The sequence below is a fragment of the Callorhinchus milii genome, unplaced genomic scaffold (genome assembly GCF_018977255.1).
Source record: "Callorhinchus milii isolate IMCB2004 unplaced genomic scaffold, IMCB_Cmil_1.0 Scaffold1, whole genome shotgun sequence".
Classification (NCBI taxonomy): Eukaryota; Metazoa; Chordata; class Chondrichthyes; order Chimaeriformes; family Callorhinchidae; genus Callorhinchus; species Callorhinchus milii.
Genome location: NW_024704742.1, coordinates 89877191 through 90165548, shown reverse-complemented (window position 1 = coordinate 90165548; position 288358 = coordinate 89877191). Strand labels below are relative to the sequence as shown.

Genomic DNA, 288358 nt, shown 5'->3' with positions numbered 1-288358 from the left:
TACCAAAATGCAAGGATTATTATTATTATTGTTATTATGACAACACAATGAAATTTTAGAGTTCATACAAAATTGTTGTGCAATTTCACAGAACGAAATCAATTAGAAATGAAGTAACATTATGTAGGCGAACACAACAGTTAATCTGCTCCAGCAATGTCCTGCAAACCACGAGGAGACAAGCAGTCAATTCATCTGAATTTCTTTTGGGAGGAGCCGTGGGGGTGAGTTTGGATCAGTAAGGCATGTCCCTGATCTCAGCAGAACTATTTGGTTGATCGTCCAAATGGAAGTCAGACTCTCCCCCCTTTCCTCAGCCCTGGGTCAGGCCTCTCTGTTTCTCTCTACCAGCCCACATCAGGACTAAGATGTGCTGTTGCCTTTGTCAGATCCAATCTTTCAATTGCCAGCGTTGCTGGAATATTAGAGGGAAGATATTGTCAAGAGGGTGAGCTTCCTTCGGCAGCTTTCACAAACCTCCGCATGGCTGGCTAGACGGGCGAATCTTATCTCCAGTCGTGCAGCACAATCTGACTGAAGTGTCATAAGTTGCATAAACAAATCTAAGTGGTTAATATTACCCAGTGGCTGAAATCACTCAGCGATATTACAAAACACATAGTGTTGCCCTCATAAGGTTAAATCCATCGTGCTTAATGAACCTGACCTGAGTTCAAGTCTTAATTTATCAAAGTGATGAAGACCAGATGGTTACTGAGCCTAATAACTCACGTAAACCGTCACCTTGAAAGATGAAATCCCCTCTTGTGGTAGAGACTGCTGTAGTAGCCAATGGATATGTGACTTCTAGAGATAAGTGTGGTACTATTATTGTCCACATTTCAATAACTAATCTCATTTTGGACATTTACTAATCTAAACAGTAATTGATACCGGATGCTCGACTCAAACACAGGGCCATGATGGCAATATAATTTTCAGTAAATATAGATCAAATTAAAGCAAACATAAACTCTAGGGCAATATTAAGTATAGAGATGTATGTACTTTGCGCAAAAAGCTTTTTAAATCCTTTGTTTTCAGGGTAAATGGGTATAGAATACAAGTACTGACATGCTTTGACTAACATTTATATGAAGGCAGACTTTTACTCCTCTGTTTGCATGTATCACTAGATGCTGGTAACTTTGGAGACACTAAATTAATCTATGTGTCCATGAATCAGATTATTGACTTCAATGTTATTTTCGATTATCTTGTGACATGTTAAGAGCTGGAAAAATAATAATGATGATAATCCTGGCATTTGATATAGCACCATTCATGTCAGGAGGACGTCTCAAAGCACGTGAGGATATACTGTAGAGTGTAGGGATCTTATATTTTGTAGGCAAATGCGCCAGCCAATTTACACACAGCAATGTCGCACAAACAACCATGGAATTGCTGACCAAATTTATTTAGGGAATTGGTGGCCAGGATGTGTACAATGTTTATGTGTGTATGTATATATATATATATAGAGAGAGAGAGAGAGTACTGAATATGCCAGGATACGATCTTTAGCAGTGATCTCTGGGTATACTGTGCTGGTACAATTTAATTTGATGGTGAGTAGACGCTAGTTAGAATGGTTTGCTTGTCCTGTGTCCCTCATCAGCACATTAACATGCACGGGGATAGTCTGTGCTATATTTGGAGAGGGAGGTTTATTTCAAGGCAAAACTTTAAAAACTAGAGAATAATTTTCTTAATCAGGCAGATGAGGCAGAGAGTCAGGTCTGTAGGTAAGATAGACATTAAGAAAAAGGATAACTTTACCCAAAGAGTAATTCATATAATACAAAATACCAAATAACATTTGTATAGCGCCTTTGACGTCGGAAGGATGTCCCAAGGACCTGAGTGGGGGGGTGTTGGGATCAGGGAGGATGGAGGGCAGGGAGGGTAGGAAGGTGGTCAAAGCACAGTCAAAGAGGAGGATCTTGAGACGTGCCTTGAAGGAGGCAAGGGAGGGAGCGAGGCAAAGGGAATGTTGAATGGAGTTCCAAAGAGTGGGGCAGAGAGGCTGAAGGCCCGACGCCGATGCTGGGGCGGGATGAACGGGGGACGTGGAGCAGGCAAGAGCCCACTGAATGGGGGAGCGGACAGGTTGATAAGGGGTCAGCAGGTCACAAGAACAACTTATCAAAAAGAAGAGCGGCTGAGGCTGGATTTTTAAAAAAACACAGCTTGATGCTAGAAGAATCATAGGCTCATTATTCTGAAAGAATGAGATCAAATAGTCCAAATGGCCTTGTTCATCCAAACCTCTGTGATCTTGTGAGGTGAGCCAGATATTTTAAGTGCACATAATTGAAATTCCCAAATTCAACAGCAAAGTTGAAATGCATAGAACTTGCAGTAAAATCACAGTAACTATAAATGGTAAACCATTTGCCCATCATTGTGAAATAGCAATGCTTGTATTTATATATCATGGAGTAAAATGTTCAGAAGCATTTGATTCCATTTCAACAGTTTACATTTCCTGATTGTTGCTGAACCAGAAACCCAGCCTAGCCCATGCTGTTTAGGAGGGTAGAGGTTTGTGTGTAGAGTATAAACACTGGTGTGGGCTAGTTGGCTCAATCGGCCTGTTTCAGTGCCGTAAAGTTCTTTGTAATTGTATGATTCAAAGCAGCCACAGTGGAAAAAAACAGAGATGCATTAATTATGCATTGGATTCATGAGCAAGCTGTAGTGCCGTACAGTCTGCAATTTGAGTAATGATATATTTATACAGAAATTGCTGTTCAAGGGTATTGTTTTGGTGTCTCTACAATTAAAATATAGTGAGATGTTATTCAATTGTACATGCTTTAGCGAACCACTGATTCAAATTGAAATGGTTCGACATTTTATTTTGAAATGACTCCCCAGGTTTGACATAAACGCAGACAGGTGTCACAAAAGCGCCCTCCCTCTGCCAAATAAGTATAAGTGTCTTCTGTCAAATGTGTTGGCGCAGACTCTGCACAGCTTCTGATGGGCCACATTCCAGAGCCCAGAATTGCCGCCTAATTCGGCATTAAATTGACCACTTCAGTTCCCAGGAACTACAGGGTGGTTGGTGTATGACACATAAATGTCACATTGAGGTTGAGCACATTAGCGCTCGTGTGCACAGCACCAGCATAAATGGTGCCGTGATATAGGGAAAAATTGCATCAGGGTGTAAAGTGAATCTGTCACAGGGAACCCTCGTGTACATAATAACAATGATAATTCTTATATTTGACCTTTTACCTTTGGAGATGTGTCAAAGATCTTCACAGGATTTACTGTAAAGCTCGACTTCAAGTCTTCACACTTGTGTTCAAATCCCTTCACTCTTTGGCAGCTCCCTACCTCTCCGACCTTCTCAGTTCCCAATCTACCACGCAGCGTCTCCACTTGACTGACACCAGCCTCCTGCCTGTTCCTCAGACCTTCCACCCCACCATTGGAGGTTGAGCTTTCAGCCATATGCCCTAAAACTCTGGAAGGCTCTCCCTCAATCCCTCCACCTTGCCCCCTCTCTCCCCTTTTTCAAGTCCCTTCTGAAAACCTTCCTCTTCGACCGTGCTTACGGACACCTTGCCCCGCCCATGGCTTGGAGCGACCACATCACTCCCACCCTCGCTCGCCTCCACTGGCTCGCCATCCCCCAGAGGATTGAATTCAAGATCCTCATCCTCAACTACCAGGCCATTCACGGCCTTGCTCCCTCCTACCTCTCCGACCTACTATCCCCCTACTTACCTGCCCGTACCCTCCGTCCCTCTGGCTCCGGTCTGCTCCACATCCCCCGCCCTAACCGCCCTACCATCGGTGGCCGGGCCTTCAGCCTCTCAGCCCCTAGGCTCTGGAACTCTATCCCTCAGTGCCTTCGCCTTGCCTCCTCCCTTTCCTCCTTCAAGACCGGTCTCAAGACCTTTCTCTTTGACCGTGCCTTCAGCTCCCCTCTCGACTCTCTACCCGCTCCTCACACCCTCCCTTCCCTCCCCTCACCCTGACCAGTTCCCCCCTGCTCGGGTCCCAACCCAACTGTCCAGTGCCTTGGGACGTCCTCCCACTGTGAAAGGCGCTCTATAAATGAAATCTTGTTGTTGTTGTTGTGGTAGTGACTATGGATTTTCTAGGCAAAAATCACAGCAGCCTGGAAGATATTGTGTCAAAGCAGAAATTGCCTCAGAACTGAGGTCTGCAGATGATTGTGATATACATGAGATTTATTCACCGTAGGAGATGGATTTTACATTGTGAATTTTTTTGGTAGTAAGGCACCATTTTCATTGCCATTTTCCTTACGAGGCCCTTTCAAACCCCATTACTGTAATCTTTACTAGGTGAATTGCAGGCCTCTTGTGTTTCTATTACTCTGATCCTTGCCTGCAGCACCTCTTTCTATGTTCCATGTCTGCACCAAATGTGTATTTTCTTTCTCTCTCAGATTAATTTCCTCTGTTTGAAGGTCAAATAGTAGTTGACAGTTAACCAAGTTAGTTCAGGCGAGTTTAATAAAATTCCAGGCAATACATTTTTTAAAAAAAACTTTCTGCAGTTTGAACTTTGTGAATGTCATTTTGTCTTTGGATGCATTGCCTTTGTATTGTTCATGACTGACACAATGATTTAGAAAAAAGCATTGGGTAGATTGAGCCAAATCTGCCACTTTTGTGTTTGCATTCAGTGAATTTTCTCTATTTAATGCCTGTTCGTCCACAGCACCATTAACAACAACAACAACAACAACAAGATTGCATTTATAGAGTGCCTTTCACTCGGGAGGACATCCCAAGGCACTGGACAGTTGGGTCGGGACCCGAGCAGGGGGGAAATGGTCAGGGTGAGGGGAGGGAAGGGAGGGAGGGAGCGAGGAGGGGATAGAGAGTCGAGAGGGGAGCTGAAGGCACGGTTGAAGAGAAAGGTCTTGAGACCGGCCTTGAAGGAGGAAAGGGAGGAGGCGGCGACGGCACTGGGGGATGGAGTTCCAGAGCCTAGGGGCTGAGAGGCTGAAGGCCCGGCCACCGATGGTAGGGCAGTTAGGGCGGGGTTGTGGAGCAGACCGGAGTCAGAGTAACGGAGAGTACGGGCAGGTAAGTAAGAGTGAAGTGTTGAAAGTACTTTTTGGGTGCTATTCCTGAGGAGCTTTGGGCAAGGCTTTCATTTAATATTTTACCTGACGTGGATCCTAGGCACCTATAAATCAGGGCTCTATATATAGTCCATTATTCTATGATATGAGATTATTGGAAGTCACCTCTTTATGACTCCAGATTCCTTTTATATTTAGTCAGCCTAGAGTCTGACATATACAGAAAACCATCACCATGCTTAAGAGTATCCAAACCAGATAGAGTTCCACATATGTATGCCACACATGTGGAATTTTCTTGTGTCTGGAATGGAAAGCTCACTCTCTCCCTGGAGGGAAGTCATTCATTCGCCTCTGGTAGATGTTTCATATGTCATTTATCTAACTCCAATGACACCTAGTGTTTAAAAGTCTTTTTATTCAGAGCTCCATGATACTGTATCTGTAATGGAAGTGTAAAAATATGCAGGTCACTTCAATATTACATACCCTGCAGGAATTTGGTGATTGAATTCCATGATAATGGAGCCAGGAACCTAAATGTTCTGTAAACTACACAATTTTGGCACTGTGTCCTGGTGCTGGCTCTATGTTCTTCAGACATTCTGATCTCCAATGCACCATTCATCATCAGGCTTATTATAATCAATTTCTGCAGGCGCTCTTTATTGTATGCAAACTTTTAACCACAGTAGGATTTGTTACTATAAGTGTCTGAACAGGTCACTCTACTGACCCATTATATATCCAAAATAATTCTCTCTGTTCCGGCCCTGTGCTTACAGGATACTTTGTGTTGTAGCGATTCAGAGTTTTTCAACCACATATAGTATTCTACTTTGCAAGAATCCTTGTTGCCCTGTCCCCCTTTTCTCTTCATGGCAGTTGGTGCCAGTAGGGGTTCGATAGGAAGGAGTATGGTTTCAGGTTCTGGTTGATCACCTCTCCCCCCACAGCTCCCATCTCCAGCTTGTGTGCCAAGTCAGAATTGTTAAGCACCTTGGGACATCCTTCCAATGTAAAAGGCGCTATATAAATGCAAATCACCCTTCACGATGCACTCTAAACCTCACAGAGCCAATACCTCAGCATCCTGTTCAACCCTCAATTGTCCTCCATCCCCCACATCCGTGCCATGACCCGCTCTGCTTTTGCTCACCTCTGCAACATCGCCCAACTCTGGCACTGTCTCTCACCGCAGGCCCATCGGGACCCTCATTCACGCATTCATTACATCCACGCTCGACTATGCAAAGTTACTGCTTGTCAGCCTCCCCAACTCCTCCCTCCACAGGCTGCAGATCATCCAGAACTCTGCAGCCCGTGTCCTCTACCACACCATGCTCCGAGATCCTATCACTCCATTCTCGTCCGACTCCACTGGCTCCCCATCACTCACCTTCAAATCCCTCCACAACCTTGCTCTCCCCTACCTCCGTGATCTCCTAACCCCCCACCAACCTGTCTGCTCACTCCACTCAATGGGCTCTGGCTTGCTTCACGTCCCTTGCCTTACCCATCCCACCATTGGTGGGCAGGCTTTCAGCCTTTCTGCCCCACTCTCTGTAACTCCATCTCACAGTCTGTCCGCCTCACCCCTTCCCTTGCCTCTTTCAAGACCCGTCTCAAGACCCTCCTCTTCAGCCGTACATTCAGTCACCCTCCTACCCCTCCTTTCCCTGCCCTCCACCCATCCTAATTCCAACCACCAGCTCAGGTGCAGTTTCCTGACTGTTCGGTACCTTGGGACGTCCTCCTGACATGAAAGGCGCTATACAAATGTAATTTTTTGTTGTATTGAAAACAGCCATTTTTTATCATGTGTTTATATTGGGATTGAATGCGCTTATAATCAATTGAAAGCAAAGGAGCAATTTAATCATTACTGTTAATGTTAATGAGTATTAACATGATCTATCCTCAAGAGTGAGCCTGAACAGTGAGTTGTTAGCAGATTATATGACTGAATGGGAACACCAGAACCAAGCCCAATCCTGTCCTCAGCTGATCTTCATTTATCTGCATTTTCTACCAAAGATCAATCAGCAAAAAACAGCAGCATTGGATGTTTTATTCCACTTCCTGCATCGGAAACTGGCTTTAAGTTGACCTGTTTGGCATTGGAATGTCGGAATCAAGCCAGTGCTCTGAGCCACTCTGGGGGATTCTTCCCACTCTGTGGCAGAGAATGTCCAGCTCTTCCAGCGCCTTGGGACGTCCTCTTTAATGGTGCCATAGTACTTCTCTAACTTTCTGACCTGCTTACAGCCTGCTTACACCCCTACTCCTCTACCCAACCCTTTTGCTCAGCTGGCTCCAGCTTCCTGCTGGTCCCCACTACTCCACTATCGGTGGCTGTACTTTCAGCTACTATGCCCCTGAGATTCTGGGACACTGCATCAATCCTTCCACCTTGTTCCCTTCTTCCCAGTCTTCAAATTGCATCTGAAGCTTCCTCTTCGAATGTGTCTACGATCACCTTCCCTCTCTCTTTCTGGCTTGGTGTCAAATCTGCCACTGTTTATCTCTCTGAGACATTACCCTGCAAGGAGGCTATATAAATGTAAATTGCTATTTTTTAAGAAGCGGAAAAGGCATACTACAAATGTTACTTCGTGATTTTCAATAGAGAGAGAAAGGATAGATGTTAACACAGAGAAAGGAGAAAGAGGAGAAGAGGACACTTTTAGCAGAGAGGACACAGAGAAAAGAGAGAATTTCAATATCTGTGATAAAGAGGAGACTTTCAGATGGCTTGTGCATGTATAGGTGTATGAATGAGAGAGAGAAAGATGAAACCTATGGTGGTCATTAAATAGAAAGTTTTCATTTCTCTTAGGTTCTACTCCAATCATAGTCCAAGTGAAGTACAGAGCAGTTAAATTACATAGCATAATGTTCTATTGCCTTTATTTTACTGTAAAATTGAAAAGAACTCAGAAACACTCGTTTCAATCTGGCTTTCCTTTAGCATCTGCCCAGAGAGTACAAGATTAAGATTCGTGATGGAGCATGAGTGAGTACTCTGTACTGCAGCCGCTAACTATCCAACTCACTCACTGCCAAGTATGAACAAAAACAAGCTAACTAGAAATCAAGCCAAGTATATAGCCAAAAATTAAAGTCATGTGAGTGCAACCAGCTACCTAAGACGAGCCCCAAACCTCTAATTCCTGGTGAAACAATATACTGAGGCAGGCAGAGCATCCTGTGAATGGGCCTAAACTGAAGGTAGAGGTCGATGAGCTACAATTTGCAAATGGCCACGTGAGCTCCCAGAGGACACCGGGAGTGGGTCGATTACTATATTTATAGTGTTTGGATCGTGCACAGCATGTGATAATGTACAAGCAGGTTTGATTAAGTAATTGAAAACTCCAGTTTAAAAGCTTCCTTTTAAACAGGGGATTTTGCTTATCCTGCATTCTTCAAAAGCCGTGGAGAAGGGCTTAAATAAGTGAGTCTGTATTACCTTTACATTTAATTTGACAACCTTTTAGAGGCGAGCAAAGTGGCATACGATGATGGATAATATGTCAGTTCTCATTGTGTTTTTTTTCTAGCTTAAAAAAATCATAAAAGCAATTTTTATTACTTTCATAAAGAACCTTTGGCACATTGTTTCAGTATGCTAAGTTTCCCAGCATTGCAAGCTACATACAAAGTAGTGTTAGAACAGCCAGTACTGGTGCTACTGAATACGCAAAAAAATGATTTTATTGTGGACTCAAAAAATTGAGTGAATGTTATAAAGATTACAATTTAAGCCTTAGGAAAGAATGCAAACCATCGTCATGTTAAAATGATTTAACCCCTTCTATGAATCATGTCAAGTTGTTATTTTAATGGAACTTTACCATTAAATAGCATTAGGAGCTGCCTCTAGTGTCAATGCTGCCCAATTGTTCAGCAAAGTGAAACTGGGTATTTATATTTACCTCCAACAGGATCTATTCATTATTTAGATGCCGAAGGAACTTGAAAGTAGAGCTTTTACATTCCAGGAGCAAATACTATGGGATGATGTGGCACAAGGGTTACTTTTTCCAGTTTGGCCAACTCTTTTACTATTGACAACATAGATTTGTTAAAAGTTAGTTGACAAAACTTGACTTCAAAATGGTTTGCCATGGTTTCTCCTACACAGCTTAGGGGACATAAGCTCAAGGAACATATTGCAGAACTTCACAGCATTCCCTAGTCAGACCTTGTTAAGTGAATAAACTTCTGCTCAACTTCTTCTCAGTAGTTGAGGAATGTGGATTTGCAGAGCACTTACTACCCATTATCATTTGCAGATGACATTTTAGAGCCAAAAGCATGCCATGCCTGGGGTATCGCTATCTGAATCTAATTGGGCGAGAGGTTATTTTGGACCATAATGAGTCTCATACCAATGCACTTACTCCTCCCTGAACTTTCTTTAATTGAGATTTGCTCAGAAAAGTATGGTGGTATCTCAAAACTCCAAAGGAATTGTATGTTCAAAGGAAAGGGATTAAAAAAGAGGATAGGCTGGAGATGGAAAAGTTGAATTTTGCCTAGACTTCAGCTCAGCTCGTATATGGATTGACTGCCCCAAAGTACTTTTTAATGATTTTTTATTGGTTAAATTAAACTAGATTATTTTTGTGCAATAGACCACGACAGATACCATACTAATAGACCCACAAATATTGTGTTAGTCGTAAATGGTAGTCTTTGATTTGTAAATGCTTTGTCCTGAAGCCTGAATGGCAAAAGTATAGCGTCCGTTCAAAAATGCAAATAATGTAGAGTTTGTGTACTGGTCTGCACAGCGAGTTAGATTTACAGTGCACTCTGCTTGTCCAATCTGTAAGATACAGGTGTATTAATTTCTTGTCTATCAAATCATTTCAAGTCATATAAAATCGTATCATATCATATCAGATTGTATCAAATCGTATCAAATGAAGGAAACATTAATTGAAACGGATACCTCAGGGAAATATTCAAGTGCATTTTCTCACCTGCTATTTGATGTTGATATTGACATAACATACAGGCACACTAGCAGCACAGAGGTTTAGAGGGACAGGAGCAGGAATCCTGGCTCGTTTACTCCTCCCTAATCCTGGGAAGCCTGGGGCCAATTTAATCTCCCCGTGCAACCCTGGCTGAGAGCAGCGACTTCAACATGGACTGGATTTAAAACAATGAACTCCCGATCTTTGAGTTACAGCTTCATCCACTACATAATTGAGGCTACCCCCATTTTATATACAGTCAAACCTGTTAAAATAATCACTTCTATTCAGCAACCACCTGCTGTCAACAACCACCCTGGAACAGTCGCAACCAATTTTTCATAATAAGCCACCTCTATTCTGCAGCCATCTATCTGATGCAACCAGTGGCCACTCGTTTTTAGCCCTGGAGGTGTACACACACTCTTTTCAGTGGCCAGTTGCAAGTGACTGTAGGTGAATTTAAATGTACATTACCAATTTCCGCTCTAGACACCTGCTAACTCCTAGCGCATTTGCCAATGCTGCACTGAGCAGCCCGTGTGATGGTCACAGCTTCCACCTTACTGGTGAGGCGGCATTGGTAAATGCACTAAGAATTTAGTGGGAGTCTACATGCAGGCCCATGGGAATTTTTGACCCAGTTAATGAACCAACTAACCCTTACTCAGAGGCCATCCTTACATAAAGACCACTTGGATCCAGTCTCCTCTAAGTGGTTGCTGCAAACAGGTTAGACTATACCTCCAAAAATTAACGGTTGAGAGGACCCAACAGGATTCAAAACTTTCAGCTCCTCAGGATGGTGACTATCTATCAGAGACTTGCAACTGTTTTTTTGTGAAGGAGATTTTTCATAGAAATGCTCAAGTGTCTGCAACACAACACACTGCGTTGTTTGTGACCAAACCTATATGAAGGTTTGACCGTATTTTGTTAGTTTTATTTGTAACTGTGTTGTCGAAACTTTGTGCGTTGAGATTTCTGTTATAAAATAATAAGGTGACTGAAATGGTAGATGGGGAGGAAAAATCATAAAATTGGAGCTGAACAGATGAAAGTGAAATATTCAATATACCATATTGTGAAATCTATTTATAAATAGGGCTTTTTTTTTAACTCTTACTTAACGACTAGCCATGGGAGTGTATACCCTTCTCCTAATTCTGGCACATTTTCTGGGCCTGACAATTTTCACACTGTTCTTGCCTCCAAGGACAGCGGTTTATGCTGGTACAGCTGAAAATAACTAAAATTAACATCAAATTAACTCAATGTGTATCTTGTGAAGCAGCATTCAATCAATGGCTCTGTGTTTTNAAAAAATCGAGCCCACCAATAAATATACTAAATATACAGTCACTACTGAGACAGACTGCTGACATGAAAGCCGTTGTATCAAACGCAAGGATTGTGGAATTTAGAATGTGGATTTATTGCCCAGGAGCGTAATAAATTCAGGGCTGTATGAGATAATTTAGAAATAGATACTTGCAAAGTAGGACTATTAAAGGCTAGGGAGAAAAGGCACGGAAGTGGGAAAGATGGGCTGAATGACTGACTTCTGGTGCTAGGAGAAAAAAAGTGAGAAATTGAAGTGAGGTATTGTAGTTCTCAGAAGATGAAGATACACATTTTGACTCCACATTTTCAGTAATATACAAAGGGGCAATACCTTTGCTTTGTCTAAATTGAAAGTACACTTGTAGTGCACCCTTACAAAGTGCTCCAAATCAGCCAGGTCAATAATTTCTACCCAGCAGTGCAGCAACAACAAACATTGCATTTATATAGCAGTTGAGCATTTGTAGCATATTGTTATACATGCAAAGAACCACGTAAGTATAGAGTATTCATTGGTGGTCATTCTAAAATCCACCACTGTGTCAGACAGGGTGCTTAATGTAAAGAACTATGCATAGTCCCTGCTCATCCCTTGCCATGTTCATTTTGATAATGATTCAAAAACTTGAAACCAGACAAAAAATGATACAAACTCCATCAGATTTGTTGCCAAGGTGGTGTTTTTGCCAAGATGCAATACTGAGATTGTTTAATATTTTGAGATTGGTGGGAGGAAAAATCTGAGGCCCCTGTGGTGAGGAGCCCTGATCTATCCTCCCCCACCCCCAAACTTAGTGGTCATGATGGCTCTTTAGTGGAAGACAGATGGGCAATAAACATTTCCATCAATGCCGGAAAAAAAGACACTGTTAGTCCAGAACCAAGGGGGCCAATGTTACATTTTTTTTTAGAGCACGCTACGTGGCGTGGGCTCAAAATATTACTGCAGTTGTAGGTTTTTGGCTGAGTTACATAATATGTCCAACATTAGACTTTTCCTCAATGTTTATTTAACCCATATAAAATGCTTCGAAACACTGCCTCCTATATCCTCCACAACAGCATAAAAAGGTGTGTATTATTGTTCACAACCACTGTTAAGTAAATGGATGAATGAATCCTCAAAAAACGAACACTGATAAAAGGAAGAATGCTGCTTGCTTTATACATTTAAAACAGAAAATTCAGAACAGATGTCTGAAAAATTGTCTTGACTCAGAGAGTGATGAATGTTTGGAATAATCTACTAAGCACGGTAAAAGAGGCAGCATCCCTGGGATTATTCAAAATTGAGCGCGATCCAGTGGCTGGTAATGTACTCGAGGAATGAACTTCTGTGGGTTAATGGCCTTTTCTCATCCCAATGTTTTCTTATGCTCTATCTACTGTAATAGCTTTAGCTCAACCATTACCCATTATTATTATGCCCACAAAATATAGTCAGTTCACTTCACACTATATTTTGTAAAGTGCTTTTAGGCATCTCAAAGCCGTGATAAGGTGCTATATCAAATACAACAATTATTATTAATATTATTATTACTGCTACTGATAATAATCTTTACCTTTGATATAGCACCTTTCAGTTGGATGGACATCTCAGGCAGCGTTTTCACTGGATATACTAGAAAATGGTGTGTCCTACAAAGCCCTGGGATGTCTTTCCAATGTGAAAGGTGCTATACAAATGCAATTTGTTGTTTTTGTTATCTTGTGGGCAAACATGGCAACCAATTTGTTCACAACAATATCCCACAACAACCACCATAAAGTGAATAACCAATTTTATTTGTGAGATTGGTTGGCTAGGACACCGGGAGAAACTCCCTTCTCTTTTCAAATAGTGTTGGAATTTGCAGATGGTTACCTTGGTTTAACATCTCATTCAAAGGATGGCACCTCCAAAAATGCAGCACACCCACAGTACTGAAACGAAGTATCAATCTAGACTGTATGTGTTCCAAGTCCCGACCTAAGGCTTGAACCCACAACTTGCTGATTAAGAGGTGAGAGTCCTCATAGCTATCTGAGGGACATTTCACAGTGAATCCTGTGAAGCACTTTAAGACATATAAAATAATAATTCTTGCATTTGATGCAGTGACTTTCATTTCTACTGCTGGTCTCCTTCCTTGTACAGATATTATCTCCCACCAACTCCAGCAGTATAGCAACCATTGTGCTCTTTGCTCTGTTTGTTTCTCTCTCTCTGCACCTATATTCTTCAATGTTCTTAAGCAGATTCACATCCAGCTCCCCAAATGATAAAAAAAAATGAGATTTCTGCAGCATGGAGGACTGAATAGGAATGACACCTGAACAAAAAGAAGCTCATTACAAGTGATCCTTTTTTAGGGCTTCACCAATGGCGCACATAACCAAAGAGCGAAGGAAACACTTTTAGACACACAAATTAGAATTTCTAGAACAAGAAGTGCTTATAAACTTACCCACATAGCTATTGGAAATATTTGCTGTCACCGCAAGACAGAGCGCTGTGTATCAAATCAGCCAATCATCACACTGACGGGTAATAAGCCTGACTTTGTGCTAATACAATGGTGGTCAGTCAGTTCTAACATGGACTGGTCATAGCTGCCAAGACATTGACAACTACCTGCTCTGTCAATGTCTGGGTATTATGATTTCCATTCAGGTCTTTTCTGTTCACAGTATCACCATTTCAGCCAGCACATATTTATGGTTTTATTCATTGTTTAAGTTTACTGACCGTTTATAACTTACACAATGAGGTTAGGAAGGATTTAAAGAGAATTCCAGCACAGTATTTAAGTAGCATGTAACCGACACTTTTCCATACTCAGCAGGTTTAAGAGATCCTCTGCTACTCTCTAAAATACAGTATGTATAATACAGAAAACTATTTGTAGAATTGGCCCTTAAAAAGGACCCAGCCTGGATAAATCATTAGTGGCTATTATTGATGGAGCAATGGAAGGTCTACTTTATGGTTTCAATAAAGGTTCCCTGCAATGCTAAATTGTTTGAGCAGAGTTACAAGTTGCTCAGGTCTTTCACTTTGCAGAAACGCTCTTCTCAGGCTGCATCTAAACACCATAATAATAATCTTTACATTTAGTATAGCATCTTTCACGTCAGGAGGATGTCTCAAAGTGTGTTATAGCATTTACTGTAACGTGGAGTGACTTATGTTTTGTGGACAAACACAGCAGCCAACTTGGCACAGCAATATTACACGCGCAGCCATAAAGTGAATGACCAATCTTATTTGGGGGATTGGTAACCAGCACACAGAGAGAAACTTCCTTCTCATTTCAAATAGTGTCGTGGTATCTTTAACATCCACTGAACAGGCAGATGGAACCATAGAAGTGGTTTAAGAGGAAGGTTTTGAGACGGGATATGACGACAGTTAGAGAGCAGGCGGGAGGGAGGAATTGAGGAAGGGAATTCCAGAGGTTAAAGATGTAAAACCTGAAAGCATGGTCACCAATGATAGCGTGGGTGGGTGGTGGGGTTCACACAGTGCCCAAGTTAGCCAAAAGGAGAGTTGAGGACATACAGAGTACAAGGGAATTAGCACACTAAAAGGGGCATCGATAAGCTAGATAGCGGGTGACTCTTCCCTATGGTGGAGGGATCCAAATCAAGAGGACATCACCTTAATATTAGAGCTAGGATAGTTGGAAGTGAGATCAGGAATGATTTTATCCCCATGGAGAGTTGTGATCCCACAGAGAATTGTGATCATGTGGATTGCACTACTGTACAAGTCCACGGATGCCAAATGATTTGGGATGTTCAAAGGAGAGCTACATAGATACTTGTGAAGGAAGGTTATAGAGAAACGGATTGAGATTGAAAGATCAGCCATTAATAACTAATAAACTGGCAAAACAGGGGCTCGGGGATTACTTTCTCTTATGTGCAGTGAAAGGAAACAAACTGTAATGAAAAGAACACCTTTGGCTGCTGTGTTTCACCCACAAAATATACAGTCAATTCACTTTACAATATATTCTGTGAAGCGCTTTGAGCCATCTCGAAGAATGAAAAGTGCTATATCAAATGCAAGGATTATTATTATTATTACCCTTTTGATAAAATTACAGCTGTGATTCGTTAAAATAAATATTAGAACTTAATAGAAATAGAAACATTGATTAGAATTTCAGATATACTGTGCATAAAAAAAAGTATTCAATCAATCCACGACTTTTTGTGGGGCACTACTGCACAATTGTTTGCTCAAAAGTGAGCAAAACAAGGGGATAAGCAGATGAGAGGCAGCGACTGCTGGGTCATTCTGCTTTGGGAACTGAGAAGGGTTAGCAGTCTTTCATTCAAGCTTCTGTATCAAAGACGCTGTGTAAAATCTACCATCTCTGTGACTACCTGTGGATTCTGTTAATTAAAAATTCCAATGGAAAACTACTGACTGATTCAGTCTCCATAATTACAATATCCAAGGAATTAGATCGGAACTTTAACTTTTATTTGAGAAAGTACTCAGCCCTTTAATACAGTCTGCAAAGGTACTTGGTCTGAGGAAGACAGTTAGATAGAATTTGTCCACACCCAGGGGACAGAGCTTGTGACTTATTTGATGTACAACATATCTGACATATTTAACACAAAGCATCTAAAAGCAAAATAGGGATCAATGTTTCCATCATGATCCTACATCAGAGTTGAGAACTATGTGCCGTAGTGGGAAAGTCTACAAAAACAACAGTTTACATTTATATGGCACCTTTCTCATTAGGAGGATATTCCAAGGTGCTTCAAACAGCTGACTGGGAGCTCAAGCTGGAGGGGGATTATTTGCTTAATTTCCATTTAGTTATTTCAATTTTGGACAGATGGGCTGCAATGGTCTTTTCCAAGCCTGGAGATTACAGTGTTCCTGTGCAGTGAAACGTTTGATGTTTCATTAATAATTCAATGGGCTAAAGGCCTCCTTCTATACAATCAGAAATCAAGCGAATGATACACCTAGTGGTACAAGGTATCTTAAATACCTTGTGAACTGGAGTCCTTTAGCTCAGTGGTCAGAGTACTTGCTTGCAAGCGAGAGACCTGGGTTCGATTCCCGGCAGGGCAAAACCTTGGCCAAGTTTCCTTACTCCACATGCCTGATAATAATCCCTCAAGAAAAAAAATAATAATTTGGTCACTAAATCGATGACTGTTTGTGGGATACTGCTGTGCACAATTGACTGCCGCGTTTCGCCCACAAATATACAATATTCACTTCACAGTATATTCTGTGAAGAGCTTTGAGACGTCTAGAAGATGTGAAAAGCGCTATATCAAATGCAAGGATTATTATTTTTATTAAATATAATGCCTGTAGGAGGGGAAATGATAATTTTAACAACAAAGAGGAATAAAACAAAAAATAATATTTTGTGAGTTATTCATTTTTTAAAAAAAACAAATACAAGGTATATGCATTATATCGCTGTCCAGCATGGAGGGCGCTATATAAATCGAAGTTGCTGTTGTTGTATTATACATATTACTGAGTTATTAAAAAATACATAAAAATGTGAAGCATTTAAAAAATGACCCTTATACCACTGCATTAAAAAGCACAGCCTTTGGTGGGAGGTTTAGAAACACAGCAAGTGAGCTTCCAGTCTCCAGCCACTCGTGTGGTCGGAAAAAGAAACAAGGAATCCTGTTTATATTCATTTACTTTTGATGTTTCGGGTGACAATTCAAAGTGCTTCTCTGCTCGCAACTGAAGGTGGTGCCTGAACACAAAGCTACTGTCAGCTATTGAGTTAATAATATCTTGCCGTGCCGTCGATGAAACAATTTTAGGGAAAAGTGCTGAAAAGCTTATGCGTCAAAGAATATATCAAGATGACCCCAAGTGAATGATATGAACCCTGTGGAATTCCTGTAACACACGGATTTATTGTTTGCCAGGTTGTTGTCGATTATGCGGGATTGCTTGCGAAAAAAAGAGAAGAAAATCGTATGCCCAGACTGTTTAAGTTATAGTAAGATTAAGGGGAGGGTATTTCACAACACTTTCGCTGCACAGGGGAATTTACCTGTTGGATTCTTGTCAGTTTGTAGTATTTTCTGCACTGCAGTATCAGCTTAAGTGTTATTACCTGAGGCCTGTTGAGCAATGAACATGCCTTTACTGCAAACCTGCCGCATCCCTGTATTCTGTTTCCATAGGCAGTTCTAGATCAAGTTCACCCTTTCCAGATTATCTTCAGTAACAAAGTGCTTAAAGAAAGAAATTTGATAAGTATTCAAAGAGAAAATGTCCCAAAACGGTATGGAAAAGTGCTGGGAAATGAAATTAATGATAATTCTTGAACTTTACATAGTACCTATAATGTCGAGAATGTCTCTAAGAACTTCACAAATTTACGGTGAAGTGTACTGACTATGAATTTGTAAGTGAACACAGCAGACGATTTCAGCACAGCAAAGTCCCACAAACAGCCATGAAGTAATTGACCAGTTTTATTTGGAGGATTGCTGTCCAGGACATTGGGAGAAACTCCCTTCTTTTTTCAAATAGTGCCTTGGGATCCTCCTGAATTTTTAATGTCTCATCTGAAGGCCAGCACCTCTGACAACTCACTGATCCCCTAGTCCTGCGCTGGATCATCAGCCTGCACTATAAACTCAGATAAGAACAGAAAGCTCAAGTGAGGGAGCGAGCAGCAGCATAGAAATGAACAAAATGGTTACTTGTGTGCTGTAAATTTCCATGCTTAAGTTTCAAGTCAAATAGTTGGTTCAAGTCAAATAGCTGGTTTAGATCTAGATCATTTAGACCTCTCGGAATTGTAAAGAGTGGGATCTGTTGCCCAGGCATCCTTACTCTCCTCCAAGGAACGGTCTCCTTGGAGCTCAGCTGGCTTCAAAGTTTGGCAATGGAATATTAGAATCAAGCCAACTCTTTGTGGTGGTCTTGGTTGTCCGGTTACTGAAGCAGGGAGGTCCACAGTATTCCAGGGCACCGCTGATAACAGCACAGTCAGCCTGGCTCATTGGCAGGACTTGTAGGAGCAGACCAGTCACTAGGGCCAGGGATTCTTCCCACTTAGCTCCTGTTAACTCTGCAAGCCAAAGCCCTAACGCGTAGGGTGGTCCTAGCTGGACAAGCAGTGGGAAAGTTTGCTAGGCAGTGTTCTCAATGGCAGTTTTGTGCAGTATGCAGTTTTAGCTGGTTAGACTCCAGCCGTACTCCGGGCTCCCCAAGCCTTGGCTCTTGCTAGGAATTAGTTAAGCAGGATGTGTCTTACCAGGGAGAGAATGCCCATTCCATTCCATTAAATTAAATATCTCTGGAAATTCCATATGTAAGTGGGATGCATGGAACTCTGGTTTGGATGCTCTTAAGCATGGTGATGGGTTTCCACATGTGTCACACACCTGGCTGACCAAAAGAAAAATCATCCAGCCCCTAGATACCAGCTAAGAACAGTGTTGGTGCAGGAATGGCATTAATTCACTAGCAAAAGTGGAAATAATGTAGAAACCAAGATAGATAAAAGGCCAACCAGTGGAGACATTGTTTCACACTCCTTGGGAGAGGTAAGCCAGTCTCCTTGGAGCTGAGCTCCAAGGTGGGGTTGGGGTATAGGGGTTGTCTTAGGCTTAGCAATGGGATTACAGAATCAAATCAGCCCTCTATTGCAGTCTTAGTAGTTTGGTTTATGAGTGAGACAGTTCTGCAAAATTCCAAGGCACTGCTGATGACAGACCAGCCAGCCTGGGAGCAGCAATTTTTTCCCACTTGGTTCCTCTTAGTCCAGTAAGTAAAAACCCTAATGAGGAGTGGGAAGCTGTTTGTGGGACATTGCTATGTGAAAATTGACTGTCGCATTCACCTTCAAAATATACAATCACTGCACTTTACAGTAAATCCTTTAAAGTGTTTTGAGATGTCTTCCTGGTTTGAAAGATCACCATATGAAATGTAAGGATTATTAATTTAACATTTTGCCCAAAAAATATACTGTCAATCCAATTTACGATATATTCTATGAAGCGCTTTGAGATGTCTCAATGACGTGATAAGGCTTATTATTATTATTATTGTTACTGAAATAATTCAACTCTGATCACTTCTATCACCAGTGCCTTGGAACATACTGCCAATGGTGATGATGCACAAGCACTTAGCGGAATTTTGATTAAGCGATCGCTTTCCAGGGAGTTGTATCACTGAGTGATCAGACACAGATAATTGTATGTAAGTCCATAAATTCTACTGCTGAAGCAGTGTGGTGTGACACGTGTTCATAACAAGGCTGCCGATCATGCATTTTATTGAAAATCCTGAACAATGGGGATGTACTATGTCAATGTTGGGCCAGTCCAAATTGTTAAGCTTCTTACAGTGGTGGAATGCAGGTCACAAGAAATTCAGGTTACACTAAACTTGTGGGTATCTGTCGTTTTTTTTGATCGGTCAGGTATCGGACATATGCCCAAATGCACCATGCTTAAAAATATGGAACTTTCTCTGTGTTTGGAATGCAATGTACACTCTCTCCCTGGAGGGAATCTGCGCACCTAATCCCGGAGAGTATTCAGCTCAATTTGGTAAGAGCTAAGACTTGGGGATTGCAGAGTGTGTGTTGGAGTACATCTGGGGCTTAACCAACAGCTTGCCATTGTGAGTACTGTTTGGCAACCTTCCCCCTGGGGTATTACCTTGCAGGGCTAACAGGGTACATGCAGGGTTGCAAGTACAATTTTGTACTTCACCTAGCTATTCCTGACACATAAATGATGATCACTTGGTTGAGGGCAGATGAAGAAATGCTATGAAGTGGGCAGTTCATGGCTTCAGAAGACAACTTTTCACAATTCTTAAAAGGAACTCGGCTTTCAAATCAAGATAGAATTGAAGAATGTTCTTGCACAATCTTAAATTTTAAGAGAAAATGATCTTAAAGGCTAAGTCTAGAATTTCAGGTCTTCAGACCTGAAGGTTATAGGTTCGATCCTGATCGGCACTGTTTGCTGATCTCAGCCAGAGTATGGAGGGAGCGGGAGAAATGCTACAATTGGCCTAGTGCACAGGTTTATGGAAGTGTGTGGAAAAAGCCAGGATTCCTGCTCTTTTGCCTCTCCAAAGACACCTGCTGGCAGGATCATGTAGGTGGATAATAATAATAATCTTTGCATTTGAAATAGCGCCTTAACAAGTCTTCAAGGCATCTCAAAGCCCTTCACAGAATATACTTGTAAAGTGAATTGATGGTATAATTTATGGGCAAACATGGCAGGCAGCTGAGAACAACAGTATTCCACAAACAGTCGTTGATTGAGTAACCAATTTTTTTTAAGGTGTTATTACCCCCCCAGAAAAGCGATCCTCCAATTAACTCACAACCGGGTTCCTATTTGTTACTAGGTAAACAGAGCCGTGTGGAGGAAGGAAACTTGTCTAGGGTTTCGCCCAGCCCGGGAATCGAACCCAGGTTCTCTCACTTGAGAAGCTCGTGCTCTAACTAATAAGCTACAGGCCTCAGTTTGGTTTCGATATTCTTAAGCATGATGATAGCTTTCTGCATGTGTTAGACATCCGGCTGAACCCCCCAAAATAGAATAGCACCATTGATGCCCCTTGCAGTCGAATAGTTCGTTGACCTGAATCACACATCAGCAATAGCTGCTTGTTTGAGGATGATTGACACATGTGAAACCGTGCCCCAGTAGAAAAAAGGAATTCCAGTGCTTGCATGAGAGGTGGAGTACAATTGCTGGGGGAAAAAAAACTGGAATGAAAATGTGAAGAAAAAACAAATTCACATTGCTACTGCTATTGAGGCATATGGTGTGGTTGCACATTCGTGTAAACTTGCAAAGTGCTTTAAAAAGCACACAGAACTTCTTTATTGATTTTGAGATGTCACTTTGTAACTTGAGTCCAGAGCAAAGCAATTGATGTTAACTGCAGTCAATTCAAAAATTAAACCAGACATGCCACTTCCTATGACCTGTTTATACAGATTTCAGATACTGATTGACCTGCTGTTCATTCCCATCATTTTCTGGTTTTATTTAACATTTCCCACATTCACACTTGTTTTATTTTTAGCTCAAGATTCTGCATTATTACATAGTTCCATAAAAAGTGTATTTCTGAAATCCTTGGCATTTGAATGGCCGATTGCAGGCTCAATTGTTCCTCAGCACTAAATGTCAGTGAGTGTAATTGTTATTAATAGTGTTGTTTTGAATGTAATTGGAAACACTGCCACTATAGATCTGTGATAAACTATTTATTAATCAGAAGGTTAAATTCCACATGGCACAGTGACCTTTCTACCGTTCACCAAATTCTGGATAAAGAAATTCTAAAGGTCTTGAGCCCAGGTCTGTTCAGAATTTTAAACATTAAGGCTTAATGTATTCACTGCACACAGCCACGTCCACTCCCAATGTCACAGCACGTGCTGCAGCCCTAATCCTCTGCACAGTTGTATTAATGCCTCAGTTTGATGTCTTCCTGAGGCTTCCAACTGCTGTGGAAATTAAGTTAATAATGTGTTAAGTGAGCTCAAAGAGACATAAGCATTAGTATTATCGTGAGTGCCAAGTGCATTCATTGCCAGGGATCGGATTATGTGTTCACCAAGATAACTGCGCATAATGTTATTTATTTTATAAGATACTTCACAGCATTTTACTTTGGGAGGTAACCAGAAGGTGGCCTGAGATGACACTCTCTCTCCAGGTGTCCGTTCCTCTCTGTAGTGAAGTGTCTGGCATTCACTCAATGCCTCGCTGCAGCAGTGGGATGGCAGCACTTGTCCGGATTACTCTGCATTTCACGTGTTAATTGCAAAAGATGAGCATCCAAACAGAATTCTGGATGAAACAACATTTGGGTGGAAATATAAAGCTCAAAATGAATTTGTTTTACCAAAGAATTTGGGCACAATTATCATCATAATAATAATCCTTGCATTTGATATAGTGCTTTTCACGCCTTCTAGACGTCCCAAAGCGCTTCACAGAATATACGGTAAAGTGAATTGACTGTATATTTGTAGGCGAAACGTAGCAGCCAATTGCACACATCAGTATCCCACAAACAGTCGTGGATTGCGTGACCAAATTATTATTTTTTTGGGGGGGGGAATTATTATCCCCAGCAAACCGAATCCGCCAATCGACTAACAACTGGGTTCTTACTTACTGCTAGGTAAACAGAGGGGTGTGGAATAAGGAAACTTGCCCAACGTTTCTCCCTGCCAGGAATCGAACCCAGGTCTCTCGCTTGCGAGGCGAGTGCTCTAACCACTGAGCAACAGGACTCAATCAGTTGATTGATTGTTGGTGACTATCTAAATCCTGTTTGTTTGTGGTCATCCACTATGTGACTGTTTTGATTTATTAAGCAAGGACAGTTAATGTAGAGTTCCATGATGAAGAAAGCCACATTGCTGTGTGGTATTTTTTGCTATGTGTCTACCGTAAACACCATTGCCAATTTGGGAGCAATTGAGTGGAAAGAAACCAAACATTATTTGAAGTCATTTTTAGAAGGAATCCTAAACATTTATTGAAAACCATGAATCAAAGAAGGAATTATACTCTTCCTAATACTGTTTACTCTTAACATTGCAAAAACCATTCAAATCACTCATAAAATTTGGGAGCTCAGATGGTTTGGTGAGCTAAAGTCATGCAGCAAGCCACTGAAGGCTGGAAGTGTAGCTATCCAGGAGACCAAGTCCCCATCAGTTCAACTATTACAGCTATCTTGTTCCCCAGGACTGAGCAATGCCACTCCAATTGAATCTGTTGACTGAACTCTTTAAGCTCTTTTACGATCGTGGGACATATGGAGCATGTGAATGAAGTACACCGCACTATGGCTTGAAGAGATAATGGGAGCCAAGTGGAAGAATCCCTGGTCCCAGTGGGGTAATAATATATTTTTCTAAGATTTAAAGAACTCACAGGTACAATTGTTGTGCCCGTTTATATCTCACAAGTACCTACATTGAAATGAGAACCCATGAGTGGAAAAGTTAGCTATTTATGGGGCTTAATGAACATCTATCTACCTGAATGTAACTCCAGTTATACCAGCTCTGGGAGTAACAGTTAAAGGGTTTTTCATGGGCTATAGAATGTACTGTGGAGACGAGAGGATATGAGAGTCTGTGTGGTGCTGAGAGATCAATCCTGACTAAGGCACAGTGGAACAGGCTTGTGCTTCATGTTCCTCGTCTGACTTGTCCACCATCGGTAGGCAAGCTTTCAGCATTCTACCCTCACTGTATGGAACTGCATCCTGGAGTCCCTCAACATCGCTCCCTCCCTCACCACCTTTAAAGCCTGTTTTAAGATTATTCGCAAAGAGTCACTTTCTCTCTACCCCACCTCCCCACCCCCACTTTCTTCAGCTCCCTCCATCCCAGCTTGGGCTCTCTGACAATTCTGTGAAACACTTTGAGATATCCTCCCGATGTGAACAGGGCTATAAAAAAGTAAAAACGATGTTGTTTTGCGGTATGGGTGAAGACAGATAATTACAGAAGATGGTAGAATGGGGCCCAGCTGTCAAAAATCATATGTGTGCAGGAGCTAGGAGAGGACTGGGTATGTTGGTCACTGAGTGTAGTGTCTAGTATCTATTTGATCATGAGATCACTGGGGCAACACTATTTCTTTCAGATTTGTTAAAAAATTATTTTCTGACATATAGTAGATACCTGGGAGTGATCACAGAGCATTGCGGGTTCACAACAATTTCATAAGTGGCAAGAATGAAGATTAGCTCATGTGAAACTGCCATCTGCATTTGAAACTTGGGATAAGATAACTGTCAAATCATTGCATAGATATGTTTCAATAATGTACACCAAGGAGTTGGTTGGGTGAGGAGTGAACATTATGCCATTATTGTTTGTTTTGCTGATGGGTCTTTCACTGATGAGTTGTGATAACCACACAAAGGGATTTACAATTTTGATGTGCTCACTACAGGCACATTGAAAGTTAGCTAGCAGTAGATTACAAAGAAATAATACATTTTTTTATATGTTACTGTATACCCCCTGGGAAGTTGGCTCCATATATAATATTTTGTGTGATGTTTACTTAGAAAAAGCTCTCCAGATATAATGTGCATATATACTGAGATATAACACATTTAGTCTTTACATTATATCATATAAATGCATGAGGTGTATTAAACAAAATCCGAACGCCAGTCATTGTTATACATTAACCATGTCACCACACATATGCAGCGTGTACCAATCACAAAAAAATGTTTCAGCAGCTAACCATTCCCTCCCCCAATAAAACAGTTTGCATAAAAACATTTCTTCTGCCAAGATTTGGAATATGCTTTGTAGCATTACCAGAACATCTGATGGGGATTAGTGGAACCGGGGTCATTTTACACTTGCGTGCACGATCCCAGTAATTTGTGTTAGATCTTTCACACTGTAATAGCTACACCTCGTAAGTGTCCATCATGTAACCTGTATTGATCGCTTGCTTACCTACTTCGTATCATTGCTAGTGGAGCAATGTTACAACAGAGGGGCCCATGTGCAGAGTGAGCCTGCCCTTAGGCGAAATTGATAACAGATGAATTGCCTCACCTGTAAGAGGAAAACATAGTAAAAAGCATTAAAAAGTCATGGAAATTCCTTTTCTTTTCTTCGCTTCCTTTAACCCTTCTCGAAGTAAGACTCTATTCAATTTCATAGACAGATTTTGAAAGCAGCACTGCATTTCTAATCAAGTGCAGAGGTTTTGCATGCATGCAGACGGAGGCTATGAAGAAAACTTGCATTAGGATTTAACCAGTAAACGTGCCCAGGATACTTGGTCATGAAGCATTAAGATCAAGAGGGCTTGAAGGATGTGGTCCGTGTGATCAGCTGACGTGATCCCTACCTCATGTATCTCCTTAAATTGTGCTAAGCTCAATCAAAACATTAATCTTTTGAAATGACAGTGATGCCAACTTAGACACCACACGGACATGGGAACACAGAGGATAATGATGATATCGGAGTTCAGTTAAAAGTGTGGCCTTGCCAAAGCAAATGATTTTCTTGCCTGAAAATAACCAATTAAGCATTCACTTTCGGAAAATAAAATGCATACATAGAGAAAGAGGCTACAGCCAACTAACTGCAGTGAAGAGTGCTGAACAAGGGAACCCAAATTTGAATCCTCACATTGCTGAAGAACGATCTGTTTGTCTAATACTTCTGGTGACCTTTCAGCCACGTTGGCTAATGGATTTATATAGAAAAGGAGGGATTTTGGGTGGAAGGGAAAGGATTGATGTTTGTTTTAGAACTTGAGGTTATTTTATATTGAAGCTAAGTTGACACTGAAATAAAAAATGCCTGGAGCCAACTTGACAGATTCCTGGTGCACCCACAATGTCCGAGACCACACATGTGGTGCACAAATTAGTGAAACACTTATCATTTGGTCCACTGGCAGACAAGCAAGTATTAAAGAGCCTCCTCAAACATGCCATTTACCATGCATTACTTCAGTTTCAATTGGAAACTTGAAAGAAAAGGAAGTAGTTTCACCATATCTAATGCTTTGTGCCCACAAGCACTCAAGTTTTTTTTAAATATTTTTATTGGAAGCATACTTCTGTTTCTGCCCAAAGTGTAACAATAATACGCTTGCTGTTTAGCATTTTAAAACTGATCCATGGATTCTATCTAGCTGACTTGAAAAGAATTTAAAAGACAACTTGACAGCTTCTTGGATTCAGTTGCAATGTTAAAGATGCATTGTATGAGTTGAAAGCAGATTTTCACATGGTATTCCCAGTTTATGGAACTGCAGAGCTATCTCTGACTGAGGTGAGCTCTTTGCTTCCACGGTCCACTCGAACAGATTTTTTTTATATACCTTCCTGTCAGGGCATGTAACTTTCTGAATGACTTGATAGAATTCTTCATAACTCTGACATTATACTTTCCCGAATGGGTCTGGTGAACATTCCATGTGGAAAGTATTTACTTCAGTCGGTTGGACGTATTAACTGGTTTGGTAGGAATATATATATATAAAAAAGCAAGCTCTCTGACAGATTCCCTTTGTAGTGTGTATAGTACACTGAAATAGTGTGAGCTTGGGTAGTGCAGAAGGTTAGTACACTGTTATTTAACCTTGAGTGAAAGTTATCTGTTTCTGTGTCTTTCCCTATCTGACATTAGAGTTAACAACAGCACAGAAGGAGGCCATTCGGCCTGTGTCGGCTCATAGAAAAAGCTATCCAACTAGTATCACTCCCCCACTTTTTCCCCATAGCCTTGCAATTTCTTCTGTTCAAGTAAATATCCAATTCCCTTTTGAAAGTTATTCCTGAATCTGCTTCCACCAACCTTTCAGGCACTGCATTCAGATCATAACAACACTGCATAAAAACATTTCTCCTCTTCTCCCCTCTGGTTCTTTTGCCAATTATCTTGAATCTGTGACCTCTGGTTACTGACCCACCCCCCCAGTGGAAACCGTTTCTCCTTATTTACTCTACCAAAACTGCTCATAATTCTCTATTAAATCTCCCCTTAACCTTCTCTGCTCTAAGGAGAACAATTGCAGCTTTTCTAATCTCTCCACTGTAAAAGTAAACTTTTGGCAATTACTCAGTCGGTAAGAACACCGTCCAGTATGAAACTGGATTATATGGCTCAGAAAGAATCAGTTTCAATCCCTGCTCTGTGTGCAGTTAACTGATCTTAGCGGAGAGGCCTTACAAAAGATTAGGTAGGTTTTCGGAAATCTGATCAATATTGATCGACTCCAGCTGGAAAGTAAGAATGAACGGACCTTCGTTGATGATAGGGTCAAAAATGGTTGGGATACACTAGCCTGAATAACCTGAAATATCCTGTAAATATGAACTGTCTGGGGTCACATTTAATCATGGAAGCAAAATACCAGAGATTTGATTAAATCAACTTAATTTGATCAATTGTAATTCCAATTGTTGACCCTATATTGGTAGGTGCCAATGTACTCAATGCAGATAAATTTTGTTGTCCCAAGCTAACCTAGTGGTTAATATCCATCAACCTCAATAAAATATAAAATGTATTTCCACACACTTTTCTGTTGTCGCATGATTATGTGAAAAACTATGTTAAACAAGCTTAAATAGCATATTATACAAAACAATTTCTAACAGTCTAAAATCCTGCAGGTTATTAGAATATGAAATAGTTTACCATATGAGTAGCTATTGAGGCTGCGAGCTGCCTCAATAAAGAGAGAATTGAATAAGTATTTGAAGAACAATAATAATAGCAATATAAAAGGGGAGGAGTGAGGAATTGTCATTACAGTAGTTTGGTCCAGTGGAGGAGCTAGCGCCAGTGTAGATTCAATAGCCCGTTGAAGCCTGTGATTTCTATCAATCTTTTTCATGATTGTAGACCTGAATGAGGGTCCTATGTCATGAGTGACCGAGGAAACAATGTCAAAATCATGACACAAAAATAGGAGGAAGTGTCAACACAGGGGACGACATTAAAAAAATGCAGCAAGACATAGATAGGTTAGGTGATTGGGCAGGTAGGTGGCAGATGAAGTATAATGTAGGGAAGTGCGAAGTCATCCACCTAGGTAGCAAAAACAGTAGAGCGGGTTATTTTTTAGAAGGGGAGAGATTGGTATGTGTTAGCGTCCAGAGGGACTTGGGGGTCCTTGTACACCAATCACAGAGAGTTAGTCTGTAGGTGCAGCAGCAATTAGGAAGGCGAACGGTATGTTACCATTCATTATGAAAGGATTAGAGTATAAGAGTAGGGAAGTCTTGCTGCAACTGTACAGGGCCCTGGTGAGACCACACCTGGAATACTGTGTGCAGTTTTGGTCTCTTTATTTAAGGAAGGATGTACTTGCCTTGGAGGGGGTGCAGCGTAGATTTACTAGGTTAGTACCAGGGATGAAGGGGATGAGTTACGAGGATAGGCTGACCAATTAGGGCCTATATTCTCTAGAATATAGAAGAGTTAGAGGGGACCTTATAGAAATCTATAAGATCATCAAAGGGCATGATAGAGTAGATACTGGGAGATTGCTTCCCCTGGTTGGAGAAACTAAAACCAGGGGTCACAACCTTAAAATCAGAGGCCAACCCTTTCACACTGAGTTGAGGAAGAACTTCGTCACTCAAAGGGTGGTGAATGTATGGAACTCACTACCCCAAAGGGCTGTTGACGCTCAGTCCTTGAACATATTCAAGACTGAGATAGATTTCTTATTGCAAAAGAGATTAAGGGATATGGAGATAAGGCAGGGTCAGGTTATTATCTGGAGTTAGATTAGAAGCTCAGCCATGATTGAATGGCGGGGCAGGCTCGAAGGGCCGAATGGTCTACTCCTGCTCCTAAAAAAATTCCTGAGGCTGTCTTTTTCACTTGTTTATCATTAAATCAAGTGAGAAAGAAATCAGACAAAAAGTATGGGGCCCAGTTAGTAAACACATGGTGGGAAGTTTCCTCTGACATTGTAATATTGGAGTAGCGAATAGGGACAAGGCAGTGTAAAGATTTAATACCCTCATAATGAGCAGTCTTTAATGTGCACAATAACTAGTCCTAAAACAGAATGAGCAGTCAACAAAGTCCATTTTCTCTGATCTGTTTATATTTTATATTTTCAATATATCTGCACATATATTCCGTCAAATGAAGTATATTTTTTGCTTATGATTCGATAATGCTGGTAAGTAGGTATTGTTGAACTACACTGAGAAAGGGAGCTTAAATGTACAGCCTCCAAAGTCTTTGCTGAAGTGATCAATGTAATGGCACTGATACAAAAGTTTTTTTTTAATCAGTGTGGTGTCTGACACACATGAAAACCCATCACACTTTTTACGAGTATCCAATACAAACTGAGAATTCTATTCATCTCACCTACACATGGAAATTCCTGTGTATTGAGAAGCAATGCGCACTGTCCCTGGAAAGACGCGTCCTGCTTACCAAATTCTGGAAATATTGGAACAGACGAGCAAAAGCCAAAGCTTGGGGACCCCAGAATGTTTGTTGGTGTGCTGTTGGAGTTTAACTGTCTTTCTGGCAAGGCTAAATCAAAAAATTATATCAGGTTGAAAAATACAACATAATGTCGCAATAATAATAATGTTTACATTTCATATAGCACCTTATCACATCGCCGAGACACCTCAAAGTGCATTGCAAGATTTTACCATAAAGTGTAGTAACTGTGTAGGTGATCATGGCAGTTAATTTACGCAAATTAGTGTCCCACAAACAGCCATTGGAATGAGTAACTTTTTTTATTTGGAAGATAGTTGTCCAGGATTCCTTTGTTTTTTAAGTTGTCCTTTGTATCAATCCCACTTACATAGAAATTCTACCATCAGGTAGTCGGATGCTACAATAATGGAGATGTTGATAGCAATTAATTCTCGCTGGATTAGCCTACAACAGAATGGAAATCTTTGAGAACCTTAGATCTAAAGTTGCCTGGTTCTTCCAAGCATAGTACACTTACTATATGTCATGTTTCAAATTACTCTTATACTGTATCCCAAAATATTATTTTCTAAATAAAGCTATCTAATTTGTATTTTAAATGGATTGACACTTTCTTGAGCCAGATTGACTTTCCTGCTATTTTACCACATCCCTTAATGGTTTTACTTGAGGCATTAAAGTGAGATTCAATGGATCAAATCTTTATTTTGCTATTTTTAGTGATAAAACATATAAAAACTAAACAATTCCTGAATATTCTGAAAACATTCCATGAAACCTAAAATCTTATATTCTGACACCATTTGTCTATATTATGGCAGTGTCTGTACTTGGGCTCTTTTTCTCACTGAGGTTGTGTGGTCACATTGGAATCGGGCATCAGTACAGAGTTTGCAGCATTGGTGAGGTTCAGATAAGGCAACCAGTGCCTGTAGACTTCTCTGGGAATAGTTTCTTAGGTAGAGAGTCCCCCGTTTGTGATCCATTCTCTTCTCAATAATACAGCAGCAGCTAAAATAGATATTCTAGTCTTTTTAATCCAGTCTATCAAATAGTTTAATACCCAGCACAATTTACTAGGATGTTACCAGGGATGATTTGATATGGCTATCAAGAAAGACTGAACAGGTTGGAACTTTTCTCTCTGGAGTTGAGCGATTGAGAGGGGACCTAATGTTGAAGAAGTGTTCAAGATTATGAAAGGCTTTGTTAGGATGGATTATTGATAAACTATTTCCAGTTGTTGGTGAGTCCAAAATCAGGGTAATAGATATAAGATAGTTAGAAGTACATAGATCTAAAAGGGAATTTAGTAGGAACTTATTTATGCAGGGGCTGGTGAGAATGTGGAACTCATTGCCAGGAATGTTTGTTGAAGCAAGAAGCATTAAAGTATTTAAGAGGAAATTTGATGCATACATGAGGGAAAAGGGAGTAGAGGAACATCGCAGAGGTGATTAGAGGGCTGGGGTATGATGTGGAGTATAAACACTGGTATGAACTAGTTGAACCGAATGGCCTGTTTCATCACATCGAGGCTCGATTATGCAAACTCACTGCTTGTCGGCCTCCCCAACACCTCCCTCCAGATCATCTGCAGCCCGTGTCCTATCCCACATTAGGTTCCATGACCCTATCACTCCCATCCTTGCCCGACTCCACTGGCTTCCCATCACACAGAGGATACAGTTCAAGATTCTGGTCCTCACCTTCAAAGCCCTCCATAGTCCTGCTCCCCCCTACCTCTCCGACCTCCTATCCTCCTACCACACTGTTCACTACCTCTGCTCAGCGGGCTCCGGCCTGCTTCACATCCCCCATCCTGCTCGTCCCACTATTGGCGGGTGGGCTTTCCTCTACTCTGCCCCGACCCTCTGAAACTCCGTCCCGCAGTCCCTCCATCTCACCGCCTCCTTCACCATCTTGAAGACCCACCTCAAGACCCTCCTCTTTGACCATGCTTTCAATCTCCCTGCTTGACCCCTGCCCTCCCCCCGACCCTTAGCTCGGGTCCGTAACTCTGTCTGTCCAGCGCCTTGGAACATTCTCCTGACGTGAAAGGCGCTATACAAATGTAATTTTGTTGTTGTTGTTGTTTCAGTGCTGTAACTTTCTATGTAATTGTGTGTAATTCTACACATTGTAATGAGTCACTCCTCTCGTCACTAATTAGAAGTGTGTTACTCCGACCTGTGGGATCTTACTCCCAGTTACCGGAGTTTGCATGAGCTGGAGTGATTCCTGTTGTCTATTGGTACTTCTGTAAAAAATTGTGACATATTAGATCTCAACACAGCCTTTCCTAATTCAGCCTTTTCAACAGTTTCTGCCAAAGCTCCAGTTCTCTGTGAATAGGTGTGACCCACTGACTGCTGATTGCATGATTAAATATGCTTATATTCTGTAAGCAGGGAGACAGTGAAAAGTGTTGATTTACCAGTTTATTTGGATTTTGGCGAGAAATTCCAACTGGGTCTGGATTTATTCTATATCGCATTTCAGAACATTCAGAATTTGGCAAATTCTTGTATACAACCTTGATTTTCAAACCAATTATGTACAATTTATTTTAAGAGCTGCAAAAAAACTGACTACACAATAAGATTGAATTGTGAACAATTTGCCAATTTCTGGATCCGTGAAATGCTACAATAAATAGAGTAAATCTAGAGCCAGGTGCAATTTATCCACCATTTATTCATTTCTGCTTTCAACAATATTAGTGTTACCAAGTACTGTGTGCCACATGTTTCTCGAGAAGGGAAATTGTAATTTCTGTTGTAAATAGTCATTTGTCTTGTTTTCCATCCTTAGCTGTTTGTACTTACCTTTCACCAATAAGAGGAAAATTGCCTGCTACGTTATTCTATTGGAGATGGAAACTGCAGTCAAAACACCAGCCCCGACAGGTCCATTGCAGGTGTAAGGGCAAGAACATTCTGTTTTCACATCTAAGCATCAGGATTATGAAAACAGTGCTGAGGGTCCCATGACAGTCCCTCCCAGGTTTAGCCTTGTGCTGAACCAAAACTGTGAGGTCTTACATGCTCTTTGCTAAGGCTAGTGACTTGTTTTGTTCCATTAACTCAAATCGTACATATTAAAATTACGGCACAGAAGAAAGCAGTTCAGCCCATCATGTCTTTGACAGTGGTTTCGGTCATTCTTTCCCCTCCCCACCCCCCTCAGCTCACGCCCCCAGCTCGGGTGCCCATCCAGTACTGCGGAGCGCTTTGATAAGTCCCCCTGATGTGAAAAGCACTACATAAATATTGATTGTTTTGTATTATATTGTATTGTATGCTTACAATGGGAAAATCCACTATAATTGCAGAACTCATGTTAGTGAATAGTGCTTTTAGTTGGAAATTCTAAGCAAATGAGGAACAAGAGGCTTGCTAATGTTAACAGCATGCTTTGAACTCCAGGATGTCTTCTGTAACAAAGTTCCCCTTTTTTTTGCTTCCTTGGTTGCCTCATCATCACACAGCACATCATTGTGTTGTATTTCTTTACATAAAGCATTAAGTTGCACCTCCCAGGATATTTGATCAACCAGCAGTGGGTGGCCTCTTTAAACACGAGCCACGAGGCTCTGTATTGAACATTAGAAGATAAAATCATAAACTATATGTAAAACCAGATTTCTATGTGACTATTTTATTCTGTTCAAGAAGGCTATAAGTACCCAGAAAAAAAGAAAAATACGTGCAGAAAGGGTTAACTAGTACAAGTGGCCTTGGCATTCGGTTCAGAGGTAAACTGTGAAGCTCCATGGAGAAGGTTCACATTGCAGCTCCAAACATTGCAATTCCGTGTGACTTTCAATTGACAAGGACTGAGCTGTGGAGCTCCGCACGGAATATTCATATCCTCTCGCATATGTGCAGTCAGTTTGGAGCCACTGAAGGTGTTACCAACACACAGTGGAAGCAAAATAAAATGTTTCCTCATTGGAAGAGACTGGTACAGAGATAAAAGGTTGCCTTATCTCTATGGCATACCTATAGTACATATATTTATATATATATAGTATATATGTTTGCAAATTGAAATGGTGTGTTGAAGCAGTCTTTCCAATAGTGAAATCTTTACTTGCTTATCTCAGATTGTTTGATGAGATGATTTCTGCACATTGAGATGAATAATAATAATTCTCACATTTGACATTCTGATTTTTGTCTGATTTTTGATACATTTACAAACTTTGGTGGCGAATGCATCTAACTCTCTTTGAATGTGTTGATCCTATTGAAGTGAACTTATAGTGAGGAAAACCCCTTTGTAAACGTACAGGGGTGAAAATAGATTCTATGTGTAATGCTCGCATTTACGCTTGTATCACATCATATTCCACTACTCACCCCTCAATGTCAAACTTGGCAAATTTATCAACTAGTAGATCCACAAGACTCCTTTGCCTGCCAAGATAGGTATATTCAATGACCATCTGAGACTGACGCTTTTTCAAAAGCTGGCGAGCATTCAACAATTAATGACCTTTTCGCTATTGCTTCATAATATATTAATATTATAAACTCTGAAGAACAAAAGAAGTTTTTGTCTTGTCAATATCTATGTCGTCTTGTTCCGTATAACATTGAGCTCACTTCTGTCGACTTGAATCTTGAAGAGTCTGCCGAGGGATGAGTGCTTTCTAAATAAACACTCTCGCAGGTTACAGTAGTTCATAAATTAAAGAATGAAATGTGCAGATAAGTTGCTCAGGGGGCTGACTTCTCAGAACACTTAATGCTAGCTTAATGTGTAAGATAAACACGCATGCTATGTGCAGAGTGAACCTTTTGGCCTTCCTCTCAAGTGAAAGCAGAATGTGCTGTGTTGTTTGACAGATTTGACATTGGCACATCTCATTTCCCCCACAGGGAACACTGACACTTGGAGCCTCTCGGTCTCTGACTATTGCATCGTCCGCTCCCCCAGCGAGTCTCAGAGATCTGCGATGTACCTGAACTCCAGTTCCAGACATTTTCTTTTGCACTAATGTTTAAAACTGAATTGTCCAGGTTGCATGAGTTCAATTCAGTTCCTAGGAAAATATGCAATACAAATTAGCAGTGGCTTATAACAGATATTTGAGTAGAAATTCCACCTGGTCTAGATTTACTCTATTAATCATTTCAGAGCATCCAGTGTTTGTCAAATTCTTAAATCATCTGTAACTTCTTTTCAGAACTTCAGAAAATGGAACTTCAAAGCTAAAACTGAATTCAACAATTTGACAAAGATTTGTTTCCCCACACAGAGTAGTTAGGACATGGAGTAGCTGCTGGAAGAAGTAGTTGAGGGTGCAATCCATATTAGCTTTCAAAATGGAACTAGACAGATATCGAAAAAGGAATAAATTACAGGGGTACTGGGAAAAGGCAGTTAGAAGAGACTAAAAGAATTACTCTTTGAAAGAGCAGCACAGACATGATGGTCTGAAAGGCCTTCTTCTGTGCTGTAAATTTCTATGTTCCACAACAGGTAGCTGAGTATGGCATGTCATGACAAATGAGGTGTAACAGGATGAAGGGCATATTGATGCTCTTGTGTTGCTTGTGGCTTTGCTCTCTCCTGTATCTGGCTTGATGACAAAGGAGTTGGGGAGAATTTTTTCCACTGAACCTTTTTTCCCTCGATTAGCCGTGTTTTTTCCAACACCAGGAAAATAGGTGCAGGTGAATATTGTAGGTAGGTGGAGTGATGGGCCTTTATTTTCTCCTTCCTGCCTATGTGGAATCCTGTAGCTCAATGGTTAGAGCACTCGCCTACAGGAAGTGAGATTCCCGCAGGGCGAAATGTTGGGCAAGTTTTCTTACTCCACATGCTTACCTAGCAGTAAGTAGGAACCTGCATGTTAGTCGATTGGTGGATCACTTTTCACGGGATAATAATTCCTTAAAAAAANTAATAAATTAGTCACTTCAATCCACGACTGTTTTGAGACACTGCCTTGGGCAATTGGCTGCCGTGTTTCGCCCACAAAATATACAGTCAATTCACTATACAGAATATTCTGTAAAGCGCTTTGAGAGGTCTCAAAGATATGATAAGGCGCTGTATTAAATGCAAGGATTATTATTATTATTATTATGTATCTATGGAACTGGTTTGATGCTGACAATAACACATTTAGTGTGAACAAACTTGTCAATGTGGTGGGAGGGAAATTCGGGTGATTTCGTATGTATAAGCAGCATCCCATTAATGAGTTACTGAATATCATTTGCACTGTTTGTGGTGTACTAATTGGCTGAGTGTTTGTCTCCAAAATGCACAGTCATACACTTTCAGTAAATCCTGTGAAGCACCTTGAGACATCTTTTCGACGTGAGAGACAATGTATGAAAAACAAGCTTTATGATTTTATCACTTTATTACCATGGCACCTAACCACAGGCTTCCAGTTTACAGTAGAATACTTGGCTACAGTCTCACCAAAGCATTCTGCCAACAAACCAGTTTTAGACATTTTGATACAACTTGGCATAACATTGATCCCCATTGTCTTTGAAGAATGTGGCATATCTACAATATTTTGCTCACAGAATATACAAAATTCAAAAAATACGGTCAATTCACTTTACAATATATTCTATGAAGCACTTTGAGATGTCTCAACAACGTGTTAAGACGCTATATCAAAAGCGAGGATTATTATTATTTTCAAAATAAGCATCTCATATTTAGCTATAAAAACTACAGCTGAAAGTTTTCTAACCTAACTGGATTAAGGCATGGCTTTACACTGCACGTAACGGCTGAAATATAGCTGTCCCCAGTGAAATAGTGAATTATTTACCAGTCCATTACCACTGGAACTCTGTACCCTTGCTGGTATTACCAATAGCAATGTAACAGAAACAATGTAAGCCATTGATATGTCAAGCTAATCATTGTTGTGGGTCAATGCCTCTTTCATGCTCTGTCTGTCCACTGCATGTCACTGCTCTTAAAGGAACTGGCTTGAATTGCTATCGTGTTGCAGCCTCATGTTGAAGATAAATCCCACGGGTAACTTAGATACTCACCCTGAAAGAAACAAGAGGATGTCACAAGAGTTAGAATCTGTGGACTGTCCTTGGCAGCTCCTCAGTGTTAGCAATAATTATTGATTTGCTTTCTGTTTGGTATGGGCCTGTCTCCCTCTGTTACAGGTTAAGGAGTTTAATTAATGTTGGTTTGTAACCAAACCCAACTATCTAACCATCCTAATCCTCTACCATCCTGTTCGCTCCCTCCGCTCAGCGGGCTCTGGCTTGCTTCACGTCCCCGGCCTTGTTTGCCCCACTATCGACGGGTGGGCCTTCTGCCACTCTGTACCCACCCTGTGGAACTCCCTCCCGCAGCCCCTCCATCTCACCCCCTCCGTCGCTACCTTCAAGACCCACCTCAAGATCCTCCTCTTTGATCATGCTTTCGATCTCCCTGCTTCCCCCCTGCCCTTCTCCAGTGGACGTGTTGGTCTAATTTTGGGCACCACATAATAGACAATCCATAAACAAAATGCAACGGACATTCACATCAATCATCTTTCTTTGTAACATGTCCCAGTTGTTAATTACCCTCTGAGTAAAGAAAAACTTCCTGGTATCTGTCTGAAAATTACACTTCACAACTCTAAACCTATGTCCTTTTTTCTACTGCCTTGGTGCATCCTAAAGTATTGTTCTAAGTTTGATACCATGAAACCTTAAAATTCTGTGGAGAGACCTGAAAATATGTGACTTTATTCACCAAACAGAGTTTAAGAGGGACTTGAGAGAAGGTTTCAGAATTATAAGTGTTTTGGTAGGATAATTTGTATTTGTGGAGTCCCATAGCATTTTGGTTAGAGGACTCATCTCGCAAGCACGAGGATCTAGGTTTGATTCCTGGGAATGGCAAAACATTAGGCAAGTTTCCTTACTCCACACGCCTCTATTTACCTAGCAGTAAGTAGGAAACTGGTTGTTAGTTGATGGGCGGATCTCTTTTCTGGGGGTTATAATTCCTGAAAAAAAATGGGTCACTCAATCAACAACTGTTTGTTGGACACTGCTGTTTGCAATTGGCTGCTGCATTTCACCCACAAAATATATAGTCATTTCACCTTGCAATATATTGCAAGACATGATGAGTTGCTACATCAAATGCAAGGATTATTATTATTATTATTATTATTATAATCAGAAAAAGTTCATGTCTACCCAATATCAAGATTGCAGAAACTCATCATCACTAGATGAAAAAAGGGGAAATTAGAAGATTTTTTTAACATGAAGGTTTTTAGGGAATGTGGAATTGCTTGTCACAAGTAGCTGTCGAAGCCTGCTCCGTAGCAGAAACATAATTGAAGAAAAATAATATTGAAGGGAATTGGATAAATACCTGAAGAAAAACAATATTAAAGCATAGGGGGACAGACAGATCATGGGAATGGGATGAGAGTGGACAGCTCCAGTGGGACAATTGAAGCTGGCACAGAGAATATGGGCTGAACACCTAATTACACTGTGAGTATAAAACAAGAACAAAGCAGTAATTTTACATTTGCACCAAACATTGGTTTATCTGCAGTTGAAGTGTGGGCACCCCATTATAGATCAGCCATAGAGAAAATGCAACAGATATTCACAAGGTCACAAGATCTTTTTGTGTTGTAAGTTTGCTAAGACTTTATGGATCATCTATGTTATGGCGGGGAGACACAGAACAAAGGCATGATATCCACGTCCCCCAGAGTGAAGGAAAGTACATGTGGTGGATGTCAAATGAGGACAGAATCTGTCTGAGGTTTGATTCTCCCCCCTCCCCCCCACCATTGGACACAGAGTACCACGGAGCTGGGGGCATCTATGAAAAAACCATGACCCCCAGCGAGGGTCAATCCCTTCAGGAGAATAGGGAAGAAAATTGGAAGTGGAGAAACTGTAAAATAAACAGGCTATAATATGAAGGGTAACAAACATCTGGCAGCAAGTTGTAAGGCAGTAATTCAATTTTGGCAGTTTTGCTGAAATTAAAGTAAGATTTATGATCTCATCAGGATAGTTAAATTGAATTATTATCTGTTGCCTTCTGAGGGAGATTGCCAATTTAAGGGCAGTTTTGTATCGTGAACCCACACCCACAAGTAACTGGGTTGCAACTGGCCAAACGTATTCTACACAAGACTGTACATCTCCTCATTCAGAGATGGATTCAAGTCTCCGAGGCACAACGCCAATGTTCTAACCCACTGCAACCCCACAATGTTTTCTCTTACTGCAAATGACTATCTGTTGTTTGATCAACAAACAAGAAGGAATCTAGTTGTTTTTTTGTGGTCTGTGACTGTTGCCTACTGAGAACACTTCTGCCCAATCCCTCCACAGTCTGTTTTGCTAGGCAAGATCCCTGGTATACAAATATGTAGCACATGGTCAATTTAACCCAGCTTGTTTGTTCCTCCTTGGTTCATATGACTGCAGGTGGCGAATGAGGGGGTGGAGCAGGATTGTAGCCCACACAACTCCCTGAATCAATTTCACGCGCTATAACCCAATAAAACTTTACAACCCAACAGCACTGCCCATAATTCTACTTGTAGTCACATTCCCTAATATGTGGTGAGCATCATAATATCTCACTGCAACACACTGGTTCCATCTCTAATCACTTCACTCTGATGTCTTCTGATCTTCCGGCCTCCTGTTGCAGATTAAATGATTTGCACAGCTGTGATTTACTGAAGAATTCTGGACACATGTAACCTTAGCGGAAAAAAAAGTTACGCAGTATCACATTTTCCCATGGATTAACTGTGAGCACCAGGCACTGGGGATGTAAATGCTGCACTGCACAGCAGAATGCTTGTAGCAGGATATATCGCCGGTGATGGTGAGCTAATTCTTTTCTTCCATGACTGTGAAAGACCCAGAACTGATGAGCACAACAGGCGTGCGTGATGCAGGAGTCTCTCTCGTGGCTTTGCTGTAACACATGGCCAGGGCAGGGTACTTTTGGATTGTGTGTCAAAGGTGTAGGGAAACATGATGTGCGAGAATGAGTAATGAGTTTTTTTAAAACTATATTTCGTTGCTTTGCGTTACTGGACAGGAAGAATGGAATTATCAGTGATACCAATAGAATTTGGCTATCAGCATGAGGCTGCTCCACTAACTCCTATTGCTGGCTATTAGCCAGGGGCCCCTCGTTCCAATCCCAGCCTTGACTGTCACTCAAATGTAATTCCCATCAATAGGTTAAAAAAAAATCAAGGGGCCCTTCGGGTGACCAAGGTAGCAGAGAATTAGAAATTTATGAAACGGCCAGCATTACATTTCCATTTTATTGTCACAACATACCAAATCCTTAATACCTGGGAAGGATGACATGGGGTCTCCTTGGACCTGAACTGGCTCCAAGATGACATGCCAAGCAATGGCATGTCGAAATCGAGCCAGCCCTCTGTGGCAGTCTCAGTAGTCCAGTTCCTGACCCAGGCAGGTCCACTGTATTCCTGCTGCTGATGAGAGTACATCGGCACGACCTGGAACTCCACTGAGGACAGGGAGTCATTCCACTCACCTCCTATTAATCCTGCAAGCCAACACCTTAATGGGTAGGGTGGTCCTAGCTGGACAAGTAGTGGGAAAGCTTGCTGGACAGCAATGTCAATGGCAAGCTATGCTGGTTTAGCTGGGTAAACTCCAGCAGTACCCCAATGCCCATTCTGGGGCCTCCCAGCCTTGACTCTTGCCAACTTGTGCCTAATATTTTCTGGAATTAGGTAAGCAGGATGTGTCTCTTCCAGGATAGAGTGGGCATAGCATTCCACCAATCTATCTCTGGGATTTCCATGTGTGATAAAAATCCTTGCATTTGATGTAACACAGTATCACATAATTGAGATGTCTAAAAGCACTTCACAGAATATACTGTAAAGTGAATTGACTATATACTTTGCGGGTGAAATTTTGTGGGAACTTCACTCTTCCCCTCTAATTGGAAGCATATCTGGCTAAATGCACATGAAGCAACACAATAGATCTGGGATGAGACCAATCAAACTCTAGGTTAATTCTTAAGAGATTGATAACACATCCTATATCACATACTGTGGCAGGACTCAGGATAATGCTATATTAGCAATAGGTTGGCTGGGCCCCCTTGTTACAGGGATGAACTGTGAGGAACAACTGGCTTTGAAAGAGATTCTTTGAGTGGTGCTTACAGAGAGATACAGTCGAGTCCTGTTATAATGCTTTGGTTGAGGGGCCAAAAATTCCCAACTCATGTTATAACAAGGTCTCTGTTGCCAGTTTCACTATGCATGATGTTCGCTGCCATAGTTACTTATTGTGCATCACAGTGACCAGTTTAAAGCACAGGACCAGCGTAGTGAATGGGGGCCACATGCTATTTGCACTATAAGCGAACCCGCATTATTACGGACTATATTATAGGAGGATTCTACTGCATGAGATGCTTAATGGGATTGATAAAGTAAACCCAGAACAATGCTTCCAAATACACCAAGAGAGCAGAATAAGAGGGCACAAGTTCAGGTCTGTGAAGGGTAATTTAGATCAGACACTGGGAAGTATTTCTATACACAGAGGGTAATTAACAGCTGGAATGGATTACCAGAAAGGCAGTTGCTGGAGCCCAGGACATTGGATTAATTTAAGAAACCGCTTCATACTGCAATGTGAAGTTAGGATAGGTATTCTGGAAGAAAGAGATCAAATGGTCTGAACCATTGTCATCATCTAAACCTTTCTTGTGAACTTGTAATGATGATTAAAGTGACCTCTACTAGAACCACAAATCTGTAGACTAGGTTATCACATGAATTCACCAATCTTTTGTGTAACCTGCAAGATGTCACCAGAGAGACAAAATATTTTAGTGTCAATATATAACGTGATGATCAATGAAAGGGCTTGATTCTTGCAGCATGCAAGTTAACAACAATGTGCAAACTTTCTATATTCTGTGCAGAACAGTTAAAAATCATGTGTGCAAAACAAAACTATCACAGTCAAACCTAGGAGAGTCCAGAAGGACTAATAAGGCAAATTTGGCATGTTAATGTAGAGTCCTAGATAGTTTGGATTGGAGGAGGTAATTACTATTCAAATTATTTTTTTTCAGAGGGGGAGTAACACTTGCTGAGTTACAACACCACTAACAACTTGTATTTATATAGCGCCCTTCACACAGGGTAGTGTCTGGGATCGCTTAACGGCTAATAGGGGAGCTATTCTAATTGCATTCTTCGAGGTCCAGAAGCATTTCATCACAAAGGATTGCAAAGACGTGGAATGCCCATAGGCGACAGGTGAAAATATTCTTTGTGGGGTCGGGTGGGGGTTTAATAAATAAAACTCAGTTAAAGTGCTGGTCCCCTTTAAGACAGGTGCAGACTCTGTGCCAACTTCGAAAATGGCCACCCTCCTCACCACACAGACTCCGAGGTCCATCAGCCAATCAGAGGTGAGGACGTCCCTACGAATAGCCTGTGGATTGGCAGTGGGCTGGAGCCAACGACAAGTTGGGAGAGGGGCAAGGGTGGCCCACTGGTGCCGTGGGGTGGGGCTGCCTGTGGTCCTCCTCAGGGCTTAGGGCTTTCCCCTTTTCCCCACACAGCTCCCCTTAAAGAGGTGAAGCTGTAGATAGATTTTTTTTTCGTGGGGGGGGGTCACCCTTTTAGGCCTAGCCACCTGCCATCTATGTGCATGCTCTGCTCCAGAAAGCTATAGAGGTGGAATTAATGGCAATATTCATAAGAGAGATAGATACTGGGGTAGCAGAGATATTAAGGGGGATTGGCAAAAGGAGCATAGGAACATAGGAACAGGAGGAGGCCGTTCAGCCCTTCGAGCCTGTTCTGCCATTTAATTAGATCATGGCTGATCTATACCTCAACTAATCCTTTCAATTCCAGCGGGAGCATTGATCTAATAAACTGGTGGAAAAGGCTCAGTGGGCTGAATGGCTTCCTCCTGCGCCTCTTCTCCTATGTTCCTAAGTATTTAATGGGGAGGCAAGTCATTCTCTGTAATTGTTTCCTTTCTTATTTGTGTTGTTGCATAAACCTCATTAATAATAATAATAATAATAATCCTTGCATTTGATATAGCGCTTTTCACGTCAGGAGGACGTCCCAAAGCGCTTCACAGAATATACTGTAAAGTGAATTGACTGTATATTTGTGGGCGAACGCGGCAGCCAATTGCGCACAGCAATGTCCCACAAACAGTCGTAGATTGAAAATGACCAATTTATTGTTTTTGGTTTTGGAGGGATTATTATTAGGCTCTGTGTGGAGTAAGGAAACTTGCCCAAGGTTTCGCCCTCTGCCTGGAATTGAACTCGGGTCTCTCGCTTGCAAAGCGAGTGCTCTAACCACTGAGCTACAGGACTCCACACATGTCATTAGTCTGCATGCTAATTTTAGGGCTGTAACGTGAGCAACAAATAAATGATAAAAACATTAAAATTGTGTCACAGAAAACAATCCGCCTTACATCAGGTGAGTTTTGGCAATCCTTTAGTAGAATACTGCTCACTAGCAGAATATGCTGGTTATTGGGGAGATCAAGAGTAGTAGGCCTGTCCCACAGAAGTATGCTTCACATCAGTCAGTCAATTATCATTATCAGTGGCTTCCTCGGTGAATTAATCAGGAGACGAGCCTTTCTTTACTCTGGAATTCATGGTGCTACAAGTGAAGATGTAACTGCGTAAAATTATTGTAAAGAAGAATAAGTCAGTAACCACTGATCTTTCACCTAAAAAACAATTGCTCAGGTGTTTCATACCAAAGTCCAGTGGTGCTGCCAGCTTGATAACTTCTGTGCATAAAATCACCACAGCTGCACTCTGCATAATGTATGTTTTTTAGTAATGAAAACCAAAAATGTCAGGATTGGTTGTTAGTGAATGATTGTTATCATGAATGAGTTACCTTCCTTTTTTAAATTTTCTATCATCTTCCAAATTTCAATATGCAACATAATAATTTTTATTTATTCACTTTAAGGTTAATTATTCTCACGTGAAGACGTGAAAAATCTTGTGGAGGGGAATGGCAAAGACATGCAGGTTCCTTAACCATGAAGGGCTCTGTAGAATATGAATATTTTGCTCAATTCCAGTTGGGAGACTCCTATTATAAATCCATGATGGTATCCAGGCCTAAAAGGTGAAGTAAAACCTTCAGCACGAAAAGCAATTGGCTTCCTTTGAATTAAAATGTCATGATGGTACTTTATGTTGCCCAGCCATCTGAACTGAGCTGTTAATTGCTGAGGCCTTGAACTGTTGCAATATTTGAAGCGGGGAAATTGCCCTGCTGTGATGTTAGTGAGAATCACCAGAAGCCAAGCTGAATTTTGTCTTGAAAGCAGAGGACACCCTACTCCTGAGGGGCTGAGGGTCACTTAAAACTTTCATCTGATTTAGATGTCAGCTTGGCTCAGTTGCTAGCACTTTTGCCCCTGGGTCAGAAGGTTGTGGGTTCAATCCCCATATTGGGACTTGCACTTATAGTATAAGTTATCAGAGCTGCCATCCTTCAAATTAAACATTAAACTTAAGTACATGTTTGTCTGTTCAGGAGGACATGAAAGACTCCATGATACTATTCGAAAACCAAAGGGAGTTCAACCACCAGATACAAGTGAAGATGCAACTGCATAAAATTATTGTAAAGAAGAATAAGTTAGTGACCACTGACCGGTGGAACATTTTTGTATGCAAATTGGATAAACTCAGTCCCTATTCCCAAGTTGCATAAATTACCACTTGGGATGAGGGGGGGCAGAGAAGTAGGAGCGCGGCTGAAGGCACGATCGAAAAGGAGAGTCTTGAGTTATGCCTTGAAGGAGGCAAGGGAGGGAGCAAGGTGAAGGGATTGTAGGATGAAATTCTAAAGTGGGGGGCAGAGAGGCTGATAGCCCGGCCACCAATGGTAGGGCAGGTAGGGTAGGAGACATGGAGCAGGCCCGAACCTGCTGAACAGAGAGAGCAGACAGGTTGATAGTGGGTCAGCAGGTCAGAGAGGTGGGAGGGGCAAGGCCGTGGAGGGCCTTGAAAGTGAGGACGAGGATTTTGAAGTCTATCCTCTCAGGGAATGGGAGCCAGTGGAGCCGGGCGAGGGTGGGGTGATGGGGTCACAGAGCCTGGTGTGGGAGAGGGCACGAGCTGGATTGTATATCAATACAATAATAGATTTATTATTAGACACTGGCTGCTGAGATCACCTTCACAAAGTAATTTGAGTGGTACATAGAAATGGCAATGCAGGACAAGAACGTTTGGACCTTTTGAGCCTAAACTAGGGCTATCTCATGCACTGAGGTTAGCTACTTCAATTCCATTTCTCTGCTCTTTTCTTGTATCCTTTTCTACTCTTGCTCATTGTTTATCAAACTTTTCTTTTAAATGCTGTTATTGTGTCCGCTTCATTAGCCACTTGGACCAAAGCACTCAATCTTCTAATATTGTAAGAACCCTCTGTGTGGAAACATTTAGGCTAATTTTGATTCATGCCAATGCAGTTTCAATGCAGATGGTGGAAACGGATCAAAAGGACCACCCAAGAAGCATCATTTTTAATATTACCAAAGAGTTGGTTGAGTGACTTTCTCTTTGATAATGTTAAAAAAAAGCGCTCGGGTACTGCCCCAGGTCTCCTTTAGCCTGTGGTGAAAGTGATTGGAAGTTGGAAGTATAAGTCCGACTTCCTCTTCCAAACATGACATTTCTCACTATGAGTACAGCTTCCCCACCCCCTCCAACCCCCTTAAAAAAATAAGGTGGTCAATTTATCAGTGAGCAGTGAATAATCCTCCCCCTCTCCCCAATAAGGGGGGAAATCCCTCAGTGGACATTGGATCATAAAAGGCGATCAGTCTTTCCATGCAACAGCATTGAAAATAGAAACATAGACATTTTTAGCACAGAAGGAGGCTATTCAGTCCATTGTGTGTGCCATTGTCCCAGATGGATTACCTGGCAGAATAGGCCTTCAAAGATGATCTTGAACACAATAAATTAATGCACCGAACATATCTAACCATCTGTGTACTTGTCATAATGAGAGTCTTTTCTGTAGTAGTACAAATTGTGCCTGATCTGCTGTAAGGCCAGAATGAATAGACTCTGTGATCATTTCTCATTCCGTATATTCTAAAAGGGGGATTGATGTCCTTATTTTGTTGATAAAGTGTTCTTATTAGCAATAATTGTAAGTTCAGCTGTTAATTTATTACCACATCCTTCGTTTTCTTCCCCTCGGCAAAATTGGGCAGGTAAGTACAATAGTAGTCTTGTTTCATTCTTCTTGAAATTTATACCTCTTACCTCTAAAAAAGTGCTGTTCACACAAAAGACAGAGAACAAAAGATGATAAATAACTAGTCATTTTGAATCGAGCAGTACTGATTAAAAGGCTCATTTAGTGCCTTCTCCCCTCCCCTGCACAGGTTCCAGCTCTCACAGTAATTTCTGACAACATTCACCATCCAGGTCAGACTGCCCCATAGCTATCCATTGCTGTCACTCGATATAGGGGAGTGCGTGTATGATTGCTATTAAGAATTCTTTGTACAATGTCAAATAGAAAGAACTTAACAATTTTTTTTATATATATGAACATCTGTGCCCCATTTCAAATGTCATAAAATGTATTTTCACCGATGAAAGATCATGTCATGTGAAATGAAAGAAATACCAGGAGAGCATCCAGCCCTAAATTGAGGATAAACTGACATTACTGCGAAGATCAGTTTCAATGTTGATGCTTATCCTTACCTAAATTAAAAGAAACTGGGAGGAACAAAAGGTTGGGATTGAACATCAACCCTCCTCCCCTCCTCTTAAAAAGCATTTAAAGTTGGCAAGGTTTTAGTGAGGCCTGAAAGAGGCAAGGTTTGCAATTCCCTCTGTGTGCATGTGTGGAACAGAAGCCAATAATAGCAATAATTTCATGCCCGTAGATTTCTGTGGTTTTCATGAGTATACCTGAGAGTAAATTCACAGCAGTGCTAGTTTGAAATTGATCAAAGCATATCTTTGTCATTTCTATCATAGATTTGATTTGCTATCATCAAAGATTTGATGGGCTGCTCTCATCAATGGGAAGATGATTGGACATGTAATTTGGAAGGAAGAGATCATGGGCTGAATAACCTCCACCTATGCATAGGAGAAGGCAGTTCAACCCACAAATCTAAATTTGTGCTAACTCATTCAGTGAAGCAAATTATTCTAATACCAATCCCAATCCCCTTCTCTTTACCCTTATGTTTCTCTTCAAGTGCTTGTCCAATGCTCTTTTAAATGTTTATGTTTTCAGCTTTAATTCTCACTTCTACCAAAAAAAATCCATATTTTATCAACCTTCTGCACGTGCAAAAAATCCTATGAACTCCCCCACTTTTCCAGTGCTAATCCTGGTTCTTCATTGCTGCAGTGATAACCACAGGGCAGAGCTGTCTCAAAGAGGAACATTTCAATTACATCATTACACTAACAATTTGAAACATTATAATCTTTAGTAATAAGCATTATTAATATCTCTGTGTCTTGATATCTCTGTCTCTGAATTATTTAATTGGTGTATGTAGTGAAACTTTGTTAGGATGTATTTCAGATGATTTATAATTCCTTGATGCGAACATGAGCAGAAACAAAAAATCTTGAAGACACAGCACAGTACAGTAGCACTGTTTATTTTATGTTTAACGTGCTTACAGAAATCAGTCTGAAAGACGATACTCTTACTTTGCCAAGAAATGCTATTACCGGGAATATAAACACAGATCATTTATTTGTAATGCTTAGAAAAACAAAATGGTGCAGGAGTTTATTGCTCGAAAAATAACATTGAAGGCAATCATGGATTATGCATTGAACAGTCGTGACTGAAGCTTATCTACAAGTCTGAACCTCAATGGTCAATAAGATTTTAATTTAATTGTATTTTATGCATTTTTGGATGAGATCAGTTATCGTCTTATGTAGGAAGTTCAGAGTTTTCAGAGCTTGCTGGCCTCACACTATTTCCAGTTTGCTAAATGAGATAGAGAAAGTAACCCAGAACAATAGTTTAAGATATGCCAACACAACAGAAGAGCACACAAGTTCAGGGTTGGGAAGGGCAATTTGAAGTAAAAAAACAGGAGATATTTCTTTCCACGGAGGACAATTAACAGCCTGAAAGGGAACAGGGATTCCAGGATGTTGGATTCATACAGTATGATATTTTAATGGGAAGGTGATTGGGTGTGTAATTTGGAAGGAAGAGATCATGGGCTGAAGGGCCTTTCATTGCCTGTGCGTCCCTTTCCATCTTTCCTATTCTGAAATTGCGAAATGTCAGCAAAACCTACATCTATCTGAATATATGAAGCATTTTTCAGCTGTAAGCGACTTTAGCCATCCCGTCTGTGGATAAACTAAGAGAAGTCATAGAAAGTTTAGAGTACCGTTTGAGAACATTTGTGCTTTGCTATATATAAAACAAAGCTTTTTGCTAATCCCAGTTTAATACATTGCCATCTACGCCATGGCATGAACTTTTATGTGGAACAGTGCCAATGTCATTCTAAAATTCACATAAGTGACATCCATCATCTCACCATTATACATTAGGAAGAAAATTCCAATACATTTAGTAAGCACATCCTTCTCCTGAAGTCACCTAGTCCAGGACCACTGAGTCAGAGACGTAAACTCTGGAGTGCAGTCACTCACACTAGCAGCCAGAGGCACATGATATATATCTATTTTTTTATCAGCCGTTTGTCTGATACATGCAGAAAGCCATCACCATGCTCGGTACTAAGCATCCAAACCAAACTGAGATTTCAATGAATCCCACCTACACATGGAAATCCCACAGATTGTTGGATTGGAATGCACACTTTCTTCTAATAATATTTGTATTTGGTATAGCACTTTTTATGTCTCAAGGATGTCTCAAAGTAGTTCACAGGATATACTGTGAAATGCAGTGACATTGTGTTTTGTGGGACAACTCAGCAGCCAATTTGCACATCGCAAATGTCCCACAAACAGCCATGGAGTGAATGACCAATTTTATTTGGGGGATTGTTGGCCAGGCTATCAGGAGGCACTCCTTTCCCTTTTTGAATAGTGCCATGGTAGCTTTAACGTCTACCTGAACAGCCAGATGGGGGCTTGGTTTAACGTCTCATTTGAAGAACAGAATCTCTAACAATGCAGCACACCCCAGCACTGCACTGGAGTGTCATTTTAGTCTCTCTGAGCTCCAAATGACAATTTACATTTTTTTTTGCCCATTAAAAAAACACAGTCAATTTACTTTATAGTATATCTGTAAAGCCCTTCGAGACGTCTCAATGGGAAAGATGGGGTGGGAAAGGTGGTTGAATGTGCACTTGGAATCAGGATTTTCAGGCAGGAAGGGAGGGAGCAAGGTGGTGGGATCCTGGATGGTGTTTCAGAGAGTGAAGCCGGTGGAGCTGAACGAGGATGTGGATGTTGGTGTGGGAGACGACATATGCTACAGAGTTTGAGTCTGTAGCTATTGTGGAGAGAAGCTGAGGCACGCGATGAGCAGAGTCGTTTCAAAGCGCTTCACAGCATTTACTGTAAAGTGTAGTCACTGTGTACATTGTTGACATGTATTTTGAGAAATCTCATGACTTATAAATGGATATCGTCACGGTAATCGTTCCAGTTTGGGTCGTGTTACTATTTTATCTTGTTCTTGAGCGGAACAAAAGCAAAAGCCTGTGGAACCTGAACTTGTATTGCTGTGAAAGTACCAGCATGAGGCGCTATCCCTCCAGTCCAGCACCCCCTTGGCATTTCCAACATTTATGAGCATGCGAGGGCACCGTGTGTACTCACAGAGACAGCCTGTGCTGAAGTGGTTCTAACAAGCAATTTTAAAAGCACATTTGCCCAGGAGATTAATTTCAAAGAAATTAAAGTTGACGAGCGTCAAGCGTGTCACAAATGGTACAATGGACATTATGGGATATTTGTGGGAATTAATTCTGCTGCTGTGCATTCTTTTAAAGTGGGAAGCAGTTAATGGCTTCTTAGGTTAATATAAATGTTTAAGTGAAGGTAGGGGGAGAAACACAGTGTTTAATCCCAGCGTGAGCCCCCAGCTGTCAAATAAGATTGATTGTAACAGCTTTTTATCATTTTCCCTGGTGTTAAACCCTGGCAGAATGGAATTATACATGGTTTGCCCACTGCCTGGGTGTTAGCCAGCACTTCTGGTGCAGCTGGAATGCCTGATGGATGATTGCAGTCACTCAAGACGCTTGAAATGTTTAAACAGGAGAGGCAGTGCACATGAGAGAGGAACCGAGAGGCAAAGGTTACTGCGGCTCAGGCAACAGTTAGCATGTCTTCTGCCTCACTGACAGCGTGCCAGCTCACAGACTGCAAGCACACGTACTCACACACACACACGCCCCCGGCTCTGGAGGTCTCTTTCCCCGTCCCCTCCTCTTAACTTTATTTGCATGTCTGAGGAGTTGAAAGCTGATTGGGCAGCCGGTGTGCCTAAATCTCCAAGTTCAGAAAAACTCACTGCCCCTTCTTCAAGAAGCGTGAGCACAGCTGATGGGAGCAGATAGACAGCACTGCCCTGTGTTAGTAGAGGCTTGTGGTGTGTGACAGTGAACAGAGGAACCAGGTCATCCAGGGTACCAGCAAACCTCTCATCATGGATGCCTGTCAATGGGCAACAACACTTCTGATCCTATCCACTGTTGTTCTGGTAAATAAAATGTTTTTTTTTATTCTTTGCATTCTAACTCAAACAGCTATTACATTTTTCTTATGGAAAACAATACTTGACCTCTTATTCTACGATACATTATTCATCCAGCTTGATATCAGTTTTGCTTTATCTTTAAAGATACCAAGCATTGAAAACTTTCACTATATTTCCAGCAGTCTCAAATGATTCTGTATTGTGGATTTTGAAAGTAAAGGTGACTAACTGACTGAGTGGTACTAAGCATCTACAGCTGTTAGAACAGTAGATCATTTTGAAATGTGTAAATTCCTTTTTTGCCCCAGTGAATGTATTTTAAAATGTTACAGGTTTTATAACAATGCTTTAGTAAGGAGTACATAACTTGATTGTTTCATAACAGCACCATTTAACTATTGAACATCACACTCTGCACATGTACAACAACAACAAAATTGGATAGCGCCTTTCACGTTGGGAGGACGTCCCAAGGCGCTGGCATTACACCAACACACAGCGCATATATACCAACAAAGTCTGTACATATACCAGCACATACCAGCAGACTTTGCAGACATGAGCACATATATCAACAGATATACCAACCAGGCACTATAAACAGATACCAGCCATCAGCACTTTACCAGCTCACTGTGCACAAACACCAGCACACACTTTGCATATATTAGCACATTTTGTACACATTCCAGTACATTTTGAACATATACCAGCACATTCTGTGCATACATATATACCAATGTATTCTTTACATACACTAACACATATATTAGCACATTACAGATATACTAATCCATGTATGTACACCAACATATACGCCAACATATTTTGTGTATATAACAGCACAAATACCAGTTCATAAATCAACACCCTGTATTACACATACCAGGACACATAATACAAATACCATCATATATACTGCCAGACGCTGTACAATGTGCCAGGATACACTGGCCCTGCAATTTTAAGAAGAAAATATTAAATCATGGGGTTTAGTTTTATATGTCCAGACTTTATACTTTCATAAGTGGCAGCAAGGGTTAAAGGGTTAATTGTTTTGACCCAGCTGTTTGTTTATAACAATAACTTCCACTTTATTTGGTGGTTATTCTTGTGTTTGTTGCGAAATTATAATTTTGTCACCTCAACTGGGGTTGAATTTGATAGCTGGCACTCTCAAATCACTCGGATTCCTTCGCTTCTGTCCTCTGAGGAGCCAGGCTCTGGTAAATACATACTGACAATCTGTTAGAAGGAGAGGACTCTATCCCTTTGTGGTGTGCTATGTCAAGATTTTCAGTCTGGCTGCCCTTTATGCTTTTCCATGACAGCTAATAATGTCATACAGAGTTGGTGCCGACAGGTTTCCTCTAGAGAGCTTTGTTAGAGTAATATTAGCCACCGTTTGAAGCTTGTAACAGCATTGTTCACCTCTGTATAGCATGAAAAGAAGCAGCAACGCATGAGTCATTAAACTTGGAGAACCTACTACGCAGGAGCAAGAATGTATTGCTTTTCAAGCTCTTGTTTTTTTTTCATTTTATTTCATTTTGCATGGAGTGCGGTGCTTGCTAATACCACATGTTCCTGAGTGATATAAATGTCTGATGTAGTTAATCTATAGCCAGACGTTACCTTCTTCTGAGGAAGTGCAAAGAGATTGGAGCTGAGATTATAGTAGACAAAATAATGGAACATATGACAAGCATTGGCTGAAATTAGTCACAATGGGATCCCATAGTCAGGAATGATAAGTTTGCCCACCTGTAGTGCTATGCAGATCTTTGAGCAACCAATAAGCATCTATAATTTTGTTTTTTTTATTCCTATGATAATATATCTGCCTTATTTAAGGGAATTTTGTTTTATTGTCTCTTGGCACAAGGAAAGGGAAAGTGTTTGGTTTAAGTGCTGAACTGGTTTGCCAAGAAATCCTGTGGTTGGAGCGAGATGGCTGAAGCTATAAACTTCAAATAAAATATAGTGAATACGTCCAGCAAGTCTTTGTAGCTCAGCCCATTTCATCATCCATTCAGTGGATATAAGTAAAGAAACTGAACCAAACCATATCAGTGATGAGATATCAGGAATGTGCTGCTGCCTCCTGGTGACTTTAAGCACGGAATTGCTTAAGACACTTTATATTTGCTTCAGTGGGTATTAATGGAGATGGGGGAGGCACCTTCTGATGGGATCATGATCTTGTGTTTAAATGTCACACAGGCATTAGGAATTGTGCTCAGTGAGAATGACTAGGACATTTGTAATATTAGGTTCCACACAGCGGAAGTGAATTGGTGCGATGTGATTTCAGACATAAAAATGTCTTGATATGTTAAGAGTCCTAAGTTAAGAATTGAAATCAACGGAGTGAATGGGAAGTGGTCTGTGTGCCTTGCTGTGTACACAATGGAAGTGAATAGTAATTGCTACCTTCCCGTTTGGATCAGAAAGTTGTGGGTTCAAGCCTTCAAACTCATAATCTATGGTGACACTCTGGTCCAATGATGGGGGAGTGCTGGATTGTTTAAAGTGGCCGCCCTTTGGATAATACGTTCGACCAAGTTCTCACATGCCTGTTTCGGTGGAAGTTTATAATTCCTTGATACTATTGGGAAAGAGAAGGGAATTTGTCCCAGTGTCCTAGCCAACAATTCTCTAGGTGAGATAGTTCATTCATTTTGTGATTGTTTGTGGAACATTGATGTGCGCAAATTGCCTACTGCGTTCACCTAGAAATAAACAGTAACTATACTTTAGAGACAAAAAATTGTGAAGGTGTTGGTTGGAGGTGTGTTAAAAGATTGTTATTACTTTAAGATGTTTATGTGCCTTGGGATTCTACATTATTGGGAATGATTATATGTGTATTAGAATTGTACCCTATGGAAGTCAATGAGAAATGGTTGCTGTGCATTTGGAGCTATTATTATGGGAGGGAAAGGTAAGGGCTTTGGGATTTTGTGCTTGGATCTGAATTATAATTGGATCAGGCACATTTATTTAGCTCTTCACAGTATTTTAATATATTGAATTAAAACCTAGGCTCATTTTGCCACTTTTACTATTGTACAACACAAGGAATTACAGTGAGTTTGGGAAGCTAACTACTGCTTTTGGGTTTTTCTAGATAATCAACCTGAGGGGGAAATAAGTAGTGATCTGAAAAATCTTGTTTACCAACATGTTTACATGCATTAGATGCTGTTAACAACATCTTTGCTCCGATATTTAGTCACATACACACATTCCACAAGTACTTGCACTCTGGACATTTGAGTATGCCATGGCTGTGATATGGCAGGCAGTAAACCTATTATGTGATACAAGCTTAGTGCTTGTAAAGAGAATTTGACAGCAGATGCAGGCACAATGTTGCACGCTGAAGAGGCTGCTGCTGTGGCTCAGCTTCGTGGAAACATTTTACTATATCATCTGACACTATGTGCAGAACCAGCTCTAGCAATGCAGAGAGCGACTTCATGCTGGTTCCTGTAAACATTTCACTGGACCATGGCTAGAGTGAATTACAAAGTGGAATTAAAATAATACAGCCTCCAATAAGAAAAACAATATTCTTACCTTGTGCATCTTGATCTGAGGCCAAGAAAGGTCAACAACAACAATTTGCATTTCTACAGCACCTGTCATGCAGGATAGCATCCCAGAGCGCTTGGCCAAGCCAGGGGGAAGGTGAAGGAGTGTCCCAGAGCGCTTGTCAGTGGCAGACACTTGGCTGAGCATGGGGGGAAGGTGGAGATGACTGTAGGTATAGTCAAAGAGGAACGTCTTCAGGCTTGACCTGAAAATGGGGAAGGAAGGGGCAAGGCAGAGGGATAGAGGAAGAGTGTTCCATAGTTTCAGGGCATAGTTGCTGAAAGCGCAACAATCGATAGTGGAACAGAGGACCCGAGGGACAAGCAGGAGGCCGGAGACAGTCGAGGGGAGGCAGCAGGCAGTGGGTTGGGGAGTAAATAGGTCAGAGAGGCAGGGAGATGCCAGGGCAAGAAGAGATTTGAAGACGAGTATGAGGATCTTGAAATCGATCCATTCAGTGATAGGGAGCCAGTGGAATATGGCTAGAACTGGTGTGATGGGGTTCTGAAATCTTTAAACACTGCTCTGGGTGGCATTTTGTATCAGGTGAACAAACGTGTTGGACTCATTAATGTTCAGCTACTGATTGTGTGGAAAGATTGTGGAGTATTTTTCTAATCGTGTTTCATTTCAACTTTGCAAACTTTCTTTCCTCTTCATATAGTGCAGAGTACATGATGGGCTGCAACCCCCTCCTCAAAAAACCTTCCCTAGATCCCTCAAACCCCAGCCACTACCGCCCCATTTCTAACCTGCCCTTCCTTGCAAAAGTCCTAGAAGGCATTGTTGCCAATCAACTTCGCACACACCTCTCCTCCCACTCCCTCTTCGAACCCCTCCAGTCCGGTTTCCGCTCTGCCCCCAGTACAGAGACTGTGCTTGTGAAAGTCACAAACGACATCCTCTCTATCTGTGACCAGGGCTCCCTCTGCCTCCTTGTCCTCCTGGACCTCTCCACCGCGTTCGACACAGTCGATCTCATCATCCTCCTCCACCGCCTTTCCTCCGTCATCCACCTCAGTGGGACCGCACTCGCCTGGTTCGAGTCCTACCTCACAAACCGCCAGCAGTACATCTGTACAAATGGCTTCTCCTCCCGCTCTCACCCGGTTACCTGCGGGGTACCCCAAGGATCCATCCTTGACCCCTTCTCTTTCTGATCTGCATGCTCCCTCTTGGGGATATCATCCGTAGACATGGGGTACATTTCCACATGTATGCGGACGACACCCAACTCTATTTTTCCACCTCTCTTTGCGACCCCCAGTCCCCTGATGTTCTGTCAGGCTGCCGGTCAGACTTCAGGGGCTGGATGAGCGCAAATTTCCTTCAGCTGAATGTTGACAAGACGGAAGCCATACTCTTTGGATCTCGTCAACGTCTAAAATCTCACGGTTCTCACCTCCTCCATCTACCCGACCTCCCCCTAAAACTCTCTGAACCCAAACGCAACCTAGGCATCAGGTTCGACCCCCAATTATCCTTCCTCCCCCACATTCGGTCCCTCACCAGCACCGCTTTCTTCCACCTTCGACGCATCGCCTGTCTCCGCCAATACCTCTCCAAAAGCCGCTGAAACCCTGGTCCATGCATTTTGTCACCTCTCGGCTGGACTATTCAAATGCCCTGCTCGCCGGCCTCCCCTCCACTACCATCCATAAAATCCAGATTATTCAAAACTCTGCCGCCAGTATTCTCACCCGCACCAAACTCTGCTCGCCGATTACCCCAGTCCTTGCCAGACTGCAGTGGCTGCCTGTCCAATAGAGGATCGATTTCAAGATCCTCACCCTTGTCTTCAAATCCCTCCACTCCTCTGCACCCCCCTACCTCTCTGACCTCCTCTCTCCTAAACAGTGCTCATTGCCTTCATTCCTCCGGGTCTGGCTTCCTCCTTGTCCCCTGAGTCCTCCCCTCCACCCTCGGTGGCCGTGCCTTCAGCCACTATGCCCCGAGGCCCTGGAACTCCCTTGCTCACTCCCTTCGCCTCGCCCCTGCTCTTCTTACTTTCAGGTCTCTGCTGGAGACGTTTCTTTTCGACCGCACTTTGGGCACCTTCCTCCCCCTCCCACTGGCTCGGCCCCGGGATCCATTACTGTGAAGCACTCTGAGACGCCGTCCGGTGTGGAAGACGCTATATAAATCCAAGTTGTTGTTGTTGTTGCACTGTTGGCATCCATGCTTTCAGCCACTATGCCCTTAAACATTGTAACACTCTGCCTCAATTTCTCCACTCGTCCCCTCCTTGTCTGTCTTCAGATCGCACCTGAAGACTTTTCCCTTCATCCATACCTACAGTCACCTCTCCCTGGCTCGATGTCAAACTCTGCCATTGTTAAGCACTCCAACATTCTTCCCTGCATAAAGGACGCTATATAAATTTTAAACAGCTTTAAACCCCTTTAAAAACAGCCGTCAGCACTCCTATCCTTAAAAAACCCTCCCTGGACCCAACCCTGCTCTCAAATTACCACTCCATCTTCCCTTTTCAAGGCCCTGGAAAGAATTATTGCTTTCCAGCTTTGCTCCTTCCTCTCCTGCCACTCCCTTCACGAATCCCTCCAATCCGGTTTCCGAGCCACAAAAAGCACAGAAACAGCTTTGGTCAAAGTGACAAGTGACTTTTTGTCTCTCTGTGACCAGGGCCCCATCTGTCTCCTTAGCCTCCTTGACCTCTCTGTTGCCTTCGATATCGTTGACCACTCTACCCTCCTCTCACCTCAACCTTCATGATTCTGTCTTTGAGTGGTCAGATGTCAGATCCTACCTCTCACTTCATCTCTACAAACTGCTTCTCCTCTAGCCCCCGCACTGTCCCATGTGGCATTCCTCAGGGTTCTGTCTTTGGTCCTATCCTCTTCAATATCTAAATGCTCCCTCTTGGTGACATTATCTGCAGACATGAGGTCAACTTCCACATGTGTGCGGATGACAACCAAATCTATCTCTGCCTCCACCCTTGACTCCAGGACCACTGCTGTCCTGACAGAAAGTCTGTCAGACATCAAGTCATGGATGAGAACCAACTTTCTACAGTTGAACGTCAACAAGACCAATGCCCTCCTGATTGACTCCCATCAGCGCCTCCACACCTCAGGCAATGACAGCATCACCATCCAGGGATGCACACTCCACCTCACCGAGCCAGTCCGAAATCTTGGTGTCTTGTTTGACCCTCAACTGTCCTTCCTATCCCACTTCCATACCATGACCCACTTTGCCTTCCCCCACCTCCGCAACATCGTCCGACTCTGCCACTGTCATGGCCGCCAAAATCCTCATCCGCGCATTCATTAAGTCTAGGCTTGACTACGCCAACTCCCTATTTGTCGGCCTTCCCAACTCTTCACTCCACAAGCTACAGATCATCCAGAACTCTGCAGCTCGTGTCCTCTCCCACACCAGGCTCTGTGACCCCATCACTCCCACTTTTGCCCGGTTCCACTGGCTACTCATCATACAGAGGATAAATGTCAAAATCCTAGTCCTCGCCTTGAAAGCCCTCCATGACCTTACCCCTCCATACCTCTGCGACCTGCTAACCCCATATCCACCTCTCCGCTCCCTCCGCTCAAGCAGGCTCTGGCCCGTTCCATGTCCCCTGCCTGGCCTGCTCCACCGGTGGTTGGGTCTTCAGCCTTTCTGCCCCGACCTTTTGGAACTCCATCCCACATTCTCTTCGCCTCACTCGCTCCCTTGCCTCCTTCAAGTCGTGTCTCAAAACCATCCTCTTCGACTGAGCTGAGCCTATGATCGCCCTCCTACCCTCCCTGCCTTCCATCCTCCCCGATCCTGACCCACAGCTCTGGTCCAAATCCCTGACTGTGCAGCACCTTGGGATGTCTTCCCGACATGAAAGACGCTATACAAATTAATTTTCTTGTTGTTGTTGTATTGGAATGGAATACACAACCAAGTACATATTGGCAAGAGCCAAAGCTTAGGAATCCCAGAGTGTGTGTTGGGGGTACTGCTGGAATCTAACCAGCTAAAAAGTAAGTTATGTTTAATTAGTTAAATCATTGCTTGTGTTGAAATGCACTAATAACTTTCACTTCCATAGCATTTTTCATGTAAAATAGGTGTCTTGAAATGCTTTACAAAATATACCAAATTTGCTTGAATTAAAGTGCAACATTTTTCATTACAAAGTAATCTCTAAAATAGAGGTGATCTTTGAAATGCAGTAAATTTCTTTTTTTTATTTCCAAACTGTCTTAACTCTGTGTGTGCATTGGATTTAGAGCTTCTTTGATTTGAGTATATATGGTAATTGATGAAAAGTGAAAGTGAATGTGCCTGCAACTGAGATTTACGTTCAATCCTTGTAGCTTCTTTTCCACAAAAAAAGGTCTTGCTGTGTTATAACAATAATAATAATCCTTGCATTTGATATAGCGCTTTATCACGTCTTCGAGACATCTCAAAGCACTTCACAGAATATACTGTAGAGTGAATTGACGATATATTTTGTGGGTGAAGCAGTGTCCCACAAACAATCCTGGATTGAAGTGACCAAATTTTTTTTTAGGAATTATTACCCCCAGAAAAGCTATCCGCCAATTGACTAACAACAAGGTTCCTACTTGCTGCTAGGTAAGCCGAGGTGTGTGGAATAAGAAAACTTGCCCAACCATTTCGCCCTGCCCGGGAATTGAACCCAGGTCTCTCGCTTGCGAAGCGAGTGTGCTAACCAATGAGCTACACTGTTTTTCAAAGGGAGTAGAATGTGAACAGATTGTAATATTTTTTAAAATGATTTGCATTGTTATATGATCATTGGTGGAAGAAAAAAAAAGCCTACATCCAGCCTACTTTGTACTTAGGAAGACTTGGCCCTTCAAAACCTGCCTTTCATGTCTCTGGTGGTCCATTGTGCTGCTGGTTTCAACATGTTCAAATTTATCTTTTTTTTCTTCTGGTTTTCAGGTTACTGTTTCCGCAACTTGTTGACTCAGACCACAACAGTGAAATGTGGTTAGAACTAACCTAAAGGCTAAACGGATGAATATTAAAAGATGCAAGGAAACCAAAATAGTGAGAGAGCACTGGGAGTCATATAAAAGTCAGTTGAGGATAACTGAAGTAATGGAGGAAATCAAGCAATATAGAAGCAAATAGCAGCAAACACAAGCCAAATAACTGTTTCAGGCAGTTATACTTTATAGCTGTTAGCAGTAGACATCATATGAAAGAACTGGTAGGTCCTTTATAATAATCTTTGCCTTTGATTCAAGATTACAAGATCAAATGATTGGTATGGATGAAGATTCGGCTCATTTGATCTTATCCTTCCAGATTACCCACTTTACTTTCACAATATCAAAGTGTTTATTATAATGAGTCCAATTTCCTAGCCTCATCCATTCTTTTTGGTAATCTGTTCCAGTCATTAATTACTTCTGGGTAAGGAAATGCTTCCTATCCCAAAATTGCCCTTTGCATTTCTAAACAACAACAACAACAAAATTACATTTGTATAACGCGCTTCACGTCGGGAGGATGTCCCAAGGCACTGGACAGACAGAGTTTTCTACCCGAGCTGAGGGTCGGGGAGGGTGGGGGGTAGGGGGGAAGCACAGTCAAAAAGGAGTGCCTTGAGGTGGGTCTAGCAGGAGGCAAGGGAGGGGAATGAAGTGGAGGGACTGCGGGATGGAGTTCCAGAGGTTGGGGGCAGAGTGGCGGAAGACCCGCCCACTAATAGTGGGGCGAGCAAGGCAGGGGACAAGAAGCAGGCTGGAGCCTGCTGAGCGGAGGGAGCCAGCAGGATGGTAGGGAGTTAGGAGGTCACAGAGGTAGGGGGTGGAAAGACCATGGAGGGCTTTGAAGGTAAGAACCATGATCTTGAACTATATCCTCTGTGTGATGGGAAACCGGTGGAGTTGAGAGAGGATGAGGGCGATAGGGTCACAGAGCCTAGTGTGAAAGAGGGCACGGGCTGCAGAGTTCCGGATGATCTGCAGCCTATGGAGGGAAAAGTTGGGGAGGCCAATAAGCAATGAGTTTGCATAGTCAAGCTTCGATGTAATGAAAGCATGTATGAGGGTTTCAGCGGCCTGCTGTGTGAGATAGTGGAGCCGGGCGATGTTGCAGAGGTGGGGGAAGGCAGATCGGGTCATGGCACAGATGTGGGGTAGAAAGAATAGTTGAGGGTCAAACAAGATGCCAAGGTTCTGGACTGGCTTAGCGACGTGCAGTGTGAAACCATGGATGGTGATGCTGTCAACGCCTGAGGTGAGGATGCGCTGACGGGAGCTAATCAGGGGAGCCTCGGTCTTGTTGACGTTCAACTGAAGAAAAACTAGCTCTCATCCAGGACTTGATGTCTGACAAAAATTCTGTCAGCACAGCAGTGGTCCTGGAGTCAAGGGTGGAGGCAGAGAGGTAGAGTTAGTGTTATCCGCATCCATGTGGAAATTGACCCTATGTCTGCGGACGATGTCACCAAGAGGAAGCATATAGATATTGAAGAGGAGGGGAACAAAGAGAGAGCTCTGAGCAACACACATGAGACGGTGTGGGGGCTAGAGGAGAAACCGTTTGTGGAGATGAAGTGGAGGCGGTGAGAGTGGTACGATCTAAACCAGTGAAGGACAGACTGTGAAGGTTGAGGTGAGAGGAGAGATGATGGATGAGGATAGAGTGTTCGACGGTGTCGTAGGCAGCAACAACAATAAAATTACATTTATATAGCGTCTTTCACATCGGGAGGATGTCCCAAGGCACTGGACGGACAGAGTTTCGGACCCGAGCTGAGGATTGGGGTGGGGGATGGGGGAAGAGCAGGAAGGGAAGAAGGGAGATTGAAAGCACAATCGAAGAGGTAGGTTCTTGTGGTGGGTCTTGAAGGTGGCGAGGGAGGGGGCGAGATGGAGGCACTGTGGGATGGAGTTCCAGAGGGTGGGTGCAGAGTGGCGGAAGGCCCCCCTGCCGATAGTGGGGTGAGCAAGGCGGGGACATGAAGCAGGACAGAGCCCGCTGAGCGAAGTGAGCGAACAATATGGTAGGGGGTTAGGAGGTCAGAGATGAAGGGATAAGCAAGACCATGGAGGGCTTTGAAGGTGAGGACCAGGATCTTGAACTGTATCCTCCATGTGCACCTCAGCAGAGAGGTCAAGGAGGACGAGGAGGCATAGGGGGCCTAGTTGCAGAATGTAATTTGTCACTTTGACCAGGGCTGTCACGGAAGTCCGATTAGAGGGGTTTGTGAAGGGAGTAGTGGAAGAGGAAGGAGCAAAGCTGGGAAGCAACAACTCGTTCCAGGACCTTGGGAGGGAAAGGGAGGTTGGAGATGGGGCAGTAGTTTGGGAGTAGAGATGGGTCCAGGGAGGGTTTTTTAAGGATAGGAGTGATGACAGTGGTTTTTAATGGGGTGGGAACTATACCAGAGGACAGGGAGAGGTTAATAATGTCAGTGTCTAGAGGGGCAAGGAGGTAGAGCTGGGAGGTAAAGAGAGGGATCTTGATTTCAAGATCCTCATCCTCACCTACAAGGCCATTCACGGCCTTGCTCCCTCCTACCTCTCCAACCTTCTATCCCCCTACCTACCTGCCCGTACCCTCCGTTCCTCTGGCTCCGGTCTGCTCCACGTCCCCCGCCCCAACCGCCCTACCATCGGTGGTCGGGCCTTCAGCCTCTCAGCCCCCAGGCTCTGGAACTCCATCCCCCAGTGCCTTCGCCGCCTCCTCCCTTTCCTCCTTCAAGGCCGGTCTCAAAACCTTTCTGCCTTCAGCTCCCCTCTCGACTCTCTTCCCCCTCCTCGCTCCCTCCCTTCCCTCCCCTCACCCTGACCATTTCCCCCCTGCTCGGGTCATGACCCAACTGTGCAGCGCCTTGGGACGTCCTCCTGACGTGAAAGGCGCTTTATAAATGGAATCTTGTTGTTGTTGTTGTAGGGATGGGGTCGAGGGAGCAGGTGGTCAGTTTGATGTAGGTTATAGTTGTGATGAGAGAGGAGGGGGAGACAGGTTCGAAGGTGTGGAGGGAGGGATGGGTAGAGGCCGGGGTAGGAGAGGGAGATGGTGATGGTGTAGCAGATGGAATGGCAGAGGCAGCTAAGTGGATATCCCTCGACTGTGGATTTGAGGAAGTCCAGCATCGTCTCGCAGTTGGCATTTGAGGTGAGGATGGGTGAGGTATGAAAGGGTGGGCCAAGGAGCCGGTTCGTGATTGGTGAGAGGAGCCTAGGGTTGTCCTTAGCCTCCAAGATTGTCTTGAAGTAGAACGAGGTGCTACTTCATGCAGAGGATATAGAGATTGTGAAACTCATTGTTTGAAGTGATGGTTGAGAGATAAGGAATGGATGGAGACTCATTTGGAATAAAAATTGACATGGATTTGTTTGGCCGAATGGCTTGTATCTTCAACCGTGCCTTCGGCCACCTTCCTATCCCTACCCTTCCTGCCCTCCACCTCTACCACTCCCGATGCCAACCTCCTGCTCAGATCCAAACCCTTGACTGTCCAGCACCTTGGGACATCCTCCCAACTCGAAAGATGGAATACAAATGTAATTTGTTGTTATTATTATTGTTGTTGTTGTACTGTATAATCTATACAAATCTATGCAGGCGAACACCACAAAAGTGGAATATAGTATTAAACAGCATTTCTCTAATCCTTGTGTTGCCTACCTACTCATTCTGACTCTTCATAAACTCCAGCTAATGCAGCACATATCATTTCATGCACTAGTATCTGTGAGCCTATTACTCTCCTCCTTCCCAGGCTACGCTGGCTTCCTGTTCACTAGAAAATAAACTTCAAGAATCCTCCTTCTGACCTTCCAGTCCTTCCACTCCTCCCTGACCCCATCTTACTTCTGCCATCTGGTGCCGCCCCATTCAAGATATTCAAGACTGAGGTTGATAGATTAAGGGATATGAGGATAGGGCAGGAAATGGAATGATCTTATTAAATGACGGGGCAGGCTCAAGGGGCCGAATGGCCTACTCCTGCTCCTATGTCTTATAATAATAATAATAATAATAATAATAATAATAATAATCCTTGCATTTGATATAGCGCTTTTCACGTCGGGAGGACGTCCCAAAGCGCTTCACAGAACACACTGTAAAGTAAATTGACTGTATATTTGCCGGCGAACGCGGCAGCCAATTGCGCACAGCAATGTCCCATAAACAGTCGGAGATTGAAAATGACCAATTTATTATTGTTTTTTTGGTTATGGAGGGATTATTATTATTAGGTGTGTGGAGTAAGGAAATTTGCCTAAGGTTTCGCCCTGCCTGGAAATGAACTCAGGTCTCTCACTTGCAAAGCGAGTGCTCTAACCACTGAGCTACAGGACTCCACAAATACTCCATAATGGTCTTATGGTCTTTTTCTTCTGACCACCCCCTCTGCTTTGCTCACTTGGACTTGCTAAATACCTCCTGCCCCCTTCACCTACCATTGCAACTGAATTTTCAACCACCATGTCCCCACTCACTGAAACTGAAACTCTATGCTGTAATCCCTCCACCCTCCACCCTGCACTTTCTCTTTCTGCTTTCAAAGCTATTCTAAAAAGCTACTTCTTCCTTACCCACACTTGAAGCACTTTGAAATGTCCTCATGATGTGAAAGGCGCTACATAAATGTAAATTGTATTGTATTTCTCACTTTGCTCTGATTTCCATTCCTTTGTAAAGAACTTCAAGACATCACAGTTTGTGATAAAATCTCTAAAAGTGGATGTTGTGTGATTGGGAGAGCACAAAAGCGTGGGACTAAGTTAGGTGGAGAAAAATGCTAAACTCTGAAGTGATAGGCCAAATGGCCTGTTTCTGCAGCTTTGTACGATATTAAACAGATTTTTCACATTTAGTGTTCCAAAATAAAGACTATAGTAAAATTCCACAACTAGTCTCCTGCATTAGGAATCAAAATCACATGTAAATACCAATCAAGCCTCAGTTATGAAAAAAACTCAAAAAATGTAATGTTTGCAAAGCTGTGATTAATACAACAGTTTACATTAATATAATACCTTTTTACATCAGGGGGGTGTCTAAAAAGTGTTTACATGGCTAACTGGGAGCTCAAGTTTTGTTAGTGGTGGTACGGGGGGAAGCTGACCGAAAAGCACCATCAAAATGATAGGTCTTAATATGGGCCTTGAATGCAGGGAGGGAGGGGGAAGTGGAGACCTGTAGTTTAATCGCTTGATTGCTCACTTCGTAGGCGAGAGGACCTGGGTTTGATTCCCAGGCAGGGTGAAATTTTGGACAAGTTTCCTTACTCCTCATGCTTCTGTTTACCTAGCAGTAAGTAGGAACCTGGTTATTAGTCGATTAGCAGATTGGTTTACCGGGATAATAATCCGTCATAAATAGATAAATAATAATAATGTGGCCACTCAATCCATGCCTGTTTGTGGGACACTCCTGTGTGCAATTGTCTGCCGCGTTTCACCCACAAAATATACAGCCAATTCACTTTACCGTATATTCTGTGAAGTGCTTTGAGACGTCTCGAATATGTAATAAGGCGCTATGTCAAATGCAAGGATTATTATTGTTTCAGAGAGTGAGAGCAGAATGACTGAAAGCTCGCCCATTGATGGTGGGATTGATTGGGTGGGGGACATGAAGCAGGCCGTTGTATACAGGGAGCTAAGATTTTGGAGCCATAAATACTGGAGCTTTACCTCATGATTCAAGGATACCAAATGATATTCCAATATTCACAAAAGGAGCAATTCATAAATCTAGAAATCGTAGGTTTAGTTTGTCTACCATATGTAGTGGCTAAAATGATTGCTAGATATTATGCTGGATATTATCTATAGTCATCTAAAAAAATAGATGCAATAAGAAGTCAGCATGAATTTTAGAAGCAATAAGTAATGCCTAACTAAAATGCTGGAATTCTTTGAGGAGGTAGCTAAACTAGAAGATGAGGCCTATCCAGTGGGTATAATTTACTTGGATTTTCAGAAGATATTTGATAAAGTTCCAAGTTTGAGCTTTTCAATGAAAAATTAATGGCAAATTAGCTTGCTGGATTGGAAAAACGACTTCATAGATGGAAGGAGAAGATGGATGGAAAAGACTATGTTTTTTTTAGTTAGACTGTGTGTGGGGAGATGGTGACTAGTAGAGTTCCACAGGCTTTCCCTACTATTCACGCAGTGCATAAATAACTCAAAAGAGAATGAATAGTGGTTATTTAATAACCGGATTAGCTCAATCGGTCGAGGTTTGACCCCAGAGGTTTTGGGTTTGAATCCCGCTGGGTCCACTTAGCCCTTTACACTTTTAAAGTCAATAAAATGAATATTAGGTCTAAAGCAAATATCCTTTATACATGGAGGGGAGTCTTACAGGAATTGAGCTGGCTTTATGGACATACACCTGGCAGAGCCAGGCAGTTCTTTAGTAAACCAAGATATTGTTGATATCTGACCAGCTCGTCCAACTGATTATTAAGACTTGAAAGTGTAGACAAGTTCTCAGCCCTATAATAATAATAATAATCCTTGCATTTGATATAATGCTTTTCACGTCGGGAGGACGTCCCAAAGCGCTTCACAGAACACACTGTAAAGTGAACTGACTGTATATTTGTGGGCGAACGCGGCAGCCAATTGCGCACAGCAATGTCCCACAAACAGTCGTAGATTGAAAATGACCAATTTATTATTGTTTTTGGTTTTGGAGGGATTATTATTAGGCTCTGTGTGGAGTAAGGAAACTTGCCCAAGGTTTCGAACTGCCTGGAATTGAACTCAGGTCTCTCGCTTGCAAAGCGAGTGCTCTAACCACTGAGCTACAGGACTCCACTCTATGAACCATAGCCTCACCAGATAGAGTAGTATTAACTGAACAAGCACTTTGAGGCAGTTAGCATTTGTAAAATTTGTAATATAAAACACAAACACCTAAAAGCCTGGCTCTTACTCTTCCTTTTGCTCCTTTAGGAGGAGTCCATAGCTCAGTGGTTAGTGCACACGTCTTGCAAGCGAGAGACCTGGGTTCAATTCTCAGCAGGGAGAAACCTTGGGCAAATCTCCTTGCTCCACACATCTGATAATAATCCCTCAAGAAAAGAAATCTTAAAGAACAATAATAATTTGGTCACTCAATCCACGACTGTTTGTGGGACACTGCTGTGTGCAATTGGCTGGTGCGTTTCGTCCACAATATGTACAGTTAATTCATTTTACAGTATATTCTGTAAAGCACTTTGAGACATCTAGAAGATGTGAAAAGCACTTTATCAAATGCAAGGATTATTTTTTATTATAAAATATAATGATAGGCAGTGTGATCAAGTGGTAAGGGACATAAACAACATTCAAAAGGGTGCTTATGGATAACAGATGGATTTTAATGTCGAAAAGCGCAACGTTAAGCAGATTGAAACCTCAAAACAGCAACACAATGAAACTATTGTCCATCAGCAAAATGGAAAAGGGGTAGGTTTTGGGTGTGATTATTGATTATGCACTGAATGCTTCCAGTCAGAGTGAATCTATTATCAGCAAAGTGAATCAAATACTATGTTACTTTCCAGGAGCATTCAACTAGACATTGAACAGTGTTATTCTAACCTTGTATAAATACAGTATCAGATGAGGCCACGTTTGGGAAATTGCAGGCTAACTTTCACTGATTGCTAAAAATAGCAATTCCATTTGCTAAATCTTGAGAATGGGATATTATCTTATTGAACGGGTAAATTAGTTTGGGGTCAAAACGTGAGTTATGGTATAAACTAGGTACTTTTAATTCTGTAATTAACCAGTAAAATGGATTTTAGAATCATTAATAATCAAAATAAGATGTTGAAGCAAATATCATCAATGTACTTAAGAGAAAATGTGACATATATACAACAGCTAAAGGAAATAGAGGATGGGGTGGGAGGCTCATGTGCAGTTTAAACACCAGGGTGGACTAGTTGGGCCGAATGGCCTTTTTTCATACTGTATAACTCTATCTAATTAATCTTTTTCAATGGTGGTTTATTGCATAATTCAGTGTACTTTTTAGATCTCATTAACCATAACCATACAAAATGCATGATTTTATATTAAAATAAGATATTTGTCATCACTTTTTTTCTGCTATTTTTCTTCCTTCACATTCTCTCTGCCCCTCTTTATTTTTGCTGTGCTATTCCATACCTATTGTACCTCTCATCTGTTTACTCCAATCAAGTTTTCTATTTTTCACCTCACTCGAATCGAAGAGTCTTTAAACTGGTCTCATAGAGCCCAGTTTTCATGCCTAAAAACTCATTTTACAGTCAAATTTTAAAGTTAAAAATGTGTTCTAGCAGTTGAGAATCAAAACGTCAGCTCTAACTAAATGTAAGCAAAAAAAATATGGCAGCCAAAAAAACTGTGCAAAGCCTGAGGGAGAAACCATTATTCCCGAAGTCAAGGGCTTGTGTTCAGTCTCAAAGCTGTCATTAAGGACAGTTTCCAGTCGATAAAGCACTCCTTAATTGCAGAATGGAATGCATTTAGGAATACTGCATTTTTGACCCCAACGTTTGCTTGAAGAGATGAAATATATATTTCAGTTTCAATCTTAGTCTACATCTTTAAGGGCTTTTTAGTTTCCATGTTGGTTTGGGACACTGAACTATCAAGAGTAGCGAAGACTGTTGCTATTTTTCTAAGCTCCTTTTCCTGATGGAGACAGAAGAGCTTTCGAAATTAAGAAAGCACACAATATAAAAATGTTAGAAATACGCTCTGTTTCGAAAGGTTCTGTAGAGATAGCCAGTGGAATTCAAGCTAAACCTTGCAAATGAGAATGCAAGCAAAATCTAGATGAGACTCGATGAAATTGATCACTTACTTAATGGGTGTTTGTGGGATTTTGTTGTGTGCAAATTGGCTGCTGCATTTGCATGCAAATTATGCTACATTTTACAATGAATCCTGTGAAGCTCTTTGAGACATCTTCTTGAGCAACATAATATCAAATGCAAGGATTATTCAAATCATCTGACTTTAATGGCATGAACATCTTCAGTGACTCTGATTCTTGCCGATGTGTATGCTCAGAAAAAAGGCCTAATACATGTCTTAATAAAGACGTCTTAGAAAATCCTGCCATCATTTGTTAAGTTAGTGAATGAATAAATAAAATGGCTAGAAGCATAGAAGACAGCAGCAAATGGTTTTTACATGCTTGTTAGGAGCGTTTTAGGAAAGTACAATTGTTGGAATTGTTGAAATAATTAGAGCAAATATGTTTTGGAGAAGTTAAGATGTTTATTTTGTGAGGATTTGTTGCAAAGAGACGATGAAGGGAACCTTTTAGGAGGTCAGAATTGGAAGTAATTTTTTGCATGACTGAAAACACCCAAGGGTGCATATCTTTTTCTCAATAAAGTGCAATTCATCCAAATATTGTATTTTTGGGTAAATGTACAATTTGAAGATTGAATAGATTGTTGACCTGGTATATTCTTCAACTAGCTTCATTGATAATCCTTTGATCACTATGCCATGATTAATATAAATACAACCACAACTCACACATAAATAGCACCTTTTGTTTGCTGTAAATGTCTTGCAAAGGGGATGGAGGCAAGACATCAAACTGAGGTCTCCGCTAAATGTTCAGGTGGATGTTAAAGATCTCATAGCACTATTCAAAAAGAGAAGGGAGTTTCTCCCAGTATCTTGACCAACAAACTACAGAATAAAATTGGCTGTTTATGGGACATTGCTGCGCATAAATTTGCTGCTGTATTCACCCACATTCACCCCATACAGTCACTCCACTTTAAAGTACATCTTGTGAAGCGCTTTGAGATGTCATCGTGACGTGAAAGGCACCATATCAAATCGTACATATTGTATATTAACACTGGTTTAGTGTTACAAACAACTTTAGAATGGGATTTTTCAAGTTTTGCCTTTGTGCATGCTCACAAATAAAGGGATAAAAATTCCATTGAGTGTTACCTGTCAGTGGACCCGATTACTGAACATCCCAGTATCACTGCCACTTGCTCCTTCCTCCACGTCATATAAACTGATCTGTTGTATTTTTCGCTACAGTAACTGTTTGACCAGAAGTTGACCAGAATTCGTTTTAACCTGAAACCATCATTTGTTTTTCAAAAACAAACCGTGGCTGGGAAATGGAAAACGGTGCAATGTGGAGTTCTTCTGAGGTTGAGATTGAGGAACATTGTTGGTAGATAATAATAATAATAATAATAATAATAATAATAATAATGCTTGCTTTTGATATAGCACTTTTCACGTCTTTTAGATGTCTCAAAGTGCTTCACAGAATAGACTGTAAAATGAATTGACTGTATATTTGTGGGCGAAATGCGGCAGCCAATTGCGCACAGCAGTGTCCCACAAACAGTCGTGGATTGAAGTGACCAATTTATTATTGTTTTTTTCTTGCGGGATTATTATCAGGAGCGTGGAGTAAGGAAACTTGCCCAAGGTTTCACCCTGCCGGGAATCGAACCCAGGTCTCTCGATTGCAAAACAAGTGCTCTAACCATTGAGCTACAGGATTCCATGATGGAGTTTTGTGCTTCATCTAACCTCACTGTACCCGAGTCTGATGTCAACCCTAACTGATTGAACTGAGAGAGTGTCTCATTTCCTAACATCCCTTCCTTTGATAAGCACAGACTTCACACCCACTAATACATAGTATATTGAATCTGTTATGATGGTGAGTTGTGTTTGTACAGTGGAACCATGAGAAAGAAGTGAACGTGCTGAAGAGAAAGTGACCTGACTCAGTGGCCTGAGGCTATTGATTTGAGGGAGAGTGTGGTGAGAGCCAGTGAAGTAGATAATGATCCATGACTGAAGACTGTGTTGAGGATAATTAAGATTCTCTTAAGCTTTGGAAATGGCTATTGAGGGGAAAAAGATCCTGCAATGCATGAGTGCTTTTCTAAACACAGACTATAAAGTACTGGCATGTAACTGCATATTTTTAACTTGCCAAAAACAGAGATCACATTTCAAATCACTCCATTCATTGCATGCCTTTCAGAAATCAGAGCTAAATTATTGTTACACACGTACACAGTAAATATCAAACTTATTTTTAATTTGTTCATTTTATGGCGAACAATACCTTCTTGTCAGTGGAACAGTAACCGAAACAGATTGAATAATGTAATGGATTTACCTTACCTTAAATGTAGTTTCAACAAGAAGTAGCTATTATAAGAGGTCATTTCAGCTTACAACAACAACACAAAATTATATTTGTATAGCACCTTTCATGCCGGGAGAACATCCCAACAGCCTATGGTGTGTGATTTACATCTAAAATTGTTGCCAGGACCCAGATGTGGTAAAAGAACATTCAATTAAGTTCTCAATCTAAAATAATATTAGTGAATTTATCAGACAATGTTTGCTGTAAATAGAATGACTTTTTTTACAATTTGTTACAACGCCAGATTTGTCCAACTTTTGACATGTACAGACTGCAAACTGAAACATACATGCTAAGAATGTGGTCTTCAAGTAAAGTGTTCAACAAAAGTTCCATTACAGTGAGCAAAACATAGCAATAATAATAATCCTTGCATTTGATATAGCACCTTATCACGTCATTGAGATGTCTCAAACTGCTTCCCAGAACATTGTAAAGTATATTTTGTGGATGAAATATGTGAATGATAACTCCTGCCACCCCCCCAACCCCACCTTCCATAAATGCACAATGATTATAGGAATAAACGAAGAAATATTGTTTTATTTTATTATTGAGAACTTAGCTGAAGGCTCATGGCACATAGACCCTATGCATAATCCCGTTTAAAAAGAGTAGCAGAGGAAACAAAATAAGTAGCAAAGAAATTTTTTGAACAATGCCAAGCATTTAGTTTTAATGGTCGTAGGAGGAAGAGAAGACTGAAGAAGGCAACGAGTTTCATAGTTATGAGGTACTGGGAGTTGGAGTCGAAGATGATCTACTGCAAGTGAGAGACCTGGGTTCGATTGCTGGCAGGGTGAAACCTTGGGCAAGTTTCCTTACTCCACATGCCTGATAATAATCCCTCCAGAAAAAAAAAAAAAATTGGTCACTTCAATCCACGACTGTTTGTGCGACACTGCTGTGCGCAATTGGCTGCCGCATTTCGCCACAAATATACAGTCAGCTCACATTACAGTCTATTCTGTGAAGTGCTTTGAGACATCTAGTGACGTGAAAAGCGCTATATCAAATGCAAGGATTATTATTATTGTTGTTACTGAATCTTAATTTCAACCATGAGTGAAAAATTACCATGTTCCTTAACGAATGTGGCATGTTAGTTCTGTTAAGAAATATCACAATTTCCAATCTATTACCAAAGACTGGTTGCAGATGTGAAATTTTCTCCTCCCAATCTTGGTGTGATGTTTAGATCACTGGCCGGTTCATTCAGTCATTTTTGTCACTGTCTCGGTCCAGATTTACTGTTGCCAATTACAGAGTATGGCATTTCAGAGTTACTTCCAGGATACCAGCATAACTGGATGAATTTGTTCAGAAGCGTTCCAATTTTCACCCCTGTGTTTGGACGCAGTGGGAGCAAGAGTGGGCAGGATGACAGTCTATTGAGAGTGTGGGAGGAACAAGTGAGGAAAGTTTGCAGGAACAATGAACATATAGCAGTAAATAAAAGTGAAAAAAGACAGAGAAATAGTGGATGGAGCCAGATGTAATGGAAGAATCCTTATCAGATGGCAAGCTTATTTTTGAATCCCATCCAGAGGTCGAAGAGAAGTGCAAGATATTTGAGCGTTATTCAGATCTTGGAATAAAATTGGGTTTTATGGAGAGTTAAGAATTGGTGAGGGGAACACAGTTTTTGGCTGGAGTGAAGTATGTTCTTTAAAATATGCAGAGTTTATTTAAAAGAAACAATAGCAAAATTCCCTGTGCACATCCAATTTACTATTAAATACTTCACATTATACTGGCCGCTTTCCATAAAACTTAATTCACTCTCAATGCTCTGAAGTAAATGCTTTTTCATGCATTGTTTTGCTTTAAAAATAATAAGCAGAGATTAATTCCTATTTAAATTGCAAGGAGTTTTCTTTTTGATAAAATGATAATGTTATTTATTTTTCAGCTGATAGGTTTGTTTCTGTCCGATCTAATTTGACTATTTAATACGAGTCACGGAAATAGTTTAATCATTTACAGCTTTTGACAGGGAGCATTCGTCTGTTAAGTTACTACCTGAAGCTGTTTAACAGTCAAAATCTATCAATACCAACGTAGCTGTCAATCTTACTAGTCCCCTTGGCTGGTTACTGATTTTTGTATTGTTTTAAAGAATTTTTAAAAAATTCTCCCTGTGGAGCGTTAGCTTTACCATATGTCATTCTCTTGACAAAGAAGGTAGAATGTGCTTGGGTTGTGTGGCCAATTGCTGAGAGGTTTGCAGGAATGCCATGATTTGCTTGACTTCCAATGTTACCTCAGTCATTGTAGGACTGTGGGTCCTGACACAAGCTGCCTGAAATTGGTTGCAGGCTCTGCTCTGATTCTTGCTCCTCCATAGCACAATAGGTAGTGTTACATTGACCTGCTGTCCCAACTCACTTTCTCTGGGTATATACTTACAGTTAGGTCGTTTCCTTGCAGTGTTGTCTTTGCAAGTGGCTGATTTGATTTCTCAAGCAAAACATGTTTGATTTATAAGCAAAAATCTCTATTCTGAATGCATTAGACTTCAACAATCTGCAGTTTAATTGCTGTTTCCAAGAAAGCACCCAACACAAGCTCTGTCTGTAATACTTGTACCTAGTAGACTTCTCATCTGAATAGTTTGGCAATAGAGAAAATAACTACATCTGAGCAAAGTGCAAAAGCATTCTGGGTGCCAGTGTAGAAGAGACATTATACTTATTGTGTTGCAGAATCAGAAATTGTCAAAGAGAAGACCATTTGGCCCACCATATCTGTGCTGCCTCTCTGAAAGAGCTATCTGTGTAGTGCCACTCCCAAAGCTTTTTCCTATACTCTCTTATTTAATGTTAATATGTCACAACCTTGCAATCGAAGTTGAAAGCAAAACTAGCTGCTTCATTGCATAAATTCAATATAATTCTCTAAATATTGTTGCAAAATTGGGATATGTCCAAGATTGGTTAAGAGCACTCTGTGTGCATTTCCTTTACATCTCTATGGTTACAGGTGCTTAGTACTGTAGTAGCTTCCATGTCAATGCATTCATCAAAATGTGTATTGGTTGTTGGCATTTCTGTGTTAGCCTGTGTATCCTGATCTTACTGCATCTATTAATGTTGAATAATTTATGTGCACCAAATGTAGCCCAGCTCTGAACCCGCAAAATCTGAAAAAAATGTTGTGCACATATAGCTTGATCTTTCAGTTTGAAACTGATTGGACAAAAAGATCAAAGTGTTCCCGTTGAAGGAATTGAAGCCGAGTATCAACTGTTTGCTTATCCTTAGAAAAATAATTCCGTATTATTTTTAATTGTGCATAAACTACCTTCAGGGCTATAGCCCTTACATCTCAGCTTCACCAAAAAACAGAACACATCGAATTTTTGCTGATGTCTGTCTGTTTTGCTCTCTGAAGTTCCCCATTTGTGAATACATTTTCTGACCAAGTTGAATGTGTGTCTTTCAGAGTTTAAGAATGGCTCAGTCTGAGGAGGACAAGGACTCCCAGTGGGATGCTTGGGGCCCTTGGAGTGAGTGCTCTCGAACCTGTGGAGGAGGTGCTTCGTATTCATTGCGACGATGCCTTAACAGCCGGTAAGAGTAGAGGCAGTATTATGCCAGTATCTAACCCATGAAAGCTTGTAATTTAACCTTGCCTTAGTCTGAGTGACCATTGTATCTTAAGATGTAAGATTACTTTAGCAGTGTGGAAAAATCTTAAAATTCAGTCTTAATTCAGAAGCATAGTCATTAAAAAGAACTAGTTACCAAATTAAGACTGAAATTTAAGTACTATTCCACAATCCCTGCGTGGTATTAAATTCCAAAAACAAAATGGTCTCACAAGCTAAGACCAGGTGGAATTTCAAGCATTTGAAGTGCCTTAACCTTCATTTGAGCCAATGCTGCCAGGGATGGTAGAGCCAAAATAGCAGAGGAGCCAATATCCCAGCAATAACAACCTCCACTTCACGCACAGAATTATTCATAAAGTTAAACTGGAAAAAGAGAAAGTGTTATATAATATAATAATCCTTGCATTTGATATAGTGCTTTTCACATCTTCTAGACATCTCAAAGCACTTCACAGGATATACTGTAAAGTGAATTGACTGTATATTTATTTGTGGGCGAAAAGTGGCAGCCAATTGCGCACAGCAGTATTCCACAAACAGTCGTGGATTGAAGTGATCCATTTATTATATTTATTTATTTATTTTTATTTTTTCTTGAGGGATTATTATCAGGCGTGTGGAGTAAGAAAACATGCCCAAGGTTTTGTCCTGCCCGGAATCGAACCTAGGTCTCTCACTTGCGAGGCGAGTGCTCTAACCATTGAGATACAGGACACCATAGTTGTAAAGTTTGACTAATTTGAATACTATCCAGAATTCGATAAGCAGGATACGTCCCTCTGGGGAGGGAGTCTCATTACACTCCAGATACAAAAATCTCTATGTCTAGGTGACATACATGAAATTCTGAGGTCTGATTTGGGTGACGTCTTAAACATGGTGATGGGTTTCTGCATGTGTCAGATTCCTGTCTGATCAGAAAAAACTCAATAAACTATATTATGCCTATGGACAGGACCACAAGCTGCAGTCTGGCACCCTAGTTACGTCCACAGCTGTAAAGCAAAGGAAACACAAATCTTGTGTTAACAAATCTCAGTAATTAAAGGAAACTGGAAGCCAATTTATTTTTCTCAATCGTGGTGATAACTTTTGGAAACAGTTCAGCCTGTAATGAGGTGAGCGTGTGTATATATGGGTATGTGTGTGTATATATGGGTGGGGGGCAGTGGGGGGATTGTGGGGCACCAACACTATTTATTTCCATTCCAATAAACCTGGGATTTAATAATTATTCAATAAATTGTAGGACATTAGTAGATTCATAAGCCAAACCCAATGTGCAAAAGTAAAACCATTTCAGTGACTGTACACTAAAGGCCACATATAAAATTCCATTACCACAGGAAACTGCTGAAGTCATTTATCTAGAGGGAGTTCATCCCCACCAATGGAAACAAAATCAGAGAGTCTGAGTAACGTTCTACACTTAGTGGCACATCCGTCCAGACAGGTCATTGTTAAACAATCAAAATAGCTGTCAGAAAATGGACAAGCAAAGGAGTCGTAACGCATTTGGGATTATGGGTATTAACAAAGGGAGTATTAAATTACACTTCAGCTACGGTCAACCTTTGTCCCACAGACTCCAGCTCCTAGATAACGAAGGCAAGGGTAGATTTCAGATTTCCATTGTTTTCTTCCCTTTGTGTAATGATGGATACAGAGGCATTTTGTGGACAGGATACATATCAACTGAAGCAGAAGGACTTTCCAACAACATGAGTTTACTATAACTGGATCTAAATGCTAGGCATAATCACTTGAGTAAGAGAAGTACGTGAAATAGTTGAAAATTCCATTTTATATAACCCATTCTTCCATTTTGGCGTGGTGAGCTATTGGGGCACACCATAATGTCTAATAAACATCTTATAGATCTGATAAATGGAAGTGTTTTGCTGAGTGACTAGAAGACCTCTTCAAAGGGCATCAAATGTTTTGATAGCAGCCTCTTGTTTCATCGACTTCCTCTCAAACAGGGCTGTTTTTCTTCACTCTGAAATCTTGCAGCTGCTGTGAGCTGTTTTCAGTGCTGGTGATAAATTTTCATCATACTGCTTCGTTCAGACAAAGATTCAATTCAGCTCTTTGTTTTTCCAGCGCACTTAGAGGCAATGGTATTGAAATGGTCAGGATGCTTAGCTCAGGACTAAACTGTTAAACGTACCCTGGACACCAAAGCATTAGCATTGAAGCGTTAGGAATAAAGCAAAAGGCAATGTTTCCTTTTAACAAGAGGTTCTTCTCAGTGTTGGAGCGTGCAGAAAATAGAAGTCTGAAATGTCCAAAAGCTTTCCATAGGGAACAATCTGTTCCAGAATAATGTGACACACAGGACAAGCATGATATGAAAAGCATATTAAAATATAATACATTCTTCAACTAAAACTTTAAACTAAATCAAGTGAAAAGCAAGTCACATGGTGGAGATCTTTCACTCTTGTCTACGAGCTGACTAACGGGAAGCAATGAACTGTTAGTGGCATTACTGGCGAGTTAAGTAATGACCGCCATGCACTTATGTGACACAAAGCACATAAAAATGTTCCTGGGGTTGATTGAATTTAGCCACTAGACATAATAACACAATTGGAAGGATGTTTCACAGCAAGGGGCATGCTGGTTGGTACGCTTCTGGTCATAATGTTCCAAATGGGAGAAATCCACGCCAACATTTACATTAACAATGAAACGTCCAGGACCCGAAGCAACATCCGACTCAAAGGTGGGACGGTAGCCATGCAGTTCAGACCAGAAGGGCAGCCAGTTGGAGAAGTTTTGGGGTGGGAGTGGAGCACGCAAAATTAATTTTACGCGAATTAATAATGGTGAGTGACATAGAGAAATCATGCTTAAATTTCAGGATTTGCAGCATATGTCAACTGTACTATAAAGCAATCTTTCCACGTGAGAGTAAAATCACCTCACCAGGATCCATAGATTGGGAAGAAATTTCTGGGTCTAGACTTACTCCATTTATCTTGCATTTAAGAGTGCCCAGAAATTTGCAAATTCTTAACCAGAACCATAATTTTGAAGCCAGTTTTCTTTTCAGGGCTACAGAAAAACAGCTTCACAGTTTAGACTCAATTCAACAATTTGTCAAATTCTATGTCAAATTCTAGCATTTATGAAATGCTACATAAAGAAAATCTAGACCCAGGTGGAATTGCTTCCCCATAGACGTTGTGATGTTAGGGCTTAGTGGAGCATTGCTCTTTTATAATAAGAAGTTAATAATAATAATTCTTGAATTTGATAGAGCGTCTTAACATGTCTTCGAAACATCTCAAAGTGCTTCACAGAATATATTGTGAATTGAATTAACTGCAGCCAATTGTGCACAGCAATATCCCACAAACAGACATGGATTGAGTGACCAATTGATATTATTTTAAAAAACATTTTTGAAGGGATTATTACCCCAGAAACATGATGCACCAATCGACTAAAAATTGTGTTTCTACTTTCGGGTTCCTACTTACTGCTAGGTAAACAGAGGCACTAAGAAAACTTGCCTAACATTTCACCCTGGCCAGGAATCAAACTCAGATCCTCCTACTTACAAGGCAAGTGCTCTAACCACTAAGCTACAGGACTCCATGCTACAAGTTGGGTTCAAATTTAGACCAGACTGTTGGGCTGAAAGTTTTGTTTCTACTTGCTGTAAGGGGAAACCCAAAACAAGTTTGGGCAGACTCAATCTGGTTCTTAGTATGTTTAGGAAAGCACAGACTGTCTATAACCTGTCATTGACCTGAAACGTTAACTGATTTTCCTCTCTCCATAGATGCTGTCTGACCAGCTGCATGTTCCCAGCGATTTCTGTGTTTATACCAGATTTTCAGCATCTGCAGTACTTTGCCTTTTGCCTACAATCTATGCCAATTTGGCTCACATGATACCACTGATGCCAGTGATGTGAGTTACTGTGAGATCATTGAATTGTCACTAGTGCAGTCTTTCCGATGGGAAATTATACCGAGTTCCTGTCTGCCTGTTCTTCAGCTGGATAACAAAGATCTCATGATAACCATTTGAAAAAGAAAAGAAGTTTTCTCCTGAAACAAAAGGCAAAATACTGCAGATGCTGGAATTCTGAAATAGAAACAGAATTCACTAGAAACCCTCAGAAGGTCAGGCAGCATCCACGGAGGGATGAAAGTGAGTTAACGTTTCTTGGTTTATCGTCTAATCTAAAGGGATTTTCTCAGGGATTTTCTCCTGGTGCTATTTTTGTGAACAAAACGAAAATCATCCCAGCATTCTGGTTGTCAATCCATTTTTTAGGAATTGCAGAAAGCCAATAGGTTAGAAGGTTGTGGTTTCAATCCCATTGTTGGAATTTTGACCGCATAGTCCAGGCTAACACTCCAGTGCAGTGCTTGGGGTGTGCTGAATTGTTGGAGGTTCAGTTGATTAGATAAGACGTTAAGCCAAGATCCTGTCTGTCTGTTAAGATGGGCATTAAAGATTCCATAGGAATACTTTAAAAAAAGGGAGTTTCTTCTGGTCAACAGTTACCCAAATAAAATTGGTCATTCACTTCATGGCTGTTTATGGGACATTGTTGTGTGGAAATTGACTGCTGCAATTCACCTACAAAATACACAGTGTCTCCCCTTTACAGTATATCTTGTGAAGCACTTTGAGATACCCTCCCAATATGAAAGGCACTATACCAAATGTAAAGATTATTATTATTATTACAGTCAAACTTTGATAACTTGTCATCTCAGGGGAAATAGCTCAAACGACTGCTTATCAGAGTTGACTATTTATCCAAAGTACAGTAACTCAAAAGTACAAAATACTCAAATTGCCGGGATATTGAGTGAGTGAGTAGTTATGTGGGGTTGACTACTTATCCCAAGGGATAGTTATTAGAGTTTCTTTCTATTAATAATAAAAAAATTTAAAAATCAGTTTGCTGTGATGCTCAATTTTTAGCCCAAATGGTCTTACAATAGAGACTGGATAGAATTCTGAGCCTAAGGGGTAAAATAGAAAGATTCATAATGTGAACAATTAAGGAATTTGAGGTTGTGTGCTATCCAAGTATTCAGATACAGGGCAGACATTACAGCAAATGTTTCACTGTCTGCCCCCAGGTGCAGCAATATCTCAACAGAAATCGTCTACACAAGATTTTGAAGCAGTAACACAATGATGTGTCTGGTGCAATTAAATGGGCGTAATAGAGGGGTTTTAATGTGGTATCCCTACTAGCAATGAAACTGCCAAGAGTGCCATAATTTACACGAATGTGTCAATCACCAGGTCTGTGATTCCATATCAGGTTAATCCTACTGCCACATTATCTCATGTTTACATCGTGTCTACATGTCGTGCTCTGGTGTGTGGGAGCTGCTTTCTAATGCAGTCGGACTGGCTCTTGTCAAGCTAATTCGACGGACGAGAAAAAGCCTTAAAAAGACATGTAGATCCTATGGGTGCGTATTCTAACCCGAACTATCCCACTGCATGTAAATGCCTACACCATCTTCCTTCGTTATTTCTTTGTCAAGAAATTTGTCAAGTGATTTATTAAGCAAAACCTTGCAGTGGAGTCTAGAATTGGGTGTTTGTGGACCAGAAGTAATCATTTGTGCATTTGATCTGATCTATTTCATGTCGGGAGGATGTTTCAAAGAGCTTCACAGAATCCATTAAAAAATGTGGTGACTGTATTTTGCAGACAAAAATTGTGCACTAGTTGTGAAAAAGAAGCTGGTATCTTAACCTCAGTGGAGACAAAGAACATTTTGCAACTAATGTTTTGCTTTCTGTCTCTTTATATAATATGATTTATATCAAACAATTCATACAATACAATTTACTTTTATATATCTCCTGTGATGTCAGGGGGATATCTTAAAGTATTTGGCACCACTGGCTAGGCACCTGAGTCAGGGGAGATGGGGGGAGGGAGGAGAGTGGGCTATCCTTGGGTGTTGAAGAAGGTTGGGAGGAGGAAGATGACTAAGTCGAAGAGATAAGTCTTGAGGGGGCTTTGAAAGTATCGAGAGAGAGGACTTTTCAGATCTTTTTGTGGTCAAGAAAAACAGCCCGATAGCAAATCACCAGCCTGATCCATAATCCAGAAGTCACAATTAGCACTGGCACTTTGCCAATTTGTGAATCTCACTCTTCAAACCCCCTTCAAATTGCTTTCACAATTCTATTGTGTAATTTATGAATTTTACAATTATTATCATCCTTTTTTTAGTTTTTATTGTTTTACTTAAAATATATGATTTGGTGCAATGGACTCCTTCACTTTTTACACCCAGGAGAAGTGCAGCTGATGTTATGGTTGAATAGCTCCACTTTCTTACCCCAAAACAGTGGAGTCCTGTAGCTCAGTGGTTAGAGCACTCGCTTTGCAAGTGAGAGACCTGAGTTCAATTCCAGGCAGGGGGCGAAACCTTGGGCAAGTTTCCTTACTCCACACAGAGCCTAATAATAATCCCTCCAAAACCAAAAACAATAATAAATTGGTCATTTTCAATCTACGACTGTTTGTGGGACATTGCTGTGCGCAATTGGCTGCCGCGTTCGCCCACAAATATACAGTCAATTCACTTTACAGTGTGTTCTGTGAAGTGCTTTGGGACGTCCTCCCGACGTGAAAAGCGCTATATCAAATGCAAGGATTATTATTATTATTATTATTAAAACCTCCTCCTTTCCTACATGTAGCTTTTGTTATTTATCCTTCTGAGTATAGGATTCCATTATATCTTGTTGTTTTTCAAACTAGTCAACTGAAACAATGTGATAACCAGTCAGGCTGCAATAAAAGGTATTTCCGAACAGCTCCACTTAAATAGGACTGAAAAGGCATGGCTGGCTCACTGCCAGCAGTTAGGTGCGATGTTACAAACACCCAATTGTGAGGTTTGGCAGTGATTGTAAATGTCAGGCCACTGTGGGGTAATTTCTCTCCCTAAACTCCTCTCCCCACTGTAACCGTTATCCAAACTTTTATCACCTTTGAGCTTGATTATGCCAACTTTCTGCTCAATGGACTTCCCAACTCTTCCCTCCACATGTTACATGCGCAGCCACTGAACACTGGTAGTCGGGAGCCTACGCTGTATCTCAGGGATAGAAATAGAAGGATAAAAAAACAGGTTTAGCTGCTCTCTCAGTAGCAACAACAATTTGCATTTATGTAGCATCTTTCATATTAAGAGGACGTCCCAAGGCTCTGGAGAAGGGAGGGTTTGCATCCAAGCAGTGTGGAGGGATAATGATCAACAATTTGCACTATATTACACTTTCATGTTAAAAAAAACTTTTGAACTGCTTTACAGAATGAAAATTAGAAACACAATGAGTGCCATTCTATTGGCAAACACAGCATCCATTCTGCACCAGAAATATCCCACAATCAACAATGAGATAAATAGCCAATGAATTGGAACATTTTGATATGACAGTGGTTGAGGAGGGACTCTGAGGCAAGATAACTGGGAGCAAAATACACTTTCCTTGAAATAATGGCAGGGAGATCTCTTCATACTGCAGCACTCTATTTACCACAGTCTGGATAGTGGTGGTGATTCAGGTAAGGCAGGATAGAATGGTTTGATCTTTGCTATTGACAATGAAAAAGCGTTACAACAACAAAAATAACAAAATTACATTTATAGAGTACCTTTCACATCGGGAGGACGTTCCAAGGCGCTGGACAGTCAGGGCTCAGGACACGAGCATGGGGGAGGGGTGGGGTAGGGGTGAGGGAAGGCAGAGAGGTGGGAGGGTGATGGAAGGCACAATCAAAGAGGAGGGTCTTGAGGCCCGCCTTGAAGGAGGCAAGGGAGAAAGCAAGATGAAGGGACTGTGGGATGGAGTTCCAGAGTGTGGGGGCAGAGAGGCTGAAAGCTCAGCTACCGATGGTAGGGCGAGTCAGGCGGGAAACATGGAGCAGGCTGGAGCTGGCTGAATGGAGGGAGCGGGCAAGTTGATAGGCAGTCAGCAGGTCAGAGAGGTAGGAGGGTGCAAGGCCATCGATGGCCTTGAAAGTGAGGACGAGGATTTTGAATTCGATCCTCTGAGGGATGGGGAGCCAGTAGAGTCGAGCGAGGGTGGGAGTGATGGAGTCACGGAGCCTGGTGCACAACAGTACACAAGCTGCAGAGTTTTGGATGATCTGCAGCTTGTGAAGGGAAGAGTTGGGAAGGCCGATGAGGAGAGAGTTCCCGTAATCGAGCCTTGATGTGACGAATGCGTGGGTGAGGGTTTCGGCAGCCTGAGGGGTGAGGCAGGGGTGGAATCTGGCAATGTTGCAGAGGTGGTGGTAGACAGTACTGGTCATGGTGCGGATGTGGGGGAGAGAGGACAGTTCAGGGTCAAACAAGATACCCAAGTTCCTGACTGGCTTAGTGAGGTTGAGTGTTCAGCCATGGAGGCTGATACTGCCAGTGCCTGAGGTGCGGAGGTGCTGGAGCGAGCCACTCAGGAGGGCCTCAGTCTTGCTGACGTTCAGCTGGAGAAAGTTGTCCCTCATCCAGGACTTGATGTCGGACAGGCAGTCGATCAGGATGCCAGTAGTCCTGGAGTTGAGGGTGGAGGCAGAGAGATAGAGTTGGGTGTCATCCGCATACATGTGGAAATTAACCCCATGTCTGTGGATGATGTCACCAAGGGGGAGCATATAGATGGTGAAGAGGAGGGGACCGAGGACAGAGCCCTGAGGAATCTGTGAGGCGTGGTGGAGAGGGCGGCTGAGCCAGTTGGTGGTGGAGAACAGGAGACTGAGGTTGCCCTTTGCCTCCAGGATTAACCTGGAATATAAGGACAATTTGGCCGAGGTGAGAGCGGAGCAGTAGGTTTTGATGATAGTCTGAGACAGCCACATTGATGGCCTGAAATCTGTCTTAAATGTGATCAAAACTAAAAATATATCTTAAAATATTTACTGTGTAAATTGGAATTAATTCTTACTGCTTCCCATTAGTTTCTCAGCAGTGCCAAATAACTTGCAATAACTTGATGCTTGCAATACATAAAAACATAGGGTGGTTTACATCCAACTTTTAATGCAAGCAGAGAAATGGAGTTTTGCTTGCCAGCAGGTTTACTCCCTGGATAAACTCGTGCCCATGGTGTGATCTCTTGAAAAGTATTCTGTTACATTTGGGCTGAGACCCAGCTACTGTAGTCCAGCCTCTGCATTTGAATGTGCTTGTGCCAAAATTTATGGGCATTCAGTCCAGCTGACAAGATCCCGCATTAAGCACAAAACCCTGCTTCAACGACTCCAAGTGGATCAGCATCTGATGTCCAGTTTGATACTAAACCAATGCAAATTACACTTACATCTTTCGGGAGAATATCCCAAGGTGCTAAACAAGGTGTTGCACCTGAGCTGGGGGTGGGAGCCAAGGTGGATGGGGAGGGAAAAGATGATCGAAAGCAGATCAAAGAGGTAGGTCTTGAGACTAACCTTGAACAAGGTGAGGGAGGGAACGAGCAAACCGGAGGGACTCAGGGATGGAGGTCTACAGAGTGGGGGCAGAAAGACTGAAGACCCACCTGTTGATGGTGGGATGATTAGGATGGGAGACATGAAACAAGCTGTCAAGCAAAGGGGGTGGCCAGGTCAGTAAGGCTTGAGGAGGTCACAGAAGTAGGGTGGGCCATGACTGTGAAGGGACCGGGACTGGAGAGAGGGATACTGTTGGCTTCTGCAGAGATTCTCTGCAAAATGTGGATTGTAATATAAAGTTGGGGAGTTGAGCCACATGATTGTGAAGCTATTCGTGCTCCATCCTGCCTGCCAAATCTACCTTGAGGAGATAGCTTTGGTAGGGCATTGATTTCACTGCTGCAGAATAAATGAAGTTGCAATATCAATTCAACCTCTGCTCAGAAATGGTCCCTTAATAGTTCTGTTGGCTGTCTAATAACTTTAAACTATTAAGCATGTGCACGCTCGATTAACTCTCATCAGTCACTCAGAGCAGTCGGAAGCTGAATGCATAGATCTTGCTTACTTACAGCAGTGTGAACTAACCCCTGATGAAGGATCACATTTAAAAAGACAGATTATCTTTCTCTCTCAGTTGCTGCTTTATTTGCTATGCATCTGCAGCCTATTTTCTTTCACGTTTTCAGCACCGCCCACAAAATATAGAGTCAGTTTACTTTACAGTATATTCTGTGAAGATCTTTGAGACGTCTTGAAGACGTGATAAGGCGCTATATCAAATGCAAGTATTATTATTATAATCCACAGTTTATTGGGGGTAAATGCAGTGTGTGATGTGATATTTATCACACCGCCCTATTTTTTGTCCCCAATAACATCCCAGTTCAAATGAACCTTTTTCGGGAGGGGATAAATCCAGCAAGTTAGACGTAGAGGGAGTAATATAGGTGGAGGGAAATACAATACAATACAAAATTATCGTTGTAAACTGGCTTTCGCATCGGGAGGATGTCCCAAGGCATTGAACAGTCAGGGATTAGGACCCAAGCAGGGTGGGGTGAGGGGGTTTGGGATCAGGGCGGTGGACGGCAGGGAGGGTAGTGGTAAGAAGATGGCCGAAGGCATGGTCAAAGAGGAAGGTCTTGAGGCGTGCCTTGAAGGAGGCAAGGGAGGAAGTGAGGCAAAGGGAATGTGGGATGGAGTTCCAAAGGTCAGAGAGGCTGAAGGCCCGACCACCAATGGTGGGGCGGGACAGGCGGGGGACATGGAGCAGGCCGTAACCTGCTAAGTGGAGTGGGGAAGGAGAAGCAGAAATCCAGTTACAGGCCCCTGGAGCCAGGCATGTGAAGCTCCTGAAAGTTACATTCATGTGACACCCCTAACCGTAAACCTGGTGACCATGCTAAAGCACAACAATCCTTACATTTGGTATAACACCTTCTATGTCAGGAAGACATCCCAAAGCTCTTCACAGGATATACCGCAAAGTGCAGTGACTGTGTTTTTTGTGGGCAGTCATGTGAATAACAATGTCCCATAAACAACCATAGAGTGAATGGCCAAGTTTATTTGGGAGATTGTTGGCCAGGACACCGGAAGAAACTGCATTCTGTCTCCGAATAGTGCCATGGATTCTTTTGACATTCACCTGAACAGGCAGACAGGACCCCAGTTTAATATCTTATCTGAAGGATGGTACCTCCAACAATGCAGCCCCCACCCCAACCCAGCACTGCATTGGATTGTAAACCTTGACTATATAAGTTCCAAGTCATGACATGGGACTTAAATCCGCAACCTTCTGATCCCGAGGCAAGAATGCTACCGACTGAACCAGGCATTATAACACACCTTTGGCAGGCAAGACTTTGCCTCTGCCCACTGGAGGTCTCTGCTCAATTGCCTCCATCTTGTCCTCTTCTTCACTGCTCTCAAAACCAGTCTGAAGATCTATCTCATTGACAATACATTCGGCCTCCTCCCGTCCCCCCTCCCCCTTCACCCCCCGAACTCTCTGCCAGGTTGGGCTGCTGCTTATTCTTTGCAAAGACGTTTCCTGAATGTAAGACATGTTTATTTTTTGGTTGAAATCTCTTTAGTGGCTGATATAGTGATGCATGTAATGTTCATTGCAATTTACTCTTGTAGTGGAGAACAGTAAGGTGGAGAGGTACAGTATACACTGACGACATGTAGTCTGTAACTTGTTAAATGTTCCCTATCCAGCTGAAGGAGTAGCCTCGGGATTTCCCCCAACATCGTCAGCTTTTGGCTTCAGGTATTGTAACATTCTCTCAGCCGATTCTGTAAACCTCAGGAAACATTTTACCATTATGGCCTGCTATAGTCAGTAATTTTATATAATTACCCTCCTGCTTAATGATTGCAAACATGACCACAATACTGTGGTATTTTTTTCAGATTTTGATTTATTGACTGCTTTAGGGTATAAATACTTTGGGGGTTATTCTCCCCTTGTCTGAAAATGTACAGACTTTAAAATTTGTCAACAAGTAGGGAATCATATATTCCACCAAACCCAGATAAAGGATAAAATGCAAAATACTGCAGATGTTGGAAATGTGAAAACAAAAACAGAAGTTGCTGGGAACACTATGGAGAAAGGAAACTGAGTCAAAGTTTCGGGTCCCCGACCCTTCACCAGACCCTCTGTTCTGACGAAGGCTTGTGGACCCGAAACGTTGACTCACTTTCCTTTATCCATAGATTCTGCCTGACCTGCTGAGTGTTCCCAGCGACTTCTGTTTTTGTTTCCAGATAAAGGATAGAATGATAGTTATGTAAAAATCCTTGCATTTGGTAGAGGGACAAAAATGTCAAGACGGCTCAAAGTGGTTCACAGAATTTCCTCTAATGTGTAGTGACCGCGTACTTGTAGGCAAATACGGCTGCCAACCTATGCACGGCATTATCCCACAAACAGTCATGAAATGATTGACCGATTTATCTAGGAGATTGTTGGCCACGTCACCCAAAGAAACTTGCTTTGATTTTTTGAATAGTGTCACTGCCTTCGAGTAGAGGCAGGATGTGCAACAATAGCCACTCTGTGGGGTCCAACCCACATTAATTACGAAAAGTAACAATATTTTTACTATAGCCTTTAGATGAGACATTAAATTGAGCTCCCCATCTGTGCCTGTTCAGGTGAACATAAAGATCCCAAGGTACTAATCAAAAAGAGAAGTGGGTTGATCCTGGTGTCCTGGTCATCAATCCACCAGATAAAATTGGTCATTCACTTCATAGCCGTTTTGTGGGACATTGCTGTGCACAAATTGGCTGCTGAATTCATATACAAATACACAGTCACTACACTTCACAGCAAATTTTGTGGAGTCCTTTGAGATGTCCCAACAATGTGATAAGGAACTAAATCAATTATAAATGCTACTATCTATATAATGGGATTTGCCAAAATTAAATGAAAGGAAATATCATTAATGTTAGAATTTAGTTTAAAAATAACCCCAATATAGAACATGAATAAATAATTTAGTAATGGCAAAAGCTTTGTCACATATCTTTGAAAGTTGTTTTCAGCTGTAGACCAGGGAAATGAAGTTCACTGCCCCGTTCTATAACACATATTGTTCACTGACACCAACAAACATTTCACATTATAAGTGTAGAAAGAAAATAATAATTTGGTCACTGAATCGACGACAGTGCTGAACGTAATTGACTGCTGAGTTCCCCCACAAAATATACAGCCAATTCATTTTACAGTATATTCTGTGAGCTCTTTGAGACATCTCAATGAAGTGATAAGGCTCTATATCAAGTGCTAGTATTATATTATTATTATCTTCATCATATTTTCTGTGAGAAGGAGTAATGGACTAAATATAGACATTTTATCTCAATTTCCCTGTGAATGGCTATTACTGTGATGAGGGAAAACATGTTTTACTCTTTTCTTTAACAAATTATGTTTGAGGAAAATACATGAGTATGCTAGCAAGTTTGTTAATGCTGCACAGATGAAGCGGTAGTAAATAGAAGGAACGTCCACACTTCAATATCCTCTCAGCACCACTAAAATGCTGTATAATTCACATCAAGTTAAATGAAACTTTAGCATTCTGTTTGAAGCACTAGATAGCATGCAGATTTGTTGAACACATTTTAAGTGTGGAGTGATCGATACAAGATGAAAATATAATTACACTTGTGTCTGTTTGGTTGAGATTAAATTCCGCCAAGTTTGAGGAATTTATTGAGCCCAGATGTTTGATGCTCATGTTTTTGAAAAGTGAAACACAACCCACATTAGCACCGTGACAGGTAATTGTGGATGGCGGATGAATAGCAGTAGAATCAGGCACTAATGCCAAAGCAGGAAATGTGAGGCGCTTGCGAATGGGATGAAGCTGAACTTCCAAACGTCTTTCTCACTCCAGGAATTCCACTTCTATTATTGACTATCTAAGTTCTGATTGGAAAAATAAATGCTTCTGAAATTTCTGTATTGGGATTTTTCACCCCCAACCACCCTCCACCCAAACCAAGTTTTCTCTCCTATTCTGAAGGCAATGATTCACCCAGTCTACAGTCCAACAAGAGCAGATGCCCCTCTTATCCAAGTGTTCAGCGTCCTCCTTTCCCGACCCATCCCCCAGAGGTCAATCTAGATAGTTGGCAGATTGTACAGCCAAGGCAGGCATCACAACTGACCCCAATCATGTCCTGATCCCAAATCATCATCACCATGGATGCATTTCCAAGCAAAGTTCATTGAGTAGATGCTGGAACCTTGCCTCATTTTCTCGCCTTCCCCCTCCCAAACCACTACCGCTCACCATACCTTTATTTGCCTCCTTGTTCTGGGGATAATTGAAGGATCTCTGCTGCCACTGAAGATGAAAGAACAGAATTACAGAGCAGGCAGTCATGCTGGGACCTTTCTGTACAATGTGGATAAAGACCTCAGCTTAGAGCACTTTCACCCACTGAGCCATTGGTGGCGATTGAGTTAGAAGCCAGATGTCTGAGGTGGTTTCAATGCGTAGATCCTCACTCCCAATGTACTCTCCAAATATATATATATACATATTATATTTCACCCACAAAATATAGAGTCAATTCACTTTACAGTATAATCTGTAAAGCACTTTGATGTCTCAAATACCTGATAAGGCACTGTATCAAATGCAAGGATTATTATTATTAAATATCCTTTTTATTTTTTTCTAAAATATATGAGAGTTCATACTATGTAAATTCTGCTGCGATGATGTAATGAAGGGGTGGTGTGTAAAACAGTCTGCGCCAGGTATATTCGCTGAATGCATTGAGAAGTTACTTATTCTTAATAAGGTGCAGCTGCACAACCCATTATTAGCACAGAGTCATTTGGAACTACAGTTCAATGCCATGGCCCCTGTGCTTTAGAAAAATAGAAATTAATCAAAAGTTAGAATTACTGAGCTGTCTGGAGTATGATTGCTTCATTTAATTGCAAATGGACTGAAGTTCCTATATGGGTTTTTTGAACAACCTGGATTTGGCACGGACAAATCTGCCCCTCTGGAGGTCTCCCACAACACTATAGACTTCTTGTTCCAATGCCCACCAGGCCTTGCAGTCTTCCTTTCCCCTTCCTAATTCAGAGGTGCTGAGGACAATTATAGCCTCAACTGTTGCCCCAGCAGAGATCAGCCAGAGCGTTAGATTTGTACGGTCCACAGTGTGTATCTGTATGTCCCGGAAGCCTTAAATCTGGGCAGACATGAGAGCAAGGCATTGCAAACCAATCCTTCTACTCAGCAGCTACAGATCACTGGCAAACACAATATGATATGAACATGCATGTCTGAATTATTGCATATTATATCATGAAGTAAACATTTGCACTGTAGACTTTTTGCCACCTACAACACTGCAATGTTTCCAGCAGTGACTTGGAGTGTCAGCCTAGACTGTGAGCTCAAAGTCCCGATGTGGGACTTGAACTCACAATGTTTTGACTCAGAGGTGAGAGTGTCACCAAGTGAGCCTTGTTGACACACAAGCTGAATTACCATGCAGATGGAAAATGGATATTGAGTGTTTGTTTAATCAGTGCAGATTGGTGCTGAGCACGTCTGCCTTTTGTTCATCTAAATAATTGCATTCCAGCAATTTTTTTTTTAAAACCTTAACCGTGTGGAAAAATCGTAGAATCAAAGAAATTTGGGGGTTTTAATTCTGAATACTCTATTTCACCAAAAGAAACTTGCAGCGCTTTGTTTGTAGGTCAGATTTCTCTTGTGAACATCTATGTTTATTTTTTTCTTTGTCATTGCGGTGCAAAGTTAAACAACATTAGTCAAGATATTTACAATAATCACCACAAGATATCTATTTTAACTGGCAATGTCATCAAGCCGGGTGTCTGACACATGTGGAAACGCATCATCATGCTTGAGTATCCAAACCAAACTTAGAATTCCATGCATCCCACCTACATATGGAAATTTCAGAAATGTTTATTGGAATGGAATGTGCACTCTCTCTCTGGAGGGATGCATCCTGTTTACCTCATTCTGGAAAGTATTAGGTGCAGGTTGGCAAGAGCCAAGGCTTGTGGACCCCAAATGGTGTGTTGGGGCACTGCTGGAGCCTAACCAGCTAAAACTAAACAGCTTGCTTTTGAGAGCACTGCCTGGCAAGCTTTCCCGCTGCTTGTCCAGACAGGATCTGGCTTACAGGGTTAATGGAGATGAGTGGGAAGAGTCCTGCCCACAGTGACTGGTCTGCCATTTCAAATCCTGCTGATGAGCCAGGCTGGCTGTGCTGCCATTGGCAGTGCTGTGGTGTGCTGCGGACCTGCCTGGCTCAGGAACTGAATGACCGAGTCGGGCACAGCGGGTGGGTTCTATTCTGACAAACATGTCACCATGGAGCCAGTTCAGTTCGAGCTGTAACAACAACTTGCATTTATATAGCATCCTTCACATGGGATACCATTTCAGAGCCCTTAAAACAAATTATAGGGGAGAATTACATTGAAGTCTAGACTTACTCCATTTCTTTGTAGCATGTCCGAGCATTAAAAAATTGAGGAATTCTTAAATACAGTCTTAATGTTGAAGCTGATTCTCTATAAGTCCTGCACATTCTGAAATACTAAGAAAATAGAATAAATCTAGACCCAGGTGAAATATCTCCCCTGTGATTCTAAATAATGTCATCACATTATGAAATGTCATGACATCATCCTACTGCGACTAGTGCCAGGCATTTGCGAGCCAGGAACGATCTACATGCCTCCAAGCACCACAGTGAAAACTGGCACCGGGCAATGGTGAGAACCAACATTTAACAATATAAATGTTTTCTTTTGGTCAGCCGGGTGTCTGACACACGTGAAAACCCATTGCCATTCTTAAGACTATCCAAACCAAACTACAGAGTGTTCCATGTATACATGGAAAATTCCATTTATCCTGAATGGAATGTGTATTCTTTCTCCTGAGGGGTGCACCCTGATCAGGGCCAGATTAACGGACTGGAGGCCCTAACATTCATCACATTTTGGGGCCATTTGAACAACCTACATAAAATAAGCAACAACACCTTTTCAAAATACTTTTTTTGTCAACTACATGATCGAAACTTAGTGTACATGTTAAATCTTGCTCAATAGATACAATTGCAAGTGCATTCAATCTACCCTGGATCATTGTAGATCTGAGTAAGTTTTTGATGAGACTCATCCTTGAGATCAAGCATTCATCTTCACATACTGTTACTCCTAGCAGTGTTAAGAACATACGAAGAGCAACTACTACATTTGGAAATGTTGATTTCACCAAGTGATTCTGTTTCATATACTTAAGCATTTGTTGCAGTTTTCTCACACTTAATATGTGATATGAAATCCAGAAAGTTCACTAATTTATCAACACTGTCTGCATCAAAATCTTTTATCAGCACTACTAAGGTAAGCTCTACAGCTGCTAGAAATGGCTCCTGCTCTCCAAGTTGCCGCTTACCTCATCGTCCCTCCTGGATATATGACTTGTATCTCCAGCTCCGCCACTCTTACTGTCACTCACCGCCCAGCCTCAGAGTAGAGAGGTGCATTCAGGAGGTAAAAGCGTCAATCATATCCAGGGCCCTTCAAATCTCAGGGCCCTAAAACATAGTTTACCTGGTTCATTGATTAATCCGACCCTGATCCTGATCACCTAAGCCTCAGAGTGTGTGTTTGGTTTCTGCTGGAGTTTAACCAGCTAAAACCGTGCAGCTTGCTATTACGAACACTGACTGAGAAGCTGACCGCTGTTTGTCCATCTATGACCACCAACGGTGTAAACTGTAACAAAATTGTCTCTCGATTGTCAGCCCTCTCCTTTGGATTTAGGTTGTCTTACTGCCTCAAGCTAAACCAGACAGAAAGGATTCCTTTGTCACATGCTTGAAGCCATTCATCATGCTTCATGTTACTCTGTTCAGCATCTGTTCATTACATACAACCACAACAGCAAAATACATCAGCATCTGTGAAAGAGGACGGCCAACCAGGTAATAAGCCACAAAGCTATTGTTTTCTTTATGCTGCAAAATTACCCAATTTCTTCTTCCTCGGACATGATCCCCGCATTAAGGGGTCAAGTACCTCAATTTATTTCTACAACACGCTGTGCCTCTGAAATGCTGCTTTGCATTTGTCAATCTACTATTGCTAGTTTTATTTCCCCCACCAAAAAAAAAGCAACAATTCTCCTGACCCACTACCATTCTACAGCTCTGGAACTTGGTGACACAAGCTACATCCTGGTCCAATTTATCTCGGATAGTAATTGCAGCTGTTTAGCCTGACAAAGTACTCCTAATTTACAACGTGGATTAACAATCAAATGCTTTGCTCCATTGCTTTGAAGGCTTCCCCCCAGTTTAAACCTGCGGTTGACAGCTAAAGGCGACGCCACGGTTTTGCTTTGAACTAGTCGTCTAATTTTCAAAATCGATAGCAGCCCAAATTGCTCTTTCTTTCTATCTATCTGTCAAAAAAAAGTAAAATCACAAGTGTTTGCCTCAATCAAGCCAGCATAGCATATTAACTGCTGCAACTGTGGGGAGGCACAAATGCACAGAACTCCCCTCAGATTGACTTGAGCCATGAATCAATAAGAAAAGCACTAGCAGATGGCAAACAGTATTTGTGTCCGTCTTAATCAAGTTTCTGCTCAGTTTAAAGATGCCTTGGTCAGAGGTTAGCCTCCATAAGAATGACTGAGCTGCAGACAAATCCACTGAATATCATGTAAATTATTCAGGAGGTTAAGATGTGAAAACTGTTACAGCCTGTTTGTTCCTGAGTGCTGCTTCTTACTTTTAGTGAAGCCAGATAGACAGCCCTAAACTTTATCTCTGACCTGCGGCCAATCGTTTATTTCCAGGGAAGATGGCTGGAAAGATACAGTACCGCATTGGACAGGGCTCCGCTACCGGAAATGTTAGTTGAACTTTAAAGAGTGTTGAAAATTTTTATCTCTGTGGTTGTGGATGTTTCATATCACTTGATGGCCACAATCTTGCTAGCTAACAGCCACAATAATATAAACCATCTTAAGAAATGATGCAGTTGTACATGGCATTACTACAGTTATCAGGAACATATCTGCAACAATCTTTTTTAAACTTTTTTTTCCCCTCATTTTTTTCTTCTCCTTATTGTTTCCAGTAGGGCAGTGGTGGCCATGCTTTTTGGCTGGCTAACAAAATACATGTTTGCTGAATGAATATGTCTTCATTTATGCATTAATGAAGAAATATTCAATCAAGAAACATTTATTTTGTTGGCCAACCAAAGAGGTTGACCACCACTGCACTAGAGGCACAGTTGCATAGGCAACAAGGGCATTTCAGCACCACATCCTAATGCTTATCTTGCAGGGTTCCGGATATACCTACACCACCAAATTTCCCTTGAATCAATGCAGACCTCCCTGGTTTTCCAAACATGCCTCCTTGGAGCAACCTAAACTCAAAGGAGAGTCTGCTTACCTGCGGAGCTGTATAATACAGCCACAGACAATCTTGGTGGGCAATCTGGGAGAGTGCTGATGGCTGAAGATTCATGGCGCAGTTTTATTGGCATCAAATCTTGGGCTAACCCCAACAAGTGATGGATCTTATCCAGCCTTAGTAGAGAAGCAAAGTATCTCCTGCAGGTGTAGGAAAGGAGATTATCTGACCCAACAAAATTATTAGTTAATACAGAATAGTGGTGAAGGTGCTCTCCATTCACCATGTAGGCAGCAGAACAAGACTGGGCTGCAAAGAGCAATTTCAGGATAGACATCAGGGAGTATTTCTTTACACAGAGGGTTATTAATGACTGGAACTGGGTACTAGAAAAATAGATGAGGACAGGATGTAAAGCTCATATAAGAAATAACTTAATGCTGTAACGAGAAGACAGTAGGGTAATCTGAAAGGGTGTGGACTGAATAGGCAGATACATACTCAAGCACATACACACATACACACTCATTTACATACTCATATATACACGCAAACACCCATCCAAATCATTGCACGGAGCTGGCCGAAGTTTGAATTTACACCTTGAAAACTACCACTTGTATTAAAAAAAATCTGATTTATGATAGACATTAAACGTTATATCTTGAGTCCTGACATCGACAGCTCAGAGTTTAGAACCATATGGTCTCTGATGTCAGAGGATAACCTCACCCATTGGGGACCCAGTGTGGTTTTAAAGGGAGGCCTTTCAGTCACGTTTCTAGTTTTCCCAAAATGCACAAGACACATATTTGCTGCTCAAATTGAAACAAAATGGTTGATCTTACATTCTTGAAATTCTGTCAAAAATAATTCAAGAATGATGGTGGTCATCAAGGACAGGAGCAAAACCATGTGTGTTTTGATGTACATGTGATGTGATTGAAGTGTGTGATTTCAGGTGTTAGAGCAATCGGCAGGAGTATTTTGTTAGTCACTCTGCGTTGCCAGCTGGAGAATGGAACCTAAAGTATTGTTTCATTTAACAATACTGAAATACAGTGGAAACTGATATGAGATGGATAGTGCTGCTTTAATTGGAATAAGTGCCCAGCCAGCAGAGAAGTGTAGTTAGAGTGTTGGGTAGGAGGTGGAATGGGGTGGATTATTCCAATGGGCCACTTTTTTACGCTCACTTTTCTATGTAACAATGTCTGTCTGCTTGAGTTATGGATATGATATATTTACTGTATTTGATACTGCACACATACAGGTGGTTATAGAGGAAATGCTCAGTTATAGCTTGTTGACACTTTCCATGTGAAAAATGTTTACAATACAATACAAAATTACATTTGTATAGTGCCTTTCACTTTGGGAGGATGTTCCAACATGGTTTACTTTCTACACAGCTAATGTACTATCAGCAGTTCTGTGTTATGTTCATTCCAATGTTGCCCTTCCCTTCCTGAAGGCTCTGGTGCGACCAGGAGTACTTTTCTAAAGATGAGGCAGTCCTCAATACAACAGCAAGTGGTACATTTAATTACGAAGTCATCTGGGGATGAAAATCTTGTGTTGCATTATACAACAAAGCAGTTCAAGTTCTGCTTTGATACAGTGCAGGAGAACTATTCATCCTGGGTCTAGTTTCACTCTATTTATACAGCAGTTTAGAGCATCTGGATTTTAACAAGTTCCATTATAAATTATATTTAACAGAATAAATATTCTATTGTATATAATAAAAATTATATTGCATAAAATATTCTATTGTATAAAAATATTGTATCTATAATAATAATATAGATTGGCTCCTGATTGGTTCGCGCCAGTGCCTCCGTACCTCAGGTGCTAGCAGCATCAGCCTCCACAGCTGTACGCCCATCCCACGGTCCCTTCACCTCGCTTCCTCTCGTGCCTCCTTCAAGGCCGGTCTCAAGACCCTTTTCTTCGATCGTGCCTTCGGTCGCCCTCCCACCTCTCTGCCTTCCCTCACCCCTACTCCATCCCTCCCCCTTGCTCGGGTCCCGACACCTGACTGTTCAGCGCTTTGGGACGTCCTCCCGACGTGAAAGGCGCTCTATAAATATAATTTTGTTGTTGTAATAATAATAATAATAATCCTTGCATTTGTCTAAAAGAATTTAACAAATTGTTTAATTTGGTTATATCTTTGAAGAATGTTTTCTGCTTCTCGTACAAAGAAGTATACAAAACATTGGTTTCAAAATTTAGGCTGTATTTAAGAATTTACCAAATTTTGGACCTTCTAAAATGCTACATAAATAGAACAAATCTAGAGCCAGGTGGAATTTCTCCTTATGCATTAGCTAAGCCTGCAACATGCAGTCTAGTCTTGGTTTGCTCACCCACCTGTAGTTCTGGGATCTTTAGAATTATTTTCAGTGAGTGTTTCCAGCTCCTTTGACCAATTTAGGTGGGAGGTGGAAAACAAATGTAATTTAATTGAAATGAATTTTTATTCTCTCCTCTATCCAAAACACTAATGATAAAACCATGTGATTGATTTCATAAGAAATAATAGAACAAGGGAAAGCCAATCAATGTATCAAACTTTCTCAAGATGTAAACTTCTGCATAGATATACTTCTGATCAAACGTATCGTGGTATCCAAATGGTTTGACATAGCAAGCTTACCAATGTATCAAAGAATTAATCTCCTATCATATTCTCTCACTTAATTGGTATATTTTGTTATTTTTCTGTAGGAACTGTGAAGGGCGGAATATCCGATACAGGACATGCAGCAGTGTGGTAAGCTTTGAAAGCCCTCTCCTGTTTTACCTCACTGTGAACTGGGTTGGATTTGAAAGTACCTTGACCAGCACTCCACTGACATACAGGACCTTTAGTTTCTGCTATGCACACGGGCCAAAGGGCTATTGTCAATCATGACTCTCAAGGGGTTTAAACAAGGGAGATGGACAGGCACTTCTGAAGACTCTATGGTACCTGACCATAATCAAAATAAGCAGTAGTCAGTAATACCTCACACCAGTCGAAGTCTGCTTGTTTTATTTAAGAGGTTTCTCAAAAAAACTCTAAAGTCGAAGTATACGGTATGTGATGTGATATTTAATATCTTTCGACCACTGTATTTCTCTCCAAAGTTAAAAACATTAACTTATGTCCGTGTTTAATATTGAGGTGTAATGTTGAGGTAATGAACTTTACACAACAGCAACTTGCATTTATATAACAACCTTCAGATACAATAATGATAAGTTACGTCAACTTTACAGCGACAGGATCGGACACTGAGTGAGAGGATTGGGGGTTTTGGGTGGATTGAGGGTTTTAAAAATGATTCATTCGTGGTTATTTCATTAAACACTTCCTTTTTCAATTATTTTTGACCAAACCAACTAAATTGAGTGCCATTTTTTTGCAAATACAAATATATCGGGTAAATATAAAATATCACACACTAAATAAAATAGGAGTAAAAATTAGGGTCTTATCAAGGTTGAAAATAGCATTCTACTTCTCGAGATATCAGCCTGGTATGCCAGCCTTATAGCAATCTTGCATCTGAGTCTGAAGGTATTAGGTTCAAGTCCCAAGTTGGGACTTTGAACTTACGCAGTCTAGGCTGACACTCTAGTGCAGTGCTGCGAGCATGTTGCATTGTCGGAGGTGCCGTCTTTTGAATAAGACATTGAACTGTCATTACCTGCCTGTTCAAATGGACGTTAAAGATCTCATGGCACTATTCAAATAGAGAAAGTAGTTACTCCCCCTGTCCTGGCCAACAAACTCCAGATAAAATTAATCATTCACCTGTTCACTTCATGGATGTTTGTAGGAATTGCTGTATACAAAGGGGTGCTGAGTTCACCTACCAACACTACAATACTACAATCACTGTATTTCCAATGAAGCGCTTTGAGATGTCCTCCAGATGTGAAAGGCGTTATACCAAATGCGAGGACTATTATTTTGTCCCAGTGATAACTGCCATGGGGGAACACTTTGGAAGAACCCAACTTTGTGTTGATGTTTGTGCCACCAAAAAAAAGTTCCTGGAGTCATTAAGTTGCCCGGCACTGATTTTGTATCTGCCATCACTCATGTTCCAGCATTTCAATGGTGGTTTGGGGAGCACAAGCTTAACTCAACAAAAACTGAGCTCAATATTCCTCTTCTCACCCACTTTCCACAGGTATTGTTTCTCCGACTAAATATTCCAATTCAATAAATGAGCTTTTCAATTTAATATTTGTTTAATATCTTAAGCGGATCCTAAATGGTTTCAGTATTTACTGCGTGCAAATTGGTTTGTTGTGGGAACATCCGTATATAGGTTGCAATGTTGCTTGAATCTTTTTGTGTGTTCTCTAACCTTTATCCTGAACTGATACTTGCGTAATGACGTATGTAAGACAGCTGGGCCTGGGATTGAATCTCCACCAGATGTGTAAGGTTTGATCCCTGCTAATGTTTATTTAATTGTGCAGCGCAAAAGCAGTGTTCACTTACATGCCAATGCAAAGGACAATCTCTACCCATTAATAACATTGCACCACTGTTATTTTTTTTGTCTAAATAAATAACTGCTAATGAAGTGTCAAATAGTATGCTAGTCAGCTGGTGGTAAACGGGACAGCACAGAACAGGGCCCTAGATTTTACCTTTTAATATCCATGGCGACTGTTTTATTGCTCTGGTTTATGGTTATTTCCACCAATGAGGTGTTGGAATTTTGGAACTGAGTACTTTTCAATGTGGGAGCAACCTGCTGTGAACCCCCCCACCTTTAATGCCTTGTTGTCCTGATGTTAAATCAATGTGCAATGATCTGTTCAGAGAAATTCTGAGGTCTGCAGTCTCTTTAATTCATCAGTTTAGCCTTCTTTTCCATAGTTAGTCGTTTGGCGGATCGCTTTTCTGGGGGTAGTAATCCCTCATAAAAATAGGGTAACTCAATCCATGGCTGTTTGTGGGACGCTGCTGTGTGTAATTGGCTGTCGCGTTTCATGCACAAAATATACAGTCAATTCATTTTACAGTATATTCTGTGAAGTGCTTTGAGACGGTTCAGCAACGTGATAAGTCGCTATATCAGATGCAAGGATTATTATTATTATTATTTTATTTGAATTCTTTTCTTATGTCAGCCTTTGTAAATTCTTGTTTTTTCCTGTTTCATATGAGATTGAGGACCCTATGGTCATTGCTAATTCTGCATTTCGGATCCAACTAAGAGCTGGGGATGCCACCCCTTCTGGGTGCCATACTTTCCGAACATGTTAAAATTTCACAGTGAAGGTCAATTTCAGCCCATGCCAGTAAGTATATTCACATCCCTGACCCCTCTCTGAGTTCTTACTGCGTGATTGGCAGGATTCCTGGGGTGACGAGTGGAGGTCAACAGAGCGGGTACACAAACTGCACATTCCTGAAACTGATTTCTACTGTGAAAGCACAAATCTCTCCAAACAGAGGGTGCCAGGAAGTGAATGCTTTTCCAGGTAAAGCGCCTTTGGCTCCGACCTTTGCACTAGGGATCAATAATTTAGCGACGAGTGAGCTGTGCTGCAATTTTAAGCATATGTTTCATTATTTTGAAATGACCTTGAATAACACTTATCTTTTCCCAGGTTATGTAAGATAGCTTCAATGCAGAGTATGGATAGGTGGTCTGACTTATAACTTATAATATTACTTCTCGAGATGAGAGACATTGACAATAGTTAGGGGAAAATGTTTTGTTTTGTTAACCAGTTGCAGAGTCGAGCACTTTCACATGGTCAGACGCAGAAAAATAACTAATTTTCAATAATTCCAACAGTAGGATTGAGTTTCCAACATTTCCATTGACCTAGCAGCAGTGCACCTCAAGTTCAGAGACCATCCAAAAGAACAAGAACAGCATCATCACCGACCCCACCACCTCCAAGTTCCCTCCAAGTCACTTACCTTCCTGACTTTGACCTATAAGGCCACTTCATTAACATCACTGGGTCAAAATTCTGGAACTCTTTACTGCACAACACAATGGGAGCACCCTCGCTACAAGCATTGCATGGATTTAAAGAAAGGACCCACCAAAACATTCTTAGGACAACCAGGGATAAATACTGGCATTGCCAGTGGCTGGTTGAGTTACATCAATTGGCAAAGGCAGAGGTCTGCAGTAGCTTCATATCTCTTGTCCATTTGAATTATTTGCACTGAGATTTGTGGAGGTGGACTGCATTCAAGTCGGAGATGGATCCCGAGATCTTGTCAGTCTCTGCGTGCAGTGTGGCCAAGATATTATGGATATTCTGCTGGTTTTCATAACTCTTGTGTTAAAGATTGAGTCCACTACCACACTTACCTCTGCTTGGCATCTTAAATCATTCACCCTGTATGCATGCTCCCTTTCCATGGTGAATCACTCATCTCTGCACCTTAGTTGGCACAGTATCTGTGTGAGAGCTTTATTGCTCTGTAGTCCAGATGCAGGACAGATGATCTCTGCATTCTCTATATGAAGAAAGGAATAGGCATATTTTCTAATGGGTACTATGGAGCAATACGTAGGCAAACCTTTGGAGGTTTGGCTTACATCCTGTGGGCTCAGTTCCAAGTCATCTTGTGGTAAACTGCATCACGTAGAAAGGAAGGCCGTGTCCAAAACTGGATTCCTAAATAATGACTGAGTTGCTGATCGGAAATTCTTCTGAGACCAGAAGTACATCAGCTGATTTGTGGAGTCCTGTAGCTCAGTGGTTAGAGCACTCGCTTTGCAAGCGAGACACCTAGGTTCAATTCCAGGCAGGGCGAAACCTTGGGCAGGTTTCCTTACTCCACACGCCTAATAATAATCCCTCCAAAACCCAAAACAATAATAAATTGGTCATTTTCAATCTACGACTGTTTGTGGGACATTGCTGTGCGCAATTGGCTGCCGCATTCGCCCACAAATATACAGTCAATTCACTTTACAGTATATTCTGTGAAGCGCTTTGGGACGTCCTCCCGACGTGAAAAGCGCTATATCAAATGCAAGGATTATTATTATCAATAGAATATCTGTTCAGGAATCAAAGTGTGTTGGAGCGCTACTCAGCATTGACTGGAAAGATGGGATTCGCGCTTGAATTGAACATCACTTGCCTTCTGCTCTACTACCTCTATTCTAGTGGAATGTTGATGAAATGAGTGCATGACTGAGTTGGTGAAATGTACTGTGGGGCAGTGTTGATGGAATGCAGTGCACGGCAATATTGATGGGATGCGCTGCATGGAAGTGTTGAGGAAATAAGTGCATAGCCGTGTGGATGGAATAAGTGGACAGTAGTTCTCATTGTATGAGTGGACAGCAATGTGGATGGAATGAATGTATGGCAGTGTTAACAGAATGAGTGGATGGCAGTGTTGATGGAATGGGTTGTTTTGCAGTGATTCTGAACCAAGGATCTGAACTTTCCAATGAGCACATCTAGATTGGGGAACGTTTTGTTTCTTGAAGGGCGTCAAGATGCTTGGTTCCTGTTTGTTTAAAGTGTTAAATTGTGCTGTTTGCAGCTGAGTCCGATTGGATCAACATCAGGAAGCACGGGTATCACAGTGATGCTCATAGGAAACTATTGTATTCCCGAGTGTCCAGATATTGCTGGCCTCGCACAAATTAATAAAATTCTCTTGAAGACCTTAATAGATGCCACCTGGAAATTCACCCCAGGATGTCTTACCACCAGCCTGAAAAGAGCACCCCCTCTTTCACTTGTGTGACATTTCAATTTCCTTCACCTGCTTTCACTAAAACAAATGGATTAAAACTGCCTCGATTCATTTCATGCAAAACCTTTCTAGGCAGCAAAGAAAGGAAGCTTTCAGCCCATCAGTCTGGAGTGGACGCTTGAGTCTGAGCAGATCCAGAGGTGAAAGTGGCTGTACGTTAACCTATTTCTACTTCACCTCTCAGTTCACTTACTTGGCAGATTCTGAGTATCACAGATGCATTTGATACATTTTCATATGATTTTGTACAGCAGAGCCAAAACAGCAGAAAGAGCCCCCAATGCAATGTTTACAGCGATTGAAAAAGAAGTACAAGGTGGGCAGTGCTATTGAGGGTCTTCTACATTGTTTCCCTAATTATGAGGGTGTAATAAAGAACATGTCCTATAAACGTCCAAAAGAATTAGAATTGATCTTTGCTTTAAAGTTTGAAGACATTTTCAAATTAATAGCACATGTCTTCAATTACCTTTTCATGTTAAATCCAATGATACATTTTAACACGTTTTTGCTCTTTTTTTCTCATTCTCTTCATTTGAAAAACGTTGTTTTACACAGCCTGCCTCAGTATCTCTTCTATGCCAGTTTCCTCAATTATGTCACTGGGAACAAGGATTCTTTCCACTACTTCTGTCAACCTTGCAAACCAAAGCCCTGAAGGATAGGATGATCTTAGCTGGTCAAATCGGGAAACTTGCAGCACTCTGAATGGCAAGCACTGCAGTTTTAGCTGATTAAACTCCAGCAGTACCACAATACACACTCTGTGGTTCCCATGCCTTGGCTCTTGCCAATTTGCACCTAATACTTTTTGGGATTAGGTGAGCAGGATATGGGCCTTTGGGAGAAACTGTGCATTCCATTTGAAGAAAGGAAACTTCCCTGGCATATGTGGAATGCATAGTAGTTTGGCTTGAATATTCTAAAGCATTACAATGGATATCCGTGTATATTAGGCTGACAGAAAAAAATTACACAAATGTATGAATTATTAGGTGAAAATTGATCTGTGAAATATGACTTCACATATTTTTGAAAAAGTATCCAGTCTTTTATTGACTAGTCAAGGGTGTAACACCTTTCCCCACCGCCTCCCCTTGGACAATAAGCTTGAAGCTGCACAATTCTGGAATGTCAATTTCTGAGATAACCGTTCACCTTGACATAAAGAGCAGAAGAAATCCATGAACTGGCACTGCAATGCACAGGCATCCACGCCAACAGGCTGCCACGCCAGTCTGTAGAGATGGTAAGTGTAGCAGACAATTTCAGACCAGACCAACGTGACAATATGAGTGGGAGAGCAGAAGTTGTTAAATTAATACATTAACTGGCAGCATGTTTTAGCAATGGGTTGATTAACACATCACAGGTCACAATTTTACATCCCTGTTGTGCTCATCAAGGTTGGAGGTTGTAAATTTCAAGCCAAGGACCATGAAACAGTCCTAAACTCAGGTGTAACATGGATTAAGTGGTACAGTGTAAAGTTCCTGCTACTTTGTTCCAACAAAATCCTTTAGCTTTAGCCTCAAAAGAGCACATTCTACTGTGTGACTGTTTCCATTCCTTGCTCCAGCCATCCTTGTGGCCACTCTGGAAGTTTGCCAATTTAATATTAGCTGGTTATAAGATATGATGTGCTGTGCACTCATGTCTACTAGAATTGCAATTGCTCAAACTGATCTCACCCAGCACCCCTACAACTGGCAGAGAAAGAGAATTCTATCCCATCACTCTGGGCTGCGATGGAACCCAGTGCTCAGAGGTGAAGGGGCAGTATTCTAACCTACTCCACAAAAACAATCCCTATTAAAATATTTCCACTCCTTCTCAATTTCTATAACGTTCCATCCCAAACTGTCAAAGCAAAGTTCTTAAACTGAATTTCAGAAGCAATGCATTATGTTAGGTTAAAACAATCTAATTCAAAAAGAAATGAACCACAGGAATACAATCCTACACTTGTGGGGACACATGGAAGCAATATATCTACTGAACTCATTTGATGAGTGGTTCAATTTGACATGGAACAACAGAGTAGGCGACTAGCATGATCATATAAATAAAGCCACTGTCAGGATTAGCACACATAAGTGACATGGGACACAGGCATAGACAATGTAGAGGTGAACATATTATTTCACTTAGGCCTTAAATATAGAAAGAGAGGAAATAAATTTAAAATTAACAACCCCCAAGAGATTAAAAGGGATTTTTTTTGCATGCCATATAGCAATGAACACGAGGAACAGGCTTCCAGCCAGGGCTACTGATGTGGATCAATTAGATGATGCTAAAAAGAAAAGTATAAAATCTAGATCAATAGAACAAGTAGATCAAAGTAAAATATGTAGAATGTGATACTAATACAGGTGTTAATGATCACATCAACCCAAAATGCAGTCAACAGCATTCAGTGATAACTATTACTTACTTCTCACTGAGTATGAACTGTCCCCAGAAGCCAATATGCCAGACATTGCAAGAAATATTCAAGCAAGACGTTTTCAGAAACTGTTGTTGAAAACTGTGGTAGGACAATCCATTTGTTTGTTAATAACAACTGTGGAAAGCAACACGAGGGAGAAGGGAATACAGGAGCGTAGGTGAGGGGATATTCATAATAATAATCCTAACATTTGATATTGTGCCTTTTACATTGGGAGGAGGTCTCAAAGTGCTTCACAAAATAGACTGTAATGTGTAGTGACTTTATTTTAGGTGAACTTCTTGCACACAGCAATGTCCCACAAGCAGCCATTGGAGGGAATGACCAATTTTTAAATGGGGAATTGTTGGCCAGGACACTGGAAGAAACTTCCTTTTCTTTTCTAATAGTGCTATGGGATCTTTAACTTCTACCATGTGCCAATTTCAGCATTCGACCTGGGAAGGTATTAAATGGTAATAATAATATAATAATAATAATCTAGACATCTCAAAGCGCTTCACAGAGAATGCTGTACAGTGAATTGACCATATATTTGTGGGCGAAATGCGGCAGCCAATTGCGCACAGCAGTGTCCCACAAACAGTCGTGGATTGAAAATGACCAATTTATTATTGTTTTGTTTTGGAGGGATTATTATTAGGCGTGTGGAGTAAGGAAACTTGCCCAAGGTTTCGCCCTGCCTGGAATTGAACCCAGGTGTCTCGCTTGCAAGACGAGTGCTCTAACCACTGAGCTACAGTCCTCCATACAGCATGGGGTTATCCATAAGAAAAGAATTTGCTAGGCGAAAGAAGACCAAAGTCCATCCAGTTCGCCTTCCACCATCCTGGTAGTCGCTTGACATGTTGTTTCCCACATTATATACTATATCCCGAGATATTATTTTCCAGCAGAAATTTATCTACTTTGTTCTTGAAAAAAAGAACATTTTCTGCTTCCACTGTCTCCCTAGGGAGCCTGTTCCATAAGTTTACCACTCGCTCACTGAAATAGTATTTCCGCAGATTTGTTCTGAATTTACTCCCCTTCAATCGTAGGCCATATTCTCTGGTTCTACTGTTCAGTACAAGATGGAGAAGCTGATAATCGTCTACATTATCTATTCCCTTCAGAATTTTAAAGACCATAATCATATCAGTTTACATAATAGTTGATATTTAATACACATTTGCCAAATGGTAGCCCGGGTTGGCATTTTAAAATCTGAATTTCCTGCAAACCTTGTTAGACATTGCAACAATTTGTGTAGACTGTTTAATCTACAACATCATGACACAGTGCACAAGAATTTGCAATCATCAGAATGAAAGGAAATCATAAAACATTATACCGTATATTGTCCAATTTAGTGTATATGTAAGACAGTCTAACAACTTTTATGTCCTGCAAAGCTCTGGAGAACGATTTCCCCTGAATCATCTACTTAATCCACGACTGTTTGTGGGACATTGCTGTGTGCAATTGGCTGCCGCGTTTCGCCCATAAATATACAGTTAATTCACTTTACAGTAAATTCTGTGAAGCGCTTTGAGACATCTCAAGGACATGATAAGGCGCTATATCAAATGCAAGGATTATTATTATTATACCCTCATATTTCTTCCACAATGCAAGCATAACAAGTGAAGATGTTATGCAAATATACAAAGATGTGTAAGAAGGAGCAGTAAATTTGTGGTAGTGATGTGAGCCGTCCTCCTGACATGGAAGGCTCTACATCAAATGCAAGAATTATTATTTTTAAGGTATAAACATGTCACAATAAAGACCATAAATAGTTTAAGAATGGAACTAATGGTACTGACAGTTGGTGTGACTATTAGTATAGTACAAGGCTGTTAAACAACTTTGGCAGTTCTGTAAAGACTGTCAAGGTCAAGCAAATCTGAACTTTTGTCCCATTGTATAATAAATTATAATTTGTTGATTCCAGCAACTCTTCTTTCAGTGGTACTTGGGCCTGTTAACTCTATCTATGTCAGGCTTATCTCTTGTCAAAGCCAATAAAGTACAGATGCTACTCTTCATGTAAAAAGATATTTGTGTAGAGAAAGATGTATTAAGGTACGGAGGACCGCAGAACTGACTTTTGTCTAAGAGAAAGAAATTTGTGGATGAAAGCAGGAATAGCTTAAAAGAATGTTTTAGTTAAAAGGACATGCCCTATCATCATGCAAGTTCTTTCTACATCAGCCTTCAGGACACTTCTACCAACAGCTAAACAGCCTTAAATTAACAATGGGCTGAGAGTTGTACAAAATGACAGAATGTTTGTGTGGAATTTCACTACCCTCTCCCCTCATTTGATTTCAGCTATTTCTTAAGTGAGTTCAATGTTTTGGCCTCTACCACCCTTCCTAGCAACCAATTGCAGCTATTGATTTACTCTCTGATATTCTGGAAATACAAGATCTTGTGTGCTGAAGGCCTTTTTTCATCCAAACCTCTTTTGTGATTGAAATGTAATGACTTTTGTGATCCCAGCGATTGTTTTTGAGCTGGGTATACATTTCTTTTGACAATTTAAAAGTTTAAAAGTGGGTGGGTCAGTAACCAGAGAACACAGATTTAAGATAATTGACAAAAGAACTGAGGGAAGATGAGAAGAATTTTTTTTAGGCTGCAAATTACTATCTGGAATACACTGCCTGAAAGGGTGGTGGAAGCACATTCAATAGTAACTTTCAAAAGGGAATTAGATATTTATTTGAAAAGAAAAAAAATTGCAAGGCTTTCGGGAAAGAAAGGGGAAATAAGACTAATTGGACAGCTCTTTCAAAGAACTGACACAGGCACGATGGACTGAATGGCCTCCTTCTATGCTGCAGGATTCTATGATTAGTTATTGTCTGCAGAATGGTTCTGATCATCATTTTTCTATCTGTTCCTATTGCACCTAGACTTGCCCTCCGGAAGCTGGTGACTTTCGTGCCCAGCAATGCTCGGCATACAATGATGTAAAGTACCAGGGACAGTACCACGCTTGGCTTCCAGTGTACGATCATCCGGACAAGCCCTGTGCACTCAAGTGCCAGGCAAAGGGAACGACACTGGTTGTGGAGTTGGCACCGAAAGTACTGGATGGTACACGATGTTACACAGAAACACTGCACATGTGCATCAGTGGGAACTGTCGAGTAAGTAGCTCTGCCATTTATGAGTGTCCTATGTTACAGCAGGCAGCATGCCAATGATGCGTTACTGCTGAGAATAATATGTTACAGCATTAATGTTTGATCAGTAAAACGATTATTTGCTCCTTCCTTCTTATGTCATTACTTAACGTCTTTCTGCTCTCTGTAATGCCCATCAAAGCTATTTATCATCTGGAGTGTTTTACCTTTTCCTTTTTTCTTAACATCCTCCACAAATTTTGGGATTTTCCAATTGAGGCCGTTGCTAACCTGCTTTGAAATGCATTGTAATGAAATTGAGGGATTGTCCTATTTAATTTCACCAATCCCCTGCTATGCATATATATAATGCCTGGCTCCCTGGTAAATGCATTTGGGGGAGAAATTCCACCTGGATCTAGATTTATTTATTTTTCTTAGCATTTCAGACCATTCTCGATTTGGTAAATGTTTTCAATTTAGTTTCAACTTTGAAATCGGTTTTCCGTAGTTTCTTTAAAGCACTTACATAAAAGTGTCTTCAAAATTAAGTAGTATATTTGAGAATTTGCCAAATTCTGTGCACTCTGAAATGCTAAGAAAATAGAACAAAACTTAGCACAAATGCAATTTCTATCCCTAGATTGTTATCCCCACTGGAATCAGACATCATGATTGTGTAAAATATTAATATGAGAGATCATTTAGAAAGAATGTCTCAACACATTGATTTAAAAGTGTGTGTTTCATTCTGGTGCTACTTAGTAGAATGGTCTAAATTTCGTTTTGGTCAGCCAGGTATCTGACACGTGGGAACCCCATCACCATGTTTAAGAGTACCCAAACCAGATTGTGAGTACCAAATAGGCATGCCACATGCATATGGAAATATCCCTATGTCTTAGAATGAAATGCATACTCTCTCCATGGAGGGACGCATCCTGCTTACCTAATTCTAGAAAGTATTAGATGCAGGTTGGGTAGAGCCAAAACTTGGGGAACCCAGAGTGTACAATGGGGTACTGCTGGAGTCTAACCAGATAAAACTCATTGATATTACTGTCCGGCTAGCTTTCCATCTGCTTCTCCAGCTAGGACCACTCTACCTGTTAGGGTTTCGGCTTGCAGGGTTAACAGGAGCTCGGTGGGATGTCTCCCTGCCCCCAGTGACTGGTTTGCCCTTCCAGGTCCTGCCAATGAGCCAGGCTGGCTGTGCTATCATCAGCAGCCCTGGAATACTGCGGACCCGCCAGGCTCAGGAACCAGACTACTGAGACCGCCACAGAGGGCTGACTCGATTCTGACATTCCATTGCCAGGCATGTTGCCAGACCTGGACACTAACTGCCTTCAAACAGAAAAAATATATGTACGGTTGCTTATCATTTATCATTTTCTTTCTCTTTAAAATATAAGTTACATTTATATTGCCTTTTATGTCAGGCCGACGTCTCAAAGCTCACTCTCTCTTCCTTTCATGCTGGCAGGTTATTTAGATCAATAGCCCGTATAAACGTGCAAAAGAAACTCTCCTTTTTCATTGGTATTACCTACTTCTGCTTGTGAGTGGAAAATCCAGGCATTGCTCTGTGTCCCCTTGTCTGCTTTTCCTCCAGTCTTTTACCCGTTTTTGATCAAATGCAATAATAATGAAAGCCAACTAATTCCCGTGGTAATAATCACTGCAACACGTTCTTTATTTTTACAATGAGCGATTGATTTCAGCCGATCCATGGTCACATTATTTTGTGGTTTTAAAACTGTCAAACTGATTTCTATCAGGAGTGAATACCTCCATAATCGCGATCATCTGCAATTACTCCTAACATTCTCCAGAGTAACAGTGTGGATAATAGCTCCCTTTTGGTCTCCAAGAGCTACTCCCTGACTTAAAATGCCTCTAAAGTTGACATCTTAAATCTGCTGTAAACTGGTAATCTCTCTGAGGGAGAGACGTTAGTATTTAAAAGTCACTCTGGACTTTATAGCACTTTTCTTTTTTTAATAGGCCCTCCAGAGTGCCATTTGACAAAGTGTAAATTACACTTTGCAATTTAGTCTGTCACTCTAACTTGATGCAGTTTTTGGCTCCTATTTAGTCAAGTTGGAGGGAGAAATGGGCTCAGGATTTCTTCCTCAGCATTTTTGGATTTATAATGATTGCCGCAAACTCATTGTTTTAGTAAGAAACTGAGAAATGGCTGAACCAAACATAACCTCAGAGAAGCAGTTGTTTTGTGTATGTAATCTTTCTTGAGATGAAAGTTATAAAATATATCCACTACACATCTCATGTCTTTAAGTAATTCAGGAAATGTTTGTTCAAATAATATTTCGCCCAGTGATTTTGTGAACAATTAATTTTGCATAGATACAATCAAACACTGTAAACTTATCAATGCATCTCTTTTCCACATATTTTCACAGAAAAATCTGTTCCAGTAGGGAGGGAGGTGTGCCTGGGTCAGTTGGGGTAACGGTTACCATTGGCAATGCACCTTTAGATGCTATTGTGTTTTGGTGTCATTTATAAAATATTCTGCAGCTACAATAACTTGGCAGAAAGAGTTCAGAGGTCTGGAATACCATCAAGTCTTAGCCTGCAAGACCATCGTCTAATAAAGGAAGATCACACAGAATTGTTGAAAATTCTTAAATTCTGTCTTATTTTGGAATCCGATTTCTTGAAGAAATATGTAAAACCAGTTTCAGTATCAAGTTTCTCCCAGTGTTCTGGCCAACAATCCCCTGATTGGTCTTTCACTTAATGGCTATTTGTGGGACATTATGGTGTGCAAATGGGCTGCCAAATGAAGCACTTCGAGGCATCTCAATGACATGATAAAGATTAAATGCAAGGATTATTATATATAAAACATCAACTGCAAGGATTATTATATATGACTGAATTTAAGATTTCCCCAACATTCTGCAGCATTTTAAATTTTACAGTCTTACCAGGCTAAAACTAGGTGGAATTTCTGGCCTCTCAGATTGTTTTCCTGGTGTGTTTATGGATCCCTGGTGCTGTTTTTAGTCTGCTTATTAATAGAGTGAGTGCACATATTCGAGGCTTGTAAATAATAAGTAGCGTATGTGTACAGTGAGTGCACAGAGGTTACTCAGCTGAGATGCAATGTGGATATTGCAAATAATTGCATCTCTGTGGGCACTTTCAATTCAAGGCAACTCATTCCTGTGAGAATAAAGCAAACATAAATTATCCAGGAATATTTTTTGGTCTGCTGAACACGCAGTGGGATATAACTTGCGATGATATCTAACAGGATTTCTAGATTAAGGAATTCAAGTTAGGACTCCTTTTAGCAACAGGACGTATGTCATGACGACTCGCTGCAAATCTGTCTTGATTCGAATGTTAGCCTGGCTTAGTTGGTAGCATTTTTGCCTCTGGATCAGAAGTTTGTGGATTCAAGTCCTCAAGGCTAAACTGGCACTTAAGTGCTGTACCAGAGGAATTCCACATTGTTACAGATGCCATCCTTTGAAAGCAGACCACATAAGAGCGGACTTTCCCCAAAGTCACACGATGAACCAGTAACCCGGTAACAATCCCAATTTCCACGACTGAGATTTCTTATAATAAAGATTTTTTATTAAGAATACTGCTATGAAAAACATGTGCAGTGTTGGTTTCCTTTTCTAAGAAAGGATATACTCGCCTTAGAAGGGGTGCAACATAGGTTCACTAGGTTGGTTCCTGGGATGAGTGGGTTGACCTATGAGGAGAGGTTGAGTAAACTAGGCCTATATTCTCTAGAATACAGAAGAATTAGAGGTGATCTTATAGAAACCTATAAGATTCTTAAGGATCTTGACAGGATAGATATTGTGAGATTGTTTCCCTAGAACTGTGTTGAGAAAACATTTCTTCACTCAGAGGGTAGTGAATTTATGGAACTCTCTATCCCCAGAAGGCTGTGGATGCTCAGTTCTTGAATATATTCAAGACTGAGATCGATAGATTTGGGGGATAGGGCGGGTAAATAATAATAATAATAATAATAATCCTTGCATTTGATATAGCGCTTTTCACGTCGGGAGGACGTCCCAAAGCGCTTCACAGAACACACTGTAAAGTGAATTGACTGTATATTTGTGGGCGAACGCGGCAGCCAATTGCGCACAGCAATGTCCCACAAACAGTCGTAGATTGAAAATGACCAATTTATTATTGCTTTGTTTTTGGAGGGATTATTATTAGGCGTGTGGAGTAAGGAAACTTGCCCAAGGTTTCGCCCTCTGCCTGGAATTGAACTCAGGTCTCTCACTTGCAAAGCGAGTGCTCTAACCACTGAGCTACAGGATGGAATTCGGTTAGAAGATCAGCCATGATCTTATTAAATGGCGGGGCAGGCTCTAGGGGCCAAATGGCCTACTGCTGCTCCTATTTTTTATGTTCTTTTACCATTGTCACATTTATTGATTATGTGGTAATTGAGAAGAACCGAGCCTCTCTTCAGTGTTATTTATTTCTGGATTACCTGAAAGCTAAGGTTCTGTTATACAGTAAAACTCGCATAAGTCTTATCTTTATAAATCTTATAATTGCCCAAGTCGTACATTCACCCAAGGCCCATTCAGTTTCCTATCAAAATCACTTAGACTACTCGCATTAAACACCTCTTAACTTGGAATGGTCGCTTAGGTACCCTCCATTACTCCCTCAATTACCAACTGCCTGGAGTCATTGGAAATGCCACCTAACCATTTGACACATGCACACCTACGCAGAAGAACTTCATTCCCTGCGATTCAATGTAATTCCAATGCTTGCCAATAAATGCACATGCGGCGAAGTGTCAAGACCCTTTGAGTTGCAAAATGTAATTTTGACCCATCACCGCATGTGTACTTACCGGCTTCATTACATTGTACATTCACAATGTATTTTGTTGGTTAAAATGCCCTGCTTGTCGGCCTTCCCAACTCCTCCCTCCACAGGCTGCAGATAATCCAGAACTCTCCAGCCCATATCATTTCCCGCACCAAACTCAGTGACCCCATCTCCCCCACTCTTGCCCGACTCCACTGACTCCCTATCCTTCAGAGGATCCAGTTCATGATCCTGGTCCTCACCTACAAAGCCCTCCATGGCCTCGCCCCACCCTATCTCTGTGACCTCCTAATCCCCTACCAACCCGCCTGCTCCCTCCGCTCAACCGGCTCCAGCCTGCTCCACCCCACCATAGCGGAGAGCCTTCAACCACTCTGCCTCCAACCTCTGGAATTCCATCCCCCAATCCCTCCGCCTCACCCCCTCCTTAACCTTCTTCAAGTCCCACCTCAAAACCCTCCACTTCGACCATGCCATCGGCCACCCCCCTTCCCCTCCCCTCCCTTCTCCCTTCTCCCCCTCTGGTCCCAGCTCGGGTCTGAAATGATGTACACTGTCCAGCGCCTTGGGATGTTCTCCTGATGTGAAAGGCACTATACAAATGTCATCTTGTTGTTGTTGTAAATTGGATTTTCTGTGACTTGTACAGTTTGCCTGCAACTTGGACTTTGCCTAAGTCGTATTAAATGTTACGGTCCCGACTGGTACGATTTATGTACTGTATACACTTACTGTATACACTTTTCTGGGAAATGTCCAGTCTCCAAGCCCAGATGCGTACATATGTTGTACCTTTGCTGCGATGTGATGTTGGTTTATGCCAGGATCACATCGCAGCAAAGGTACAACACGTGTAAGCATCTGGGATTGGAGACTGGACGTTTTTTTAGAGATTGTCAAAGCAGTAATCTATCTGCATTCTACAGTGCAGGTAAAACATGCAATCAGACTGAACTAACAGTCTCCCACACAATGTTGTTTCTGGCAGGTTGTTGGCTGTGATCACCAGCTGGGAAGCAGCGCCAAGGAAGATAACTGCGGCGTCTGCAGTGGCGATGGTTCCACATGCAGGCTCGTCCGTGGACAGTACAAATCTCAAGTGTCAGCGAACAAATGTAAGCATTACCTGAGTCTATTGAGAAACCATCTCCCTGTGCTCTCAGAACAAAGTGACATCTGATCACCTCAGCTGGAATGAGCTTCAGCTTTCCAGATTTGTGTCAAGATCTGAGTAACAAGCCATCGGAAACTAGCTTCTCATTACAGAGTACTTGTTTGGCTCAGTTGGTGACACTTTTGTCTCTGGGTCGAAAGATTGTGGATTCAAGCGCCGCATGGGGATTTTGAGTTCATTATCTAGGCTGACGTTTTAGTATAGTACTAGAGAGAGATTGTCAAAGCAGTGTTAAACTAGGGTCCCATCTCCTGTTCAGGTACATGTTAAAGATGCCATGACGCTATTTGAAAAGAGAATGGAGTTTCTCTCAGTGATCCTGACCAATGATCCCCCAGTTAACTTGATTATTGAGTCATCTCGAAGACGTTAAAAGGCGCTTTATCAAATGCAAAGATTATTATTATCACTATCCTCTTCAAAGCTTGTTGGGTCTTGGTGTGCTTAAATTGGCTGCCGTTTTTGCCTACATGTACACACTGCATTTGACAGCAAAATGAAGTGCTTTGAGTCATTTGAACATTATAGGCACCATATTAAACAAAGGAGTATTTGGCGCTGCCCTTTGGTAACATCATCCTCAAACATATGGAAATCCATATGGAAACTGATGATGCCCAACTCTACCTCTCCACCACTATCGCCATCACCCTCCATTGCAGGATGTTTTTCTTGCATCAAGTCTGAACATCTACAAGACTGAATCCAATGTGTTTGGTTCTCAGCAACAACTTCGGTTCTGATTACATCAAACTCCATGACTGCTCACTCAGCCTATAGTGGGTTTTGTAACTTTGACATTCAGCTCACTTCAGGTGCACAATATAAAGAGATGAGCTTCAACTGATCCAAACATCTATAGCTCAAATTGTCTTCTATGCGAGATCCACACTCGTGTTATTTTCAGCCTCCATTGGCAAAACCTCAGAGCATCAAGCTTAAGATCCTTGTCCCAGTTTTCAAATCCCTGCATTGGTAGTCTCGCCCCATAACAACACAACAACAACAAATTACATTTGTTAGGTGCCTTTCATGTCTCTACCAATGCAACAATTTCCATCCTTGCATTAAGGCCTCCACACACCACTTTTCTGACTCTTTGTGGAACTATTCCCATTCTCTTTGCTCCACTCTTGATGGCTGAATCTTCAGCCACTGTGTCTGTGTTTTTTTGTACTCTCTTCTGAAATGACTTTGTCTCACTTCCTGTCTCCCTGTCTTGAAAATCCTTCCACAAAAAAAACATATTTCTTTGGTTAGCATCTTTAACTTTCTAATTTCATTGCTCAGGATCCAGTGCTGTTTGTCAAACGCTTTCAAGTGTTCGTTTAGGTGAATGGCTGCATACAAATGCAAGTTATTTTTGTCCTCTTTCTAATATATTGATTCATCTATAAAATAGACAACTGGGAGAAATGCCAAGAATGCAATCAGCCATTTTCATAATAATAATCCTTGCATTTCATATAGCATCTCAACATGACATAACGCACTTTATAGAATATACTGTAAAGTGAATTGACTGTATATTAGGTGAATGAAATATGACAGCCAATTATGAACAGCAGTGTCCCATAAACAGCTGTGGATTGAGTGATCAAATTATTATTTTTTTTGAAGGGATTATTACCGCCAGAAAGCTAAAAATGAGATTTATGCATTTGTAGCTCCTTAGATAATCTGGTGATTAGGTTTTCCTTTGAACTAAGCACATAAATTTGGTCCTGATAATCAAAAGATTGGTGAAAGATTCCTCAAGTTACAATTTTTTAAAAGAAAAAATATTTGGTCGGCCACATGTAACGACACATGTGGAAACCCATCACTATGCTTAAGAAAATCCAAACCAAGTTGAGATTTCCATGCTTCCCACCTACACATGGAAATCCCAGATATAAATAGTTGGAATGAGGGACGCATCCTGTTTACCTAATTCCGGAAAGTATTAGGCCCAGGTTGTCAAGAGCCAAGGCTTGAGTATGCATTGGGGTACTGTTGGAGTCAAACCAGCTCCTACCGATGAGCCAGACTGGCCGTGCTGTCAGCCAGTTTAGTTCCAAGGAGACCTCGCTTACCTCCCCCCCACCCCAAGTTGCTAAGATCTCAACAAAACACACTGTCATTTCACTTTTCAGTTTATCCTCTGAGAAGCTTTGCGATGTCCTCCAATGATATTAACCTTAACCCTAACCCTCACGTCCTCCCAACGTGAAAAGCACTGTACCAAATGCAAGGATTATTGTTATTATCCAAATTCCTCCCTTTGCATGCTCATTTAACTCTTTCTTTGTGATCTCCTGTGGTCCCATTGACTCTCTCTGCTCCACCAACTCAGGCCTGCTTTGGTGGGTGAGCTTTCAGCTTCTTTGCACCTGTTCTCTGGAACTCTCCATAAAACTCTGCACCTCATTCATAGCCTCTGAGTTTTTAAGACAGGTTCCGTTTTCAGAAAGCTCTGTATAACTGCAGTTAAATAGGCATGGAATTCCAGCAATTATACCAGCAGCTCAATATTCCACCTCCTGTAAAAAAAAATTAGGGCAATTGATGAAATTGCATCCATTTACCTTGTTAAGGCCTTGCTGAAGGCTATTGAAGAAGGCACTTATCCCAAATCCCACAGCCAAGAGGCCACATCTAACCAGGATTGACTTTGAGTAAGTGAGATTTTAATCATGGCTGAGCTGATGTCAGGCAGTAATAATAGTGTGCCGCTGTGTTGTTTTTACTAGCTTCTGCTCCTTATAATAATAATCCTGGCCTTTGATATAGTACCTTATCACGTTGTTTAGACGCCTCAAAGCGCATCACAGAATATACTGTAAAGTGAAATGACTGTATATTTTGTGGGTGAAATGCGGCAGCCAATTGCACACACCAGTGTCCCACAAACAGTCCTGGATTGAGTGACCAAATTATTATTAATTTATTTTTTTGATATCCGCCAATCGACTAATAACCGGGTTCCAATTTACTGCTTTTGCCCTGCCTGGGATTTGAACCCAGGTCTTCTTGTTTGCGAGGCGAGTGCTCTCACCACTAAGCTACAGGACTCCTGGCTGAGGAGGAATGAAAGTGTGTTGAAGTCTCTGTCCCAAATATTCCTATTGTAAGTGCATGTCAAAAGAGTCCAATCTGTGATGTGGTTAGGTGAACAAGCACAGCTTGTTTATAAGGCCTGGAAATAAAGGCACAACATATGCAAACATTTGTAGGTGCCTAATAGAAAGTCCATAAAACAGTAAGAGGTTAACATAGGCAGAGAGAGCACAACCCCCTCGATCTCCCCCTCTTTCTCCCCCTCCCTCACAAAAAAACAGGAGACGCAGTAAAGTGGAAAGTTGCCTAATTAAAAGGCTGGAGTCTGCCAGACATCTTTGCGTAATTGTCTTCCTATTGCTGGCACAAATGGGAGCTTGTGTCTGGGAAAAGTTTTAAGACAGATACAGGCTGGAATTGAAGATTGAATCAAAACGCTGAAGCAAGGGAGAAAAGAGGGAGAGGATGAATTGATTAGACTGGATCGCAGAATATACAAACAGTAAGCAGGAACCCGCTTGTTAGTCAATTGGCAGATAGCTTTTCTGGGGGTAATAATCCCTTCAAAAATAATAATCATAAATTGGTCACTCAATCCACGACTGTTTGTGGGACACTGCTGCGTGCAATTGGCTGCCGCGTTTCGCCCACAAAATACACAGTCACTACACTTTACAGTACATCCTGTGAAGCACTTTGAGATGTCTCAAAGACATGATAAGGAGCTATATCATTATTATAATGGGGTTACATTCACAATATTTCATAACCCATTCGATTGTCACACTGTATTGGTTGTCAATAGAATGTTTCTGCTCCGACACTGCCCCCAATTGTGGATATTGGCATTTGAGGCGAGTTAAAAAACAAAACAAAAAAACAGGCCACTGAACTATACCAGACATTGTCCTATGTAACAGTGAACAAATACTGTTTCAGAATTAACATTGAAGCCAGGCTAGTGGTGAGATGTCTGGTAAGATGGAGCTGAATTAAATCACAGTTGCGAGTCAGACTGAAGAGAAGAGGCAATGTTCAGTTCCACGGTCATTGTTCAGGAAAAGATGGAACTGTGCAAATCTGTTTTTATCACATTGCTTCTTAGAAATGTCACAAATTTTACCCTGTAATTGAATCCAATAACATGTTCGAAGCAGAATCATGAAGTCACACTACCTGCACTTCGCTAAGATTGATTTTCCAGAAAAAGTCTAATTCTTAATATTTCTTTCCCAGTGGATGACACTGTCATTGCTATTCCATATGGAAGTCGGCACATCAGGATTGTGCTCAAAGGCCCGGACCATCTGTGTAAGTAGACACAGATTTTTAGGAATGAAACTCTTTAACTCTTCTGTTTGTTGCCATATTTTTGAGATCATCCTTAATGATGTAATGGAAAACATTTACCAATAATCAGAAACAATCTGCAAGTTGAAGTGAAGCCTGTGATATCTATATGTAACATCTGCTGAAACATACATCGGCCTCTCTTTTTTATGATCCCATTTGCTGCTGGTTGTGAGAGCAGAATGATTCTTTCTGTATTTTAATGTTGACGTGTGTGACAGTGGTAGATTTGGGTTGATTGACTTGGAACTGAACTGGCTCCAAGGTGACATGTTTGGCACTGGAATGTCAGAATTGAGCCAGCTCTCTGTGGTGGTCTTGGTAGTCTAGTTCCTAAGCCAGGCGGGTCTGCAGTACTCCAGCGCACTGCTGATGACAGCACAGATAGGCTGGCTCATCGGCAGAAATTGGAACGGCAGACCAGTCACTGGGGACAAGGATTCTTCCCATTTGACTTCTGTTAACCCTGCAAGCAAAAGCCCTAATGGGTAGAGTGCTCCTAGCTAGACAAGCTTGCCAGACAGTGCTTTCAAAGGCAAGCAACATGATTTTTCTGTGAAGCGCTTTGAGGCGTCTCAAAGACATGATAAGCCATTATATCAAATGCAAGGCTTATTATTATTATTATTATTTTAGTTGGTTAGACTCCAACAGTACCCCAACACACACTGTGGGCTTACCAACCAACATCTGTGGCCTTCCAGATAGAGAGTGCACTTTCCATTCCAACAATCTATCTCTGGAATTTTTATGTGTAGGTGGGATGCTTGGCTTGGATACTCTTAAGTAATTTGATGTGTCTGATTCTATCTGCCAGTGTAAAATGCAAATTAACTTGATACACAATGTCACAGTGTAAACTGTATAGTAACTGATGTACAGTGTTACAGTGTAACCTCCAAAGTCACTGATTGACACAGTGTAAACCGTGATCTTCAGTGTTGCAGTGTAAATTGTACATTAACTGATCTACAGTGTTAGTGAAACCATGCAGTGCTTGATCTTCAGTATTACAGTGTAAACTGTACAGTAACTGATCTAGAGTTACAATGTAGCCAAATTGACAGATGAAAATTGGTTCTACAATATGGCAATTCAGGTGGCCTTGACCATGCACTAAAATGGACTGAACATGTCTTCAAAAGTAAAATGAACTTGTTTCACAGCTGTATGACAATGCTCGTGCATTTGACTTGAAACTTCATTTGTGGGACAGACGACTGCAAAAAATCAACTTCGTACAATTCCACTACTTTTGCCAGCAAATTTCCTGGCTTTCTTCCAAATGGCAACCAACATTCTGCATACATCTACTATATCTGAATTGAGTTCTCCAGATGTTTCTGAGATTTTGAAGCGCAGAAAATAGAATTCCCTTTGCCTGGGTTTCCCTTTACCATGGAGGTGGACAATCTACTAGCTCACTTAATGGAATTAATAGAACTACATTGTAATACAGAGCTAAAAAAAAATCTCTGCCATTGGTTTGCCAAAGTTTGCATCTTTTCTGCAATGTGGCATCGTGTTTGAGTTTGTGCTTGTGTGAGAAACTGTTCTCATTGGTGAAAATCACGGTCTTCCTTCCAGTCTACATTGACACAGAAACAAAGGAACTCACTCCTGAAGGTGAACTCACCACAGGCAATGTAACCTGACATTGTACTCACACAGCATCAAAGAGATATCACTGCCTAGTCCTTCAACTTCTAAATACAGCACGACCCTGTTATAATTGTGCGTGAGTTGCTTATAACATGGGGTCCCGTGAACTACAAAACTGTTTGTGGGTTTTCCTGCTCACACAGGAGGTGAAATCAGAGATGGCCATTTTCACAGGGAGAAGCATTGGTGGTGACCATTTTGTTGGAAGTGATGCCACCAATTTCAAGGAAACCAGTTTAACCAACCCCATGGTTCATGCTTATCTACTCATCTGGCCTCCAAGGCCTGAAACTGTTTGACAAGCCTGGTGGCAGCAGTAAAGTTACTGATCTATAGCAATAAGATGTTAACTGTACAATAACTGATCAACAGTCTTACAGTTACTGTCTACCCCAAGTACAGGTTCAGGAAATACTTTATAAGTTCATGATATTGTACTGTGAAAAGTTATTTTTTTGAATCAGTAAATGGCTGCATTTTCAGTATTACTTTGAATTTCTCTGCTGTACAAAAGTGGTGATTGAAAGTTCACTGCATCTTTATTGTATTTTCAGATTTGGAAACTAAGACCCTGCTTGGTCAGAAGGGAGAAAATGACCTCAGTGTTCCTGGAGCCTTAAACATTGAAAACACCAGTCTGGAGTATCAGAAACTTCCAGAGAAAGAGATACTGAGAACAAATGGCCCTCTTGGTGCAGATTTTACTGTTAAGGTAACACTTTCATTCAAGCGATAGTTTCAAATATGGGAGCCACTTTGACCACAGATTAAGCATTAACTTAAATATTTTATTCTTAAATGTTGTGTCTTTTGGACATTTTACTTTCTTTTGGATTCATATCTAGTAACAGTGACAATTCATAGAATCATAGATTTATACAGCAAAGAAGGCCCATCGTGTCTGTGCCAGCTCTTTTAAAAAAGCTATCCAAATCAATCCCCTCTCGCACTCTCTCCCCATAGCCCTGCAAACTTGTCCTCCCCAATTTCAGTTAGCCGTTGGTGATCGGTCCATCTAGTCCAAGGGTTCACAAACTTTCTGGGCTCAAGGCTCCCCCATGACATAAGTCATCTAGACTGAGGACCCCTACTCAGGCTGTATGGACATTCTGCAAGGCAGCAAGGCTTTACCATTGGGAGGGCACAAGCCATCTTGCCTCCAGTGCAGATTGTTGCTATTCCGCAGGCATTCACTGGAATTGTAGAGCCTGACTTGTTTAGAGTGGGTGTGCTTGGAGCCTGATTCCTCCTTGGATGAACTGTACTGTGATTTATAGTGAGCCTGCCTTTGCTTAAAGATTCTTGGGTATGTTAGAGCTCAGTAAGTCGCCTTCTTTGGGGGCACTTATTGGGACCAGCTCAGTCCTCTGCAGAGTGACCTCCTCTACCCGGTGCCTAAAATTCAATATACACTGAAACCCCAACCAGCTGGATCGAAGGGGGATCGATGGATTCTAGATACGTGGAATCCAGTAAGCTAGGGGTTTATTTAAAGTCTGTCTTCTAGATGAGATTGTTTTCTCACTGTACATTTTATTCAACAAGAGTCAAAACTCAGCTCTACAGAACAAAACAATCACTCAGAGTAATTATACTTCAGCTCTTTTGGCAGCATCTAGACATTTAAAATAGGTGTGCAGCGGATATGGCTGACAAGTACCTCAATTCGAATTACCCACCCTTGCCCCATATCCCTTGAGGGATCCAGCATCCACAGCCTTTTGGGGGTGAGAGTTTCCGATTTCCATTACCTTTTGCGTGAAAAACTGCCTGTAATAATCTGTACCAGTGATGTCCACACAGTAATTAGATGAATAATTTGGCTAGATTTTAGTCAGTCCATTAATTTTATCTTTATAACTTTAAAACAATAGTCACTTTCATTTCAAATCACTTAGATTATTACAGTGTGAGGTGCTACCCTGTGTGGAGGGTGCTATATAAGTGCAATTTGTTGTTGTTTTAATATGATTTATAATATTAACCAGTATTGGTTAATGTTATAAATCAATTATAAGTATCATCCTGGCATGCAGTGGAACGCAAGCATTATTATTATAATATTTTGTAAGCATTTTGTTTATTTGACCTGTAAGGCACTATATTTTTATTGGTTGTTATTTTTATTATCTAACAAACCACAAAGCAAACCCCAGTCACCTTGAAAACAAAAACTTTTTCATGTTATATTAGTTGGTAAAAGCCACAGTGTTTTGAATCCGCATTTTCCTGATTGACCTTTATTATTGCACCACCCAGCAAATTCACAAAAACACATGCATTTCTCTTGGCTTTGATGTCAACAAATTGTAAAGGCATCACTTAGTCAGTCATCCATCCAGAATGCCGGAGTGTGTGGGGGGAAATTCCTGTCTCCCTGGATTCATCGTTTTTGTTCTTTGCTCTTCTCTAATACATCACTGTCCTTTTGAAGGTAGAATTGCCAAAATCTCACACAGTTTTCCAAATCAATAAAGTCCACACAAGGTTAGGATTCTTGTTTCAACTTATAATCAAATACCCTTGAGGTGCATCCAATATGTTGTTAGACATTATTGATAGCAGGTTTGCATTGACTGGAACCTTTCAGCGAGTGATAAATGAGTCTGCTAAAATCCATTTTCAACTTTGCTAAAGGACGTCTCTTCATCATATCCAAATGTTTCTTGTTTCCTGTTCCAATGTGCATTACTGTAACTTCATCCACATTAAAATCCATCCGACATTTCTGAGTGAATTTGTTTGTTCAGTCCCAATTCCTTTCATTGCTATCTTTTTCCTTATTCTTGCCACTGTTTGCCTTCAATTACACAGGCACAGTAAAATCTCTTGAAGTGCTTTGATACCGCTCAACAGTGTGATTAGGTGTTATATCAAATGCAATAATTATTATTATTTGCTGTTTACTCAATAACAAATTTTGTAATGCTACTTATTAGTAATTAGCTATCTATTTGTAATAATCCTTGTACTTGTATAGCGCTTATGACAAAAAAATGTCTCAAAATCTAGTGACTGTGTATTTGTAGGCAGACACGACATCCCACAAACAACTGCCAAGTTACCTGGAGGTCTGCCGGCCAGGATACTAGGAGAAATTCTGTTTTTCAAGAAAAGAATTTTCAAATAGTCTCATTGAATTTTTAAAGTCCTTCCAACATACAGTGCTTCCCCAATACTACACTGGAGTGTTAGCCTCGACTACGAGGTCAATTCCCACATGGGGCTTAAACCCACAACCTTCCGACCCAAACATGAGAGTGCTAACCTTTGAGCCCAGTTGACACCCTTGATATGCTATAAAAATGCAAATTTCTTCTTTACTTTCTTAACTCAACCTTTTTGCTTCAGGCTTTGACTCCCAACATCACTAGTGTTCTGACATACAATGACTCGATAGCCTTGTCTCACCCTATATTTGTAATCACCTGCAGCCCTCCTCCCTGATAGAAATTACATATTTTGAGTATTACGGCCAGTAAGGTTCCAAACATTTCTGCAGCAATGTTGCCAATTAGATTGAGTTTAGACTCGGAGTCTGATTGACAAGCATGGTGACGTGTATTTGCCCCCTATGTATAGTTACACCTATTTTAATGAGAAATAGTGTTCTACAAATGGCTTCCAGTGATGCTTTTTGTAGGTATGGTGACAGAAGTGGGAATGAAGCCAGAGCAGTGGGGTAACAATGCATACTTTTGAAGGACGGGCCTCAGTATTCAATCTTGCAACCATTGGGAAGTTTTGATTTGCTCAGGGAGGAAAGGGTTATATAAAGTCTGTATTTTAAAAGGGCATTCCTCAGAGAGGTTTAGGAAGTTGCCCATCATGTCAAAAAAATGTACACTTGCAAGCCACTTAAGAAAAGTAACAGGAGACTTCACTTGTGTTCCAGAAGCTTAAATGAATTAGTGACTTTCCCAAAATTCTGCCGACTATTCAGATACGCTTTGAGTCAGCATACTATTAGCAGTAATAGAATAATATCTATCTCAGAGCAACAGTAACTCTATCTAAGAGTTCAAATTATGGCATGGTTTGAAAAGTAATTTGCAATGCACTTTTTCAAAACCGAATCCCATCTAGGTTTTTGCACTTCACCTCCACAAATATTCTATTCAAGTTCAGTATCTTGAATGGCAAACACCCTTACCCACACCATCGCATGATTTGCTATCCAGGTCCCCTCATATCATGAAAGCATCAAGTGACAGGAAGCAAAAGAATGCTCCTTCAATTGCCTTGTATGTAAAGGCATTGTCCAGTACAGCATTAGAATATGGCTTCAATTCAATGTCTATATTGAGTTAGCTGAAACCAGATGGCAGGGGTAGGGCATTACAGTTGGCCGCTGCACACCTATTTTAAACGTCTATATGCTGCCACAAGAGCTAAAGTGTAATTACTCTGAGGGATTGTTTTGTTCTGTAGAGCTGAGTTTTGACTCTTGTTGAATAAAATGTACAGTGAGAAAACAATCTCATCTAGAAATTTCCCCAGGGAGTTCCTGGTACCATACCTGCTTTCCACCTTCGGCTCGTCAGATGTCAAATGACTGGTGACTAACCTGGAGAAGGAGAGGTGGTGGTAAGTGGAGCCTTCTTGGAGTTGAGTCCAAGGTGATGTACTTGACAACAGAATGTTGGAATTGAGTTAGCCCTCTGTGGTCGTCTCTGTGGTCCCAGTTACTGAGAATGACAGGTCCACAGTGCTCCAGGCCATTGCTGATGATAAGCTAACCAGCCTGGCTCATCAGCAGCACTTGGTAGAGCAGACCAGTGACTGGGGCAGGAATGCATCCTACTTGACTCCTGTTAACCTTCCAAACCCCAACATTCTGCGATCCACAAGCCTTGGCTTTTTCCAACTTATGCCGAATACTCTCTAGCTTTAGGAGAGCAGGGTTTCGCTCTCAGGGGAGAGAGTGCATATTCGAATCCAGACACAGGAATATTTGCATGTGTAGATGGCATGTGTATATGTTATACAGAAATCGTTGGTTACAGCATTGCCTGAAGATTACTTTTTGCTTGTCTTTTGCAGATACAATATGCAGGTACAGCGGACAGTTCAGTGCAATATCTCTTTTATCAGCCCATCATCCATCAGTGGAGGGAAACAGATTTCTTTCCTTGCTCTGTGACCTGTAGTGGAGGTAACCATGACTATGCAACTGTTTTTTGTTCCTCTTCCTCTTTGAAAATAGATATAATATAATGCTAATATTAGTTACTGGTTAGATAATAGCAATGTCACTCATGCTGTGTTTATGTTGGATTCTTCATTATATTTAGAATTTTATTTTACTTTGGGACCAGTCTGATAGACAGCCATGATCAGTTCCAGTGCTCTTTATTCCTCTGCTTCTATGTTCCTGGCTATAGAAAAGTGTGGAGTGGGAAGATTGGCTAAACTTCCTGCTCCACAATTCATCTGTTAAAAGTTAAATGCCTGTTACAAGTTCTCTCTCATATCCATCTTAGTATATGTCCATTTTAGATTAGGTCCGTTTTTAGCACATACACAGTTAGGCATACCCATTTTATTATATGCCCACCTTAATACATTCAAGAATACATAAAGAGTACATAAAGGTCATGCCATCTTCAATAGTATTACAAATTGGTCTGTTTAAAATCCTTAAGCATTTCATTGGACTGCCAAAGAACTTTCAATGGGCCATGGTGGGTCGAGCCCACTGTGATTCTCAGTCACTACAGTGAGCACAAACAGCAATGTGCATGAACAGCTCTCCTTCAGTTTTCTTATGAACAAGGTTCTACTGCAATTTATGTTGGCTGAACCTCCACCTAAAATGCATGATTCGCCAAAGGTGTGCTGGACTAACAGAACATAAATATTTGGAGCAACATATTCACGTACAGTTTATTGATAAGAATTGGACAAACACATGCAGTGCCTTTATAGAGTCCAGCGAATTGGGATTATAATAATAATAACCCTTGCAGCCAATTTGTGAGTAGAAATATCGAAAAGAGAGCCATGAGGTGAATACCCAATTGTAGCTGAGAGATAGTTGGCCAATACTCTGGGAGAAACTCTTTTCAAAGGTGCCATTGGATCTTTGATGTCCACCTGAACAGGTCGATGAGACCTTGGTTAACGACCCATCTGAAGGACTGCTCCTTCAGTCCTGTAGCACTCCCCCAGCATTGTGCATTGGAGTGTCAGCAATGCCTTCTGACTCAGACGACAGGGCTACCAACTGAACCAGGATGACACCTAGTGCCATCTTGGATGATCGTAATGGAACTGTGGCATTCATTTCTGTGGCTCTGTTGATGTTGTAAATGTTTCTTTCCCCTTTGCTGTGTGCCAGGGTACCAGTTGACGTCTGCTGAGTGTTATGACTTGCGAAGCAGGCAAGTTGTGGCAGACCAGTACTGTCACTATTACCCTGAAAACATCAAGCCCAAGCCAAAACTGCAGGAGTGCAATATGGATCCGTGTCCAGCAAGGTCAGTGCATCTCAGCCACTAATGTGCACCAGCAAGCAACATTTCTTGAACATTTCCATCCAATACAAAATCACAATGTTCATCTATTAACACATTACTTTACAATGTGAGGTTGATGTGCTTCATATCGTGTTGGACACCAAATGTACAAATAAACATTTGAATCTAGAGAGACAGTGAGAGATAAGAGAATGAGCCAAAATCAACAAAGCCTTTCCTGTTTCTTGCTGTAACAAATTGAAGTTACAGCAGGGTTTGGTTTCTGCATTAGTTCCTCTCACTGTTTTCTAAGCAGAACAATCTCATCTGATACTGTTGACATAAAGTGTGTTAGCTTCATAAAAGACTTCACGGAGACACATTTACTTGAGACAAGAAAAACGTTTGTGCATTAAGCATTGCAAATTGTTTCAGAAATACATTTGTGACTCAGATGTTAAAAGTGAGTTGATGATTTGAGAATAATGTGCTATAAAGAATACACACAACACCCCCACCCTTCCAATCACACATATACACCAATACATACACACACGCAATACATACACACACATAATTATACACACACACATAAATACACACATATGTACATACACACATACACACTATCAGAAATTAATATATCTCTAACAGTTTTTTTAACGATATATATAATTATTGAGGTTCTACAACATTGAATGTTCAATGGCTCTTCAAAATATTTGATGTTTTAGAATTTCAACAATTAAAAATCTATTAAGAAACAGTGCAATTTAGGCTCAAAACAAATGTTAGCCAATTTCTGATAAGGTCATCAGGCAACACAGAGTTCTGGGATTTAAATAGAGAACAAGGAAGTGACGATCTTATAGTGTTGGATTAACCCAACTACAGCATTTAACACTTTCAGTATTTAACACTTTCAATATCATACACTTGTCATGATAATAGTTTCTGAAATTCAACAAAGCCTTAAATAATCTGACCTCAAGCTGGAATGAAATGTTATAACTATTGCAAAGTAATAACTATTGCAAAGTAATAACCATTCAAGATTTCAAAATCTTTTCACTTGGAAAAGGTTGTGTTTCTTTGGGGGAAATGCTTTGACAAATATTATTCACTCATATGTTGCATTTGCTCACAGCACAATTGTTTCCATCATTAATGATCGGGTGGGATGAGATCACATAGGCTGCACAGCTTTCTTCATTGGAACCTCGCATGTAACCTTGTGAATGTCTGAAGTATCACAGTACAGCTTTATTCAATGAGATCTCAAATTTCAATTAATCATTGAAAAAAAAATCATTTGTTTTTCAGTTGTCCATTCTCATCATATGATAAATGTTGTAATTTCATTAAATATTGTACTATACATTATAACCACAGGTTCGATCAACACAGTTGCTTTAAATAAGAAGCGCTGACCAGTTGATACAATTATAGTTATGTTTGAGGCTGATTAATAATATAGTACGTTATTGCAGCTCACTGCTACAAAATTTCATTCCCAGGTAAGTCCTTTTCTACTAATAGATATTTGTTGTGAGCATTTTTCTACTCTTAAAGCCAATAGCATCTACTGCTGAATTATATTTGGGGAAATGTGGTAATATCTAGTTGTTTAGTCTTCTATTGAATCCCTCAGTAATCAAATGTAATGGGTTCCATTCTGAAATATTGACTATTTTTGTGTCTATCCATTCATATTTTACCAATGTTTCTCAATAAATTGCTGATAGGTGATGTGAGATTAGCTTTGGTTGTCTTGCCAGGTGTCCAGGTTCGGTCTTCCAAATGGATAACATTGGGAAATCATCCCCATGGAGAATAAAGAGAGTGAACCAATATCCTAATACACCAGAGCACAAGCTCTCTATAATACCAGAACCACTTTACAAGCACTAATTCACAATACATTTTTATATGTGTAGTTAAGGATTTTACTAAGCATTGTACAAAGTAACAAGACTACTAAAAGATAAACAATGTCTAATTGTAAAGTTGGTCATTTTGCAATAATTTCACTGGATCCCACTAATTTAATGAGTTATCATCCAATACAACAAATTCAGTAGATGTTTAGATATTTTTTCAAAGATGGGACATCTTATTGGATCTAGATTGATAACAGAGCATCAATAATATATTTCTATTGTTGCAAACCAACAGTGATTATGCTTTATGTAGGTATGTATGTGTCTGTTGGTGTGCATCTCTATCGGTATGTATGCATGTATTTATAAGTGTGTGTTTGTGCATGTGTGCATGCATGTGTGTATGAATGTATTATGTGTGGGTGTGGATGTGTTCCCCCCAGCTCGGGTCCTAATCCCTGACTGTTCAGTGCTTTGGGATTTCCTCCCGTCGTGAAAGGTGCTTTACAAATGTAATTTTGTATTGTGTTTTAGTATTGTATCTGCTTGTGTATGTATGCATGTGTGCGTGTGTGAGTGGCGCGGGGTAATGTAGAAAATTTCATAATTTGACATGTAGTGGAGCATTGATTGGTTATGAAGAAGCATCTAATCCTTTACTTGGACTTTTGAAAAGATCTAGCTTAAGGTGTTTAGTATTAGTAGTTCTGAACAGATCTGTCAGTTTGTGCAAGCTTTGCTTGCTAGAACCTTGTTCCTTCCTGTTGTCAGCAGACACTGGAGACAATAAGGAAAACATGATTAAAAATAGAGAAAATAGGTCAGTACCATGCATTTAGTAAGCACTATCAGTTCAAATATTATATTTATACAATACCAGGAGGTTCGGTTTACACTAATAAAAATCCACAGTCCATTTTAAGAGACATTTTAATGAGTGTGTGTTGGCAGATGGGCTGTATTTTCTCGTAAATATTAAATTAAAAGCATGCTTTAACAAAACCTTTGACATATTCTTATGTCATTGGTTTCCCTTTTCACAAATCTTTTTCAAGTGGATGCTTTTGTTCCTTATCAGCCCCACGCAAACAAACAACTCATCTTAGTGTTTCATTGAAGATAATTGCTTCCTATGCCAGCAATCAAAACATTCTCAGGGTAGGGGTGGGGGGGGGGAGGTGAACTGGCCCTCCAGGCAATTGAGCTGGCTCCAGGTTGACATGTTTGGCAACAGAACGTCGGAATCGAGTTAACTCTCTGTGGTGTTCTCGTTACTTCGATTCTTGAGCCAGTCGGGTCTCCAGTATTCCAGGGCACAGCTGATGACAGCCCAGCCAGCCTGGCTCATTGGCAGGAGGGTAGACCGGTCACTGGGTGCAGACACTCCCCACTCAGCTCCCATTAACCCTGCAAGCCAAGGCCCTAATGGGTAAGGTGGTCCTAGCTTTACATGCAATGAGAAGCTTACAAGATAATGCTTTCAATTGCAAACTATGTGGTTTTAGCTGGTTAAACTCCAGCAGTACTGCAACACATACCCTGAGCTCTTGCCAACCTGCACCTAAAACTCTCCGGGATTAGATAAGCAGGATGAATCCCTCTAGGGAAAGAGTGTGCATTGGAGCCATGTCTAAACTGTAACTGCAAGAATTAGAGATATTTAATTTTTAAAAATCACAAACTGTTCAGACAGATGGGCTCCAGTTCAGATTGGGAATCTCATTATACACAACTAACAGAAGGATCGACAGGAGACTAGCCGCTGATCTTATTGAAGAAAAGTAATGGTGGAAACTGGGAAATCTTACTCGCTGGGACATCTTAACCAACTTACATTTGATGCCCACAATTGTTGCAAATTTCCAGATGGTGGTAATTAACACATTAACACTATCTCCTTAATAAAGTGGCTGAGGTTAAATTGAAAGTACATTTTTCTGCTACAGACCATTTGCCCCAAATGCAATGCAGTAAAAGATGTACTATTGTGCTTTGTTATTTATTTTGAAGAATTTGAGCTTGGACAACTGAAGTCAGAGGTTAATACCACTGTTTAGTCTGTATTATTAAATGCATTGATCTCTGCCCTGTTAGCACGTACTCAGAGTCGCATGACTGGTTGAAGATTGTTACCAGTGTCCAGAGGCAGTTTTAGATTTGTCTGTAACCTGTATGTTGAAAAGTTGTTGCATTTCACTTTAGAGCAGAAAGAAACTGAAAATTGCATGTTAAAATGTTTTATGCCGTTTCTCAATTCGAAATTTGCTCCGAATGTTTTACTGGGAACGAAAAAAGATCTCTTAACACATCAATCAAATTCAAAAACTTCTTAACCTGGACCAAACAATACAAGCGTTGAACACAGTGAATTGAATGAGAGATGTAACTTTAACCTTTTGCTTTCTAGTCAGATTTCTAACAGAAGAACAATTCAAGTCACAGAAGTAAATGATGTTTTGTACTGTAATCATTTAGTGTCTGTTTTGTTGTATACACCTTCCACTCAGAGAGTTCGCATTATTGTTCCTAACAGTGATGGCTTCAAGCAGATCATCCCTTTTGACCACTACCAACCCCTTCCTCGGTACGTAAAATAGCCAATAAGAATGAAAGCTTATTGATGTAGCAGCCAGTGAGATAACTTCAGCTGATAAAGACCTAGAGAGAGAGGGGGAAAGTGCTCTAAATCAGTTGAAGTGTCTGTTTGTTGTTTCTTCGAAGCTCTTTGTAACATATAATGACAACACAAAAACTTTACAAGGTTTACGGGGCCATTCTTTAATTACCATGGAGATTTGTTTTCAAGTGTTTTTTTGTTTATACGTTGTGCCTATTGTGCCGAAATTGGTTAATGACCTACCAAATTTATGTATGTACTAGTAATTAGGGGTAGCACAATGAGACCATCTCAGGAAACACCACTGCATTGTGGAACAGCACTTCCCCGAACAAAAAGTGCCGTTGCTGTGGAGGAAGCATGTTATCGTGGTAGGCTGGGCCAGTGAGCAAGCTTGGCAAATTAATGAAATGGCCCCATTCAACAATTCAAACTTTGGGCTTTTATTATACTCGATCATGCACTTGGCTGCTGCTGGCTGTTGGTACTCTGGTGTATGCTTTGCACAGATTGTCAAGACGTGACCCACCTAGCCGCTGTTTCTCTGCTCTGTCTGCTGCTTTAGTTACCACACTGGTTAAAGTCATTCTTTTTTCCTTTTTCCCATCACCTGATGCATGATGCTGCTACCAGATTTGTAAAGAACCGCTGTGTTTGGTCACAATGTGTCTGGGGAACTGGGCCTTACAAGCTGTCCTGGCTTCTGCATTACTTTGTCTTGTTCACTGTGTTTTTTCTCTCAAGCTTTGCGCCATGGCTACAGTGTGTGCGGCAGTAAAAGCTTAATGCAAAATAAGTTGCCGTTCAACAAACTTAGGCCATATTTTAAGGTAAAACCTGTACTGAAGATTTGGCTGCTTCTTAGCAGCCTCTAATAATTTTCAACATTTGTAAATGTGTTCAAATATTCCTCGTTCTCACTTCCCCCTCATTCCAACTCTACATGGACTCCTGTAGCTCAGTGGTTAGAGCATTCACCTTGCAAGCGAGAGGGTTCGATTCCTGGCAGGGCGAAACGTTGGGCAAATTTCCTTACTCCACACGTCTCTGTTTACCTAGCAGTAAGCAGGAACCCGGTTGTTAGTTGATTGGAAGATCGCTTTTATGGTGGTAATAATTCCTTGAAAAAAAATAATAATAATAACTTGGTCACTCAATCCATGACTGTTTGTGGGACACTGCTGTGTACAATTAGCTGCTGCGTTTTGCCCACAAAATATAGTCAATACACTTTACGGTAGTTTACTCTGTGAAGCGCTTTGAGATGTCTCGAAGACGTGATAAGGCGCTATATCAAATGCAAAGATTATTATTATTATAAATACCATTCCTCAGCTAAAACAGTAAGCAATCAGTTACTTCCATGTCGCTGACAATGTAGTTCTATAACTGGCCATTAGGAGATGCCCATGAGCAACTTGAGTTGACTCACCGTGGGATTTCTCCCCTTTTTGTGCCACACCATCTCACCTCAATGTGGCGACAATCCAAATAATCATTGGATCCAATGGTGAAATGCCAGAACATTCCTTTTTTTAAAAAAACAAAACTGAACAAATCCTACAACCTGCCGTAACAGAAATCATAGATCCAAATGAAGCTTTTGCCTTAAAATTGACTGCCTTGCAATTAGGGTGAACTCTGCCTGTTTTTCCCATATCAAAATTGACCTTAGAAATTAGTGTTTGACTGATGTTGTCAATTAGTCCAGAATCTGTTTGAGATAGCAGATGACATAGGTTTGAGCATCAATGTATGTCAAGGGCTCGCCAATGGATGACGCTAGATTTTGCCAGTAGGTTTAGAGCATTTTCACAATGTTTGCATTTATGAAAAAAAATCCTTTTTTCCCTGTCAAATTTTCTTCTATTCTTCTCTCCTGAAGGAGTTTCACTCCTTTTTACTTCATGATGGGTATAATTACATGTCTGCCTTGTCCAAATGCCTATTATTCATTTATCAGCCTTGACATGATAACCATCAAAGGTAAAAGCTCTGACAGATTTAAAGGCACTGAGGTCAATTGTAACTCCCCTCCTGTTGCCCAAACAGAAATCAGCTAACTTAGCATAAACATGGATAAGAATCTGTTGGTCTGTTTGGCCCAACACTAAACTACCCCATTAGATGAACTTAATGTGCACTAAACATACTGGGAAAGATAGCATCACCCACTGAGACTTCTACAAAACTTAAACAAAATAATTTGGCGCACAATTTCTTCCTGGGTTGGCACAAGAACATAAGTTTACACAAGTACCCTGCCTTGTTCTCCACAAACAGTTTTGTTTTAATGTACTTCTTTCTGCAGGGTGAGCAGTGCAAACATCCTCAGTCTGATATAAGATCCTGTTACATTATGCAGATCTCAGACTGTTTGACACCAAACACTTGATGACATCCCTGACTTACACTTTGAGATGTCCACTTAACACTTTAATTGGAGGCTTGTAGCTTACCTATTAGTCGATATAGAAAATAACTTGTCCATTATTTTCTCAAAACCTTGCAAATCTGTTTGGTTAATTCACAGGTGTTAACATCCCATTTTATACAACTAAGGTAGCAAGAAGAGGGCTGATCATTTTGCATTAGATCCTTCATAGGACATCTAATCATGATAGGCTGGTTGAAAAAATTCTCCTCAGGAAAACAGTATCTTGCAATTTAAATTGAGATAAATAAAGCAGGGGACCCCTATGTATGGAACCAAAGATACCTACAGCACAGAAGAAGGCCATCCAGCCCATTGTGTCTAAGCTGGTCTTTAAATGAGCAATCTCTTCAGTCCCATTTATCTGGCTTTCCCCATACCCTAAAACATTCCTCCTTTTTAATTATCTATCTAGCATAGAACCATATATGTCACATCAACTCACAAGACTTTGCCGCTGATCCAAGATCACCCAAGTTCATGGGCCAAAGATTCCACCTGGGTTTAGACTTAAACTATTTTCTTAAATTTTCAGAGAATGCAATTTTTGGCAATTTTTTAAAATCCAGTCTTCATTTGGGAGCCGGTTTCCTGTAGTTGTTATAAGAACCTGTGGAAAACCAGAGACTGGATTTAAAAACGTAAATGTTGTAAAATGTTAAGCAGATAGGCTATGGCTAGAGCCAGATGGGATTTCTGGCCCCCATAAGTGTAAATACCATTTGACAGTGAACCACTGAATGCATTGATCAGTAAGGAAATGTAGAAGGATTAGCTCCTTCATTTGTCAGCTCGTTTATTCAGCCATTTACAAATTTTAAAACATGTTACCTTCCATACACCTCGTCCCCCCAGAAAAAATTAAACCAATCGGCTCATGAGCAGCGAAAAAATCTTTACGGACATAAAGAATGTAACAAAAAATGTAGGACCACCATTGACCCACCAGACCTGATCCTTCCACAGACCACACAAAATCTACTCCTGGAGCAATGTTTCACATAGAAACTCCCTGATTCCTATTGATAAACCTCAAGAAAAACATTCAAAATGTTCCCACATAATATATGTGGTTAGACCTCAGCTAGAGTACTGTGCTCAATTCTGGGTACCACACTTTAGGAAGGATGTCAAGGCATTGGAGAGGGTGCAAAGGAGATTTACCAGGATTGTACCAGGAATGAGGGACCTCAGTTATCAGGAGAGGCTAGAGAAGCCAGGATTATTCTCCTTGGAGCAGAGGAGGTTAAAAGGAGAATTAATAGAAGTTTTCAAAATTATGAGGTGATTCGATAGGGTGAACGAGGAGGAACTATTTCCACTGGCGGATGGGTCGGTAACCTGAGGGCACCAATTTAAAATAGTTGTTAAAAGAAACAGAGGGAAGGTGAGGAGAAATTTTTTTTACACAGCGAATTGTTCGAATCTGGAATTCATTGCCTGAAAGGGTGGTGGAAGCTGATTCGATAACAGCTTTTAAGAGAGAATTAGATAATTATTTGGTGAGAACAAGTTTGCAGGGCTATGGGGAGAGAGCGTAGAGTGGGATTGATTTGGATAGCTCATTTCAAAGAGCCGGCACAGACACGAAAGGCCGAATGGCCTCCTTCTTGGCTGTGTAATTCTATGATGATTCTATGAATATCTGTCACCACATTCCCAGCTTCATTGCAGATATACATTTCCTGGCTCCAGTAGCATAGAAACCATTGTGTCCCACAGAGTGTCCATCTGATTCTGCACACTGTTTTTACCTCCCAAATGGGTCCCAAGCAAATATGTATTCTGAAGGAGTTAATGTATGGAGCACCAGCTGCTTTTATTGGGAGGTACTTTATAACTCTCTAGGTAACAAATCTAAACTCTAATCCAACTTACAGCTTTTTAATTGAAGTTTCTAAACCCTCGAGTCTCATGGTTTAAGGCAAACAGCTTATTACAGCTATACCTCTCAAAAATGTGCTTGTGGTTTATGAAACAGCTCAGTGTGGAAGAGCACCCTGACATGACCTGAATCTTGGTGCCAGAGACAGCAATAAAACCCCTCAGTAGGATGTATGAACATTAAAATAGCTGTATTGCAGGTGCCTCTATTCGCTTGCACATCAGGTGCAAAGTCATTGCCATGAACCTCAGTGATGAAACTGTGCCCCTTGTCTTGCATGTCACTGAGAATTTACCTGTAAATGCAGTGCACCCAAGCTTGACTGTTTCTTGTATCTTATCAGATGGGACAGCAGTCCCTGGACTTCCTGCTCCAGCTCCTGTGGTGGAGGTGTTCAGATCCGCACTATCTCCTGTGTGGAGGAAGACATTAATGGACAGATAAACACAGTGGAGGAGTGGAAGTGCATGTACACACACAAGTTTCCTGTCGTGCAGCCTTGTAACCTCTTTGACTGTCCAAAGTGGTTGACCCAGGAATGGTCTCCGGTAAGCATTTCTTTCATCTTATGATTTCAGACATGCTGTCACAAAATCCCTTTAATTACCTAATTCCTGCCGACACAGACAATATCAGGAGTGAAAACAACAGTCCACAATTGCCTCATTGTTAGCAACATTTGGGAAGCTGTCTCAGTTTCTAGATGTGTTCTTAGAAGGAATGTACCCATTCTTGTATGGAGGCCAGTATCAACTACTGTTTCAGTCCTGATGTCTCTGCCGTGACCACATTCGTTCTCTGCATTTTTTTTAAAAATTGGTCCATCGTCAGAAAACTGCAGCTGTTAAAGTTCCACCATAAATAATATTAATCTAGGTTACTTTTGGAAAATTGTCTAGTGTCTGTTGTCCAACTTGTGCCTAAACACAAGTGAGTGAAAGTAGAAGTGAAAGTGAAGCTGGATGTACCTGAGCTTGAGTGTGTCCTGTAATAATATGCCCGAATATGAGAGTCAGTTTGGCTCAGTTGGTAGCACACTTGCCTATGTGTCAGGTGATTAGGGATAGAAGCCCCACATTGGGTGTTTGAACTCATAGCATCCTGGTTTCGCACTCAAATGCAGTGCTTGGAGTTATTTTATGAGACATTAAACCGAAGCCACGTCTGCTTATTCAGGTGGATTTTAAAGGTCCCATCCCACTAGAGGAGGGAATGTCTCCTGGTGTTCTGGCCAGCAATACACAGATAAAATTGTTCATTCACTTCATGGCTGTTTGTGGGACATTGGTGTGCGCAAATTCGCTGCTGCTTTAGCCTATAAAGTTTACAGTCACTACACATCGGAATAAATCTTGTGAAGCAAGATTTGACCTGTCATTGAGGAGGGAAGGGTTTGAGGATTTCTTTCATTCATCTCCTGATTAAAAAAATAAAATCCTGACATTTAGGTGTTGTTCTAGACAAACAAGTAGCAAGAAACTTACCAGTGCAACATTCAAGTTCAGCTGCATTATATTTAGCTCAATTCCAGCGGTATTGCAATGCAGACCATGAGTTAGGTTCTGCTTCTCTCCTGCTCCTTCCACAGCACCCCCACCCATGTCTCTGTCACTGTCATGTCTCTGCCACTGTTCATCGGTTTAGATCAGTTTAAACAGCTGATTCCAATCAGATGAGGCTTTATATATTTAAATTCATTCCCTCATATCAATCTCCATCTAACTCTAGTCAATTCCCAAAGTCTTCTGCACCTAATCTTACTACTGCCACATCATCACCATGTTTTCTGAGACAGCAATAGACCCAGCAACTGGGATACATTAAATATATATGACCTTACCCAAATCCAGCTCACGAAACAAAATACCTCTCTGAGCTCACTTCATGCTGTGCTGTGCTTCTCATCAAAACCAGAATAAATTGATGTGGATGATGACCCATGATTCACTGAATTGTACTGAATGAGATCAAGCTATATAAACTATCCCTTGCTGCAGCAACAAGGTGCTTTATTTTTTAACAAATTGCTTAGTTTATATTGTTTATTTGTTCCATCAGTGAGATATTTCAGTGGCAGCTCATAGGAGTCAATAACCTATAGATTAAAAAAAACAGCTTCTTGGAACTGAATATATAAAGTGAGCACTGCTGCCACTTTGTCCCTTTTCATTTTGCGCTGTACCACCCAATCCAAACATAGGTTAATATAACAATATCATAATCCTCGCATTTGCCTTTAAGACATCACAAAGTGCTTCAAAGGATTTTACCCTAAAATTTAGTGACTGAATATTGTTAAACATGGTTAAACATAGTTTATGGGGTTAAATAATGCAATTTGTGATTTGATATTTATGAATTGTTCATTTTTCCCCTCTATAAACTGCAGGGTTTATATCATAATATTTATCTTGTGATATCCTGTTGTGTTTTACTCACACTGTTTTCTTATCGCTACTGGATTGAGTCAATCTGATCAAATCTAAAGCTAAAATGCACATCTTCTGATCAGCAGATAAAGTGAGAAGAATTGTGGTCTCCATCTCCCAGAATTTGAATCATGGGTTAAAATCTTTAAACATGAAACAAACCTGTCATCGTGGACAGGAATAATGTGAATGAAAAGAAGAATGCTCAATATACAATGTCCCTTATGCTCCAATTGTATGGACATATAAGGAGAGGTACTGTCATATAAATAATTAGCCAGTGATAAACTGTTAGACTCACTATCTTCTCAAACTCCAGATAGACTGGATATGTTAAGGATGAGACTGAAATCAAGTCTGACCCTGCTTTGGCAAGTACACCTAAAGCCCATTAGTTCCACTCAGTCACTTCATAAGAATTTTCTTTTTTTGCAATAAAATGCTAAACTTTCAAAAACATTTTTTCCCTAAGCCAAATTTCCAACCATAGTTGGAATAATCCTTTTCACTGGGGTGTGATTCAGTCTAAAATGATTACAATGTGACCACACACCTTAGTGATAGAATTGATGTCTGTTTGGTGGAAAAGATACCAAGGATGGTATCTGTCATGCGTCATCAAGATGACTATTGCTTTATGTGAGATGCCCTCCTGACCCAACATGCTGTTGCTTCCTTGGAAAGGCAACTGTCGTAAGTCAACATTTTCTCACTGTTGTTGTCATCAGGCACTAACTTTGAAATTTTATTGGTATGATTCACTCGCTACAGGGCAACATAATTTGTTGACCATTTAAGAGCATGACTTTTTCATAGACTGGTGTTATGCCCTTAATTCATATCCAAGTGCTTTTCTTGGCAGCAGCAATAAGTATCACAGTGCACCAGCACATTACACAGAGCTCTGTTATTTTAATTATATTCATTTATTTGTCTCTTGTTCTCAGGCAGATGAATGCATTTATGGCTGCAGATGTAAGGCCACATCTTTTATTTAGTATTGCTCTTCTCTTCCCCCTGTCCTCCCAGTGTACAGTGACATGCGGACAAGGACTCAGATACAGAGTGGTCCTTTGTATTGACCACAGAGGACTGCATGCGGGTGGATGTAACTCTAAGAAAAAACCTCACATCAAGGAAGAATGCACCATCCCTGTCCCATGCTACAAACCAAAAGGTAAATATGAAGGATTATATTAAGGTGTATATTTAGCACCATTTGATTGCCTTTATTCATCTCAGTATGGGAGGGACACTGGCAAGTCCAGCCCTGGTTGTCCTGAGATGGTGGGATCTTCTCTTTGAACTGCTGCAATCCTGGTGGTGATGGTTCTTCCACAATTGTGTTGCACAATTTTGACCCAGCAACGAAGGAGTGATGGGGAATGTATGTCCAAATTGGGATGGTGAGTGACTTGGAGGGGACCTTGGAGGAGGTGGTGTTGCCATGAGACAGCTGTTCTTGTTCTGTTGGATTGTGAGTCATCACGGAGCTGAAGCAACTGGATCATTATAGCTGCATGAGTTATTCCTCGGGGGTTTACTGTGCAAATCTTTTGTCCACCCACTTTGTCTCAATCCAATGTTTGTCTGCTGAAGCGTTTCAAAACCCAAGTGTTTGTGTTTTGGTGTGTAGGAACTGTACTTCATTTGAGTTCATAGCACAGTATTGATGTTCTGTTCATGGAAAAATCAATCTTAGTGCGTGAGACGAGTTTCCCATAACAGAATTGTGGAAAATTCTTAAATTTACTATCAATTTGGATGCCAATATTCCACAGGTCTTAAAAAGCTTCCACATTAAGACAGGATTTAAGAACCTTTGACAATTCTGCACCATCTTAAACTTTATGATCTTGCTGGCTAAGATAGGTTGAAGATCATTTGAGGTGGATTCCATTGTCCAAAGTCTTCAAAGGTATTCTTATTGTCTGTTTCCAGAGAAGCTGCCTGTGGAAGCTAAGCTGCCCTGGTATAAGCAGGCCCAGGAACTGGAGGAAATAGTGGCTGTGTCTGAGGAGCCTTCGTAAGTCTGTCAGAAATGTATTTGAATTTGGCAGGAAGTTTCGGAAAAAAGAAGAATCCTGGCATAAAATCATAGAAAGTTTATGTCTGTGTCTGTGCTGATCTCCTACTTGCACTGTCCACTCTAATCCTATTCTCCTGCTTTTTCACCCAGATCCTTCAATGTATTTTTTTCTTCAAGCATTTAATCATCAGATCATAATAGTGACAATAATCATAAAATACTACTAATAATAATACTCTACACCTGGTACAAAGTAATCTAAATACAGTGTGATGTTTATCCAGCCACAAACCTTAAGGAAGACAGTAGGGTTACTATATATTTTTACTCGTCATTGACAAAATATGCAGTCACTACATTGCACAGAATTTTGTGAAGACATACTTGATATTATACACTCTGTATTAAATGTAGCATTATTAATATTATTAGCTTATCTATTTCTCTCCAGATGAGCTGAAAAACATAGAGGTCATTCTGTTCTATGCGTTCCATGTGATACACTGTTGATACAAGTAGAGACAGTATTCTTTAGATTTTGCATGAGCTAAAATTTTGCAAATCTGTTTGTGTGCAATCACAAGAAAACATTAACGCAATTTTAAACGTACAATTTAATTTAAGAGCTTCAATGCCAAGTTATCCCTACATTTGCCGCAAAATATACAGCACTCTAAAATACATTTTACAGTATTTCCTGTGAAGCACATTGAGACATCTCAATAATGTGATAGGGTACTGTATCAAATACAAAGATTATTATCAAAACAAAAAATACTGTAGATGCTGGAAATCTAAAAACAAAAACAGGAGTCGCTGGGAACATTCAGCAGGTCAGGCAGCATCTATGGAGAAAGGAAAGTGAGTCAACGTTTCGGGTCCACAACCCTTTGTCAGACCTGGGGCATGTTGGGAGGATTATTATGTTGTCGAGGCCAACAATTCCCTGAAGTAAAATTGGTCACTCCCTCCATAGCTGTGAGCAACTGGCTGCTGCATTTTGCCCACAAAATACACAGTCAACCATTTTACATTAGATCCTGTGAAGCGTTTTAAGATGTCTCAACAATATGATAAGCACTGTATCAAATGCAATGATTATTATTATTTATTATTATTATTATTCATACAGAATTGCATCCCTGTGCACAAGGGACAAATTTGCAAGCTGTACCTATTTGAGAAGTCGAGGGCTTAGCCCACATTAATGAATGTACAACATGGAGCAGAATAACTGCCATGTGGCTATCCATATCACCCAAATTATAGTAGTTGATGTACTGGTCCAATCAAGCCTATCACTTACTCGGAACAATATTGCTGTTGGATCTTGTCTGTTAGTCACGAAAGATGAAAGTTTCTCACCTCTGACCCTCGGTATCAAATTGCATTCCCACATCGAATTGCAGCTGCCTTGGGAGCTTAGACACGACATTGTTGAATAACATAAAAAGAGTTACATTTGTAGAGGAGAAAATAATATTTTACTTGGGGTGTTGATGGACATTTCTTCAGTATTGGGGTTCTGCAGTGATTTAATGGATATTTCTGCACCTACTCTTTAAGAAAGAGTTTCAATTTGTTATTCTTCATATTCTGTGATATGTATTGGCAGTTTCTGTGAATTTTGCTTAGAAATAACAGCTTCAGCAAATAGCACAATAACAACAACAACTTACACTTATATAGCGCCCTCCACCCAGGGTAGTGTTTCAGAGTGCTTAACAGTGGTGGAACTGACTCCGAGCTGGTGTGCTAACAATAGCACAATATTAACGATTTACAACACAATGCATTGCGAATTTTACATTTATGTAGCGTCTTTCATGACCTGAGTTGCTTAACAGTACTTGGTTGGGCACCCAAGATGGGCATTGTGGCAGAATCAGAATCCTGCGCTAGTCCTGAATGACACGACTTTTCAATCTCTCTTAGAAATCCTGTAAGGAAAGCTGGCATGAGAAATTAAAGCATTTACTGCTACAGGAGGGAATTAGCCTTCATGGTTACAGTTAACAACCACAAAAACATGCATTTACAACAACAACAACAAAATTACATCTATAGAGCATCTTTCACATCGGGAGCATGGGGGAGGGGTGGGATAGGGGTGAGGGAAGGCAGAGAGGTGAGAGGGCGACTGAGGGCACGAACAAAGCGGAGGGTCTTGAGACCGGCCTTGAAGGAGGCAAGGGAGGAAGCGAGGCGAAGGGACTGTGGGATAGAATTCCAGAGTGTGCGGGCAGAGAGGCTGAAAGCCCGGCCACCGATGGTCGGGAGGGTCGGGCAGGAGACATGGAGCAGGCCGGAGCCCGCTGAACAAAAGGAGCAGGCAGGTTGGTAGCAGGTCAGAGAGGTAGGAGAGGGCACGCCCATGGATGGCCTTGAGAGTGAGGACAAGGATCTTGAACTCAATCCTCTGGAGGATGGGGAGCCAGTGGAGAGGGCGAGGGTGGGAGTGATGGGGTCGCGGAGACTGGTGTGCGAGAGTACACAAGCTGCAGAGTTTTGGATGATCTGCAGCTTGTGAAGGGAAGAGTTGGGAAGGCCGATGAGGAGGGAGTTTCCATTATCGAACCTTGATGTGACGAATGCGCAGGTGATGGTTTTGGCAGCCTGAGGGGTGAGGCACTGACGGAGTCTGGCAATGTTGCGGAGGTGATGGTAGGCAGTGCCAGTCATAGTGGGGATGTGGGGGAGAAAGGACAGTTCAGGGTCAAACAAGACACCCAGGTTCCTGACTGGCTTTAGTGAGGTTATATATAGCGGCCCTAACACAGGGAAGCATGCTTGAGTGCTTGACAGTGGCAGAGCACGACACCAAGCTGGGGGGAGCTGACCAAAAACACGGTTGAAGAGGAAGGTCTTCAGGTGTGACCTGAAGATGGGGAAGGAAGGGCATGGAGGAGGGATAGAGGAAGAGTGTTCCAGAGTTTCGGTGCCCAGTGGCTGAAAGAGTGACTACCAATGGTGGAACGGAGGGCAGGAGGGACTAAAGTAAATAGGGTAAAAATTCTGCTCAGCGTTGCACATGTCACCTTTGGTGAAGTCGCCCGCTAAAGAGATTTCCTTTTTCGAGTCGCTTATCACCAAAGGCGCTACACCTAATGCAGAACAGAATTTCTCCCCCAGTAGAATCAGCTTAATTTTGCATGAGGCTATGCTAGACATGAGCTGGAGCTGCTTCCTGCTGACACACTGAGCACAGCCATCACCTATCAATTTGAAAAATAATCATTTAAAATACACCACCCAAGTAGTACAATATGCCTCTTGCCATTGCAGAAAACTATTACATACAAGTGTACTGCACACTTAGCACTGTCAGCAAATGTTATATTACAAGAGCTGCTCTACTTCAAAACAGCTATGAACAGTTTAAACACCAACAACCCAGAATTGATCCCTGTACTAGTCCCCTCTCCAGAGAGAGCTTTTTCATTTAATATCACCTTGGCTTTCAATCCAGGGAATTTTGCTAATACCGTGAATTTAGCATTCTCTTAAAGACTTGCATATTGAATTGTATCAAATGCCTACTATATGTGATGTGAAATTGAAACGCACAACTGCAGATGGCATTTTGAAATAGTCATGAAAAACAGGTGCAGAGCAATTATGAACTTATGTGTACAAGATTTTCTGAACCTATAAATGCAGACTCTGAAGATTAATGGTGCCATCCTATGTACAATGCATTTATCCATTTGGTTTCTTAACCACTTTTATTGCATTGGATGTTTGCATAGAATTGGAGACTGTAAACCAGCCATCCCGACTCTACCATGAATGTTTAGCTTCAGGTACAATTTATGATCTGATCAAGGTTGAATTATTGTCAGTGGCATATCATCACATTGCAGTTCTTTTGGTCTTTGACCATTGAACTTGATTTTTCTTTTTCTCTCACACCATTTGATGTCATTATTCCATTCTTTTTTCTGCTGTAATTGTCCATGATTTTGTCTTTCCTTCTAGTGCTGGTAATTCCTAGGTAAGTATCCTTGACAAAATGTTGGATAACAGTAAAAATCTTGGACTGGGACATATTTGGCTGTCACTTGGCGTCAAGTTAGCAATATTTGCAGACCAGAATTGTTAATATCAACTTCAGGTTTGCAAATAATAATTTGTGACACTTGTAGTGAACCCAACGAGGTCTAGAAGCTCTTGTCAGCCCAGCAAACTTTATTCAAGTTTGCTGGCTTTTGGGATTCTTATAAATTAATGTAGTATTTACAACCATTGTAATTAACACAACAAATCCATTTTGCGAACAATAATAATAATAATCCTTGCATTTGATATTGCGCTTTTCACGTCTTCTAGATGTCTCAAAGAGCTTCACAGAATAATAATAATAATAATAATAATAATCCTTGCATTTGATATAGCGCTTTTCACGTCGGGAGGACGTGGCGAGAGTGTGGCAGCCAATTGCGCACAGTAGTGTCCCACAAACAGTCGTGGATTGAAATGACCAATTTATTATTGTTTTTTTTGAGGGATTATTATCAGGCATGTCATTAAATGTCACTAAATAAACCCTAATATCTCCTTCTGAATTTAATTTGTAGCAGCCCCTTCTCCACTTGCTAAACCTGATGTAATCTTAGTTTGCATAAATTAGTAAATGTTATAAAGCAGTAAATACAGTACAATTTACATTTATATCGCGCCTTTCGTGTCAGGAGAATGTCTTAACTGCTCTGAGCCGCTGTCCTACGTGAAGGCACTATATAAATGCAAGTTGTTGTTGTTGACTTGAAACACTCGACAATGCTGTTTGAGCAACTGAGCTGGGGGTGGGAGCCAAAGAGGGTGGGCAGGGGAAAGAAGACCAGACATGTGATCAAAGAGGAATACCTTGAGACAGGCCTTGAACAAGGGATTGGCGGCAGTGAGTTGGAAAGACTCCAGGATGGAGTTCAAGAGAGCGAGTGGAGTGGCTGAAAGCTTTATGTCCTCCTCGCTATCTAGTTGTGGGATGGATAGGGTAGGGAACATTAAGCAGCAGAAGAGTAAAGGTCTCTTCAGAAGAACAGCATAACTTAGACGAGCAGACTGGCAGCACAAATTCTTCTCACTCATTTCCTATGAACCCTGCAAACTAAAATCCTCCTGTGTAGGGTAGTCCTAGCCAGACAAGAAGTGGGATGCTTGCTTTCAATGGCATGCTAGGAGTCTTCTGTCTGTTCTGTCTGGATGTTAAAGATCCCATGGTACTGATTTAAAAAGAGAAGAGTTTTTCCTGGTGTTCTGGTCAACCAAACCCCCAGTTAAAATTGGGCATTCACTTCCAAGATGTTTATGGGACATTACTAAGTAGAAATTGGCTACCTTATTCACATACAAAACACGCATTCACTACACTTTACAGTGAATCCTTTGAAGCATTTTGAGACATCTTCTCAGTATAATAAGGCACTATATCAAATGCAAGGATTATTATTCGTAGTATATTTCACATCAGAATTGTTGGATAAGGACTAAAATATTCCATACCGGTCGAACCATAGATTGTGAATATACTGTACATACACTAATGTGATATAGAGGTCAATAAAGCACATGCTGTGAACATACGCAGTACATTATAGAAGAGAAATTCCATCTGCTATCTAGATTTACTCTATTTATGTACTATTTCAGGGCGGACAGAATTTAGAAAATTCTTACATACAACCATAATTATACAGCCTTTTTTTATAAGTTCTTTTAAGAACCACAGAAAACTGTCTTATAAGTTCAGGCTCAATTCAATAATTTTGCAACTTCCGGAAGCTCTGAAATGTTACATAATGGAGTAAATCTGGACCCAGGTGGAATTTCTCCTCCTAAATGCCTTCAAGGTATCTTGACCAGATGGGATGCAAACTAAAACCCGTAAGGAAATGAACAAGAAAATAGGTGAGGCTTTGGTTAACAACTTAGGAAATTCATAAACATCGGAGCTGGATCAATGGACTGGACTTGAGGAATGGAGAATAGCAAAAGTTGTCTCGATAGGCCAAAAAAGAGAATAAATAAGTCAACGTGATCTATTATTTTTGGTGGGGAGTGGCAGCATGGTAATCGTGGAAAGGAATTAATCTAAATGGAATTTGAACATCATTCAAAGTAAATTGTTTTCATTTAAGAATGGGAGGACATAGATTTAGAATCAGAGCTGGGAGATTCAGAACGGAGATTAGGAAAAACCTTCTCACACAGACAGTGGTGTGAGTGTGGAATTCTCTGCCAAAGTCAATTGTTTGGACTGCAACCATATGCACATTAAAAAAAAGACTGGACATGGTTAAGGGAAAATAAAGTTGAGGGATATGGAGAAAAGCCTGGGATATGGAACTCCAGATAGGATCTATGATAAGCATTTGTGTGGAGTATAAACACTTGCTGGACCGAATGGTCCGAATGACCTGTTTCTAGAGCTGTACCTTCTATGAATCTATAAAACTCTGACTCATTCATAAGGCCACATTTGGAACACTGAGGTGAAAATTACAATTCTCCATCAAAGATTTACTGAAGCTTTTTATGATTGGTGTCAAGTTCAGCTACTGTTAAGCGCTCTGAGATGCTACCTATGTGAAGGTTGCTATATAGATGCAAGTTGTTGTTGTTGTTGATTGAATCAGTTATGAAACCTCAATTTTTAAGCTATTCTCTTCAATAGGGCCTGGTTTAAGTCTTTTTTAAATTTAATATGTCCAATTCCTTCCCCCCACACAAAAGAATTCCAGGTGGGGAAAAAATCCGTTGGCTCTTCTGCTCTGATCAGGAGCAGAGAGCCAATCAATCTCTCTGCTCCAAGTCTCTTCTCTTGCTGGAGTACCATTCCACGGGTGCTGGTTGCCCTGCAGTCGACTGCCCACGTGTCCAATATTCATGTGTGAGCCTTAGTAGTGAGTACCAACAGGACACTCGACTGTAGAAGGTGTCACAACGGAGCCAGACCTCTTCCCACAAGGAATTTATTCTCCCAATACAACCTCAGCTAAGACTAGAAAGTCCAGTAAGGACTGGGATTCAAAACAGTATTTCCACCCATTCTAACCCCTAAGCTCAGGTGCAAATCCTTGATTGTCCAGTACGTTGGTACATCCTCCCAACGTGAACGGTACTATCGAAATGTAATTTGTTGTTGTTGTTGTTGTTGTAAGCTTTTGGTCCTTGAACTGCAGCTCTATCCATTACACCATTGGAGCTCCTCATTATATTGTGTTTTTTGACCCTCATAGACTCACATGAATTTTTTTGTTTTAAAATGTTTTTCTTTAAGTGACAAATGGAACTTTATCCAGCCCGTGAAATAGTAGTTCATAATCAAGGGTGGTACCTCTGTAAATAATAAATACTTCAGTTCCATTTTAACTCGGGTTTCTGTAATCGGGTTTCAAAATGATCCCCTTTAAGTGGCAATCCAAAACAAAGCTTTTTCAGATGAACTTGGTGCTATTCAGAAGTCGGTGGGGTCATATTTCTAAACATATTTCAACAACTTTCCTTAAATAATGAATGGAATGTGTTTACGAATATTGCAACTTTGACCCATGTGATAATTTACCGTAAAAATGTGGTTACAGCAGTGTAAATATTGCACAGAAAAGTTTTCCTTACAACCAATTGGAGCCTTTTTTTTCTCATAACAGCATTGAAAAAGATCATATTGCTCACTATTAAAACAAGGATTCCTAAATCAGTTGCGGTTTACATTCCTGACTGTAAGTGATTTAAGCATTTTTCATCCAAACTCTTATACTCTTGGCTTGATGCGGTACAATAAATAACACCAGGCTTCTGTGCTGAAAATACTAAGCCAACATTTAAATCTGGAAGCCAGATGTAGAAGCTTATTAGCTGATTAATGCTGTAAGAAATGAAACGACATTCCTAACCATACAAGCCTACTTTGAATCACAATGACAAGGAGAAGAGAAATCTACTGCTTTAAATTCACATTAGTACTCCTGAATGGTTTGAGATTCAAATTATATCACAATGGTTTCATTACCACAAGGTGTGGTCCTCACGAGTTGGTGGTGTGTGAAATTGTCCAAATAAGATCTGTCCACTCCTGCTCCACAATAATAGCTCTAGAAATGGCATTAAGGAGATAAGGAAAATGCTTTTGAATAACAATAGTTTAGGAATTTCCAGGGTCGGTCACTTACTAATCACTAACACTGGGGATCTTTTAATTACGTTTTTAGAATAAGGGAATCCCCATTGTAATCAAATAACAAAGAGATGGCAAGTGTTAGTCAATCTCACATGGCTTTGATTGTCCAGTCGTTTTTCCACTGGCTGGAAAAGAATAGCTGATTTTAATGTGATCGCTGTATTTCTATTCTTTCTCTCCCACTGTCTTTCTCACGCAAAGAAAAACAGGGGAAAAAAGTATAGATGCCATTCAATTCATAACATTACAAATGTTAACTAGTTGTTATCACGGAATGTTAGCTTTTGTGGGCTTGCAAGCATTCCTAAGGATTTGCTGTTGATTTCTCACAGTTGGGAAAATTAAGTGGACTCCACAGGACAGGCCATGTTTTTCCCTCACTCCTAAATGCTACATACCAGAAAGTGTTTTGGATTCCACCACCTACTGCAAGAGTCTAGATCACTCTTCCTGCCCTGTGGTTTCAATATTACTTTCCGCCTTACATCTGAACATCCTTGCCAATCCACTATGTGCCTCCTATGCTATCTCCGTTCTTTAGGCTACCTTTCCTGTACCTCCGTGTCTTCACTATTTATCTCTACCCCATTCATATTGCTGAGACCATGCCCTTACTATGCTTCTAATGTGTACACCCTCTCCATGTTTCGGATACTCCTCACTCTGCTTAAGAAATTCAGCAGTCCAGTAAATTGAATCACCCACCAAAAATCACCTTCCAAGATTTCCCCCTTAAGTCATTCCATTGAGATGTACATTCAGCAGGCAGAGCGGAGCGTGATGTAGTCTTTGTACCTAACAGAAGATGAATTCTGTTCATATCAAACATACCCAGTTGCTCATTAAGTACCAGTCCAACCCAAAGTTAGAGGTTAGCAGTTCTCAAAAGAGATGACCTAATGCTGATCATCGTATCACAGGCACTTGCAATTCAATGCTGCAAGGTGCAAGAAGGTAATAACTCATTATTTTTACAATCTGCTCTTCTCTCATTGGCAAGCTCTGCATTGTAATGCTATCTCTGTCATTAGGCAGCTGAAGCTTGGCTTCAGAATTCACTTTTTCCCTCTGTTCCATGTCATGCTGGGTTGTGGGACATTCACTGCAGCACACACCTCATTAGGCCGTGGAAAGCATTTGGCTTCCAAGGACTATGTTATAATGAGGCCGGATTGCAATTCTTGAAGGTCTATTGAGAATCCTATTGTTGCTTGATGTTAGTGATCAAAACTGTCAATGATCAAACAATGAAGTTACAATGCAAAATTATTGGATTCCACTAAAGTGCAGTTTTCAGTGCAAGGTTCAAGCAAAAAGGACTATCTCAAATGGACACAAATCCAGAACTATAATTCCAGTAATATAGAAAAAATGTGTCGTGACTCAAAGTGAAGCTGTGTGAAATTGTTCACAGCGAATTTGTCATCAGAAACGTGCCCTGCAAATAAATCTGGTCACGGGGAATTGAGTGGAATTACTGTTACCATCATTCAGAGGACTCGAAAGTGTTATGTCCTGCACACACTGCTAAAAGGCAGCCAGTATTAAACAGAAAAGAGATTAGGTAAAAGAACCTTGATTTGTTAACTAGTTGTTAACAGCACTTTGGGATGTCTTTCTGATGTGAAAGACGCTCTCTAAATGTAATTTTGTCGTTGTTGTTGTCATGGAATGTTAGCTTTTGTGGGCTGGCAAGCATTCCTAAGGATTTGCTGTTGATTTCTCACAGTTGGGAAAATTAAGTGGACTTAAAATTTTGATAATTTTTTTTTTTAAATCACATTATCTGGGGATTTTCACCTTGCTTCCAGTCTCTGGAACTCTCTCCCGAAATTCCTCCACCTTACTCTCCTTTATGTTTCAACACCTATCTGAAAAACTATCTCTTTGCATTGAGTCACCTTCTGTCAAATCTCCTCTCTCCCACCGCCTCCATTTCCCACAATGTTGTTTCCCAGTTCAGGCTCCTACTACAATGCTGTAAAATGCTTAGAGATGTTCTCCTACATGAAAGGTGCTTTAAAGGTGCAAATAGTTGCTCAGTGAGTGCAGCAGAGCCAAAACAACAACAACAACAAAATTACATTTGTATAGCGCTTTTCACGTCGGGAGGATATCCCAAGGCATTGGACAGTCAGTGTTTCGGACCCAAACTGGAGATCTTCACAAGATTGAGCTTTGGGACCTTTAATGTTATTAAAGAAAGAATGAAAGAGTTAATCTTGTGACTGATAACAATGAAAAGGTACCGGGAAATTCCTTGGACCATCCAAGGATTCCTTACACCACGACCACTTGAGATTTTTCAAAAGACCTTACCACACTGGGCTGAAGTTATTTTACCCAGCTGTTATATTTATACCACAGACGTTCAAATGAATGTGCTGATGGAAACATGTCCTAAGATTATTCTCGAGTGTTAGGCTACAACACACCCACCTTCAGATTGTGCTGCTCAACCAGCATTTATAATAGGTTTGTCCACAAAAAGTACAGTATAATTAGGGCACTGGAGCTTTTTAAAGTGGCCCTAAGAATAATGCAATGGCCTAAACCCTGTCACTTGCATCACTTTCTAATAACTGAAAATAGTGCACGGATCTTCCTTCTCCATGAACCAAAAACATATTCGATGAACACTTCACAAGAAATCTCAAGCGAAGTTCAGATACACACTTGTGTCTATTTGATCTTATCCTTCCAGAATACCACACTACTTTCCCCCCATTTCAGCATCAAACTGCTTATGAAATTCTCTTCCTCTATCCCCCAGTGCCTTCGCCGCCTCCTCCCTTTCCTCCTTCAAGGCCGGTCTCAAGACCTTTCTCTTTGACCGTGCCTTCAGCTCCCCTCTCGACTCTCTACCCCCTCCTCGCCCCCTCCCTTCCCTCCCCTCACCCTGACCATTCCCCCCTGCTCGGGTCCTGACCTTGTACAGCGCCTTGGGACGTCCTCCCGACGTGAAAGGCGCTCTGTAAATGGAATGTTGTTGTTGTTGTTGTTCTCAGCCTTTTGGCTACGATCAACTGTACTATCTGTTCGTATCAGTTACTGTTCAGATGTTTGCAGTTCTTGACAGCTCAATCTCTCTTTGGCACGGCCCTGATCTGAGAAATTTGATCTACCCAAAAGAAGGAATAGAGAAACTGGAATATGGACTACAATAACAACAACAACAAGATCACATTTGTAAAGCCTTGCTCACTCGGCTCAGACTGTTTAGAAAGGCAATCTGGCCGATTGACTTGCTCATGATGTCATGGTGTAAAGTATTGATTCTGAACTGTCTTTAGACAGTTTGGGGTCCAGATTTAGTTTGGGGGATCTGAGTTCCCTGGGGGGCAATTTACGCTCTCGGATTGTGGAATGGCATTTGGTTTAATTCGGCCTGGGTGGAGGGGTTGAATGGGGAAAACCCAGCTCACCCCAAAAAAATCAAACTGCTTCTGAAATTAGTTCAGTTACTGGCCTCAACCACTCTTCCTGGTGTTTATCCTAAAACAATCCTTTTCAACAATTAACCTATACCCTCTGATTTTGCTATCTTGGTGAATCTGAAAGTATTTAGAATCTTACAACGATAGTGTCCATGTAGGACACCAAGTGCAAGTACAGAAAAATATCCTTTTTTTCTGCTTTACATGTCGGCAGGTAACATAAGTCAGTGTTGCAGGTAAATCAGATTTTCAGTGCCATTTTCAGATCAGTGGTACTCTGAAACAGAAGGTATTGAGAACAAATTCATTATAACAAAAATTAGCCTGTGTGTGTTCATATTTTGGAAACTATGTTGATGGCCGCTGAGTTTATGGCAGATGTGTCTGTTAGTGTGAGATTGCCACAGCTGTCTGCGTAAATAAGCTAGAAGCAAAATATGTGCATCTGAAGCTCATAAGATTGTTTGCTGGAATGTGAATTCAGCAAACACAAGGTTTAGTGGACTGAGCTTGAGTCTCAGAACTCCAGTAAATTCTTCTGTGGTCTCGTTTGTTATGTTCACAAAGGGAGGCAGTCTGTAAAATGCGTCTAAAACAGAAAAAAATGCAAATTAAGTTTTAAAGCTTCCAGTAAAAGCAGGGTGATCCCAAGTTTTACAAAATAGCAAATAAAACTGGAAATCATTTTGCGTACATTTATGACTTTTTATTGGGGCAGCTATTTTTCTATTCGTGTTTTAAAGCATGCACTGAACACAATGAGGTGAAACTTGTGACCTGCGAGGTGCTAATTAACACGTTGTTGCAAACTCCACCCTATCAATAACTATCGACATTCTCTGGTCCGTGGGTGTCGGTCACAATGGTTAGGCCAGAATCCAGCCACAGCTGGAAGTGGAACATTGGAAGAGGAAGATCCTGCCTTTATTCTGTATTATTCTGGCTCAGATCAACTGGCATCCCACTACCCAACACTCTAATCCACAGGCAAATAATCCTGTGCCACAATCCACAGCCAGCATTGGTCCAACCATAATAATCATGATCCTTGGATTTGGTATAACGCCTTATCACAGTGTCAAGGCATCACAAAGTGCTTCACAGGTATACCGTAAAGTGGTTTTGACTGTATATTTTGTGGGTGAAATGCAGCAGCCAATTTGCACACAGCAATGTCCCACAAACAACCAAACAGGGAGTGACTAATTTTATTTGGGGGATTATTGGCCAGGAGAAACTCCCTTCTCTTTTTGAATAGTGCCATGGGATCCTTAACGTTCCACCTGAACAGGCAGATTAGACCAAGGTTTAATATTTTATCTGAAGGATGGTAGTTCTAGCAATTCAACACCCCCCCTACCCCCAGCACAGCATTGGAATGTCATTTTACCAATGTGATTCCAGGTCCAGATGTGGAGCTTGAACCCACAACCTTCTGACACAGAGGCGAGAGTGCTACAATTGCACCAGGTCTACACACAATAGAGCTGGAGGGGTGGGTGGGGGATGGAAGAGAGTTACCTCAGTGAACCATTCACTGATTTTAGTTATCAAGAGGGTGGAATTGTGCAATGATACGTTTACACATGGAAGATTGCAATTTTCACCCCGAAGTTCCTATCGAATGACTTGAACAAGTTCAATGTAGATATACATGAAAATTATTTATGACAAGCCCAAATGGGACTCGTTTGATGGCTTCCTTAGTAAATGCTTCACCTACTATATACAGTAAAAATAAATTTCTAGTTTTCATCCCTGGTTTTATGTGAGCTAGTCGATCTCAATTGGTGACAATGAAGGAACTACCTTCAGAAGAGAAGGGAGTAAATCAGTGTAAAATGAAATCTACGTCAAATCTATCCTCAGTTCAGTCCTTACCTTTTTTTAAAAAAAAGCTACAATTGCAGAAGATACTAGAATAGCAAATGGAACATCATTTATGAAGAAATAATATTGTTCTTTTCTGTAAATTCATTTTTAAGTCGTTAGCTTTATGGAGCCAATTGTTGTTGGGACATAGAACTCCCTACCAAGTTATATGCTAAAGGTAGCATAGTGGTTAGTGCGTTCGCCACGCAAGCAAGAGGATCCGGATTTGATTCCTGTTCTGGGTGAAACCTCAGGCAACATTCCTTAGTCCGTATACCTCTATTTGCCTAGCAGTAAGTAGGAACCCAGTTGTTACTTGATTTGCGGATCACTTTCCGGGAGTAATAATTCCTGAAAAAAAATTGGTCATTCAATCCATGACTGTTTGTGGGACGCTGCTGTGCGTAATTGACTGGGATGCATGGAATCTCAATGTGGTATGGATACTCCTAAGCATGGTGATGGGTTTTCTTATGTGTCAGTTAGACACTTCTCTGACCCCCAAAAAATAGAACAGTAGGGCTAGTATTCTGGAAAGGTGAGATTAAATGGGTTAAATAGACTTTCTCACCCAAAGCTCTTATGATATTGTTCATGAGAGATTCTTGAATCCTCGGCCATCTCTTTATTTCAAGTAATAAGATGGTAAACGAGATTGATGAGGTTCAAACTTGCAAAACAAGTTAGTGTAACTTCCACTATCTCCCTCTGCTGCAGATTTTTTATAGCTCTATACCCCAGCTCATTCTATCGGTTCTTTTGACTTTGGTTTATGGCACATGCCCCCATTCCCTCCATTCCATCATCAGAGGGAGAACAAGCTTTCAGTCAGCAGAATTCCTCCAGAAGTCCTTTCAAACCCAGTGCACTTTGCTGCAACTCCCTGCTTTCAAATATCTGGAGTTCTGTAGCCTAGTGGTTCGAGCACTTGCCTCTCAAGCGAGAGGACCGGGGTTTGATTCCCAGGCAGGGCGAAAGGTTGGGCAAGTTTCCTTACTCCTCACGCCTCTGTTTACCTAGCAGAAAGTTGGAAACTCGTTGTTGGTCGACTGGCAGATTGTTTTTCCGGGGGTAATAATCCCTTCAAAAAAAAAATTTGGTCACTCAATCCACGACTGTTTGCGGGACACTGCTGTGCGCAATTGGCTGCCGTATTTCACCCACAAAATATACAATCAATTCACTTTATAGTATATTTTGTGAAGTGCTTTGAGACGTCTCACAGATGTGATAAGGCGCTACATCAAACACAAGGATTATTATTATCTCTTAAAATTCTACAATATCTCTTCATGACCTTATTCCTGAGTTTGTATCTCCTTTTAATATTGGGATATTTAAAAGGCAGATAGGTAGGTACTGTACTTGAGAATTAAGGTTATTAAGAGGTGTGGAGAAAAGGTGAGGAAGCAGTTTTAAAAGTTCTGTGATGTTTTAATGAACAGGCAGAACATGTTCAATAGGCTGAAAAGGCTTGTCCTGTTCCTATCTTCCTATGTCCATTATTTTTGTATAAATATCTTACATTTCTTCTTTGGTGTCTACCCTTCCCATTGTATATTCACAAAATACACACTCACACCACTTTACAGTATATCCTGTGAAGCACTTTGAGACGTCTTGACGACTTGATAAGGCGCTGTATCAAATGCAAGGATTATTATTATTACATTGTTAAGCGTTTTGAGCGATGCTTTGATGTAGCTAGGTCTTATATAAACGAAGGTTGGTATTGCTGACATGGATGCTTTGTGTGTTCAGCTTTATTCCAGAGCCATGGCTCCCATGCAGCACCACCTGTGGAGCGGGCACTCAGACTCGCAAGGTGAAATGCCAAGTGCTCCTGTCCTTTTCTCAGTCAGTGGAGGACCTACCTGATGATGAGTGTGATGGCAACAGACCCCAGACGGAACGGGCTTGCTATACTGGACCGTGCGGTGGGGAAACAGTAGAATATGACCTTGCAGAGACAGATCTATTGTATACCGCCCTGCAGGATTTTGATGAACTGTACGACTGGGAGTACAAGGGTTTCACAGAGTGCTCGGAGTCATGTGCAGGAGGTAAGATGTCTGAACAGTATGCCTATACCAGATGAACGTGTATCATAGAATCATAGAAAATTACGGTATAGAAGGAGGTAATTCAGACCATTGAGCCTGTGCCAGCTCTCAGAACAAGCTGTGCATTTAATTCCACTATCCTGCCATATCCCATATCCTTTCAAGCCTTTTCTTTTCTTGTGGTTATCTCCTTCCCTTAAAACCCACAATGGACTCTGCTTCTACACCTTACTTGGCAGGTCATTCCACGTCCCAACAACTCTCTGTAAAAACATTTATCCTGAACTATCCTTTCACTTTTGTATCTAATGAATCTCCAAACAAAAAATATACTGAGAACAATATCCCCCTCTTATCTTTAAATCCTTTGATTCTGTTTTTCCCCCGCTTAATCCTGAATATATCTGATGATCTCTTTTTATTGCCATCTAACGCAATGTCCTACATTCCTCCTCTAACTGCAAACATGTACTGAGGAAGCAGGAATTTCAAACTAAAAGTAGCTTCCCCCCTTACAGACCTAGTAAAGCACTGGTCAGACAGAATAGTAGGTCACATGTTTCATTTGACGTGTGCGTTGAGCTAGTTGATACGTGCCCCAATAGCAGTGAAGGCTCTTCCATTGGCTTGAGATGCCAAGGTTGGAAGGGAAAAATCAGCCAGGGTTCTCACTATGGATCACTATGTAGTGACCCGTGCTGGAAAGTGCACATGTGTGGATGGTCAGATGAGGACAAATTTACTGTGGTTTTCCCCACGTGGTCAAAACATCCTGTCAATTCATACATGAATAATGACCACTTAGGCAAGTAAAATACGGAACAAACCCACAACAAGGTCTCTTTACACTGACTGTAACTTTTATGTGATCAGATAGATGCCAGTTTGTCATTATCATTGAAAAGTAAACTAATTCACAATCTAATATCAATTTAAACTTAAATCTGAAAATATTGATTTTCTCCAGATTTTGTGAGAGACTGAGTGCTGGTGTATGAGCTCCTCTCAAAGTAATTATAGGAGTATTGGAATTCTGTTGGGTGTGACCTTTTGTTTTCCTGACTACCTCATGGAGAGTTTAAAAAAATGATTGGTATATTGGTTGAACATAGACAATGGTGCGCACACACACACAGGTCAATGTAAGTACATGCTTTACCGTCTCCAGATGTGGAATTTGATATTGCTGAAGCAACCTCTGACCTCGCAGAAGTACAACTCAGAAGGATCTGGTTAGTGACTTGGCCTCCACTCATTCATTAGAGCGGCTGCAATTGTCATTGCATGTCATGAAACAATTCCGTTTTTCGCAAGTATCCAAATACTGGCAGTCCCTCATTCCATGCAGATGGGATGACATGTCGATGATTAGTTCATTCCTCTTCACACTTAGTTCCTTTGACATAATCCATTTCTGAAAGAAGACTTCAATCGTTCTCAATAACCGATTGTAATGTAGGCATGCTTTACCCACAGAACCATAGAAGACCTTGACTAGGAGGCCGTTTGATTTTATTATTAGTATCATAGTTTGCTCCTTCATTGAAGCCATCTGTTCTAATCCCAATTCCCAGCATTTTCACCAAACCCTCTAACACCCTTGTCCCCCAAGTTCCAATTTATGTGCATTGTGTAGTTCTAGATAATACATCCTAAAAAAGTAATGACTTCAATATTATTCAAAAATACAGTCTTATAATATTTACCTCCAAGTCACAAGCCTTGGTTATTGACACATATTGATGTTATATATTGTTAACTTGTTCTTGCTAATTCTATAAGTGAAAGTAAGACTGATGACAAAAGTTTTAACCGTTCAAGTTAACGATGCTTTTTAATTTGAAAATAAAGAAGTACTCATTTTCTTTGTGGCTAACGATCATTTAACATTGTGGAAGCATTTCAGTGTCCTCTTCACCCTCAACGGTGTTTTGCTGTTCTTAAATTCTATGCCTTTTCTGTGAAAAGAGGGGAATGGATGATGCAGTGAAATGCACTCTGAAAGTTTTCCTGGTATATAATCACCACTCATAACATCTTTTATTAAAGTCCTGTAGCAATAGTGGTTAGCGAGTTCACCTCACAAGTGAGAGTTCCTGGGTTCGATTCCCAGGCGAGGCAAAACCTTGAGCACCACCTCTGTTTACCTAACAGTAAGTAAGAGCCCAGTTGTCAGTCAATTGGCAGATCGCTTTCTGGGGTTAATAATCCCTCAAAAAAAAGTGGTCACTCAGTCTACGACTGTTTCTGGGACATTGCTATGCACAATTGGCTGCCACGTTGCTCCCACAAAATACACAGTCAATCCGCTTTACAATATATTCTGTGAATGCTTTGAGACATCTCAACGACGTGATAAGGCGCTATTATCAAATGTACGGATTATTATTGACTACCCAGTCATGCAGTGCCCCAAATTCCTTTCCTGACAATGTTTTGATGCATATGCTTTTCTTTCCCTCCTTCAGGCGTTCAAGAGGCAGTTGTGGTTTGCCTGAACAAGCAAACCCGAGAGACTGTCATCGAAAGTCTTTGTATGATCCACCGCCGTCCACCACAACTCCTGAAAGCCTGCAACCTGGAGCCTTGCCCACCGAGGTAATAACCCTGTACAAATCGTGGGAATTGTTTTGAGCTTCTTAACTATTAGAAACGAAAGGGCCAAAATTGTAGGTTTTTATCCCCTAAAGACATTCCGTTCTTCAATTACGGAATGGAATGTGTTCAGAATGCCTTAATTAAAGAACAGGACGTGGCTCGGGAATATCATTGTTCTTACCTCATGGGAATAATAATGCAGTTTATGTCATCCACTGTCACAAATCTTCAGCTTATATTTCTTTTCAAAAACAAAATTTGTTTCTTCTAATCCTGTCCAACTGTCTGTTCCTTTTTGTCTGGCCAAGTGGCAACTCTTACACACGAATCTAGGCAGTGAACGTCAGCAGGCCATTGCACTTGAGGGGGAAGAGGGGAGGGGGACAGGTAGATAGAGGGAGAAGGTACACAAGAGAGAGAGAGAGAGAAAGGGAGAGATGAAGGGAACGAAGGGTGGGGCATCACAGCTGAACTCAGCACTGTCCTTTCTAAATGTTTACACACAAATATTTTTAAGGAACTGACTGGTTAGTGATCAGGGAAACCAAGCTGATTTTTTCCTTCCCTAGCCCAGAGGTGCTGAAACAAATTCCAGTACCTCAAAAGCTCCTCTCCCAGCTCAGAGCATCCCACCCAGAGCAGATTGAACCTGATAGTTGATTCTTTCAGCATACCCTTGGCAGTGGCTTTACCAGCTGAGATGTCGGGGGAGCTTTGACTGGGAGCCTTATAGAAGATCAAGCAAAATATTTTCTTGGAGTTAAAATTGTGCCATTTGTTGTGCAGAATGTGAAAGATTACTCGATTTAACATATCTTAACTACGGAGCACACAGTCATAGATGAAATTCAATTGCATTTTGTGTACAGTTTTGGGAAAGTAATTCTTAGTTAAGTGGGAAAGTGCAATAATATCTTAGAGGTATATTTGTGGCTGTAAAAGGTTTAATGTTACAATACATTTTCCTCTGATCCTGCAGTCAAGCTTGTTGAGTTGTACATTACATACAGCTGTGGGTACAGTATTAGTTACATTAAAAGTGCTTAAGGCAGTGTGTAAAAGACAAGGTGAGTTATTAAATCAGGCGGCTTTCAAAGTATGATGTGCGGTAATGGAGTAATGGAGTTCTGTGTTCCCATAAATGGTTAACAAAATGCATTACACAAGGAGAATATTTTGAAACAGCAAAATGCTTTTGCTGATATGCGAACACTAGCCTTCCTCTCCCTTAACTGAAGTTTTAACTTCAACAGCTAAATAGTGTAGTTTCTGTGGCTGTGCCTGTAGAATGGTTTGCACAGTATTTCAAGCACTGCCTGTCAAGCTTGAGGGGCACTTGTTCCCCTGAATAGGCAAACAACAATATTTTCAGCAGACAGTGGTGACCATTGTTCTTCCCGCCCTTGTTAACAGCATCAGGGAGTGCGGTAAATGTTAGTGCTGTCAATCCCATCACTTTGCTTCTCAAGCAAAAGGAAAATGTCAAAGGTAGATTTTGTGTCACTGAACAAGAATGCAGCAACATGATATAAACATTGATTGAAACAAGGATGATGAAAGAGGTAGTGAAGGACTATGTGGCTCAATGGTTCACTGGATTTTTGTGTCAACAACCGGCACCCTGGAGAGGTAAGCGAGAGCTTCATCTCTACGATCCTTAATGCTCATCATTATGTACATGTTAGCCTGGCTCAGTTGTTAGCGCTCTCACCTCTGATTAGGAAGGTTGTGGGTTCAAACCTCACGTCGGAACTTGCAACTCATAGTTTAGGCTCACCCTGCAATGCAGTGCTGGGGGTGTACTCCATCGTCAGAGATGCTGTCCTTTGGATGAGACGTTAAACCAAGGTGCCATTGTCCTGTTCAGATGAACATTAAAGATTTCATGATACTATTCAAAATAGGAATTTACTATTCCTCTCGGTGTCCTGGCCAACAATCCTCAAAATAAAATTGGTCATTTACTTCATGGCTGTTTGTGGGACTTTGCTGTGCACAAATTAGCTGCTGTGTTCATTTACAAAATACAGTCATTACTTTACAGTAAATTGTGTGATGCTTTTTGAGATGTCATCTTGAAGATCATCAAATGCAAGGATTATTATTTATAATACAGTATTATTGTCCTGGCTGGGTACAAAGGCCTTAGGCATTCTCTCCAAGGCCATTTTCAGTGAGTGGTTGCTGGGTGGCACTGGGTAATGTCTGAGCAGAGTCAAGTGGGCACTGGTTTGTGTGTTTGGTGTATAAGTAGGTTGTGCAGGAAAGAGAAATCACCTAATAAATGGAAGAGTGTTAACTAAAGTAAGACAGATACACAGCATATAGAAATACATTATAGCATATGTGAGAGTATGGTTCTGTCACTCTGTAGTTGTCTTTAAAACATTATTTTCTATTTGTAGCTCAGCGAACAAGGATTTTGTATTCACAGCCTAGAATCCTTGCCAATACCTGAAACCTTATTTCAATATTAACTCTTTCAAGGCTTCAATAACATTTGCAAAAAGATTGCCATGAATGGCATTGTTGGGTGCATAGTGGAACTTAAAACACTAAACTCGTAACAGGAGTTATTAATAGCTGCTAGACATGAAGCTTTTTCTTACTGCTCCATGCTGCCTGCCATTAATAGCAGCTCCTGCTGGTAACCCAAACTCCGCCATGTCATCCGGCAACTCAAAATAGATTGTGTCACAGTAGAGTTCCTGAGGGTTGGCACGACTCACATCCAGCTCCCGGGGCAGGAGACAAGTTATGAAAATCATATTTTACACCCTGTTGTTAATGAGGAAATAAAATGTTTTGACCCTAGGAGCAGCCTCCTAGTTAATCTACTTAATATATGTGCTGTGCCTGAGAATTGATTAACAGGGTCTTAGAGATTATTACTCAACCATTCACCATTTAGAGCGGACATCATCACACCCCACTATATGCACATGTTGATGTGAATGTCCACTGTGAATTATGATAATAGCCAAAAATATGCTTCAGAGATTCAATAAGACCCCTGCGGTGGTGGTTGATGCCAACTTGGGTCAGTTGGTGGCACTCTCAGAATGTTGTAGGTTCAAGCACCGTGTTGAGACTAGAGCTCATAGTCTAGGCCTGACACTCCAGTCTGGTTCTTGGGGAGCAATGCATTTTTGGAGATGCAGTTCTTTGGATGAGAAATTAAACCAAGATCCATCTGCCTGCCCTCAGGTTGACATTAAAATCCCATGGCACTATTTCAAAAGAGAAGGGAGTTTCTTTCATCAACCTAGGCTACAATCCACTGAATGCCTTAATAACCTGATAGCTATTTATAGGACATTGCTGTGGGAAAAAATGGCTGCCAAGTATGCCTACAAAACACAGTCATTGAACTTGATAATAGTCACTGTAAAATTCCTTGAGATAGAGAGCGTGCATTCCATTCACAGGGAAGATGCCATGTGTAAGTACTATACATATGTGGAGCTCACATTCTGGTTTGGATATTTTTTGTCATGGATTGCTTTCCACATGTGTGAGACACCCAGCAGAAACAACACAATCTTTGAGACTTTTAAAATATAAAGTGCTATAAAATAGCTTGTGTTTTGTTCCCTCAATTAATAAAAGATATTGTCTTCAAAACACACGTGTGTACTCGTTAACAAACATGTAATGTTTGAGCAAAACATACATCATTGTTAATGGGTCAGTTCTTCTGCTATCCTGCCAAGTTAATTGTTATTGTTTTAGCTCAAAAAAAATGAAAAATAGTTAAACACATAACCAACAATTCTTAATAGTACGATAATCACAGTCAATCTCAGTGATGTTGTATGTAAGAGAGTTCATATTTTGGAAGCTGTCAAAATAATAAAACAATAATAATAATAATATTGCATTTGATACAGAGTCTTTCACTATGGGAGAACAACAAAGCATTTTATGGAAACGACTGCAAAGTTAGGTCACTGTGTGTTTTCAGGAGAACACCTACAGGTTACGTTTGTGGTACTGGTGTGCACACTAAAGGAAGCTGCGGTTTGCTATGAGCTCGGATGCTGTGATTCTCTGTAACTTTAGTTTTGGCACACGAGTACCCCCATCCAGCATGCATAAACAAGACATGACCCCAGTCCTCTCGACTTCTGCAGTGAGTTTTCATTATTCTGCCACCACTGAGCAACAGTGTGCTGAGCTGGAACCATGCCACTTTGGAGCACGGTCACAATTCGTGTAATGCTTATTTTTGTTGTCAATGAGTCTGTAATGAATCTTTAGTTCTTCAGCCAGAATCTTTTTTTTAATAAATAATAATAATAATCCTTGCATTTGATATATGTCTTCGAGACGTCTCAAACTGCTTCACAGAATATACTGTAAAGTGAATTGACTGTATATTTGTGGGCGAAACGCGGCAACCAAGTGCAGAATATTGTAAAGTCCACAAGAAAAAGCATCGAAAAGAAATGCCATTCTTACTCATCATGATTTACGTACATCCCCTGCCTATTACCACCAGAATCAGGAAGCATTTGAAATGCGATCTGCCATTTGGGACAACTTTCTGCCTGGTTGTACACTGAGCTCACAGCCCTCTCTGGGTTCAGCTGGATAAGGTCCTCTGCAGGATGGACTCAGCTCTTTTAATAAAAAGCTGATTATTTTACTGAAGTGACCCTTCAAATTTTCTGGGAATTTATTTTCAGTGAAAATGAAAAGAGCAGATGCCTGCTGATACTTGACAGGAGAGAGAGAGAGAACAGAGTGTGAGATGAGACTCAATGGCAGATGATAGGAAAGAGAAGAAGGAAATTCCAGCTTGCCGCTCAAGCTTTGATATTTGGGAGACCGGCTATATTCTGGGCTTTGTTTCTGGTTGAGCAAAAATGATCTCCAATGAGCAGTTCCTGGAACTGAAGGAATTAAAACTCATTTTTTTCTATGGATGCAATGCACCGTCCAACAGTGATGGCAGGTGGCCTTTTAGCACGGCTATAGATGGCCAGTAATGACGCTTCGCAAGTGAGAGGACCTGGGTTTGATTCGCAGCAGGGCGAAACCTAAGGCAAGTTTACCTAGCAGTAAGTAGGAACCTGGTGCTAGTCGATTGGTGAATCACTTTCTGGGGGTAATAATCTCTCCCAAAGAAACTCAATCCACAATTGTTTTTGGGACACTACTATGTGCCATCGGCTGCCACAAATGCACAGTAAATCCACTTCACAATATATTCTGTGAAACACTTTGAGACGTCTCATTGGCGTGATAAGGTGCTATATCAAATGCAAGGATTATTTTTATTAATGGTTATCCCTGAATAAGATTAGGGAGTGGACGTACACCACAGTGACCTGACACTCGTGAAGCCCTGCACCACCATCTCATCACAGGGCAGATCTGGAGAAGTCCTGAGTGTTCTTGAAATGTTCAGTAAAGTCAAGTTGAAAATAAAAATGTAGCTGGTTTTAATATATCATAATGTTTAAAAATGTCATGTCTTTCAAACTTTACTCTAGCTCCCGCAAATTTCCTGAGGCCGTCCATTAAAATTCTACCCGATACGCATGCCATTCTCTGATTTCAATTCAAATAATAATAATCCTTGCATTAGATGAAGTGCCTTTCATGTCAGGAAAACATCTTAAAGCACAGGATTTTTAATAAAGTTTAGTGACTGTATTTTGTAGGTCAACACTGCAGTCAATTTGTGCCTAAAATGTTCCACAAACAGGCATGAAGTGCTTGACCAATTTTATCGAGTGCCTTACCCTCAGATCTCAAAATAGCACTCTAAAATATATGAGAGGTACATTCCCAATGATTATGTCCTTATGGTAGATCTCTTATGAGACCGCTGAATCAATGACCACTGAATGTGTAAATATCCTTACCAGTGTCAATTGGTAAGACCAATGACCAATACAGTGTTCTCTGCCACCAATCAAAGAGGATAATGTTACCAACAGGGTATTTCAACCTCTCCTCCAGTACTGGGTGAAGTGGAAGAAGAAAACCCCAGCATTTCTTTTTTCATTTTGCTGAATATGGAGCTTTATCTTACTGCTGACTGGTGTATTCTCAACCTCATAATAGTTTTGAGATAAATACTATAGTTTGATGAGTGAATATTGCTCTAACACTACTTCAAACTGACAAAAAAAGACAGTATTGGCATTTTATATTACCTAATCCATTGGTTGAAAAACTATCCTTACCAGTTACAATTGCAGATGGATGACCAATAAACTGAAAATCCTGTACACTGTCAAGCGTCTTGGGACATCCTCCTGACTTGAAAGGCGTTATACAAATGTAATCTTGTTGTTGTTGTAGTATCAGTAGACACTATAAGGGCCATGTCTATGTCAAGAAATCCCCCCTCTCTGTTACTCTGTCTCTCCACCAACCTCTCTCTCTCTTTTCCCTATTGTGCCTTTATCTTTCTTCCTTTGTATTGCTCTCCATCTTTTTTCCCTCTTCCTCTCTCTATCTCTCCTTGTCCACCTCTCTTCATCCCCCTTTCTCTCTCCTTCACTGCAATGGTGAATATCTTTCTTGAACAAAATTGAAAATCACTTTCTGGGGTTCTGTAGTTTGGTGACTTTCAAACAAGGGCTATCACTGGAATCCAACATATGATAATATAAATTACATTTTGTGACGAATGAGGAAGGATGACTGCAGCAATGCTAGTATTTTCTAAATGCACAGAATTACATAAAAGATAACTAGCAGAGAGAGAGAGGTCAACGAGACTTCAAGAGGAGGAAAGAAGGATCAGAATCCCCTCACTCACATATTCCGCACATTTACTTCTTCCTACATACCTACAAGCTGTTTGTCATTTATTTCCGATAAGGCTGGAAAGGGACTTCAATTCAGTAGTTATTTCAATGGGAACGCTCTCTTTTACTTTCCATGGAATGTAAAGATATACATCTGTCATTAGGGTATGCCCCAATTGTGAAATGAGCTCATTCTGCAAAGTGGACATCCCCTCCATAAGGAGGAGAACAAAGATGGTGGGTCATACCTCAAATTAAATGCTTATCATAAGACACCGAAAGGCAAAGCATGTCAATCATTTGACTGGTAATACATCCATATAAGTGTTACCTTTTCTTTAATTCCCTAAATTTCATCCTCCATTTTTTCTCTTGTCCTCCCCAGTACTGCCATTCACCATCACACATTCTCCTGTAGGTGGGAGAGCAAGACAATTCAGAAAGAGAATTTCTTCAGTGTAATTGCCATGTCATACATAAGAAGCAGATTTGTCCCTGGCTTGACTGCTCTCCCATCGCAAGCTGGATGGAAGTTTTATCCACTCTTCAATACGCTATCTAGTCAACCTGGCTGAAATGTGGTAAAGCTCAACAGGTGATACTTAAAATAATGATAATAACAATCCCTGTATTATAACACTTTCATGTCATCAGAACATCTCAAAGCGCTTCATAGGATTTTACTGTACAGTATAGTGATTTTATAATTTTTAGGCAAACCTGGCAGCCAATTTTGCTCACAGCAATGTCCTACAAACAATTATAAAGCTAGACAATGAGCCCAAAGTCCACATGTTGGTCTTGAAACCACAACCTTCTGACTCAGGCAAGAGTGCTACCAACTGAGCCAGACTAACACCTTAACATGAAACGAGCGCACCAAATGATTTTCTGTGATCCGAATGGAGTAGAATAAGCAGTGGCGGCGGCAGTAGCAATGTGTTCGTGATAGAAGAGAGCAAACGATATAAGAGAGGAAAAAATAAATTGCATCAAAGAATGGCTTTATTCATTGTGAGGAGGTGAGGAGGCAGCAGACGAGAGAAAGAATGAATAGGACCTGTGGAGACAGCTTATTGTGGAATGTCGCTCATGAGGCTGGTTCTTCCTGATAAGCTCGCTCTTCCATTAAGGAAACGTTTTCTTTGGCCAAGCTGGATATTAATGTTTTGAGTACTGAACGTTCTTCGCTACTTTCAAAATATTCACATCTTTTATCATAATACATCTGCACAAATGATTTTCAGCCCGTTTCAAATGCAAGCAGGCATTTGTGCCGTCTTCTGAACCCTGGTCCCCATAAGAGAGCTTCTCTAACCAATTCCTTTGTTTTATTTCTTTTTTTAAAAAAACTATGCTGTAAAGATGTCCTGTTCCTAAGATTATTTCTGACAGCCCGGTTCAGTGAGGAATTTTAGTCGCTGGCAAACAGCAATCCATCACTCGGCTTTTAACTTGCTGTGCACAATTGGCCGCCACATTCGCCTACAAAATACACAGTCGATACACTTTACAGCAAATCCTGTGAAGCACTTTGAGATGTCCTCCCAACGTGAAAGGCACGATAACAAACGCAAAGGTTATAATTATTGTTAGTATTATTATGGGAATGCCTAGAGATGAATGTTCTTTGCTTGCAACAGGATTGACCATAGGAAAAAGCTATTCCATGTGCCTGAGGAAAATTATTGAATTCCAAACTGATCAGCGGATTAGCATTAATGGTATGAGCAACATATTGGTTTCATCTCTCTCCAGTCTTATTGCCAAACTGTTTCTTTTGATCCCGGTTAGGAATCACATGCTTGTTTAGCTTATCAAAAAACTCAGGACGTTGCTCCTTGCCTTTACCCTCTCTTAATAATAATAATAATAATCCTTGCATTTGATATAGCGCTTTTCATGTCTTCTAAATGTCTCAAAACGCTTCACAGAATATGCTGTAAAGGGAATTGACTGTATATTTATGGGCAAAACTCGGCAGCCAATTGCGCACAGCAGTGTCCCACAAACAGTCGTGAATTGAAAATGACCAATTTATTATTTTTTTGAGGGATTATTAGTCAAAAGTAATTTCCTCCACATCCACATTTTATTAATAATATTATCATTAACTGTTGTAACACACCGGGGTTCTAAACCCTTATCGTAAGGTTGGGTTTGATGATAAACACACAAGCTGCTCAGCGAACTTGCTATAAGGCTGTTGATTGACAGCAAAATTTCATTACGCCTGTTATTAAAATGTATTGTTTGTCATGCCAAATATATTGAGGTCAGATTGTTAGAGCTGTCAATTGTTTATAGATTCACCGGCTGAATTGCTTTTTGGTTTGACATTTATTTGAGTTTGTGATTGTTTGCTATTCCAGCAGAGACAAGGTACTAAATCATTGGCTGCCCTCTCTCTCTGTAATGTTCTCTTTATTTGTTTATTAAGGAAATAAAGGGGGGAGGGGGCTTAATTAATGGAGGAAGTTTGGGGAGTGATATCTGCGCGATAAGACCAGACTCTTTCATGCTCATTAACAAGCGGAGTTAATGACCCAGTGGTCAATGATATTGTGCCAAAGAAAACAAAGCAATGTTAAGCTCAAACTCCAAACTAAGATGTACAAAGCATTGGGTCAAACTGGTGCATGCAAGAAAATAGCATGTGCCTGAAGCCTGGAGTTATTCTCCTGATTTGCTCGCAATGTTTAAGCAGAGCTCAGCTTTCCAGTTAGTTTTTATTTTGTGGTGTTTCTCGATAACCACATTAAGAACTACTGCAAAATTAAGATTATTTTTTGAAAGATTTCTTAGGAAACTCCTGAAACTCATCTGTATGCTTGAGAGTATCCAAACCAAACTGAGAGTTCTACATATGTATACCACCTACATGTGGAAATTTGCATGTGTTTGGAATGGAATGCGCACTCTCTCCCTGGAGGGATGCATCCTTGTTTACCTAATTCCAGAGAGTATTAGGAGCAAGTTGGCAAGCGGCAAGGCTTGGGAACCCCAGCGTGTGCGTTGGAGTACTGCTGGACTTTAACCAGCTAAAACCACATTGTTTTCCATTGAGAGCATTGTCTGGCAAGATTCTCACTAGGATCAATAAGGAATGCCTTTAGAATTCCTGCTGATCTCTGCTCCAGAAATATTTCACTGGTCGATTAATTGGTCGATTGATGTCTTTGATAGTGAAGAGCCGACAGTTTAAAAGGGGTCAGACAGTGCCTCTGAAGAAGATTATGAATATAAGGAGTTCACTTTGCAACATACAGTGTAGCAGTATGAGAAAGCAGTTCACATGCTTTGTCTCTAAATCTGAACTGCCCAGGTAAACTATAGTTATATGACTGAGGTAAGAGGGAAGCTTGTCCCAAACTGGTACTGTGTCTGTTGTGTGACTGAACTATTGAACCTTATTTATATCAATGCACATTTTTTTTAATGATATTTCAGATCCAATTGCACGCAGTAGCATTAACAATCCAACGTACAAGTTCAGTGCTCTGCACAAGTACAAAGTTGGATGCTTTTGAACAGCCCAGGCACAATCAAAACGATTGTAGACTAGCAGCCACACAGTAAATACAGTTATGCTCCATTAGCGAGAGCTGTGTTAAGTAAAGAAATTAGGAAGAAACTTGTGACGCTCTTTAATCCATTCCTTATGTTAATTAAGACAAGGAACTTGTTAAGAATATCTCAAAATGTACCCCAATATGTCAACCTCTGCATTGAGTTCATAAGGAAATTTGGGTTTAGTGGCACAAAACAGATATTGTGATCCACATACAACAACAACAAAATTACATTTGAAAGGCACCTTTTACGTCGGGAGGATGTCCCAGGGTGCTGGACAATCAGCGTTTCAGATCCGATCTGGGGGTCGGGGATGGGGAGGGTGGAGGGCAATGGGGAAGCAGGGTGTTCGAAAGCACGGTTGAAGAGGAGGGTCTTGAGATGGGTCTTGAAGGAGGTAAGGGAGAAGGCGAGGTGCAGGGACTGTAGCATTGAGTTGCAGAGGGTGGGGACAGATTGGCTGAAGGCCCGCCCGCCAATAGTGGGGTGGGAGAGGTGAGGGATGTGAAGCAGGCCGAGGCCCGCTGAGCAGAGGGAGCGGGCAGGTTGGTCCCCTATGTGATAGGAAGCCAGGATACCAGTAGCCCTGGAGTCGAGGGTGGAGGCAGAGAGATAGAGTCACCCGCATACATGTGGAAGTTGACCCCGTGTCAGCGAATTATGTCGCCAAGAGGGAGCACATAGATAATGAAGAGGAGGGGACCAAGGACAGAGACCTGAGGAATGCTGCACAAGACAGTGTGGGGGCTAGAGGAGAAACCGTTTGAGAAGTTTGAAGTGGAGACGGTGGATGAAATAGATTTTCCCTCAATACAAAATACAATTTATTGTTATTAAGCCCTTTTCATGTCAGGAGGACATCTCGAAGAACTTCATAGAGCTAGCTGGGCACCCGAGCTGTGTGTGTGTGTGGGTGTGGGGGGGAGGTGGAGAGATGCCATTGGTGAAGCTGAAGAGGATAAGAGGATAGGTGGAGGGGAAAATTGACCAAAAGAGCCTTCAAAGAGATATATCTTAAGGTGGGCTTTCAAAGTAGAGAGGGAGGGAGTGAGGCAGAGGGATTCCATGTGTCAGCCTGGATAAGTGGTAGCATTCTCATCTCTTGAGTCAAAAGGTTGTGGGGTCAAGTCCCACAATGGACTTGGACTCACGAGATCTCAGGTGACGTTCCAGTCAGTGCTGGGGGGGTGTTGCATTGTCGGACATGCCATCCTTCAGATGAGACATTAAACGGACATCCCGTTTGCCTGTTCAGGTGGACATTAAAGAGAAGGGAGTTTCTCCTGGTGTCCTGGCATACAATCTCCCAAATAAAATTGGTCATCCACTTCATGGCTGTTTGTGGGACATTGCTGTGTGCAAACTGGCTGCCGCATTTCACCAACAAAACACACAGTCAAAACAACTTTACATTATATCCTGTGAAGTGATTTGAGACATCCCTAAGATGTGATAAGGCACCATATCAAATGTAAGGATTATTATTTTTATTCCAAGGTAAAGTTCCAGAGAGCAGGGGCAGACTGGCTTGATGCTCATCCAACTATCGGGCAGGGGAGATGAAACAAGCACTTCAATATTTTGACCTATGTCTCTGTTTGCAGGTTCTATCCTGCTCTGCTAATTGTTCGATGTAGGAAACAATGGAAAAGAAATGCATTGATGGAAACCTAAACTCAAAACAGGGAGAAATAATCTTGCATGGTCCGTGGATGAAGGCAGATTGTTGATTGCAGGAAAAGAATGTCTGTCTGTTTGTCTTTGCTGACTCTGTCTCCCTGTCAATCTATCATCAAATACAGTGTTTGCACTCAATACCTGCATTAACCTTAGAGGTTAATGTTACCAAAAGATTTGCAACAATATTAATCATAAATATCTGGAGAGGGAGGGAGGTAAAATATTTAATCCTAACAAAGCACTCATTATTTAAGAGAAGCACGTACTGTATTTTGGGAAAGACTTCCTCCAGAAATGTCATGATAAAAAAAACCTGGAGACATCAAAAAGGTCAAATTGTTGCTGGATACTGTATTGAAGTGGCTTTATTCTGTGTCATATATAATGGGCTCTGTGAATTAAGACGCAAGATTAGGCCTAAGCACTCAACTGTGCAAGACATATTTATCTAAGATCGTGGAAACATTAAGGCAAAACCCCAAGGGCAGATTTGTCCCATGTGCCATTAAAATTATTTCAGTTTGCGATTAATTGTCATTCCATTTTGAAAGTGGAAATCTCAAGAGAGTGCGAGAAAGAAAGAGGGAGAGAGGACCAAGTGACAAGAGAAATTAAAATATCATTGTTCCAAAGCATGACAATTCTCAGGCTCTCTCTCCTCACCTCTTTCCCCTCCCTCACCCTCTCTTCTCTTCACTCTCCCTCCCTCCCTCTCTCTCCACTTTCGCCCTAGTCCTTCCCCACGCTTCCCCTTCTCTTTCTCGCTGTTTTGTCATCACTCGCTTTTTTCTTTCTCTCTTTCTCTTCTTTCCTCCTTCTTTCTCTCCTGTCTCTCTCTCTCTCTCTCTCACCTCTTGAATAAATTGCCAGACAGCAATATCAATGGGAAGCTATGTGGTTAGACTCCAGCAGTTACCGCAACACACAGTCTGGGATCCCCAAGCCTAGGCTCTTGTCAACCTGTGCCTAATACTTTCCAGAATTAGGTAAGCAAGATGCGTCTCTCCAGGGAGAGAGTGCGCATTCCCTTCCAACAATCTATCTCTGGTGTTTCCATGTGTAGGTGGGATGCATGGAATTTCCGGCTTAGTTTGGATATGCTTAAGCATGGAGATGGGTTTCTGCATGTGTCAGACACCCGGATGACCAAAAAAAAGTTTTGAACTTTTTCTCACTTCCACTCTCTCTCGCTTTCTCCTTTCTTGACCTCTCTCTCTCTCTCTTTCCTTTTGTTTCTCACCTCCTGACTCTTTCTCTCTCTGTTCTCCCTATCTCTCTCCCCCATCTCTCATAGGGTGAAATAAATTCTGTACGACCCTTGAATTGTAAAGGATAAAGCACAATGCTTTTTGAGGGGCGAAAGAGAGTGACGAAAGACAGTGACGAGAAATGAAACTGTTCAGATCTAAAGTATAGTATTCTCAACAAGATGCATAAAGCATTTATTGTTCACAATATCTGCAGGTAAGCAGATGTGTGTTACACCAACCGGTGGAAACTACTGTGTCACAATCTATGTCCTGGGAATAGAGATAGTGGAGTCCTGTAGCTCAGTGGTTAGAGCACTCGCTTTGCAAGCGAGAGACCTGAGTTCAATTCCAGGCAGGGCGAAACCTTGGGCAAGTTTCCTTACTCCACACGCCTAATAATATTCCCTCCAAAACAAAAACAATAATAAATTGGTCATTTTCAATCTACGACTGTTTGTGGGACATTGCTGTGCGCAATTGGCTGCCGCGTTTGTCCACAAATATACAGTCAAATCACTTCACAGTATGTTCTGTGAAGCGCTTTGGGACGTCCTCCCGACGTGAAAAGCGCTATATCAAATGCAAAGATTATTATTATTAGTAGTAGTATTTGTAAATCCTCTTCGGGGGAGCATTAATAATAATAATAATACTTGCATTTGATATAGCGTTTTTCATGTCTTCTAGAAGTCTCAAAGCGCTTCACAGAATATACTGTAACATGAATTGACTGTATATTTGTGGGCAATGGAGCATGTGATGATTAGCACCAGTACATTCAGTGTAACCCCAGTACGTGTGGGTAAAGCTGAGAGACATTGAAATTTTTACGAGCAGGATTTGAATGGGCACGACCTTAAACAAGAGAATGTCAGCATGGGTTTTTGGTGAAATACTTTGCATGCAAAATCCTGAGTAGTCTAGAAAGATAACTCTACAATAATAATATTTACAATCTTTATAATAATCTTTACATTTGGTTTAGCGCCTTTCTCATCAGGAGGACGTCTCAAAGCACTTCACGTGATTCAAAGTAAAGCATAGCGACTGTGCATTTTGTGAATGAACCCGGCAGCCAATTTGCACACAGCAGTGTTCCACAAACAGCCATGAAGTGAGCGAGCATTTTTTTTCTGGAGGATTGCAACAACAGGCAAATGGTTGTGGCCCAGCGAGCCCCAGAGAGAAACAATCTTGAAACATCTAGTCTTCTCCGTGGAAACTTTGATATCCTTCATCTCAGCTGGCAAACAATAAGAGCCTTATCACTGACGTCGGGCTATCAATCTGCTCTCAGACATAGTGCAGCCCAGCCTCTCGGTTCTCATCCTGCCTGTGCTGCGAGTTTGCTTTGTTGTAAGTTACTTGCGACCAGACTTGACAGATCAGGGCTGCCTGTATATTTGCAGTAAAAGGAGTGGAGACACAGGGAACTCTTGCGTGCAGCAGGTATTGACATACAGCCCAGCTGTACAGCAATGAGCTATAACAAGCTATTTAGAACACCTTGGCAAATGTACACAATAAACAGAATGCCTCTCCTGCACTGTGGTATCCTGCCAGTACACTGAATAAAATAAGTCGCAGACGGTTTTGGTTAGGATTAGTCATGGAATTCCAAATCTACAGGTGTCTGGCTTCTTGCAAAATAACCAGATACTGTTGTAAAATGTTGTAGTTTTTTTTTACTGCATTAAAATGTGAAAAATACCACTGCTGCTTTTTTAATCCAGAGCAGATGAGTAATTGCTAGTTATTGGTTTTTCTACAGGTGGGAAGCTGGGAAGTGGAGCTCCTGCTCAGCCAGTTGTGGGGTCGGCCTGCAGACCAGGGATGTGATCTGTACACACCTGCTGTCTCGGGAGAGCAACGAGACCGTGGTCCTGGGTGATGAGAGTTGCATGCAGCCAAAGCCTGACCATGTGCAAGCCTGCAATCGCTTTGACTGCCTACCTGATTGGCACTCAGAAGGATGGCAAGAGGTAAACCGTCGCACTTTACACAGATACCACCGAATAGTGGTAGGATTTTCCAGTGCAGGAAATGACCATCTTCGTGTCCCAGCAGGCCTGAAGTTCCACTCAGGCTCAGGCTGTAGGATGGATCATCTTGTCTTAAACTTGCACAGATTTGGGGAAAATTCTTAAATTCAGTGATTAATTCAGAAACTGGCTTCTTTTTTTAAGGAAAAGAAAATAGAGGCAAGAAGATAGCGTACAACAACAGTAACAGCAACCTGCATGTAATTAGCATCCTTCATATAGGGTAACATCTCGGAGTGTTATGCAGAGTTGGTAGAACATGCAGTAGGGGGGGTGGAAGAAAAGGTCATGTAGGCACTCTGGGAGAAGTTGTGAGGCAGGACTTGAAGACAGAGAGTGAGGGGGAGAGACGGGGGGACAGGTGGGGTAGTATATTAACATCTTGCTATGTTTGGCAATGTTATATGTGGGGAGAGAACTGACCATTGTGTGGGGAGTGAACTTCTTAGTGTGTGGGGAGTGAACTGGTCAGTGTGTGGGGAGTGAACTGGCTTGTTGTGCACATGCACAGTTAATCCTGCTATCGATTGGGATTTCATGGATCCGGTACACCGGGTTTATATCAGTGCTGCTCTGTAATGTGAAATGGTTCACAATTTATTAGTTTATCGCTCACTCTTTATAGGTGAGTTGCCTAAGCGGTACCCAGATCTGTTCACTAAACTGAGAGAAACTGTGGTTGGTACACTTAAAAACATTGTCCCATTTTAATTCTATCGTAAATGGTCTTAGTAAAACCAATCTGTTTCTTAATTGTTGCAATGTGCTTTTTCTGCATTCCTTTTCAATTGAAGCTGGAATTCATTGTTTTCAACTACCTTGTGAAAGCTGTTAGATTTATTTATTTGGTTGTTTTGGTCCTAATGGGTTAAGCAGGCCTGTCCTCTGAAATGCTAACTAATAATCACAATCATTCTATCCGATATACCGCCTATAATGTTAGGAACATCTCAAAGAGCTTCACAAAGTTTCTCTAAAGTATAATGACTGTGTATTTTATAGCCAAATGTAGTAGCCGATTTGCACACAGCAATGTCCCACAAACAGCCATGAAGTGAATGACTGATTTTATTTGGGAATTTGGCCAGGACACTGTTGAGAAACTCCCTTTTCTTTTCAAATAATGCCATGGGATCAAAAGGGCAAAAGTGTAGGCAAGTTTCCTTATTCCACAAGCCTCTATTTACCTAGCAGTAAATAGGAACCAGAGCTGATTGATGGATCACTTTTCCGTTGATTGTTAGTTGATTGACGGATCACTTTTCCGGGAGTAATAAGAATCTCTCAGAGAGCAAAAGAAAAATAACGATTTGGTCACTTAATCCAAGACTGTTTGTGGGACACCGCTGTTCGCAATTAGCTGCCACATTTCGCCCACATAATACACAGTCACTACATTTTGCAGTACATCCTGTGAAGCAGTTTGAGACGTCTCAACAAAGTGACAAGGCACTATATCAAATGCAAGGATTATTATTATTATTATTATCTTTAACTTCCACCTGAACAGGCAGATAGAACCTTGGGTTTAATAAGGTTTCTATATCGCACCAATTCTCTTCGGTTGGCTTTTTACATTGGTAATCACTGGTGAGCTTGAAAATTGCTGAATTTAAAATGTTAATATTATAAACCTTACTAAGCCTCCGGTACCTTGGGGTCTTGTTTGACCTTCAACTATCCTTTCTACCCCACATCCATGCCATGACCCACTCTGCCTTCCCCCACCTCCGCAAAATCACCCAGCTCCGCCGTTGTCTCACACCGCAGGCCGACGAAAACCTCATACACACATTCATTACATCGAGGCTTGACTATGCAAGCCTATTGCTTGTTGGCCTCCCCAACTCCTCCCTCCATAGGCTGCAGATCATCCAGAACTCTACAGCCCGTGTCCTCTCCCGCATCAGGCTCTGTGATCCTATCACTCCCACCCTCGCCTGACTCCACTGGCTTCAAGTTCAAAATCCCGGTTCTCACCTTCAAAACCCTCCATGGTGTGGCTCAACGCCTACCTCTGCAACTTCCTAACCCCCTACCATCCTACCCGCTCCCTCTGCTCAACGGGCTCCAGCCTGCTCCACGTCCCCCGCCTCTCCCACCCCACCATTGGAAGGCCTTCTTCCAATCTCCCCCCACTCTCTGGACCTCCATCCCGCAGTCTCTCTCCCTTTAGGACATGCTTTAGGACATCCTCCCGACCTGAAAGGCTTTATACCAAATGTAGGAATTAACAATAATTAACCTACGCCGGGTCCCAGCTACACCTGCCTGCTTGTTGGCCACCTGGAACACCCTTTGTTCTGGGCCTACTCCGGTCCGCTTCCTGACCTATTCCTCAGATACATTGACAACTATGTTGGGGCTGCCTCCTGCTCTCGCAGTGAGCTGGAAAAATTCACCAATTTTGCTTCCACTATCCACCCCTCCATAACATTCACATGGTCCATTTCTGATTCTTTCCTTCCTCGACTTCACCATTTCCATCTCGGGGTATAGGTTATCTACAGATATCTTTTACAAGTCCTCCAACTCCCACAGTAACCTGGACTACACCTCCTCCCACTCCACCTCCTGTAAAGACTCCATTCCCTTTTCCCAGTTCCACCGCCTCTGCCACATCTGCTCTGATGATGTCACCTTTCACACCAGAGCAATTGAAATGTCCTCCTTTTTCCTCGACCGAGGATTCCCATCCACTGTAGTAGGCAGAGCCCTTGCCCGTGTCCGCCCTATTTCCTGCACCTCTGCCATCACCCCTCCCCCTCTTTCCAGAACCATTATAGGGTCCCCCTAGTCCTCACCTTCCACTCCACCAGCCTCAACATCCAACAAATAATTCTCCACCATTTCTGGCACCTCCAGCATGACGCAACCACCAAACATATTTTTCCCTCCCCTTCCGTCTCAGCATTCTGAAGGGACCGCTCCATCCGTGACTCCCTGGTTCATTCCTCCATCACCACCAACAGTTGTTTGTGGAGTCCTGTAGCTCAGTAGTTAGAGCACTCGCTTTGCAAGTGAGAGACCTGAGTTCAATTCCAGGCAGAGGGCGAAACCTTGGGCAAGTTTCCTTACTCCACACGCCTAATAATAATCCCTCCAAAACCAATAATAAAAAAAATTGCTCATTTTCAATCTACGACTGTTTGTGGGACATTGCTGTGCGCAATTGGCTGCCGCGTTCGCCCACAAATATACAGTCAATTCACTTTACAGTGTGTTCTGTGAAGCGCTTTGGGACATCCTCCTGACGTGAAAAGCGCTATATCAAATGCGAGGATTATTATTATTATTTTTATTATTATTATTGTTCTGCTCCCCCTGGCACCTTCCCAGGCCAGCGCAGGAGATGCAATACCTGCCCTTTCACCTCCTCCCATATCAATGTCCAGGGCCCCAAACACAGTTTCCAAGTGAGACAACGATTTACATGTACTACCACCAATGTAGTTTACACCATTCGTTGCTCACGATTTGGTCTCCTCTACATTGGGGAGACCAAACGCAGATTGGGTGACCGATTTGCTGAACACTTCCGTTCTGTCTGCAAGCACAACCCTGAGCTTCCGGTTTCTTGCCACTTCAACTCTCCCTCCCACTCACACTCAGACCTCTCCATCCGCAGCCTCCTACGCTATTGGAACAACTCACCTCCCCCTTATTAACATCATTTTCCCCTGCTTTGTTGCAAGCTCCCCTTTGTTTTGCATCATTAACACCTCTTTAACCCATCATCCCCTGCCCCTTACCCCATTTTTTCCTTTGTCTTCCTTGATCTGCCTCCCCTCTGTCTGTTAGTTTTTAAAAGCCTCTCCCTTCCAAAATTCCCCAGTTTTGACGAAGGGTCATGGACCTGAAACGTTGACTCACTTTCCATTCTCCATAGATGCTGCCTGACCTGCTGAGTGTTCCCAGCGACTTCTGTTTTTGTAGGAATTATTGTTATTGTAATGTCTCATTCTACTGTCTGTAGAATAGTGCTGCATGATAATAGTTCATGCGTTACGTGATATATGGTGACATACATGAGCCAAATCCTATTGAGAAAAACTTACCATAATTTGGAAGATGCTATTTTCAGTTTTCCCACAGTCTGTTAGCCAAAGTGAACTTGAATCTCATTAAATGGCCAAATATGTCAGTGTAAATGATGGTGGTTTCCAGGTGAGTAAGTAGAATATAAAACATCAAGGAACACATGGGAGTGCCTGAACATTCTGTGAAGGAGACATGAAAATTAACAGAGCAATGTTTTCTCAAAGAAAGAGGAACCCCTCAAAAAATCGCAGACATTGCTTTACCAAAGGGCATTTAGGGACACAATGCTTACTGAGAGAAATGTCTTTCTTTTTGACACACACAGGCACATAACTGGTTCTTTGTTAATATTCGATGCGGTTTGTTTGCAACACAAGATTTTTGCAGAATTCACCAGACACTCACTGTGAAATGTTACAGCTCAGCACAATCACTTCTGCTCACACGTTTGTGTAGTGATTAAAACAAAGCCTGACTGCCTTAGCAAAAGAGCTGCAGAGCTACTCCTGTTATTAACCACGAGGGAGCAAAATTATGGACACTGTTGGAAAACTTAGCCCGGTCGATCGCTGCCCGGGCCTGCCCACGTTAATACTCCATCTTAGCTGACACAAAAAATTGTCACAAATTAATGGCAGTAAGCTAGCCATGAGCTGAAAGATGATAGGGAATTGTTGTTGAGATTGTGCAGTCGAGTGGTGCCGTTAACGGTAAGGATTTAGATGGATAAAGGGCAACCAGTTAAGGCCAAAGATGTGGAGATTAGCCACCTGCCTGGTGCATGTTACTCAGACACTGGATATTGCCATCATTACGCATTGTTTAATTCCATTTTTTAAAATTCTAATCTGTTTCTTTTCCTGTGAACATTAATCTTATTTTCCATATCCTACCCAAACAAACACTTTAACATATATGTTCAGAAGAGAAATTGCTTTGCTTTATAACATACCCGCACACACACTTCTTTACTGGTTGTGTTTAGGTCGATTGTGTAAGTTACTGTAATCAGATGAGATGTCATTTGAGAGAGTTGTTTGATCACAAGCCCAATGCTATGCAAAATACACACCAGTGGATAGCAGTAACACATGTTATCCACATCGATTACATTTTAATTCTAACCTATAGTACGGAAAAGAAATAAAACAATGTCAGCTTTATAATATCAAACACATACTGTAGCTGAATAACAGATGTGATGGGACATGGTAATCGTTGGGCTGAAGGCTTTACAGCTCAGCCTGTTCACAGTCCATTATCTGTAAATCTCATTGACATTCGGATTGGTCTGTCCTCTGGAATTTGCTTCTCAAACCACTTTGCATTGCCATCTTCTCTCCCTGCCTTTAAAACCCTCCTCATCCAAACCTCCTGCATTTATCAAGCACATTGAGAGGCATTAATGTCTAATTGGTTGCTGCGTTTTGCCCACAAACATATACAGTCAATTCAATTTACAGTATGTTCTTTGAGAAGTCTAGAAGATGTAATCAGGAGCTATATCCAATGTAAGGGTTATTAGTATTATTATTATAAAAAGCAGTCTAGCAGCATCACTGCTGCCTGACCATTGTCACAAACACCCATCACATAAACTACATTTGCTCAACTCAATCCCTTGTGTATCAGGTAGTCAGTGAGACTTCAGCTCCAATGAGATCTCAGCTCTGAGCCAAAGTCTATTGTATCTGCAATCCCATCCGAATGGTTTCGGATGCCATGGTTGGTAGTTGGCCAATCTGATTGGCTCCAATACTGTATGAGTGCTAATAACAAATCCTTGCATTTCACATTGGGAGGATGTCTCAAAACCACATTGTAAAGTATAGTAGTGTAGTGTATTTTTGTAGGCTATTAACAGACTTGCATACAGCAATGCCCCACACACAGCCGTGAAGTGAATGACCATTTTTATCTGGGGGATTGTTGACCCTTAGGGACCACTGAGAGAAACTCCTTTCTCTTTTTGAATAGTGTCATGGGATCTCTAATTCCACCTGAACGAGAGGAGAGGACCTCAGTTTAACGACTCATCTGAATGACAGGACCTTCCACAACACTGTATTGGAGTGTCAGCCCAGATTGTGAGTTTACAATCCCAATTTAGGGGTTTGAACTCACAACCTTGAACACACAGCCTTGATTAAGGCTGACAACTCATCACTATGAAAAGGGAACAAGAAAAGAATATAAAAGGATAGAGTATGAGGAAATGAGTGGGACTAAACGGAAAGCTCTTTCAGATAGCTGGCACAAGCACGATGGGCTGAATGGGCTGTAAAATTCTATGATTAGTGTGAATTGGAAGTGTGGACATGTTCTCAATTCTGCCAGTATTAACTGGGTAGATAAATGCTGTGAAAATATAAGACTGGTAAGTTAACGTTAAGATGATATTTCTCTGTAGCTTATCTATTTACCAGGGTATGATTGGGATAGGGGGAAGGGAAGCATTTGGCAATATCCCACTGAAGAATTCAGGATAATTGTACTCTTTGCTATAACGTTTGTAAAATAAATTTTCTTTTGTACACAAGTGTTCTCGCAGCTGTGGAGGTGGTGTTCAGGTGCAACAACTCCTGTGCAAACAGAGAAAGGCCGATGGCAGCTTCTTGGATCTAAGACAGGAATTGTGCTCATCCCCCAAACCGAATACCCAGAAAATCTGTGGGATTGTAGACTGCCCTGCTGAATGGTGGCCTCTTAAATGGTTACAGGTAGGACTACCAACTGTAGGCCTGGAATTCAATCTAGCATGCAAAACCATTTTGTCCTAAAGCTTATTGTGACACAGAAGTGAGGAAAATTCTTAAAATATGGTCTTTATTTGGAAGCCCGATTGTGGAATACTATCTTCCAAATAATGGCTGAAATTAAGAATTTTCTCACAATTCTGCATCACATTAAAATTTAAGGCAAAATTGGCAAATAGGCTAAGACTAAGTGAAAATTTGGGATTCTGTATATTTGAGTTGGTTATTGGAGACGTGGCTGCCTACATTTACATTGATCACATTTTTTGTATAACTTATGGGTCTTCCAACAATGCAGCATAACCCCAGCACTGCATCAGAGGGTCAGCCTCACCATAAAAGTTCGAAGTTCTGACATGCGATTTGAACCCACAACCTATTGAGAAGCAAAAATTCTTTCAACTAAACCAGGCTAACATGTATACGTCAAGAATGAGAGCTCTTTTCAAAACTCTCCTTTGAAGACACTCACTACTGTGTCAGTAGCTCCTCAGCACTCAGACTGATGTTTCCTGAATGAAAACAGTGGCTTTCAGTTTTTACTGGCTGCAGAGGTATGGCGTGTAACTTTACCGTCCTTTCCGTGTGTGACCAGTGCTCCAGGACCTGTGGTGAGGGCGTGCAGAGGCGTGACATGGTGTGCACGAAAATGCTCAAAGATGGAGTTTCTATCTCTGTGAATTCCTCAGATTGTTACAGTCTCCCTCGTCCTGCAATGGTCAGGGCTTGCTCTGTAGCGCCTTGCACAAGTAAGTAATCCTTGCATTCAGTATAGCATCTTATAGCATAGCATCAAAATATCTCAAAGCACTTAACAGGATTTACTATAAAGTATATTTTATAGGTGAATGCTACAGCCAATTTGTGCACAGCAATGTCCCATAAAAAGCCATGATGTGAATGACCAATTATATTTGAGGGATTGATGGCCAGGACACCAGGAGAGACTCCCTTCCATTTTCCAATAGTGCCGTGGGAATAGAATGATTTGCCATAGCAGCTGATGTTTTAAAATAAAAGAACGTTTTGACAGCATGATCAATTTCTCCAATGATTTTGAATATGAGGATATTCATACCAAAACCTTTGGATCCTTCACTTGTTTCAATGCTTGTGATGTGATGTGATGTGATGTGATGATTATCAACAGTTGCTGGTTCATTATAAGCCAGTAAATCATGAAGCAGCATTGTGATCACTAAAACAAACAATTGCAGCAGTGGTCAGAATATTTGAATCGATTTCAGAACCAGCTATTGTGGCAAAGTAATGTGACTGTCACGATTCCGAGCAGTGTCTGATTTCAGCTTATCGAATGCCTATCATAGCGCCCTATGTTAATAAGGGGACTTGCACCTTCATCTAAGTGACTTCCTGTAGCTTCAAATGATACACTCAGACTGCCTGGATTGGTCAGAGAAAAACTGGGAGTATTTTACCTAAACCCCAGTATCTTGCATTGTTTCATTAACGGGATACATGAGTTGTCCAAAGATGTTCAGCTGGCATCTTGGAATTCATCTTTAGGACTTATGCCACAGGCCATGATGTGAATCATGTTCGCCCCTGATTCATTCAATGTGATCAATATGATACAGACCACAAATTTGACTCAAGTGTTGGGCAGAGAGAGAGAGAGAGAGTAGAGCATGGTCCATTTCAGAGTAGTGGCGTTATTCTTAACATCCCTCAACTCAATGTGCAGTAAAACACATTTATAAATATATTGGTGGAAAATCTCAATGTCTGGTTCCCCAAGATTTAATTTGCTTTTAATTTCTGTGTCTATTTTGGCATCTAGGGCAGAACAGGAAGGAATACAAGCCCATTTCAAGTGCGGGACCTCATATCCTGGCTCTTCGTAAAGTATATATCCAGTTAAGGAAAGAGAAAAAGCTTCAATTCACAATCGGTGGGTATGCGTACCTGCTCCCGAAAACTTCTGTGGTCATCAGATGTCCTGTCCGAAGGGTCAGAAAATCAATGATAACATGGCAGAAAGATGGAAAACCTCTATCAAGCTCATCCCATGTTATGGTCACTCATTTTGGTTACATCAAGATAAATCGCCTGAAACCAGTAAACATAGGCACCTATACATGCGTGGCGGGACCTGTACGTGAAAACTTTGTGATCAAATTATTTGGAAGCAACAACAAACTGATCGAATTTCCATCATCAAATAAACAGGAGGGAATTATTGGGAAAGGAATCTTAAATGAGGCAGTCAGCCCCAAAGAAAACGGCAGCAAGTCCAATAAAAATGGGTTCTTCCTTAACCACAACAACCCATATGACAGTATTATCCTGAAACTCCTTGAGATGAAAGGTTGGTCCAGGGATCGCCTGGATTCAAGAGAGTCACAGGAATCGATCGAGAAGGATTTCATCTCTGAGGAGGATCACAACCTGGAGGCTGTTGTTCCATTAACATATACAATAGATCAAGAAAGACTAGATGAAACTATCAGGATTCTGTCACAGCAAACCGATGAGCTGAAGGATGTGTATGCTACTCGTTTCATTGCACAGCTAAGCACTGAGATTGCCGGAGGCCAGCTGGATGGCAATGAATCCAAACCAAACACAGATTCCACTTTAGTGGAAACTATGTATCATAAAGCCACAATTGCTGGTCAAGGAACACCAAAACTATCCTCGGTGGACTTGCCCAGTTCTAAAGAATTCATTCACACAGCTAAGATGCCAGTAATTCTGCGGAAGACCAACGACAAAGGATTTCCATTGTCAGCAGAAGTGATTGCTTATGTGGGGCAAACGGTGCTGCTGGCTAGTTGGACACTAAGGCTCGTACTGAGGTGTGAAGCAGAAGGAATCCCACAGCCTGTTGTCAGCTGGGCAAAGAATGGACAAATATTGAAGTACAACAATAGGTAGGATATTCATTTTGATTATTGTGTAAATCAGGATGGTCCAATCTATTGGCTGCTGAGCACCAGATACCCTATTTGAGAAACGTCCATAGACTGCATAAGCCATAAATTTGTATTTCCCTTCCATAAGTATAGCATAACATTTACGAGTTATGGAGGGAGTGGGTGGGCCAGATGAAATGAAGGGGATGGGGTGTGCGAATGAAATCGACCTGCGGGACCACCCTGGCAAAAATTATTACTGTTTATAGCACATATTATTGTTAATTATTATCATTAATAATCATCCTTTCAAGTCAGGAGGACGTCTCAAGAGGGTTACAGGATATACTGTAAATATTATTATAATAATAATCCTTGCATTTGATATAGCGCCTTATCGTGTCTTCGAGATGTCTCAAAGCACTTGACAGGATATACTGTAAAGTGTAGTGACTGTGTGTTTTGTGGGAGAAACGTGGCAGCCAATTGTGCACGGCAGTGTCTCACAAAGTTGTGGATTGCGTGACCAATTTTTTTTGAGGGATATTCTATAAAGTGTAGTGACTTAAGTGTTTAGTGGGTGAACACAGCAGCCAATTCCCACACAGCAATGATCTATTTGTTGCTTTTCATGCTCTTAGTCCCTTTGCCTGCCAACATCACCAGGGCATTCTGCACTCCCTTGCTGACCATTTTTGTAACTAATTGGTTCAAACTCTACAAAGCCAGAAGTGACTTTACAGCATAAAATTATTTATTGACATACTTTTAAACAACTGTAAGTAAAAGCAAACATGTTAAAAAGTCTGGCTTTTTAAGCAAAAATCTTACAAATTCTATCTGTCTTCCCTGAGCGTGGTTGTTTGGGGGGTGGGGGTGAAATTTGAGAGATTTTGTGGTAATTATCACAATGAGTCTGTCAAGAAAAATCATAAATGTATCCCCTTAGGAACCATAGAAGCATCCATATTAATAGCACAGACAAAGGCCACTCAGACAATTGTGTCTGTGCTGTTCGTATTGTGTTGGAACACAAAACGTAACCTTTCTGTGGAGCTGGAATCCTCATAAGTAAAATTTGTTCTGAAATTGCATGGAAATTGATTTCTTTGAGCATTTTACTCCGCCTTACAGAGAGTCAGTACAGTAAAGCTATTCCAAGAACCAGACGCCCGTGGTATTTATCTTCAAGACCATTTTGCCTTAAAGTTTAGGGCAGAAATGTTGAAAATTCTTACATTCATTTTTAATTTAGAAGTCCATTCTTTTCAAGAACAGCGGAAAATCAGCTTCCAAATTGAAATCGAATTTATCCTAACCCTCAATTCTGAGTAATGTTCAAGTTTAAGGTAAAGTTAACTAGCAGTTTAAAACTAGGTGGAATTTTCGGGCTTTGGGGCCTGAAATTTCTCATGTTTTTAGCCAAAGACCATTGCAACTTGCATTTATATCGTGCTTTTGGTATTTGTGGAATCCTGTAGCTCAGTGGTTAGAGCACTCACTTTACAAGCGAGAGACCTGGGTTCAATTCCAGGCAGGGCGAAACCTTGGGCAAGTTTCCTTACTCCACACGCCTAATAATAAACCCTCCAAAAACCCAAAACAATAATAAATTGGTCATTTTCAATCTACGACTGTTTGTGGGACATTGCTGTGCGCAATTAGCTGCCGCGTTCGCCCACAAATATACAGTCAATTCACTTTACAGTGTGTTCTGTGAAGCGCTTTGGGACGTCCTCCCGACGTGAAAAGCGCTATTTCAAATGCAAGGATTATTATTATGATTATTATTTGGTTTGATCCTCAGCTTTTCTTCCTTCCTCATATTCAGTCGCTGGCTCTGTAAAGTGCTTTGAGAAATTTGACGTGATGAGGTGCTATATCAAATGCAAGGATTATTATTGTTATTAATCTCATGACTGATAAACCTAGGAATGAAGGATTGGTGTTATGCATTGTGTATCACTGGGATCAAATGGATGTACATAGATGAGAAGTTTTGTAAACCCAGAGCAGTGAGGAAAACAAGCAAAGTTTGTTATTTATGAACGACAATGCTGGTGATATGTTATTCCTTTCATGCTTTTCATTTCATTCCCATCAAAGATGTTACATGCAGAACATTTTAATCTGTATAGCCATATACTGTGGTGTGATGCATCTATCATTATTAGTACAATATGGGCAGCTTTCTGAAACAAGCATATCATGGGTTGAAGTATTGATTCTTTCAAACACAGATTAGATAGTTGTCTTTTCGCAAATAACATTCTGGGAATTAGTACATAGAGAGTTTGGGACATATGTGCATGCGACCGACAGGAAGGTGGAAAGCGATGGACCTTAGTCTTTTTTTGTGTAGCATTTCTTATGTTCTTGTGGGTTTTATTGCAATATTTTATGACTTAAACGGTTTTATGCAACCATGTGGTCCTTTTTATGTACTTACACAAGGTTATTAAGCAGATTTTTCAACGGGCCATTGAATAGTTTTAGGTCACTCTGGAGAAAAATAACCTGGCAGTCTCCATCCAATTGGGAAATCCAACGGATCCTGTGGTGGTGAATTAACAAGATTACTTTTGACTGCAGAGTTAGCAGCAGAGGAGCCGATAGTAATCAGAGACTTAATTGTTTTGCTTTGTATGTGAAGGCTTCTGCCAATAAAGGAAGATTGTAAAACATGGCCTTTAAAATTGTTATATTCCTGTAGTAATTAAAGAAATGGGATCTGTGTTTTTAAGGAGGTGTTTTTTCACTTAGCAAGGCTGCTGTTTGAGTCTTCCAAAGTGCAACTCAAACCATATTTGTGGAACGAAGGCATTTTGCTATCCTTCAGACAAAGCAAATCCTTAGTATAACATGATAAAAATAGTTATGTTGCATTTTGATGGCTTGTCAGTACTTCTGGACTAACACAAACCAGAAGAACATTTTGCAACTATCCTATCGGTTTGACAACTGAATGCTCATAATTCCCGAATGCAAATCTTAAGCCAATAATTCCTAGTCTTAGCTATTAGAACCATTTTCTTTTCAAATTTTTAACACCAGTCTTAATTTGGAAGCTGGTTCTTTTTTAAGAACTGTGGAAAACCAGCTTCCAAATTAAAGTGAATTTTGAGAATTTTCCACAATTCTACATGATCTTAATTTTTAAAACAAAGTGGTCTTTCAGGCAAAGCCTATGTGGAATTTCAGGCTAATTGTAACTAAAGTTGCTGATTTTACATAGAATCATGGAATCCGACAGCAGAGGAGGAGGCCATTCGGTCCATTGTGCCTGGACCGGCTCTTTGAAAGAGCTACTAACTAGTCCCAGTGCCTGCTCTTACCCCATAGCCCTGCAACTTTTCCCTTTTGAAAGCCATTATCAAATCTGCTTCCACCACTAAATAATTTTTTGGGTAAAAATCAATTCTCTTTGTCTTCCCTTTCTATTTGTCTTCTCCCTATCTACTCTATCAAAACCCCTCATCATTTTGAACACATCTATTAAATCTTCCCTCAAGTTTCTCTGCTCTAAGGAGAACAATCCCAGCCTCTCGATTGAAACTCTCTAGTTTAGCAACTTTTCTGTTATTTTCGTTTCATCTGTTCTACTTCAGAGAATTCCTACATTGATTTTAAACAGTCGTTTATGGGATGATGTTGAGATTTCTTTTGGGAAAGTGACTTTAAGGTGCTGCTTTTTCTTCCGTTTGCATAATGTTTGTATTCACATCAAAAATCCTTAATTAGTTGCATAACATTCTCTTTTCAAACAAGGGGAGACCTTTTCATTCAAAATTAACAAGAACAATAACTTACATTTGTATAGTACCTTTCACGTCAGGAAGACATCCAAAGTTCACTTTTAACCCTAACTCTATTTAAATTGTACTGCAGTGTTATTGTTTCACGAGAAGCGAATTCAAATGTATTTTTTTTCACAAAGAAATCATTGAGTAAAATTGTAGATAAAATTAAAGTGGAGTGAATGGTACTGCACTGGCTGCCTGTCCCAGAGAAGATTGACTTCAAGATCCTCACCCTTATCTTCAAATCCCTCCACTCCTCTGCACTCCCCTACCTCTCTGACCTCCTCTCTTCTCAAAACAGTGCCTGTTGCCTTCATTCCTCCAGGTCTGGCCTCCTCCTTGACCCCTGAGTTCTCCGCTCCACCCGCGGCGGCCGTGCCTTCAGCCACTATGCCCCGAGGCTCTGGAACTCCCTTCCTCACTCCCTTCGCCTCGCCCGCTCTCATCCTATTTTCAGGTCTCTGCTGAAGACCTTTCTTTTCAACCGCGCCTTTGGTCACCTTCCCCCCCTCCCACTGGCTCGGCCCCGGGATCCGTTACTGTGAAGTGCTCTGAGACACCTTCCGGTGTGGAGGGCGCTATATAAATCCCAGTTGTTGTTGTTGTTCGTAGCCATCTTGGCAAAAAAACATGCACACATTCGTAATGGTCGAAATATCAATTGGTGAAATATTGTTGCCTACAAAATAGTATTTTTTTCTAACCATTCACATAAATACTTTGTTTAAAAATGACTGTAAGCTCCACAATAGCTCAATGGGTAGATTCACCTTCTCTGGCACTAAGCCATATACATAAGGAAGATCCCAAGTTTAATTCTGATTCCTTGCTGAATAAGCTGATCTCAGTTAGGAACATGTCAGGAAGGCAACAAATAGCATCAGTATTGCTAGGTTAGTGAGCAGAAAAATCCATTAGGATTCGTATTCAACAGTGCATTGGAAAGTGTTAAGGCACGCTGATGTTTCTCAGGCCCGAAAGTAAAAAATGGCATTAAAACATGGAACACCCACACACTGCCTCCCCTTCATTCATTGCTGGTTCTGCCACCCCCATCTTACTAACAATGTTTTTATCTATGTTTTTATTCAATGTTAAACGAGTATGACAGCCTTTTCTCATTCCTGCTTTCTTCTATATTCTGCAGTGGCCTTTCCTAACTTTTGGCATTAATTACTGCCACTCTTGCCCCCTCCCCCAGATGTTACATATTACTTTTAACGCTCCAAAGTTTGATTTAAGTGAGCTGGAAAATTTATCATCCATATCTAGTTTTATATGTTTAAAAATATATATACTGTATATGCCTATTCAGGCCATAAAGTACAGGTTTTCATATGGCACTCCTAACCTAGTAATGAGACCATATCCTTGTCTTTTTGGTTCCCTCATGGTGCATTTCAGGGTTATTTGAAAGTCAGATATGCAGGAAATTATACATATCCCCTAACTTTTAACTACGAGCAATGCAGTTTTTCTTGAGAAATAACTGGGAAATAATGATTTGTGTGGTGCTTGTTATTGTGTGAACATATTAACCAAATGCACTTCAGTTCCAAACTCATTTATTTCACTCTACATTTGAATTATGTTTCTTCACATTATTCTAATTTAATTTGTGAAGTGCTTATAAACAATATATTAAGTAGTGATGAATTTATTAAATTAATAGAGAGTCATCCCACTCAATTCCTGTTAATCCTGCAAGACAAAGACCTAATGGGTAGGGTGGTCCTAGCTGGATAAGCAGCAGGAAAGCTTACCAGACAGCGATATCAATGGCAAGCTATACGGATTTAGCTGGTTAGACTCCAGCAGCACCCCAACACACATTCTGGGATATCCAAACCTTGGCTCTTGCCAACCTGCACCTAATAATGTCCGGAATTAGGTAAGCAGGATGCATCCTTCCAGAGAGAGAGTGCGCATTCCATGCCAACAAACTTATCTCTGGGATTTCCATGTGTAGGTGGGATGCATGGAATTCTCAGCTTGGTTTGGATGCTCTAAAACATAGTGATGAATTCCTGTATGTGTCAGACATGCGGCTGATGCCCACCCCCCCAAAAGAAAAGTAAAATTAATAGGAACATTAAACTCCTGCTTGAAAATAGCCTCAACCTGAATTTTCTTTCTCCTTGTGTAGAAATCCAGGCCCTGCATTCCATTTCTCTCAGGATCACAAAATCACAAGAGATTCAGGTGAAGAAGGCTTTTCTGCCCATTTGATCTCATCCTAAGATATTAAAAAACAAGGATCTGTCTGCCTTAACTGGATAATAAAAATCCCACACCACTATTTGAAAAGAGAAGGGAGTTTCTCAAGATGTCTTGGTCAACAGTACCCCAAATAAAATTGGTCATTCATTTCATGGATGTGTGTGGGCCATTGCTATGCACAATTGGGCTGCCACATTCACCTACAAATAAACAGTCACTTCACTTTACAGTAAATCCTGTGAAGCACTTTGGGACACCCTCCCAACATGAAAGTAGCTAAAAACAAATGCAAAGATTATTATTATTATTATCATTATTATTATTATTATTATTCTACAGTAGGATCTGAGAGGCTGTCAAGAAACTTGGACTCAAAATTGGACTCTAAAAGGATCCTAAAAGCGATCTATGGTTTGGAAAACAGGCCCAGACATTTACTTATTTATTATGGTAACTGATTTGGGGCCCATTGCCCTTCATTCAGTCAGATATCAGAGAAAGAACTGGCCTGAGGGAGGGAGTGTTTGAGAAGATATTACATATTATTCTGTTATTAAGATATTATTCTGATTCGGAACAGTTGATGTTTCTGATGTGCACAGTGTAGATTAGTTTAAAAGTCATTTTAGCACAATGCGGTCATTACAGAAATAAAGTGATAATTTTTTAAAATTTCACCACTTTTAGTTCATCCTCTACTGGCTTGTGAAATTAACAGCAGTGTCGGAATGAAAACAAGTGTAAATGTTGTACAGTCAATAGCTAAACCTGCATCAACATTATTTGCTTTTGGAACCTACACAGTGGGCTATTCACACTCTTCTTCTGCCCACTGCTCTTTCCCTGCCCTATACCTACAGTGTATCATTTGTACAGCTGAGAATACAACTGAAAATTGTGAAAAATGTATCCCTTAACCGCGCCAAACTGATTAGATGAGCTTCGGAAACCGAACAAATTTCTAGACGGATTGTTAAATGTTAGGAAATGGCAAAATACAGAATGCACAATTAATTACTTCACCCTTTCTGCCGGTCGTTCTGATTTGAAGCAGCCTTTGGACTTTTATTTATTACTAAGAGAATATTGGATGATTCGTGTCATTCAGATGTTTCGATTTTTCAGCTGTTTTCCATCAACCTAACAATACCCAAAGGATATAAATTCTTCCCTGGTCTTTACACGAACAAGGATTTCAGACAAATTGAAATATAATAAATGTGCCCAGGATATTCATGCATAAATCAGAGTATTTTCACCTTTCTCATATTTTGGAACTCCTTGAAAATAACGTTTACACACTTTCCTGTACAGCATCCAGTTGCCTGTCTTTTTTTCCGTGAACCCCTTAGGAGGTTATAGTTAGTTGAAAGATCTGTTCTAAATAACTGCTTAGATTTTTGTTTAATACCTGCCACTGTAAAACCCATTATTTTCCGATTAGTAGATTTATGCATTGCCATCCGGTCTGTTCAAAATATTATCGCAGGGGAAATTAAAACAGTACAATAATAATAATACAGCTATTCACGTTGGAGAATTGCATTGAAATTTAAAACAGATTTTTTTTAAAAGGAAAACATCATGATACTTGAATGTCATAACTTAAAGGAGTCCAGAGATCTTCCAGATCATCATTAAAATCTCGGGTTTGTTTTTGATTTTCTCTCGTAATTTTCATTTCCTCTCGAAAAGGTGCTGGTTCCTGCTGGGGAATGATTTCATGGCACCACCAATTCTCTGGCACCTGGTCTACACTTTATATTTGAGTCTAGACAGGGAATTGCTACAGACTTGCCAACACTGGAGAGATGGAAGCTTCATAGCCAAACCAGAGCCTATCCTCACTCCATGTTCACATGTGTGCATTTTCCGACGGGTCACCGGTGAATGGTTGAGGAACCTTGTCTACTATGTTTCCCTATAAAATGTACTTGATAACAATTATCTGTGAAGTGCATTGAGATGTTTTGATGTTATAGACAAGCGTTATTATTATCACTTGCGAAAGATAAAGCACATAAGCTATCAGGGTAGCTTGTGGGGGCACAATTGGATTATTGAAACGGATATGGAGACTTTTATTTCATGCTGTTGGTTGCTGATGTTCAAACTCTTTGCTATATGTTACGCATGATGCAACCTGGTGATGACTAGGGGTTGTACATTGACAAGGATAAAACATGTCCAACAAAAGTGGATGGTGAGGAGCATCAGCAGTTTGCCTGGAGATGATGTCCTACGACTAACTGGAGAATTGTGCAAACAAAGGATTGAAAACTGCTTCACACAAAGGCTCTAAATACAGTATCAGTAAAATAATGGACTATTTAATTATTTTACTAGTTCTGTTTTCGGTGCCTTTGTGTCCGGTGATGGATCCACCAAGCTAATAGATTTCCAGCAAACCTAACTATTTAGAGCATCTCTGCTTTCATGATGTTTATTCGAGTAACACTGCTCATTAACTGAAGAATATAACATATTCGTGTTGAAGTATATGGAATAATTACACAGTAATACAATCAAATCAGCAGAACTCTGATGCCACAGTAATTTGGCTGAGAATTAAAATACTGCTGAACATTTCATTTCCTATCCATGTGGTACAGTCATTAAGGACAATTGAAGCAAATTCAAGAATTGAACTGTAGAGATGTTAGGTACAAATTTATAAAGTGTACGTGTGTCTGTTTTATTACTCAGTTATTTTTCTCATCTTAAACCACCAGTGATGGATCCACCAAGCGAATAGATTTCCAGCAAACCATTGTCAACTGGCAAATAAAGATTTTATTCTTAAGAGCGAAACTTGAGATTTGAATGGTCTTTATTTAGAGTTAATGGACCATGTAGTAATATCTGGTACCAGCTCCAATTTTCTTTTTGGCATAAATTCTTTCTCTTCTGGTACTGTTTCAGATTCTAATCAACGGCCGACTAATGCTATACCTAACTACCTCTAGAGCATAAAACGTTTACTTTCCCTTGTTGGTTTTGTATTGACCAGCACCAAATAAGTGTGATTCCCCATAGTTTTCTCTCCATGGTCTTTGCCATTTGGGGCACTGCATGACATAGGGTTGTGCTTGGTGCGTGCATTGCGTGAGGTTTTATTTTAACTTGTTTTAATTGAATTACATCTTTCTTGCCAACCTTCCAACAACAGAGCCTAAACTTGGAGCATTTCTACACAAAGAACACAAACTCTTGTAGAAAACGCTCCTAAGTAGAAAAAAANCAATAATAAATTGGTCATTTCAATCCACTACTGTTTGTGGGACACTACTGTGCACAGTTGGCTGCCGCATTTCATCACAAATACACAGTCAGTTCACTTTACAGTCTATTCAGTGAAGTGCTTTGAGACATCTAGAATACATGAAAAGCGCTATATCAAATGCAAGGATTATTATTATTATTATTAAGTAAGTTGCTTCTAGCACAGTACTTTGAAGAAGCATGAACGAAATAAATCTACATGATGAAAGCCAGAACCTACCTCTACATAACCTTACATTTGGTAGGCCACATTATAAGGCATTGGTTTACCAACTAGAGATAGGATGGCAGAAAATGTCAGTTCCAGTTTTTCAGTTTTGTTACAGAAATTTCACCGATACACTTTGCTAGGATTTCCATGCAAGATTTTCGAAACAAGTTACGCAAACTCTTAGATCTTTGCATCCTGAAAAGAGTAATGTATATGGCCAGAGGCAAGTCCTTGTTCTGGGACGATTGTTTTTTAAGTACCACAGAGCAGTCAGACTCAGGGATTGGAGATCAGTGACGTGTTAAAGAATTGCCTCCCGACCATACTGGTATCACCGCAAGGAAGTGAGAATTTCTGGAACTCAAGTATACTTTGTTTTCTGCTATTGCACAAATTCCATTCAGGTTTGCTTGACCTGTCACTTGGGAGTGCTCAGTGTCAGCCCAGCTCAACAAAGTGAAATGGAGAATAATGAAAGCCAGCAGTTGTTGTGACACAGACATCCAAATATTCCAGTGCAAGTGGCTTCCAGCAAGATCGAGGAACAATGTTATAACTTCAAACCCTCTGAGGACACTGGCAGATACCAGTTTCATGACAACTATTAAAACGTTGCAAGTGAAATTAGATGGGTTGCCTGGAATGGATCAATGGTCTACTCCTTCAGATATTCTTAACATGTCAAAATAGTTGACTTTGTCTGTAACTTGCTTCCTCTGTTGAAAAGTAAACTGGAGTGAATTATATTCTAAATATGGTTTTGTATTATGTTCTATAAAATTACTGTATTAACTGTACGTGTTACCTCCCCTCTTCGATTGTCATAAGACTGAAGTTTTTTTCTTCAGTGTGCAATTAATACAATACTCTAAGACTTGCAATGCTGCAGGTGAATTTACTGCTGAGTCCAGGGATCTCTGAGAAATATACTTCTTTAGCAACCTCTTCAAACATTGAGCTAGTCATGTCTATGATACTACTTTAATACCTGGGCATCCAACTAGTAAACACACTTTTCAGAAATCCATTTGTTTATAGCTTGCTCTGCTTTCAAAATTGTGCAGAGTAGACTGTGCATTGACTTTTCCTGGCAAAATTACAATGCACCTGGTCAGTATAGGATGCTCAGTGCAGAAACAAGACTGTAATCTCTCTAGGAGAAATGTATGTGCTTTGTCACTATGAAGGGTCCCTCCAGCCTTATGCTGGCTTAAGGAAATTTTTACTCTGCAGCAAAAGATAAATTTGGTTTTCATGTGTTTCAGGCTATCCAATGTATCCAAATTTAACAATAAAACATATACAGGCAATGACATCAACCAACAATCTGACGACTGATAAGTCAGCCATTTTTCAGAGTGGGAAGCTAGATTAGGATCAGTTACGTTATGTGGGAACCAGTAACATAAAATAAAAATAGATCGAAAGGGACATGGAAAGAACATTAGGCAATCGTAAAACAAATGCTGTCAATTTAGAAACAATCATCTTTTTTTCCTTGGATATCAAAAACAATGCGTCACTACTAAACAATACGCAGATTGTATTTATTGAAGCCTCCGATGTAGATTTAGACAGGACAAGTTAGGACTTTCACTGTTTTTTTTTGTTTGCAGAATAAAACTTCTTCCAGATCAGGCCCTACAAATTCTTGTGCCAAGTGAGTCCGATGCTGGAATCTACACGTGCAAGGCCACCAATCCTGGTGGCTCAGATTCTCTGTCCTCTACAGTTGTTGTCACAGGTTTGCTACTATTGTATAAGAGTACATTTATAATAAAATCTACCTTTATCATATAATACAATGGATATCATTATAAGTTACAGTGCAACCCTATTATAATGCCACATCCCCTTTCTATAGTGCATCCTCACTTGCAGCGCTGGTGTCCTCTGGCTTCTGAGGCTGACTTGCCAGTTTTCTGCGCTAAACAATGGTCAGCTACTGAGTTGTTGGGTCGCTACTGACACACTTCCTGCATATTGCTCTTGCACTCTATCTGCATGAAGCATTGCTAATATTACTTCATAAAGGAAGGGACATCAAGGCGTATGCAGGAAGTGATGTCAACGATGACCTGACGACTCAGAAGTCAGCCATCTTTTTGTGCCTTATTTATACTGAGTTATTGGACCATGTTATAACAAGGCTACCCTGTATTGTAATGCAGTGTTTGTATTCTAAAATCCCCAACCTGTATTTTAATGAACAGTGATAATGGGTTTGACTGCACATATGCGCAATCAGCAGATACGTAGGGAGTGCAGACACAAAGAGGGGACTGACATTGGTGATCACCTGATGTCCTGGAAGTCAGAGTTTTTTAATACAAGAAGGTAAAATTCCCCAAATCCAAATCATTAGGTCACAGTTAACATCACTTCCTGCTAATGTGCATGTAGCAATCATACAGGAAGTGGACAGACCAGTTGCAATGAGCGGGGTCTGCAAAGTTACAATTGAATTTATAGTGAATCATATGGTAACAAGGCTGTACTGTTGTTAGAATGTGTTGCATAACAAAATCTATCTTTTCTTCTTCAAAATGTAATAAAGAATTCATTTGAATGTTTTCCATTGATATCCATCACCACTTTGAGGTACATTTTTTCATTGTTGGCCAAACTGTGTCCATTTGGGACATGAAAGCTCATTAGCAAATATTTTTATGGTTGGATTCACAAGACCACAAAGGAAGCAGTAAGCAATGGCTAAATCTGCAACTATTGATTTTTTTTTAAAAAAAGATTGTTTAGTAAAATAAGTGAGATGTCTTCTTGTTTTTTTTCTGCTCAATGAAGCAAGTATTTTAATTCAACCTTCCTGGTTCTTAAGCTGTTGCATTTCAATAACCAGTTGTTTTCCTTCATACAGCGAAGCCAGTAATAAGAGGATCCAAACATGATTTGGTGAACACTAATTCAACGTCTATCAGCGTGGACGTGGGGACTACTGTGAAGGCCATCCTGGGAGCCAACATCACTATTAGATGCCAAGGAGACGGTAACGATGCTCTTTGAATTAATGTGGGTCGTTTCTGATCACAGTGGGGGCAAGTCACTGTCTGAACATCTTTATTACATTTATGCAAAGGAAACAATATTTCCAAAGATTTATGGATGGTGCTTTCTCATGACAATAGTACATGTCATGAGGAGTGATCTTAATACATGATCGGACTCAATTACATAATGTGTACTATATGTACTGATTACTTGATTGATGAGACAACTGGAAACTTGTCAAATTGAATTGTAAACGTGGGAGATGTTTGCCTTTTTGGCGTCTGGAGAGCTGGATCATCTGGCTTGAATCTTCAGAGCAGTGAAATCCATGGTGAGAAAAGAAGTTTCACCGGTGATGGATTTAGCATCACAGCTCACAGCCTATTCATTGCTGACAGTGAGAAATCATATGTTACAAAGGGACATTATGTAATGGTGATGTGTCACATTTGATGGGAAGTAAACTCTGGTCTTGTCCAATTACTAAATTATACTCATAAATCTATTATCTCCTGCTGTGTGTTTGAGTTTGGCAAGACCCCATCTAGATCCTTAGCCAAAGAATCATGTCAATCCAGTGTACAGAAAAACTTTACTTTTTTAGCCATTTAATTCATATTTGTATACTTCATATACTTATAGTGAGATGAAGTGACTCTGTCATTTGCCTTCAAATACACAGTCACTACACTTCACAATAAATCCTGTGAAGCGCTTTGTGACAGCTTAGTGACGTGATAATGCATGTGATAAAATGCAAGGATTATTGTTATTATCATATCAATAGTAGTTCACTGTACTTTCGATTTCATTGGCACTGTGACTTAATATAAACAGGAATAACCAATTTTCCAAGCTTTGTATAAATCTAGCTGTGTCTGTCTGCGTCTTCATGTGGTGCTCATTTTACATTTTTGTTCCCATTACTCAGACTCATGTTGGTTGTATAATTTCACTAGAAAACCTTGTAGAATAATTTAACTCATTTGAAAACATGGACCAGAAAGTATCCGTTGTTTAAAGTTCCAAACATCCTTAAGAGAACTCAATCATATAATATGTACCAGTATGAAGAAACTCCACCTTGGATCTAGATTTAGCAATTTTTAGTTTTTTTTAGCACTTTTTTTAGTTTTTTTTAGCATTTCAGAGTGCCCAGAATTTGATAAATTGACATTCTTAATTTTGAAATTGATTTTCTATAAGCTCTTTTAAAAACTGCAGAAACTTGGCTTCAAAATTAAAATGGAATTCAACAATTTCCTAACTTCTGCCCACTCTGAAATGCTGGGAAAATACAGTAAATCTAGACTCGAGTGGAATTGCTCCCCATTTATTGCTCTGATAACTCAGGCTTGCTTAATCCTACAGTTACTAGATGAGTCTTGAGCCATCTTATAATAATAATAATCCTTGCATTTGATATAGCACCTTATCACGTCTTTGAGATGTCTCAAAGTGCTTCAAAGAATATACTTTAAAGTGAATTGACTGTATACTTTGTGTGCAAAGTTTTCAGTTCTTGCCCATGCTCTGAAAATATCTCCTTAAATCTCTCTGCTTGCACTCCCTCACTTGACTTTCAAATGGATTAGATAAGATAATGAACATAGAGAGAAAGCGAGAGAGAGCAAAGTTTGAGCTAGCCACTTCCTAAACATATACCTCTTTCACTGCACCTTCAGTCTTCTCCCTGGATGCCTTCTACCCCTAATATGTAGCATGAGGAACTCACCTGTGAATGGCAAGTGTTTTCACCCTCTCTCCACCTTTCCCCAACCAAACAAAAGCACAGGCACGTAGCACTGTTCCTGCATGTCATCAGTCACTTTGACACTCCTATTCCCAGTACCACTGTGTATTCCAGTTGGAGAACCAAGTCATATTTCATCACTTTTAATGGCTGATGTATGTGGCTCAAATGAAGAGTGTTCATGAGCCGTTATAATGCAAAACATGTGTTGATCAAACCTCATATCTCGTGAGAAACTGAACTGTCACTTTATTTAAGCCGACATCTGTGAAAAACTATCATTTTATTGAACAACGTTTTTAAATCGAAAGAAAGGGCAATAATAAAGGGAGATTTAGCAAACTCTGCTGTTTTTTTAAAAAAGGGAAATAGATTTTTCGTTTGCTATGTCCTGAGTTCACCAGAGTGGAGTTAAGAGAGTTACAATCAGCCTTAGTGTTCTTTAGGTAGAGAGACAAAAATTCAGTCAAGAGGTCAAGTGACAAGAGGATCAGTTGGGGTGACTGCCTCTTTCCCCCCCGGAAAGTAAAACTACAAAACCCACTGTCTGACTAGCTCTGTTTATCTTCAACCACTCTTTTATTTTGGGGTCAACATCAGAGGTGAGAGTGCAAAGAAGGAGGCATTAAAGGTGACATTCTTGAAGGATGGCAATTTGACTCAACCATGCCTCAGCAAGAGTCACTCCTTCAGGAGGCAGAGCAAAACAGATAGCAACACTTGTAAGGACTGTAACTGGGAACATATTTTCTTTACTAGATTGAAGTGCGGATCATCCAATTGAGTTGTAGAACATCCCTCTAAACCATAGGCCACATGCTTGCTTACCAAGTTTATTCGCCTGAAAATTCACAGTCACTATACTTTACTGTAGCCTGTGAAGCATTTTGAGACATTCTTCTGACGTGAAAGGTGTTATACCAAATGCAAGGATTAATTTTTTAAATTATTTTCTCGCCCGAGTCTGACTACACATTGTTGAGTGTGTCTTATTTCAGAGCTGGAATGGAATGCAAACCTTGGAGGGATCCATCGTGCTTACCTAATTCTAGATAGTACTAGGCACAGGTTGGTAAGAGCTAGGGTTTGGGGACCTTACAGTGTACGTTGGGTATTGCTGAAATCTAACTGGCTAACACTGCATAGCTTACCATTAAGACCACTGTCTGGCAAGCTTTCCCGCTGCTTTCCCAACTAGGACCACCCTACCCATTAGGGCTTTGGCTTACAGGGTTAAAAGGAGCTGATGGGAAAAATCCCTGCTCCCAGTCATTAGTCTGTCTTAATTCCTGCAACTGAGCTAGGCTGGCTGGTCTGACATCAGACAAGACAGGTCTCCTCGGTAGAATGTTGCTGTGACCAGACTGTCCATGATCTGCATTACTCCAGTTACTAAGGACTGTGTTGCAAAGCTATAACGTTGCCACGGCTAATTTGGTTTTGTAACACTACCCTTCTCTTTTTTGCCTCCTGAATCAATCTCTGAATTTGTAGCCAAATACTCAAGTCGCGGGGCAGAGTGACCCTAGTATTGGCTGGCTCTCTAGTTTTCATTCCCTCACAAAGTGAGAGCTTGAGCTCTCCTCGGCACCGCTCCACAGAGTACAGTTCAAGATTGAGAACTCCATTGGAGGGAACCTGAAAAAANCATGTTTTGTCTCTCCTTCATACAATATATTGGAGTACCAACATGCCACGTCACCGTGCTGCATCTTCAAGTTAATTATTATGAATAATAATAATCCTTGCATTTGATATAATGCCTTTCACGTGATTGAGACTTCTCAAATCGCTTCACTGTATATTTCGTGAGCGAAAGAAAGCAGTCAGGAGTGCACTCCAATGTCCCACGAACAGACATGAAGTGAATGACCAAATTTATTTGTGGGCTTATTGGCCAGAACAACGGGAAAAGCTCCCTTTTGGAATACTGCCATGGCATCTTTAACATACACCTGAATAGATAGACAGTACCTCGGTTTAACATTTCATCCAACTGACGGCACCTCCGATAATACAACACAACCCTAGCACTGGATTGGAGTGTCAGCTTGGACTATGCGATTCTGAGTCCTAATTTGGAGCTTGAACTCACCTGTTATGGGTGTCAGGCTGACTCAGTTGATAGCACTCTCACCTCTAAGTCAGTAGGTGGTGGGTTCAAGCCCTGTGTCAGGACCTGTGAGTTCCCAGTCTCGACTGATACTCCATTGCAATGATGGGGGTGTACTGAACCATTGGAAGTGCCGTCCTTTGGAAGAGACATTTTGAGTCCTCCCTCCCTGCAGCTGCTTGCCATGGTTGCCGCAAATCCACTCATTGCTTCATCCTGGACTTTGCAAATAGGCAAAGGTAAAATTATTATTATTATGGGAATGACAAAGAGGGATGAATTGTTCTATGGCTGCAATAGGACTGACCAGAGTAGAAGGTGTTCCATGTTTGCAATGTGTCTGAGGAGAGCGAGTGAGTCTCCAAACTACTCAGTGAATTAACACTAATAGTGTGAAGCAGCAAATTGTTTTCAACTCTCATCTTGTTGCCACACTGTTTTGATCCCTGTCAGGAATCATGTGCTGGTTTAGCCCATTAGAAACAACTCTAAAATTTAGAGAATTGTTCCCTTACAACACAATATCACATTTATATAACGCCTTTCACTTCAGGAGGAAGTACCAAAGTGCTGGACAGTCAGGGATTTGGACAAGAGTAGGGGTTGGGATCAGGAGGAGTGAAGGGCAGGGAGGGTAGGGGTAGGAGGGTGGCCGGAGGCGCGGTTGAAGAAGAGAATCTTGACGTGCCTTGAAGGAGGCAAAGGAGGGCCTTGAAAGCAAGGACAAGGATTTTCAAATCTACCCTCTGGGGGATGGGAAGCCAGTGGGGATGTTAGGGTCACGGAGTTTGGTGTGGGAGAGAACATGAGCAGCAGAGTTCTGGGTGATCTCCAGCGTGTGGAGGGAAGAGTTGGGAAGGCTGACAAGCAGGGTGTTGGTGTAGTCGAGTCTAGATGTGATAAATGCGTGGATGAGGGTTTTGGCGGCCCGAGGGGAGAGGCAGTGGCGGAGCCTGGCGATGTTGCAGAGGGAAGGCAGAGCAGCTCATGTTCCCTTGCCTTTACCCCACTGTTTCTTTATCCTCTTCTAACTTCAACAAAAATTAGTTTCTCCGTATCCATTCCCTTCCTGGTCGAATAATCATATGATATGTTTCTTCTGGTCTCTTAGCTCTGAGAACAACTTAACTTGCATTAGCCTCTCTTTATGATTCAGTCACCTAGAGACCTAATGCTATGGCTCTAACCGAATCTTATAGTTTAACTTCATTTTTCTTCCAAGGGATTTTTTTTCTTTGGGTCATCATTGGGGGGAAATTGTTGGGAATGAGAAATTTACTTACATTTCACACCCAGCGTTAACCTTAAGTTTTCTCAGTCAGATACAGTGGAGTGCATTTCAATGGGGATCCAGGGATTACCTTATATTTGGCCTCAAAATACAAGTCAACCACCAATCTCAGAAGATCGCTAGGGATTCCCTACTGTGTTAGATGAGTCATTTTGATTATCCACGATTGTCATTCTCTGTCACTATGTTCTCCTCATGATAGCAGGGATGCAGGGATAGAAAGTGATTTGTTTCATATGTTTTCTTTTATTTTTGCAGATAATTTAGTTTGAATCCTTATTTTAAGCCATTCTCAGCAGACCCTGTACATTTAGTGAGAGAATATCCCAATAGCAAATTGTATCTGCCACCTCCTATCTCTCTTATGCATTTGATTTGGTTCCAAACCCAGGAGAAGTATTTTTATTAATTTTCAGACAAATTAGCATAAATTTCAAACTTTAGTGAGTTGGACGGGGTGGGTGGGGAGGAGAATAGAAGGGAAGAAAAAGCAAATGAAAAAGAAAAAGTTATGACTGGTTTGGAAAGATTGCCAGATCAGTTGCGTGAAGATCTTCAGACATCATACTCAAGGTAAATAGTGTCTGGTCAGTCCGAACCTAGAGTACTGCATGCAGTTCTCGTCATTGTGGTGTAAGGAGCTAGCTCTGGCCTGAGATACTTGCAGAAAAGAGTAACGAGAATAATCCCCAGTGTTAGAGGAATGAGCTGTGAACAATCACACAAGCAGGGGCTTTTTCAGCTTTGTAAGATGTGAAAGGCGCTATACAAATGTAACTTTGTTATTGTTGTTGTTTATGGATTTTTAAATGAGAAAATGAGAATACAATATTTTAAATGAGATTAAAAAATAAACACAGAATAATACTTTAGGTTACTCAAAACAAGAGGACATAGGTTTAGAATTGCAAAGGCCAATTTCAGGACAGACACCGGGAAATAATTATTTATCCAGAGAGTAATAATGATTGGAACACGTATGCAGAATGGGAAGTTGAGACCAGAATGCTGGATTCATTTAAAAAGTGGCTTTATGTTGTGTTGGGAAGATGGTAGGATGGATATTCTGGAAGGATAAGAACAAATGGGCCGAAGGGGTTTCTTCTGAACCAATCTTGCGATCTTATGATCTTGTGGTTGTGGTGATGGGTGGCTTGGATGATTTCCATCAGTACAATGGCAGTTTTCAAGCCCCGGTGGACAGCCAGCTCTTTCTAAGACAGTAATAATAATGATAATCCTTCCATTTGATATGGCGTCTTACTACATTGTCGAGACATCACAAAGCGCTTCATAGGATTTACTGTAAAGTGATTTGATTGTGTATTTTGTTGGCAAATGTCCACCAAAAAACATTAACTAGGTCTTGATGTTGTAAGAACTGATACAGTCATTCTTGACCTTAGACGTCAACTCCCAGAGAATGGATCAGAAGAGACATCTGTTGAAGAGAAAGTTTTCTTAGGATAACACGAGTAACTAAGGGGCACTTGATTTGAGAGAAATAGACAAGAATGGACAAAAAACAGACAGTGGCATCTATTCTGTGGCTTGTGTTAACCTTGTGTATATACATGTGCACTGAGGAAATTACAAATGCTCCTAATTATGCAATTAACAAGGGGTGAAAGGGATTTTATTATATAATTAATAACCATTTTAATGTGGTTGTAAGTTACATAATTAAGGGCAACTGTAATTCCCACTGTAGACATGTGTTTGCACATGGCGTGTAATAGACCCCAGAGGGAAACAATTAATACTCAGAGAGGAAAAAGGAGAGATGGAGATTCAGAACCATGTGATCATGAAGGGCAGGTAATCAGAACAGATGGAAACTACTATGAAAACTGGGCCAAACATTGGAGCAGTAGAACAGAAAGATAGCGGGGGCTGAGAGACTGTGGGAGTGTGTCCTTGTGCAGGAGATCTATGGTTGTATAGGCAATATGTTTAAGGAATATGACAGAATTCTTTGTCTGCATCTGTAACTGCTGCGTGGCTGACAGCAATAATAGCCTCAATGTAAACAGAGTTTACTACAGGGAATGACATGTATGTCCCACAGCGTTGCCTGACCTCAGCTTGGACCTGAGATCTCAACAGAGCTGAAATCTCGTAATTCTGCATGACATGCAAGGGATACCCTGGATAAACCCAGTTTATGTCACAGAAGCTTTGGGCAGGAGCTTCAGAGATAACACCATCCAAGCTCTTTGCCTATGACAGTTTCCCTTGCATATAATAGTAGTATAGAACATGAACCGTTTCAGCAATTGTTCAGCCAACAGTACATGAGGAAGGAGACTGCAACAAAAATACTCTAGTGCCCTCTTGTGGTGCATTAACAAGTCCGTAAATGTAACCTCTGCGGAATACAATTTGAACAGGAGTTGAAACCCATTTTAGTCCTTTGAAAAACATGCATGGCTTAAGAGTTTCAAACCGGACTTTTGAAAGGTATCCTTCCAGCCAGAAAACAAAAGGTTCTTGCATCATATCCGCAGTCAGATCAGTTTGGAGAGGTACATAATACTCTAAATGAGATTATAATATAATTCAATTGTATTAGTACAATTTACATTTAAATAGCACCTTTCACATTGGGACGATGTCTCAAAACACGTGGCCACTAATCCCCAAAATAAATTGGACATTTACTTCAAATATCTTTGCGGAAGATAATAATTCCTTTAAAAATTAAAATAATAAATTGGTCACTTCAAATCATTACTGTTCGTGGGACACTGCTGTGGGCAATTGGCTGCCGCGTTTCACCCACAAAATATACAGTCAATTCACTTTACAGTATATTCTGTGAAGCGCTTTGAGACGTCACGAAGATGTGGTAAGGCACTATATCAAATGCAAAGATTATTATTGTAAGATTGATGTGTTAAGATTAGCTGCCAGGTTTGCCTACAAGTAGACAGTCACTGCATTTCACAGCAAAATCCTGTGAAGCGATTTGATACATCTTAAAGAAGTGATAAGGCGTCATATCAAATACAAAGCTTATTTTTATTGTTAATTCGCCTCACGCCAGGTAAACTTAGTAGAAAGTCAATCCTGAGGCTGTTTATAAAACCAACTGCAACTTGGGTTAAAACAAACTTTTAAAACTCTTCAAATTCTTAAAACAAACCTGGAAAAACTATATCTAGTATTAAAATTAAACTGTCTTCATTCTTGCCTTTGACTCTACCATTGCATTGAATTTATGAAGGCTCCCTGTTTTCATGAAACACTGTTTGACATTTTTTTTAAGAATGAAGGTGAGTCAAGTACCATTTTCGTCACCATTACATTACTTGCAAACATTTTATTGCATTGGTCAAACATTGGAGAAAAAGGTTTTCCAAACAATTATTTTACGCAGATGATGCCCCTTTTAAAGCTGAACCATGAGCCGTCTTAATGTCTTGTAAATTAATATTTTATATTGCACTCTTACTTTCTGGCTTTAGTTTACAATGCTCTGCACATTTTCTGTTTATATGGCGTACAAGTGTGCATTTGTAGGAAAATTGCATGATTTCATTTTAAATCTATAATTTTCCGATTGAAGCCTTCAATAAGTGCTTTGATTGCTCCTACAAGTCCCGAAAGTCTACAGGAGTACTGGTTACTCTTGTAATCGTTTCCCTTTTTTTAATTTTAACGCTGTATCGATCCAGTGCTATACTTTACTGACTATTAGTGAATCTTTACCTCAGTCATCAGCTGCCAATGTGGAACATTGTCAACAACTCTATGATAATCTGAGGAGATGATACAAACTGTAGTGTAATTGTATACCAGGTCAGCAATATCTTCAAAAATCCTTGTCCCTTTACAATACAATACAAATTTACATTTAAACAGTGACTTTCACATCGGGAGGAAGTTTAAAAGTGCTTAACAATCCTGGCTTGGAACCTGAGCTGAGGGTGGGAGCCGAGGGTGATAGGGTGGGGAAGGATCACCCAAAGTGCAGTCAAAGATGTGTATCTTGAGATGGACCTCGAAAATGGTGAAGGAGGAGTGAGTCGGAGAGACTCTGTGATGGAATTCCAGAGAGTGAGGACAAAAAAGATGGAAAACCCAATCTCCAATGGTGGGATGAGTAACAATATTTAAAAAAGACCTCCCTTTCTTAAAAATTTTGATTTTGACAGAGTGTGCGAATGAATGCTTGGGAGTGGCATAATTTGACTGACTGACCCTTATAACAAGTTATTATTATGCCATTTCCAAATTATGCCATTTCCATGTCATGTACACAATCTTTCAAAATTAAGATATTTTTTCAGCATCCAAGGTTTATAATCTTCGTGTACGCCTCGTAACCCTTTCATTAAGAAAAAAAAGATTGATAGCTGCATTCCAATCCTCTGGAATCTCGCCCAAAATTTAATTTAGAATATACAAGTTAAAGCATCACTGATTTGAGAATCCATCTATTCTAATAGTCATGGGTGGAGCTGGGGGCTTTGGCTGTTAAACGGCATTTAACCTTTGTATACTATTGTTATGAATCCTGTCCAGCTCTCTCTCTGCTGTCTCTACAAATCTGTTTTCTCTGCAATCTTCTGTACCAATCTTAGATTCTGTGTTTCTCTTGGCTTCTCCAGCTAATTTTTGTCCTGCTTTTATTTATATTTAAAATGCAACCAGTCCTCGTGCCTAATATTTAAGATTTAAGACTGATGCAAAACTTACTGTTTTACAGCTTTCAGGTATCTTGTCTGATCCTTCTTTTAAATAGCACACAACTACAGAACATATGCCCACGGAACCATCCAATCTCTATTAACAATTGGAGGATCTCCAGGACAGTACACCAAGCCCTGATGCACAGTTAGAGAGCAGAAACTTTCAAATGCTCACTGACAGGGATTTACAGTACTGCTCAGGTGTTCTGCCAAAGGCATTTGTGTAATTGCTCATGATCATTTAAATTATGCATGCAATTGTCTTGGGAATTTCAGCGCTGATCAAGATAAGAGATGACAGGATGTCAGGCAGGGAAAGATCAGATGCAGCGTAAAACTTTCTCTTTTGCACCAACCACAAATGATAAAAGATTGCTACGCACCAGTCCACACCAGGCATCCTTCTGACCTCTGAATGAAATCACCATCATAGTGGCAGATCAAGTTTGTGCCCTGGACCTCTGCCAATTAGTAACTGGATCAAAAATCTGAGGAGTCTTAGTTCAGACACAAGTTTTGGAGCCAGCAGAAAGAAATGCCCCTGTCAACCTAGTTGGGATTGAGATACACATGACACATGAAAAGGGCAGTGATCTAACCCACTACACCAAACTCTAATTTATATCTTCACATGTATGCACAAACTCATACCTGCACACGTATATACACATTACAGATGAAATAGGATATTGCAGGTTGATGCTGAGGTGCCTGAGGTGGGAAAACACTTGCAAGAGCCAAGCAGGAAGATCTAGTTTTGTTGACATTCAACTGGAGGAAGTTAGAGCTCATCTAGGACTTGATGTCTGACAGGTAATTGGTCACAACCAAATTCATTCTGGAATCAAGGGGAGAGGCAGAGAGATAAAGTTAGGTGTCATGCACATAAATGTGGAAATGTACCATATGCCTATGACTGATGTTACCAACTGGGAGCATATAGATGGCAAAAATGAGAGGACCAAGGATAGAGCCCTCGGGAACGCTGTATGTGACTGTGTGAGGGTGGGTGGGAGAAACCATTGGAAGAGGCAAAGTGGGACAGATAAGAGTGAACAAAAACAACAACAAATCCCATTTGTATAGCACCTTTCATGTCAGGAGGACATCCCGAAGTGCTGCAACCAGGAAAAGACAGAATCATGGAGGTAAAGCAAGAAGGAGAAACAGTGGAGCAAAGGTGGAGCGGTCGACTATGTCAAAGATGGCAGGAAGATCAAGGAGATCAAAAAGACAGAGAAAGCCCTTGTCACAGATGGAAAGGATGTCATTGGTACCTTTGACCAGGGCAGCCACAATGCTGTGGTTGGGGCAGATTGAAAGGGCTCAAGGAAGTAGTGTTGCGAAAGGAAGGAACAAAGCTAGGAAGCAATGATTCATTCCAGCACTTTGGAGAGGAGCAGGTTTGACATGATGAGAGTGGGTTTGAGAGGAGGGTTATTGTAGCAGAGCAGAGGGTGAGGTTCACAAGGTGAATTGGATGGGACACGAAGAGGGGAAAATGGGTGGTTAGGAGCAGTGTGAGGGTGGGAGTCAAAGCCGGTAGTGGGTTTCATGCAGGAGAGGGACGAGGGAGAAATGGGGTCGAAAGTGAGGCAGAAGTGAGGAAGATGGAGTGGAAGCCGGAGCAGAGGGGGTGGGGAGCCAGAGGTATTTGACTGAATTTACTCAATTTTGCTCCCAATATTTCTAAGGTATTAGTTTCATAATTAGTTCAATGTGGATCTAACAACTTTAGATGTGGTTCAAATACCTTTCACTTTGCAGGCAGTTTGTGTTGGTGACTGGCTGTGCACTGTTGGAACAGCCTCTGTAATTAAGACTTGATATATAAAAAAAACCTAACAACTCACCTGAGTGAGAAAGGTTTAATGAAGTGCTAGAATCATGCAAAAGTAATTTCCCAATTGGATTTAAGCTGGTCCGACATGGGAAACATATTTTATTGAATCACATTGCAACAAGCTCCTCATTGCTCTGTAGGTGAAATGCATTGCCTTTTGTACCATTTGGACATTGAGGAGAAATTCCACCTGGATCTAGACTTACTCTATTTATGTAGCATTTTAGAGTGTTCAGAGTTGTTGAATTCAGTCTTACATTAGCTTTGAAGTCAGTTTTCTTTATTCCTTAAAAGAATTGAAGTTGTTTTTCAAAATGAATGCTGTATATAAGAATTTCCCTATTTCCAGACACTCTGAAATGTTAAATAAATAGAGTAAATCTAGACCCAGGTGGAATTTCTCCCCTGCAGACCACAATGTCACAGGTTCAAATTCCAATCTGTGCTGAGTTTAACTGAACTCAGCCACAATGCTACATTTGGCATCAATGCTCCTGACTTGGGTTCCCACTTTTAATCTAGAGATTTATGCTGCAAAAGATGTGTGTGGTGTGTGTATGTCAGATGAGGACAGTGATCCAGAATTTGGCAAATTCTTCAATAATGAAACCTTTTTCTGTGTAAGTTATTTTATCAATTATGGAAAATCGCCTTAAAAGCTTAGACTGGACTCAACAACTTACTGTATTCTGCACATTCTGAGACCCTCTCGACTCTCTTCCCCCTCCTCGCTCCCTCCCTTCCCTCCCCTTACCCTGACCATTTCCCCCCTCCTCGCTCCCTCCCTTCCCTCCCCTCACCATTTCCCCCTCCTCGCTCCCTCCCTTCCCTCCCCTCACCCTGACTATTTCCCCCCTGCTCGGGTCATGACCCAACTGTGCAGCGCCTTGGGATGTCCTCCTGACGTGAAAGGCGCTTTATAAATGGAATCTTGTTGTTGTTGTTGTTGTTAAGGAAATAGAGTAATTATAGACCCAGGTGGAATTTCTCCTATCAATATCCTATCCTACTGTAGAGGGTATCGTAGCTGAGTCAGAGTATTTCTGAACCTGACACTTTCCTGAATGAATCAAAGGATAATGATAGGGAGTGAGAACTCTAGCCTATTTTCTTCTCCCTCAGCCTAACAGCAATAAAGACAACTGTTGTACCTTTATTGCTGTCCAACTGAGATCAACCAACTCAGTACAGACTGGATATCAAACTAGCAGCCTTCTGGTCTATATGAATACACTATGTTACCTTAACCCACAAGGCTGTTACGCAGCTATACTACACTCCACAATGTACAATGTAGGCACAGTTGTTGTGTATGCTGTTCAGCACATCTTCGGTCACTAGCAGCACCATTATCGAACTTAGTGTATCAATTTCAGATGGATTGGCTTACATCTGTACTGTAGTGTATTGAAGCTTTCCCAAAAAGTTTTTAAAAAGTGAAAGAAAACATCAGAGAACTGTCCCCCAGTTGTCATTGTCTGTCATTGTCTATACGTTGTCTGCTTTGCTCTATTCACTCTGGTGTGACGACCACTGAAGAAATCTTTAGATCGTTACCATTCTGGAACTTCAGGTTGATAATCAATCTAATGTGTGCAGTAAATTATAGGGAACTGGGTAGTTTTATTTAAAAAATACTCCAGGGAGAGCTCTTAAAATTGTTTTATTGCTTTTCCATGATGAATGCCAAGGTATCAACCCTTACTGCACTATAGATAAGTTAAGACACCAAAGCATAATCTAGTTTTCCTTGCCCTATCATACCTTACCTAGTGAATGTATTTCACCTGTTGCAGACAGTAATGTGTATTTACAATTTATTCTTAATATTTTTTAATTTAATTAAGAAAAGATTTTGGAGATACTTTCAAATAAGTTGAAGATCAATTTTTGGAAGATAGAAGTAAAGGCAACTGAGTAAATTCTCGTGGGGAGCAATTTTATTTGGATTTAGATTTACTCTATATTAGAAAATTAAACAATGTGGAAAATTGTTGAATTCGGTCTTGAATTTGAAGTCGGTTTTCTATGTTTCTTAAAATAACTTACTGACCAGCTAAGTAAAGGTTGAATTTAAGAATTTGTTACATTCTGAATGTCTCTGAAATGCTACATAAAGAGAGTAACTTAGAGCCAGGTGAAATTTTCTACTCAGTACAAGGTGATATTATCAACGGTTATCATAAGTCACATTTTCCACTTCAGTGGTTCAAAAAAGATTATTTTTAAAAAGGGTTAGAATAGATTAAGTTAGAATTCATGGAATAAAAGTTGGAGATAAAAGGGAAATCAACAATCATTGTTTTATTATTTTATATCAAAAGTGTTTCAAAAGTTTATTTTGTATTTTAAAATTCAGAGGAGGGAAGAATCGTGACCTGTGATGTAATTAGCACTAGTTGTAATTAATACATCACAATTCTTAATTATTTCTCAATATTACAGTGGAGGTCTATTTTGCACCCCAAATCCATGGATTGAACTAATGCAAATGCGTGTATATAGAGATAGAGGGACTTACAAGCGCTATAAATGATATGATTAACAACCAGTGTAAAGATACTAGAGACTGAAATCCTTCACATAACATTTGGTATTAAGTACTTAATTAAGGGCATGTGTTTGTGTTTCCAAGTAACTAACCTGAATCACAATTTGTTTACATTTTGCACATGATTTAAACCATCCTATGGATTTTGCACATGGTCTGTTAACACAACCCACAAGTTGGAACCCAGTAAAGACTGATTTGTATTAATTGTTAGCAAAATTAGTATGGATTGAGAACTTTAGAAACGTCTGGCCCAGGGAGATTCCTGTTTCCCTGGACCTGGTAGGTGAAGGGTTAAATGCATCTTCCTCGAAATATTTGCAGATTAACAATTGCTTCACACATCTATTTGTTCCACTGCACTGTAATTCATGAGTGTTGCTCTGCGAATATTACAGAGCACGTTGTTTGCAAATCTGCTGACAGCTCCTTCACATGGTATCCCTCCCTACTGTTAACTTGTTCAACGTAGGTTTGGCACAGGGTAATCAACTCCTTGCTTGCAATGCCATGGAGACATTGTTCCTGTTTGCCCTGTCTTGTATTTACATCTTCTGAATTTCGTCTCATACTGAGTTGCATCAAATAGAAGCATCTGTTGATTCTCAATGAAGAAATAATTCCAAAGTTATTTCAAATTCTGAGCCAACACATTCTACTTTTAAATCCATGTGTGTAATAATTAATCCAAATGTGGGGGGGTTAACTCTTCCAATACTGAAAGGGTGAATTGGCTTTTTAACTCTAGTCCAATACAACAAGATTACATTTATATAGCGCCTTTCACGTCGGGAGGATGTCCCAAGGCGCTGAACAGACAGAGTTTCGGACCCGAGCTGAGGGTTGGGGAACGGGGGAGGGCAGGGAGGGAAGCAGGGAGATCGAAAGCACGGTCGAAGAGGAGGGTCTTGAGGTGGATCTTGAAGGTGGAGAGGGAGGCGGCGAGACAGAGGGACTACGGGATGGAATTCCAGAGGGTGGGTGCAGAGTGGAGGAAGGCCCGCCTGCCGATAGTGGGGTAAACAGGCGGGGCCTGTGAAGCAGGCCAGAGCCCGCTGAGCGGAGGGAGTGTTGGTTAGAGCACTCGAAAGCAAAGGGACCCGGGTTTCATTCCCAAGCAGGGCATAACCTTCGTCAAGTTACCTTACTCCACACTCTTCTGTTTACCCAGCAGTAAGCGTGAACCTGATTGTTAGCCAATTGACAAATCGTTTCTGGGGGCAATAATCACTTACTTTTCACCCACAAAATACATAGTCAATCCACTTTACAGTATATTTGAGACGTCTGAAAGATTATTATTATAAATATTCACTTTATTTTTCTACAAACATTCAAAACAAACTGGATGCCCATATGTTTGTAATGGAAATACTGTAAAATAGAGGCCTGATCATTGCATCCTTAGAAAGTTCTAAACAATTTGAAACTGTTTTCCATTTGAGTGCAAAAATGTTGCCAGAGTCCCAAGAGTGTTAAAAGCATAAATTTATGAAACATATCTTATCCATTAAAGTAATTTGTATATAAGGCTCATAAAAGCAAACACAGCTGTTCCATAAAAATGTAAACACACACAAGGTTCATTGTCATCTGTTTTATTTACATCTCTATTTATTGTCCTTCAAACGCTATACATTTTGCAACAAAAGCGTGACTCAGGAAGAGGCCTGTGATTGTTTCTCACCACTCTGGAGGGTGCATTGCGAAATATATGATTAACCATTTTATCTGATGTTTATTCAATGCTGATATCTTTGAAACTTATTTCGAGCACAGTCTGGTTAAACAGTGGAGAAGCTCAAATTGGTCCAAAAATGATCCTGAGCAAAAAAAAGCATTTATTCTTGCCTGTCCCATTTACAGGTTTTAATAGGAATGGCGAAAGATTGATGTTTCATAATAGAATTGATAACATGCTTGATCGATATCAAATGAGTTTTTAAGCATCTTTTTTTTATCCCAATAAACATAATTAAAAATATTCACAGGTCAAATAAGTCTAATTCTGAGTGATTTCTGACACTTGTGAAACTACAAGAAGATGTGATATTATCCATATTTGAAGCATCAGCCAAGTTGTGTCTTGTTCATTCCATGCCTGGTCGTGAAACCCCAGGCAGATCATGATGACTTTGCATTTCAAACTTCATCGAGAGAAGAGGAAGTTTTATTTATTTTCATGTTGTCTTGTTTTTACAGGTCTGCCTCAGCCCAGAATCACCTGGACAAAAGACAAGAGCAGACTTCACACTAACACCAGCCATTTTCAGAATGGATCCCTCGTGATCCTCAATGTCACCCTAATCAATCAGGGCCTCTACTCCTGTCAGGCATCTAATGCTCTTGGCCAAGCAATAGAAACCACACGACTGCTGGTGAAAGGTACAATAGATGTCCATACAAGCATAGACTTAATGACTGAAAAGTGTTCTGTGTGATGTGATAATTGTCAGTCATGAACAATTTCCTTCCTCTCCCCATCAGCAAAATTTTATTATGAATTCTAAAACTTTACAAAATTGTTCATGTTCATCTTCAATCTTAAATTTGAAGGCAATGTCTTGAGACTAAAATCAAGAGAAAATTCAGGACGTGTTGCCTCAATTCGGGGTGCTCATGTATTATGATCAAACTAGGGGCCAGAAATACCATCCAGTTCTAGATTTACTCTATTCATCTCGCATTTCAAAGGGCCCAGAATTTGGCAATTTTTAAAATTTAAATTATGGTTTAATTTTTGTTAGTTCTTTTAAGAACTGGTGTCAAGGTTAGAGCTGATTTCACCAATTCGCCAAATTCTGGACTCTGAAATGCCGCATAAATAGAGTAAATAAGCAATTTGAGGCGTTCTCCCAATGTGGAAAGTGCAATATAAATGTAAATTGGATTGTAATGTAAATCTAAACCTGGGTGGAGTTTCTACCTCCAAGAAGTTCACAATGTGCGCAATTGGCTGCCGCGTTTCACCAACAAATTATATAGTCAATTCATTTATATTCTGTGAAACGTTTTGAGACATCTCAAAGATGTGATAAGGCGTTATATCAAATGCAAGGATTCTTATTATTAATGTAGTTAATGTGATGATATTACACTTTGATTTCAAGACAGAGTAATTCTACTTGATGTTCAGTACCATGTTTATCAAAACCTCCCTTTCCTTTGCCTTTCGATATTCGATATTTTTGCAGCATTTGTTTATTTATTGTCATTTGGTACATCTGCTGATGGATGCTTTCAGTGTTGATGATTCGCATTGTGAGAAGACATTTACTGAACAAACATTGTCTGCAGACTGAACTACAACTGTCTGAGCTGCTTTAGGCTCTTTATATAAGATTAATGGACCTGAGTTCCAGTTCTCTTGTTGGAGTTAGCAATACCATAGCAGCACAGTTCAATGGCATCATAACACACCTCACCAGCTGTCTAAATATCCTGTTTTCTTCTAGGTTTTTAGTTAAACACCTTTCACTCAACACTCAATATATTTGCCCACAAAATACATAAGCGCAACATTTTATAGTATATCCTGTGAAGTTCTTTGAAAAGTCTTGGTGACATGATAAGGCTTAATAGTAAATGCAAGGATTATTTATTTATTATTATATGGCCCTCCACTGTAGTACTGAAGGGCACTGCATTGTCAAGGGGTTTTGGATGAGACGTTAAACCGAGATCTCATCTGCCTGTTGAAGTTCAGATAGATATTAAAGATCCCATGACACTTTTCAAGAAGTGAATGGACTTTCTGCCTAGGTACTGTGGCCAGGAATCCTCAAGTAAAATTAGTCATACACCTCAGTATTGGTGATGGGACAGCTGCAATATTTGTCCACATACACAGTTTACACAAATTGCTGTAAAGTGCTTTGAAACATTTCAATTTATAAGGCCTCCATAAAAATTCAAGGTCTTCTTTTTCTTAAGATCCCCCAAGAGAATTTCCAGAATCCAAAGAGTTGAAGGCAGCATTTGCTGTTGCAGGATACAACGTTCACACAGTGCTTGCTACAACTCGTGGAGCCAAGCAGGTGTTGAGCTCTGGAAACACTGTGCTGGTCGGTAAGTCATGGCTCTAGTGAGCTTTATTTTTACATACATCACATTTTATTTTGGAGAGAATACTATTCATAAGGAGGTAGAGGAGGGGAAAGCAATAGAGGCTACAATACAATGTAATCCCAGCACTTTCCAGCACAACTCGTTTCACGGATAAGACTATTGAATTGATCAATCCATCCATCGTTTGTTATTTTAACAATCCATTGTTTTTTAATGAACATACCTAATGGTAAGTTACACTGACTTGGTCTTGGGTTTAGAGAGCAGATGACACAAAACTTGGGAACGTGGTAAACAGTGGTACGATGGTAGCAGACTACAGGAGGACATAGACAGACTTGTTAAATGGGCAGACACGTGGCAGATGAAGTGTAATGCAGAGAAGTGTAAAGTGATGCATTTTGGGAGGAAGAATGAGGAGAGGCAATATACACAAAATGGTACAGTTTTAAAGGGGGTTCAGGAGCAGAGAGACTTGGGGGTTCACATACACAGGTCTTTGAAGGTGGCAGGACAGGTTGATATAGCAGTTAAAAATGCAAATGGGATCATTGGCTTTATAAATAGAAGCAAAGAAGTTCTGCTAAACGTTTATAAACCAGTAAATAAGGCCTCAGCTGGAGTATTGTGTCCATTTCTGGGCACCACACTTTAGGAAGAATATCAAGGCCATTGAAAGGGTCCAGAGGAGATTTGCCAGAATGGTATCAGGGATGAGGGACTTTATCGAACGTAAGCATTATAATTATAATGATTGTTATTATAAAGGTGATCTGGTGTTCTGCAAATGGAGAAAAGCCGCCTTGGTCAAGGACCGAGTATAGGTTTGAAACAGATCTTAGGATAAAAAAAACACTAAGGTTGCGCACTGGCTCAATGAGTTTGTGTGAGCAACTGGGTAGGTTGATGAGGTTGGAGTCAGAGGCAAAGAGGTGTTAGAAAGAGCTGAGGAGAATGCCTTTGTTTTGTTGACATTGAGCTGAAGGAAGTGGGGGCTCATTCAGTTGATGTCTGAAAGACAATCGGAACAGCAGTGGTTGTGGAATCGAACAAAGATATAAAGCTGTGTGTCATTCAAATATCATAGAATTATACAACACAGAAGGAGGCCATTTGGCCCATCGTGTCTGTGCCAGTTCTTTGAAAAGAGCTTTACAATTCAATCCCACTCTCCCACTCTCTCCCCATAGCCCTGCGAACTTGTCCTCTCCAAATAATTATCTACTTCTCTCTTAAAAGTTGTTATCGAATCGGCTTCCACCACCCTTTCAGGCAATGCATTCCAGATCCCAACAACTTACTGTGTGAAAACATTTCTCCTCACCTCCCCCCTGTTTCTTTTAACAACTATTTTAAATCGGTGCCCTCAGGTTACCGATCCACCCACCAGTGGAAATAGTTTCTATTTGTTCACCCTATCGAATCCCCTCATAATTTTGAAATGATCTATTCTATATAATTCTGTTAAGTCTCCTCTTAACCTTCTCTGCTCAAAGGAGAATAATCCTAGCTTCTGTAGCCTCTCCTGATAACTGAAGTCCCTCATTCCTGATACCATCCTGGTAAATCTGCTTTGCACCCTCTCCAATGCTTTGACATCCTTCCTAAAGTGTGGGGCCCAGAACTGAACACAGTCTCTAGCTGAGGCCTAACCAGTGTTTTATAAAGGTTCATCATAACTTCCTGACTTTTGTATTCTATGCCCCTATTTATAAAGCCTAGTATCCCGTATGCTTTTTTAACAGCCTTATCTCCCTGTCCTGCCACCTTCAAAGATTTACTTATATGAACCCCCAGGTCTCTGTTCCTTCACCCCCTTTAAGATTCTACCATCAGCTTATATTGCTTCTCCTCATTCTTCCTCCCAAAATTCATCACTTTGCATTTCTCCACATTAAACTGCAGTATATCTGTAGTGGACCCCATACTTGTTGATGGCACCAAGATGGGGCATGTCGATAAATAAGACAAGAGGACTAAGCTTAGAGCTCTTGGTTTGACTGCAGATGACTCTATGGGGCCAGGAAGAGAAGCACTTAGGAGTGGAACAAGCAAAGAACACAAACAAAGGCTTCATTTGTGTTATGGGGGGAGGGGGCATAGTCTGTGGAGAAATGGAAGTGGAGATATAGGAGTGGATATATTCTGCAGTGCTTGCTTGATTACCTTTGGGCATCGGGGAGTATTGATGCAGACCTTTACTACAGAAGATGGAGTGGTTGTGGTGGATTCCATGACAGGCAGGTTATGCTTGGTCTGCGGAACAAGAGGGCTTGATGGGCCAAATGGCCTTTTATCATTCCGTGCTTCTAAATCTGGGAACGCGCACCTGTTTCCATGAGTTTTGGAGCTGTCCCAGTATTTCCTTTTGGAAAGAGGTTATTGTTTTCACTCAACTTTGGGAAAGAATCCTAATTAATCTTTCTCCAACAGCTCACGCACTGAGATTTGTTCCAGGCCCTATGTAAAACACAAGTGCCTGCAAGTTGTTTAGTGAGGTCTTATTCTCTGCCCCTACACTGAAAGGAGTCAGCCCTTTCCTCGCTGTAAATAAATGTAGATTCACAGTACATTCACAATTGGATTCTTTTACAGCTCTGACTTGGTATTCTATGAAAATAAACCTGCTTGGGGGGCTATGAATATGGTTTACCTTACCTCATGGGGCTCAGTCCGTAGTTACCTACAGTTGGTCTGCTTGCCTGCCTGCCTCCCTGTCTCTCTCTGTCTCTCGGTCTCCTTGCCTATTTGTCTCCTTGTCTATCTATCTGTCTTCCTGCTTGTCCTTTGGATCATTTTTTGACATCCTGGATACAATGCTGCTTGTGTCGCAATTCTTAACCCAGGTCTTTGCTACGCTGGATCTGCAAGCAGGTCTGTCTTTCACAAATCCAAGGTATCCAGGACCTCCAGATTAATTGTTTTTAACAGATGTGCCTTTTCTTATCATTTCCCTCTCTGGATGCAACACATGAAACACTACTGTTTGGTGAAGTTGGTGTGTAAGGGATCTGCTTCTAAGTGGTTTGAAAAACTGGGGCTTTTTTCTTTAGAGCTCAGAAGGCTGTGAGGCAGTTGATGGAGATATAGAAGATGATGGGAGGCTTAGATAGGGTGGACAGAGAAAGATTATTTCTGGGGTCATGGGGTCTAGAACTAGAGGGAAGAGATTTAAAATGCGAGCGAGGAAGTCCAGAACGGATGTTAGGAAACTGTGTTTCATACAGACAGTGATACGATTGTGGAATTCTCTGCCACAGTCAGTTGTGGTGGCAGCAATCATGTGCACATTCAAAAAAAGACTAGACACATGATTAAGTGAGAATAAAGTTGAGGGATATGGGGAAGAAGTCGGGATATGGGACTAGGGAATAAGATCTCGGATGGACACTCATTGTAGTATAAACACCAGCTGGACAGGATGGGTGAGTGGGCCATTTCTGAGCGGTACCTTCTGTGAATCTATGAATTCTCTGAAAGGACTTTTTTCAAACTGACCATCAGGAAATGCAATAATGCAATCGAGGGGGTGCACCCTTTGAATAACCTTATTTTATCCTTGGGGAAAGCACCAGGGCCCTAAAATTTTGCCTCGACTTAGCCTCTAAAATCATTTTGTCAATAAATTTAAGATCATGCAGCTTTTGTGGAAAGAATATGGAAAATTCTTAAATTCACTGTTAATGTGGAAGCCTTTTTTTCAGGAGTGAGTGAAATAGATTTCAGTATTAAGCCTCTTTGCAAGGCTCATTGCATTATTATCTTGCCTCATGTAGTCAATGGGCTCTTTTAATGCCTATATTTGCTACCATTTGTTCAAGCTTGTTATAAATTAACTGCAGTGTTTATGCCACACATCAAGCCACTGTCTTCATGAACTACAGATTTCTAAGGTAATTATATCAGACTTCAGATAAAATGGCATTGTGAAAAGCATGTCAGAGTAAAGACCCACTTCCAGACTCCCTATTTGTATAGTGTACTCTCTATGCACTGTTTATTAAAATAGAAGAATAAATGGAGAGTTTACAGAACATAAAGGGAGACAAGTTATCTAATATGGATATTGGAGCCAAGATTTTGATAGTCAGTATGACCCACATGGGATTTTCTGTACAATCACAATTTATGTTACAAGGTGCTTTTATCCATAGCAAGACATCAGTAACTCTTTGCACAGAAATGCTTTTTCAACTACACAGACTGAAACTAACAACTAAGTCAACCAGGCCACCAAGCTAGAAGACGGACCTTTATAATTCCTTGCAGTGTGTTTTACAGAGAATGCTGATTGATCTGCCAAGATGTAACTATAAATCTCGACACTGACACTCCGGGCCTGATTCAAGACAAATGTTTTCAAAATTTCAACAGCATACGACAGAAATAAATCTTGAGAGTAGCACAAGATTGATTAATATCACCATCCTTTTGGCTGCATCTTTCCTTTCCTGCTATTTCCACTTCTGACATCTGTGGCAGCTTCTCCCAGAGCCTTAGCATCTGATTAGATGAAAATGCTCATGTCTAGGTCTCTGGCACAAAACAGTCAAATGGGACCGAGACAAAGAGGAAGAAGGAAATAGATTGTGCTTGTTAACATGCAATAAATAAGCTCAAGTTTTATTTTGCTTTAAGTCTCAGGAGCTTTGGCGTTTTGAATTCATTTTTCCAGAAACAAGTGATGTGTTCCTAAGTGTATTAAAATATTATCTGAAATGATTTGGCTCTGAAAAGGAGTGTAACGGTTCAAAAATTGTTATGCTTTATAAATCTGTCAGCTGAAGCAGCTTAAGCAATGTCATGCTCTATATGAATGACAATTCGGGGAGGTAAAAATGTTTGGCAGGGCTATTCTTTTAAACCATGTTCTTTCTTGCTTGCATTATTTAAGAGAAAAGAATGTCACTTTATCTTGGCAATATTACAGCCCTTTTTGGGATTTACATTTGCAAATGGTATTCTTCTGCATTAAATACGGAGCTTGTTTTATTTCTCCACTTTCATCATAAATCAATTTTTAATCTTTACTATTGTTTCCTTCCACTGGAATACTAACGGATATATCACTCCCGGCATTCAGCGAGCTAATCTCCTTATGGTGGAGTGAGACAGTGAGCTCAGTGACTTTTCCTTCCTTGTGGGTAACACCCCCAAAAACGTGCTTGGGATTCTCAGACTCACTTATTGAAACTCTTCCCAATAATAATTGAATAATTTGCATTCCATTCCTGACGTTAGGCTGCTTACACTAAAATTCATCAGTCCCATTTAAGAGAAACAAACTGAAAGATTAGAATACAACAGAATTTCACCTGCAAATACCCAGTCATTACACTTTCCAGTCTATCCTGTCAAGCTATTTCCACTTCTGACATCTGTGGCAGCTTCTCCCAGAGCCTTAGCATCTGATTAGATGATGTCTAAGTCTCTGGCACAACATAGTCAAATGGGACCGAGACAAAGAGGAAGGAGGAAATAGGTTGTGCTTGTTAACAAGCAATAAATAAGAGACATCCTCCCAACATGAAAAGATTCTATACCAAATGGAAGGATTATTACTATTAAAGCGGTTTAAACATTCACTCTGCAGTCCAGGTCCCAATGCATTCTGATATGTGTATACACCAACCACTTTCACGTTTATTGGTTCTGGTCCATTCTCATTCTCATTTCTCATTACGATCTGCCTTACCCGATGGTCCCTGAAATGAAGTTAGTTGGTTAACCTAATGCAAAGCCTTTAAGATTTAGCTCCTCTTTCTTTCAACAAAGTGATTTCACATTTAAACTCTTTACCTTCCTACTCTTCAATTGTTTTGTCTGTCTTTTTGATGGAAAGTTTAGGGTGATTTGCCCAGGGATTTCTATGAAAAGAAGTAAATCATTAGCCTGGCTCAGTTGGCAGCACGCTCGCCTCTGAGTCATAAAGTTGTGGGTTCAAAATTCACATTGGGACCTTCAACTCATATGTTCTATGCCGATACTACAATATGTTGTTGGTGAACCACTGCGTTTGGCAGAAATGCTGCCTTTGGATGAGACGTTAAATTGTGGTCACATTTATCTAATCAGGTGGATGTTAAATAACTCTTGGCACTATTCAGAAAAAGTGATACATTAGTTTTTTNAAGGTCAATGTTGTTAGCTTTTTTCCCACATTCACATTCGTGTTCAAAACAGTCACTGCACTTTACAGTATATCCTGTGAAGCGTTTTCGGATATCCTGACGTGAAAGGGGCTATACCACATGTAAGGAATATTATTATTATATTTTCAATAGTAATTTCACGGTAAATTATCCTGATTTTTCCTACCAAAAAACATAAATTTGAAGAGTTGTAAAGTAAGGGATTAGATGTGAAATCAACTTGAAGGAACAACAATATCAACAATAAACTGCATTTATATAGCACCCTCCTCATCTCAGAAAGAGGTGAGTCTTGAATCGTTGCTGAAAGATTTCAGGTCCAACCAGCTAATTTTTTCCAGATACTTTTGTTTAAAGCAGATTGTAATGAGATGTGAGAAAGCACGGAGTGAGCTAGCAAAGGACCTTGCAAATGAATCCTGGACATCTTCTGTGAGTGACTGAATGAACCAGTGAAGGAAAAGAGGTTATATTCAACAGCTGAACAATTTTATTTAAACACTTCAGTTACAGTTCAGGGTTTATTGACAGGAAATTTAAATCGAGCACATCTGCAAAATCAGATCCATGCCTCAGGTCACTTCAACTTTGGGCAGCAGTCAAAGATCTAAAGGCCCCTGAGACAGATTGCAGTCTGTTGGACAGAAAGAGTCAGAGAAGCATATTTATACCAGATTTTACATTATTCTGCAATATTTTTTTAGTTCTCTCAACGGCTTTGGCATTCTAAATATCAGAAAATACCATTTCATTGCAAAACTGTATAAGGGGCTAATGCAACCTGCATCCCAAACAGAACGCTGATTTGTAACAAAATACAACTTAAAAAGACAAGTTAGCCAACAGACTGCTGCCAGGCGTTTAACCCTTTCTGTACCATACATTGATCATTGTCATCATAAAGCACATAGGGACAAAGACAAAATTACATTTGTAAAGTGCCTTTCACATCGGGAGGACGTCGCAAGGCGCTGGGACACAGACACAATGGGCAGAATGGCCCCATTCTGTGCAGAGAATGGATTTAATTTAGTGTTTGATAGATTTCTTAAAGATGATAATAATAATAATAAGATAAGAACAATCCTTGCATTTGATAAAGGGACAAAAGGTAAATACAAACTCATCCATAGGTCCGCCAGTAAACTCTGCATAGCAATGCTGATTAAGCTCAGAGCCAGAACAGGGTTAGGTTTACCAAAAGTAGGGTATTACAGTGCCATTGGTAACTGGCCTTAGAAATTACTATACAGGTCAATTTGAATTGCTTTGATTTGACCAATGTACCTAGTTGGTAGCTATATTAATAATCAGGTAATGCCTGCATTTGTTCTAGTGCCTTAGCCTGTTATTGAGACATCTCAAAAGTTTCACAGTATAGTAACTGTATATTTGTTGGTGAATGCGGCAACCAATTTGCACACAGAAATGTCCCACAAACAGTGATGAAGTGAATGATCAATTTTATCAAGATGGTTGGCCAGGACTCCGGGAGAAACGCTTTTCTCTGTTTGAATAGTGTTGTACGATCTTTAACATCCACCTAAACAGGCAGAAGGAACTTCAGTTTAATGTCTTATCCAAAGGACAGTAATTCTGACAACACAACACCCCCAACACTGTACTGGATTGTCAGCCTAGATTATGAACTCAGAATCCTGACAGGAGGCTTCAACCCACAACCTTCTGATTCAGAGGCAAGAATGCTGCCAACTCAGACAAGTTGACACCAATGAGCTATGAGCAAAACTATAAATTAAGATTTGATTTGTCTTTTAAAAACAAAACCACATAATTCTGTTCTTAACTGGCTCCTTTATTAAGTATCCTGCCATTCGATGTAATAGATTTTGTTTAGCTAGAGGTCGCCCCTCCGAATTGTAAGCCAAAACATTAACTCCTTTCACTCATGTGAGTAATGTCTGGCCTCAAAGTAGATCTACATCTCTGTCCAATTGCATTTAATGCATAAATTAGTCAGAATACTGTTATTTTTCCAAACAGCATGAACTCTGAATAGAGATCCTTGAGGAGATTTGTGTTATTGTTCGCCTGCTGGACCTAAATCAGGTCAATAGTATAGTCCTGTATTGCTGGTATGTTAGGATCAATGCCATACTGGCTAGCCTTCAGTTGCATACAGCTGTCCATTGGTATTAATAATAAGAATCCTTGCATCTGATATAGCATCTTATCATGTCATCAAGATGTCTCAAAGCGCTTCACAGCATATACTGTGTCTTTGCCATAACAGTGCTGAGCACAGAAAAGAGAGCTCACTGCTTCTAGTCATTGTTAAACTGAATTAGCAAGGAATTCCAATGAATCAAATATTTTTAAAAGTTAGTTTACCACAAAGAGAACTTACTCCATTCCTTGGCTACTCTAGTGGCTCAGCGAGTTTTTACTGTGAGTCGCTGATCCATGCAACATGGGAAGGTTCCAGATTTGATCTCCAGGTTGTTCTCTTCTCTGGTCTCAGTAAGGGTGAAATCTGGTCTCAGGGTACAAAATCAAGGAGGGGGAAATCAACCAGAGTTCCTGATCCTAGATCACAATCCAGCCACTTTGAGTTGAGGTACAACTGAATGCCCATTGAGTGGAGATCAGATCAGGCTCAGAGTGATATCACCTTCAGGTGAATCGTATGACAACACTCATTATATTGAAAGTCATACACAAGCAAAGATCACTGGGGCAAGGTGCTAGAAGTCAACAGTTACCCATGGAATTGCACCCAGTAATAAAACAAAATTAGCTCTTCGGAAGTAGAGATGGGGGGAAAAGATTAGTGTTGAAAGAAAATAAATAGAGGGCAAAATACGACGTGATAAGATGACTGATTATATTGCATTTGATCAAGTCATCCAGATGTCTCAAAACACTTTACAGGATTTACTGCAACGTGCAGAGACTGTGTATTATGTAGACAAACACAACAGCCAATCTGCACACAGCAAATAGTCATGACGTTGGTAATGCTAATAATATGACTTGGCCAAAGCAATTGGAGAAAGCCTCTCCTCTTTTTGAGTTGTGCCATGGGATCTTTAACATCCAGTTTAACAGGCAGACTGGACCTTGGTTTAACATCTCATCGAAAGGACAGCACCTCTGACAGTGCAGCATTCTCCATCACAGGATTGGCGTGTCAGCCTGGACTGTGAGTTCAAAGTCCTGATGCGGGGTTTGAACCCACAATCTTCTGAGTCAGAGACAAGAGTGCTACCAACTGAGCCAGGCTGTTGGTCATGCTAATAATATAACTTGTTGCATTTTTGTCGTATAAATTCCTTTTTGAATGCATTTCAATAGAAATGAATATGAAATATTTGATGAATAAAGCACCCCACCCATAGACGTTCAGTTACATTGTGATGAGGCTGCTGGACCTTGTCTTGTTATTGACATTTTCATGTTCCAGTTTATGTCATATTACATGAGTTTCATTACAGCAAACATCTCAATATAACCCAACTCAGTGCTGGTCTCCCAAGGACTGTGTTCTAATTAGAGTGGAGTGTATTAAATGAAAACAAATCTCCTTCCCAAGGGGAAGTATGTTGAGAGGATTCAAAAGACATTGCTGTAAACATTTACACAGATATCTGGTTTCAATGAGCCTTTAGATTATTGATAGTTCTTGTAACCAAGATTATTCAGTGCTAATTTTCTTTCTACAGCTGCTTTCATTTTTCAACATTACCTAAATCTTGAATTAACCTATAATTCTCATTCTTCTAAATGTATTATTTATTTACTATATTACCACAAGTAATGACTTTCAGCACAAAATATCAGATGATTTTCCAGTAATAATGTTTCAGTATTTGGGGGCAAATAGTAATCATTTGTTGCTAACCTAGCACAATTCTAAAATGCAATACATTCTCCTTATAATAACAACAAATTGCATTTGTATAGAGCCGTTCACATTGGGAGGACGTCCCAAGGTGCTGGAAAGTCAGGGATTTGGACACGAGCAGAGCGTTGAGATCAGGATGGGTAGGGGGCAGGGAGGGTAGTGGTAGGAGGGTGATCGAAGGCAGGGTCGAAGAGGAAATACAAAATACAATCAAATCTATTATTCATTATACCATTTGTTAACAAACAACTGAGCAGGTAGATGTTACCTTGAGTTCACATATTGTCCAAAGGACAGCAACTCCAACAATGCAGCGAGTTACTGGGGAAGGTACTGCAATGTCAGCCGAGACTATGATCCATAAATCCCCAAATGTGCCTTAAAGGAACAAGCGTGCTGCTAACTGAGCCTTGCTGATGTTGCCAAACACAGCTAATAAGCCTTGCATTTACTGTAGCACAGTATCACATCGAAACATTTTAGGACGTTTTCTGCAAAGCGTAGCATCTGTTTTTGTAGGCAAACGCATCACCCAATTTGCGTACGGCAATATTCAACAAACAATTGGGAAGTCGATGACCAATCTTCTTTTAAATCTGGAGAATTGTTGGCCAAGGCCTCGGGCTGAAAGTTCAACCTACAACTTTCTGACTCAGAGGCAGGATTGTTCGACAATCGAGCTGTCCTGACACATGGACTGAACGCTGTAAGTGAACATATATTTGTATTGTATACATGCAAATAAGGTGCCATATTTCACAAGCAGGGATTTTAAATTTGCTCAATCACAATGATAAACGCTTATGCCACAATGGAATAGCTCTGTTATCTGTAAAAGATTCCTATCATTTAAGTTCCAAATGGCTACACAAGCCCACCTCACATTTGATTGTACTGTCTATTCCCCATGAAAAACTTTCTCGACAGTGAAATGGTAGTTGCCAATTTCCAGTTACAAGGTGTTTAGATGACCGTTAAAAAACAATGGCAAGTCATGGATCAATTCTAATGTTGACATGCTTGAATTCCTTCTTATTGTGTTCCGTAAATATTTCTGCAGACCCTTTATGCAGTTTGACAAGAGTGCTACAGTCCTAAACTAAGGTCTTATATGTCAGTTCAAGTGGACATTAAAGATCTGCACTATTCTTTAGGGTACTTTCAAAAAAAGAAGGGAGTTTTTCCGAGTATCCTAGCTAAGATCCCCAAAATAAAATTCACTTCATGGCTCAATCCACGACTGTTTGTGGGATACTGCTGTGCACAATTGGCTGCCATGTTCCACCCAGAAATACACAGTCAATCCACTTTACTAGATATTATATAATATAAAATAAAAACAGAATTCGCTGATCATGTCAGGCATCTATGGAGGAGGAAAATTAGTTAACATTTCAGAAAGATGACCCTTTGTCAGAACTTTTTTATAGTATAGTCTGTGAAGTACTTTGAGATGCCTCAACGACATGATAAGGTGCTATGTCACATACAAGGATTATTATTATAAATACTTCAGAAGTAAAGGTATTAAGGTGTATGGCAAAATTGCGAGGAAATGCAATTAAAAGATCTGTCATTATCTAACAAACTGGCAAAGCACGTCAAGTGCGCTAAAGCGACTCTTTTCTCAAGATTGGATGACACCAAATCTCATACCCTACAAACATCTGATAAATGATTCTCTCATCCCTCATTTTAGGTTGTCCTGTTAAAGGTCATCCAACACCCAGCATCAGATGGTTGTTCAATGGTAAAGCCTTAAACAGGGTATCAGGACTGAATCATCAGATTATGGCTTCACACCAAGTCCTTCGTATTGCGAGCATCAGTAAAGGTCTTCAAGGAGATTACAGCTGTACAGCTCAGAATGAAGCTGGCTCCCTCACACAGAGGATCACACTGGAGATAGCAGGTAATATTTCTTTATACTCAAGGATAATCCTGGGTATAGAGAAAATGTAATTAGAAACAGTTAATCCCAAATTGTTCTATTAACTTGTCTGTCATATTTGTAATTAATTGCAGTGGCCTTCAAATTGATTAGCACTGGGATAATCCTAGAATTATCCTAACAACAGCAACAACACAAACCTTGCATTTATATAGCATCCATCATGCAATTAATGTCACAAGGTGTTTACCAGAAGTGTAGCTTGACGCCGAAAGGAAAGGGACATGACCAAAGGCACAGTCAAAGAGGAAAGTCTTCAGGTGTGATTTCAAGATGGGCAGAGAGAGGGCAAGATGAAGGAATTGAGGCAAGGAGTTCTAGAGATTGGGGCATAGTGTCTGAAAGCGTGGCCGCCAATTGTAGAGTGGAGGGAATGAGGGACGTCCAGCTGAGCAAAGGCAGTAGGTTGTGGAGTGGGATGTGAGAAGATCAGAGAGGTAGGGAGGTACCAAGGCATGAAGAAATCTGAAAGTGAGAATGAGGATCTTGAAATCGATCCATTCTGCAATAGGGAGCCAGTTGAGCCTGGCAAGTGCTGGGTGGTTGAGGGTGTGGAACCTGGTATAGGTGAGGACATGGGCAATAGTTTTGAATCATTTGAACCTAGTTTCTAGTGGAGCTGGGGGACTGGCGAGGTATGCATTAGAAAAATCGAGACAGGAAGTAACAAAACCATGAATGAGAACTTCAGCAGCGTTTGAAGTAAGATATGGGTGAAGGCGGGTGAAGTAGCAGAGGTGGTCAGGGAGCGGAAGTGGGTAGGAAGCGTATCTTGGGATCAAACCCGATGCCAAAGTTTCATAGAGATTTGGTGAGTCTGCGGGATAGGCAGAGAAGATTAAGGAGTTCGGAACTGCAGGTGAGACGATGTTGAAGGGAGGCAAGGAGGATGCCTTCTGTTTTGTTAATATTCAGCTGCAGAAAGTTTGCCCTTTTCCTGGCCTTGATGGCAGACAAGCAGGCAGTCAGAACATCAGTAGGAATGGGGTCATGACTACAGGAGGAAGAATAGATTTGGGTATCATCTGCATACATGTGGAAGTTGACCCCATGTTTGCGGATGTTGTCATCAAGAGGGAGCATGTAAATGAGAAACAGGAGAGGGCCGAAAATAGTGATTAGAGCCTTGCGTTACACCACAGGTGATCTTGTGAGAGCAGAAGGAGAAACCATTAGAGATTAAATTGTGGTGGTGTGTCACCTCAGACTTGAACTAAGAGAGAGCATTCCCACTGAGATGGATGAGGGAGGATAGGTGATCGAGGAGGATGGCAAGGTCCACTGTGTCAAAAGCAGCAGAGAGGTCCAGGAGACAAAGGGAGCCCTGATCACAGAGAAGAGAGAGAGAGAGAGAGAGAGAGGACATAATTTGTAACCTTACTGAGGCTGTCTCTGTGCTTGGAGCAGAGTGGAGGGACTCAAAAAGGGAATGGGAGGAAACGTGTGAGTGACATTGGGTGAATTTAGAATTTAGGCAGGTTTGAAATGGGCCGGAAGTTCCATCCTAATTCCTACATAATCCTCCTAGATAATTGTATAGCATTGACAGAACAGAAACAGGCTATTAGATACACAGAAATTTTCCCCTTTCCTTCAGTTGGGGTGAAACCTAATTGAAAGGCCCTGCCATGCATGCATGTTAGCCCAGAGGCGAAGCATCATCACGACCTCATTAGCTCATGGCAAGTAGCTACTGATTATCTCTCCGCAGGAAAGCCATGGCTTCACTCTCAATGAATGAAGGGCACTCACTGTGAAACTTGTTTTTACTGTGTGGAGAAAGTGAGGAAGGACAAGCTTCTGCCAGGAGGTAGATAGAGGCTGAGTAGTGATTCATGTTTTACTCTATCAAGAGAGCTCTTCAAAATAATTATTATTGTAACTATAAGTGATCACATCTCAAACGCAGTTCCTACTTATACTTGGGATGCGCTCACTTACAATAATAAAACCTGATACCATTTCCTTCTGTTCAGTGGCACTGATCATATATATATATATATACCTATACCCTACTTTACCCATCACTAATAAAGCCCTCAGCTGATAATAGTCACCAACTTCTAATGTTAAATCCTAACTCTAATTTCAGTGGAAAGACGACCATAGGGTAATTCTTAGCAGGACCCATTTAGAGGCCACCAAGCTTGTCAGAACTGGTGATGATCCCGGAACTGGGAGCATCTGAACTGAAATCTAATTCATACTTCCCAAGACAATCAAAGCGACAAAAGAATTTGGAGTTGGTGTAATCACTTTCCTACACCACTGCATTCTCTAGCTCTTTGTTTTATTTTTCTGGCAAGCTTCCTGCTACTTATCCACGGCGTACCTTCTTACCCATTAAGGTTTAACAGACCAAGTGAGAACAGCCCTTCCAACTTCCTCCAACCATACCCATCGCCTCCCCTCCCTTCCTGGGACTGGTCTGCCCTTCCATGTTCTGTTGATGAGCCAGACTCCCTGATCTGTCTGTCATCACACAAATAGGCAAGAAATGAATGAACAATTTTATTTGGGGGATTGTTGGCCAGGACAATGGGAGAAGCTCCATTCCCTTTTCACACATGCTGTGGGATCTTCAACACCCACCTGAACAGGTAGACAGGACCTTGGATTAACATGCCAATGAAAGGACGATACCTTTGGGATGCCAGCTCAAGTCATGAGCTCAATGTCCCACAAGCTTTTGACTGAGAGGCAGGAGTGCTACCAGCTGAGGCTGACTGGCAGATGCCATTTACTGAACTGATTTTCAGTCCAATGAGTGGATACATCATCCATTGAATTTAAAGGGAATCGAGAAAAGGATCCATCCCACCCTGACAACTGAGAATGTCCATTTCTGCTTGAAAAGTGAGTATCTTTGAGTGTTATATTTTTTAGAAGATTTCAATTTATAATTTATAATTAGAATACAAGTGGCTGCTTGGTGGGATGATGCCCTGCTCTGCCCCATGTGGAAACAAAGGGATGCAGTTGACAAAACTGAAGTGTCTTCAAGACAACAACATCGAGGTTGAAAGGTCTTACTGCAAAGAGAAGCCGAAACCACTCATCCATTCTGTGCCATGTAATGTAAAAGACTGTCCCCCAAGGTAAGCAATGTAGAAGAGCACACAGCAGAATCCCATTATAATGGCAGTAGTTTGAATTAGATCAAGATGTCCGCAGGTCAGCGCTTTGCAACACCAATGAATACACAACTTCAGAATAAGTTGTCATGCTTTAAAACGTGTCATCACACTCTAAAACATGTTAGCATGCTTTAAAATATGTCATTATGCTTCAAAAGACATCATCTTGCTTTCAAACGTGTCATTACACTTCAAAACACATCAACATGCTTTAAAATGCGGTTTTAGATTTCAAAACACATCATGCTTTAAAATTGTCATAAAATAGGTGCTGTGCTTTATTTATGCTTCGTGCTGAGAAGATATCAGGATTGATGCTTATGATTTTTGTGTCCTCCAGAATACTTAGCAGTCATATTAGAGCAATTGATACAATCAGACAGAAAAGCAATGTGAGGGGAAATTGAGAAGGAGTCACAGATTTAAGAGGAGGTGCACTAACACTCAAGTAAGGTTGGTGAGGACTGTTTGATTTTAATGTCTTTCTCTAGGTGGATTACAACCACCTGGTCCCCCTGCACTGAGAGCTGCGGGGGAGGATCTCAGAGCCGTCAAATCAGTTGTCAGAGGGTGACCGCAGCCGGGATACTTGTTGATCTGTCAGACGACTTCTGTGCTAATTTGGGAAGGAAGCCGATGGACATTCAAACCTGCAACAAGCAACACTGCTCAGAATGGCTTGTCTCAAAATGGGGGCAGGTCTGTACCAATAGTGATGCAACATTTGTCTCTCCCACAAAACACGCAGTCAATCCACTTTACAATATATCCTGTGAAACGGTTTGAGACATCTCAAAGACATAAGGTCCTTCCTCAATCCCTTTGCCTCGTTCTCTCCCTTCCTATTTTCAGGTCTCTGCTGAAGACTTTTTCAACTGCGCCTTTGGTCACCTTCCTCCCCCTCCCCCGATTTCAAGATCCTCACCCTTGTATTCAGGTCCCTGCACTTCTCTGCACCCTCCTACCTCTCTGACCTCCTCTCTCCTCAGCATAGTACCTGTTGCCTTCGTTCCTCCAGGTCTGGCCTCCTCCTCGTCCCCGATTCCTCCGTTCCATCCTCGGCGGCCGTGCCTTCAGCCTCTATGTTCCGAGGCTCTGGAACTCCCTTCATCATTTCCTTCACCTCGCTCCCTCCTTCCTATTTTCAAGTCTCTGCTGAAGACCTTTCTTTTCGATCAGGTCTTTGGTCACCTTCCTCCCCCTCCCTCTGGCTTGATCCCGGGATCTGTTGTGTGAAGCACTCTGAGATGCCATCCGGCGTGGAGGGTGCTTTATAAGTCCCAGTTGTTGTTATATCAAATACCAGGATTATTATTGTTATTTGATATCTAAACCATTTGATATCTAAAATATCTAATTCTGTGAATTAATTTGAATTCAGATCCGATCCAGAAATAATGGATGGTGGGGGGAGTGACGTGGTTGTGGTAATTACCACCCAGTGATCATGAACTGAATTTGTCCTGTTACCCTCCATTCCTTCCCCAAATATTCTAACAGACCAAATTATTTAATCAGTGCTGTATTGAAGTGCTGATCATTTAACTGAGTTCACAGGTTTAGTATAATCAAGAATGGCTTGATTATAATCAAACTAGTGTTACATCTATGTATCTCTATAAAAGTTCAGGAGGGGAGAGAATCAAGTGCTTTTTCTTTGGTTACATTATATACTTTTGTTAACGTCTGTTTGTCCTAATGAAATTCAGGGATACCAATGCTACCGAATGGAATAATACAGCATTGGGAAGTGAAGTAGAACACAAATGGATGTAGAAAAGAAAAACTCCCTCTTCTTCACAACGAATGCCCTGGGGACTTGGGAAACAGAGTATTTGTTATATTGGGTGTTCGCTATAAACATTTAAATACTGAAATGGCTGTATGTTAAATATTGCTGTATATTGTTTAATTTAACACAAATAAGCTGAAAGAAAAAAAATTCAGTCACTACACTTTACAGTAAATCCTGTCCTGTGAAGTGCTTTGGGACATCCTTGCTCTATGAAAGGAGCTACACCAGGTGGAAATATTATTATTAGGATTATATAAGATTGAAATGCATTGAATACTAGAATTATGACAGGATGGAATACAAATATTTTAGTTAGTATTTAGATTCTGCCAAAGGGTTAATTACCTCAGTTGCATGGCTCCCGAGCCCGGAGCTACCAAGCTGTTTGCAAATGATCCTGCCCAAAATAATAATGATAATACTAGCATTTAATATAGTATCTTATCATGTTGATGAGAAGTCTCAAAGCGCTTCACAGAATATGAAAGGTAAATGAAAGAATATGTAAAGTGGATTGACTCTGTATTTTGTGGGCGAAATTTCACCTAGTCTTAACCTGTGCACAGCAGTGTCCTACAAACAGCCGTGGATTGAGTGACCAAATTATTATGATTTTTTTAAAGGGATTATTACCTCTGAAAAGTGATCCCCAATCGACTAACAACTGGATTACTACTAACTGCTAGGTAAACAGACAAGGAAACTAGGAAAGCTGGGTCATGATCAGACACCTGGCTGGTGGTTTTCCCCCTTTTCTAATCTGGGGGATGCTCAAGCCATTGGTGATGTCCTTATTGCCTCCACAGCTATGAAATTGAAATTCAGGGATTGCAGTGCTGCAGAGCAGAATAGTACAGTGTTGGGGAAGTGGAGTAGAATTCCCCCATGATCATCAAACTGGGCTCAGAGGAAAAACAGAACCTGAGAATAGAATCTTATTACTCAGCTGCTCACAGGATAAACTCAGTATGAATCTGCAAGACATACACACGTTCATTCTCAAAGGACACCACCTTCTGGAAATCATTTTTATAAAACCTATTTTGATTTGGGGAGGGAGGAAAAGTCCCGGTTGCCTTCATTTGTGGCAGACTGATGCATTTCAGCTTAGTAGTGCAGGTATTTCATAAAGAAATTAAGAATAAAAGTGTCCCTTTAACATTTGCAGTGTGGGGGGGGTATGTGTGTGTCTGTCTGTGTGTGTTGTGGTTCCCCTTCACTCTCTGCCCCTCCTCCCCATAACTCATACTTAGCCACACACTCAGTTCCCCAGTGTGGCTAAGAGGTAAATGAAATATGATGTATAATAATATAATATAATAATACAAAAATAATATGAGTGTGCCAGAGTGTTTCCTATCAGCAGAATTTAAAACTAAAGCTCCAGGAACATGAAGCAAGTGAAGCAAACACTACCAATTTACTTCATTGCCTTAAACAAGAAAATGTGAATGGTTACTTTTGCTTGTATAACTTTGTGATTCTTACAGTTTATAAAAGGAATTGCTTTGACTGTTTGTGCACTGAAGGTAATGTGTGGAAATTTATGGGACTCCTGGGAATCGGGTGAAATTAGATTTTAATACTGAGCAGGTTGACTGTTCAGCAACATTATTAATACAAAACAGCAAGAGCAGTAAAGACACCTCCCTCCCCTGCCTATAGCTGGTCTCTAAATGAAACCAGGCAAAACATTTGACCTTGCAATTGCAGTTGACTGATCAAAATAGGCTCTCTCAATGATATCATGTCAGCCAAAACATTGAAGATTCCCAAACCATGTCCCTTCTGTAGCTCTGCTTTGATGAAACATCACCCTTTTTGATTCCTAAGATGTGTCCTCCAAATGTGTAACTTATGCGTCAAATTCCGCTGCGGAAGCAAGTGGCATAGATCCAATCTGAACTATATGACACTACATTGTTCCAGGACTGAAGGTGGAGGTTCTTAACTCTCAGGCACTATAAACGTTCAGGTTTCAGTGGTTTAAAGGGACAATGAGCAGTACCGCAGTCAGTGTGCTACAATTCGCATAGGCCAAATTTTCACTGTTGATTTACTCACATGCAATAAGTGGAATTATCTGGTGTGGCTCTGGACACAGCACAGGAGTCAGTGAGGAAGTGAAAAATATGTGAATATGTACAGAACATACAATATTGGGTAACAGCCCAGAGTTAATACGGTCATTCACACATGTACAGAGCACACACACAGACACACATGCACAAGACCAGACTTAATAGTTAAAAGATCCATCTGGCTTTAGCTGAAAGGTGAGCGAAGAGGGTGTTTCTCATTTGGCTAGTTTCTATCTCTCTGTCTCAGGCTGATGTGCCTCTGTTTAAATCACCTTCATGACCATTAAGAAAATGACTAGGATGTTAGGGGGTGGAGGGGGAAGGTAAATATCCCTTAAAAAATAATAATGTGGTCACTCAATCCATGTGTTTGTGGGACACTGCTGTGTGCAATTGGCTGCTGCGTTTCGCCCACAAAATATAGTTAATTCACTTTACGGTATATTCTATTCTTTCTTCCGCAAACAGCCATTAAATGAATGACCAATTTTATTTGGGGGATTGTTAGCCAGGACACTGGGAGAAAATCCCTATATCAAATGCAAGAAATTTTCGCTGGTCTGGTGAGATCAGAAATGGAAAATATGGGCAAAACTAGGATTGATGAGATCCCAAGATCAAGACATACCTCTTTGATCACACTTTCAGTCATCTTTCCCCTCCCCTCTTCGGCTCCACCCCCAGCTTGGTTACCCAACCAGTAGTATGTCCTCCTGATGTAAAAAGTTCTATGTAAATGTAAATGATATTCTACATTTTTGTTTGGCTAACTTTGCTCTCGCCAGCAAAGATAGGATTGATGGGAATACAAATGAACTAAGCTGCAGCACCCTGTTTTGCTTTTGGCAGTGCAATGGCCAATGTGTGGGACTCAGGCTGGGAACACAACACCGTAATATCCTCTGCCAGGCGCACAATGGGACCAAGTTACCGTTTGACCAATGCAGCAGGAACACAAGGTATTGTCCTTCAATGCAATGTTGTACTCGTGTAAGCTCTTTGTACTGATCCCTTGTTAGTCACCATGGGAAATAGAAGAGTATGAAGGTATGTAAGTGATGCCCTGGCACCTCCCTAACTCTCTGACATGTTTATTCCCCAATCCACTACCTGCTGCCTCTGCTCGACTGGCTCTGGCGACAGCACTTTCAGCCACTGCAATCTGAAACTATGGAACATTCTTCCTCTATCCCTCCGGCTTGTCCCCTCCTTCCCCATCTTCTGGTTGCATCTGAAGACCTTCCTATTCGACTGTGTTTACGATCCCCATCCCCCCACCCGCACCCCTGGCTCGGCATTGTGCTCCACCACTATCAAATGCTCTGGGACGCTATATAAATGCAAGTTGTTGTTGCATGTACATTCTTTGAAATTCTTTGTGAAACTTACAGCCCTCTTTGGAAGAACTATATCTGTGTTAATTCTCTAAACTCTGTTTTCATGCATCACAAGTAATTGGTTTGCTATCGGAAAATCTTTTTACTCTTAAATGTTAACTTGACTTAATTAAATGTGTTGGGTAATCCTATAGTTAGCACTGGGTATATGTTTTGGTCAGCTGGGTGTCTCGCACTTGTGGAAACCCATCACCATGCTTAAGCGTTCCACATATGCATGGAAATTTCCATGTTTGGAATGGAATGCACAATGTCCCCCTAGAGGGATGCACCAAGCTCACCTAATCTCGGAAAGTATTAGGCAGAAGTTGGTAAGAGCCAAGATTTGATGGCCCTAGAGCATTTGTTAGGGGCATTATTGCGTATCAAGAATCAAAATTGACACAGCTTGTAAAACCACATATCCAAACAATGGTTGTTGACTATATATTTTTATGACATGCATTCCTTAGGCCAGTCAGTCTTCGGAATTGTACCACAGATGTTTGCATCGTCCATTGGGAAAGTAATTCCTGGACCCCATGTACATCTTCCTGTGGGAATTATGGTTTCCAGTCCAGGCGAGTAGAATGTGTACATCTGGGCAGCAACAGGGTGGTGAGGGAACAGTTCTGCTTATGGAAACAGCGACCAGCCAACTGGCAGCGGTGCAACATTATTCCATGTGAAAAATGTGAGTATTGTACCATCTTAGTGAATAACACATGTGTTTCTCAGAGACAAATTACAATTAGAAATAGTTTATGTTGATTAAAATATTATAAACCTGAAAACTGTGGATATTTTTTTATTTAGAAACCTAATGCCCATGGGCCCATAATCATCTCAGTGACCTGAATAATTGGGACCATTTTGAATCGTGCTGTGAAGGTTAGGGGGGAATTTAATGGAGGTTTTAAAGTGGGTATGGTAAACGGGTGGGGCATTGGGATTAAAAGATCTGCCAAGAATTGGTGGAGCAGTCTTAAGAACACAAGAACAGGAATAGGTAATTCAGCCCCTCAAGCCTATTCTGCCATTCTATTAGACCATGGCTGATCTGTACCTCAATTCCAAATGCCTGCCTTTGCCCCATGTCCCTTGATATCCTGACATAGCAAAAATGTATCCACCTCAGTCTTAATAGTCTTCTCCTGTTCCTGTTATCTTATGTTCTTACAATGCAAGACACCAGACAATCTGAAACGAGTAGGCGATATTGTGAGGTGAATCCATATTTAATGGAAAAGTTATGACATAGTTTGACTCCGACAATACCGTGATTCAAGAATTTACAATGATGTGGAGTGACTTGAAAATCTGGGACTTTTTTTTGCTGGAGTTGTGAAGGTTAAGGGGAATCTAACACAGGTTTTCAAAATTATTAATACTTTTGCTAGAGTCTATAAGGAGAAACTATTTCCACTTGATCGGTGAGTTCAATAATAAAAGGGTATAAATTGCGGATGGTCAATAGATAAAAAGAGAGGTTAGTAGAATAATAAATGTCTTACCACAAATAATTGTTGAAGTTAAGACCGTGATACTATTTAAAAGGTAACTGGATACATACGTGTGGCCTGCAGCACCAAGTTGACCTGTCCTCACTTGGCTGCAATACTTTGCATTATAACAGTAGAAGGTGCTGTAGAGGGACCAGGGGCAGGCTTTCCTTGCTGGTTTTCCCCTATCCAACCTTGGCCGCCCTATGAGGCATGGTCTGAGTCCAGTGAACAGATTATTATTATTATTATTATTAATACTTGACAGAATTCACAAACAATTGCTTTTTAATGAATACCGGCAACAAGCGGTGCTGAAGTACTGCAAACCTTTCTGTTATGTTGTCTTAATTCAGTGCAAGACCCTTCCCGAATTGCCTGGTAGACTAGGTAGATACAGACTTCAGAAATGTGTGCCATTACCAGTTTATTTTTTCTGTCCCACACCTTATCCTACAGCGGAATGCAGAGACACCACAAGATACTGTGAAATGGTGAAGCGGCTGAAACTGTGCCACCTCTCGCAATACAAGCTACGCTGCTGTGAATCCTGCAGAGACCTCTGAAGAAGAGAGCAGCAAGTCAGCAGGGAATGATTTTCCGAGGGGAAAAATGACTAAAGGATTTTGAAATTTCGGAAAAATAAAACACTAAAGGATTCATTTGTATGACGGTTGGGAGAGAAAATAAAATTGTGTGTAGGGATAAAAAACCGGCACCTTCCGACTTTGATGCAGTAAAACTATTACAATAATAACTTTAGATTGTGTTACCTTTGTGCTTCAGATGAAGGTTTCAGCCATTCTAATATGTGCATTTTGTGGCACAGACAGGACAAGGATTGTAAAAGACCTGGAAGGATGGTCCATGTTCTAGAATTAATTAACTGTTCGCCTTCATGTATCAGAAGCCACCATATGTGTATAATGTACGTATAACATATGCATAGGGAGCTGGTTCCACTTTGGCTGCTTCGTGGGGATTTCTGCTCAGACCTTTGTGCAATGTAGTGAAGACTAACAGTACGATGAACAAAGTGGTGCATTGCTCGGGGCTTGAAATGGAAGCCAGAATCAATGGACTTAAACATGATAAGGAGCTTTGGATGTACAGCCTGTGTTTGACAGAAAGGAATTGCATTGCTATTGAGGGAGGGAAGGGCAGTCTGCTACAAATTGCTTTGTTCTACACCTATCATAGACCTGAATCATTTAGTCGTACAACTAAGTGTCTTCGGCTTTTGATATGTAAGGGTTAATTTCTGAATGAAAACACTATTGTCCCTTAAAAATAAATCCCCTCCACATCTTTCCTGTGAAAGGTACATTGAAGAGCAAGTTGACAATAATCCATTTTGGGATCAGCGAAAAGTTGAGCAAGTAAGCATAGTTCAGCCTGAAAACGAATGGGATAATTTTATGATCCCAGAGGAAATGTCTTCTGTCCAAATGTATCGTATCTTGGAAAATATAGCCCATCATCCTGCATTCTTCAGATGGTTTAGCAAAAAACAGTTGGATGCCTTACCATTATCTTGTGACTTATCATTCATTATACATGACTTGTACCAGAATTAGCTTCAGTGGTGGGCACTGCCTATACTTACCCCTTGCATATGTTTAAAAACAACCCTTTATAACTTGTGATCTTTCTCTCCTTATTTGAGATGCTATTTTGTTTTATAGATTTCATGCCAGATTATGAATGATAATGTACCCGAGCACCCATGACAGCCCATTATTTAGTCTCCAACAAGTTCTGTACTGTTGTACTTATTTTTTTGAAAATTTCTCAGCTTCCCAATAAGTTTTTAGCCATTGCTGCATTCTGCTCCACAACCAAGGGGGTGGGGGGAAAGGTGGATGAAGTGGCTTTCTAGCCTCTCCCAATGCTATTTGGGAGGTTTGTGATCAATGCTCTGGGTTAATTTGCCCCTCCATTGAGCACCATGTTCTTTAGATGATATAGTTGATCACAGTCACACCACTTTACAGTATATCCTGTGAAGCACTTTGAGTTGTCTCAATGACATGATAAAGCATTACAGTAAATCAAATGTAAGGATTATCATAACAACAAATTACATCTTTCACGTCAGCAGGACGTCCCAAGGCATTGGACAGTCAGAAGTTTGGACCTGAGCAGGGGGTTGGAATCAGTAGGGGTGGAGGGCAGGGGTAGGAGGGTGCCCGAATGTGCGGTCGGAGAGGAGGATCTTGAAGGAGGCAAGGGAGGGAGCGAGGCAAAAGGACTGAGGGATGGAGTTCCAGAGGGTGGGGGCAGAGTGACTGAAGGCCAGACTGCCGATAGTGTCCTTTTGTTCCAATTTGAATTTGTTTTGTTTTTATTTCATGCCCCCTCCCACCCCCCATCAGAGCAGGAGTTTGGTGCATGCTAAACCATGTCCTGCTACACTATTTAAAATAATAACAGGCTGTGTCACCTGATCACAACATTCCTGAGCAGACAGTACTTTGAATCACACTGTTGCTGGGAAGCAATGAATAAGCCCCTTTTGTACATATAGGGACCGAAGGCTGCAATCGATTTATAGCAGAAAAGATGGTAATTCTAACTGATATACAATGGCTCCTCGACTCTCACACTACTCACATAGCACTCATGTTACATAATGTATACAATATAATGTACACATTCTATAAAAAAAGTTATTTTATAAAAATGCTACTTACATCAAGGAAAGGAATTCTCCTCACACTATTTAAAAGTCTTTGTGGTGTAAGCAGACACAAGTTTCATAATACATTTTGAAATAAACAAGTGTAAGTTATAAACCCTGTGACTGGTAAAAAGGCATAGGGCTTGTTTGTTGAAATACAGGCAATGCACTGTATATGATAGATAAAAACAATAATGACACTATGCTTTTCACAGAATGTAATGAGCTCTCCTTTCCAGCAAAATGGGTCTAAATCTAAGCATCTTAGTTCTCTAAATGTATGTATAATTTAAGATGAAATCTTTGTAACATACACTATTTATTAGAATGTCTTGTTTGAAAGTGCAATATAACTGTGTAATATTTTGTCTGGAAAATACTGTTTTGGGGGACTTTTTTTATTTTATTACCAAAGCTTTTAGTGTTTTTTGTGTGGGTTTTCATAGAGAGAACTTGAATTACTTGTTTTATTGGCATTTCCATTGGATGTTTTTTAATTTTTAAAAAAAACATTGTTGTTCACTTTGAATCACTGGGCTGCATGAAAAGAGGAATGAATTCCTGATATATTGCCTTCATTAAATAAAAATTTTTTCCTCTTTCCTTCCCCCCCAAAAAAAGTCAGATTACATTCCTTCCAGTGGCTATGTAAATAAGGCAACTGTAATCCCATGTTTCCTTCTTTAGACAACTCAGTTTGTATAAATATATGACAATTATGCATATAAAATCAATACATATATTGGTGTATTTTAGAGAAACATTCCCTAATATAATTGGGGTAAATTTTCTCATTTGTCTAATTGATTCTGTGTTTTGAATGCAGCATTTTGTGATATATTACAAGATGTGTCAACAGTAGAGGAAACAAAGGTGGTCTCTTCTCACTTGTTTTATAATGTGCTCCAGTTCTCAGCCTTGCTTTGAATCCCAAGGTGCATGTATAGACTCTGAGGTCAGGCAAGTAAAACATCATTTCCTCTGAAATAAGTTGTGAATGTACATTTACTTTTAACACATCAATGGCAAAATCTCTTCTACAGCAGTGTTGCTGGATAAAGTCTTGACATTTTCTTTCTAGAAGGCTATTCGTGTAATTTCTTTTGTACCAACACTACACAAGTACAAATAATTTTTGAATTTCCAGTGTATCATTTGTTCCTTTTTGATCCACCTAGACACGCATGTCTAATAAATATAATCCTTGCATTTGATAATAGACACCAAAACAGATAGGAGGATCAGTGTTAAAAAGGGATTTTAAATGCCTCCCACTCTTAGCCTGTATTTGAATTTAAAATCTATTATTGTGGAAAATTCTATACATCATTGATACTGTGGAATGCGGATTTCCACAATTCTTAAACAGCTTCTGAACTAGCTAATTTTTTTTAAAGTTTGCTATTTTGCAATAGGCTAAACTAATTCTAGGCTTTTTTGCTTTAAATATTGTACAAAACCTCAACTTAAGCTCTCACAGCTTAACGTGGATTCATGTACTTCATAGGATAAAATATGACAGACTTGCCATGTGTTTTAGTTCTTGATGTCTAATGGCAAACTGGCTGCAACGCACATTTCCAGCATCTACAATGATAACAAGTTGGGTGGTTCAGACTGATGAGTGTTCAGGAAACTCGCGTTACATTTTGCATCAGAAAATGTATTGCACAGAGTTGCTAAATGGGATCTTTAACATGCACTTAAACAGGATCTTAGTTTACTAACTGGACAGCATCAGCAGTCACCCCATCAAATATTTGCTTTCAAATCTTGACATTTATTAGCAGTTTCAATTAACAGGAACCCATCCAATAAATTGGCACCAGTAACCTTTACAATACAAATTATAGAAATTTCACAGCACTACAAAGACTTGTTTTCAGATTAAAAATATAGCAACAAAAAAAAATCTGCATTCACTCAGAGACCCACCAGCCACATCAGTGCAAAAGCTGTAAGTCCAGTTACTGAGAGTCGCAACGTGAAGCCATGAATGCAAAAGCTAAAGCAAACCGGAAAGATTAAACTTCCCAAACAGTTTGAGTTTGAGACCTACAAATAGGTGCAATAAATTCTGTAGGCACCTACCTGTTCATTAAAGACAATACTGTACAATAAACAATCCAGTGAAAACATTTCAATCACAAAATAGTTTTCAAAGTTATTACTAACACAATGTTAATTTTACAAATGTTCCTGAGACTATGAAAAAAAAATCAGATAGCCATAGGTACTTTTCATCATTGCAGCCTCAATTAAATATAGGTCTCAAGAGATGGTGCAAAATGGACACGTTGAAAGACGTCTTCAGTCACAAGTAACTTCAGACTTTCGGATTCTTTGTTCAGATAAATTTCCAATGTGCCCTTTCCTGAGCTCTCCAATTAGGAGTTTTAATCTGTAAATAAATGTTGAATGGCAGCCCATTTTGAATACTATGTGAGCTCTATTGATACTGTATGTATTTCCAGGATCCTTTCCAATAGATAACACATCATTAAGAAAACCCACAGTACATTTCTTTTGGACTAAATAATTTGTAAACAAACACTATATAAACATGCAAACATTTTAACAATTGAATATAAAAATATGCATTTAATCTTCAGAAATGAACATATCACCTTATACCTTTCCCAATCCGAATATATGGTGCAGGGTTTTCTGCTTGGCATATTCAACCTGCACTGTCTATGTTCCCCATTCTTATAATCTAGTGCGTTATAACAGTATATGCAGCTGTCTGACTGTGAATGTGAACATTTATACCATATTCAGGCCTGGACTGCCAAACAAACCACAAAGTGTTCCATTTCATTCTATGCAAAACTAAGTTCCTTGAACAATGCAAAATAGGAAATGTTACAAAATAACTATAAGTTTTCTATTCAGGATTAGTTACAGGAAAGAGAAACAAAAAAATCAAGGATCAGTTCTGAGGTTTTGCTTGCTTTTAACAAGTCTGTGCTAAATGAAAATTAAATTCTTATTATTCCTTGGTTAGAGCCAAATGTAAAGCTCTGGGGTCCTACAGACTATGCAAAAATACAATGAACTCATTCTAGCATCAATATTAAAAACAATTATCTTTGCATTTTAAACTAGCTCCATTCCATGGTGTCGGAACATCTTAAGTTACATCACAGGATTACTATCTATATCATCACTCTTTCCATTTTTTCACGGTACTCCGTACTGTGCACTCATGGTAAGATACGCTTCTTAGAGAATGGACAAGGGATGTGGAGTTTGAAAGGAAAAAGTGTGGGAAAATGTGCATTCCAATTCGATTACTGTTTGCTATAATGTGTACTGCACAGCCCAGAAAAAATTGTGCATATGTTTCTTTTTGCACATACAGTGACAAGCACACCTTTTACATCAGGTAAATTACTGTAACCTATAATTACAGCTAAATGTGGCAAAAGTGGTATGTTTCCAAATAGAATGATGCAAATTTGTAACATGAAGCTCATTTCAACCTTTTTCATCTCATTGTCCCAAGTCTGCATGTCCGTTACCCAAAATGGGGTTCTCTTCAAAACACAAACCAATCCTTTTACTGCTTTCAGACACTGCCCACTAAGCAAATGGAGTAACCAAACATCTCTCAAAGCCAGGACCCTAACTAAGCCAGGACTGTCTTGTTGGGGTAGTGTGCTCATGTAGAACTTTCAATACTGGAATTTTACTCATGGTTGTAAATTCAGTTCACAGCTGGGAGCTCAAGTCTTTAAAATAGAGTAGGTATTTGAAATATTTAAGTTTCCCTTAGGAAAAGACACATTATTTAGGAATTCTGGAGGTGTTTTTTTGCTCTCTGGAGGTGATTTTGCATTATTACAAAATAATGCAAGGTTCCTTATATAATTTGCTTCTCTTGCTCCTTCGAGAGACAAAGAAAGGATCTCTGAATCTTTCTATAAGGCAAGGAATGCATTGAACGGTCTTCAGGAACCTGCTTGTTTCTGAGCAATGTGGTTATGGAAATGAGCTAGTTTCGTCAAACTTATTTGTTTAAGAAACAGCACCATGCTTTTTCTTTGCACCTTTACTCTTTCTTTCACTTACATGCACTAGTTTTACTGCCCTGCTTCTAGTCCAGGCAATCAGGATTTAAAGTCAGAAAGGCTGGTGCCAGGAGCACTGGACTATGATGACAGTAATAATGTGGAAAAGTTGTCTGTTCTACATGTCAGTGTGGTCCCAGCCACCCACCTTCCAAAGCATACATTTCCTGCATGGCTAAAAGAAATGTTGCATTTAGAGATTTAAATAACCTCAATCCAAATGTTAAATATAGAAGCTTGCTAGGCGAGTTCATGGCACAGTGTGTTAGAGCACCAATTCATGAGAGCACCAAATTGTGGGTTAGAAATAAGAGACCCAGGTTGGGTGGAGTATAGTGTGGAGATTTCCCCACATCACCATCACATTAAATGGTGCTGTGGGGAGGGCTTAAACTGTGAGTAGGCACTTCTCCCCCTCCCCCACCCAGGGGAAAGAGAATACAACATTGTGCGTGATCTAAAGGCTGCCATCACGTAGATATGGCAGGATAGTGGCACTGATAAATCTCTCATTTACCTGTGATTTCAGCCACTTGAAGTGGTTGTCCCGATGAGGTCTACATAAACGTGTTGGATGGAGGGGTGGGTAGAGAGAGAAAGAGGTGGAGGAGAAAGCTCACACACTCAAAACCAAATTCCTCCAATTAACCACTGCTGCCATCAACAAGACTGACATATACCCTCAGAGGACAACAAAGCACAACCACTAATAAAAAATTAGCTTTGCTACTAAGGAAAGAAAGGGAAGATGCATTTTTTTCTGGTGGAAAATGATTTTTTTTTTCAAGCTGCAGTTATTGCCTCATCTGGAGAACCCTCAATTATTGCTTTATCAGGACCTTGGGCATCCGAAACCCAGTCCATTGTGGTATGCAATGGGTTAGGATGGCCATCCTCCCCTTCATACAGAGGACGAAAAAACTTGTGACCCAACCTATCAGTTTTCTCATACTCATAGCCCGGTGGTACTGGGAATGAAGCAGGACACACGACTATTTGCTTTGGTGTGTAACTGAAGCGATATGTGGTGCCGCTATCTAATGGCACGGAGCTAGAGGCAAAAGAATTGTGTGGCTTGAAGCGGTGGGTGAGGCCAATTGGGAGAGGAAGATAATGGGCTTTGAAGGTTGTTGTATCTTCAAATTTGCCAGTTGGCTTTTCCAGTTCTCCCTGTGGTTTGATCATTGGTTCACGAGTGCAGTTCCATGGTTTATAGTCTTCTTTCATGGTGGAGATTCCTTCAAACGGGATGCTGTGCCTGCTGGGGTGGGGCAAAGGACGAGCCGACACAAAAGGCTGGACATTGTGCCCCACAAAGTTTGCCTGACTGGTTGTGGTCAGGTTCATCTTATCTTCAGGAACCATGTAGTCAGCAGATTTATGAAGCGTTGGTGGCTCTACAGTCCAAGCCTTGTATTTGTCACGAAATTCAGTCAGATCGTAAAATGGTTGATTGGAATTAACATTGGTGTTCTCAGGACGAATCAGCTTTGTAAGCTCTCCCGACTGCCCCTTGAAGTCTCTTCTGTGGGTAGTGAGATCATCAAAGGTTTGCTCACTAGGCTTGTACGGTTCCTTTTCATGCCTTTTCCGTGCCTCATAGATGTACGGTATGTAATGCTGACGATAGTTAGTCAGGTCTTCAAAGGGCTTGCTTGATAGCCTGGTTGCATTTGAAGGTTTGAAGCTCTGCTGTGGAACTAGGCCCTTGTACTGATAATCATCCTGGAAAGTGGTTAAGTTACCAAATTTCATTGATGGAGGTCTGAAAGTATACTCTGGTTTAGCAGTCTCGCGTTTAGAAATTTCCCATGGTTTGTAATGATCTGAAACAAAAATAAATTACTTAAAATTGAAAACACAAAGGATGGCTCACTGTAGGAAGACAAGAATAATAGTTATTTATATAAGTAAATTCACATTAACTTGGGAATAGCTAGTGTTATCCATATTTCTGTTTCCCAGTTTGCCCAATGATCAAAAGTTCCTCCCCAGGTCACCCATTAATGCAGAAAAATCATTGAGTTGAGGCAGGTCATCTAAACTAATGAAAAGCAGGCACAATTCCTACTGGCACCTGCATCACCATTTATTATTTTCCAATAATGATAATTTCTAACAATACAGCAAAGTTCTTCCATTATCTCCTTTCCTCAGTACCCTCATTACCCTCCTCTCTTTTAAACAGGGACTCAGGTGAGGTTCAGCTTCCCAGGCACAGCTCATATGTGGAGTCCTGTAGCTCAGTGGTTAGAGCACTCACTTTGCAAGGAGAGACCAGAGTTCAATTCCAGGCAGGGCGAAACCTTGGGCAAGTTTCCTTACTCCACACGCCTAATAATAATCCCTCCAAAACCAAAAACAATAATAAAATTGGTCATTTTCAATCTACGACTGTTTGTGGAACATTGCTGTGCGCAATTGGCTGCTGCGTTCGCCCACAAATTTACAGTCAATTCACTTTACAGTGTGTTCTGTGAAGCGCTTTGGGACGTCCTTCCGATGTGAAAAGCGCTATATCAAATGCAAGGATTATTATTATTATTATGTACCTCAATCCAAGTGGAAGTCTTCTTAATAGAAACCAGTAATAGCAGAAGAGTTGCCTGGGAAGACCATCGCACTCTGATCCACCCAAATTCCAAACAAGTCTTCCAACAGGTCTCAGAAGGGAGTTCTGGATGGCTCTCCTCTTCCAGCCCAGAGAAACTGAAGCTAATGTTATACTCTCCACCTGAGATCAACATCCAACTGAATCGGGAATCTTCCTACTAAATACACTTAGTACCACACACACGCACACACACACACACACACCGGTCACGTACCAATGTTTAAAAGGGTAAATACTGAATCCTGAAGTTGGTTAAACACATCAAAGAGACCATCTTACCTTTGTACGTAGGGATTGTTTCCATCCTTGCTCTAGAGCTCCACTTCTGTTCTTGTGGTCGAGTAGTAGCAGATGGGTAGCTGGAACGATAGTTAAAATCCTGTTTGTACGTAGTATCGAGGTCCATGGTCCCCTGCGGTTGCTTGAACTCTTGAAGGATTCGTCCTGGCCTCGCATGAATATCATGTGGAACATAATCTGCTCTGTGAATGGGATAGTGAAAACAACATACACATTATTGAAATATGAAACATACACTGAGGAAGCACAGGGGCAGATTTTGTCATCGAATATTATAATAATCCTTGCATTTGATATAGTCCCTTATCCTATCTTTGAAATATCTCAAAGTGCTTCACAGAACATACTGTGAAGTCAATTGACTTTATCTTGTGGGCGAAACGCAGCAGCCAATAGCACACAGCAGTCTCTTAGTCGTGGATTATGTGATCACTTTTTTTTGAGAGTTTAACAAAGCAAACCAAAGCTCAAGATGGAAAGTGAAGAGGATTTGGATTCAGTTAATTTGTATGAAGAATGGCAAGTATGGAATGGGTAGGACAGGCCAGAAACTGAGGTAGATGGTGTCTTGGTTTAACTCATCTGAAAAACAGTACCTCCAACCATTGAGTAATCAGTATTCCTTATACTGTCCTGGAACATGCTTCCTGCCTGCACTGTCCCAACATTGGCAAACAAGCTTTCAGCAACTTTACCCTCTAAAACTGCTCATCAAAACTTCAACCTCACTCCCAACCCGTTTAAAAACTTCCCTCTCGACTGCACCTTTGGCCACATCCTCATACTCCATCTCCCATTTTGTCTTTGTAAAGCACTTTGAGACATTCACCTGACGTGATAAGTGCCGATTCTTGTTGTCGGACCAACACCCTAGACTATGAGCTCAAGTCCAGACACGGGGCTTGAACCCATGACCTTCCAAGATGAAAGCGCCACAAACTGAGCCAAAGTCACTATTACATAGGCACTTGAGCAGCTCAGTGGTAAGCCATCAGGGACAATGGTTGTAATTTTCCCCTCTGTAATCCAGAGGATGCTGAAACCCAGTGTAGCAATTTCTTCACCAGCCTGGATGAGTTTAACTAATTCAACACAGACAATAGATCAAGCCCAGGACTTTCCTGTTTTGTATCTGAATGCCACAGGATGAATTTATGCATTAAACCATGGGTGGGGGGTGGGGGGGGGAGGGGGTCATGCAGTAGAAACAGAATGCACAATGAACTACCATAGGATAACTATAATAACTCTTGTGGCAACAAGCAGCTTTGTTGTTCATGAGTTATCAGGTCAGTCTATTTGCAATATACAGTATAAATCATCCCACATGCCGCTGTTTCACTATTTTAGTGTTTTAATGCAAGACACTTAGTCCAGCAACACACCAAGGGGAAAAATCAAGCCTGCAGGCTGGGACAAATTAAACTGCACAGATGAACAAGAAAAGTCAGCTACTTTTCTCACAGGAAGCAATAGATCTTTCAGCCCTTGAGAAAAAAGCTCCTTTCTTTATTTCCTCCTATTCATCAAAAAAGAATTCTGTATGAGTTACACAGATTATTTTTCTAGGAAATATGTAGCAAGCATTTCACTCTATATCCCATGCACTGCAGGGAACTAACCACTTTTTCTTCCCCTATGAAATGCACCACAGGTTAAATGACTTTGAGTTAGTAGGTTAGTAACTTAGGCAATGTATAACAATCAGCTTTCGACATTACTAATTTAAACAGTAAAAGACAATGAGGAAGGCGAGTGAAGCAAATGTAGAATTCATATTGGTCATAATTTATGCTCCACGTTTAAAACAATTTTACTGGCAAAAGAACAAATCTAAAATGTATTGCATAACATGAATTTATAGTACTAATAGTGGAATCCTATAGTTTAGTGGTTAGAGCATTCGCCTCTCAAGCGAGAGGACCCGGGTTTGATTCTCGGCAGGGCGAAACGTTGGGCAAGTTTCCTTACTCCACACTCCTGTTTACCTAGCAGTAAGCAGGAACTCGCTTGTTAGCCAATTGACAGATCGCGTTCTTGGGATAATAATCCTCAAAAAAATTTGGTCACTCTTTATGGGACACTGCTGTGTGCAATCAGCTGCTGCGTTTCGCCCACAAATACAGTCAACTCACTTTACAGTATATTATGTGAAGCGCTTTGAGATGTCTAGAAGATGTGATAAGGCACTAAACGAAATGCAAGGATTATTATAATACTTATAATGATAATAATCCTTGCATTTGGTATAGAGCATTTCACGCAAGGAGGATGTCTTAAACGGCTTCCCGGGATTTAGTTTGAAGCGGCCTGACTGAATTCTATAGTCAAACATGGCAGCCCAATTACACACAGCAATAGCCATGAAACAAATAACCAATTTTATTTTGGGGATTGTTGGGCAGGACACTAGGAGAAACTTCCTTCTTTTTGACTAGTGCTATGGAATCTTTAACATGCACCTGAACAGGCAGTTGGGACCTCAGTTTAATATCGCCGCCGAATAAAATCACCTCCAATAATGGAGCACATTACAAGCACTGCATTGGAACGTGAGCTTGGATTATACGGGTTCAAGTCCCGACGAGGAGCTTGAACCCAAAATCCTCTGATTCAGCCAGGCCGAAAAACAATATTCCACCTGATGTCATTGACATCACTATCATTCATGCAACAAACAATGAATAGCCTAGCTTTTTCATAACACATAAAAAACAGACATGGTTTTATTGATAAAACTGTTTGTTTATGAATTATAGTATCAGTATTACAGTACTACTCTAACACCCGCCTCGCTGGTCTCCCCTCCTCCACTATTCACAAAATTCAGCTCATTCAAAACTCCACTGCCTGCATTCTTACCCGCACCAAACTTTGTACCCCGATTACTCCAGTCTTTGCCAAACTCCACTGGCTCCGTCACAAAGCAGATCGACTTCAAGATCCTCACCCTAGTGTTTAAATCCCTCCATTCTTGGCACCCCCCATCTCTCTAACCTCCTCTCTCCCCACAGCAGTACCCGCTGCCTCCGCTCTACTGAATCCGGCCTCCTCCGTATCCCCCGAATCCTCCACTCCACCATCGGTGGACGTGCCTTCAGCCACTACACCCCAAAACTTTGGAATTCCCTCCTTCAACCTCTTTGCCTCGCCCCCTCCTTCCCCATCTTCAGGTTGCGCCTGAAGACCTTCCTCTTCGACCGTGCCTATGGACACCTTCCCACTCCCCTGACTTGCCTTCGGGCTCCACCATTGTTAAGCGCTCCAAGAAGCCGCCCATTGTGGAGGGCAATATATAAATGCAAGTTGTTGTTATCAACTTTCACCTTAATGCGCCTCCTGACATATGGGTCTGTTCTGTTAAGTGCCTGAGAATGGTGTGAATGAGTGAAGTCCAGAAGTTACCTGAATGTAGTCAAGCTCTGCATGTTCCCTTGATGTCTCTGATATTCCTCCCTTGGTCTGTAGGATTCTCTGGGCTTGAAGTTTTCATATGGTACGTATTTATCCAAGTACTCAGTAATGAAGCATCGTTTATTAGTATTTTCATAGATCGCAGTGGGAAGATGTGGACAGCGATGACGCCTGTGAAGCAAAATATTCCAATATCAGATTAAATCCCCCACCAATAGATGTACACAACTCAGTGGAAGCCTTTCTCCATTGGAATTTGGGATGGAAATCGGTCCATCAAAGTGCTGTGAGAATCTATCCTGCATGGAGGGTGCTATATAAGTGCAAGGTGTTGTTGGTCCACCTTTATTCAATGATCAGCAACCACTGTTACCATTACTCTTACTATACAATGTAGACACTGGAAACAAAAACATACAACTTAGAAGAATGACAAACTTCTCAAATCACTTTGCAGATTTGAGTCAAGCAAAGCAACTGTTTTTTGTAAGCAAACATGGAAGCCATTTGCACAAGCAAGGGATCGCAAACAGGCCCAAGTTGAGTGACCAATTAATCTGGAAAATCATTGTCCAGAAGGAACATCTTTCTCTTTCTAAATAATGTCATGGGATTTCATCACCTGCCTAAATCGCCAAACATGGCCTCAGATTAACATCTCATTTGAAAGCATGCACCTTCGACAATGCATCAGTCCCCTTGTACTGTACTGGAGTGCCAGCCAAGACTGAGCTCAAGTCCTGTTGCGGGATTGAAAAAAATGCATTTTACATTTTAGATATAATTTAGACTGCATTTCCCTGAATTATCACAGCTTCAGACCACTTGAAATAACAAGAATATTTCCCAACGCCAAAAACTATTCTGAGTATTTATTTCTGTTTATTCGATGCAGATGAGCTCATCAATTGCTGAGATGGCATAAGAAATATCCTTTTGTTTTTAAAGTTGAGAAATCTAGGTGAAGCACAAGGCCCATAAGCAGGGCACCAACAGTTTGAAGAGAGCAGGGGAGGGAGAGGAAAAGATAAATGAACCAGAAGTTAGTCTGACCAAGGCTGTAGACTGCAGGATAAGTGATTGACTTGAAGAGGCAGGAAGTTGGCAACCTATTGTGATGTGCTGGAAAGAATAAATTATAGTAAAAGATGGTGCAACAAGTTCTCATTTCAGCATAGAGAGCAGGAGGAGAGATCATATTGGAAAGCACATCAGAAGGAACAAAAGGGGAAAGGTCAGAAAAGCAACAATTATTGTAATCTTGATAAAACAGAGAAAGACCAGGAAGGTTGTGGAGCTAGAAAAGAATTGAAGTTCAGAAATGAGATGGATTACCCATCAGACAAGCCTTTTCTTGAATACTGTCCAGAGGTCTAAGGGTACGTTACCAGACTATTTTGGCATCAGACAAAATCTTTGTGATGAGCTGCCAGGATTATTTCCACTGCAAACTACAGGCAGGTTAGAAAAATAACTTAAACAGATCTTGATCCCTGGGACTATTCCCAACTGCCCAGTTCTATTAGATAAACATACAGTTAGATTGTACACATTGTGCCAAAGGCTATTGCAGAAATCTAAAAATGAAGGGAGCAAACACTTTTTAAAAACTTAAAGAATGGAAGCATAGCTGCCCACAATCCTCAATTGCAATATCCGTCAAGTTCACACTGCTGTGTAAAGGACTTTCTAGTTTCTTGGCTCAGCTGCTTCAAACTGCATGAGAGAATTGGGAGGAGTTCCGTGGTTGGAAGCACCGTCCTTCAGATGAAGCCGTTAAACCAAGGTCCTGCCTACTTTTTCAGGTGGATGTTAAAGATCCAATGGCACTTTCCAAAAAAAAAAATGGATGGGCTGCTATGTTCATCTACAAATACTCAGCCATTCCACTTATTAATGGCAAACTATGTCGTTTTCATCAGGCTAGACTCCACCAGTACCCTAATGCACACTCTGGGGTCCCTAAGCTCTTGCCAACCTGCACTTAATACTTCCTGGAATTAAGCAAACAGGGTGAATCCCACCAGGGAGAGAGTGCACATTCCATTCCAACAATCTATCTCTGAGATTTCCATGTGTAGGTGTGATGCATGGAAATCTTGGTTTGGATACTCTTAAGTTTGTTGATGGGAGACGACATGTGTCAGACACCCAGCTGACTAAAAAAAATTCACAGTAAATCCTGTGAAATATTGTGGGACATCTACCTCGTGTGAAAGGCACTGTGTAAAGGCAACAATTATTTATTTTTATTAACACTTCTAAAAGAAAGATAAGTGGATACAAGTGTGTAGCTATTCTACTATTTTCAAATATACATAATTCAGTAAAGTACGTTTTTTNAAAATAGATGGTAAACCTGGTGATTTAACAAATGAGTGGATTATTCTCTTAGAAACAGATAATCCTTTACAATGTGATTACAGAATCAGAACTAGGTCACTTGGCCCATCATGTCCACAGTGGCATTAGTCTCCACATGCAACATCTAATCTCCTGCTCGCTTCTCATCCCCACAAGTATTCCTCTTTTCCAATCATTTATTTAATTCTGTTTTAAAAGGAATTTGTGGACTGCACCTTGTCTGTTCCAATAATATATACTGTGATCTAAAGTCAGCCAGCATTACATGAGCTTCAGTACCACAAGCTGAGAAGAAAATCTGTGAGCTCCCACTTACAATGGCTACTCAATAACCTCCTGTCGTAACAGGAGGGTGGGAATCTGGGGCAGGTATGGGATTGGGTTTGGTTGCTGCTTCCAAAGCTCATGGTCTAGGCACAGACAAAGAACACAACACTTCAGTGAGGCACCAGAGGAGGGGGTGGGGGAGAGAGAGGAAAAGAATACTTAAAAGTACTATTACATAGAAGCAGAGCATGGCTGTTCAATTTCCTCCAGCAAAAATAACAGCAATATACAGTACCTGTATCAATCCGATGCCAGTGGGGTGCTGCAATAAGTTGGTTATAAATGAACCAAGATTCAGTAATTTTTTTTGTGCTCATCACCAAAGCTAAGCCCAAAAAAGCAATAGGCCCTTCAATGCATTTACTCTAATTTGCCCAGAGTGCACATTAGGTTAGCATAAGGGACCCTGAAGTGAAATTAAAAGGCTGGTATCTAATTAGGTGCTCTGATAATGTTCAATATTCCCATCTCAGCACCTGAATTGGATTGAAGTCCACAATTACAAATTAAGGGGCTGATCTGAACAGTCTACAACAATGTGCATGTTAGAGGCACTCACATCAGAAATAATGTGTGTATTATATATATATATATATATATATATAAAAACTTGAAGATGTGATCAGGCACTATATCAAATGCAAGGATTATTATATGTTCTGTAATATTTTTGAAATATTCATATTCACAGAAAAAAATATTCTTCAAATGATTGTATGAGCAGAGATCCAAGAGGAAAAAAAACATTACAGCTCCCTATTCTTCCAACAACATATACAGTGTCATTGGGAAGGAGGGAGCAACAAAAGAGTTATACACTTATAATATTATTAAAAGAATTAACAAATGTTTTTTACACCAACGATAACTAGAGGACACTACCCAACGTTTCAATGCAACTTAGTTTCCACTGTAAAACATTTCCACTGCAAAATGTTGATACCTTAATCCTGGAATCATAACAGGATTCCTGGAGAACATTATGTTTTAATTACAGCAAAAAAAATACTGCCATCAAGTCTAAAAATAAGTGGGCCAGGACTGCAGACACACAAACAATCAGAGAGGAGCGGGAGAGGTTTCAAAAATCCAGTCACGCTTCATTGTGAGGCCAGATGTTTATCTTGGCATTTGCAATGATTGTGATAGACATTTCAGACATTAAACATCTCAAGAGTAAGAACATAAGATTATTTATTAATCAAGTTATTACCCAAAGAGTAAAACCTGCTGTTCTCACCACCACTGCCAATAAGCACCCAAGCGGACTTAGGAGTCCTGTAGCTCAGTGGTTAGAGCACTCGCTTTGCAAGTGAGAGACCTGAGTTCAATTCCAGGCAGGGCGAAACCTTGGGCAAGTTTCCTTACTCCACACGCCTAATAATAATCCCTCCAAAACCAAAAACAATAATTAAATTGGTCATTTTCAATCTACGACTGTTTGTGGGACATTGCTGTGCGCAATTGGCTGCCGCGTTCGCCCACAAATATACAGTCAATTCACTTTACAGTGTGTTCTGTGAAGCGCTTTGGGACGTCCTCCTGACGTGAAAAGCGCTATATCAAATGCAAGGATTATTATTATTATTATTATTATAAGAGTGGTCCATTATGTACATCTTAGTATTTACTGGTTTATCTACTAGAGTAAATTTTGCAGTTTCCCTCAGTGACCTGGAAACATAAATTACCTGGACTTGGGTATAGAGAACATCATTTCCAAGTTTGCAGACGACACTAAGCTAGGAAAAGTAGTAAACAGTGAGGAGGATAGTAGCAGACTGCAAGAGGACATACAGACTGGTAGAAAGGAGAAGACACGTGGCAGATGAAGTTTAATGTGGATAAATGAGAAGTGATGCATTTTGAGGAAAAATGAAGAGAGGCAATATAAGCTGATTGTATAATCTTAAAGTGGTTGAAGGAACAGAGAGACCTGGGGGTTCATATAAGTAAATCTTTGAAGGTGGCAGGACAGGGAGATAAAGCTGTTAAAAAAAAGTACGGGATACTAGGCTTTATAAATAGGGGCATAGAATACAAAAGTCAGGAAGTTATGATGAACCTTTATAAAACACTGGTTAGGCCTCAGCTAGAGACTGTGTCCAGTTCTGGGCACCACACTTAGGAAGGATGTCAAGGCATTGGAGAGGGTACAAAGGAGATTTACCAGGAATGAGGGACTTCAGTTATCAAGAGAGGCTGGAAAAACTGGGATTATTCTCCTTCGAGCAGAGAAGGTTAAGAGGAGACTTAGTAGAAGTTTTGAAAATTATGAGGGGACTCGACCGGGTGAACAAGGAGAAATTATTTCCACTAGCAAGTGGGTCGGTAACCCGAGGACACCGATTTAAAATAGTTGTTAAAAGGGGGGAGGTGAGAAGAATATTTTCACACAGTGAATTATTCGGATCTGGAATGCTTTGCCTGAAAGGGTGGTGGAAACCGATTCGATAACAAATTTTAAGAGGGAAGTAGATAATTATTTGGGGAGGACAAGTTTACAGAGCTATGGGGAGAGAGCGGGGCAATGGGATTGATTTGGATAACTCTTTTAAAACAGTCGGCAGACACAATGAGCCGATTGGCCTCCTTCTGTGCTGTACAATTCTATGAGGGCTCCTTTTTCCAATTAACAAGGATCACTTTGGTTTTACCTCAAAATTTCCCCCCACCATCTCTTGCCATTTTAGATTAAAAGTTCATTATCTTTCTGAAAAGTTTGATAGATTCTGACTGCGAAGTGGCTCAGTTAGTAACACGCTCACCTTGGAATCAGCAGGTTATAGCTTAAATCTTGTTGGGACCACTCCAATGCAATTTTGGGGGAAATACTGCATTGTCGCTTACCCAGCATTTAACCTAAGATCTCCTAGTGAAGAGTCACATGCATTTAAGCTCCCACATCTGTCCCAATTTGGCAAAGCTGATACAACCAACAGAAGTGGGGAAAAAATAATTTCCAATTGCTTGGGAGAAAGTTCATTCATTTCCTTCACTGCTTCCTCCCACCCCCTCCCCATGAGAACTCTGTCACCCTGAACAATCCCAACTCACAAAGAGCTATAATACAATGCTCAATCAAGACTTGCAAGTAGGTATTCCACACTCAGTGTTGATGCTCAAACAACTAAATGTGACCAAACAGTACCAATAGCTGCACAAGGATAAATGAAGCCCTTACGGGCAGCATCTTTTACAGCTTGCATTATTAAAAACTAATTCACACAATGTTATTTTAAAATCCTGGCTTTTCTGCCAATCGTTTCATTACCTCACCTAGGACTGGGACTACTTGGAAACAGTTGGAACAAATGGAAAAAATTGTTTCATATTCCAATACTGCCAACACTCACTAGTAAAGCAGCAATGCAGGGAGTCACACTTTGACATGTGTGATGGATGCAAGATCCACTGTCATGAATATGGATTCTTCCTCATAGTTCTGCTGGATTGCTCTCAATGATAATTTCACTTTGGAACTGTCCCCAAATCGGTCGTGTTCCAAGCAGTCTACACCACGAAAAGCAATATGGGTGAATAATGTGCTCAGTTTAACTGCCCATGTCAACATCGTTTAGTTATTTATCATTTGGTTTAAATACGAAAGGAATAAGTGAAGCCCTATGGCACTCAGCAAACCAAGGTCAGGCTGCCAAACTGCACCGCAAACATTTAATTAATCCTCCCTTTAGCCAGCATTAGATCTTTGCTGAACCAAGCAGAATTATTTCAGAGCCACTCTGGCTGTAGGAAGAGTTGCAAAATGTGACAGCTAAAAGTTTTACTGTTTGTTTTGCACCCGTATCCATAACAAAATAACTCAATAGTGGATCCGATTACTCCCACGTGTTGTGTAAATCAATCTGTGACTATTTGGTGGCATTCTTGCCTCCAAGTCAGAAGGTATGGGTTCAAATCCCATGTCGTGACTTTGAACTCAGTTAGGCTGATATTAACATTAAAGATGCTAAGGTACAATTCGAAAAGAGAAGCGAGTTTCTCCTGGTGACCCGGGCAACAATCCCCAAAGTAAAATCATTAATTTTCCCTGTAGCTGTTTGTGGGACATTGCTGTGCTAAATCAATCTAAGAGACTCCGCCTCTCAATGAGAAACATTTAATTGCAAAATCACAATCTCATGCAGTCTACATCATGTAAATCCAGGCTAAAATAGGAGCACGTCTCCTCTTCCTGTCTTGCTCACTAAAAATCACATTTCCCCATAGTTGAACCCTGCAACAGGTCATTTCACGAACACATACAATGACAGTAAAATCCAGGGCTCAGATCAGATCTTCTAAATGGATTTTCACAAACTGCAAGTTTTCAATGGAACATATGCACCCAGTAGGATATAGCCACCTTTTGTAAAAGATGGATTTGAGATTATAAAACTATATGAAGATTTTACATTAACATGTTAAACTGCAATGAAAAATAGGACAACATACAATAAAAACACCCTTATATAGTGTATTTCACATATGATGTAGGTAGGGATATACTTAGTTGAATAAATTGACAAGATAAAAAACAAGCATATACAATGGCTTTGCACAACCACAGAAAGACTTTGCATCACTTGCATATAGGCAACCCAATATTTGGATTATTATATAGAGCAACACGACATAGAAACAAACGAGTGAGCTCAACTAGTTTATACTCCACGAGAGCTACTATCCCCTTCCATCCTCTTCTCCCTTCTACACGCATTGTGTTCTCTCAAATACAATTATGCTATTTGCTTCAACCACAGCGAGTTCCACATTCTTGTCACCCTCTGTTTGAAGAAATTAATCTTCTGCTGGTATAAGGCATCAGACCATTATGAGCTTTAAAGTGTCATTTTACACAGGGAGTTACTAGTTTATAAAATACTGAAGCATCAGGTGAGAGAAAGTGCAGGACATTTGTGCCCAAGAATAGGTTCACAAGGAAGCCACCCTTTCCCCAGGCAAGTATTTATGAGGGACATCAAGTATAGAAGTATTAACATGACACAGACAGGATTAGTGCATATAGCAGGCAGGTTGTGGTGGGAAAGTCTTCTGCCCCCAGGGTATTGTCAAAGAACAATAGGAGGTTTACTAATGATGGAGAGCTTGCTCCTGATGAAACAGTTACCATGTTTACCATCCTACCCCTCAAGGTGACTTAAAATTTATTTCCATCTTCACCACTAGGTCTTTTAAAACAAAATTCACAGGTCCCAGAGCTTATTTTTAACATCTGAATATATTTTACTCAGTTATACAGATACAAAGACTCCAGCAAACAACTGCAGCCAAGAGGCAGCTAAATCAATTCACACCCACTCAATGTAACCAGTCTCATATAGTGGATAAGGCTCGCTGGGACTCCAAACCAGCACTCAAACCTCTTACAGCAATCAATCAGGGTACAATATATTCCGGTGTCACAACTGCTTTCCAAATAGAAAAATGATGGTGCAAACTTGTCTCAGAACCACCATATTCAAGATCCCACTCTCCTAAGAGCAGTCAAAACAGGTTAGATTTCCTCACACAACTGACAGACCCTCAGTACCCACCTCAAGCAAGTATAGAACATGCCAGGTCTGAATTTCTCTTGTGAACTAAGCCTAATATATTTTTCATGTACACACACAACCTTGCTCAATTCACCCTAACACTGGAACAAGAGGAATGCATCAACTGATCTGAAGGATAATGCCGAGTCAGAAAGAAAAAAACTCACCTGAAAAGCAAGAATATGGGAAAGTGGGACAAGCAAGGAAGATGGGAGGTGGTACAAGTTTATAGCAGCACAGATCAACAAGTGTGGCTGCTACTCACATTATTGGATGTTATTGAGTTCAATCAGTCGTTAATTATTTAAGTGAAGCAAATAAACAATTTATTGAAGTCAGGCAGGAATGTGAATCGTTGCAACAATCAACCAATGTCCTGTTTATTTTTTTAAAAAACAGGTCGATTCACTCTCGATTCAATTATTTTAAACCGTCCACCGTCTCCACCACTCATTGAATTAATGTAGCAGTTCACTCAATAATTGAACCCAATCAGTGATGGTTTCATAGTCTCCAGGTGTTCTCCAGTACCTCACCAAGAAGACCACTATTTGTGTGTGAGTGTCAGCAAGGTACTCTCTCATGGAGGGAACCAGAGTCTGACCCTGTTCTCACCCTGTGTCCACACACATACACCTGACTTTGTTGTCTCATGTGCTGAGACGCCATCCGGCGTGGAGGGCGCTATATAAATCTAAGTTGTTGTTATTGTTGTCACCCAGTGTCCACACACATGCACCTGACCCTGTTCTCACCCAGTGTCTGCACACATACACCTATAATATAATAACTGTCCTTGCATTTGATATAATGCTTCATTACTTTGTTGTGACTTATCAAAGCTCTTTACAGAATATACTGTAAAGTGAATTAACTGTATAATTTGTGGGTGAAATGCAGCAGCCAATTGCACACAGCAGTGTCCCACAAACAGTTGTGGATTGAATGACAATTTCTTTTAAATGACTATTACCCCTGGAAAGTTATCTGCCAATTGACTAACAACCGAGTTCCTACTTACTGCTCGGTGAATAGGCTTATGGAATAAGGAGACTTCCCTAAAGTTTCACCCCACCTGGGAATCAAACCCAGGTCCTTTCGCTTTTGAGGCGAGTGCTCTAACCACTATTCTACAGGACTCCACATAGGTGGCTGCAACTACCAAGCTGAATTCACACACATTTAAGGGCATGTTATAATGAACAATGGGCAATGTCATTTATTAATTTTTTGTGAAAAAAAATTCTAAAGCATTTGAATTAACAAATGCCAAATGTATCAGCCTCCAGCCAATAAATGAGTCTTATCGTAACTCTGAGCCCTGCCCTATAAAGTTCTAGCTTTTTGTTTATTGCAAATAGAAGCAAACCTAAAATGCTGGTAGATTTTTATATATGAAATAATAGCAATAATCCTTGTTTTCCTATCATGCCTTATCACATCATTACATATTTTATCATATATCTTATGTCATCATATACTTTGCAGTATATCCTAGGAAGCATTTTAAGACATCTCAATGATGTGATAAGGCATTATATCAAATGTAAGGATTATTATTATCAAGACATGGCAAAGCACTTCACAGGATTTTACTGTGAAGTGTAGTGACTGTGTATCTGCAGCATAATATATACATTACATTAGGAAGATCCACTGACAACACTGCGCTGATTAACATAACAACAACAACAACAAGATTCCATTTATAAAGCGCCTTTCACGTCAGGAGGACGTCCCAAGGCGCTGAAACAAAAAAGCAGGAGAATATTTGGAGTCAAACAAGCTCCACTGATGAAATCTTGTCAACAACTTGGCTTTAACATTGGAGACTATCTAAAAGTGTATTACAGAGATGATTGAGGTGGGAAATATAGGAAGAGGGCATTGGCAGGAGGTAGCCAATGGCACAAGTGGGTTTTCAGATCACCACTAAACTGCACATGGCACAGCTATGAGTTAGACTAATTCTAAAGTGGACCACAAAAGTTTATAAAAACTGCATGCTTTTTACTCCTGCAGTTATTTATCCTTTTATTGCTTGAAAAAAGATGTTTTGGCAATTTATTTTTAAATATGCAAATTTTCAAAACAAAACAAAATATTTCAGCACCGTTGACTTTCAGTTCCCACAAGCTACTGTACCTTACATTCTCTTCTGTCACCAAAATAAATATATAGATAAATGATATTGTTCTTCTTGTGACTGAGTAAAGAAGACCGGTCACTGGGAGCAGGGAACCCTCATACTCAGCTTCTGTTAACCCTCCAAGCCAAAGTCCTAACCGGTAGTAGTAATAATAATAATCCTTGCATTTGATATAGAGCTTTTCACATCTTCTAGACATCTCAAAGAGCTTCACAGAATATGCTGTAAAGTGAATTGACTGTATATTTGTGGGCGAAACATGGCAGCCAATTGCGCACAGAAGTGTCCCACAAACAGTCGTGGATTGAATTCATTATTGTTTTTGTTTTGGAGGGAATATTATTAGGCGTGTGGAGTAAGGAAACTTGCCCAAGGTTTCGCCCTGCCTGGAATTGAACTCAGGTCTCTCACTTGCAAAGCGAGTGCTCTAACCACTGAGCTACAGGACTCCACAAGGGTAGGTTGGTCCGAGCCCTAGCTGGACAAGCAGCGAGAAAGCTTGCCAGACAGTGTTATCGATGGCAAGCTGTGTGGTTTTAACTGGTTAGACTCCAGTAGTAACCCAATGCACACTCTGGGGTCCCCAAGCCTTGCCTCTTGCCAAACTGCACCTAATACTTTCCAGAATTATGTAACTTGGTGAATCCCTCCGGGGGAGAGTGCGCATTCCATTCCAACAAACTATCGCTGGAATTTCCATGTGTAGGTGGGATGAATGGAAATCTCAGCTTGGCTTGGATACTCTTAACCAAGGTGTTGGGTTTCCACATGTGCCGGACCCCTGGCTGACCAAAAACCGTCTTCTATTCTGATAAACAAGTGGTTGCAACAGGCTCTACGGCATGGAACTTATAAAAAGGCAAATTGCTGGGCTGAAACCTGCCGAAGTGCTGAAGTACTCCTAAGTGCAGAACCATCTGGAACACAGGTTCAGCAATTACACACTCATAATGGAAGCCCTCATGGGCACATCGAGTGGGTTGGTCAGCAATTATACTATAAATAGTTTGTTTGAAATGCACAGTATGATTCTTATTTATTCATTCAAGGAAATAGAGAGGTAAAAGGTGTGTTTCACTTACGGGCTTTTCTGCAAAGCAGGTTCAAAAACAATTCTAAATCAGTCTTTACTACTGTGAATGAAGCTGGAGAAGCAGAGCAGATAAGACATGAACTTTCTTCCTGAAACTGCATAAATGTATTATATGTACATTATCCCATTAATAAATAGTATTCACTTTTGTCCACTGCGAAAAGTTTCAATGCAATTCATGAGCCATCATCTTCCCAGTGCAGTGAGTACTTTCAGCATGGAAACCCACATGCTTGTAAATGTAAAGGATCATTTAAATTTGTCACACATCAGCGGCTTCTGTGCAGCAAAGGGAAATGGAAAAATGCTCTTTCAGGTATGAAGGGAATTGCAAATTATCTTTTGGAAAGGCTTAATGGATCTTTATATACTTGAGATCCTCAAAAAACTCCAGGACAGTAAAGAAGTTCCCAATCCTTTATTAAGGGGGGATCTTTAAAATAAAGAATGAAAATGCAATATCATCATAGTGAAGGGGAAGAGGGAGTTTCAGCTGCCCTTGTAAAGCATTTGTTAGCTGCCTCTTCATTTAAGAGAGAAAGACGTAAGATGTAAGCCAGTCAACAGCTTAGCAACAGGAAAAAGATGAAAGAGGAAAAGGAGAGTTTGCATTTCCAAGTACTGTTTACAACCTAAATGTGATCAAAGTAGCTTTGCACTAGGGCAAAACACCTTGTTCTTATACCAAAGTGAAAATTCCCTTATTGTTCAGCTGCCACCAAACCTTTTTTCAGGGAAGGCAGCTTCATTTGAATTTTCTGCATTCTGGTCCAGGGGATGTGAGCAGATCAGTCACTTCGGAAATACTATCCCCGTGGTAGAACCAGGAAGAATGTTTAAACTGAACAGGAAAAGACATACGTAAGACATTGCAGAAATAAATTTGGTTGGAAATGCAGCGATGGTCAATTCTGAAAAGAGATGGGGGTGGAGGGAATTACAAACCAAGACTAAATATACAATAAACAAGACCAATAAGGAAACAAGCTTTCACTAGTGTATTCAGTCATTAAAACCTATGTTGCTCAGTAGATAAATGGGGATTATTTTTCAATAGTTGGTGTCTGAAATGAGGTTATTGTCATTGGGGGAAAAAAAGCTTTTAGACCTTTCTGTGAATGTCACAGGTGTAACGTTAGACTCTGCTAGATAAAACTAGCTACTTTTTTTTCCACCAGAACATTCCAAAAACATTAAAACATGTTTCACAATCAACAGAACAAAGTGTAAAAGGCTACAGTCTGTGGGATTTCATTTCACTCGCAGTCAACTGCACACAAAGGCCTCTGCGTTGCACACTGAGAAACATTGGCTTTTGTTACCCTGGCCTTTTTAACAAGCACACAAAAGGCTTTGGCTCCATCTTTTATTGCCCCATGAGTTGCAAGACACAATCTATCACATTTTATCACACAGGTTATCGTTATACTTTGGGAAATAGATAGATATCCTGCAAAAAAAGAAGTACAATAGGTATTGTATGTTTCCGCATGATAAAGAGAATTTGTTCAGTCTGTGCCTCTCGGACTTACCTATATTATATCACCATCAGGTCATAATCTGCCCCCGTTTGTTAGGTCAGGGAAAGGTCTCCAGGAGTTCATCACTAAAAATATCTATCTCAGAGAGAACATAGTTAAAACAGTTAACATGTCTGTTAACCATGATCATCACAGTAAAGGTAAACAGCTTGTGGGGTTTTCTTTTGAAGCATATTTTCTTTTAAATTATCATCAGTTGAATACAATGGATCGCTTTTGTACATCCCAACTGATTGAATCAAATGAAGAGCTACAAACAGCGTGAGATCCTGATCTCATCATGTTGGAAAACAAATGTCCTTTAACTACACCAGCTGGTCAGGTAACATACCCAGTATATAATAATGATAATAATCCTTGCATTTCATATAGCACCTTATCATGTCCTTGATATATCTCAAAGCACATCACAGGATATACTGTAAAGTGTATTTTGTGGCATAACATACCAGGTAAACAGAACAGACACCAGCTAGAATGGTTGTAACATAACAGTTATTATATTCCACATGACACACAATTACACACTGGCAAACATTTCTGCAAGTTCATATCATATCTCATATCAGGTCTGAAATGTAAAACATACGACTTGCCTAATGACAGATGGGGTGGGATTATAGTGCCTTCTGAAATCACGTTTCTGTGTAGTAATCTTGTTAGAAAGTGTCTCAACAGCCCTACAAACCCTTAGAAATGGTAAGAGTTGCATCAAACAAACAATAATTTGAATGGCCATACTTTCTACTGCTACTGTTTTCTCTACATGCTCTACACCCCAGTGGGTGCTAAAGTATCCGTGGTGAAGAATGGATGATTGTGAGAAGGATGCCTTGCTTTGTAAATTTACATTGGTATTTGGCTGTTTATTTGGATACTCTCAGGCCTGTCATCTCCCGCTGCCACATGTGTTATGATAACTCGTTTGCTCTAAACAGCTGAAGGTGCTCAATGTGGGGTCCTGTCCACAGGGACTGGCTGGCAATCTTACAAGGTTTAGAGCGTTCTGAGCTTCACTCTCAGCTGATGTAAAGAAGTTACAAACAATACCGTTTCATAGTGCATAAGTCTGAATTTAAAGAAACTTTAAAAATAATATTCAAGGAGCCTCGTCCCCTCCCTTGCCTCTTTCAAGGCCTGTTTCAAGACTCTCCTCTTTGACCATGCTTTTAGCCACCCTCCCACCCCCCTAACTTCCACCCTTCTTGATTCCAACCCCCAGCTCGGGTGCAAACCCTTAACCCTAAGATCCTTGGGACGCCCTTCTGATGTGAAAGACGCTTTATAAATGTAATTTTGTTCTCACTAAAAGGTTTATTAAAAGGAACATCTTGTAGTTGGGGCCATATTAGTTCTAAAGAATTTGGTTAGCAAGTGTTTAAAAGTATTTTAATTTATCACCACCATATTATTGTCTGAAATAAAGTTACTTTAGATGGATCTCCCAGATTAATGAGGCACCAGCAGAAAGACGATGGTATCTACTACCTCTCTCCTGATAAAAAAAAGCCCAGATCATTCCTCTAACCTGGTTTATAGGTTTTCTTCATCTGAGAATGCACAATTTACTGATGTAATAATAATAATTCTTGTATCTGATACAGTGCTTTAACACATCATTGAAATGCCTCAAAGCACTTCATGGGTTTTATTGTACAGTGTAGTGACTGTGTATTTAAAGGCAAATGTAATAACAAATTTGCCACAGCAAAAGTCCCACAAACAGCCATGAGGTGAATGAGCAATTTTATCTGGGAATTGTTGATAGGAACCCCGGAGAAACTCCCTTCACTTTTCATGTAGTGCCATGGGATCTTTAATGTCCACCTAAACAGGCTGAGGGGACCTCAGTTTAACATCTCAACCTGGAGTATGTAGTATGTATTCTTGCAAAATATTACATTGAAAACATTTTGTTGCTTGTTTAAAAAAAGAAGATAGCTACTTTAGCTATCAGAAAGGGATGTTTCTTCCTCCTATGTTCTTCCTCCTATAATGTCACTGGTCTGGGGCCCAGAGTTGCACTCAGTCTTAACCTGTAAAACTATTTTGTCTTAAAATTAACGATCGTGCGTAATTGTGGAAAATTCTTAAAATATTCTTAATTCGAAAGCTGGTTCTAGTTAAGAGTTGCGGGAATCCAAACCTCCAATTTAAAAAATTTCCACAGTTATGAGCGATCTTACGTTGTAAGATACAGGCTAAGACCAGGTGGAATTTCAGGCCGCTGGGTCTCTTCCAGTAAAAACTTTTGCAAAAAAAANTGGTTAACAGTGATGAAAAAATACAAATGAGTGTGGTTTTATTCCAAAAATGCAGAATTTATACTCACGAGAAATAAACTGATGGATATAAAGGTAAACTCTACATCACATTGTTTGATTCCATTTTAAGGCAAATAGTGCCACCTTGTGGTAAAATTCAGTTGGACAATGCTGATTGTTGCAGTGCTGAAATACTAAAGCACTATGTAGAAGGTTGTTTGAACATGAAATACATAACATTTTCTAGGCCATTTATGCAATATGTTTTTAAGGTCACAACAATTCTGCCAGTCAAATGTTGGAGCAAACTTTGAATATTAATTGTAAGCTCAAACCTGACAGTGTGGAAATATACTGAATCTTTTGTAAAGCTATAACTATATTTTATATAACGTTTTATCACATCAAAATATCTCAAAGTGCTTTACATTAATCACCGTCAACTGTGGGGACTGCTTTTGTACACAAACACAGCAGTCATTTTGCACGCAGCAAGGTCTCACAAACAGCCAAGAGGTAGATGATGAAGTTATCTAGAAGGTTATAAGCACAGAAGTCACTGGGACTTCTGTGTTTATACCAGATTTTCAGCATCTGCAGTACTTTGTCTATTACCTAAACAGTTGTTGGCTAAGATGCTGAGAGAAACTGAGAGAAATTCCTTGTTTCAAATTGTGTCATGGGATCTTTAAAATCCAGCTGAGGAAAAGGTAGATGAGACTTTGGTTTAAAGTCTCATTTGAAGGATGGCACCTCTGACAATGCAGTGCTCCCCCAATACTGCTCTGGAGTGTCATCTTAGACTATGAGCTCCAATCCTGATGTAGGTCTTAAACAGTCATACACAGAGGCAAGAATGTTACAAATTGCTGTAAGCTTAGAAAGAAAAATAATTTCAATCTATTCTAAAGCAAATGTCTGTTGGTGACATATTAGAATGATTACTTGAAAGGGAGTTAGACATTTTATTTAAGACAAAAAACTTGAATAAAAATGTTGAAATGAGTTCCAGTCTCTCCATAGTATATACAATAATAGTTGTTCTATGGAGAATGAAATGTGTGTCTTTTTACCCTCTTGCCCAGTTATAATTTTGAGGAATGTGGGGAATCTCTTTCTAGACCTTTCATGCAATCAGATATCGTGCAAAGCAGCTGTAAATTATTATCCACAATTTGTTGAAAGTACAGGGGAACCTCATTATAATGTGATCTTCAGCATCCAACAGCTCAGAGGCTGCTTTATAAGTGAAGCATGAGAAAATAGCTGACTTCCCAGTCAGATTGCTGCTGACGTCACTTCATGTGTGTTACACGCATCCACACAACATCCAGGAGTGCAATTGACGTCACTTCCGATGCATTGTGCATGCACATTATGTATAAGAAGCACTATGGACATCACCGTCATCACAAATAAATTATTTAATGGAATATTATGACAGAAATAAAACAATGATAGTCAACATTATCTATAGATCAACTGGATCTCCTTCAGAGTGAACGACAAACCATACTAAATAAACTGAACAAGGAAGAAAACAAACTCACATTCTTCAAATGCCTTATAATATTGAAAAGTTATTAGTAACAACTGACAAAGGTAGATACTGTTTTTATGAAGGCAAATGTGGCACCCAATTGTGCAAATAACCAGTAGGTGAATGATCAATTATTCTGGATTTATTGTTGATCAGGGCATTGGGAGAAACTTCTTTTTGAATAGTGTCGTGGGATGTTCATCGTCCACCCAAATTGTCAGACAGAACCTCAGTTTATATTATCTGAAGGGCAGCACCATTTACTTGATCCCACTCCCTTCTGACATGGAGGAGAGAGTGCCCCCAAGTCTCTAGGTTAGAATATAATAAATTGGGGTGAAAAATTAAATATTTGGTAATAGATTTGGTGTGATAATTACCTCCCAAGTGGATAAATGGGCTGGCAGAACTTCACATTCACTCCTGCTCTTCACACTTCATACAGAAACTTGAGTTTGATTTCAAATTGATTAAAAAAAGATCAGTCTTCAGTATATAGCTTTAGTAGTCAAAATACATGATACAACTTCACACTCCATGCGGTAGCCTGCCTAGTCAAAGTGAATAAAAGGTCACAGGGATAGACATCTGCCCCATCTTTTGAGTAGATCCAATGAATGAGCCCATTCTACATCATACAAAGGGCATCTACACTTCAATCCTCCTGAGTCTGAGATCAAAGCATGACCTATAAGGAACTTAATAACTGAAAGGGTTAGAAACTCCAATTGGATGAATGATTTGCAATGGTAAAGGGATTTCAATTTAGTATTTGTTACTTTTCATCCTTTGCCTTTAGCACAGCAATATGATGTTCCAACTCTGGCTGGCAGAGGGAAGTAGGGGATTTGCTCCTGGGCTACATGGCGATTAGTTGTAAAAAAGTGTAGGATAGACTAGGGTGGGGAAGGAATTCTGGCTCGATTATTTTTCCTTCCGTGATCTTAAACTTCCCCTATACGCCTCCCCACAATGACACTATCGAGACCAGTGACTCCCATATAGGTTCAAGCACTCATCGAGGAACACATCAGAGCTTGAACTGATCGCACCTGAGCACTGCCTCAGATTAATGCTTAAACCAATGTATATAACAAGATAGTTTACAAAAGCACAGGTAATAATAATAATCCTTGCATTTGATATAGTGCCTTATAACATCACTGAGATATCTCAAAGCTCTTCACTGTAAAGTGGATTAACTGTATATTTTCTCTCTGTGACATCAATAAAACACTGCACAGCATGAGATCATAATGCAAATACATCTGTCTATTGTGAGAAATACTACAGAGTGAGAAACATGTTGGCAAGAGCCAAGGCTTGGGGAGCTCAGAGTATGGGTTGGGGTAACTGCTGGAGTCTAACCAACTAAACCTGTCCAGCTCGCCATTGATATTGGTGTCTGGCAAGCTTTCCCACTGCTTGTCCAGCTAGGACCACCCTACCCGTTAGGGCTTTGGCTTGCAGGGCTAACAGGAGCTGAGTGGGATGACTCCCTGCCCCCAGTGACTGGTCTGCCCTTCCAGCTCCTGCCAATGAGCCAGGCTGGCTGTGCTGTCATCAGCAGCGCCCTAGAATACTGCGGATCCAACTGGCTCAGGAACCAGACTACTGAGACCGCCACAGAGGGCTGGTTCGATTCCAGTTCTGTTCCAAGGAGACCCCACTTACCTCTCCCCAAGGAGGATAGTCACTAGTTGGTTGTTTAATATCTAACAAGAGTGGGTTTGAGCTTCACTAGGTGGATAGTAGGTACAAGGAAATCCTGCGAGCTTCTCGGTGGCAACCCATCTCAGTATGAAATGGGTGAGAGCATTGCCACCATCTGTCCACAGCTCAGACACACATCCCTTCCTATTGAGGGATGGTTACACCAACTGGAGGTGCAGAGTTTAAGCAGCAGCTGCTTACCTCTCTGCAGGTTAATCAAGGTGGATTGCAGGCATCGGACGAACCAACCTGTGTTCACAAACTCGGATTCCAGGTAATGCCTTCCAGCAGCTGTCGTCCCAAGCCTCAGAGTTTCCTCATCAGCTATCTGGTGGGCATATGCCTTCAGGGTGGTGGGCAGTCCTTTACAGAACAGCTTGTGATGTGCTGACCACCTTAATGTTCTTGACGTCCAAGTCCCAGGTTGCCAAGGCCCTTGCATGAGGACCTGGATTAAGCAGCTGGTGCTAGGTATGCCTGCTACTCAGTACCATATGGATTGTAAAAAGTAATTAACTCTCTCAAACACATATCTCACCCTGATACAAATCCATTTTGTGTGTGAATCTCATTTCTCTCCTCACCCCATTTTTTGCTAAGCAAAGAAGATGAACAACATGCATTTTCCTAATGTAGCATGACACGTGTTAAACTTTCAAGCTCCTTTATTGGTGATGAATAGACAGTGTCTATTACAGTGCAACTTTATATAACAGTGCAAACTGAAATAGTAAAATAGCAACCCAGGAGGTCAATCTATTCATGAAAATGGAGCCCTCAACAAGACAGCAACAATAAAGCCATTGAACCAAATACAGATAAAATCAACAGCATATTTCATTTGCAAGCAAATCACCTTCATTATCAATTCATAAATAGACAAATAATCAAAGACTGTGTCACCTCTCATAGAGTTTCAACAATACAAACAGATTCTTTCTTTGCTGTTGCTTGGTTAGCTATTAAAGCCTGCATTGTCACAAAACTAAAACACTGAAACCATGCAAGCCTTTGTAAATATAGAGCCCCTTCAAAAGTCACTATCAAAGCTAATTTATACTGTTCTCTTTTCCATAATACATCCATGTAGAACATTCAAAAATTATGCAATGTTTCACTATACTGCATCTCCTGTGAAGCGCTATGAGACATCTCGATGATGTCATTATCAATTAATATTACTGCACACATTCTGTTCTGAATATAAACTGCATTGAATTTTGTCCTAAAATGCTCCCTGATGGTTCAACTGGATTATAGTGGAACTGAATTATACACATCAGGGTGATCTCAGATGGAATCTCTGATTTGTGCTAAGATAACTGATCTCAGCTGAGGTGGTATAATGGGTGCTACAAATGATGGTGAATATACCATGAACCAAAGAAAGTTTATGAATTTTACACAACTGACTAAACAATTTAAGCAAAATAAAGTAGTAAGGCACTGCACAGGGCAGTAAAAGTTATCCACCAAATAATTAATCAGGATCGTCGCCTGAGGCACTTGCATAATAACAAGGAAAGTGTCATACCATGTAGATTACTTCATACTGGACAATAGTACCACTATTGTTTGTGCAACAGTAACAATGATAGTTTCAGGCAGTAGATCACTGATTCATCTCACCTACACATCCAACTTCTCAACAGATTCCTTTGACACATCTCATAGCATCACTGGATTACAAGATTGGTTTGGATGAAGAAGACTCATTCTTTTATTGATCTCATCCTTCCATAATACACACCCTACTGTATTTCCATCTCAGCATCAAGCTATTTTTAATGAGTCTAGTGTCCTGGCCTTAACCACCCTGCCTGGCAACCTGTCAAGTCGCTAGTTACCCACTGGTAAATAAATATTTCCCATACACGTCTTGAAACTGGCCTTTACAACCTTGAAATCGAGTCCTCTTGCTCTACTGACCCATTGCCTCTGCAAATAAAGTTCTGAATAACTCACAATCTCTTAACCCTGAATCTTTTCAATATCTCCTTTAACAAGAATCCATATTGTACTGTATTGTCCTGCTGACTACATAAAGAACAACATAGAAATGAAATGATGAGAGAATGTGGTACATAATTCCTACATTCACAAGAACAAGATTCACATTAATCTAAAGGTGTTGGCTGTGTATAAACACTATTAATCAGTGGAGATGGAAAGATATTCCATCTGCAATGAAACGTTTAAAAATGGTCCCAGTGTAAAAACAACACCCATTTGAAAGCATCATGGTACAGAGATGATTCCCACAATGGATATTTGATGAAGAAAATAAGTTAATTGCCGAGGCCGTTCAACTCACAACACAATATAGTTGACAGGAACAAATGACACGTACATCCAGAGAAGCAGAGCAGATTGCAGTGTCTTTCTCCCAATCCTTTTGCTCATTGTCTCCCGGACCTCTTCTTGGTTACTGCATCCCCTGAAAAGCTCATGTCCCATCTGGCACTGGCCAGCTCCTGTGGAGTGATTTGTGGCGCGTATGCACAGAAAATAATTCTACAGCTCAGTCAATATTTTCAGTGCTAATCTATGCCAGACATTTCAGTTCCCTTGGTTGTGAACTTTGATTTTACCTTGTTTGTGCATGTGCTATGAGCATGTAACAGAGATAACAATGTAGCAGTGCTTAGGGAGGATATCTATTTTCTGTCTTCGGTATGTTCCTAAAGCTCTTTCATACACAGTGGGAGCTGTCAAGCACCAACCTTTAAACCAGTGAATTTTCCAGCGTGTGTTTAGAGCTGATTATAAACATGGCTTGCTAATTGTAATGATCAGATCGTATTGGAACTGATAATGAATAAGATCTGGAAACTATTAAATTGTTGCATTTAGAGTTAAGAGTATTAAAATCAATGGTAACGTTACAATCCAGGAGCCATTAAACAAATTATAGAAATGCTTCAAAAAGCATGTTTAACTCTTATCTTTAATAGGTCACTGCGGTAAGTAAATTCGCTTCCGCCTTTGTCCATAAAGCACACGGTCACTCCACTTTGCAGCATATCCTGTGAAGGACTTTAAGACATGCTTCTGACTTGATAAGGCGTTATTCTAAATGTAAGGATTATTGGAAAACAACATAAAGCTGTACTTTGATTGAAATAAATTTCCAGTTTTGGCAGAAACCCATTATATCAAATCTCTGTCTCTGAGCCACTCTGGCGATCTCTCAGCAATCATGAGGGCACTGTGCATATCTTGGAGTGGCTCCCTTCACTCCATTGAAGTACGTCTTTGATTTCATACTGAGCTGGTAGCTGACTTGAAGATATCCAATGCAGAAAAGATCTCTATTAGCTTAATATCAGCAGTCTCCACCTGGCAGAGCAATGTACTAATGTGGGATGCTCTTGATTAATTAGTACAGCATTGAAAAGGAGAAGGAATAGCTGGTCTCATTGAGCCTGGAAAATTGACATTTCATTAAGAAAGATAAGATTCCAGTGCTTTTCACCCAGGTAACAATTCTACAAGCTCAGACAAGTGGTCACAGACAAGGTTTGTTTAATTTTCCAAATACTTACTTTGCAATTTTACAACATTCAGGTACAATTCACTTTATCAACAAACATGTAAATGGGATTTACCTTTCATAAAACATCAGTATGCCTGTATGGAGGAGGATTCCTCCTCCCCATCCTGCATGTGGGGTGATGATGAGGACATAAATTCAGCACTAAATGTAGTGGTCAATTGACAGAATGCACATCCATGTCTTGGTAGCAAAAATGTAGATATGCATTTTACAGTATATTCTGTGATGTGCTTTGAGACATCTTGAAGACATGACGAGGCGCTAAATCCAATGCAAAGATTGATATTATTATTTATGCATCAATCCTTTTTTTAAACAGTGTGTGTAGTGTGGGGAAGGTGGAAGAGTACTCAGTGTCAGTATCACCAGAAACCTTATCAGCTAACCTGCCCTCAGTCCTCTGCAACTTCATTATGTAGATCACCCTTTGGACTCCCTGAACCGACAATTGAGACACTGAAGGCAAAAGTAATTGCTTACCCTGAGAGCTATTTTAAGGGGTGAAAATTGCAACTTGTGATGTGATCATATTATTACACTGTCAAATACTGCAGTCGAGCCTGACAATAACTGAAGACTGTCCGACTATGTGAACCCTTTCTCTCCCCCCAACCACGGCACAGTGGCTGGAACCAAAGCCAACCAGAAGGTTTTGGCAGCTGTCTTTGGAGTTTTCAGTCACACAGAATGCCAGCATTTGAGAGAAAGTTCAGCACTGACGAGGAGAAAGGGCAGACATTGAGTGCGGGAGAAAGTGTGGTTAAATTCAGCACTAAATGGAGTGATCAATTGACAGAATGCACATTCATGCCTTGGCAGCAAAAATGTAGATATGCATTTTACAGTACATTCTGTAATGTGCTTTGAGACATCTTGAAGACTTGACGAGGTTATTGAGTGTGGAAGAAAGGGTGGTTAAAGAGCGTAGGAACAAGGGTTTGGAGATGGGAGGAAACTATCTTGTATATCTAGATATTTCTGTTTTTATTTCCAATTTTTCAATAAAAGATGGTTGACTGGCAATATGTACTGACGGTGTAGCTCCTGGTGAAAGAACAGGAAACAGGTGGTTACTTCAAGGTATGGACTCAAAGGGAAGAACGATGTGGGAAGAAGAAGTTTAGTAATGATAATAATAATAATAATCCTTGCATTTGGTATGCCTTATCACGTCTTCAAGATGTCTCAAAGCATTTCACAGAATATACTGTAAAGTGGAGTGACTGTATTTTGTGGACGAAATACAAAATAATAATGATACTCTTATTAAGCATAACAACAACAACAAAATTACATTTGTATAGCACCTTTCACGTCGGGATGATGTCCCAAGATGCTGGACAGATAGAGTTACGGACCGAGCTGGGGGTCAGGAATGGAGAGGATGGAGGGCAAGGGGGGAAAGCAGGGAGATCAAAAGCACGGTCGAAGAGGAGGGTCTTGAGATGGATCTTGAAGGTGGCAAGGGAGGGGGCGAGGTGGAGAGACTGTGGAATGGAGTTCCAGGGGTGGGGGCAAAGTGGCAGAAGGCCCGCCTGCCAATAGTGGGGTGAGAGAGGCTAGGGACGTGAAACAGGCCAGAGCCCGCTGAGCAGAGGGAGCGAGCTGGATGGTAGGGGGATCCGAGGTCGCAGAGGGGAGAAAGTCGATGGAGGGCTTTGAAGATGAGGACCAGGATCTTGAACTGTAATCTCTGTGATGGGAAACCAGTGGAGTTGGGGGAGCCGAGTGCATGAGAGGACACATGCTGTAGAGTTCTGGATTATCTGTAGCCTGTGGAGGGAGGAGTTGGGAAGATTGACAAGCAAAGAGTTTGCATAGTCGAGCCTCGATGTAATGAAAGCATTTCTGAGGGTTTCAGCGGCATGCGGTGTCAGACAGTGGCAGAGCGGAGGTGGGGGAAGGCAGAGCGGGTAATGGGGGAGATATGGCGTAGAAAGGACAGTTATGGATCAAACAAGATGCCAAGGTTCTGGACTGGCTTAGTAAGGTGGAGTGTGCAACCATGGATGGTGATGCTGTTAGCGCTTGAGGTGTGGAGGTGCTGACGGGAGCCAGTCAGGAGACCCTCAGTCTTGTTGACATTCAACTGAAGAAAGTTAGCTCTCATCCAGGACTTGATTCTGACCGACATTCAGTCAGGACAGCAGTAGCCCTGGAGTCAAGCGTGGAGGCAGAGAGGTAGACTTGTGTGTCATCCGCATACATGTGGAAGTTGACTCCATGTCACCAAGAGGGAGCACATCGATGTTGAAGAGGAGGGGACCAAGGACAGAGCCCTGAGGAAAGCCTCACAAGACATGCGGGGGCTAGAGGAGAAACCATTTGTGAGGATGAAGTGCAGGCACTGTGAGAGGTACAATCTGAACCAATCAAGGACAGAGCCATGAAGGTTGAGGTGAGAGGAGAGGTGGTGGATGAGGATAGAGTGGTTGACTCTGTGAAAAGCAGCAGAGAGGTCAAGGAGGATGAGGAGGCAGAGGCAGCCCTGGTCGCAGATGGACAGAATGTCATTTGTCACTTTGACCAGGGCTGTTTCTGTGCTGTGGGCTACACGGAAGCCCGATTGGAGGGGTTTGTGGAGGGAGTGGCGGGAGAGGTAGGAGCGAAGCTGAGAAGCAACAACTTGTTCCAGGACCTTGGAGAGGAAAGGGAGGTTGGAGATGGGGCGGTAGTTTGGGAGTAGAGAAGGGTCCAGGGAGGGTTTTTAAAGATAGGGGTCATGACAGCAGTTTTTAATGGGGTGGAAACTGTACCAGAGTTCAGGGAGAGGTTAATAATGTCAGCGAGTAGAGAGGCAAGGAGGTGGAGCTGGGAGGTAAAGAGAGGGGTAGGGATGGGGTCGAAGGAGCAGGTGGTCAGTTTCATTCGGGTTATGGTGGTGATGAGAGAGGAGGGGGAGACAGGTTCAAAGGTGCGGAAGGTGGGATGGGTAGGGCCCGGGGAGGGAGGAGGAGATGGGGGGTGGGGGTAGCAGATGCAGTGGCAGAGGCAGCTGAGCAGATTCCTTCGACTTTGGATTTGAGGAAGTCCAACATCACCTCACAATTGGTATCCAAGGTGAGGATGGGTGAGGCGTGAGAGGGTGGGCAGAGGAGCCGGTTCGTGGTGGAGAAATGGAGCCTGGGGTTGTCCTTAGCCTCCAAGATTGTCTTGGAGTAGAACGACAATTTAGCAGAGGCGAGGGCAGAGCGGTAGGATTTGACATGGTCCAGCCTGATCTGCCATTTGAAGAAGCCATATTCACTAAATTTCCTGTTTGAGGAAACAAGTTCATCAGACAAAGTAAAATAGGTTTGATTTAAGCCAGGTGCACTCAGCGGCACGCACCTGTGCTTTAAGAGAGCGGCGGTGGCTGGTGTATCAATAATTACCTCATGCTGACAGATTGTAAGTAAAAGTTTATAGCGAAATTTTCCCCAACCTTGAAAGTATTTTTAAAAATCTGAAATGTTACTTCCAAGCTTTGTGCTACTGCACATTGACATTTTTAATCTTCTCAAATATTCTGTTCATCAGTTGGAGCCCTATTTCCTACTTAGTGAAAATTCAGGGATTTCAAAACTGGTTCTGAAAAATTTAAATTATTATCTTACTTTGTCTGATGAACTTGTTTCCTGAAACAGTTTAGTGATAACTTCTTCAATCGTTTCAAAATACAGTCAGTCTGCTTTACAAAGCACTTTGAGATGTCTCCACCACATGTGAAGGCACTATATAAAATGCAAGGATTATTATTATTAATCAATCATTAGTGAAGGTAGTTTCTCCCATTATCCTGGCCAACAATCCTCCCGCCCTCCACAAAAACACTCACTCCATTGACTAAGGGACATTGCTGTGGGCAAGTTCACCCACGAAATACACAGTCACACCACTTTACAGTATAGCTTGTGAAGCACTTGGAAACATCTTAACAACGTACAAGGTGCTATATCAAATGCAACGATTATTATTGTTTGATTTCTCCACTTCTGAAATGAGAAATCGTGATAAAAGTAATCTACCAAGAGCCTTGCACATTGTATAATAAACTCTGCAGAATTTAGTACAAACTGAGTATTACTCATACACCTCGACTTGAAGCAACCGACTTCAACTGAGTTCAACTCCAACTCCCTGGCCAGAAAAGAACAAATCAAGAAAAATTAATCAAATGCATTAAAGTTTAGTTTTATCAACTATTGTCAAAAATTGCAAGTAGTGTAGTATTGTATATTTGATTTTCTCGCTGATTTCAACTTCAAAAAAATTGCTGCTCACAATTTCAATAAAAATAAAATAATAACTGTCTTTCACATGGGATATCTGAAAGCACTTCACAGGATTTAATGTAGGATGTAATGACTGTGTATTTTGTAGGCAAATGTGGCAGCCAGTTTGCGCACAGCATTGTCGGACAGTCAAGAAGTGAATGACTAGTTTTATCTGAGGGATTGTTGGCCAGGACATTGTAACCTGACTTGCTGCTGGCCACCGGATGGGGCAGTAGTTACAGACATGGGAGATGGATTTTGGATTGTTGTAATCCCAGTTACCAGGGAGGCAGATCTCAAGTGAAACAAGTCACAAATGAAAGCGTAAGTTGCTGGCTATTTAGTGTTATCAGATTGTTATTTAAAAGTCAGCACTGCAAGTTCACTGTAGAGTATTTGGTTTTGTATTTCATAACTTTTTTTTAATTACCTGGTTATGCAGTGACTCAGGACCATTTGTGTGTGTGTGTGTGTGTGCTTGTGTGTGTCTGTTTCTTTTTTAAAAAGCTTCATTTGAGATTTTCCTCCTTTTTAGATCTCCGCAAGTTACATGCTGTTCTCTGCTAGAAAGCTTCTATCAGTCCCAGGCAAGATACCACACAGAACCTTTGACAATCCCAGTAGTCCTCTGATTTTCTTGGCCTTATTGGGATGATAGGCAGGGTCAATATTTTAGATGGATGAGATCAATTAGGCTGAAATGCATCCTTCATCTGCACCTCTCTTGCGACCTTGATTTGTGGTGATCCGAGAAGCATGTGTCATGTAGAAACTCAAAAAGATTGGTACCTCTGTTACAGGATGATGTTACGGCTTAAATCAATTATGCAGACCGCAAGCGGAGAGTTGTGAAAAACATTCCGATTTGGCTGTTCCACTTTTATCAAACAGAATAGCTCCATAGATGGGCAATAAGGTCACACTAAGATTATTTGATGCAATAACTTCAAAAGAACATCAAGATATTGGAGAGGTAGGAGAAGAGCAACAAGAATCATTTTAAATTGTGAGATGGGCTGTAAGAAGCAGGATCTTTCCAACTGGGTATAAACTTGAGAAGGGATATTATCACTTAATGGAAAAAGTCTGTGTATGCAAGCAATTCATTTTAACTTAAACTTGATCACAGGAATAGGAGGCAAAAGTACAGAATTACTAACCTTCACATCAGATTAGAGAAATACTTCAGAATAGATATAGGTTCTAGATGCCAACTTTAATTTAATTGCCTCCTTCCAACAAGGCCAAGCTTAGAACATCAATGAGAACAGGTTCCCAACAGAAGCAGCTGCTGGTAAATCAATGAATCCTTGAAACAAACAAAGTATCTGCTTGAAAACAGTACTGTATGATGTATGGATAGGGACAGAGTAAAATTAACAAACACATCATGAGTCACATTGATTTCTGTGCTGCTGGGGTGCATTGGATGGACGCGGGAAGCGGAATGTGGTTGATGGAGGGAAGAAGACCAAAGTTGAACAGAACACCAGTGGGCATCATCAACAACAAAAACAACAAATTACATTTCTATAGCACCTTTCACGTCAGGAAGATGACCCAAGTAATTGGACAGTCAAGGGTTTGCACCATAGGTACTCTGTGAATCCCAAAAATCCCTGAGAAAATCAATGAATTTCTGGAGGTTTTTCTCAATTACTTTTCGGGTTGACAGAGTACCTTTGAGTTGGAGGTGGGCTTGAGAACCAACTGGCCTTTATTCATCCCATGCTATATTCTCGCATGTGTGAGTCGTGGAATGATAGCCCCATATGCCGTTCACTACACAGTCCATCAAGAAATTCAAACAATAAATTTTTAAAAGTGAAATAGAAAATAAAAGTACAGAAAACAAGCAACTCAGGATCAACCGCTGACATTGACTGGCAAGCAGAGAACCAAGCTTTTGACACAGGATTAAAAAAAACTTGAATTTTTTGATCAGCTGGGTATCTGATACTTGTAGAGATCTATCACCATGCTCAAGGGTATCCAAACCAGCCTGTGTGCTTCATCCTTATATAAATTTCCATATGTCTGGAATGGAGTGCGCACATGCTGGAATGGAGAGATACACACTGGATTATCTGGATTATTTAATTCCAGAGAGTATTAGATGAAGGTTGGGAAGAGGCAACACTTGGGGAATTTAGAGTATTGTGTTGAAGAAGAATCATAAACCTAAAACTGTCCTTCAACCATGCACACTGATATTTTTTTAAAGGAAGAGGCACATTCAAATGATCTGAACTAGTTTAGATCCCGATTTTACTCAAACTTAGAACAATTTGGTAATTGCAATCATGCTCACAAAAAATACTCTAAAACCAATCTCAATTTAGAACAGAGTGAAAAAATCACTGTTTTAAATTGAGATCAGTTTTGGAGTATAAAATTTATTTTCTCACGCATATATTTCTATTTCAGTGTTTTTATATCAGTGATTGTGACTCAGGATTGTCACTTCAATGAATTCTGAATGACTGACGATTCAGAAGAAAGAGGTGAAGAAGTGGGGGAGAGGTAACCATTTTCAATCAGTAGTGAATTAGGAGATAACACAAGTGATGTGTACTTTTACTTGAAATTAAAGCAGTTATATAGAACTGTCCACTCGCTCCACTCAGCATCCTCTGGCCTGCTCCATGTCTTCCGACCGTCCCATCCCACCATCGGCGGATAGTCCTTCAGCCTCTCTGCCCTCACCCTTTGGAACTCCATCCCACATTCCCTTTGCGCCGCTCCCTCCCTCGCTTCCTTCAAGACCGTTTCAAGACCCTCCTCTTCGACCGTGGCTGCGGTCACCCACCTACACCTCGCCTCCCTGCCCTCCACCCTCCTGATCCCAGCCCATAGCTCGGGTCCAAATCCCTGATTGTCCAACTCCTTGGGATGTCCTTCTGATGGGAAAGGCGCTATACAAATGTAACTTGTTATACAAAAAACACACAAATGATAAAAAAAATCTTTGTTTAGACATATGGTAGGAGCTACAGGACTTCATCAGCTTTGGTTAGAAATGTACATAGTATATTATGGTTAAATTGGCCAATTGATCTTTTGTTCAAAGGATAGATTGCAGACCTGGATTTTGCACTTTAATGTTCACTTCAATGGATTTAACAGTGAAGAAGCCTATTGTAGGTTTAAACACATTTATGTCTTTTTGTCATGCAGTAAAGCATTAGGTTATGATACTCCTATATTCTGAGACAAAGAGAAACTAAATTAATTACACACTTATAATATATTCTCATCACATCAGTAGCATATGGTTGAAGTATTGCCCATACTCAATGGCTTTAACACGGACATGTGGAATATTATCAGAACAGCATTTACCTGAGAGCAGGCAGAGAAGTAACAGGAAACCACATCCTGCTTTGATCTTGCACAAATATAACATTTAAGTCAGTCATCACCTACTTTGTTTGTAGTGTCTATGTCTCCCTTTCAGTCAACATACTAACAAAACAATGAAGTCAAGTCAAAGATTGCAATCTTGCCTCTGCCTCTTTTACTATAGCTCATGCAACCAGTGTGGGAGAGAATGCAAACAAAGAGGATGGTTTTAATATTGGATGGTTTGCTACGTAAATAAGATTATTATCCTTTTCAATTTAGTGCCTAGCTTTATATGGACCTGTTTTGAAAACAGGCCAAAACTTGTACGGAGAGAAATTAATCCACGATCTACAACCCAACATCTATAACAATGCTCCTGTCATTCCTTCACTAACCATTTACATTGGAGAAAATTGCCATATGCAACATATGAATTTACATAATAAGGAACACATTTTGGTACAGTGTAAAATAAAATGTCTGCAATGCCATCACAGGTGAGGTAGCTTTGGATGAAGAACACCCTTCAGCCCATTTGATGTCATCCTTCCAGAATTATTACTCTGAGAGTCAATGCAGACTCAATGGATTAAATGGTCTCTTTCTGGACTGCAAATTTCTATGATTCTAATACCCACACTACTTTTCTTTCAACATTCAACATCCTGGCCTCAACGTGTTGAAGACATTCCAGTCGTTAATTACGAATTGGGCAAATAAATACTTCCTGTTATTTGTACTGAAATTGTCCTTTGTGACCTTAAACTTATACCCTATTGTCTGCTGCTCTGACATATCTGAAAGTATTGTTGTGGGTTTTGCTCTAAACTCTCTGGCACGCTACCCTGCATGAGGGGTGCTATATAAATGCAAGTTGTTGTTGTTGGGTCACTTTCTCAATTGCATTTAAAATTTTATACACCTCTGTAAGATCCCTGTTGAGACCTCTCTTTTCAAGGTTGACAAGCATTGGTTATCTAAACATTGCTCAGAGCTTATTCATCTAACGTTGGGGATGATCTCACTGCTCCCCTTTTGTTGTGCCAACCAAAACTATACACAGGACTCCAGGCGTGGCCTGATCAGAGCATTGACTTCTAGGGATCATAACTCCAATGATTCTGCAATGTAACCCAGTTTCCTGTTCATTGTTGCCTCACACTGTTTTGACCTGGGGAATGATGAGCCAACTAATACCCTAACACCCCTAGACCTCTTTAAGCTTCCCCTTTGGCATGTTCTATTCCATCCACGGAGTACACCGTCTCCTATTTTATTTCTTAGAAAAAGTACTTTCCATTTATCTCTATTGAACTTCTGATAACTAACAAGTTCCCATAAATACTTGTCAAGGTTAGAGTCACAACGGTAATTTTTTTTAAAAAAAGCTCCTTTTACTATCACTCCCATTCTAGGCACTCCAGGGTTTCACTGTTTCATGCATCAAAAAAACAATGGTATTTGCTAAAGATGCAGAGTACCAGAACCATTGAATTCAGAGCATGCCTATGGAAATCCCTTCAATTATAGCACGTATTATCTTATCGCTTTGGGACGCTACCTTGCATGAGCAGCACTATATATTATTGTTGTTGGAAGAAACCAGTGCACTCAGTGTGTGCAGCAAGATTAACCTGGTTTCACACATATCAGCTTCTCACTGACAGAAGAGAACAAGCTCCAGAGTAACCCTGGATTCACTCCACTGTGACATGATGACTCACATTGAACTTGGTGGCAAAACACTGCTCAGCTATCATCATCCTGCCTATTGATGCTGCCCCAGTAAAACTCTCAGCCACTCATGGTGAGACCAGGGGGCTTGGGGTGGAACATTGTGCATTTATGCTACACTTCAGGACTGAGACTGTCGAGAGATGCTATGGGATGTTACACTGAGATCCTGTCTACTGGTTCAGCTGGATGCTGGACTTCCCAAGCAACTATTTTGAAGAACGACGAGTTTTTCATGTCCTAGCAATGTCCCTTGTTCGAATTCACCATTACACAAGTATTTCATTTCTGTCTGTAGGACATTGCTATCATATACTAGCTGTCAAGTTTGCCTTCAGTCATTAGGTACATACCTTGCGCAGAGGTATAAGTGCAGACTGACAGGACAAATATTTCAAATTATATGATCCGTTTTGTGTAGCTGGTGGGGACAGGGTGTGTGTGGGGTGGGGGGTGGGTTGTGGGTTAGGTATATGTAATTACTTATGAAACGTATAGGCCAGGGAGGAATAGTGTGGAGACATGGTGATGCATCAATATTCTACACCTATAGATCTGGAGTTAGAAAAGCATGTAAAGAAATCTTTCACCTAGAATCTTGCCACTAAAGTCAGACATACCTTAGCTTGAGTTTATTTAAAATGTATGTGATTGTACTTCTAATTAGACACAGAGTTAGAAATGTAAGCCAGCTCTGTGATTAATAATTCAAATGTTCTATTCTGGGCTACATTTATTCCTATTTGAATACCTTCCCACTGAATGTTTTTCAAGATGGTGGTTTAACACTCAGGGAGGCACGAGAGAGCACGCATGACCTAGTTGCTATCTGCTCTCAAACACAAATATAAAATATTGCGTAAATAACTTTGTCAGCATTGTGAACATGCCATGCTTTATTTAGATTTATTTTAGATGGTGTCAGCCTGGCTCAATGATGTCAGCCTGGCTTAGCTAGCAGCAACACTTCTTCTGTGACAAAAGGTTGTGAGTTCAAGTCTCACATCAGAACTTTGAATTCATATAGTCTAGGGTAGGCTGACACTCAATGCAGTGCTGGGGCAGCGTTGTTTTCACAGACAGGCATTAAAAATCCCATGCCACTATTATAAAAAGGGAGTTTCTCGCAGTGTCTTGGTCAAAATCCGTTAGATTTTCGTCATTCACTTTGTGGCTGTTTGCAGGACATTATTGCAATTTGTCTGCCATGTTCGCTTATAAAGTACAGTTACTACACTTTACAGTACATCCTGTGATGCACTTGGAGATGTATATTAAATGCAAGGATTATAACTTTGGTTAATTAATTCCACATGTAAGGCACAATTCACTTGGAAAACAAATTAGATTTGGCAGCCGGTCAATGCATTTCTTCTACTTTGAATGTGAAGTTTCAAAGAAAGCACACCGTGTTACATATATATTAGATACAATCATTGTTCAATGAACAATACTGTATTTACATTTCAGTTCAAGTAAGGGAACATTCATAACTGTCTTATCACAGAAGTCCTCTATTCCTTTACTCCCTCCTATATTACCTAAATTCCACTTATCTGTTTAAAAGCTGTTTAATTAATTGATCTGGCAAGAGTAGAACAAATCTTCAACATCTGAGAACATACACATAACGGAATAGTGTACAGTACTTTTCCCTGTTACCCCTGTATCAGTTTGACTCAAATGGTGGCACGCTCGCCTCTGGGTCAGAGGGCTATGATTCAAGCCCCACAACAGCTGTAACATAAGATGACAGTCCCGGTCATCCTGGAGGTGTGCTACATTGTCATAAGGTGCCAACTTTCAGATTTATTTTGGTCATAGTCAGTATGACACCTGCAGAAACCCATCATCATGCTTAAGAGTGTCCAACAGACTAAATTACATATATGTTTGCTACCTACACATGGAAACTGATACGATTCCGACATTGCATTGCCAAGCATGCCACCCTGGATTCTAGCTCAGCAATCTCACTTAAGCGACCATGAAGTGAATGGCCAATTTTTATCTGAGGCCAGAACATTGGGTGAAACCCCATTCTCCTTTCAAAGAGTGCCATGGGATCTTTAACATCTACCAGAGCAGGTACAGACAGGACCTCAGTTTAATATCTCATCCAAAGGATGACACTGCCAACAATGCGGCACTGTAATGGAGTTTCAGCTTAGACTTGAGCTCAAAGTCCTTACGTGGTGCTTGAACCCATAACCTTCTGACTCAGAGGCAAGATTGCTACCAACTGAGCCAGGTTGACACACGTTCGTTAATATATGCACCCAATGTCAAGAGTATCATTTTGCCAAGTATCTATTATGCTAATTGATTGACAGGTGTCTTATCTGTCTTTTTACAAATCTGAAGCTGAAGTTAATTCTAAATGTTTTCTGCACAGTGGAAAAGCTGGTTTCTAGATCTCAGTTATGGAAAGTATTTTCTGGAAAAGGGGCTCCTCACTCTAGCCTGAATGATAGATTTCAGCAGAATTCCAAAAAGCATTTCTACAAGAGAGAAAAAATTCTATTGGATGGAAAGATCATATTAATAATACTTAGAAAAAGATGGAGTTCCAGATGCTCTAACAAAAGATGTAATCAGTTTTTTGAAACGTCATTTGGGAACAGCCGGTCCAGAAGCTGCAGACGTTGAAACACTTTGACTTGAAGTAACCGAACTGAGACAGAAGTACGAGGCATTATTGGAGGAAAATAAGGAACTAGAAGCTAAACTTGCACAGTATGAACTTCCAAAAGAGGAAGGGGACCAACTGAACCATGAATGGGTAGCAGAATGTAGGCAAGGGGACACACACCACAGATCTCATGGATTTGGAGTTTTGGGGGATATTGATGTTTGTTCTGGGGGTGGGAGAATGATATCTATTGCTTGACATCCATCCTATATTTCATGGTGATAAATGTACATTTTATATATAAAAATGTCTAAACTATGATTTTTTTAATAATACTATTATAATAATGGTCCTTACATTTAATATAACACATTTCATGTCCAGAGGACATTCATGTTCCAAAGCACTTCACATAATACATTATAAAGTCTTTTTGTGGATGAGTACGGCAATTTGCCACACTCATCCACAAACAGTCATGAAGTGAATAACAACTATCGGAATAATACCAGTTTCGGAACATTTAGAAACAACTACGTATAATTTACAGTGCAAGTGGTCTCATTGATGGTCAAATTGATGACTATACTTGCTAATTGTTAAGATACAGTGAGAGGTTTGTTCCATAACAGAAAAAGGCAAGATGTTAAATGGCCAATCTGCCCATATTAACTCTTCTATATGACAGGAACAGGAGGGGCAATCCTATTTGTCAAGCATATTCTGCTCATGGCAGACTTTTTTAATGCTATCTCCCACCTTTTCTCCATAACCCTTATGTCCACAAGTTTCCTTTCTTACCAATCTGCATCTTTCATCACAGAGTCCCTTTGACTCTCCTTCTCCCTCTACATTCTCAAAGATCAACTCAACACTTACCCTTTTATTGCACTTTCATCTCCCAACCCCCTCCGCCCCCAGATCAGGTGCCCAGCACACTGTTGTGAAGCACTTTAAGACTTTCAGATGTTCTCCCAATGTCAAAGGTGTCAACCAGAGAGAAGAGCATCTGGATTGACATTATTATCATTATTTTTCCTTTATTATTTTAAAAACCTCAATCAGATCACCCTCAACTTCCTCGGCTTTAAGGAGTTTGCTTTCGATACAGCACCTTATAATAATACTATAATCTTTGCATTTGATATAGTGCTTATCATGTCTTCAGACATCTCAAAGCACTTCACAGTATATACTGTAAAGTGAATTGACTGTATATTTTGTTGGCGAAACACAGCAGCCAATTATGCACAGCAGTGTCCCACAAACAGTCGTGGATTGAGTAACCAAATTATTTTTATTTACTTTGAAGGAATTATTACTTCCGGAAAAGTGATCCGCCAATCGACTTACAAACGGGTTCCTACTTACTACTAAGTAAACAGAGGCGCATAGAGTAAGAAAACTTGCCCAACATTTCACCCTGCTGGGAGTCAAACCCAGGTCCTCTCAAACTAACCACTAAGCTGCAGGATTTACCATGTCATCAAGACATTTCAAAGCGCTTCACATCATACACTGCAAAGAGATGTGACTGTGTGAGGTTTGTAGGCAAACTCAATATATAACCCAAGTCTACCCAGCTTCTGAACACTAAAACCCTTCATTTTGGGTATTAATCTGGTGAATTGGTGGAGGATGGTCTCCAATATCAGAACATACTTCCTAAAGATTTATCTTTTTTGACTGCACTTTTGGCCACCTTCCAGCCCCCCGCGCCCCACCTCCCAGCTCAGGCTCCCAGTCACGTATGGATGATGCTTTGAAACTTCCTCCTGATGTGAAAGGTACAACATAAATGTAAATTGGTGTTGTTATAAAGTCGGGAGTACTTGTGTATTGAATAACTGTATTGAATAACTCCAATGTTTTGTGTTGATTATGTTGGTTTGATTTTATAACATTTTATAGTGGTTATGTCTTGCGTAAGCAGTGTTACATAAGTATGTTGTCTTTGTGGCATTGCCATCACAGAAAGCTCAGTAGCTGTTATTAGGCTGAGTTGCTATGGTTACCTCTACTACATAGCAGGTTCATTGCTCACATCTACTGGCGCAGAAGCATATTACTAGATGGATGGATATCTGATTGACACACAATACTGTATCACACTTCATTACTGGTCACATAGGTTGCATCATTGTTTTGACATCACTCACACCTGTTACTATAAAATAAAGTTTCTTGTTGGCTTTGGGGATTACTGGGGGCTCTAGTGGTCCTTAAAATCTCAAATAAGTACAATTAAGTATAACAAGACAAAATATAACCTTTCTGAAGTGCAAATTACAGCCATTTTTACATATCCTTAACCTTTACTTGAAAGCACAGCACCTGCATGGGGTTGGATTTGGTTGATTTTCACTGTGCCTCGTATTAACCTTCACTATACCACAGATCAATCCTATAATCCTTCTGTATTAAGAGGATTAAACTGGAGTATGGTCAGCAAACTGCCCTGTGCGGCAGTCTGGATAGAGAGATTACCGACACCGCACTGCAACCACGACAAACGATTGTGAATCTTTGCATAAAATGAATGGCAAATCCATCAGAAAACAACAACAACAAGATTCCATTTATAAAGCGCCTTTCACGTCAGGAGACGTCCCAAGGCGCTGCACAGTTGGGTCATGACCCGAGCAGGGGGGAAATGGTCAGGGTGAGGGGAGGGAAGGGAGGGAGCGAGGAGGGGGAAATGGTCAGGGTGAGGGGAGGGAAGGGAGGGAGCGAGGAGGGGAAAGAGAGTCGAGAGGGGAGCTGAAGGCTCGGTCAAAGAGAAAAAGATTCCAACCGAGTGTCGAGCTCAGCCTCCACCAACCAACCGGTGAACCACAGCAGAGATGGGGGCACTGGTGCATTCCCCCCTCTCTCTCTGGAGTCCAAATGAAAACCAGAGCAAACATTGCTGCCGCCAACTGCGCTTGAATCGACTTACCCACAGGTGCACAGGTCGCAGATGCATTTTCTTTTCATGGTGTGTGTGTGTGTGTGTGTGAAAGGGAGAGAGGTCTCAGTGTGAGTCACTCTCACTCACTCACTCACTCACTCACACTCACTCACTCCTCTGCGTTGGATGCATTTTAACCTCCGGGTTCCCCAAAGGCTTCAATGTGGTGCTGAGCTCAAACTCGATCAGGCGTCTGGTGAGGGAAGACGCCCCTCGTTACCAAGTTGCACTGATAATAAATCCCTTCGCCCTCTGACGCTCGCACACCCACCTCGACATTGTCACATGGCCCCCAATGCAAATCCCTTTACAGAGGATTTAAACGCGGCCGCTCCTGCGGGAAGGTGTTTAAAGCACCAGAGAGGGGGGTTGGAAAAGAAAGAGATCTTCAAACTAGACTGAGGCAGATACTGTGCAGCCGAGTGCGGGGGCTAAAGGGGGGGCAGGAGTCCTGATTTGGTAAAACTGGGGGGTTTTGTTGCCCACCTGCGACGTGATGGCATAATTCATCGTGAAAAATGTCACAGCGACCTGGAAACATCACCGTCCGTCTCCCTGACCTGACTTGTGCGCGATGGTATCACGCGATGTGTGTGTTAAGGGAGTGGGTTTGCTCTGCTAAAGGCACCGGTACCTTCTGGGGGTGTGATTCCACTGCCCCTCTGGTCAGCCCTCAGCACTGGGGGTGGGGGCAGAGGAGGTGGAAAGGGGAACTTGAACTTTGTGCATTACACCACTCCATCTGCTGCCCCTTTTCTCCTCCATTACAACTTCTTCTCCTCCTCCTCCTCCTCCTCCTCCTCCCGAGAGCCAATGTTTCTCCCATTCAATAAACCCTCCAAAACCAAAAACCACAATAAATTGGTCATTTTCAACCCACCACTGTTTGCGGGGACGCTGCTGTGCACAATTGGCTGCCGCGTTCGCCCACAAATATACAGTCAATTCACTTTACAGTATGTTCTGTGAAGCGCTTTGGGACGTCTCCCGACGTGAAAAGCGCTATATCAAATGCAAGGATTATTATTATTATTATATTCACCCTCTACCAGGACTAATGAACTGGTGCTCGTCTCAGGTTGATGCACGAGCATAACAGACACCTTCATCCCCACACTCGTCAGCACTACCGCCCCCACCCTACAATTGGCAGTCAAAAGCTTAGCCCACAGAGCTGGAACATTTGGGGAGATTTTCAGTGCCAAGATCCAGATTTGGTTCCCAACCTTCTTGGTGTTCAACACTTGACTGCTAAATTTTGTACCACCTCTGGGAAAAAGCAGCTTCAGCAGTTCATCCTTGGAATAAGCCTGAATGCCAATCTTCAATAAGATGGGAAGAGTAATTGCTTCCAAAGCTTCATATAAAACACTGAGAATAGCCATCGGGTCCTCAGGAAATTCCAGGAATCATAACATTCACAAAATATTGCCTAATCTGGAACAGAGAATGTACCTTTCGAAAAAGATGCTTGCACTGGAATGTATGTGGCAAGATGTGTCTGGTCTTGAAAATTAAAATAGCAAAAGGCAATTGATTCAACTAGTGGCAGAGGCGTCATATCCTTTGGAATGAGATGTTAAGAGTTAAATCCCGTCTGCCATTCAGGTGGAAGTTAAAGCTCCCAAAGCGCAACATGAAAACGGAGTGTCCTCGGCCATTCATTTAAATTGATATCCAAATCGGTTGCTGCAATCACCTACAAATATGTAATCATCAAATTTTACAGAAATTTATGCTTTGAGATATTTTGAAGTGAAAAGGCACTATATCAAATGCAAGTAATGTATTAAACAATGAACCAGGTGAACATCTAAACATGCCTAACAGCTGGGCACCTGAGCTGGGGACGGGAAGGGAAAAATGAGCGAAAGCATGGTCAAAAAGTCTTGAGACAGTCCTTGAATGAGGTGTTTGCACTGTTATAAAGTTCCAGAGTGGGAACAAAGAGGCTGTAAACTTGTCGTGATAGTGTGGAACATGAAGCAGGTCATTGAGCTCTGAACAAAGGGCGCAGCCTGGTCTGTATGGTTTGAGGAGGTTGCAGTATTAAGAGTGGGGCAAGACGTAAAGAGAGTTAAAGATGAGAATCTTGAATTTGATCTACTTAGGGATGGGAAACAAATGGAGCCAAATGAATCAAGTAATGTTTCAGGGGTCCGAGTGTGGAAAAGGACACAAGGCTGCACAATCCTGGAACATCTACAACTTGTACTTATATAGTGTCCTCCATGCAGGGTAGCGTCTCAGAGCACTTAACAGTGGCAGTCTGACTGAAATCTTGAAGTCGATCTGTTCGGTGATGGGGAGCCAGTGGAGCCTGGACAGAACTGGTGAGATGTGGGTATGGAGTTTGGTCCGGGTCAGTATACGGGCGGCAGAGTTCTTGATGAACTGGATCTTTTGAATAGTGGAGCTGGGCAGACCGATAAGCAGTGCGTTTTGAGTATTCCAAGCAGGTGACAAACTCATTCACAAGGGTTTCAGCTGCAGTTGGGGCATGGTATGGTTGGAGGCGGGCAATGTGGCTGAGATGGAAGAAGGTGGTCCTGGTCAGGGACCGGACGTGGGGGAGGCAGGACAGCCGGGGGTCGAACTGGATGCCTAGATTGCACAATGGCTTGGTGAGTGTGAGTTCATCCAGAACTCTGCAGCTCATGTCCTCTCCCAGACTTGGCTCCATGACCCTATCACCCCCATCCTTGCCCAACTCCACTGGCTTCCCATCACACAGAGGATACAGTTCAAGATCCTGGTCCTCACTTTCAAAGCCCTCCATGGTCTCGCTCCCCCCTACTCTACAACCTCCTAACCCCCTACCACCGTTCGCTCCCTCCGCTCAGCGGGCTCCAGCCTGCATCACATCCCCTGCCTTGTTCGCCTCACTATTGGCAAACAGGACTTCCGCCACTGTACAACCACCCTCTGGAACTCCATCCCACAGTCCCTCCGTCTCACCCCCTCCCTTACCACCTTCAAGACCTACCTCAAGACCCTCCTCTTTGACCGTGCTTTCAATCTCCCTGTTTCCCCCCACCCCGACCCTCAGCTCGGGTCCGTAACTCTGTCTAACCAGCGCCTTGGGACATCCTCCCAACGTGAAAGGCGCCATACAAATGTAATTTTGTTGCTGCTGCTGTTGTGTAGGAAGAGCCGGGGAGTCTCTCAAGCAGTTTGCATAGTCAAGTCTGGACATAAACACACGGACAAGGGTCCCAAAGAAAGAGACAGTAGCAGAAGCAAGTTTCTACAGGTGTCAAACACTATTCCTGTACTTCCAACCTCATGCCAATTGTTTGTGTGCAAGATGACTGCAAATAAATCCTTATGCCAATTGTTTAGGTGCAAATGAGTCAAACTATTGAGCCCACCCACATACCTTCCAGTTGGGGGGAGGGGGGAAAGAGATCCCTGGACAACAATCAGGAAAAGGCTGATTTTCCTCTTTATTTACCAGCGCCACTGTAGTTAATCGCAACATAATAATTGTTACATTTCATATAGCACCTTATCACGTCTTCGAGATGTCTCAAAGCACTTTACAGAATATACTGTAAAGTGAATTGACTGTATATTTTGTGGTCGAAACACAGCAGACAACTGCATACAGCAGTGTCCCGCAAACAGTCATGGATTGAAGTGACCAATTTATTACCTTCTCTTGGAAGGAATGATTATCCCCAGAACAGTGATCCACCAATCAGCTAACAATTGGATTCCTACTTACTACTAGGTAAACAGGTGCGTGAAGCAAGGAAACTTGCCCAACATTTCGTCCTGCTGGGAATTGAACCCAAGTATCTCGCTTGCGAAGCAAGTGCTGTAGCACTATGCTACAGGACTCATCTCACCTGTTGTCCAAAAACAGCAGATTAATAATCATAATCCTTAAATAATCCTTGCATTTGATATTGCACTTTTCACATCTTCTATACGTCTCAAAGCACCTCAGACTATACCGTAAAGTGAATTGACTGTATATTTATGGTTGAAATGCAGCAACCAATTGCACACAGCAATGTCCCACAAACCGTCATGGATTGAGTGACCAAATTATTTTATTTATATTTTTTCTTGAGGGATTATGATCAGGCATATGGAGTAAGGAAACTTGCCCAAGGTTTCGCCCTGCTGGGAATCGAACCCAGGTCTCTCGCTTGTGAAGTGAGTTCTCTAACCAGAGTTACAAGTCTCCAGGTTAGAATTTGAACTTGTATTGCCTTTATGCACCAGATTAGGGAAAAGCTGATGTTCCAACAGTAGAAGAGATTGGAGGTACAATTCTAGAAAAATAAAGATGCAATTAATTTGGGAATGACACCACTT

General features: G+C 40.8%; 2 protein-coding genes across 2 annotated transcripts; one reads left to right on the top strand and one right to left on the bottom strand.

Moving 5' to 3' along the window:
• Positions 1–73383: 73383 nt before the first annotated feature.
• On the top strand, positions 73384–235945 carry LOC103178080 (ADAMTS-like protein 1). Its single transcript, XM_007892594.2, has 28 exons — positions 73384–73502; positions 95697–95742; positions 106075–106311; positions 112133–112259; positions 116594–116668; positions 118924–119081; positions 123413–123524; positions 124710–124848; positions 129241–129291; positions 133987–134191; positions 137102–137249; positions 138014–138098; positions 153354–153655; positions 156124–156253; positions 171295–171505; positions 178147–178326; positions 178958–179111; positions 180164–181256; positions 192368–192495; positions 193627–193755; positions 210205–210387; positions 211936–212070; positions 223787–223999; positions 226953–227136; positions 227667–227874; positions 231901–232010; positions 232901–233121; positions 234389–235945. Exons 1-28 carry the CDS (start codon positions 73384–73386, stop codon positions 234493–234495), a joined length of 5190 nt encoding a protein of 1729 aa, XP_007890785.2. The 3' UTR covers positions 234496–235945.
• A 5520-nt stretch (positions 235946–241465) lies between these two features.
• LOC103178081 (stabilizer of axonemal microtubules 2) lies at positions 241466–284064 on the bottom strand. The gene is made up of 4 exons (XM_042346820.1): positions 284021–284064; positions 247002–247181; positions 243576–243778; positions 241466–242508 (listed from the first exon to the last, which is right to left on the bottom strand). Exons 1-4 carry the CDS (start codon positions 284056–284058, stop codon positions 241466–241468), a joined length of 1464 nt encoding a protein of 487 aa, XP_042202754.1. The 5' UTR covers positions 284059–284064.
• Positions 284065–288358: the final 4294 nt, after the last annotated feature.

Bases quoted from the DNA above. Each gene is read 5' to 3' on its own strand.
- LOC103178081 (XM_042346820.1), bottom strand. From the start codon at position 284,058: ATGAAAAGAAAATGCATCTGCGACCTGTGCACCTGTGG. The intron at 247,182-284,020 runs GTAAGTCGATTC...TTTGCTTCACAG, and splicing joins TGCGACCTGTGCACCTGTGG to GCGTCATCGCTGTCCACATC. The intron at 243,779-247,001 runs GTAACTTCTGGA...TCCCATTCACAG, and splicing joins CAGAGCTTGACTACATTCAG to AGCAGATTATGTTCCACATG.
- LOC103178080 (XM_007892594.2), top strand. From the start codon at position 73,384: ATGGCTCAGTCTGAGGAGGACAAGGACTCCCAGTGGGATGCTTGGGGC. The intron at 116,669-118,923 runs GTAAGTAGACAC...TTGTATTTTCAG, and splicing joins CAAAGGCCCGGACCATCTGT to ATTTGGAAACTAAGACCCTG. The intron at 232,011-232,900 runs GTATTGTCCTTC...TGCATTCCTTAG, and splicing joins CAATGCAGCAGGAACACAAG to GCCAGTCAGTCTTCGGAATT.